The sequence below is a fragment of the Cetorhinus maximus genome, chromosome 12 (assembly GCF_964194155.1).
Source record: "Cetorhinus maximus chromosome 12, sCetMax3.hap1.1, whole genome shotgun sequence".
NCBI lineage: Eukaryota > Metazoa > Chordata > Chondrichthyes > Lamniformes > Cetorhinidae > Cetorhinus > Cetorhinus maximus.
The window spans coordinates 72,573,969-72,817,761 of NC_135890.1; the positions used below are offsets into that span (position 1 = coordinate 72,573,969).

Genomic DNA, 243,793 nt, shown 5'->3' on the forward strand with positions numbered 1-243,793 from the left:
TAAATCAGCACTGTACATGTAAATCAGCACTGCACATGTAAATCAGCACTGCACATGTAAATCAGCACTGCAGATATAAATCAGCACTGCACATGTAAATCAACACTGCACATGTAAATCAGCACTGCACATGTAAATCAGCACTGTACATGTAAATCAGCACTGCACATGTAAATCAGCACTGTACATGTAAATCAGCACTGCACATGTAAATCAGCACTGTACATGTAAATCAGCACTGTACATGTAAATCAGCACTGCACATATAAATCAGCACTGCACATGTAAATCAACACTGCACATGTAAATCAGCACTGCACATGTAAATCAGCACTGTACATGTAAATCAGCACTGCACATGTAAATCAGCACTGTACATGTAAATCAGCACTGTACATGTAAATCAGCACTGCACATGTAAATCAGCACTGCACATGTAAATCAGCACTGTACATGTAAATCAGCACTGCACATGTAAATCAGCACTGTACATGTAAATCAGCACTGCACATGTAAATCAGCACTGCACATGTAAATCAGCTCTGCACATGTAAATCAGCACTGCACATGTAAATCAGCACTGCACATGTAAATCAGCACTGTACATGTAAATCAGCACTGCACATGTAAATCAGCACTACACATGTAAATCAGCACTGCGCATGTAAATCAGCACTGCACATGTAAATCAGCACTGTACATGTAAATCAGCACTGCACATGTAAATCAGCACTGCACATGTAAATCAGCTCTGCACATGTAAATCAGCAGCTGCCCCCCCAACTCTTGTGATTTTGGTGGGGTAGGTGTCTGAAGCCCGAAGTGCAGATTGGACCTGGTCAGAGCAAGCCTGAACCTCGTGGATTGCTTAGGATAGCCAGGTACCTTTTTGGATATGGTTTTGGGATCCCTTTGGGAGAGGTAAGGTGCCCTTTGGAAGAGGTAAATTACCCTTTGGGGTAGTCAGGTGCGCTTTGGGATTGTTAAATGTAGACATGATTGTGCGTTAAAAGTGCACAAGCTCATTGGAACTGTCAGGCTGTCAAAGAACTGTCAAAACTGTCAGAGAACTGTTAAAACTTATTGGAACTGTGAAAGCTCATTAGAAACGTCAAAGCTATCAATAGATTTAACTCTTCTGGGCTTTAATTTTAAAAGAAAAGTGTGGAGTTTAAGAAAATTAAGTGCTTGATATTACACTCTGTCTGTTGACATAAGCCTGTAAGTTATTATTATAGGGTTTGTGCTACATAACTGATTTAATAACTTAACATTATCTTAGTGGGATGCCTGTTAAATGAGCACTTTGACTGACAGTGCCAAGTGGTTAAAGAATAGAAATGTTGGTTTTCATAAGAGAATCACTTAAGGAATTGCAATATATTGAATGTTTGTTTTTATCAGAGAGTGTTTTTTTAAATAGTGGTGTGATCAATAGACACAACCTTATTTTATGCCACCATGGCCCCTGAGGTGTGCCCATGGTGAATACTAGGTGAGTTGGCATGGAGGGGGTAAAGTCAAAGGGTAGTGGGTGGGGGCATGCATTGGCATGACTTGGCACTAAATTGGCATAGAGGTTATAAAGGGCCATGGGAATGAGTGGAGGCATGGGTTGGCATCGGTGGTATGAGGGGCCTTGGGCATGGGAAGAGGGACATAGGGTGGCATTGGGGTATGAGGGGTCTTGAGGACGTGTAGAGGGGCATAGGGTGGCATTGGTGGTATGGGGGGGCATGTGGAGTGGGTAGGGGGCATGAGGTGGCATAGGTTGGCATGGGTGGGGCATTGGGAGTGTGTGGGGGAATGAGGGGGTGTGGCGGTGAGAGCTGGAGGACTGCCTTTTGCTTTGTTCACTTTTTTAATAACTTCACTAAAATGCTGGTGCACAGAGGCATGACTTCTGCCCACCTCTGCAATCGGCATTCTCTGCACTAGTTCCAGGGGCGGCTGGCCCAACTTCTAATCTGGGCCATCCCTCTAGAACAAAAACCTGACCTTCTGGGCCTCTTCTTCCCGGGTCGTGTTCGTGGAGCTGGGTAATGTCCCATGTCTGCACTCCCGACTCAGGAGCAAAACTCTGCGCCAGAGTTTAACAAAAATTGTACATCAGCAAAGAAGGTCATTGCAGGGAACAGAAGTAAAAAACAAATAATTTAAAGGGTTTTTTTTTTGAATCAAGGTAGGGAAATAAATATTCCAGGGTATACAATTTTCAGAAAGATAGACAGAATGGCAAAGGTTGAGGAATAGCTCTGATGGTAAACAATGACATAAGGACATTACTGAGAAAGGATCTGGCCTCAGAAGATCATGAAGTTGAATTCTGGAACTTCTCCTTACCAGCACTGTGGGTGTACCTACACCACATGGACTGCAGCAGTTCAAGAAGGCAGCTCACCACCACCTTCTCAAGGGCATGCATCCCTTTGGGAGAGGTAAGGTGCCCTTTGGAAGAGGTAAATTACCTCTTGGATGGGCAATACATGCTGGCCTAGCCAGGGATGCCCATATCCCATGAATGAATAAGTTAAAAAAGAAGTATGGGTGGAAATTAGGAATAGCAAGAGTCAGAAAACACTGGTGGGACTAGTTTTTAGGCACCCTGACAGTAGTTATACCATTGGACAGAGCATTAAACAAGAGATTATTAGAGCTTGTAATGAAGGCAATGTAATAATTGTGGGGGATTTTTATCTTCACATAGACTGGGACAATCAAAGTGGTAAGAGTGGCCTAGCAGATGAGTTTGTAGAATGCTTTTGTGATTATTTCGGGGAGCAATGCATTGTTGAACTGACTAAGGATAAAGCTATCTTAGATCTAGTATTGTGCAATGAAGCAGGCTTAATTAATAATGTCATAGTAATAAGCTCCATTTGGAAATAGTGATCCTAATACCATTGAATTCCATGGGCAGAATTTTTCGCTGAGCGTCGGGCAAGCACCCAACCTGCTCGAGCGTGATAATGTCGGGTGAGCGTCCCAACATCATCGCCCACTTGCGTGGTATTTTGGTTGGTGGGTTCAAGCAGGAGTCAGAGCCACGCTTGCCGTCAATTGTGAAGCTAGTTAAGGCCATTAAAAAGGCAATTAAGCTGTATTTTATGCTGCCCGTGCAATTTCGCGCTCATCGCATGGGCAAAACGGCAGGCAGGCAGTCCACAATTTGCTAAACCTCATCTAAGGGCAGGATAAAAAGGGTCAGCAGCATTGCAAGTGTGAGTAGTGAGGAGTTTTGGCGATAGTTTGCTGCTGGTTGCTTATTGGTACTTGGCAGCTTTATCTCTGTTCAGGACTTCATTGTTAGCATTTCCAGGCTTCATTTCAGGACTTATTTGCGTCTCCAAGACCCCTGGAGGATTCATACTGTGTGGACCCTTCCAGGTATTAGACAGCCTTCCGTTACCCTGGTAATGGGGATTATGGTCTCTGCTGGTGGCACCTTCTCTGAGGAGGAAGAGTGGGGCAGAAGGAAGAGGAGGCCAGGTGTCCCAACACAGCGTCCAGCGGAGGGACCTGTGGGAGGAGAGGCACAGGCACAAGGGGCACAGGGCCAGCAGGAAGTCTTAGGCTGAAGGGGCCGCAGAAGACACCAATATTCTGCTGCCAGGGTTTACAGGCAGCAAAGCAGCTACCTCAATATGTCTGAGGTGCAATGCCGAAGGAGGCTCCGCCTCTCAAGGAAGACCATGACCATCATCTGTCAGATGAATGAGCCTAAGATCAGCTCCGACCGTGTGGGCGGACACCCCATGCCAGTAGCTCTGAAGGTCACAGTGGCCCTCAACTTCTATGCCTCCATCTCTTTCCAGGGCTTAGCGGGGGATCTGTGAGGAGTCTCCCAATCAGCTGTCCACAGTTGCGTCAAGCTGGTGACAGAAGCTTTGTTCAGGTGGTTACTGACCTTAATTCTTTACTGTACAGATGAGGCCAGCCAGGCTGAGTGAACCAGAGGCTTTGCAGTGATTGCTGGGATCCCCCGCATCCAGGGTACCATCGACTGCATGCATGTGGCCATCAAGGCGCCAGTGGGTCAGCCGGGTGCCTTCGTCAACAGGAAGGGCTTCCACTCCATAAACATGCAGATAGTGTGTGACCACAGGATGCAGATTCTGAAAGTCTGTGCAAGGTACCCTGGCAGCTCCCATGACGCTTACATCCTGAGACACTCCCAGGTGCCAAGGCTCTTCAGTGCTCCAGCCCGACTGGATGGAAGGCTGCTGAGTGACAAGGGCCCTCCGTTGAAGAGGTGGATAATGACGCCTCTCCACCACCCAAGAACAGAGGCAGAGAAGTGTTACAATAGGAGTCATGCCTCCACAAGGGCGGTGATAGAGAGGACCACAGGTCTTCTCAAGATGCGCTTCCGATGCGTGGACCGTTCATGGGGTGCAATACAATAGCCCCCAGAGCGGTTGTCACTGATAGTGGTTGCATGCTGCGCAGTCCAAGCAGTCATTCCACCTAAACTCTCCTTTTGTGGCATAAGTGCATGTGTCCTTATATATCCACCCATGATTCATTTAAATTCTTTTTTACCTCAAAGGTGCTAATAAATGGAAGTTGTTGTCAGAGATGAAGAGCTGCTTGCACTTTAAATTGGAATGTTGGGAAGTGGGTAGCAGGCAGGAAAGGATAAGGGTTAGGGAAATGAGTCAAACTTCAATGTAAGGATCAGAGATGTGCAAATTAGAATTGGAATTCTGCTTGAGCAATGAAAAGATATAAATCAGGTAGAAGAAGAGATGAAATTCCTGAAGATGAATGGAAGAGAGAAAAAAATTGGTTTGAGTTAGTTGATCTCTGTTAGTATGAGCGCTACAAATGGTCTTACTTTCTCGAGTTATGGTGGAAAAAAATCAACTGAAATCCTAGTGCATATTGCTATTCAGTGACAAGTATTTGTAAAGAGCCCTTGTAAGCGTGTAGGACAAAAACAAGATGAAGCTCCGTTGTGCTGCTTCCCACATGGCGTGTTCTAACATTTATTGTCTAAGCTTAATTGTGAGGATTGACCACTTGCACAAGGTTTTGGAGGACACCTGGTACCTGGACCGGAATTGTAATACATGTTGGTGACGGAAGAGGGGTGAAAATACAAAGAAGTGTACTGAAATTATACATGGCTGAAACTCAGAACAGACTTATGAGTTTTGCCAAATAAAATAATGGGCTATTATATAACGACCCAATTTGCTGAACTTATAATTGTGCCAATTTTCTGTGTCTCTGTTACCTCCTCTTCTTGTCAGTGTTTGGTTCAATGGGCACCCAGCATTCTCTGGTCCCTTGCCTTAATGGCCATTCTTCATGTGTGACCCTAAAAATGTAATATCAGTGGGATGTTTGACTGTCACACCATAGACATGCCCTCACTTAAAGTGAACTTCCCACAATGAGCAGCAATCAGATACCATGTACAATTATCTGTGGATATTCTGTCCAATTCAAAGCTGTCCAATTAAGAACAGAGACCTTGTACAATCAGCAGATATCCTGACTAATCAAGAGAAAACATCCTAGCCAACTGTTCGCTCAGTAAACCAAGGGCACTGGGGTCAATTGTGGTGACCCAGATTAGCTAGCATAGTATTGAGCCATGGAAGAAACCTGGGGCCTTCCTGATTTGTGTGGGTCAGTGCCCCCATGCCTGAACTAGCTTTTTCTTTAACTGTTGATGGGATGCCGAATTCGTTGGCAAGGCTGTTATTTGTTGCTCAGCTCCATAATTGCCCTTGAAATATTTCAGGTGAAGAGGAAAGTATTTTGCTGAATTTTGTACTTTATCTTTTGGGAACTGAATCAGCTGTGGGAATGAGCATGAGTCTTATCAGAGTTTAGTGACTTAAAAGTATTTACACATACGGGTTAACATCTGCTAACTTTCAAGTCTTCCACTGATTTTCCAGCACTAAACTCAAGTGGGTGCGTGTTTGTGAGACAGGGTAAAAACTGAAGCAATAATTGTGGTTACAAGAGGGACCAGTTGAAAGTGATCTGTGTTGGACTGATTGGATTTGAGCAATCCAAGTTTTGTTCATTTCAAACCAGTTTTGATTTTAATTTGTAAGGCATATTCCTTTAAAGAAAGACAACATGCCTTTTGATAGGTTGAATTGACTGCAAAAAGTGAGGAGAACTTAAACTGTATCTGTTCAGTGATTATGTTTATCTTCCAGCCAAAGGTCAATAGAGTTGTGGAATAAGCTGCCAGTGAGGAGGACACGGTATAAATGGGTTCAAGGGATAATTAGATGCATTTTTGATTGAAGTCATACCTAGTATAATGGAAGATGATTGTGGTTGTTGGAGGCCAATCATCTCAGACCTCAGACATTGCTACAAGAGTTTCTCAGGGTAGTGTCCTAGGCCCAACCATCTTCAGCTGCTTCATCAATTACCTTCCCCCCACCATCATAAGGTCAGAAGGTGGGGATGTTTGCTAATAATTTCACAGTGTTCAGTAGCATTTGCAACTCCACAGATTCTGAAACAGCCTGTGCCCACATACAACAAGACCAGGACAATATTCAGGCTTCGGTTGATAAGTAGGCAAGTAACATTTGTGCCACACAAGTGCCAAGTAATGACCATTTCCAACAAGACAGAGCTTAATCACCTTCCATTGACTTTCACTGGGATTACCATCACTGAATCCCCTACCATCAACATTCTTGCCGGGGGGGGGTGTGGGTCACCATTGACCAGAAACTTAACAGTACTAGCTGTTATATACTGTGGTATAAGAGCAGGTCAGAGGCTGGGCATTTTGTGGCAAATATGTTATGTCCTGAATCCTGTAGTCTGCCCACCATCTACAAGGCACAAGTCAGGAGTGTAATGGATTACTTTCCACTTGCCTGGATGAATTTAGGGTTTAAACTAGTATGGCAGGGGGGTGGGAACCAGAGCAATAGGTCAGCAGGTGAAATAAATGACTGGGAACTAGTGAATATGGCCAGTAGGACTAAGAGGAAAAGCAGGCAGGGAGAAATTACTGAACACAGTGGGACTGGGGGTCTGAAATGCATTTGTTTCAATGCGAGAAGTATAACAAGCAAGGCAGATGAGCTTAGAGCTTAGTTTAGTACTTGGGACTATGATGTTATTGCTATTACAGAGACTTGGTTGAAGGATGGACAGGATTGGCAGATAAACGTTCCAGGATTTAGATGTTTCAGGCAGGATAGAGAGGGATGTAGACGAGGTGGGGGAGTTGCACTGCTGGTTAAGGAGAATATCACAGCTGTACGACAGGAGAACACCTCGGAAGGCTCATGCAGCAAGACAATATGGGTAGAGCTCCGGAATAGGAAGGGTGCAGTCACAATGTTGGGGGTTTACTATAGGCCTCCCAGTTGCTGGCGGGAGATTGAGGAACAGTTATGTAGGCAGATTTTGGAAAGATGTAAAAGCAATAGGGTTGTTGTGGTGGGTGATTTTAACTTTCCCTATATTGACTGGGAATCACTTAGTGCTAGGGGTTTGGATGGTGCAGAATTTGTAAGGCACATCCAGGAGGGCTTCCTGAGACAATATGTAGATAGTCCAACTATGGAAGGGGCAATACTGGACCTGGTATTAGGGAATGAACCTGGCCAAGTGGTCGAAGTTTCAGTAGGGGAGCATTTCGGGAAAAGTGACCATAATTCAGTAAGTTTCACGGTACTGGTGGATAAGGATAACAGGAGTCCTCGGGTTAAGGTGCTTAATTGGGGGAAGGCTAATTATAACAATATTAGGCAGGAACTGAGGAATCTAGACTGGAGGCAGATGTTAGAGGGTAAATCAACAATTGACATATGGGGCGCTTTCAAACGTCAGTTGATAAGAATTCAGGACCGGCATGTTCCTGCTAGGATGAAGGATAAGTATGGCAAGTTTCAGGAACCTTGGATAACGAAGGATATTGTGAGATTAGTCAAAAAGAAAAGGGAAGCATTCGTAAGGGCTAGAAGGCTGGGAACAGATGAAGCCCATGGAGAAGATAACGAAACTAGGAAGAAACTTAAGCAAGGAGTCAGGAGGGCTAAAAGGGGTCATGAAAAGTCATTGGCAACCAGGATTAAGGAAAATCCCAAGGCCTTTTATATATATGTAAAAAGCAAGAGGGTAGCCAGGGAAAGGGTAGGCCCACTCAGGGACAGAGGTGGGAATCTGTGTGTGGAGCCAGAAGAAATGGGAGAGATACTAAATGAGTACTTCTCATCAGTATTCACCAAAGAGAAGGACTTGGCGGTTGATTTGTCTAGGGAAGAGTGTGTAGATAGCCTGGATCATGTTGAGATCAAAAAAGAGGAGGTGTTAGGCGTCTTGAAGAATATTAAGGTGGATAAGTCCCCAGGGCCAGATGGGATCTACCCCAGAGTACTGAGGGAGGCAAGGGAGGAGATTGCTGGGGCCTTGACAGAAATCTTTGTATCCTCACTGGCTACAGATGACGTCCCAGAGGACTGGAGAATGGCCAAAGTTGTTCCATTGTTTAAGAAGGGTAGCAGGGATAATCCAGGAAATTACAGGCCAGTGAGCCTTACATCAGTGGTAGGGAAATTATTGGAGAAGATTCTTCGTGACAGGATTTGGGCGTATTAGTGAGAGGCAGCATGGTTTTGTGAAGGGGAGGTCGTGTCTCACTAACTTGATCGAGTTTTTTGAGGAAGTGACAAAGATGATCGACGATGGAAGGGCAGTGGATGTTATCTACATGGATTTCAGTAAGGCCTTTGACAAGGTCCTTCATGGCAGACTGGTACAGAAGGTAAAGTTGCACGGGATCAGAGGTGAGCTTGCAAGATGGATACAGAATTGGCTTGGTCATAGAAGACAGAGGGTAGCAGTGGAAGGGTGCTTTTCTGAATGGAGAGCTGTGACTAGTGGTGTTCCGCAGGGATCAGTTCTGGGACCTTTGCTGTTTGTAGTATACGTAAATGATTTGGAGGAAAATGTAACTGGGCTAATTAGTAAGTTTTCAGACGACACTAAGGTTGGAGGAGTTGCAAATAGTGAAGGGGATTGTCAAAGGATACAATGGGATATAGATCAGTTGGAGACTTGGGCGGAGAAATAGCAGATGGAGTTTAATCCGGACAAATGCGAGGTAATGCATTTTGGAAGGTCTAATATGGTAGGAATTATACAGTAAATGGCAGAACCCTTAAGTGCATCGACGGGCAGAGGGATCTCAGTGTACAGGTCCACAGGTCACTGAAAGTGGCAACGCAGGTGGATAAGGTAGTCAGGAAGGCATATGGCATGCTTGCCTTCATCGGCAGGGTATTGAGTATAAAAGCTGGGAAGTCATGCTGTAGCTGTATAGAACCTTGGTTAGGCTACACTTGGAATATTGCGTGCAATTCTGGTCACCACATTACCAGAAGGATATGGAGGCGTTGGAGAGGGTGCAGAGGAGGTTTACCAGGATGCTGCCTGGTCTGGAGGTTATTACCTTTGAGGAGAGGTTGGATAAACTCGGATTGTTCTCACTAGAGCGACGGAGATTGAGGGGCGACTTGATAGACGTTTACAAAATTATGAGTGGCATGGACAGAGTAGATAGTCAGAAGCTTTTTCCCAGGGTGGAAGAGTCAATTACTAGCGGACATAGATTTAAGGTGAGAGGAGAAAACTTTAGAGGAGATGTGCGGGGCAAGTTTTTTACGCAGAGGGTAGTGAGTGTCTGGAATTCGCTGCCAGAGGAGGTGGTGGAAGCAGATACGATAGTGGTGTTTAAGAGGCAGGTTGACAAATACATGAATAGGATGGGAATAGAGGGATACGGACTCCGGAAGTGCAAAATGTTTTAGTTTGACAGGCAATATGATCGGCACAGGCTTGGAGGGCCAAAGGGCCTGTTCCTGTGCTGTACTTTTCTTTGTTCTTTATTCTCTTTGTTCTTTGAATTGTGGCTCCAACAACACTCAAGAAGCTCAACACCAACCAGGACAAAGCAGCCTGCTTGACTGGATCACCATTCCTTCATGATCACTGCGTCAAACTCCTGTAAGTCCCTCCCTAACAGCACTGTGGCTACACTGACTCAAGAAGGTAGCTCATCATCACCTTCTCTTGGGCAATTAGGGATGGGCAATAAATGCTGGCCTTGCCAGTGGTGCCCACATCTCATGAAAGAATTTTTAAAAATTCTATAAAAAGGATTAAAGGATATGAAGCTGAAAGATTGATCAATGAGAAATGGTCATGCTTGTTGGACTTTATGTCATTGGGCTGAATCTTCTGTGGAGTGGTAATCACCATCAGATTGCCACTCCACTCCTTTTTACTTACCTTAGACTGGAGCTGCACATTTCTCGCCCAGTCTTCCAATCCCTGCTGAGAAATGTGCAGCATAGCTGCTCCCAGAGGCCTTCAGTGCAGGAGAGTTGGTGGAAATGGAGCCACCGTGTTTTTTACGGCGCTAGAGGCTGTATACCAGTAAGTTTAATTATCCCGGTCACTTTGACAAGCTAGGAGAGAGAAAGTAAGTGTGTAAGGTAAATGGGTGAGGGGGTAGGATGGGTTGAGGGGGGTCAGAGGGACCAGTGGGGAGACTGGGTGTCAGTACCATAGTTATCCAGGAGTTAAAATTGGGTTTAACCCTTCTAACTTCTCCTGGGAAACTATTCTGCTAGGAGAGATGGAAACATCAAAGTGTCCAACTTTAAATCAGAGTTTTGGAGGATTCCAGAAGCAGGGTCATTGCCCAATGGAAGTTGAAACTTCCTGGAGAATGCCTGTGCAGTCCTTGCATGAGGACTTGCGAGGTGTACCCAACGTATTCTTCTGGGGTACGATCCTCCAGAGAACAGAAGATCTGGGCTATAGTGTTGTATCACGCGACTACCAGGATGGTAGAATGCAAACTAAGTGGACCTTCTCTCATCTAGCAATTCCTATGTCCTTTTCTATTTGTGTTAGTATCTTGTATCTGGTGATAAGAGAGTGGGGAGAGGGGGGATGAGGGTGGTTCCTCTATCTTGGTGGAAAATCAAAACATAGGGGTGACAACAGGCCATTAGCCCAACTGGTGTGTGCTGATGTTTATGTTCCACGGGAGGGCCCTCTTACCCTACTTCATCTAATCCTATTAGCATATTCTTTCATTCCTTTCGTCCTCATATGTTTATCTAGCTTTCCCTTAAATGCTTCAATGCTATTCACTTCAACTGCTCCATGTGGTATCAAGTTCCACATTCTAATCATACTGGTCAAAATAAATTCAAGCTCCTGAATTCCAAATGGATTTGTTAGTCTTATTATCTTATATTTATGCCCCCTATATTTAGAGTCCCCTAAAAGTGGAAACATCTTCTTTATGTCCACACTGTCAAACTTTTTCATAATTTTCAAAATCTCACCTTCAGCCTTCTCTTTTCTAGAGAAAAGTGGCCCAACCTGGGTGGTTCCTCTATCTTGGTGGAAAATCAAAACATAGGGGTGACAACAGGCCATTAGCCCAACTGGTGTGTGCTGATGTTTATGTTCCACAGGAGGGCCCTCTTACCCTACTTCATCTAATCCTATTAGCATATTCTTTCATTCCTTTCGTCCTCATATGTTTATCTAGCTTTCCCTTAAATGCTTCAATGCTATTCACTTCAACTGCTCCATGTGGTATCAAGTTCCACATTCTAATCATACTGGTCAAAATAGATTCAAGCTCCTGAATTCCAAATGGATTTGTTAGTCTTATTATCTTATATTTATGCCCCCTATATTTAGAGTCCCCTAAAAGTGGAAACATCTTCTTTATGTCCACACTGTCAAACTTTTTCATAATTTTAAAAATCTCACCTTCAGCCTTCTCTTTTCTAGAGAAAAGTGGCCCAACCTGTTCAATCTTTCCTGATAGTAATTTCCAATTAACAGCCAGCTTTGTGCTCACTTGGAGGAACTGCCAGTGCACATACACCAGTCCTTCAGGGAAAAGCTGATTGACCTCAAAGCCGCATAGGTGCAAACCACCCATACAAATCACAGTCAGCGTTTCTGAGGCACCTGTTGCAGCACTCTAGGCTAATTTGCCCGAGCATCTCAGAGAAGTGTTTTCTGAGCATGCGTATAGTTCCACGCTTCCATGGAATTCCAAGTGCACAAATTGCACAAATACCCCTTGCAGTCAAAGAGTGGGGGAACAGGAGTGGGGAGCGGCTTAGAAAACACGGCCTGGAGTGCTCGTTCAGCTTCTGTAATGCACCATAAATTATAAATACTTCTAAAGTTAATGTAGTTAAATAACATTTTCTAGTGCAGGGTGATGTGTTGATTTCTAAACATGGTGTGAGGAAGGTACTTGACTTGTTTCTGGTAATGTTTTTGAATCATTAATGAAATGAAAATCTGCAAGATCTGAATCTTAATGCAGCATATTTTCATAAGATTATTCATTTCCATTGATTTTTTTACAAATATGCTGTGTTCATCTAGATTGAAATGGACAGAAGCGTTAAAGGAAAATTGCCCCTAATATTTGGCTATTTATTTATTGATGTTTGTGGGAGCTTGCTGTACACAAATTGGTTACTGCATTTCCTACATTAAAACAGTGACTGCGCTTCAAAAGTACTGATTTGGCTGTAAGCTGCTTTGGGACATCCTGAGGTCATGAAAGGTGCTATATATATGTAAATATTTCCATCTTTCAATAAAGACCTAATCCCCGCTTAAATTTTTTTTTTCCTTTTGCTCCTTCATTTTTAATAATATTTTTTATTTTCTCTTCGCAATAACATGCTATACAGAAGTTCAATAATTATATCTCCTGGCCCCTGAAAATCAGCTTATATTGGAGAAGTAATCAAACACATGCGTTTGAAGAATTTTCAATGGTAATTCACAACATCATCATATTAATGACTTTAGTTTCAGACTGCAATATATTCTGTGGAATATTTCACATAGAACCTGGGCTGGAAGTACAGCACATTGAGTTGCACAGCAAGCCTGACAGCAGCCTGCACAGAACACCATCCTTAATTCATTCTGGCTTTCCCAGAGTTTGGAGTGAATAGATAGCAGTTATACTGCACAGAGAGCCCTCAGTTGATTTTAGAACTGCTGCAGTTCTCTGGAAACAGTTTTTGTATAAATTTAAACTGAATTGTGGAATGTGATCCAAAAGCAATAATAAAAGTCTTGAAATTCAATGTAGTAATAAAGGACTTTAGCAAAATCCCTCACCAGAGCAGTGGCCTAGGGTTTATTCAGAGCTGTTTCTGTTTTATTTTGAAGTTTTTGAAACTGTTTAACATCCCTGGCATGTATGAGTAGTGGTTTACTGTATTCAAAGGAGTGGAAAAGAGAGTTAAAATGAGATCAAGCTTTATTTTCTCATTCCCCATGTGATTGTGTAGTGTTTTTAGACGCAGTGCTCCTTTGTGTCCAGATGTTTATATTCTTCATTGTATGGGGCTTCAGCAAAGCACATGGCTGCCTGCCGATCACATTCACAGATATAGGCTTCACAGGGACTGTTATCAGCTGCAGAGAAAAGAAAGTAACTATTTTTAAACAACTTTAGAACCAGATCTTGTACAGAGACCAGTGTCATTTGGAGCAAAGTCTGTCTTCAATGTTTACAGAGCGATTGTCCAGATTTCCAACTACTGAAACCAGAGGTCACATTACCTTTATTTGTACTGTTAAGTTTCTGATTTGCTTTAGTGTTTTCATTTTTGTTTCCATGAGGTGTAGACCCTTAAGATTTTTTTTTGGAAAAGGCTGTTTGGCTCTGTATGCCCTCATTGAATAATATCGCCACCAGCAATTTCCCACCTATTTCAAGCCTTCTAAACACCTGCACATAGGCTATTAAACAAATTTACAGTCTCTGTGTAAAAGGAATCATTAGTCCTGTCTTTTGAACTTTACCTGCTTTTATAGAGGCACGTTCCAAGATCAGGTGCAGGGTCTTCAACTTGAATGTTAACCCAATTTTCAGATACTCATGGACCTACTCTGTATTTTGAGCATTTTTATGTTATATCTTTAGCCTGACAATGGTTAACCAAGAACAGGGAAATTGCAGAAAATAGAAATATCTTTGTAATTTTAAAAAATAGTTTAGTGTTGTAGCTTTCTTTAGTATGATAATTGGATAATTCAGTGTGGTTCCCTTATCCCAGATGCAGTTGGAGTTGATGTTTTATTAAAGTGTACTTACCAAGATTAAGAATTTATCAAGGTTAGGTGTCATAGAGCTGAGGGAAAATACTCCTGTGAAACCAAATTTTTCTAAACTCCAGTGAAACATTTTGGCATCAATTCCACAAGTTACAAGGTTTCATATCAACAGTGATAACAGTGGTCGGAAAATAGATAATTCTAAATAGACAGATGCTAATATACAACCCGTTCTTTCCACGAGTACATTGCCTTCAGATTCAAAGGGTTTCAAAGTGACATCAGGGAAAAATAAAGATAAAGCTAAGGGCACTGTGTCTGAATAGGTCAAGTATTCACAACAAAATGGATGATTTATGAGTTATTAGCACAGAGAGAAATAAATATATTCGATCAAATAGATCTCACAGAGACATGGGCAGGATTTTGGCCCCAGTGTATGATCAGGAACAGAAGTGGGTAGGTGTGGAATTTCCTGAGGCCAGTTGGCATGCTGGTTCCCCAACACGGTCCTGACACCCAGCCATTGTTTTGGAGGTCGGATCAGGTGAGGAATGGCTATCTGCCCAGAAGCGACGGATAGTTTGTTAAGTCAATTAAAAGGTCCAGTTAAGGCCAATGATCAGGAGGCCAATTAAGGCCATTGATCAGAGGCTAACTGAATTTTTCCAGGCCCCCACGATGTCAGGAGCATGGCAAATGCCTGGAGACGGCCTCCCAGCAGCAGACCAAGGGTCCAGGGCTCCAGGATCACTTAGAGGCCACCTCTGCAGCCGCCATACCTACCTGATCACAACTGCAGCCGCAGACCACTTGGTGGAGGGATTCTCCTTCCACAACAATGTTCTGGCAGCTGTGGCTGTTTCTAATTTCAAATATTTTATGTTGAACAGTTCTCGCTCCCTTACCCGCACTGGCAGACTGCAGTGTTTTCAGTGCTGGAGGGCCTCCTATTGGCCAATCCTACAAAAATCAATGTCAAGTTATCGTTCCTGACACAGTGTGGCGTTGGGACCCATATTTCATCCTGACATCGGGGAGCGCACCCAAAATGCAAAATCGAGCCCATGTTTACAGAGTGACCAAGGCTGGGGATGAAATATTCCAGAATATTTGAATTTTAGAAGAGAAAAGCAAAATGGAATGAGTCCTCACCCTCTCCCACAAAGTCACAGCTCCTCATTCCAGGCTAAGGTACTTCAGGACATTAGGAAAACACTCACTGAAGATCTATGTTCTCTGGAAGCCTACTTCAGAAAATAGAAACTTCAACCAAACATTACCAAGACTGTTGTTGCAGCCTTCCACCTGAACAACTCAAAGGCCAGGGAAGAACTTCAAGTCCAAGTCTGTGGACGACCACTGACCCAAGACCTAACGCCAAAATACCTGGGCATTACTCTTAACTGTACATTGACCGACCAGCAACACCTCCAGACTGTGCAGTATGAATGAATTTCTCCTCGGTATGTTTTCAAACTTCATTTGCACATCAGAGCATTTTAAATAAAAAATCTTTCACCAATGATATGACATTTCCTTGCACTAACAATATTTTCATTAATTGATTTAGAGGTTGGATTAGGTAGAACTGTAGAGCCACAGATGTTTACAACACAGATGAAGACCATTCAGCCTATTGTACCTCTATCAGCTCTTTACTACAATCAAAAACTAACTTTCCTTCACTGGTTTCTTCACACAGCTCCCTCTGCTTCAAATAATTAACCAGTTTTCTGTAAAAGATGCAATAGTCTCTGCCTCAAACACTGTCTGTGCCAAAACATTACATACTCCAATAAGCACAAGGTGCACAAGAGCACAAAATGTAATCAGCACAGCAATATTATTTACTAAAGGAGACATTTAATTTCTGAGACTTTTGCTGTGCCCTTGAGCTTTGGAATGGATCTGATGGATCAACTAGTAAGTGCATCGTCTAATGTGGAACTGAGCCAGGTTTGATCCCCAGTCTTATGATGAATGAGTTAATCTCAGCAAACCTGCTGGTGATGAGAGGGGAAGGGAGTTATAAACAGCCTCAGCAACCTGAACACAGGAGAGAGAACAGCCAACTGGGGCCCATTCTCCTGTCACGATGCAGTAATAAGATCTCAAGTGAGGCTAACATTGGACTTAGGTGTGATGCTTCCCATGGTCAAACAGCCTCACAGGCAAGTCTCACATCTGAAGGATGGTCATAAAAACAAAAAACTGTGGATGCTGGGAATCCAAAACAAAAACAGAAATACCTGGAAAAACTCAGCAGGTCTGGCAGCATCGGCGGAGAGGAACAAAGTTGACGTTTCAAGTCCTCATGACCCTTCAACAGAACCAGTTCTGTTGAAGGGTCATGAGGACTCGAAACGTCAACTTTGTTCTTCTCCGCCGATGCTGCCAGACCTGCTGAGTTTTTCCAGGTATTTCTGTTTTTGTTTTGGAGGATGGTCCATGGGTGAGGACTTGTTGGCCAGGAGAATACACCAGCATGAGAGTAGGAATGTGTGGTAATCTGAGGTGTAATACACCTTTAGGAGACTGTGAGCAGATTGACCACGTGACTGTAAGACCCAATAGCTGTGTACCGCCGGCTACCATGTAAATGTTAGTCTAGAGTAGGGTCTGGCTGGAGAAGCATGCACCATGTTAATGCTCTGTTGTTTGTGTAAATAAATAGTATGTGCTTCATTTCATATTGGTCTCTGCATCTGCCGTATATTGTAATCGACTCGCCTGCCGACAGATAAGCGTGCAACCAGTTTACGAGCAAAGTGACCCATAGTTAAAATGTAACAACTGGCGATGAGGCAAAACACGACCAGTCGACAGTACCAAAGAAAACCGCGAGAACTCAGCTATGCTGAAGGAGCTGTGCCTGCAGGCCCATTGTAAGTACATTACAATTGTAAACCCTCACAGTAGTTGTCGAAGCCATCGCCCTCTAATATGCCACAATTTGACCGCATCGAACCATTTGATCAGGCCACCGATGACTGGTCACATTATATTGAAGGTCTCACATTTTTCTCTTTTGGCCAACGACATATCGGATGAGAAGAGGCGGGCGATCCTCTTGTCGACATGTGGCAGTAAAATGTACAGCTTAATTCATAGTCTATCGGCACCCAACGTTCCAGATTCCAAGAGCTTTGGTGAGTTGGTGAGTTTAGTGAAAAGCCATTTCCAACTGAAACACTTGGTAACAATGCAGCGTTTTAAATTCAACGCGAGGTGTCGCGCCCCTCGAGCGATAGTCACTTGCTATGTAGCAGCCTTAAAACAATTCACAGTGTGCTGTGAGTTCAAGACGTCAATTAATGACATGTTAAGAGACCAATTGGTGTGTGGGATTAACGAGGACGCCATTCAAAAAAGGTTGCTGTCTGAGACAAATTTGGATTTCAGCAAAGCCCTGGAGTTGGCACTCACAATGGAAAGTGCAGTCAGGGACTCAGAAGAAATCAAGGGAGCACAAAATGCTGCCGTTCTTCACATCGGGAAGGGGCATCAGCTAGAAATGGCGCGGAAGCGCAGGGCTCCGCGGAAAGGCGGGAAATAGCAGCCATTAACAGACCAGCAAAAAACAATGGCTTAATGGGTAAAAACCACATTCATAATAGCACGATTGGAACCAGACAGCCTACCAACGAATAACAGTTTAAAAGAACTGGGTGCTTCTATTGTCATCGCAATGGGCACTTGATGCATTATTGTAAAGAAAGATTGAGGCCAAAGTTCAAACAAAAAGGCGGAAGTCGCAAAATTTATATAATGGAGGAGCCAGAAGAAACAGAGTCAGGTAATTGCTCCCTGCATAATTTTAAAATGGGTAAAACAGAGCCAGTCTACGTGACAGTAAAGGTCAACAGAAAACGCCTTTGAATGGAGGTGGATACAAACGCATCCAGGACAGTCACAGGAGAACACACATTTAAGTATCTGAACGGAAGTTGGAAAACTCAGATGCCAGACTTAAAAAAGATACGAGTGAAAAGTATATGCAAGGTTCCAGTACAATATGGAGGCCAGTCCACTAACCTATCCCTGATAGTGGTAGCAGGGGAGGGTCCAACTCTACTTGGTCGGAACTGGCTTAAGGAAATAAAATTGGAGTAGACTGAGATTTTCCAACTCAGTGAAAGATCTACACGAATCATTACACAAACATGCCCCTGTATTCAAGGAAGAGCTCGGGAAGATTCAGGGGCTGCAAGCTAAAATCCATGTGGATCCCAGAACAACTCCCAGATATTTGAAGGCGAGGCCAGTCCCCTATGCATTACGTGAATTGGACAGGCTGGAAAGGTTGGGAGTCTTACAACCTGTACAATTTTCCGAATAGGCAGCACCCATAGTTCCAGTTCTAAAGCGTGACCAGAGTGTGCGAATATGCAGGGACTACAAGTTGACCGTTAACAAAGTAACCAGACTTGATAGACACCCTATACCAAAAATTGATGAATTGCACTCCAAGCTGGCAGGGGGAACCGCATTTACGAAACTCAACATGAGCCTCGCTTACCAACAAGTCGAGTTAGAAAAGGCCTCTTGGGATTTTGTGACTATCAACAGACATAGAGGGTTATACCAGTATACCAGGTCACCCTTTGGAGTTTCATTTTCCAATGGACTACGGAAAATTCGCTCCAAGGTCTACCCCATGTGGTGGTTTATCTCGATGATGTCCTACCATCATGCGACCGCATACAGGACTAACTGAGGAAGAACACCTGGCTAACTTGGAAGAGATATTAAAGCATTTCTCACAAGCTGGAGCACGCTTGAAAAAGGAAAAATGTATCTTCCAAGCAAAAGAAGTGATTTACCTGGGTCATAGGGTCAACTCGCAGGGCCTTCATCCAGTAGAAGACAAGGTGAGAGCTATTTGTGAGGTGCCAGCCCTGAAAAATGCCACAGAATTCAAGTCCTTCTTGGGAATGGTTAACTACTACAGTTGTTTTCGCCCAAATTTGTCGATCGTTCTGGCTCCATTATATAGGTTACTCAAGAAAAACCACAGGTGGACTTGGCAAGCCCCACAATAAAAGGCTTTTACAGCAGTAAAGCAGTTACTACGTTCATCGGCCCTGTTGGTACATTTCGACCCAAAGAACTAGTTGATTTTAGCATGTGATGCATCCCCTCTCAGAGTAGGGACAGTACTCTCCCAGCAGATGACATATGGCTCCAAATGGCCCATTTGCTACATTTCAAGAACACTCAGTGAGGCAGAACGAAAATACTCACAAATAGACAAAGCAGGCTTATCCATTGCATTTGGCATTAAGAAATTCTACCAATACATCCATGGTCACCACTTTACCATAGTATTTGACCACAAGCTACTACTAGGCTTGTTTGGGGAAGATAAGGCAATACTCCCAGTTGCCTCAGCACGCATGCAAAGGTGGGCACTGATTCTAGCTGCTTACGAATATACTTCCATGTGTTACTCCATTGTTTACAAATATACTTTTATCCACCGGCCAGGAAGCCAGATTGCCAATGCTGATGCGCTGAGCCGATTACCCCTGAAGGATAGCAGTGTGAATATCCCCATCCCTCAGAACTTGTCTTGTTATTAATTTTCTGGATTCATCACCAGTGAATGCCAAACAGATCAGAGAATGGACCAACCACAATCCAGTTTTGTCTTACATCAGGGAACAAGTCTTGTAGGGACAGTCCAATGAGCCAAAGCCGGGCGAAATGAGGCCCTATTTTATCAGGGGATATGAGCTCACCTACCAGGATGGCATCTTACTGTGGGGGGCGAGAGTCACTGTGCCTCCCAGAGGAAGACAATCACTATTGATAGAATTTCATAGCGCTCACTCTGGCATTTCCAGAATGAAAATGGTGGCCAGGGGTGGACACTGAGATCGAAAACGTGGTCAAGAGCTGCATGCAGTGCCAACAGGTGCAGAAATTGCCTCCTTCTGCTCCACTGCATCCTTGGGAATGGCTAGGAAGGCCATGGGTCCGCCTCCGTGTTGACTACATGGGACCTTTTTGGGCACAATGTTTCTCTTACTTATGGACTCCCACTCCAAATGGATGAACGTATACAAGGTGTGATCACCCACATCTGCTGCCACCATAGACAGATTCCGTTAGAGTTTCACGATACACGGTTTACCAGAGGTAATAGTGCCTGACAATGGAACAGCATTCACTAGCGAGGAGTTCCAAAGATTTACAACTCTCAATGGCATAACACATGGGAAGACCTCGTCATACCACCCTGCATCCAGTGAGTTGGCCGAGAGGGCAGTCCAGACCTTCAAGGCCGGAATGAAAAAAACTAGAGGGGGACTTGATAGCAATTAAGTTATCATGCTTCCTGCTCAGCTACAGAACCACGCCACATATGACCACCGGTATTGCCCCCACAGAGTTATTAAAGAAGAGATGTCTCAGGACACGTTTAAGCCTCATAAGGCCAAATTTAGGGGGGAAGGTAGAGAGAAGTCAGGAGGCCCAGAAAAATGAACACGATTACCATAGTCGTGAAAGAAATTTCACTGTAGGTGAAGTTGTTTTCGCAAATAACTTTGGAGATGGGCCCAAATGGCTATCAGGTGAAGTCAGTGCAGTGACAGGGCCTTTGTCCTACCATATATCGGTTGAAGGTTAGATAATCAGGAGGCATATAAATCACCTCAGGAAACGGGAAACAGATCCACAAGAAAAGATGTGCCAACATTCCCGTTGGAGTCTACACCACAGGGAGAAGAAATTCCTCTTGTTTTGGAAGTACCTGCAGAACCTGTTGAGCCTGAGAGAGTTGAAGAGGCAAACTTGCAGGTTCCTACTGGGGAGACTAGTGGACAGATAACTCCATAGATGGAGGCTTCAGATAAACCATCTGAAGTTGTAGAACTACAACAGTCAGCACGTTTGAAAAGCCTCCTGAGAGACTAAATTTGTAAATAATTCATTTTTGTAAATAGTTAATATGTTGTAAAATGTACTTTCAAGTAAAGGTGGAGGGATGTGGTAATCTGAGGTGTAATACACCTTTAAGAGACTGTGAGCAGATTGACCACGTGACTGTAAGACCCAATAGCTGTGTACCACTGGCTACCATGTAAATGTTAGTCTAGAGTAGGGTCTGGTTGGAGAAGCACACATCATGTTGGTGCTCTGTTGTTTGTGTAAATGAATAGTATGTGCTCCATTTCATATTGGTCTCTGCGCCTGCCGTATATTGTAATCAACTCGCCTGCCAAAAGATAAGCGTGCAACTGGTTCGCGAGCAGAGCGATCATAGATAAAACATAACAGAATGGCAGAAGGTTAAGGGAAGAAATACTTACGGCCGCAATTGATTATGCCACCAGAACAGGAGTATTTGTACGACGTGCTGTAGGGGTTGTCAAAGATTGACCGGCATTCCTTAAACTTGCTGGCTTCTCCATAGCATTGATCATGGACCTGGCAGCATCTGTGTTAACACACAGGGGAAACATTTTAGTCACTGTGAGTAGCAGCTCCCTCTGAGTATGTGCATCAAAACAACCAGAATCTCAACTCTGGATTAAGATTCTAATCTTAAATCTCAATTTTCAAGCATCTGAATCCAACTAATAAGCTGAACCCAACCTTTAGGTTCAGATGCTCACATGCTACTTAATGGGGGTGAAAATAATTTAAATTGGCTAAATTCAGAAAAGCCCTATTAATAGGCAATAGTGTCCTGGTCTACAATTGGGTGGAGCTGTGGTACACATTCGTGTCCACAATTCGCCTCATGCCCTCTCCCCAATTTTGCCAACTGCTGTCAAAAGCAGTGTGTCAACTCTGGATTCAGATTCCAATCTTCAATCCCACTTCCCTAGAAAAGAAAAGGCCAAAAGGTGATTTGATTGAGGTCTATAAAATTATGAAGGAGTTTGCTAGGGTAGATGTACAGAAGCTATCTCCACTTGTGGGACAGACCAAAACTAGAGGCCATAAATATAAAAATCACTAATAAAGTGAATAAGCAATACAGAAGGAAATTCTTTACTCCAAGAGTGGTTAGAATGTGGAAGTCACTACCACATGGAGTAGTTGAGGTGAATAATATTGGTGCATTTACAATCAAAAGGGAGAAAGGAATAGGTGGATATTTTGATAGGGTTAGACAATTAAAGATGGGAGGTGGCTTGTGTGGGGCATAAACACTTCCCCTTGATGTTCAAAGGTATTTCCATCACTGATACCCCCACTATTAACATCCTGGAGGTTACCGTTGACCAGAAACTGAACTAAACCAGCCATATAAATACTGTGGCTACAAAAGCAGGTCAGTGGCTGAGAATTCTGCGGAGAGACAGTCACCTTCTGACTCCTCAAAGCCTGCCAGCCATCTACAAGGCACAAGTCAGGAGTGTGATGGAATACTCTCTACTTGCCTGGATGAGTGCAGCTCCAACAACACTCAAGAAGCTTGACACCATGCAGGACTAAACAACCTGCTTGATTGGCACCCCATCCACCACATTAAACATTCACTCACTCCACCACAGGCGCACAGTGGCAGCTGTATGTACCATCTACAAGAAGGAAGGCCCGCCAATTTAAGTGACAATCAGGCGCTTAACTCGGTAGCAGCAGGCCCTCCCCCGGGATCAAGGACCCTGGGGGTGGAAATCCCGCCACCTGAGAGCTACCCGCCAATCAGAGGCTGGCAGCCGTGAATTGCTCGGCAGCGCCAGCAAGAGTGGTGGTAGCTGCCGGCAATGCACTCACTTGAGGCCCAGAATCACCGAGGGACCTGGGCCACGGTTGAGTGATGACAAAATGGGACTTGTGGGATGGAGATCGCGGGGGAGGGGCGGGGTGTCAGCAGGAAGAGCAGCAAGATGGCTCTTAGTAGGCGCCCCTTCCCGATACTGGGTCCCTTGATTAGACACTGAGTGCCTTTGAACGTGGGATCTAGTGGAAGCCCACGAGCATCCCTGGTAGGGCTTCCTTTTTGGGCTTCCTGCATGGAGAGCCCTGCCCTTCACTGGGTGAATACCAGCGCTGGCAAGATGAGGCCCTTCAGTGGCACTAATTGCTCACTTAAAGGCCTCAATTGGCAGCTGGGCGGAAAGGCTGTTGACAAGCTGTCCTGTCCCATAATTAATCAGATCAGAGGTGGAAAGGTGGCAGGAGCCCCAGCCGCCACCCTCCTGCCTGAGTAAATGTCCCACCACCAAACTCACCTTGGGGGAGGGCATTAAATTTCTTTAAGTCCATCCAGTTTATTTCAGAAACTTCTATGAGTTTATATGCTGGGCAGAAATCCAATGTAATTGTAGAGAGCAAGGAATGAGATAAAGTAATTTGAGCAAACCTGTTGCTTCCAAAGAGCAGCTACAATCTACTCCATCACAGACTCTACACAACTATTCTCATCTCCAAAAGTAAAGGTTCTACAAAGTTTTTCCTGCACCCCGCAACCACTAAGGTAAATTGAATAAAACTCCGATTATCTTTACATCCTAAATTATCCATCTTTGGCCTGTCACTCTCCTTGCCATAACATTTCCTGACAATATTTGATATCTTTTTACTTAATTTCAATCCCTGGAAATTATATTTTGTGATATTCCTTTATGTTTCAAAAATCTTTGTCCATCTGTTTAATGGAGTTATGAACCCATTCAAAATATAATATCAACTGTTCAGATGATAACATTGCATCTTCAGAGTGAATTCACCAAGGTTCTTCAACAGCTCCTCCCAAATCCATGACCTCCACCACCTAGAAGTACAGGGGGAGCAGCCCAGCATGGGAAAATCATCACCTCCAAATAACACACCATCCCAACTTGGGCATACATCACCATTCCTTCATCATCGTTGGGTCAAAAGCCTGGATATTCCTAATCTAACAGCACAATAGGAGTACCTTACAACACAGCTCACCACCACCTTCTTGAGGGTAATTAGGCTGGGAAATAAATGCTGGCCTTGCTTGTGAGGCCCATACTCCAAGAATTAATTTTTTTTTAAAAGGCTCAGGTGCTTCTCCCACTCTTCTTGAAGTGTTGATTCACACATGGTTAGACAATTTTATCTCATGTCTGGTTCCACTTTGTTCATTTAGTGCATATGGTTCTCCTTTGCACAACATCTCATTCCCTAGTAATCTTTAATCCTGCATCCCACTATCCCGGTAAACAGAAAGAGCTCACATTACCTGTCCAGTTCATCGACTGGAGTTCCAGCCCCTCCAAATCCACAGTAACATCCATAATCACTGTAGTCAAAGACAGGGCGGCTGTTTGGAACAACACACTTGATCATATTGCGGAACTGCCAGATGGCATTGGGCTGAAAGCTTTCTCCAAGAGCACCTGAAACACAGAAATGGACCAACCAGCTTGAATGTCCTTCACACTGAGAACTAGGACTTCAAATATACAGAACTTACATTTCTACAGCGTCTTTCATGGCCTCAAGATATCCCCAAATGTTTTACCACCAATGAAGTGTAGTCACTGGTGTAATGTAGGGAAATGCAGCAGCCAATTTATGCACAGAAAGGTCCCACAAATGGTAAATGGGATAATGACCAGATAATCTGTATCAGTGATGATTGTTGCAATATAAATGTTGGCCAGTACAGCAGAGAGAACTCCGCTACTCTTCCTGACATCGAGCTGAGAGGGCAGACAGGACCTCATTCAAAAGATGGCAGTACTGCACTGGCATGTCAGTCTGGATTATGTGCTCATGGGAGTGGAGTCTTCTGACTCAGGGGTGAAACTGCTTAAATTGAGACTTGACTGTCACTCATATGCCACAAATAATATTCTACAGCTATTAAGATATTGTGAGGAACCCATTTTTGGAAAAAATTGCAGGACATTGAATTTTGGACATTCTGCCACCTGAGTTATTTTTTAAAAGTTTGCAATAGTAATTTGGGTTGTGAATATGCCCTTCGTCAAGAAACCACAAGTCAAGATAGATGTCCAGCAGGGAACACCTCATGAGGGAAGAGATACTTTGAATATCTAAGTTAACAAAGAACTGCTGTTGCCAGGCTAAAGACTCTTGCTGACTGGCTAACAACTCCTCGCCTCAGAGAAGTATTCTTTTAACATCTTAGTCCTTAAAACTCTCAGAGAATTTGTATGGGTGTGCCTTAGAAGCAAGCTTTAAGAATAAGACTCTCTCTTTCCCTCTCTCTGTCCCACCTTTGTGTTAATCTTTCCTCAGGAACGTCTCATCAGGACACTCATCTGTCTTTTTTTTAATATCTGCAAAGTTGTGATAAATAAGAGTTATCAAGGACAATTTCACCAAAAAATCCATCTGAAGGAACTTACAGGTCTATCAGACCAGAATTCTGTTAGATCAATAGTGTTGAGATCTCTTTGAATTTTATCCTTTTAAAAGAAACTTTCCCATACTCCAACCTCTGCAGGGGGCTGTATTTGTTTTGTCCTGTTTTGTGTGTGAGGGGGGTTTGAATATCTGTGTTTAAAAAAAGGGGAAACTCATTGCACTTCTAAATTACAACTTGAACGTTAACCAGTTTATTAACTCATTTTAAAAAGTAGTTTGTTTTACAATAAATCAATATTTTTTGTGTTTACTGAAAGAGGCCTGGTTAGAGTATTTTTATGCTGGGAATAACAGTATCAAAGGTAACAACTGGCCAGTTTTGTGGGTGAATTAAACATTTAAACTATTGTTACGACCTGTGGAGAAGTGGGGCTAGAATTAACTGCGCACTCCTCCCATCTCGGTCCATAACAATATTAACAATGTTGTTTGGAGCTTCACTAATGATTCAGTGCATCAACACGCTGTGTTCTGTAGTACTGGACCACACTGACCAGAGTGGCCCTGGGTTTGATTCCTGGTTTGGACTGAGTGAGTTGGTCGCAGCTGATGCAGCAGTGGTAATACTACAGTACTTCTGTGCTTGGCCAGAGTTCCCACTCTGACAGTGATCCTTGCTGGTAGGTACAACTGTGTGTTTGTCAACATCAGAATGGGTATGAAGCACAGCTGTGAGGTCTCATGATGTATTAGTCAGCCAACAATCACTGCCTCAACTCAAACGTGGATACATAGAGAGCAGCCAGGAGCCGTGGAAATGTACCTAAACATTAATCAATGCCTTCCTGAGGCAAGCAGAGAACATTGGGAGTATAGTTCCTATATCTTTTTAGCTACTTATATCTATTAGTTGTCTGTATTTATCTGCCTGGTTCCATTCTATCTGTCCAGTGATAGCAAGAGAATCGCCTATTAGGGCTTCTATTCATGTGCCCTTACTGTCACCTCAGGAGTTCCCCAAGGATTTATCCCTTTCACCTTGATATTTCTCATCTACAGGATGCCTCTTCCTAGTATCATCAGTAAATACACTATCAGGTTGAACATGTACACTGATGACACCCAGATCTGCCATCCCACCTACTCTCTCAACCCCTCCACTGCTTCTAATTTGTCAGGTTGCTTATCCAGTATTGGATGAGCAGAAATTTCCTCCAATTAAATATTGGGAAGTCCGAATCTATTGTCTTTGGTCCCTGCCACAAACTCCATTCCCTAGCCACTGATTCCATCCTCTCCTTGGTCAATGTCTGAAGCTGAACAAAATTGTTCACAACCTTGGCATCCTATCTGACTTTGAGATGAGCTTCAGACTCCAATCTGTTCCATCAGCAAGATCACACACTTTCACTGCCTTAATATCACCCATTCCCAGCCCTACCTCACCTCATCCATGGCTGAAACCTTCATCTATGCCATTGTAACCTCTAGGCTCAACTATTCTAGTGCTCTCTTCACAAGCCTTCCACCTTGCACTTTTTGTAAACTTGAGCTCATCCAAAACTCTGCTGCTTGTAGCTTAACTCACACTAAATCCCATTCACCCATCACCCCTGTACTCGCTGATCTACATTATCTCCTGTTCCAGCAATGCCTTGATTTTAAAATTTACCCCATGTTTTCAAATTCCTCCTCACCCCTCCCTTTCTCTGTACCAGCCATACAACCCTCCAAGATCTCTATGCTCCTACAATCCTGATCTCTTGTGTATCCCTAATTTTCATCGCTCCACCACAGGCAGCTATGCCTTCAGCTGCTGAGATCCTAAGGTCTGGAATTACCTCTCTGCCTCATGTTTCTCTCTCCAACTTTAAGACACTCCCTAAAACCTACCTCTTGACCAAACTTTTGGCTACCTGTCCTAATATCTCCTTATGTGTCATGATGTCAAATTTTGGGATATTTTAAGAGTACCATATAAATTCAAATTGTTGTTGTATTTAACAGCATTTGAAAAAAGACATTCAGACATAACTAATTGCTTATTATTATATAAAAAGTCAATGTTCTGAACTAAACAGCCTCGCTGCATAAACAGTCTCTATGCATTTGTTAATCATCTGCATTTCTTACCAGCAAACAGAGAAGTGAAGAGCAGGCACCACATGTTTCCCTCTTGTAACTACAATTGAATTGTCGACTCAAAAAGCTGTAAGGGAGGAGCCCTGGGACTGACTACAAACTTTATACTTAGACATTGACCTTCAAGGGTTCGAAAGACCCTGTGTAATCAAACAAGAAGCTGACTGGACAGATGGACCCCTTCACAGACAGTGAGGGGACAAATTAATTAAATCCTGTTGACAGCTTCAATGAAGGTTTCTGTTTGTGCTCTGACCTACAAAAACAAATAACTCAACTGATGCTGAATTACCAAATAGCCAATTGTTGTTGTCAGACCCTAACTTGTATCTTTGACCAATATAACCTTGACTAGCTTAACCTCAACCAATATAACTTCGACCAGTATTAGCTCAACCAGTATTAGCTTAACCCCATAATTTCAACCAATATTACCTCAGCTGGTAAATTTTAATGACCATAACTGCAATCAGTAAACAAAGAACTTGCATTTCACGCCCTCAAGACATCCCAAAGCGCTTCAGTCCATGAAGTACTCTTGAGTGTAGTCACAGTGTCAATCAGTATAACTTTGATTAATATGATTTCAACTAGCATAACTGCAACCAGCACAGCTTTGACCAGTATAACTGCAAACCTAAGCTACTTGAATGGACTGGGAGCTGGCCACTTATTCACCATTTTGCACCCTGAACGACGCATGTTGCTGGGATACCCACAAAGAGAAATGGGAAGATTAAAAGCTATCAAAGAGTGCACAAATACACAGGAAATTTAAGTTTTCCACAGGGTTGTTCCATAATTACCCTGCACCACACTGATATCTGCATAGAGAAATCTTTATCCTTGCCAACTGCATTGCCATGGTTTTGCATCCCAATTTTGCTTAACCCGAGATGGTCAGTCCTCAATTGGATTGCAAAGCTGGCTCTCCCAAACAGTAAGGTACTGCACCCTAGTTAGCTGGAGCTAAAAGTGAGTATTCTGAGATTGGCTAGTTCACCCTGATACAGAAGACAGTGAAACAAGTCTTTTTGCAAAGGATTACATGGAATCTACAGTATAGGAACAGACGGGTCCATTCGTTCCAGGATAGACTTCCTGTTTGTGTCCCGTGCATTCACAGTCAGATCCACCGAGGTCAAGCCGGTGTTCTTCTCTGACCACTGCCTCCTACGGGCGGACTGCCACTTGGAGAAGGACCTGAGGGTGGGCAGGGGGGCATGGAAGCTAAATGTGCAACTGCTGACCCCAGAGAACATTGAGGAGCTCAAGAGGGATTGCAAAGGTTGGAGAACCGTGAAACCCCTCTTTGAGTCCCTGACACACTGGTGGGAAGCGATCAAGGGAAGCATCAAGAGGTTTTTCATCCTCAAAGGCACCCAGAAAGCTAGAAAGGAACAGAGGGAAATGTCCCGACTCCAGAAAAAGATGCAGAACCTGCTCCGGCTGCAGTCGATGGGGGTCGATGTCAAGGAGGAGCTCCAAGAGGTGAAGGGCCAGCAAGCCTCGCACTTTGCCTCGGAGGCCTCCAAGATCATCTTCCGTTCCAGAGTCCGCTCCGTGGAGCAGGATGAGACGTGCTCACGTTTCTTCTTCCAAAAGGTACACAGAGAGCGCTCTGTGATCAGCAGCCTGAAGGAAGAAGACGGCTCAGTAAAGTCATCACGGTCCGACATTCTGAGGATCAGCAAATCCTTTTATGCCGGATTGTATGACGTGAAGCCCACGGACAGCACGGCCTCCCAGTCCTTCCTGTCCTCTATCACGGAGGTCTTAGACCACAGTACGCGGGAGAGCCTGGACAAACCGCTAACTCCTGATGAACTGACTAAGGCCCTTGAGTCCTTGGAGAAGAGTAAAACTCCCGGAAGCGACGGCTTGCCGGCGGAGTTGTATTCGGCTCTGTGGGACTTGATCGGCCCAGACCTGCTAGGAGTGTACGAGAGTATGCTCCTGGCCGGTAGTATGTCAGAATCCATGAGGAAAGGCATCATCACCCTCATCTACAAGCACAAGGGGGAAAGGGAGGAAATTAGAAATTGGCGACCCATTTCACTGTTGAATGTGGACTATAAGATTCTGTCCAAGGTCATCGCCAATCGGGTCAAATCCGCTCTGGAATTGGTGATTCACCCTGACCAGACCTGCTCTGTGCCAGGCAGGAAGATCTCTGACAGCCTGGCGCTGCTCAGGGATACGATTGCCTATGTACAGGACAGGGGTGTGGATACCTGCCTCATCAGCTTGGATCAGGAGAAGGCCTTTGACAGAATATCGCACACCTACATGGGGGATGTGCTCTCCAAAATGGGGTTTGGGGAGGGAATTCGAAATTGGATCCAACTGCTCTACACTAACATCAGTAGCGCAGTCTCAATCAATGGGTGGGAAACAGATAGCTTTCCGATCAAATCTGGAGTCAGGCAGGGCTGTCCTCTCTCGCCTGTCCTTTTCGTGTGTTGCATAGAACCCTTTGCCGAGTCCATCAGGAAGGATCCGGGCATAAGAGGAGTGACGATCCCAGGCAGTGGAGGCACTCAGGTAAAAGCCTCCCTGTACATGGACGACGTCGCCGTCTTCTGCTCGGATCCGCTGTCGGTGCGCAGACTGATGCACATCTGCGACCAGTTCGAACTGGCCTCGGAAGCCAAGGTAAATCGTGGGAAGAGCGAGGCCATGTTCTTTGGGAACTGGGCTGACCGATCCTTTGTCCCCTTCACTGTCAGGGCTGACGGCCTGAAGGTGCTGGGGATATGGTTCGGAGGGACCGGGGCATGCGTTAGAAACTGGAAGGAGCGAGTGGCTATGGTGAAAAGGAAACTGGGCATGTGGGAGCGACGCTCCCTCTCCATTGCGGGTAAGAACCTGGTCATCAGGTGTGAGGTACTCTCGCTGTTGCTGTACGTGGCGCAGGTCTGGCCCATTCCAGACTCCTGCGCGATGGCGATCACTCGAGCCATCTTCCGCTTTATCTGGAGGTCGAAAATGGATCGTGTCCGCAGGGACGCGATGTACAAGCCTCTAGATAAAGGGGGAAAAAACGTGCCCAACATCGCCCTCATACTGATGGCCACCTTTGTGTGTGGCTGCATCAAGCGGTGCGTAGACCCTCAGTACGCAAACACCAAGTGTCACTACGTGCTGAGGTTCTACCTGTCCCCGGTGTTGCGAAGGATGGGTCTGGCCACGCTGCCGCGGAACGCTCCAAGTAGTTGGACCGTGCCGTACCACCTGTCCCTGGTGGAAAAATTTATGCAGAAAAACACCTTTGACCACAAGTCCATCAGGCAGTGGTCAGCACGTAACGTCCTAGAGGCCCCGAGGGAAAAGGAGAGGGTGGACCCTGTGGGATGGTTCCCCGAGCAGACTGTCAAAGTCATTTGGCAGAATGCCTCATTGCCAGAACTTTCCAACAAGCACCAAGACGTAGCTTGGCTGGTGGTGAGAAAGGCCCTCCCCGTCAGATCCTTCCTACACGCCAGGAGGCTCACCCCCTCTGCACGTTGCCCTCGAGGTGGCTGTGGTGGGGAAGAGACCGTTGTTCACCTCCTTGTGGATTGTGCCTTTGCAAAGAAAGTCTGGAGAGAGATGCAGTGGTTGCTGTCGAGGTTCATCCCGAGCAGTTCTGTGACACAGGACTCTGTGCTCTACGGGCTGTTCCCAGGGACACACACCGAGACAAACATCAACTGCAGCTGGAGGATCATCAACTCGGTGAAAGACGCGCTTTGGTCTGCCCGAAACTTGTTGGTCTTCCAGCACAAAGAGTTGTCCCCGACCGATTGTTGCGGACTGGCACAATCCAAAGTCCAGGACTACGTGCTGAGGGACGCACTAAAGCTTGGGGCAGCTGCCGCAAAGGCGCAATGGGGAAGGGTCGCTGTCTAAGACCTTTCTACCACAGCGCACCGAGAGACTGGGAACTGTTTAGAGCCCCTCGGGCTGTACAGATCAAAATGAAAGGCTGTAAATGATTGTAATACTGTTTGTACTGATGCACCTGGTGATACATTTTGTAAAAGTTTAACCTGGATTGTACCCTTGTAATGTTGTTTTTGAAATGGTTTGGAATGTGATTGAAGATATTTTATGAATAAAGTATATTTTTACAAAAAAAAAGTATAGGAACAGGCATTAGGCCTTACTCATCAATGCCTGCGTTTATGCTCCACACAAACCTCTAAATGACACTTGCCACATTGCTCCTAAATCTCTCTAATCCTTTTTCCCTTATTTATGGGTCTTGATTTTGAATGCAGTGAGGATGGAGGAAGCAGGGAGAGAGTGCAGTGCCCATATGTGTAGCTTGGAAGGAACAAGAAAGGAGTAAATCAACAACAAAGTTTCTGACAGTGAGAGAGATGCAAGAAGGCTTGATTATCAGAGTGCAAACATTATGGCGGGAGGGTACTTCTTTGGGAACAAACAGTTCCTTTGGGAAATGAGGAACGGAGAAGTAAAGGATAATCGTAATGATAATAAACAAGATTGAACAAACACTTCTAATGCATGTTTTCCCTTCTCTGATGTGCTAATAAATGTAGGCTCAGCAATGGTACTTGATTGAGGAGAATGTTGATCATTAATGTTGGCACACTTCAAGTAGAGATGGCCACTAAATCTTTCATATCAGTATTCTAACCTTGGTCTCTTTAGAAAGAAAGAAGCTAATGATAGAATTGGCGTTATTATCACCCTTATCCTGATTATTATGTACTTGGCACATGAAAGCCTATGATTAGATTGATTAGTCATCATGTTAAGGTCAATCCAGTGGCTGTAATTTCCATTTCATATATTCTCGCTTTCAGTTATCTCAGGCTACAACTCTTTATGAGTCTTTTCTTCCACTGGTCCCAGTACAATCGTACTATCAGCCAGCTTCTATTCTGTTTACTAAGAGTTGTTTTCTACTCTCCAATATAGACTGAGCTGTGAATGTAACAGATGGCATCAGCATATTGTTCACTGTTTCTGACAACTTAATGTAGTAAACTGTCCCAAAGCACTTCTTGGGAGTGATTATCAAAAAACATTTAACACTGAATCACATAAGGAGATATGTGGATAACTGATCAACAGCTTGTTCAAAGAGGTAGTTTTTGAGGGTCCCAAAAAGGTGAGAAAGGCAGAGAGGTTTCGGAATGTGAATTCCACAGCTTGGGCCTAAGCAGCTAAACGCAGGACCACCAATAGTGATTAAATTAAAATTGGGATGTGCAAGAGGCCAGATTTGGAGGAACGCAGAGATCTTGGAGGGTTGTGGGGGCACAGAGATCTTGGAAGAGATTACAGAGATAGGGAGGGATGAAGCCAAAGGCTCAACCATATCCTAAGACCAGACCATTCATTTCACCACTGTGAGCTTCAGGCAGCAGCTCACCAAGGAGGTGATGGCAGCAAGCAGCCCTTAAAAAGCTGCAGCAATGCAAATGTAAGTGACCATATTTATAGCTGAAAATGATTTCAGCCTTCCTAAAGACTGTAAACATATACATTACTACAAACCAGAGGATTGGGAAAGTTTTAAAAACCAACAAAAGATGACCAAATAAAAATAAAGAGATAGAAAATAAACTTTGAGGGTAGACTAGCAAGTAATATAAAATGGACATTAAGAGCTTCTATAAATATATAAAAAGGAGGAGAGAGGCCAAAGCAAACTTAGAGAATGAGGCTGAGGAAATAATAATGGGGAACCAGGAAATAGCAGAGGAGTTGTATAAATACTTTGCATCAGTCTTCATGGTAGAAGATACTAATAGCATTCTAAAAATACTAAATAATCAAGGGGCAAAAAGGTGGGGAGGAAATAAATACAATAACTATCACTAGAGAAAAAGTACTAGGGAAATTAATGGGGCTAAAGGCCAATAGGTCCCCTGGGCCTGATGGGTTGCATCCTAGGATATTAAAGGAAGTAGCTACAGAGATAGTGGATGAACTGGTAGTAATCTTCCAAGAATCCTTAGATTCTGGAAAAGTCCCAGAGGATTGGAAAACTGCCAATGCCCTTATTCAAAAAGAGAGGGAGACAAAAATAAAAGCTAACTTTAGGCCAGTTAGCTTAACATCCATCACTGGGAAAATGTTGGAGTCTATCATAAAGGATGTAATAGCAGAGCATTTAGAAATGCATAATAAAATCAAGCAGAGTCAGCATGGCTTCATGAAGGGGAAATCATGCCTGACAAATTTATTAGAATTCTTTGAGGAGGTAACAAGCAGGATAGATAAAGGGGAACCAGTAGATGGCGTTCGATAAGGTACCACACTGCTTAATAAGATAAGAGCCCATGGTGTTGGGGATAGTATATTAGCATGGGTAGAGGATTGGCTAACTAATAGAAGACAGAGATTGGGGATAAGGGAGGCATTTTCAGGATGACAGCCTGTAACTAGTGGAGTGCCACAGGGATCAGAGCTGGGGCCACAATTATTTACAATATATATTAGTGACTTGGATGAGGAAAGTGAATGTACTATCATCAAGTTTGCGGATGACACAAAGATAACTAGGAAGGTAAGTGGTGAGGATGGCGCAAAGGGCAAAATTTTCCCAAATTTGCACAAAACGCGGAAGTAGGCAGGTAAAACAGCGTGCTGCCCACTGACAGTGATGGTGGGTTTTCACGCCGTATCATCCTGAGCCCGCCTCATTATTTATGCACTCCCAGGAAACACGCTGTTTCCATGGCAGGCTCTTCATTCACCCGCCCGCCATCACCCCGCCGTTGCATCACGCTGGGCATCATGTTCAAAGGCCAGCCGCAAGCACAGTGCTCATTGCTTCCAGCTCACAACTGCTGCGCGGGAGACATGGCCCTCAAAGGCGAGAAGACTGCAGCCCCCCCAGTTTAGTGATGGGCCCCTGGAGCAACTGCTGGATGCCATGGAGGCCCGCCAGGATGTCCTATACCGCTGCTCTGGCTGCAGCATGGGCAGCGACATGACCAATCCAGCTTGGGAGTCAGTGGCAACGGTGATCAGCACCAATGCCTTTCAGAAGAGGACAACCACCTAGTGCTGCAAGAGGATCAATGGTCTCTTCCATTCCGCCAGGGTAAGTCCCTCATTTCATCACTCTCAATGCACACACTCATAAACCCAGCACACATACACTGGGCCCTCACTCACTGCCAGTTCATGGGCAATCACCATTCAGTCTCTCACACACACCGTCATTGTCTTCATCCCATCCATAGGACCACTCACTGCACAGGCCAGGCACATTTATCACCTGGCCCGGCAGGTGTCCTGCTTACGCTTTCTTCATCTCTATCCATGCAAGACAAGCTGGCAGACAACAAGAGAGAGAGGTCGCAGACCTGTGGCGGAATGCCCGAAATCAAGTTCTTCATGGACTTTGAAAACAGAGCCATCCAGCTGGCTGGCAAGGATCTGGACCATTCCTGTGCTGAAGGTGAGGTCGGCGCGGCTCTACCAAGTGAGGATCCAGCAGTGCAATATCCATCAGACAACCATACTGTGAGTGATGTGTCCTCTTTCACAGGCCACTGCCATGCACTAATTATCTCTCCTTGATTTTACAGGCACATCTGCCAAACAGCCGACAGAGTCCATGACCCAGGGCCTCCGACAAGCCCGAAGAAACCTCTGAAGAGGAATCTGGAGGCACCCTCCTTGAACACCCTCCACCAGTGCAGAGACACAACTCGGCGGAACCTAGTTTTAGAGTAGCCCTGGGATCACAATCTGGTGAGTGCATTGCACTGAATGATCCACTGCTGGCAGCGGCAAGGACTCCCAGATTCCTGGCACTCGAAGGACTGCTGGAGCCTCTCGACTCAGTCATGCTACAGTTGATGGAGCTACAAAGGCAAGCTCGGGAACATCAGGGAGGGACGTCTGCTGCACTCCTCAGATTGCAAGGCATGATGGAGGAGTTCATTTGCCTTCAATATGAGGTGATAGCGCCGGCATGTCAACACACCGAGGTCAACACTGGTAAGATGGCGGCCACCATGGAGACCTTGGTCCAGGACTTCGCTCCTGCACTGCTGCACGGGCTCAATTCCATCGCTGATGCCATAGTTGGCCTCCAACAGTGTGTATGCAAGAGAGGTGTCGGGCAGCTCGATCTCACTCCAGCAACCCCTGCTCCTCAAGGGTCAGCCTGGGACCCCCAGGCACCCATGGGGGGGAGGATCCACAAGTGCAGACTCTGGGCCCATCCATCCAGGCGACTCCGAGAGTGTCTGGCGTATCTGACTCCATCTTCCTGTGACCTCAGCAGCTCCAGCTCCACAGGCCGAGGAGGGTGCCACTGCCACACATCAGGACCCTGAAAGCAGGCCGGGGCCCTCAGTCTCTGCCCTTCATAGGACACCCGCCAAAGTCATCACGGACACAGCATCGCAGTCAGCAGGCTGCCTCCACCTCTGCTGTGGATGTCCGGGGAGCACCAAGTGGTAGCGGCAGGGTTAGGACAGTTTAGGAAAATTAGTTGCACAGCCTGGGCGTGGGTGTTAATCAATTGTACATATTGTTCATTATTGTCAATAAATTCCCAATAATATCCCTGCCTATGGCTCCTTGTTCTGATCAGCAGTTCTCTTGTCACTCAGATGTAAAACCTTTCTAAACCCGGATGCTGAGACTGCAAGGGGCTGTGAGCCCCTACAGCAGTGACTGCTACATGGCCAGCTTTAGTGAGGAAATGTACAACATGTTCAGTCCAACTGCTCTGCAGTTCACTAAAGTGCTCATGAATTTGCAGTCTGTGCCCGGGAGGGGGTGGGGGGAGCTCTGGGGAACTTGGTGGCACTTTGATGCCTCTGTGTTGCTTGAGTGGGCAGATCAGCTAGAAGCCCAACCCCAATCATATCAATGTGGCTGCATCTGAACTGTCTCAGTTGCAGAGGAATGGTCATTTTCTACAAGTTTCCCAAATGCGTGGCAACTCCCCTCGCTCACTCTACGCACACACCCCTCCCCACCCCCCCCCCCCGCCAACCCCGAATGCTTGTGCATTATATTCAACGGCAGGTCTGCCCTTGCCCCTCCCCCTCAACCACAACAGTCACCTCAGAGGCAAGGCTGCCCTCAACCACCACCCCCCACCCCCCAGTCGCCTCAATGGCAAGGCTGAATTTGCCCCCCCGTCGCAAGTCACCTCAACTTCAAGGCAGCAAACCCCCTGCTCCCCCTCACCCTCACAAGTCAGCTCAGAGGCCGGGCAGCACTTAACACCAACCCCCCAGTGCCCCTGAAGCCTGCAAAGCAACAGGCAACCCTGGCGAGTTCTGCAGAACGGTGCTGTGCACTCTCCTCCAATTCACCCAAAGTGCAGGCCACCAAGTGCACGCCGCCTCTGTGCTGTTGTGAAAAATGTCGGCGTGCTTTCCCACCAACGTAGAAGGATGATCCAACGGGGGTGCAAGAACCTGGCAGGATGGCCTGATAATGACATGCTGATCTATTACAATGAGGTTCCCAATGACCGATGGCGGGCAACGCGACCCGCTGTCAGCAGGCTGAGCGGACAATCGCAACCTGCCTTTCCACCACTGTGAAACCGATCGCACCATATTGTCCTCTCATGCCACCTACCACGCCTCCACCAGCAGACATGGAAAATTCCGCCCAAAGAGTCTACAGAGGGATATAGACAGATTAAGTGAGTGGCCAAAGACTTGACAGATGGAATATAATGTGGGGAAATGTGAGGTAATGCACTTTGGCAGGAAGAATAGAGGAGCTGAATATTATTTAAATGGAGAAAGACTGCAAAAACTGCAGCACAGAACGATTTGGGGGTCCTTGTGCATGAATCACAAAAAGCTAGCATACAAGTTTAGCAGGTAATAGGGAAGGCAAATGGAACGTTGGCCTTTATTTCAAAGGGAAAGGAGCATAAAAATAGGGAAGTCTTGCTAAAACTATACAAGACACTAGTTAGACCTCACCTAGAGTACTGTGAACAGTTTTGGTCCCCTTATCTAAGGAAAGATATACTGCCATTGGAGGCAGTCCAGAGAAGCTTCACCAGGTTGATCCTGGGTATGGAGGGATTTTCTTTTGAGGAGAGGTTGAGTAGATTGGGCTTGTACTCATTGGAGTTTAGAAGAATGAGAGGCGGCCTTATTGAAACATAAAAGATTCTTAGGGGGCTTGACAGGGTGTATGTTGAGAGGTTGTTTCCCCTTGTGGGAGAGTCTAGGACCAGAGGGCATAATCTCAGAGTAAGGGGTCACCCTTACCCTTAGTAAGAGATGAAGAAGAATTTCTTCTCTCAGAGGGTAGTGAATCTGTGGAATTCTTTACTGCAGAGGGCTGTAGAGGCTGGGTCATTAAGTAATTTCAAGGCTGAGATAGACAGATTTTTAATCAGCAAGGGAATCAAGGGTCATGGGGAAAAGGCAGGAAAGTGGAGTTGAGGATTATCAGATCAGCCATGATCTCATTGAATGGGGGAGCAGACTCAATGGGCTGTATAGCCTACTTCTGCTCCTATGTCTAATGTCCTGTTCACATCAACCATTGATCAGCCACTGGATATATACACCAAATGGTCTACTTCTGTTCCAATTTCTTACATTCTTAAATGAGTTTTCGACTGACTGATTGCTGAAGAGTGCAAGTGCGCTCATCAGAGTAACACAGGGTGAGAGAGCTGCTAGCAGCTCATTGCTTCTTTAGAGGCCATTCCTCAGCCAGCCTTGGAGAGGATAGGGGTGGAGTCCAGGCTCCATTATGAAATAAAATCCACCATGATGCCACAGATATGGAATTAACACTGCTAGTTATTACCATACTAGGTAGTGTATGCTACCAATCCAACTAGATCATTAACCAACTTCATTACTGAGAGAAGCAACACTTCAATCTATGTCATGACTGGTCCTTGGTCCCTCACTCTTTGCCAGATTATTGACACTCGAGCCACAAAACTTATACTTTCTTTCTTACAGGCAATAAGGAATAGAAGCTCCAGCAACTCCTGGAGGCCACTCCATCCAACAATCCCTCTTCCTCATTACTTGCTTCTGACCCCATCTCTCACCATCTCAACCTTGCTGACTTTTCACCATTCTCTGTGATCCTCCTTTTCCTATCTCAACGAATTCCAGGCTTGACACCAAGCTGTGATTGGACAGGCTGCAGGTACAGTCAACTCCCACTGTTCGCAACACCCTCTATCACGAATTCATTTACACATGCACAAGTGTTTGTACACCCGATCGCAGTTCATGGCCCCAAATCTTCGTCCATCCATGATTTACCATTTAAAACTTCTCACCTAAACATATGTTGTCCCCGAAATATATAAAGATTGAATTTAGAAGCCATAAAAAAATGATGCTTCCGTGTCGTCTTTCCCCTGTAGAAAGTACTCACTGCGCATTAGCTGTTTCTAACTGCACGTGGTTTGCTGTGATTTACAGGATACAGTAACTCCCAGCCAGTATTTTGCAGTACAGGTACAGTACAGCACTTTACTAAAAGTGATCAAGTCAAAGCCAAACAGAAAACATCCCAGGAAAGTAATGATACTTGAACAAAAAGTCACAATCCTAGATAGGCTGAAAAATGGTGCAAGTTCTTCCATGTTGGCCAGGGAATACTCTGTGACTGAATCTGCAATTAGATACGTTAGACAGTCTGAAGAAAAATTAAGGGCCAGTGTTAGTGTTTCTGGTAGTCATATTGCCAGGTTAAGTTTGTGAGCAGGAGAGATCCACACTTTGAGGAAATTGAGAAGTTACTCAACTTGTGGATAGATCACCAGCATCAAACGAGGACCCCAGTTAATAGTCCAATTATTCAAAACAGAATGCCAACTTCATGTCTTCAGACCAGGACTGCTCCAGGTGACCGATGGCCCCAAAAGTCAAGAAGACAGTAGCCCCCAAATTTAGTAACGTCTCTCTGGGGCATTTGCTGGACACAGTGGAAGGCCAACGCGATGTCCTCTACCCCGGCTCTGGCTGCAGGAGATCCACCAGAGTCACCAATACAGCCTGGGAGGCGGTGGCCCGGCAGTCAGCTCCACCAGAGCACAGAGGAGGTCAGCCTGCAGGAAGAGGATGAATTTTCTCATCCATTCCGCTAGGGTAACTCAACCACCTCAATGCTTTCAACTCTCACACTCACAAACCCATCACACATCCACAGGGACCTCACACCTGAAGGGACAACACCACTAACTCTCACACACACCCTCACATCTCCATCAGGCTCATATCCTCTGGATCTCGTGTCCTCATCCCATCCATGGCTCCACTCACCACACAAACATTCCACACAGTGCCATGTGTCCTGCTCACACTCCATCTATTTTCATGCAGGAGAAGTTGGCTCACAACAGCAGGGAGAGGACCCAGACTGGGGGATAGAGCGACCCACATTAGACCCTTCGTTCACTTTGAGGAGTGCGCCATTGCACTGACTGGTGAAGATGTGGACCATGCCTATGGCGACGATAAGGCCATGAGGATCCTGCACCACATCATCCCTCTCCCAATGCAAATGTGAGTGTTCTCTCTCCTGCTTTTGACTCCGCTGACATGCACTAATTATCTCTACTTTGATTCACAGGGAGCTCTGCCAGGTGACTGACGCCTTCAGCCAGCCAGTCCCTCAGCTCCATCCAGGTCCTCACCTCCATGCAAGAAGACACGTCCTCCATTGAAGAGCTGGAAATAAGCAGCCTGGAAGACCCATCACAGCGCTTGCCTACACTCTCCACCAGCGCAGAGGCACCTCAGTGGGACCTAGATCTAGAGCAGGCTTGAGTTTACAACCTGGTGGTCACCGCAAGGACACGTGTCCGCAGCAGGAGGAGGCAGGTTCAGTGGAGCTCCCTGGTACTTGGAGGACTGCAGAGGAAGAGGCATCTGTAAAGTCCGAGTTAGATGACAAGCCTCTGGGTTTGGCCTTCCAACTCATCATGCAGAGTCAGAGAAGGCGGAGGAACATCACGCAGAGCTGTAGGAAGCCCTCAACAGAGTGACACGCAATCAGAGGAGTGTGTTTGCCTGCTCTCTGATGAAATGGGGTCCACGCGTGCATGTATGGACGTCTCCATGGGAAGGATGGCGAACGCCATGGAGACCCCGGTCCAGCAGAATGCGGAGATGCACAGAGAGCTACACTCCATCGCGGTAGGCATGGGTGAGTTCCTGCAGTGGCAAGGTGAGAGGAAAACAGTGCACCTCAACGCCCCTCCAGGTGCTCCTTCCTCTCAAGAAATCAGGCTGGGGCCCTCGGACATCCGAAGGAAGGAGGAACGGCAGCTGGACACCCCTAGGTCATCCAATCAGGAATCGCAGAGGCTGTCCATTCCATTTGAGTCCCCTTTGCCTATGACCCCCTCGACCCTGTCCTCTGACACCGCAGAGGTAGCAGCTGGCCCACAGGAGGACAGCCAAAGCAAACTGGGGCCCTCAAGGCCTCGACTCCCCAGAGGATGCACACCAAAGTCATCAGAAGCAACAGGGCCAACCATTGCACAGACTGTCTCCACCCCTGTTGCGGATGTCAGGGCAGCACCTAGATGATGTGGTAGGCCCAGAAAAGTTATGAACTTCTGATCAAAAGTGGTTGCAGGAGTGAACACATATTGTCAATTTATATTCTGAAAACATATTCACTTTCACTGAATAATATGTAATGGAGTCTTTCAGCTTCATTGACAGGCATCACAAGTCCTCCCTCTGCACAACCCCCCACTAGCAGTTCAGCTGCATGCAGCTAGGTACGAGTGATTCTCGAGGGAGAAGTGTGTGTGTGTGTGTGGGGCAGGGCCTTTCGGAGCCTTGTGCAAGCACAGCACCATGCATGCAGAGCCTTCCTCCATCACCCTCATCTCAATGTCCTGAGCATTTTCACTGCTGCCTGCTGGGGTTCACTTTCAGTTGTCCATCTGAGCCGACCTGCATCTCCGCCCACCCACTGACCTCACTCCCATGCAGCACCTGTGCCCATCCAACATGAGGCTCCGCTCACTTTCCATTTCGACAGCCATGGTGGCATTAAGTTTCCTGTCAGCTCCTCTGTCCTTTCCCCTCCCCTAGTCACCCATATCCTTTCCCCCATCACTGTTGAACCCTCTGGCATCACCATCCACCTCTCCACCATCATCTACCAACCAGAACCTTTTTCTTCCCAGGATGTCCAACTGAACGTGCAAGTTCCCTAACATCCTGAGAATCCCACCCCCATCCACATTGACCTCCCCGACCTCCTCCTTCCAACCTCCAGGGTCCATGTCTGCCTCTGAGTCCCCGCCAACCACCCTTGCCATCCCTTCCATGCTACGGTCACAACCTTAGCCTCCCACCCTTCCGACTCACTCCGCCCCCTCTCATACTTACCATTTCTTCCTACCACGCCCACCCTCAGCTCCCTCCCCAGGAGGCAGTCATTGACTCCACAGACCCCTCCCTTGCACAGTCACCTGGATAGCTCCCCCCACCACACCCGACTCCATCCTCCACCTTTAATCCCTCCTTCCCCCAGATTCCTTCCTCCCTCTGAACATCTTCCCCCCCGCCCAAACTCCTTCTTCCCCCTGGACTCCTTCCCCCCTTCAAATTCCTTCCTCTCCTGGCCTCCGTTCCCCCCTCTGAACTCCCTCTTCCCCCCCAAAGTCCTTCCTGCCTCCGAAGTCCTTACCCCTTCCAAATTCCTTCCCTTACACCTTCCTCTCCCCTTACACCTACCTCCCCAGTTGCTGCATTCTTCCCCATTCCACCCTCCTCCCCATACTCCCTCCCCCCAACCCCACCCAGCTTGACACCTTCCGTTCCCCCCTTCCAACCTCAACCCTGTCACCATTATTACCCCCCCTCAACCTCACCCCCCATCACCTTTGTTCCCCTTCCCAACCTCACCCTCCCTGTACACCTAGACCTTTCACTCCCACCCCCCCCAAGTACAGCTTTCTCTCCCACGCACAGCTGGACCTTCCTCGCCCCCCACGCCGATCATTTCTAGCAGCCCATGGCCAAGACTGTGATGTCCCGAAGCAGACCGCAGACATCGCTGGAGACCTCCCGCCTTCTGTGAGCTGCTTCGCAGTAGAACCATGTCCATGAGAATCCACCCAGCACACAATGCACATGTTCCTCCAGGGTCCGGTAGCTGTTGGGCTCCAGCATCTTCTGCTCCTCGGATGTCCACAATGTGAGCAAAGCCCCAAAGGTAAATCCCGACTTCTGCACGTCACACTTGTCCAGACGTGTTCTGGGCCAGTGTGTTTTCCCACCGATGTGCACAGTAAATTTGACATCGGGGGATGATTCCGGCAAGCAGGTAAGATAATGAGATCAGATGTATTGAAATTAGGCTCCTGTTGTTGGACGGCAGGAAAGGTGGCCCACATTGACAGGTGGAGCGGACAATCGCAAACTGGTTTCACGATATGAAACCGATTTTTGGCTTTCTCGCCATATTGTCTGCTCATGCCCACATGGTGCCCGACGCCAATGAGGGCAGAAAATTTTGGCCAAAATTTTTATTGCCTCTTTTCCTTTAAAAATGTCAAATTTTGGGATTGCTGGAACCTATCTAATTCAGTCCCACTATAAAGTATGTTTGCCATTTGCGATTTTACCCATCACGAGATTTGGCGGGAACGTAAGCCCGTGAACAGTGGGGCTTTACTGTAAAATCAATACATTCCTGTAAATGCCACTGGAGTACAGCATTGGACCACCACCTGTTTGTATCTGGTGCACAACTGTGTGCAGCCCTGCCCTCTGGTGGTGAATATTGGATTACAATTCTTACAAAAAGCTAACAAAAATGAAACGAGAAAAAAAATGCAAATGCCAGAAATTCGAAATAAAAGCACAGAAAAATGCTGGAAATGCACAGCTTGTCAGCCAATATCTGTAGAGAGAAAAGACAGGTTAATGCTTCAAGTGTAATCACTTCTTCAGAACTGTAAAATGAAAGATAAATTAAATAAATATGGAACAAAAGGTTAACGTAATGGTTAACGTAACGCAACTCCTGGATTGTCTTAAAAACCCATCTGGTTCTTAAATGCCCTTATACAATCTGACCTGTACATGATTTCAGACCCACAGCAATGTGATTGAGTAATAACTGCCATAGTAAGCCACTCAGTTGTATTCAAGAAGGGGCTGGTCACTATCTTCTCAAGGGTAATTATGGATGGACAATGAATGCTGACCTTAACAATGATGTCTCTATCCCCTGAATGAAGAAAAAGATCTGAGCTAAGGAGACATTACTTAGCTCCTAAGCTAAGGAGCTTAGCTCCCCCTAAGCTGCGCAGCAACCTGAGAGATCTCAAGCAGGCCTCGTACAAGTCGGTCCCTTGAAGTTACTGCATGTGTGCAGCTAAGCAAAAAAATTTAAATGCGAATAAACAAATCGCCCATGCTCTACCCCACAAAAAAATAGGAGAGTACAATATCAAGGGGTTGTGAATCATTGAAATTCTCTACCCCAGAGGGCATTACATGCTCAGTCATTGAGTATATTCAAGAAAGAGGTCAATAGATTTTTAGATACTAAGGGAATCAAGGGATATGGAGATAGTGTGGGAAAATGGAGCTGAGGTTAAAGATCAGTCATAACCTTACTGAATGGCAGAGTAAGCCCCTTAGGGCCGAATAGCCTACTCCTGCCCCATTTCTTATGCTTATGTTGTAACATAAATATTCATTTTAGTGAAGTAATGAGCTGCTATTCAAATAATAAAAGAACATAGAAAAGCACAGAAAATGCATGAAGTCCACTATGAAAGCAGGAAATGTTGGATGCACAGTGTAGATTAGCCCAACCCAAAAGGGAAAAGATAAGGCCAACCTCTCAGTGCAAAAGCCCCACTGCCTCATCCCCCTTAATTTCAAATGTGAGGCTTTTGACCTTGAAGCAGTATCAGTAAGGAAAATTTGTAATTACTTTAAAATGTTAGTGGAATCTCTAATTGTTTAAAAATGTTTTAAAATGGGTTTTTGAGAGCTTGTATGACTTGTGAAGGGATTAAATTTAATTTTTGAATAAAAAGAAATACTGAACCATGTGACCTAGCAACATTTGACTTGGAAGCAGTACCAACAGAAAGGAAGTTTAAGTACCAAAGCCGCATGAAAGAGGAAAGGGAACAGCTGGAGAGAGGAGGCGGTCAGCAAGTAGGAGAGCTGGATTCCTGAGCAGTCAGAAAGCACATTTAAAGCTTCTGCCGCTATTTCTTTCACTTCCTAATAAATGAATGTCCAGAATTGGCTATACTGTACGAAGATAAAGGCAGTTCTGGTAGATCCACGTTACCACGACCAACCAATCTGAGAGTTGAGAAGGTTCCAGAAAGAAGTGCACCATTGTGTAGAATATTGCTCTTCCTTCCAAGGCCCATGAGCCAGTGGTGGCTCCTATCCTCACTAAATGTGGGTCCCTGACTCTCCCTTTCCTGTAATCTCATTGAGCGTTGCAAGGTTTGTTTTAATGTCATTTCCCATGTGATTAGCCTGGTGCCACTTTGGAGCAGCCTCTTGCCATTCCCTGACCTCTGAGTTGTGGTCACTCCCTGACCTATGAGTTGCAGCCTACCCCCTCCCCAACCTATGAGTTGCAGCGGGATTTTGAACGGGGACGCAAGTCCAGGAGAGGGAGGCAGCAAGAGGGTAAGTCAGGGAGTGGGAGGTTCTGCAAGAAGGTGGGTCAGAGAGGGGGAAGAGCCACAACTCGAAGGATGGGGATGGGGAGAGACCACAAAGCTGGGGGTTGGGGAGGAGGATGATCTAGAGCAACAATGAGGATAAGGAAGCAAGAGGTTCAGGAAACAGGATTGGTGGCAGGCAGGAGATAACTTAAGTAGAAAGTTGTATTTTTCTTTTGAAATAAAATAAGTTTAGAAATGTACTCCATTTACCAATGTAGGAATTTAGCAATGTAGAATATTGCAACTTAGAGGATATAATGTTTAATATTTGTTTTTTTCTGATAAGGAAGTTCCTACAGAACCTAATATTGATTCCTCTGGGAACCAATGATTCACTTAAAGTCGTAATTTTCAGGAATGCAGCCACAATTTTAAATAAATACATGTGTCTCTATTTTTAAGTGATTTTGTTTTAGTTACACGCGTCACTCTGTAACATTACATCATGAAGGAGTAGCAAGCAATGACAATTTAGTAAAGTAGTTGATGTGGCTCACACATTGCGGGTTTTTTGCTAAAGTGGCCCTTGCCTGAAAAATAGTGGAGATCACTGGTGTAGCAGATTACATGGGCAGAACCCTGTTTATGTGGAAGCTGCTAACTGCAGAGAATTGCCTAAGTCCTTGAAGGAAAGGGACTGGAATTCTGCCTGAGGAAGATCTGAGCTTGGAAGAATTACTGGCTGAAATTGGTGTCATACAGGCAAAATAGACTGAATAGAAAAATTGTGAAATTTATCTTTGTTGTATCTGCAAATCCATGCTTCATTTATAATTTGTACTGACCATGATTTGCCTATTAATTTATGTTTAATTTACCATGATTCTGATTCATGTTAAAGTAAAAGTTACAAAAAGTGAAACCCTGTTCAGTAATTTCTTCATTTGGGGTCGTTGGGTAAGTTTGGTTTTCTTGGTTTACGGATCCCCATGGGGGTTGTAACATAAATCACCTTAAATCCATTTACTAATAAATAAATATCTAAACAAATAATCAGAGCTGTTAATTAAATCTCAGGGAATACTAATAATAACACAATCTGAAAACATATTAAGTATCTGGTAAATATAAATACTATATAAATAATAACTGGGAGTTAAAGAGGGTACCAAGGTGTATATAATATATATATATTATGTGCACACATAAACATATAATGGTGAGAGGCATTTATATATAATAAGAGCATGAGTCCCTAAGGCTGTATTGCCTGGCCAGTGCCAGGGTTAAGGGCACCTCCTTGGGACTGGAGAGGAACTGGGGTGGGAGGGGAAATATCCAGTTGTCGGGGTCCATATGGGTACCAATAGCACAGGTAGGAGGTTTTCCTGAGGGAGTCTGAACAGATAAGGGCTAAATTAAAAAGCAGAACCACAAAAGTAATAATCTCTAGATTACTATCTGAACCATGGGATAAATAAGATCAGGGAGTCGAATGCATGATTCAAAGATTGGTGTGGGAGAAATGGGTTTCAATTCATGGGGCATTGGCACCAGCACTGGGGAAAAAGGGATCTGTACCATTGCTACAGCCTTCACCTGAACCATGCTGCGACTAGTGTCCTGGCAAATCGCATAACTAGGGCAGTAGAGAGAGCTTTAAACTAAACAGTGGGGTGGAGGGGGAGGGTTCCCGTGATGGGAGATCTAGAAAGGCACTATATCTCGAAAATTTGAACAGGTTAAGCAAGACATTTCATGCTGTTACTATGCAGTGGCAATGTGAGTGGTATTTTCCATTAATAGGATGCTGCTGTCAGTCCAAAAAGATGTTCTGCCTACCATACAATTGTGCAATGTTGTGTGAATTTCAGTGCCGGTTGGATGCCAGGTACATAGACCATACGTCCCACTGATTGGCTGATCAAATCAAATTGTATGTTCCTCCGGCTGTTCGTAATTGGCAGAGTACAGACCATACTCAACCAACCAGTGATTTCAAATCCTAAAACAAAATGTCCACTGTACGGTCTGATTCTGCAATTGGGCAGCACTTGCTCAACAATTCTGAGTGTGCTAATAGCTACACTAACAACCAATATAAGATAATCAGTCACGCTCATAACGTGGTTCATTTATGCTAGCTAAGTGGGACCCATTCTCGGCAAACTAAAGGAATATATTCAAATTTTGCGCCTTTTTGGATTACCTGGAAGCATGGGGAGCCTATTGCCCTGTTGCTTTCTCCATGGCAACCCCTCAGCCAATCATAGTCGACTGCCAACCAATCCTTTTTCTCCAGTAATGTGCTCTCAACCTCATGGATGCACCACAGTGATGCCAACTGCTGATCAAACTCCAAAATCCAGCTAACAACACTACCTCCACATGTGATTATCCAGGACACGACAAACATCCTGGAGTTCCCGTATGGAACAGGATGTGCACTCCACGGGACTGAAGTGCCTTGCCATGGCTCTATTTATTGGACCAACTAAAGTTAACAGAAATAAACTAAAGACTTGTTGAAAACTTTTATAAAAAACACACCAGCTATTCACCTATCAGCCCCTTCCCTAATGCTGATGCCACTTTTATGGCGGAATTTTTTGTGCCCACTGGCAGTGGGTGTGATAGGTGGTGTGCGCAGACAATATGGCGCAATCGGTTTCACGATGGCAGGAAGGCAGGTCGCGATCTCCCACTCAGCCTGCCTATGGCGGGCCGCATTTCCCACCAACGGTCGTCGGGGAGCTCGTTGTAATACATAAACATCTCATTAAAAGGCCATCCCGCCAGTCTCTTGGATCCCTGCCGGATCGTCCATCCACATCAGCGCAAAAGCATGTTGACATGTTTCACAACAGGCACACAGGTGGGATTCTTTGAGGAGGTAACAAGCAGGATAGATAAAGGGAAACCAGCAGATGTAATATATTTGGATTTCCAAAAGGTGTTCAATAAGGTACCGCACATAAGGCTGCTTAATAAGATAAGAGCCCATGGTCTTGGGTGTAGTATATTAGCATGGATAGAGGATTGGCTAACTAATGGGAGACTGAGATGTGGGTTAAGGGGGGCATTTTCAGGATGGCAACCTGTAACTAGTGGAGTGCCACAGGGGTCAGTGCTGGGGCCTCAGTTATTTACAATATATATTAATAACTTAGATGAGGGAAGTGAATGTACTATCACCAAATTTACGATTGACACAAAAATAGGTGGGAAGGCAAGTGGTGAGGATGACACAAGGAGTCTACAGAGGGATGTAGACAGGTTAAATGAGTGAGCAAAAACTTGACAGATGGAATATAATGTGGGAAAATGCGAGGTTATGCACTTTGGCAGGAAGAATAGAGGAGCTGAATATTATTTAAATGAAGAAAGACTGCAGAAGGCTGCAGCACAGAGGGATTTAGGAGTCCTTGTGCCTGAGGTACCGCACAAGTTCAGCAGGTAATAGGGAAGGCAAATTGAATGTTGGCCTTTATTTCAAAGGGAATGGAGTATAAAAATAGGGAAGTCTTGCTAAAACTATACAAGACACTACTTAGGCCACACCTAGAATACTGTGAACAATTTTGGTCCCCTTGTCTAAGGAAAGATATACTGGCATTGGAGGCAGTCCAGAGAAGGTTCACTAGGTTGATCCTGGATATGGAGGGATTTTCTTATGAGGGGAGGTTGAGTAGATTGGGTCTGTACTCATTGGAGTTTAGAAGAATGAGAGGTGACCTTATTGAAACATCTAAGATTCTTAAGGGGCTTGACAGGGTAGATGCTGAGAGGTTGTTTCCCCTTGTGGGAGAGTCTAGGACCAGAGGGCACAAACTCAGAGTATGGGGGCACCCATTTAAAACAGAGATGAGGAGGAATTTCTTCTCTCAGAGGGTAGTCAATCTGTGGAATTCTTTACCACAGAGGGCTGCAGAAGTTGGGTCGTTAAGTGCATTCAAGTGTATACAAACAGATTTTTAATCAGTCAGGCAATCAAGGGTTATGGGGAAAAGGAAGGAAAATGGAGTTGAGGATTATCAGATCAGATATGATCTCATTGAATGGCGGACCAGACTTGATGGGCCGAATGGCCTACTTCTGCTCCTACGTCTTATGGTCTTATGGAAGTCCTGGACCAAGATCTCCATGGCTGCCGCCATCCTACCAATGTTGACCTCGGTGCGTTGGCATGCCGGCACTATCACCTCAGCCTGAAGATGGACGGACTCCTCCATCATGCAATCTGAGGAGTGCAGTGGACATCCCTTCCTGGTGTTACCGAGCTTGCCTTTGCAGCTCCAGCAACTGTGACATGACCAAGTCCAGAGGCTCATCATCCGACTCAGACTCAACAAACCTCTGGCCTCCAGCAGTCCTCCAAGTGCCGGGTACATGAGAAGTCCCTGCCGCTGCGTGCTGTGGATCAGACAGTGTGATATGATCACCAGGTTGTGATCCTGTGTCTATTCTAAAGGTAGGTCCCACCGAGGTGTGTGTCTCTGCACTGGTGGAGGGTGTGGGTGAGTGCTGTGATGGAACTTTGAGGAGGGTGCCTTCAGATTTACCTCTGGAAGTTTCTTCAGACCTTGATTGGGGCCCTGGGTCATGGGCTCTCTCGGCTGTTTGGCAGATGTGTCTGTGAAAGCAAGGGAAGATTATTAGTGCATGGTTGTGGCCTGTAAAAGAGGACACGTCACACATGGCATGGTTGTCTGATGGATGTTGCACTGCTGGATCCTCACTTGGTAGAGCAGCGCCGGCCTCACTGTCAGCACAGGACCGGTCCCGGTCATCACCGGCCAGCTGGATGGCTCTGTTTTCAAAGTCCGTGAGGACCTTGATTTCGGACATTCCGCCACCAGTCTGTGACCTCTCCCTCTTGTTATGTGCCAGCTTGTCCTGCATGGATAGAGATGGAGAAAGTGTAAGCAGGATGCCTGCCGGGCCAGATGATAAATGTGCCTGGCCTGTGCGGGTGGTGAGTGCTCCCATGGATAGGCTGAGGACAATGAAGGTGTGTGTAAGAGAGTGAATGGCGATGTCCCTGGAACTGGCAGTGAGTGAGGGCCCTGCGGATGTGTGATGGGCTTGTGAGTGTGTGCATTGAGAGTGATGAAATGAGTGACTTACCCTGGTGGAACGGAGGAGATCATTCATCCTCTTGCAGCACTGGGTGGCTGTCCTCTTCTAAAGGGCATTGGCGTTGACCACCGCTGCCACCACCTCCCAAGCTGGATTGGTCATGTCGCCGACCATCCTGCAGCCAGAGCAGGGGTACAGGACATATTGGCGAGCCTCCATGGCATCCAGCAGTCGCTCGGGGGACCCATCATTAAACCGGGGTTGGTGGGGGGGGGGGGGGGGGGGGGGGGGGGGCGCGTTGCTGCAGTCTTTTTTCCTTTGCTGGCCTTGTCTCCCAGGCAGCGGTGGTGAGCTGGTAGCGATGAGCATTGTGCTAGCAGCTGCCTTTTAAACATGGTGGCTGGCATGATGCAACAGTGGTGTGATGGCAGGAGGGCGAATGAGAGCCTGGCCGCCATAGAAATGGTGTGTTTCCCGGGAATGCATAAATAATGGGTTTGGGAGAATACAGCATGAAAGCCTGCCATGGCGTTTTTTTACTTACCCACTACCACACAGTGCAAATCTGGCAAAATTTTGCCCTTAGTTTTTTTTTTATTTTGCTCCCTGAGTTTCGTGCTATCCTGCTCTGCTGCTCCACCCCCAAAACCCTCCAGGTCCACTCTCCTTATTTCTGGGCTTTTTGAAATTTTAAAAAAAAAGGAAATTACATCCTCTTTACCCACCCTATTTATTACCCTCAGAGCTCCGCCTTCAGACTCGCTGTCATGTCAATGTTGACACCAATCTTTCAGAATTCCAAGAATCTTCCAGTTAGATATCTCCTCCCTCTGCACTCTGCTCTAAGTGCAGATTTTCACTCACTGTCATTCCTTTGTAAATTCGCTGTGAAACTCACTTGGTGCTTGTGTTTAGCACGTGTCACTAGGAACATAGGAACAGGAGTAGGCCATTTAGCCCTTCAAATCTATTCCTCCATTCAATGCGATCATGGGTAACCTGTGACCTAACTCCATATACTTACCTTTGCCACATACCCCTTGATAACTTTGAATAACATTAATCTATCAATCTCAGATTTCAGGTTAACAATTGATATAACATCAATTGCCATTTACAAAAGGGAGTTCCAAACTTTAACCACCCTTTGTTTGAACAAGTGTTTCCTAATTTCATTCCTGAAAAGCCTGGCTCTATTTTTTGGACTATGACCCCTAGCCCAAGATTCCCTACCTTGTGAAACAAAAACAGAAAATGCCGGAAAAACTCAGCAGGTCTAGCAGCATCTGTGCAGAGAGAAACAGAGTTAACGTTTCGAGTCCGTTTGACCCTTCTTCAGAGCTGAAGAGAATTGGAAATGTGATGAAATTTATATTGTTTCAGGGGGTGGGGCAGGTGGAGCTGGATAAAAGGCCAGCGATAGGTAGAGACAAAGGAGAAATTGACAAAGATGTCATGACCTAAAGGACAAAGGGAGTGTTAATGGTGGTGGTAAGGGCTAAAAAATGTGCTGATAGTGGCATTAAGATAAGAAAGCAGAATGAGTTAATAGCAGAACAAGGGTAGCATTGTGTGAAAGAACAACATGGAACACATAACAGATGGATCTGTTGGGGATGGGGTGGTGAGGGGCGGTGGTGGGGGTTAAAAAGGATAGAAAATGGGATAGAAGGGGGGATAAAAAAGGGGATAAAATAATGAATAAATAAATGAAAATAAAAGTAAAAATAAGTGGATATAAAAAATGAATGTAGAAAAAAGGAGATTAAAAAAGGGGTGAGGAGAGAGTTCATGGTCTGAAGTTGTTGAATTCAATGTTAAGTCCAAAAGGCTGTAAAGTGCCTATTCAGAAGATGAGCTGCTGTTCCTCCAGTTTGCGTCGAGCTTCACTGGAACATTACAGCAGGTCAAGGACGGACATGTGGGCATGAGAGCAGGATGGTGTGTTAAAATGGCATGCAACAGGAAGGTCTGGGTCATGCTTGCGGGCAGTCCAAAGGTGTTCCACAAAGCAGTCACCCATTCTACATTTGATCTCCCCAATGTAGAGGAGACCACATTGGGAGCTGCGAACGCAGTAGACCAAATTGAAGGAGGTGCAAGTGAAGCGCTGCGAGTGAATGGGAAGGTGCCGTGGGAAAGGGATGAGGTGATGGGAAGATGTGTTTGGTGGCAATTGTGAAAATTTGTGAAAATTGCTTCTCCCAATCTGCCCTATCTGTACCTCTTAATATCTTGAAAACCTTGATCAAATTGCATCTAACCTTCTAAATTTCAAGGAATACAACCCTAGTTTGTGTGATCTCTTCTTGTAATCTAACTCCTGGAGTTCAGGTATTATTCTGGTGAATCTATGCTGCACTCCCACCAAAGCCAATATATCCTTCCTAAAGTGCAGTTTCCATAACTGCTCACAGTCCTCCAGTTAAGTTCTGATCAGGGCTTTGTACAGCTGAAGCATAAGTCTAACCCCTCTAGATATAAAAACAGCATTCCATTAGACTTCTAATTATTTTCTGTATCTGTTCTTGACTTTTTAATGACCCATGTACTTGGACTCCCAAGTCTTTTTGGATCTATACTTTTTCTAGCTTTTCACCATTTAGAAAGTACCCTCTTCTGTCCTCTTAGGTGAAAAGTGGATGACCTTACATTTGCCTACATTGAAATCTATTTGCCATAGTTTTGCTCATTCAGTTAATCTATTAATATCTTATTGTAATGCTACACTTCCATCTACATTGCTGCCGCCTATCTTTGTGTCATTGGCAAATTTGTATATGTGGCTTTCTCTCTCATCACCAAAGTTGATTTTAAATATGATGAATAGTTGAGGCCCCAACACTGAGTCTTGTGGAATGTTTCAAGTCACATCCTGCCAATTAGAGCACATGCCCATTATCCCTATTCTCTGTCTCCTATTCAGGTGCTTTCCTAACCAGGTCAATAATTTGCCTTGAATTCCCTGAATTTCAACTTTACCTAACAGTCTCTTATCAGACTTTATATGGACTTTGTCAAATGTTTTCTGGATGTCCACTTAAATAACATTCATAGACATTCTGCTGTCCTTTAGTCACTATTTCAAAATCTTCAATCAGATTAGTCAGGCATAACCTACATTTTATGAATCCATGCAAATTCTCTCTGACCAGCTGAAAATTTTCAAGATTTGCAGACAGCCTACCTGTAATTATAGACTCAAGCAATTTCACGACAATAGATGTTAAGCTAACCTAGTGAATAATTCCCTGGTTTCCCTCTGTCACCTTTCTTAAATTGCGGACTGATAGGCACAGTTTTCCAATCTAAAGAAACAGTTCATGAATCAAGAGAATTTTGGAAACTATAGTTAATGTTTAGGTGTCAGCCATGGCTCAGTTGATAGCATTCTTGCCTGAGTCAGAAGGTTCAAGGTTCAATTCCACCTCCAAGCACAAAAATCAAGGCTGACACTCCATTGCAGTACTGAGGAAATGCTGTCTTTCACTCCACTGTTGAAGGTGCTGTCTTCCTAATGAGATGCTACTATTCAAAGAAGAGCCAGGGAGTCATCCCTGGTGTCTAGGCCAATGCTTATCCCCGAATTAATACAATAAAAACAGATATAAAAACTGAAAGTGCTGGAAAAATTCAGCTGGTATGGCAGCATCTGCGGAGTTGATGTTTCAAGTCTAATATGACTCTTCTTCGGAATTCTGGAGTTCCGAAGAAGAGTAATGTCGGACTCGAAACGTTAACTCTGTTTCTCTCTCCACAGTTGCTGCCAGACCAGCTGAGTTTTTTCAGCACTTTCTATTTTTATTTCGGATCTCCAACATCTGCAGTATTTTGCTTTATCATAAAAACAGACTATCCCATTGCTGTTTGTGGGAGTTTGTTATGTGCAAATTGGCTGCTGCCTTTCCAACATTTCTACACTTCAAAGTACTTAATTGTGCCATCAGGTGTTGGGGATTTGTTGCTCTGTAGTGCCATTAATTTTTCCATTAATGTTATATCCTCTGCCCATGATTCAATTATAGTTTCCTTTAATTGGAATGTCTGGCTTGCCGGTCTCTTCCTCTGCTGTAAATACCAAAACAAAGTAATTATTCAGCATAATAAAAAGAGAAGGTGCTGGGAAAACTCAGCAGGTCTGACAGCATCTCTGGAGAGAGAAAAAAAGTTAATGTCTATGACTTTTCTTTGGAACTGCAATTATTCAGCCTGTCCGCCTATTCCTTATTTTCATTACCAATATCACCATTAAGTTTTCCTTGCCCCTGGCCACTCTGTTTTTGCTAATGTATTTGTAAAAGATTTTTGTGTTGATTTTGATATCCTTCGATATCCTTTTCGTAGCTCTCACTATTTGCTTTGTCGCCCTTTACTGCTCTTTGTATCTTTCCCATTCACCAGGATCTGTATTGTTTTTTGCATTTTTGTACCTTTTTCATTTATCTTATCTCTCACCTCTTTGGTTGTCAATGGCTGTCTTTTTTGGCAAGTAGAGCCTTTGCCCTTTAGGGGTATAAACTGATTCTGTGTCACTTTACATTTTTTTTTTAACACTTCCCACTGCTCTTCTGGGGGGAGATGGTGGCATAGCGGCAATGTCACTTGACTAGTAATCAAGAGGCCCAGGTTAATGCTCTGGGGACATGGAATCAAATCCTGCCATGGCAGTTGGTGGAATTTGAATTCAATAAATAATCTGAAATTGAAAGCAAGTCTCAGTAATAGTGACCATGAAACTATCATTGATTGTCATAAAAAAAACCCATCTGGTTCACTAATGCCCTTCAGGGATGGAAATCTGCTGTCCTTACTCAGTCTGGCTTACATGTGACTCCAGACCCACAGCAATGTGGTTGACCCTTAACTGCTGCCTCTGAAATGGCCACGCAAGCCACTCAGTTTCAAAGCAATTAGGGATGGGCAAAAAATGCTGGCTTTGCCAGCGACACTCACACCCTATGAAAGGATAAATAAAGAAAAAATAAATTTACCCATTAACAGATTTGCCCAATTTACTGCAGACAGTCTCTGTCTCATCGTGCTAAATTCAGCCTTACCTAAATATAGAATCTTAGGGTGGAATTTTCCAGCCCCATCATACCAGGGATGGGGCCGGAAAATGCGGCGAGCCATCCAAAAGTCCATTGACTTCAGCAGAACTGGAAGATCCCGCCATTGGGAGGGGCCAGAAAGTTCCAGTCTTAGTTGCTGTTCATATTACTCCCTTTCAAACCCTTTGTTGAATTCAACTGTATTATGATCACTATTAGACAGGTGTTCACACACCAGTAGGCTGTTAACTAAATCTAGCTCATTAGTCTTTACGAAATCTAATATGGCGCCCCCCCCACCTTTGTTGGTTCTAGGACATATTGTTGCAGAAAACTATATATACTGGACACACTCACAAAGTTCACTACCTTTCTAACATGTGCTAGTCTGCTTATCCCAATCTATATGAAGTGTAAATTCCCCTATTAAACACATTATGCTTTTACTACATGCTTGTCTAATCTCTACAGTTACACAAGCTACTACTTCAAGGCTACTACCGGGAATGGAGGTGGGAGCTGGTAGGATGCTATACAGTCTTAAGTCCTTTTCTATTTTGTAATTCTACCCTTAAGAGGTCTTGTGGCATGGTCGGTAGCATCCCTGCTCTGGGTTCAAGTCCCACTCCAGGACTAGATGGCCAAGAAAGGAGCATTCATAACCCAGCCAAACAATGCCAAGCAGTAAGAGTGGGAGAGATTCCTGGTCAGCCATGTTCTGGAAAGAAAATTGAAGCCGCTACCATCACTACTCATAGTTCCAGACCACAACATGTATGTAAAAATGCACGTTGCCACAGCAGCTCAGACTCCTTAGGAAGGCTGGTCGGCTCAGTTGGCTGGATGGCCAGTGTGGAATCAGATAAGACCATAAGACCATAAGACATAGGAGCAGAAATTATGCCATTCGGCCCATCGAGTCTGCTCCGCCATTCAATCATGGCTAATAAGTTTCTCAACCCCATTCTCCCGCCTTCGCCCTGTAACCTTTGATCCCCTTACCAATCAAGAACCTATCTATCTTGGTCTTAAATACACTCAATGACCTGGCCTCCACAGCCTTCTGTGGCAATGAATTCCATAGATTCACCACTCTCTGGCTAAAGAAGTTTCTCCTCATCTTTGTTCTAAAATGTCTTCCCTTTACTCTGAGGCTGTGCCCTCCAGTCCTAGTCTCTCCTACTAATGGAAACATCTTCCCCACGTCCACTCTATCCAGGTCTTTCAGTATTCTGTAAGTTTCAATCAAATCCCCCCTCACCCTTCTAAACTCCATCGAGTATAGACCCAGAGTCCTCAAACGTTCCTCATATGTTAAGCCTTTCATTCCTGGGATCGTTCTCGTGAACCTCCTCTGGACCCTCTCCAGGGCTAGAACATCCTTCCTGAGGTATGGGGCCCAAAATTGCTCACAATATTCTAAATGTGGTCTGACCAGAGCCTTATAAAACCTCAGCAGCATATCCCTGCTTTTATATTCTAGTCCTCTCGAAATAAATGCCAACATTGCATTTGCCTTCCTAACTACCGACTCAACCTGCAAGTTAACCTTAAGAGAATCCTGGACTAGGACTCCCAAGTCCCTTTGCACTCCAGATTTCTGAATTCTCTCCCCATTTAGAAAATAGTCTATGCTTCTATTCTTCCTACCAAAGTGCATGACCTCACACTTCCCCACGTTGTATTCCATCTGCCACTTTTTTGCCCATTCTCCTAACCTGTCCAAATCCTTCTGCAGCCTCCCTGCCTCCTCAATACTACATGTCCTTCCACCTATCTTTATATCATCTGCAAACTTAGCCAGAATGCCCTCAGTTCCTTCATCTAGATCATTAATGTATAAAGTGAAAAGTTGTGGTCCCAGCACTGACCCCTGCAGAACTCCACTAGTCACCGGCCGCCATCCTGAGAAGGACCCCCTTATCCCCACTCTCTGCCTCCTGCCAGACAGCCAATCTTCTATCCATGCTAGTACCTTGCCTCTAACACCATGGGCTCTTATCTTACTGAGCAGCCTCCTGTGCGGCACCTTGTCAAAGGCCTTCTGGAAGTCCAAGTAGATAACATCCATTGGCTCTCCTTTGTCTAACCTACTTGTTACCTCCTCAAAGAATTCTAACAGATTTGTCAGGCATGACCTCCCCTTGATGAAACCATGCTGACTTTGTCCTATTTTACCATGCACTTCCAAGTATTCTGAAATCTCATCCTTAATAATGGACTCTAAAATCTTGCCAACGACCGAGGTCAGGCTAATCGGCCTGTAATTTCCCATCTTTTGCCTCACTCCCTTCTTAAACAGGGGGGTTACATTAGCCATTTTCCAGTCCTCTGGGACCCTCCCTGACTCCAGTGATTGCTGAAAGATCACCACTAACGCCTCCACTATCTCTTCAGCTATCTCCTTCAGAACTCTTTGGTGTAATCCATCTGGTCCAGGTGATTTATCCACCTTCAGACCTTTCAGTTTTCCTAGCACCTTCTCCTTGGTAATGGCCACCATACTCACCTCTGCCCCCCAACTCTCTTGAACTTTGGGGATGTTACTCGTGTCTTCCATCGTGAAGACTGACGCAAAGTACCTATTCAATTCCTCCGCCATTTCTTTGTTCCCCACTATTACTTCTCCAGCGTCATTTTCCAGCGGCCCAATGTCCACTTTTGCCTCTCTCTTACCCTTTATATATCTAAAAAAAACTCTTGCAATCTTCTTTTATATTACTGGCTAGTTTACCCTCATATTTAAACTTCTCCCTCCTTATTTCTTTTTTAGTTGTCCTCTGTTGGTCTTTGTAGGCTTCCCAATCCCCTGGGTTCCCACTGCTCTTTGCCGCATTGCATGCTTTCTCTTTAGCTTTTATGCTGTCCCTGACTTCCCTTGTCAGCCATGGTTGCCTCGTCCTCCCTTTACTATGCTTCTTCTTCCTAGGGTTGAACTTTTGCTGTGTCTCCCAAATTACTCCCAGAAACTCCTGCCATTGCTGTTCCACTGTTTTTCCTGCTAGGCTCATGTCCCAGTCAATTCTGGCCAGCTCCTCCCTCATGCCTCTGTAGTTGCCTTGATTGGTGTCAACAGCTCAGAATTCAATCCTCAGTCCAGCAGGGTTGAATTCAGGACCTGCCTCCTTGCTTTACCTGTGGCAGAGATCATGGTGCTGTAGGTTGGATCTATCTTTGAGCAGAGAACTGAAGAAGAATTCAACCCATTAAGTCTCCACTGCCTTCTTATCTCTTGTTATATCTTCTCTTATTATATGAAGTGATTTCATCCTTAATCATTGAGGCTATTCCTCCCCCTCTACCATTTTCCCTGTGGACTTTCCTGTGGACTTTATAACCCGGGACAGAATTTTTTGCTCCATGTACGTGCGTGCGCCCGACACGCTCGAGCATAAAATAGTGTGTGATGACATAGGGTGAGCATCCCTGCACTTGCACAATATTTTGGTTGGCGGGCGCCGACAATTAAGAGGGTTATTAAGCCCATTAACGGTGCAATTAACTGGGATTTTTCGCTGTCCATGCAACATGGCGAATCGGCCAGGTGGCCTTTGCATTTTTCAGGAAACCTCATCCAAGGGCGGGATTAGGTTTCCAAGGTTAATTTAAGAAAAGGTAAAAATGTTTTGACACAAATTTCAGCAGCCACATGTTTAGGTGTCTCATTCTGATGCGTGGGAATTTTTTCTGGATTTTAAAATCTGTTTTTATTGAATTTAAATTCCTCAGCTCCCTGAGGCAGCTCCCTGCCTTCAGGGAGCTTTCATTCAGCGCTCCACCACGCCCGCGCCGACTTCAGCGCTCGCCCCCACCCTGGCAGCGTTGAGCCTTTCAGCGCGCCTTTCATGCTGGCCATTAATTTGTCAGGGGCCGATCGCAGGCGGCGGCCCGTTCACTGGCCATTCCCAGGCCTGCCGATCGTGGCCACCCGCCGAGCCGAAAATCTTGCCCCTGGTATATTTAATTTTCAGTAATGATTACCTTTCAGACATGTCTTAATAGTGGTTATTGTGTCATACCCTCCAAGTTGAATTTGTGCCTGCAATTCGTTAAATTTGTTCCATTTGATTGTATAAAGAACTCTTATTTCTTGTCCTGTCACACCTGTCCTTACACTCTAATCTTTTACCCATATGTTTCCCATTTCTCTCTCCTGGTTAAATTGCTTTACATCTTTTAGTTTTTCCTCTATCTGCAGTGCCTAAAGCACAATTCCTGCTGTTATTCTGCTCTGTTCTGTTTGTTTTTGAACTATCATCAATACTACGTTTTCCACCTGCGCCCTCTTTCTGCACTTACTAGTTTAAAGTCCTTATGACTGCTTTATTTATCCTTCTCGCTAGGACCCTGGTCCTAGCTCAGTTCGGGTGGAGTCCTCCCACTGGTACAGTTCTTTCCAGTCCTAGTACAGGCGACAATGTCCCATGAAATGGAATCCAACTTTTCCACACCAATCCTTCAGCCATGTGTTCGCCTCTCTAATCTGTTTATTCCTGTGCCAATTTTCATGTTGCCCAGGTAATAATCCAGAGTTTATAATTCTTGAGGTCCTGTCATTTAATTTAGCTACTAGTTCCTGGTACTATCCCAAAGGGACCCATTGCCTACTCTTCCCTATGTTATTGGTCCCAATATGGACCACAATGACTTGATCCTCCCTCCCTCTCCAATATCCTTTCAAGCTATTTTGAGATGTCCCTTATCCTGGAATCAGGTAACAAATCATGTGGGACTCTGGATCCAACTGACAAAGGATGCTATCTGTTCCCCAAATTATTGAACCTCCCACAACTCTCATTCCCCTCCTTCTCCCTTTGGATAGCCTCCTGCAAGGTACCATTGTCCGCATTCTAGCTGTCCTACCGACAGTCTTTATCCTTCCACTCATAGGTACGTTATACCTGTGGTTCCTCATTCTCCATCTCACCTGGGTTCCCCTTAATTCAGTGGTTCCCAAACTATGGTTTATGACCACAACTGGGGTCTCAGAAACAGCAAAAGGGAACCTTAAGATCCTCGGCCTACGCTTCTACTGCTTCCTGATCAAGGTCCTTGAGCTGGAGTGGAGCAGATGAAATAGTGGACTTGTGAGTACATAAAATAATAACATTTTTATCAAGTACATTAAAAACACAGATTTTCATATTTATATGATGTATTCATGTTGATCTATAGGACATAAACTTTAATAATTATTTACTGAATGCTGCTATGCTGCTTTTTTGCTTTATTTGGCATCAGAGGTCGCATTAATTTTCAAATGTTAAAATAGGATTGGATTGGAAAATAGTTTGGGAAGCACTGTCTAATTCTCCACATTATCAGTTCTACCAATCCCATTCTGAACGTGTCCTTTCTGTGTGACCAAAGTCTGGGCAGACTGTCCAGGTACTGTACCCTGTTTTCTGTGGCGAAGTGTCTCCAACTCACATTCCAGTTCAATGACTCTGGCGGGGGAGAGATACGAGATGGAGATGTTGACTGCCGATGTGTTTGCTAGCTGACCCTAAACTCCCACATACTGCAGTCCAGACCTGCTCTGCCATATCTTAATCTAAATTATATAGTTTACTTATATCTAGTTTTCAGTCATCATAAGTTTTTTTTGGTTTCTTTTTCTACGCACCAACTTGCACTATGCATTGGATAAAAGTGCTGAAGACTTAGTGCCGCAGTTTCCACTACAGGTACTTGGAGGTAATAAAAAGGAATAAAAAGCAGTATCACCTTTCTACTCTGCACCGACTTCTCACTTGCACCAAATTCCTAACTTCAGCATTCGGTTCATGCTGCACACGGTTGAGGTTTGTGGGTTTGGAGGGGAGGTTACAAAGTTAGGGCCATTCAGGCACTTGAAAACAAGTTTGAGGATTTTAAAAGCTCTGAATGTTAAATTTAATCTCAATTCACAGTATTTTGCACTTTGAATCAATATACGGGCAAGTGACAGCCTGATGCTGGTACTGATGCTGCTGGTGAGCAGCTGAGCTGTTGCCTAGTGACCAGGGTTCCTAGGCAACCGTTCCTGCTCCTCCCCCCCAACCCCCCCACCCCCGCCCCGCGGCCCGGATAAGCGACCCGGAAACATTAGTCCTTCCTCTTCCGGCGTGTCGTGGAAAATGGCGACGGACACGCAGGTCTGTGCTGGCATTGGCGGTGGGGGAGTGGAGCCTGGCTGTGTTCGGCCTGCGGGGAATCTCGGGCAGGGCGCGGGGCTGAGTTAGGAAAGTGCCGCGAGGAAGGAACCGAGGGTCAGGCAAACACCCCGGGACGAGGGGGAGACATTGATCGGGGAGAGGGTATGCGGGGGGTGGGGGGGGGGGGGCGAGAGATACTGGGAGCGGGTGGAAACTCTCAAACTCTGGTTGAGAGAATGATGAGTGTGGAAGAGAAAGTCTCCGGGGTGAGTGAGTGCTGCTGCCCTGAGGAGGGATTGCGAGTGATGGGAGATCAGAGGCAGTCCTGTTCCTCCTTTGAGGCGAAGATAAATATGCTCAATATCTGGGGTGTTTGGTAGGGGTTCTGGTGGGTACATAGGTATTCTCTGAGGCCGTTCTGTGTCCGGAAGGTCCTAGTGCAAATAGAAGGATCCTGCAAATGATTGCGTTTTGGAAGAGTTGCTAGCTCTGTAGTCCTTGGGTTTTCTTTCTGATATGTGTTTGCTTTCAAAGGAGGCTGCATCCTTTTTATTTGGTTGTGCCAGGTTCAGCAGTCCTGGATGAGCTTGTCTCAGGACTCAAAGTCACTATCAAAACTCCTAAGTGAATCCTCCAGAGTGTCCTTGTAGTGCTTCCTTGGACCATCATTAGAGCGCATCCTAAACTCAAGCTCTGCATAGAAGATTCGCTTTGGTAAGCTAGCGTCAGACATTCTAAGTTGTGAGGTTGACAGATGATAGAAAGATGATAAATAAGACTTGTGTGTAAATTGGATCATAATGAGAGAGAGTTGTGCATCGTCAGCCTCACTCTCTCATCCTGACCTATCTTGGTCCAGTGGCAAAATGAGTCTAGATGGCTGGAGAAGGTCCACATCCAGTGGATGACCAGGATGTCTTCTGTGTCTTGCTGAGCTCTAGGTGTTTCACAGCACGGTGCTGACCTGGCTTCAAGGCCATTGGACCTTCAATTGGCCTCATCCACCCAGTCCACCAGGGTCAGTCTCTGCCATGATAGACAAATCCCTAACTCGCCAAGGGTTGGAGACCTGATGGTTATCCTCACCTGGTCTGGCCAGTTAACGTGGTTTACCTGGGGTGTGTCCACAAGTGAGAACTGGGTGAAGGTGAAGACCAATACAGCATGAACCACTCCAAAGAGTGTGACGAGCCTGCCTCTGAGAGATGTTACCCCTCCCTTGCACCCCTTATCAATCTAAAGCAAGTCTTGAAAGTGGGTCAGCACCGTGTTGTGGAATGTGTAGAGCTTGACAAGACACCGCAGATGTCCTGGTCACCCACTGCGTCCAGATCTATCACCAGCCGTCTAAGACTCATCTTGGACCAAGATAGGTCAGGATGAGAGAATGAGGCTGACAGAGCACAACTTTCTCTCACTATGATCCAATTCATCCGAAAGCCATGCTCATCATCTTTCTATTAGAGGCACTCACAACCTAAGGGGGAGGAAGGCAGAGACTGGGTGGATGACATGAAGGAGGGGAGCAGTGACATGCACCTTGGAGATCTAAGAGTGTGTCAAACACAACTGGGAAGGTGTGCAGGGATGATAGACCCTGAGACAGAAAACTAGTCATGAAAAAGTCAAATACATTGCCCTGGTAGAGAGTTGGCAATCCCTGACGGAGGAAGAGAGAGACCCTGGGGCACTGAGACCATGCAGGAGAGAGGGCTTCAGATTCTTAGGGCCTTGGGATCAGTGCTGGGGCAAGAGGCACCTATTCAAAAGGGACAGGTTGCACCATATCCGATGTCGTCATGGGGAGGCTCATAAGTGTGGTTGGGGAGAGTTTAAACTAAATTGGCAGGAGGGTGGGCACCAGCATATAGAAGTAGAAAAGAGGAATTATGTGCATAAAGGAGCTAGTCTGTGGGATAGTATTAGAGAAGGAAGCAGTACCATTTTAGATAACCCTTCTTAGCCTGTTCCTATGAGGAGCACAAAGGTAGGTTTAGAATGCATGTATTCCAGAGATGCGGGGCTTGCCTTATGAGGAGAGATTGAGCAGTTTAGGCCTATACTCACTAGAGTTTAGAAGGATGAGAGGAGATCTAATTGAGGTATATAAGGTGCTAAAGGGGATAGACAAAGTAGACGTGGAGCGGATGTTTCCCCTTCTGGTGCATTCTAGAATGAGAGGCCATAGTTTTAGGCTAAGGGGTGGTAGATTTAAATCCGAGATGAGGAGGAATTACTTTTCTCAAAGAGTCATGAATCGGTGGAATTCACTACCTCAGAGTGCAGTGGATGCCGGGACACTGAATAAATTTAAGGAGGAGATAAACAGATTTTTAATTAGTAATGGGTTGAAAGGTTATGGGGAGAGGGCGGGAAATTGGAGTTGAGCCGAAATGAGATCAGCCATGATCGTATTGAATGGCGGGGCAGGCTCGAAGGACTGAATTGCCTACTCCTGCTCCTAGTTCTTATGTGTGTTCTTATGTATTTAAACGCACAGTGCAGCGAATTATGTTGGTGAGCTACAAGCACAAATAGCTATGTGGGAATATGATGCGTCAGTAATGGAAACGTGGCTTAAAAATGGTGAGGACTGGGTGCTTAATATTCACGGATTAAAAGTATTCAGAAAGATAAGGAAGGGAAAAAATGATAGGGTGGCAATACTGATTAGGGAAGACATTGTAGCGTTGGGAAGAGAGGATGTCCTTATGGGGCCAAAGACAGAATCCATTTGGTTCGAGGTGAGGAGCAGAAAAGGATGGATCACACTCTGGGGAATTCTATTGGCCTCCAAATAGTAAGAGATGGAGGAGCAAATCTGCAGGGGTGTGCAAGAACTATAGAAATATCATTAATAATTCTATAGTTCCTGCACACCCCGGCAGATTTGTTCCTCTATCTATTCACATCCCATGAATGAATTTTTTTAAATGGGAATTTTAATTACCCAAATATCGATTGGGATAATTTTAAAGAGTAAAGAGGGGGATGAGTTTCAGAAATGTGTTCAGGAAATCTTCATTGACCAGTGTGTTCTCGGTCCAACTAGGAAGGAGGCATTGCTGGATCTGGTGCTGGGGAATGAGGTGGTCCAAGTGTCTGTGGGGGAACACCTGACATCAGTGTATCCTAAGCTTTAAATTAGCAATGGAGAAGAGCATGACTTCTAAACTGGAAGCAGACTAACTTCAATGGGATTAGAGGGGATCTAGTCAGGGTAAAATTGAACCAACGTCAGGTAGAAAAAACTGTAATGGAGCAATGGGTGATAGGGGGAAGATGCCAGTGGATTGGAAAGTGGCAAATGTTGACATTCTTGTTCAAGAAAGGGTGCAATGGCATTCCTAGTAACCACAGGTCTCGAGGGCAATTAGAGATGGGCAATAAATGCTGGCCTTGCCAGCAATGCCCACATCCCATGAATGAATAAAAAAAGGTCGGTCAGTTTAACATCAGTGATGGATAAGGTTTTAGAAACAAAAAATTAATAGGCATTTGGAGATGTTTGATTTTATTAAAGAGAACCAGCATGGATTTGTAAAAGGCAGGTTGTGTTTGACTAATCTAACCGAATTTTTTGATGAAGTCACAGAAGGTTGTTGAAGGGAATGCAGAGGATATTGTCTGTATGGATTTTAAGAAAGCTTTTGACAAAGTACCACATAAAAGGCTGGCTAATACAATTGAGGCTCGTGTAATAGAAAGATCAGTGTCGGCCATGGATAAAAATTGGCTTAAGGACAGAAAGCAATGAGTCGTGAGAAATGTTTTTCAGACTGGAAGATGGTAGATAGTGGTGTTCTCCAAGGGTTAGTGCTGGAACTACTACTTTTTTGGTATATATAAATTACTTGAATATGGGACTACAGAGTAAAATTTCAAAATTTGCCAATGAGACCAAACTTGGATAAGTGAGGGTGACACCAATCGAGTGCAGCAGAACATAGGCTAGCAAAATGGTTGGACAAGTGACAAATGGCATTTAATACAGAGAAGTGTGAGGTGATGAATTTTGGCCGAAGGAATACGGAGAGGCAACATAGACTGAATTACACATTTCTAAAGAGTGTGCCGTGACAGAGGGACTTGGGGTGCATTTGCATAGATTTTTGAAGGTCTTTGACTGGATTAGATAAGGTAGATAAAGAAAAGCTGTTCCCATTAGCTAATAGTACAATGACTAGGGGATACAGATTTAAGGTTTTGGGGAAGCTATACAGGGGGAATGTGAGGAAGAACATTTTTTTATGCAGCGGGTGGTAATGCTCTGGAACCCGCTGCCTCAAGCGTACTGGAAGTGGGCATGATCAATGATTTGAAAAGGAAATTGGATGTGCACTTGAAGAAAATAAACTGGCAGGGCTATGGGGGTAGATTGGGAGAGCAGGATGGGCTGGATTGCTCTACAGAGAGCCAGCATGCATGTGATGGATCAAATGGCTCCTTCTGTGCCATAATGATTCTCTAGGGGGTAGGGATTATGCATGTACCCATTCCTTCTGTTCATAAATTGAATTCAAATTCATGTTCAAATATAGGTTGGCAGATCCTGTTCTGGTCCTTGCTATATTTGCTATATTTTTATATCTTACTATATTTGTGCCTTTTGAACTTGGTGAAATACTGTCCATAAAGAATTGTTTTGTTTATCAGCTTGTGCTGTAGCTCCTCACAACCTGTAGTACCATTTTATCTTTGCTTAGAATTTTGTCTCGGTAAGGGTGAAGAATTATTTTCAATGGGCCATTTGTGACTAAAATAGAACTTGTTGTCGGGCTGAGTCACAGAGCTTGATAAGGTCAACTTGGCTCAATTACATATGACTAAGAAAACTTGTCTTTGGAGGCTGAATTGAAAATTTGCCAAACATTTGCTGTTGGAGATACTTGTCCTATTTTTGATGTTTTTCTGCTCTTGATGGAGTGTAATTTCACGACTACCAATCTCCCATTGGTACCTTGCCCAAAGTGGCTATTTGTAATGGGTGAGCCCAGACTGTTGATGGCAGCAATCTGTTTATGTCATGGAGCATTACATGACCTGATATACATATGTCTGCATCCAGTAAGAGTCACTGGATAGTGATCAAGAGTGTGAACCATGGCATTTTGTTTTTGCTTCCATCTCTTCTCTCCCTCCAAACCCCTCCCACCAAGAGCACCAAGATGAATTATAATTCCTCTGCTGCTGACCTGGCATAATCAAGCTTACTCAGCATTGAGCAGGGATCAAACCGTGTGGTCTTTGTGGCCTGTACAGAATGCTTCTCACTCTTTTAACCAGCTGGGCTTTGGAAGTTCTACATTTTGTATTCATTCTTGAAATGTGGGTGCCTCTGGCAAGGCCAGTATTTATTGCCCATGCCGAATTGCCCTTGAGTTGGTGATGAGCCTTCTGAAGAAAGGTCCTTCGGCTGAAACGTTAACTCTGTTTCTCTCTCCACACACGCTGCTAAGCCTTTATTTTGCTTTTAATTCCCTCTTGAAATGTTGGTGTATATGTAGTGAAGGTACAGTGCTTTTAGGAAGGGAGTTCCAGGATTTTGAACTGACAGTGAAGGAACAGCAGTATATTTCCAAGTCAGGTTGGCTTGTGACTTGGAGGTGATTATGCTTCCATTCACCTTGTCCTTGCCCTTCTAGGGGAAGAGATCGTGGGTCTGGGAGGTGCTGTTGAATAAGCCTTGGCGGGTTGTTGCAATGCATCTCATATATGGTACACATTGCAGCCACGGTGTGCTAGTGATGGAAGGTTGTTAAATTAAGATTGGAATTCTGTACAGCTGTTGTATGTTTTTAAATATTGTCATATTGAATATTCATATTGTGTCCTTCTGTGCCTTAGTGCTGCATATTTTCAGCTAAGATGGACTTGTTATATTCAATTCTTTGTCCCCACTTAGAATATTTTGAGATTATAGCTTCACTATCCTGGAGGAGGGAAGAGTGATATGACTTACTTAAGGGTATTCCAGCACTCCCACATTTGGGATAGAATTTTTCCCCTGTTGGGGGGGTTGTGCCGCCATTTTATGTGTGCAGGCCAATTAAGGCCTGCCCAGCGTGACGCGCACCCAGAAGCGCTGTACGCTCCCTGTGTGGGTAGGGGGGGCATTCCCTGAGTTGAAATTGCCTCAGGGAGATTAGTTCCACTTATGAAACATTGATTAAAGATAAACAAAAATTTTAAGGACATGTTCCCTCATGTGAAACTGTCACATGAGCTGGGACATGGCCTTTAATTTTATCTAAAAATTTTTAAACACTTTAAAAATGTTCAAAAACCTCATCCTGCCTGTGAATGAGGTTCCATGAAAAATACGAAGGCCACCTGGGATCTTCGCATGCCCATCAACCTTAAGGTTGGCCAGGCAGCTCAGTTTATTAGTTTAATTGATATTCAAATGGCCTTAATAGGCCTTTGACAGTTCAGTGGGCATGCAGCTGACTCGGCTGCGCACCCGCCGAACTGAAACTCTAAATGACGCGCGGTGATGTTGGGACGCACGGCCAACATCATTTTACACCTCAGCGAGCAGGCCCCGCCCCCGATCGCCAAGCCGAAGATTCTGCCCTTGGAATTGTCCTGCTTTTATAGAGGGTATAATTGAATTTGGACTATGACCAGGTCTTATATTTGGCCTCGATCAGCTTGTCAAACTTGGTGGCATGAACAGCCTTTTTTCATTTCTTATTACAATATGAAGGAAGCTAAAATATATCGATATTCCTTGAACACAAGAATTTCAGATCAGGAGTAGGCCATCCGACCCCTTGAGCCTGCTTTGCCATTCAATAAGATCATCGCTGATCTGATTGTGGCCTCAACTCCAGTCTACACCCCGTAACCTTTAACTCCCTTGTCAGTCTGGAATCTATCTAACTAAGCCTTAAAAATGTTAAATGATGCTGTCTCCAGTGCTCTCTGGGGAAGAGAATTCCAAACTAATGACCCTCTGAGAGAAAAAATTTCTTCTCATCTCTGTCTTAAATGGGGAACCCCTTATTTTTACACTGTGTCCCCTAGTTCTAGTCCCTCCCGTAAGGGGAAACATCCTCTCAGTGTCCACCTTGTCAAGTGCCCTTGGGATCTATGTGTTTCAGTGAGATTGCCTCTCATTCTTGTAAATTCCAATGGATACAGGCCCAATCTGTGCAACCTTTCCGCATAAGATAACACCCTCCCCACAATCCCAGGAATCAGTCGAGTGAACCTTTTCTGAACTGCTTCTAATGCAATTGTATCTTTTAAGTAAGGAGACCAAAACTGTACACAGCACTCACGATGTGGTCTCACCAACACCGTGTGTAACTGTAGTAAAACTTACTTCCTTTTATATTCCATTCCCTTGAAATAGGTGTCAACATTCCATTTACCTTCCTCAACACCTACTGTCCTAACTTTTCGTGATTCATCTACCAGCACACCCAGATCCCTCTGTATTGCAGAGTTCTGCAATCTCTTTCCATTTAAACAAAATATATTGTTTTTCTATTCTTCCTGCCAAAGTGGGCAAGTTCGCATTTTCCTATATTATACCCCATCTGCCAGATTTTTGCCCACTCACTTTATCTATATCCCTTTGCAGATTCCTTATGTCCTATTCACAACTTACTCTCCTACCTATCTTTCTGTCATCAGCAAATTTAGGTACCGTACATTTGGCCCCTTCATCCAAGTCATTGATATAGATTGTGAATGTTTGAGGCCCCAGCACTGATCCTGGTGGCACTCCACTAGTTACAGCTTGCCAACCTGTAAATGACCCACTTATCCCTACTCCTTACTTCCTGTTGGCGAACCAATCCTCTATCCATGCTAATATATTACCCTCTACACCACGAGCCCTTACTTTGTGTAGCAACATTTGATGTGGGACTTTATCTTGTGCCTTTTGGAAATCCAAGTATACCATATCTGCATGTTCCCCTTTATCCACTTTGCTTGTTCCTTCCTCAAAGAATTCCAATAAATTAGTCAAACACAATTTCCCTTTCACAAAACCATGTTGACTCTGCCTGATCGCATTGATCGCCATAATCACCTTAATAATAGATTCTAGCATTTTCCCTAAGGCAAATGTTAAGCTAACTGGCCTTGTAGTTTCCTGCTATCTGTCTCCCTCATTTTTTGAATAGAGGAGTTACATTTGCTTTTTTCCAAACTGATGGGACTTTTTGCAAATCTAGGGAGTTTTTGGAAAATTACAGCCAATGCGTTTACTATCTCAGCAGCCACTTTTAAGACCCCATCCGGTCCTGGGGACTTGTCAGCCTTTAGTTCTAATGGTTTTTTCAGTACCCTTTCCCTGGTGATTATAATTGTTTTGACTTTCTCCCCTCCTTTCATCTCTTGATTTACAAGTATTTGTGGGATGTTATTTGTGTCTTCTACAGTGAAGACATATACAAAATATCTGTTCAACGTTTCCGCTATTTCCTTTCCCATTATTAATCCCCCACACTCACTCTCTAGAGGATCCATGTTCATTTCAGTTACTCTTTTCCTTTTTAAATACTTGTAGAAACTTTTGCTATCTTTCTATTGTATTTCTAGCTTTCTCTTGTACTGTAATTTCTCCCTTTTTTGTCTTTTTTTTGGCTGGTTTTTAAATTCTGCCCATTTCTCTGACCTACCACTAATCTTTGTAGAATTGTACGCTTTTTTGTTCAGTTCGACACTATCCTTAACTTCCTTAGTTAGCCATGGATGGTACATAATTCTCATGAAGTCTTTCTTCCTCACTGGGATATATTTTTGCTCAGAGTTATGAAATATCTCCTTAAATGTCTGCCATTGCATCTCTGCTGTCCTACCCTTTAACCTAATTTCTCTGTTCACTTTGGCCAACTATCTTCGTACCCTTGTAATTTATTTATTTGTTTAAATTTAAAACACTAGTATTAGGTGCACACTTCTCACCTTCAAATTAGATGTGAAATACCATTGTGTTATGATCACTGCTACCTAGAGATTCCTTTACTCTGAGGTCATTAATTAATCCTGTCTCAGTGCACATTGCCAGGTCTAGAATAGCTTGCTCTTTGGCTGGCTCAAGAACGTGCTGCTCTAAGAAATTGTCCCAGATACGCTCAGTGAACTCATCTTCCATGTTGCCTTTGCCAATCTGATTCGTCTGATCTATATGTAGATTAAAATCACCCATGATTATTGCTGAACCTTTCTTATAAGCCCCCATTCTTTCTTCCTGTATACTTCATCCTACAGTGTTGTTACTGTTAAGTGACCTATAAACTACTCCCACAGTGGCTTCTTACCTTTGCTATTTCTTCTTTCTACCCAAACTGATTCTATCAACATCTTGATCTTTAAAATTAAGGTCAACACCCCCTATTTTGCTAATATCCTTAATTAACCGAGCTACCCTCTGAGTATCTTGAATCTCTGACCAAATCATTCACAAAGTTGAAGTGGTGACAGCTTTATTCACAGACCTAAGAAAGGAAGGTTGAGTACCAGGAATGAAGCACTTGTTGCAGTGTGAAATTTTCCATTTTCCCTCACTGCTCACCCTTTGACGATTCTGTGGCTTCAACGCACCTTTCCCAAAACATGTGATTTACTATTCCTTAATGTTTGGGTTTTTTTCCACCCATTGTTGGCTGGAAACAAAGTTAGGGCTTGTTAGGAAGTCTGAACTAGGCAGCAATCTGTTAAAATAGCAGGTTACTAGGAGAATTGAAGTTTGTAATGTGTCCTTACAGTAAATCGCCAACACTGTGTCCAATACTGATACACTCATCGCTAATTTGGATTACTAGTGCCTAAACAATCTTTGCTGAGGATAAAATATATCCATTAAATATCTTAGGACCACTGCTCTTCCTGATTTATATTAATGACCTGAGCTTAAGTATACAGGAAATAATTTCAGAGTTTGCAGATGACACAAAACTTGGAAATGTAGTAAGCAAATAGAAGGATGGCAGCAGACTTAAAGAAGGCATACAGACATCTGAAATGAGCAGGCACATGGCGGGTGAAATTTCACGCAGAGTGTGAAGTGATGCATTTTGGAAGGAAGAATGAGGAAAGGCACTATAAAATAAATGGTACAATTTTAAAGGAGGTGCAGGAACAGAGGGACCTGGGGGTATGTCCATAAATCTTTGAAGCTGGCATGGCAAGTTGAGAAGACACATGGGGTTCTTTGCTTTATAAATAGAGGCGTGGAATATAAAAGCAAAGAAGATATTCTTAACATTTATAAAACAATAGCTAGACCACAGCCGGAGTATTTTGTCTGATTCTGGATGACACCTTTCAGGAAGGATGTTGAGGTCTTGGAGAGGGTACAGAAGAGATTTACTAGAGTTGATGAGGGATTTTTGTTACATGGAGAGATTTTGGAGAAGCTGAGATTGTTCTCCTTGGAGCAGAGGAGTTTAAATGGAGATTTAATAGTAGCCTAAATCATGAAGGTTTTTGAGAGTAAATAAGAAGAAACTGTTTCCATTGGCTAAGAAGTTGCTAATAAGAGTACACAGATTTAAGATAAGTGGCAAAAGAACCAGAGGTGAAATGAGAAACACTTGTTTTACACAACGAGTTATTATCATCTGACGTGCAATGCTTGAAAGGGTGGTGGGAGCAGACTCACTTATATCTTTCCAAAGTAGAATTGGATAAATACTTGGAGATTAAAATTGTACACCTGTGAGAAAAGAGCAGGGGAGTGGGACTAATTGGATAACTGTCAAAGAGCTGATACAGACTTGGTGAAAAATACTAACCTTTAACTGTACAGCTTGAGTAACTGCATCTCTTTAAATTTAGCCATCACTCATTATAAACAGCCTGGAGAAACACACAGGCTTATAACCTATAAGATAAAGTTTACATCAAAAAACTGTTAAAATATGGAGTCGATTGTATCCGTCACATCATTGAACAGAAAATTAGGTCAACCTTTTGAAGGAGAGTATTGAAGAAAACATGGTCCAAGCAGTGGATTTGGAATTAGAGTAGGTTGTAGGTAGCTCCAGTTTCAGGCAGGTGTGAACATGATTGGCTAAATTGCCTCCCTCTATGCTAAAATTTCTATTGGAACTGCAGTTTTTCAATTATTTGCTTAGACATTAATCAGCAATTCTTTTTGTTCTGTATATTTTGTCCCCTCTGCTCTCTCTACAAATACTCACCTGTGTAGGGGTGCAATTCCACATTTGCCAAGCCCTTCGGGTATCTTTCTCAAGTGGACGTACATGCCATGTGAGCTCAAACATTGAAAGTCAGTAGACCATTAAAACAAAGAGGGCATCATAACCGAGGCCAAAATGCACTTTCCATCAGGCATTTGATTTTCACTTTGCTAGCCTGTGGTGCAGAGGTCACTTTTATCCTTCCTCCATTGTTGCACGCAAGAGGGATTTATTGATCCTTCCTGGGCTGTGGACTCTGTTATCCTGATGCCCTGTGAGCAGCTTTATTAATGGAGATGGAGCTGGTTCTCTTCATTCCTACATTAAATCTATTACTTGGTGGGAATCCAGTGATTCTGGTCCAGCCAATGCCTTATTTGTTAGTAAATGTGAGATATTTGGAACACTGTGGGATAAGTTAGATACTTTGGTTAGCAGGATTTAGAGTGAGACCAGTGTGATTGACTTGCAGGTTTCAGATACCCTCAGGAGGTTTGCTGCGAAAGTCACTACAGCCAGCGTGAAGGAGAGACAGCAGATACTTTCGGAATTGGGGAGCTGTGTCAATGGAAAAGGTATGTGTCTGCTGAATCAAATCATCCCTGGGGGCCTCTGAGCATTCAAGAGTTTTGTGTTGGGGCAAAATTGGATCCCAAATTGGAATCATAGTTTTGAATATCTCGCTGCTCCACGTTGAATAGTGAAAACCTGTTTCACCTTCTTTAAAGTACCTTACTGTCTCCCAGAGCACCTGGCTTCATTTCTCCACTTGCCTGGATGAGTGCAGCTCCAACAACACTCAAGAAGCTCGACACTATCCAGGACAAAGCAGCCCGCTTGATTGACATCCCATCCACAAACATTCACTCCCTCCACCACCGACGCACAATGGCAGCAGTGTGTACCATCTATAGGATGCACTACAGGAACTTGCCAAGCCTCCTTAGGTAGCACCTTCCAAACCCACGACCGCTACCATCTAGTAGGACAAGAGCAGCAGATTCATGGGAACACCGCCACCTGGAAGTTTCCCTCCAAGTCATTCACCACCCTGACTTGGAAATATATCGTCATTCCTTCAGTGTTGCTGAAAATCCTGGAACTCCCTCCCTAACAGCACTGTGGGTATACCTGCACCACATGGGTTGCAGTGGCTTAAGAAGGCAGCTCACAACCACCTTCTTGAGGGCAGTTAGGGATGGGCAATAAATGCTGGCCTTGCCTGCGATGCCTACGTCCTAGAAATGACGTCCTAGAAATGAATAAAAACAAAAAATAAAAAAGGTTTTTAAGTGAGCACTGTTATAACCTTCCTGACGATCGGAGCCTGCCGTAGTGCCTCAGTTGAGAGCTACTTGTTAATGCTGCAGTGCGGTCCACTTTGATGTGAAGTGTAGGTCAGCAGCTTGTTCCATCTGAGTGGTAGCCAGATGTCTACCCACAGAAGGGGGTTGTGCAGAAATCCAGTCTATAGTGGGTAACAGGTGGCCAGAAGTTGAGGGAGCCCATGGGCAGCAGACAGAGGATCTCTGAGGGTGGGTTTCCTGTCTGTCTTATCTTTTGGACTGCACAATCTGTTTTCTCAGTGGTGTTGGTTGAAGACAATTAATGGTTAGGATCCTCTGAGAATTCCCCTGCTCTTTGAATAGTGCTGCAGAATCTTTGTGGCCTACCCAGACAGACGGATGCTGAAGTGGCGTCAAAACTCATGATCCTCTAATTTAGAGGTGAGTGTGCTACCCACTGAGTCAAGACTGATGGAGATTGTTTCTTTCCTCCTGTCAGAAAGATCGTGGATCACTCTGTAGCTGGAGGTTTTTGTGTTACCAATGCACGAGGTGTCAGATTCTGTTAAGCACTTGCAGGTAGTTCATACCATACACAGGACATTCAGTACCTTAAATATAGATGAAGGCAGTATCAGTGGGGGCATTTATTGTACTCTTTAGCAACTGTCTGAGTACCCTGGTTTATCACTGTGTGATAGCTGCTTGTCCTTTGTCTTTTCAGACCTACCTGATGCTGCTGTGAAAGGCTTGTGCAAACTTTTCTGCTTGACACTGCATCGCTACAGGTTAGTACCAGAAATTTCAATTCAAATAATATATTTCCCTCTGTAGCTACTATACCCATAACTGTACATTACTAAATCTGACATTGCTATTGGTTCACTGTTTATTTTATCCTAATGTGCTTTAAGTTTGAGCTCATTCATTATTTCATAATTCTGCAAAGGCATGAGCAACGGTTTTAAGATATCCATCACCATTTTCACTCGTTCTTAGTCAACCGCAACTTTCATATTGTCTTGATTAGTTAGCTTCGCGAATTTTTGTTTAAATTCATTTGTAGCAAGACAAAGATTGCTACTTCTAGTTGTCCTGAGAAGGTAGTGATAAATCTCAATGGCTTGCTCTACCGCTTCAGAAGGGATTTCTGAATCAAACATACTGGTGTGAAACTGCAATCATATCTAGGTAAACCACGTGGGTTTTTATAGTAATCTGACAGCCTCATTGTCAATTTTACTGAGACCTGTTTTACTTCCAAGATTTCTTTCGAAAGTGAATTCCAGTTCTCAGACTGCCTTTGTAAAATTTAAACTTGGGTTCTCTGCATTATTAGCTCAGGCCTCTAGATTATTGTTCCAGGATTTCATGGACAAAAACATTGAATTCCAAAAGTGAGGTGAAAGTGACTGCCCTTGACATGAGAGCAGTATTTGAGGGAATGTGGCATCAAGGAGCATTAGTAAAATTGAAGCCAACGGAAATGGAGCAAAAATTCTCCACTGGCCGGAGTCATACCTATCACAGAGGAAGATGGTTGTGGTTGCTGGAGGCCAATCATCTCAGCCTCAGGACTTCACTGCAGAAGTTCCTCGGCAGTGTCATAAGTCCAACCATCTTAAGCTACTTCATCAATGACATTCCCTCTGTAATAGGGTCAGAAGTGGACATGTCCACTAATGATTGCACAGCCTTTCCTTCCATTCACAACTCAGGTAATGAGGAAGTCCGTGCTCACAAGCAACAAGACCGGACATTCACAAACATTCATCTTTGGGTTGAGAAGTGACAAGTAACTTGTATCACGCAAGTGCCTGGAAATGACCACCTCCAACAAGAGAGAATCTAAACACCTCCTCTTGAGGGTATTTTATTTGTAACCTGTGTCTATTAAGGTGATGGATGTCAGTGCTGCAGAAAACTTTACCCATTCTGGGTAAGAGTTGGAGCATTAAGTATTTATAGATTGGGAAGAGGGGAGATTCGTTGCAGATTTCCCATGCTCTACCTTGTAACGTATCTCAGACCTGGCCACTGCTAAGCACTCTACTGCACAAGCTCAAATCTTCCATCTTAATTGCCTTCTGAATATTTGAAGAAATATGTGGCAGTAATTCCAAGTGTATGAGTCTGTGCTTTCCAGTTAGTTTGCTGTATAATGAGACTTCTGAAAAGTATTGGAATTAGCTAAAGATTTGTTTTGATATCATTTGGCAGAGATGCAGCATCCCAGAGAGCCCTACAGGCGGTTATTCAGCAATTAGTTGAAAGTCATGCTGAGGCAACAACAAAACACCTTGTGCAATGCCTGCAGTCGACGGGAATCACCTGTAAGAATGGAAATCCAAGGTATGCAAAGCAATGAACAAGGACACTGAGCTGGGAGGCTAGTGCCAAGGAGATATGTGTGGATTTTTGCAATGGCTTTTGTTTACCCGAAGAGTTTTGTTGTCTTTATTTATTCTTTCATGGGATGTGGGCATTGCTGGCAAGGCAAGCATGTGTTGCCCATCCCTAATTGTTCTTGAACTGAGCGGCTTGCCACACCATTGCAGAGGATAGTTAGGAGTCAATCACATTGCTATTGGTCTTGAAGCCAGGCTAGGAAAGGACGGCAGATTCCCTTCTGTAAAGGACATTCGTGAACCAGATGGGTTTTTACGACAATTGACAATGGTTTCATGGTCACTATTACTGAGACAAGTTTTGTATTCCAGATCATTAATTGAATTTAAATTCCACCAGCTGCCATGGAACCCTTGATTTGAACCCTTGTCCCCAGAACCTTAGCCTGGGCCTCTGAATTACAAGTCCAGTGACGTTACCACTATGCCACTGTCTCATCGACTGTTGCGAATAAATCATCTCCTGAAATGGAGACTCCATGGTATTTACAGTTCACAGATCAAAATGGAATTGATACAAAGCAGAGATAGAACATTGTGTCCTTACAGTGAGTGTGTATGCGTTGCACTCTACTGCTAATTGCAGATCTCCAATTGACCTCATAGTCATATGGTGTACAGAGCCAATTGATACAGAAACTGCACACCACTACTGAATGCATTGAGCACAGGCTTGAAACTGGACAACTGTCCATCGGAGAGCCACTGGGTCTAGAACCTCCATACCAATGTTACACACGCTCCGAATCCCGTGGTAATATGAATCATGTTTATTTTAACTATTGAAAATGTTTGTGTACAAATTTACACTAAATATTAAGTTACATTAAATACTGACTGGAGTCAGCAACTGTCATTGATCTGAGGAATGTTGGACTTTTACTGGTGAATAAAGCAATGACATGGGTGCCCAATTATCACTTAAATAGGAATGAACTAGGAAATTGAAATTCTTTGCCTAAAGTTGAAGTTCACTGATTTTAGATTGCCAGAAGAAACTTCACTCTGGCAGATTATGGTATCTCTTGGTTGGATTATTCCAGAATTACTCTCCTACTTTTGGGACCACAATCCCAAACGACATTTCGCTCAAGAGCCACTCTCCAGCATGTCGCTACCATGCACTGGTGGAGTAATGCCAAATTTCTCAGTCAGGAACAAAAATGTGGTGCATCCTCCACTGGCATTGTTTAATACTCCTAGTCTGTCTTTCCATCCCAGAGAGATTGGATGACAGTGAGGGGTTGGGTGGTGGGGGGAAGAACTCTAGACCTGTTACAGTGTGAGACTGAAGCAAATTCAACAGTAATTTTCAAAAGGAAATTGGATAAATACTTGAAAAGGAAAGTATTGCAGGGCTATGGAGAAAGAGCAAAGAGGGGAGTGGAAATAATCAGATAGCTCTTTCAAAGAGCTGACATGATGGCTGAAGAAGCTCCTTCTTTGTGCCTAAGGTTCTGTTCCTGCAGGTTTATGTTAATTGGGTCCTATGGCTCACTGTATGGAAAATGGGATAATCCTGCTTCCCAAATGCATCCCTTTGCCATCTTTCATTGGAAGGTGGTGGGACACTGCAGTGATTCCCAGCTCCATCATCGTCCCACAGCAAAGCAGGCTGTGAGTGGAGGCACAAAGAGCAGCAAGCCTACCATGGGTAGGAATTGCAGGGGAGGAAGGCCAGGGACTGTGTGGAATAATACTATTATCATCTTGAATGCTTGTAGCAGAGAGTAACAGGACAGTTGAAAGCGTGGATGATATCCACCACCTTCCCAAACCAGTAATGTGCTGCCGATGACTGAGGGCCAATCGAATGTGGATTTACTAGTTGCTGTTCATGTTATTTTTGAGCCAATGCTTGTTCAAATACATATGACTGTAACAATCTAACTCCTTAAAAACTCTCTCACTCGGTGTCTCATCCTGACAGTAAGAGCAGTGCATCAGCAGCGTCCCTTGCTCTCAACTGGACGTTACTGCTGGTCAAGGCGGCCTTCACAACTCCTGAAAAACGAGCAACCGAGATGTGGAAAAAGTTGGTGAGTGGAGGGGAGATGGAAGTGGCTACTTTTTACATATGGTTATTTGGGGGGTTGTTGCAACATTTAGAAAATGCACCATAGAAATAAAACTGGAGCTTGCTGAACCTTCAGCTGAAAGGAAAGTAGCTAGGCCTGGATGAATATGATAGGTTGTGTAGTTGTTTGGTGTTCAGCAGTTTTGCTCATGTTACCTGTTAGGAGGCAGCACAGTGAAAGCTTTCTACCGGAGTTTCAGGTGGTGAATTAGGCGAGACTTGTGGTAGATTGGGAAGTACACAGGCTGTGCAGGAAATGAGCTTGATAGGTTTTCTATGTTCCATGCTTGAATTCCTAAAGCTGCTCGTTTCTTGAGAAGGGTAGAAAGGATTGTTTTGCTTCCTTGATGAAATTTCAACCTCCTATTTTTTTCATGGTGGTGTGCAATCCATTTCATCCATACATTACAATAGCTCCCACCTGGGAAAATAGAGGCATGTATGCCACCTCTATTTATAAATCCCAGGATCCCATATGAGTTTTTAACCACTTTCTCAAACTTCCTATCCATATCCAGTGATGCCGTTGGCCATAACTCCCCTCCCCTTCAAATAGTCCACACAAAAAGACAGACAGGACCTCGCATTAACATCGCTAAAAGATGAGGAGAATTTTTTTCTCAGAGGGTTGTGCGACTTTGGAACTCTCTGCGGGGTCATTGAATATTTTTTAGGCAGAGGTAGGTAAATTCTTGTTAGGCAAGGGAATCAAAGGTTATTGGGGGTAGATGGGAATGTGGAATTCAAAATACAAACGACCAGCCATGATCTTGTTGAATGGTGGAGCAGGCTCGAGGGGTCGAATGGCCTACTTCTGCTCCTGTTTTGACTGTTCGTATGTAAGATGGCACCTCCGACAGTGCAACTCAGTATTGGAGTGGTTAACTTAGAAGATGTATGGAGGTCTCTGGCATGGGATCTGAACTGATAACCTTCTAACTCAGAGGCAAAAGTGTTACCAATAACTCCGAACAGAATGGCCCAAGGATATGGCGGTGGTAGGGAGTGAGGCAGATAAGCTGAGAGAACCTGAGGTCATTGAAACATAGAACAGTTACAGCACAAATGGAGACCATTTGGCCTATGATGTTTATCCTGGCTCTCTGCAAGTGCCACTCGGCTAATTCCATTCCCCTTTCCTTTTCCCATAGCTCTGAAATTTTTCTCTCTTGGGAGCTTATCCAACTCACTTTTGAAAGCCACAATTGAATGTGCTTCCACCATACACTCTCTCAGGTCTTGCATTCTAAATCTGAACTACTTGTTGTGTAAAAATGTTTTTCCTCATGTTGCCATTGGTTCTTTTGCCAATCACCTTAAAGTGGTGTCCTGTGGTTCTTTACCCTTCCACCAATGGAAACAGTTTCTCTTTATCTACTCTGTCCAGTCCCCTTGTGATTTTTAACACCACTATCAAATCTCCTCTCAGTCTTTTTAAGGAGAACAGGCCTAGCTTCGCCAATCCCTCATCCCTGGAACTATTCTCTTAAATCTTTTCTGTAACCTTTCCTACATCTTTACAACTTCCTGAAGTGTGGTGCCCAGTATTGGACGCAATGCTCCACTTGAAGCTGAATCACTATTTTACAAAGGTTTATCATAACTTCCTTGCTTGTATAATGCCTCTATTTATAAATCCCAGGATCCCATATTGTAACTTTCTCAACCTTCCTGCCACCTTCAATATTTTGTGCACACTTAGTTCTGTGTTCTTGCACCCCTTTAGAATTGTACCCTTTATTTTATATTGCTTCTCTTCGTTCTTCCTACCAAAATGGATCACTTCACATTTCTCTGCATTAAATTTCATCTGCCACATTCAACCAGTCTGTCAATGTTCTCCTGAATTCTATCACCATCCTCCTTACAGTTCATAATACTTCCAAATTTTATGTCATCTGTAAATTTTGAAATTGTGCCCTGTACACCAATGACTAAATTATTAATACATATCGAGAGAAACAGTGGTCCTCGTACCGACCTCTGGGGTGTCCTACTGTACGCCTTCCTCCAGTTCAAAAAACAACAGTTCACTGCTGCTGTCTGTTTCCTGACACTCAACCAATCTCGTATCCAGGCTGCCACTGTCCATTTATTACTCCATGGGCTTTAACTTTGCTGGCAAATCTATTATGTGGCACTTTATCAAATATCTTTTAAAAGTTCATATACACCACATCAACTGCATTACCCTCATCAACCCTCTCTGTTACTTCATCAAAAACTTCAATCAAGTTAGTTAAACCTGATTTAACTTTAATAAAGCCATACTGGTTTTCCTGAATTAATCCACCTTTATCCAAGTGAGTGTTAATTTTTTCCAGATTATCATTTTGAAACAAGTAGCTGCTTGGTTTATCACTGCATCGTATTTTTGAACAACGGTGTAACATTTGCTATTCTCCAGTTCTCTAGCACCATCCCTAATCTAAGGAGGATTGGAAATTTACGGCCAGCAGCTGCATCCCATCAGTCCTGGTGACTTATCAACTTTAAGTACATCCCAGCCTTTCTCATGTTTCCACTTTTCATTTTTTAGCCCAATAGTGCCTCAACTACCTCCACTTTCATTATGGCTTTGGCAGCATCTTCCTTTTGCAAAGATAGATGTGAAGTGCTCACTTAGCACTTCAGCCATGCTCTCTGCCTCTATGCAGACCCCCTTTTTGGTCCATAATTGACAAGAAATTAGAGGAGCTCAGGACCAATCCAAATTGAAAGATTGCATAGATTAAGCGAGCTCCATAGTTGGACCTTCATATACATAGTTGCATATGCCTGATGTGAACATTGAAAAATTAATTGGTGCAGTAGATGCAGCTTCCCTCTGTTTGGAGTTGATTCATGCTATTGAGCAGAGAACATGGGCCTTAATTCCACATCTTGTTCATGAGAGTGAACTGTGGAAATACTCCGCTTGTACAAAGATTTAGTTTGAAAATAAAATACATAAAAAAGCCAAGCCTGTGAATCAGAGGTTTTGAATTCCGTGGGGTGCAGCCTTGTAGTTTATATGAAGATTTTTAACAATGCGGTTAGCACCATTTTTATGCTAATCTAACCACACGCCTTGTGTTCCCTGATAGGTGGATGTACAATGTCTGCTCTTAACAGAGGTTGTGGGTGGTGGTAATAAGCATACGGTGAATGGAGTCCTGAAGAAACTCAAACATCTGTGGAAAGAGGTAAGGAAAGGACAGAATCGGTGGGGCCCGGCAGCTAGAATGATTCCTGGATAAAGTGGGGGGTGGTGTGTCTAAGGGGAGGGGTTGAGGCTGAGTAATGGGAGAGCAATGAACAAGGGCATGTGACCATACTTGTAGGCTATGTTTGGGAGAATTGGAGACAGCTGGTGCTGATGGATGACGGGAAATGTCCGTGAGCAGATATGGTGTCTGTTGTTTGTATTCAGTGCTGATGTTGTGGAAGGACATAACATATTGAAATGCTGTAGCCACAGAATGAATGGAGTTGCCTAATTGGAGTGCTCTGTATTTTTTGGTCTTCTGCTGGTCAAAGAACTAGGAGAGTGGCAGAGTGGGGAAATAACACCTGATTGATGGTTACATTTGAAGTAATGTTTTCAAGTTTAAAGTTTCCTGTAGAGTAATGGAAAGAAAAGCAGACTTGCATTTATATAGCACCTTTCACAAACTCAGGATTTCAAAATGTTTCACTCCCAAGGAAGTACTTACAATAATAAATAACAAACCGAAGTGTACAATTCTAAAGTGAGTGCAGGAATATTGGGACCTGCAGTATATGTGCACAAATCGTTGAAGGTGGCAGAGCAGGTTGAAAAAGTGGTTAAAAAGGTATTTGGGATTCTGGGCTGCATAAATCAAGCCAAAGTGTGCAAAAGCAAGGACGTTATAATGAATCTTTATAAAGCGCTGGTTCAGCGTTAGCTGGGGTATTGTGTCGAATTTTGAGCATTGGACTTTAGGAAGGACGTGAAGGCTTTGGAGAGAGTGTAGAAAAGATTTATGAGAACTGTTCCAGGGACAAGGGACTTCAGTTACGAGGATAGATTTGAGAAGCTGGGGCTATTCTCCTTGGAGGAGAAAATTTTGGGAGAAGATTTTTGATAGAGGTATTCAAAATCATCAGGGGTCTAGACAGAGCAGATGGGGAGAACTTGTTCCCATTGGCTGATGTGTTCAGAACCAGTGGACAAAGATTTAAATTGATTGGTAAAAGAACCAAAGGCATGTGAGAAAATATTTTTGTAATGCAGCAAGCAATTGGGATCTGGAATACATTGCTTGAGAGGGTGGTGGAGGGAGATATAATTGTAGATTTTAAAAGGGGATTGGATAAGCACCTGAAGAGAGAAAAGTTTGAAAGATTACAGGGAAAAGGCAGGGCAGTGGGACTCGCTAAACTGCTGTTGCAGAGAGCCAGCACAGACATGACTGGCAATATGGCCTCCTTCTCTGCTGTAAACATTCTATAACCATTGTTTTGTAGGAAACACTAACCAATTTTACACACATCAGGATTCCATAATTTGATGATCAGGGTTTAGTGATATTTCTCTGAGGGATAAATATTATCCAGGACAACGGGAGTTCTTTGATCAAAGTCAAATGCCACCCTGTGCGACTGTGACAATGGTAAACTATCCCTCTGCATCCTTGTACCTGTTTGCAGCCTTTGATACGGTTGACCGCGCCATCCTCCTCCAACATCTCCACATTGTCTGGCTGGGTGGCATTGCACTTGCCTGGTTCCAGCCTTATCTAATTGTAGCCAGAGTATCACTTAAAATGGCTTCTCTCCCTGCTCCCTCAGTTACCTCTGGTGTCCCCCCCCACCAAAGAATCTTTATTTGATTGCCCCCCCCCCCCACCTCCGCTCCTGTTTATCATCTACATGCTGTCACTCGGCGACATCATCCAAAAGCACAGTGTTAGTTTTCACATGTACACTGACAACACCCAGCTCTACCTCACCACCACCTCTCTCGACTCCTTTACTGCTGCAAATTATCAGACTGCTTGTCTGACATCATGTACTGGATGAGCAGTAATTTCCTCCAAATAAACATAGGGATGACCAAAAACTATTGTCTTCAGTCCATGCTACAATCTCTATCCCCTAGCTACTGACTCCATCCTCTCCCTGACAACTGTCTGAGGCTGAACCAGACTGCTTGCAACGTTGGTGTCATATTTGACCCCGAGATGAACTTTTGACCTCCTTTCCATGCCATCACTAATACTACTTCAAAATTTGTAATATTGCCTGACTCTCCACTCCAGCTCAGCTTATCTGCCCCAGAAACCCTCATCCATGCCTTTACCTCTGGACATGACGACCCCAATGCTGGCCTCTCACATTCCGCCCTCGGTAAACTCAAACTCACCCAAACTTTGCTGTCCGTGCTCTTACTCACATGAAGTCTAGTTTACCCATCATCCCTGTGCTCAGTGACCTACAATGGCTCCCAGTCAAGCAGCACCTGAATTTTAAAATTCTCATCCTTGTTTTAAAGTTCCTCGCTGGCCTCGCACCTCCCTATCACTAATCTCTAGCCCCACAAATTCCGAGATATCTGTGCTAATTAATTTGGCCTCCTAAGCATCCCTGACTTTAATTGGTGGCTACCATTGGCGGCTGTGCCTCCTGCTGCCAAGGCTTTAACCTCTGGAATACCCTACCTAAACCTCTGCTTCTCTAACTCTCTTTCCTTTGTTGATGCTCCTTAAAATCTACTTCTTGACCAAGCTATTGGCTGTTTGCCCTAATATTGCCCTATGTTAAATTTAGCTTCACAATGTTCCTTTTAAAACAACTTGGGAATATTTTTCATTATAGGCGCTATAAATACAAGTTGTTGTTGTTGAAATTTCCCCTGCCCTTCTTCAAAATAGTGCATTGGAATGTTTTATGCCCACCTGTGAGGATAGATGGGGCCTCAGTTTTCCATCTCATTGGAAAGACTCCAACAGACTCAACTTCTTTTAAAGAATAATGATCATATGAGGGGAGACTATCTCACATTTATGATATAGCTGCATAAACAAGTGCCAGTTAACTAGAAATTATAGCCACCCTGTCTGATGCTGTATTCTAGAATGGGCCCAAAAAACTTTGGGCTTGCTCAGAGATATGTAGTGCACTGGTTGGCTGAGTTCCACAGATACTTGAGGTCAGGGCCTATTTGGGAGAGCATCCTTGAGCAGCACTGTCCCAACGTGCAGCATGTCAATCCGGTGTGTTAACTGTTTTACTTCTGCTTCTCTTTTCAGAACCCAGACCTTGCACAGGAGTATTTGTCAACAACAGTGGGTCTGGAACCAAATCCGTTACACTTAGCAATGCTGGGAGTACTGGTACAGTACTGTACAGACCAGAAAGACATTGCCTCCATCAACAAACATAAAGTATGTAGCCCATCCCACATTGGGCACTTTGCTTTCCAGCTTTTGGGGGAACTTTGCTTTGCAATTTTTGGAAGCCAATAGTAATTCTGCTTTAAGAGCCACTTTCGTCACAGCTCACTCCTCCATAATCACGAGTTGCCTTACTGAATCACCCTGGACAGCGGGAACTCAGTAGAAATACAAACAGAAACTGCTGGAAATACTTCTGAAGAAGAGTCATTTTCGACTTGAAACATTAACTCTTGACCTCTCTGCAGATGCTGCAAGAACTGCTGAGCATTTCTAGCACTTTCTGTTTTTATTTAAGTTTCCAGCATCTGTAGTATTTTGCTTTTATTTTAGGACCCGGCAAGGTTGGATTGGAGCAGGCATCTATGATTGTGAGTCTTATAGATTGCGGCTGATTCATATCATAACTCCATCGCCTTGGTTCCATAACCCTTAGTATCCTTGCCCTAACAAAAATCTGTCCATTTCAGTTTTGAATTTTCCTTTGACCCTCAACTTTAACAGCTTGTTAGGGGAGAGAGTCCTGGATTTCCGCTATCTTTTGTGTGAAGAAGTACTTCCTGACATTGACTATGAATGTTCTGGCTCTAACTTTAAGTTTTTGTCACCTGTTCCAGAGAAAACGGCCTCTTTCTCTCTCGACCTTCTCACCTCCTTTAAAATTATCATAAATACCTCGATTAGATCACCCCTTAATCGCACGCTCAGGAAAAACAAATTAGCCTCCAAGGCCAAGATATCATATAGTGCAACACTACTCACAGATTTGTCCCAGAGAATCCTTGAGTTTACTGAAGGGGCGCTGTTGTAGTGGTGACAAAGATTTATCTCATGCTTCATTGAGATTGTTTTCAAATGATGCAGTCAGATGCATTAATCAATTCTCCTGGACAAAGGCTGACCAGTTCCCCTCTTGATTGTGTTTCAGAATGAGATGTTAGAGCTTTACATGAAGACTGTCCTGATGAGCAAGACCAAACCTCCAAAATATCTTCTGGTGAGCAACAATTTAGTGTCATTCAGAACATTTGTAAAAATTTAAGTTAAATAAGCATATGGTTTATTTAGTCAATATTCTGCAGTCCAGCTGTCCATTTGGCATCTCTGTAGACGTATTGATTGAGTCTGGTGCCCTGGGCACTTTTATGCTTCATTGGTCACAGCTGTGAAACAAGACTTGAAACTTTCTACTTGTTAGAAAGTCTTCGCTGAATCGGTTGGCAAATAGGATGGATTCCAAGAAATTCAGTGTGGTATTGTTTATACATGGTCATATAGCAGGATGAAGAAAATGTACATTGTGTCACTGAGTACAGAAATGACCAGCCGTTGAGGCTTTACTGTTTGTTTTCGCAGGAACGCTGTGAGTCGTTGCTTCGGCATGTGTCCCATCAAGAGTTCAAGGACTCCCTGCTCCCTACAATGCATAAATCTATCCTGCGCAGCCCTGAGAATGTAATTGAAAGTAAGTGAGATGCACATTGACCTGCGCTGCTAATGCAAAGCTATTTATTTTCTCGTTCCAATATTCTCTTGCCTGGCTGTAGTGCTCAAGCATAGTTAACCTTCTGTTTCTCAGAAACTGAACTGGACCAGCGATATAAAAACTGTGGCTACAAGAGCAGGTCAGAGGCTGGGAATTCTGTGGCAGATAACTTGCCTGACTCCCCAAAGCCTGTCCACCATCTACAAGGCACAAATCCAGAGTGTGATGGAATACTCTCCAATTACCTGGATGAGTGCAGCTCCAGCAACACTCAAGGTGTTCGACAGCATCCAGGACAAAGCAGCCCACTTGATCGGCACCCCATCCACCACCTTAAAACACTCATGGCCTCTGACACCAGTGCACAGTGGCAGTAGTGTGTACCGTCTACAAGATGCACTGCAGAACTCAATAAGGCTTCTTTGACAGCACCTTCCAAACCTGAGAGTTCTATACCCAGAAGGACAAAAGCAATAGATGCATAGGAACACCGCCACCTGCAAGTCACACAGCAACCTGACTTGGAATTATATCGCTGTTCCTTCACTCAAAATCCTGAAACTCCCTTCCTAGCAGCATTGTGGGTGTGCCTACACCAGATAGACTGCAGTGATTCAAGGTGGCATCTCACCACCACCACATCGAACGCAACAAGGCATAGGCAATAAATGCTGGCCTTGCCAACATTACTCAGATCTGATAAACGAATTTTTAAAAACTATCAGGTGAACATACTTCGTACAAGGCTAAGTAGTGAATGTTGTCTGGCTGTTTCACCATGAAAATCATTGTGGCTGATCCCAATTTTGCTTTCCTGCTGCCAAATTGCTTGTGCACACCAGAAGTGGTCTGATTTTCAAACACCCCACATCTGCCCCCCAGCCATCACTGGGGCTGATTATAATGGCCCAAACCTTTCAGTCAGCAGGCACAGCGACAAGCAGAGTCAGGAGGTCAAGTGATGAGTGTAATTCTAGCGAAGCCGCCCCCAGGCATCTCCTTTTCCATCACGAGCTCAAGACACACCCCTCAAGGCCTGTCTTCAGTTCATTGACTTGCAGTGTTTTTAAATGGGACTGTCAACCTCTAAAACTGCACAAACTCCTCTCCCACTCCCAGTCTACGCTGTTCTTCTTCCCCACACCAGCAACCCCCCCCCTGTTGAGTTTGCTGTGGTGCTGGAGGTTTTGACACTCCAGATTTACTTAGAGCTATGCTCGTGAGCTGCCTTTACACTAGCTAGGAAAAGCTTTAAGTAAATCTGTGTAAAAACCAGGGTAAGTATAGGGCAAACAGCCCAAGTGTCCATGGTTCTGGCCATCTGTTCCCACTGTCTTAGGGAATCATGCAGCAATCCGGGCAGGGTAAAACCAGCAATCAGAGGTTTAAACTTCTCGCGTAGGTACCGCATATGTGTGCCCATCAGGACTTCTCAGGATCAAGAAGCGCATCAGCGACTTAAGTTGAGTCATTCGCCACTCCTCATATCAGAAGATTCAGACCAGTATCTCCACTGAGATGAGCTAATTTGGCACAGACCACGAATTGAACTTGAAGCACTTTTCAATCATTTGTTTTAAGTGATGCCACAATGTATGTCAACCATGGCTCAGTTGATAACACTCTCACCTGTGGGTCAGAATATTGTGAGCACAAAAATCTACTCTGATGCTTCAATGCAATATGAAGGGATTATTGGAGGTTCCATGTTTCGGAAGAGATGTTAAGCTGAGGCTCTGTCTGCCCCCTTGTGTTGATGCACAAAATCCCATGGCACTATTTTGAAGAAGAGCAGTGGAGTACTCCCTGATATCCTGGCCAATATTTATCTCTCAATCAACTTCATCAAAAGCAGATTATCTGCTCGTTATCACATGTTGTTTGTGGGAGCTTGCTGTGCACAAATTGGCTGCCGCCTTTCCCAAATTACTACAGCGACTATAATTCAAAGTATTTCATTGACTGTAATGGGGCACGCATATGCGGTACTTGCGTCATCCTGAGGTTGTGAAAGTGCTTCCTTTCTTTCTTCCTTTCTGCGCAGTTATATTGAATTCCAGTTGGCTGAAGTGATGTATTGAGTTTTTCTTTGTGCAGAGAGACAGTGGTGATCACTTACTGACTTTGTTCTTTACAGCCATCTCCTACCTATTAGCTTCAGTAACTCTTGACCTTAGCCAATATGCAGCGGACATCGCCAAAGGCCTTGCAAGTAAGTTTGAAATGGAGAGCCATGTAATGAGTTGTCCTCTATCTGTACTAATAAATGGACAGCTTATATAGATTTACTAATTGCACCCATCAGTCTATTAATGGGGATCTGATTGTATTTATTTCCTGTATTTCTGCTTCATAGTCCAGCTAAACCTTAAATCAAGAAAAAGGAGTAAATTAACTCATTAGGCAAGCTGCTTGTTTTTTGAAAAAATTATGGCTCCAGATTGTTGCAGGAAATTGACGTGTGTTGATTTGACTGTCCAAATTTGGCACTTTCTTTCCTCTACTCAGGCCAGCTGAAGTCTAACAATGCCCAGCTGATGGATGAGGCTGTTATAGCTTTACGCAACTTAACTCACCAATGCAGTGATCCGGCTGCTGCTGAATCTCTTGTCAGGCACCTCTTTGCCATTCTTGGGGGTAAGTCATTATTGGTCGTCTAACTTAACATGCTGATTAGTTGCTGCTGCAGTAGCTCTACGTTACTTGCAACATTTATTGACAGGATAGGATTGCATTATAATGGTCCTCCTATCACCATTGTGCCAAAGGGTGCAGGTCCATCTGTTCTCCCCCAATAAGTTTCTCCAGCCTTGCTGCTTCCTGGCTTGGGGTTTTCTCTATTTTGCACTTAACTTATTTCTGTTGCCATCTATGTTGTTTTTCTTAATGTTTATCTTTTGCTGTTTTTTTTACCTCTGGTCCCACACACAGTCTTTCAAGACCAATTCTGTTTGTTTCGTTCTCCATTTCTTTTCTTAAATACCCTGATCCGTGCTGTTTTTTTACCATCCCAATACGTTTCATAGACCATATTCCTACTTTGCTTTTTGGTTCCTGCCATTTTCTAAACCAGGTCACCAGTTTTTTTGCCAGATTCTCAGTCCTGCTCTTGTTTTTTTTTAAACCCCTTTATATAGTTTCCCCTGGCCTCTCTGAAATTCTGTTGCATCAATTTGAGAAGAGCAGGAAAGCTCTCCTGGTGCCTTGGCCACGATTACAAACAATTTACATGGTCATTGATCACATTGTTGGTTGTGGCATCTTTTGTACAATTGGCTGCTGCGTTTTCCCACATTAGAATTGTGACTACACTTCAAAAGTACTTAATTTGCTGCAAAGTATCTTGCGACCTGGGCTTGTGTAATGCAACTGTACAAATGCAAGTTTGTTGAATCGATTTCTAGAATTGGGTGATCACTGCTAATTCCTCACTGTCATTTGTTTCTTTACTGCAGGTTCTGAGGGCAAGCTGACTGCTGTATCTCAGAAGATAAGTGTGCTATCAGGTTGGTGAGATAAGTCACTTCAAATTTGATCAAAAGGACCAGAGACCTGCTCATAAGATCTCTACGAATTGATGAAGGAAATGGAGATGTATTGTGGAGGTGTTATTTCCTGAATTAGAGGGTTTGTGCTTGTCGTTGTGTGAGCTAAATGGAGACATGTTACTCACTGGGTAACAGGGTTACCCAGCCCTGGTCAGCCCTCACTAGATAAGTAGTTGGATGCTCATCAACACCCTGCTGATGCTTTAGCCCTTTGAACCGCAGCATGTAACTTTGCACACACTTTGAAGGGGGTTCATAAGCTTTGGATCCACTAATCTGTGCCCATGTTTGCTCGAGTTGGGTATGTGGAACGTATCCTTACAGGGAGTATATGTGTACTCTGTATTGGATTGGTGATTCTTTAAATGGGTCACGGTCTTAAATACTCAAATGATGAAAAGAAAATCTACAAGAAAATTTAGTTGCTTGATTAACTTCTCATTCATTTGTATTCTTGTTAGGATTCGGATCTGTAATTCAAAGGGGACAATCACAAGAGAGTACAGTTTTTGTTTAAAGAAACTTTACTGTAGTTTAGTCTACTAATGTAATAGTAATCTACTAAAGGACACTAATGTCCTTTAGGGAAGGAAATCTGCTATCCTTACCTGATCTGGCCTATATGTGACTCCAGACCCACAGCAACATGGTTGACTCTTAAATGCCCTCTGAACAAGAGCAGTTAGGGATGAGGAAATAAATGCTGGCCTAGCCAGCGATCCCCACATCCCATGAACGAATATTTTTTAAAAAATTGCGTTTGAACCTGTTGCATAATTGTTGCACATTTTGGTGCTGCTTACTAATTTCATTAATACTACTAGACACTGCTTGACCCAGAGAGCTCAAACAATGTACATCAGCTTTGTTTTCCCCAGCCTTTTTGCTTGGGTGGGTTACCTAGCATAGCTTCCCCCATGGTGGCTTTTGAAACTCCAACAATTTTCAGAATGACACACCCCTCCCAAGTAGTAAGGTAAGTCCCTTACTACTTGGGAGGGGTGTGTCATTCTGAAAATTGTTGGAGTTTCAAGAGCCACCATGTGGGATGTTGAATACAAAGGCAGCAAATATTCTACTAACACAATGTTTTGTAAGTGTGTGTACTTGGTATTGTACTTTCCATGAAATGCCAGGATGTAGAGTTGTGTTCATTAACAAGTCATTCCTGTGCACAGGAATTGGAAGCTGCAGTCACCATACAGTCAGTGGTCTGTCAAGTCAAACCCTGAGTGGTACAGTAACCGAGCTTTTCATCCCCTTCCTGCAACAAGAAGGTGAGTGACTCCAGTTTTCTAAACTTTTGTCATTTTACCAGAAGACCTTTTCCCGATGAGATCAAATGCATTTTTTTAAGCACAAGAGCAATTAACGATGAGAGCACAAGCTAGCTTACCCCTCTGGTATCCTAACACTCACAGCTAGGTGTCCAACTCCATTTTGAACACCACCCATTGTTTTCCTCCAAGACCCTGCTTGGCATATTATTCCAGACATTTTTTATCCTTTTGAGCAAAGATCTAACTGAGGTGTTTAAGCTGAAAAATAGAGTTGGTAGGATGGATAGTAAGAAACTATTTCTTCTGGTATGAGGACTCCTGACCAAGGGGCCATAATCTTGAAATTATAGCGAGGCCATTCAGTAGTAAAATCAGGAAACATATCACACAGAGTACTGGAAATCTGGAAAACTCTCCTGTAAAGTGAGATTAAGGCGGGGGGTGAGACAATTGAAAACTTCAAAGCTGTTGGGTTAATTTATTCAGGGTTATGGAGCCAAGTGGATAAATGGAATTGAGATCAGCCATGGTTGAATTGAATGGGGGAACAGGCTCGAGAGTGGCCACCCTGTTCCAGTTTTTTACATTGTCTTTTCAATATTTATAATGATATACTCTCTGGTCCTATGAGTTTGACTTCTAAGCAACACTCTGTTTACCTTAATGTTAAGTCATTTTGTACCTTATCTGTAGTACCTCGTCATAGTTATTCTTCACACTGTGCAGCTTGTGCTTGTCCAATCATTTCCCTTATCTCCTCACCATGTGTTTTGTGGTGAATCATGTTGCTATTCCTTGAACACTGTACAATCCACATATGTCCTTTCTGTGACATGATGTGACCAGCACTGAGTTGAGTGCTTCGGATATGTTTTGATCAATGCATTCTAAATCAGTGTGTCTGCCAAGAAGCACATTCCCTACAAAAAAGCTGCAAAAATCCAATGCAACCAAAGCTTTTAAATCACACATGATCTGCACGCCTTACCACATGTTTCATGAGAAGATGAACGTATGTATGTTAAATAGTGGGGTGTTGAGACACATGTTTGTACTGCCCTTCTGCAAAGATAGGAATGGGACCTATAAGAACTCTGAATTAAAGAGAAAAAAAGGACAGGACCCAAGATGAACAGCAGTATGCTCAGTGTTGTGTTGGTAATGTGAAATTTGGAAAATGTTCCTGACTACAAGGTTGCATTTCTCTGCAAACAAAGTCAAAAAAAGTTAAAGTTGAAGAATCAAACAATAAAGCTAGTTACTTTTTTAACAATGTGCATATACTGCTTGTTGATCTATGTCCCTCCCCCTGTGGCCATTGTGCATAAGCCCTATATTCCTGCTTTACCTCTTCATGTATCTGGGGGCTCTTCATTGGAGAACATAGATTTTGAGAAGATATGATTTGAGGTCCTTGCTGTCTGTCTTGTTTTTATTCATTTAAGGGATGTGGGCTTCACTGGCTGGGCCAGCTTTTATTGCCCATCCCTAGTTGCCCTTGAGAAGGTGGTGGTGAGCTGCCTTCTTGAACAGCTGCAGTCCATGTAGGTGCACCCACAGTGCTGTTAGGAAGGGAGTTCCAGGATTTTGACCCAGTGACAGTGAAGGAATGGTGATATATTTCCAGGTCAGGATGGTGAGTGACTTGGCGGGGAACTTCCAGGTGGTGGTGTTCCCATCTATCTGCTGCCCTTGTCCTTCTAGATGGTAGTGATCATGGGTTTGGAAGGTGCTGTCAAAGGAGCCTTGGTGAATTTCTGCAGTGCACCTTGTAGATGGTACACACTGCTACTACTGTGCGTCGGTGGTGGAGGGAGTGAATGTTTGTGGATACAGTACCAATCAAGCGGGCTGCTTTGTCCTGGACTCATCCAGGCAAGTGGGGAGTGTTCCATCACACTCTTGACTTGTGCTTTGTAGATGGTGGACAGGCTTTGCGGAGTCAGGAGGTGAGTTACTTATCACACAATTCTGGCATGCTTTCTCACTGCATTGATTTATCCTCATCATCCAGTACTCTGCCTGAAGGCAGGTCTGACCCACATAGCTGTGATCTCTACCATGGGTAGGGGAAGGAGGCAGGCCCCAAATCTACCCCAGCTGAAATGGGGAACGAGTACCCGTGCTGTTGGCACCAATTTGATCTACACCAGCCGTCCAGCCTACTGGTTCCCCAAGGATTCTGAGTTGCTCTGGCAACATACACATTTGCTTGCATGTTGTTGCCAGGATCAATGGATGGTGATGGTAGAGGGCCCAATTTCTTTCCATCATATGGCTGATCAGGAATATCTCCTCTTACTACCTCCATTGGAGTATGGAAGAATTTACAAGTTTGGTCGCGTTATGAATGCACCTTTCATGGCCAGCAAGCACTGGAGTGGAACTTGAACCTGGAACTTCTGCCTCAGAGGCAGGGACGCTATCCACTAAAGGGATTTAAAAAGAATGGAAAACTGCTCTAGCTCCCTTAGGCGACTGACATATGTCAAGCAAGTAGGACATGAGTATGATTTCAAACTGAAAGAAAAGTTTTGGGCTGATGTCAGGAATCTCCTCTTGTGTGTTTTAAGATTTAGAATGGGTGTTTAGGTAAGGCAGTGAAGTCAAAAGCCTTGGAGTAATTTAGGGAATGGTTGGGTTGATTTTGCAGCCATTGTAGGTTTCTTAGATGTATGAGGGTCTATCTAATGTACTTGAGTTTAAATTAACATGATCCTGTGCTCCCTCTGCAGTTCATGAGGCCACGTTGCTTCACGCCATCTCTGTCCTTGCACTCTGGTGTAGCAAGTTCACCACTGAGGTTCCCAAGAAGCTAGTAGAATGGTTCAAGAAGGCCTTCACCTTGAAAACCTCGACATCCGCCATCAGACATGCCTACCTGCAGTGTATGCTAGTCTCATTCCGTAGTGAGTACAGTTTAAAAAAATTATGCTTTTGTTTGTGACACTTGATGTTCCCTGATAATGTATCTGCACTGTTGGGTTCACCGATCCAGCCTAAAATAATTTGGTGTGCAATGATTGCAGTGTCTGTATCATGTATTAAGTTGCTTATATCTGTGGAGCTTCTCTATTTTCGCATCAGCAGCCAACAAGGAGGATATTGGAAACTTGCTTCTATTTGCCTGAACCAGAGCCTGGTGGCGCTGGACAAGACTGAGCTTAGAAACACTTAACTGAGATACACCAGCAAGGAATAGTATGGAGAGCCCAGCAGAACCTGGGAAAAAGCCCAAGAAACTGTGAGAGCGGGTGGGTGGTGGTCGGGTGGGGGAGTGGCATGGAGAAGAGTGGAGCTATGGCCTGATCGTCCAGACAAGAATAATAGCTTCCTAAGTTCCATCTGTCTGTATTAATCCAGGCACCACTTGTGCATGTAACTGCATTGGTAATTCTCACATGAGATAATATACAGGTACGAACATATTACCCATGCGGATGAAAGGATCTTGCACAGCTGGATAAGAACTTCAGGATTTCCAGTAACCCTTCAGGCAAAACTCATCATTGAGATTTTTTTAAATTTTAGATCAAAGTTTGACATATAGTCATGGTACTTATTAATGAGCTGTCATTAATGACTAATTTTTTTAATTATTCTTTTTTTTCGCATTTTTTATTAAATTCATTCTCTGGTTGAGGCTGCCACTTATTTTCTATCCCTAGCTGTCCTGGTGGTGGAATGCTTTATTGTTTGATTGCATTTGTATAGCACCTTTCCTGACCATCGTACGCCCCAAAGGACGTCACAGTCATTGAAGTATTTTTGAAGTGTAGTCAATGTTGTAGTGTAGCAAAGGTAGCAGCCATTTTGTGCATATCAAACGACCACAAATAGCAATGTGGTAATGACCAGACAACCTGTTTTTGTGATGTTGATTAAGAAATAAATATTGATCAGGATACCTGGAATAGTTCTCCTGCTCTTCGAAATAGTGCTATGAGATCGTTCACATCCAACTGAGAGAGCAGACAGACACTCAGTTATGCAAAAGGCTCTGCCCTCAGTCAGTTACTGCACGTGATTTTTGTGCTCAAACCCTGGAGTGGAACTTGAATTCACAACCTCGTGACTCAGGTGAAAGTGCTGCCTCCTGAGCCACAGAAATGACTCGAGTCTCTTGTGAGGCCACTTGAGAGGAAAGTTAAGAGTCAACCACGGTGGTGTGGGTGTGGTGTTGCACATTGGCCAAACTGGGTAAAACTGGCAGGTTTCCTTCCCATTTGCATTTTTATGACAAGCCCAATAGCTTCAAGGTCAATTCTACACTTTATTTCCAGATTTCTTTTGTAAACTGAATTAAAATTCTTAAGCTCCCGTGGTGGGATTTAAATTTGCATTCTCTGAGTTACTAGTTCAAGCCTCTGGGTTACTAATCTAGGAAATAACCATTGTGTTACTGTAGCTCTAATTTAAGACTAAAAAAGAAATCAGAATCAGAGTATTTTACTTCAATAAAAATGTGATGGAAGTAAGGATCACAAATTATACAGATCTCTTACCTCAAGCTGGCCTGATTCTGCTTGGGAATAATTGTCCAGGTGGCACTATTAATATAGTGGGGGAGATATTTATTCAAGGACCTTTTTTGGTTACTTTCCCAACCTTCCTTTCTTGACTTTAGTTGTAGCATTATGGTGCATATTTGTATTTCTAGGGGGTAGTAAGTGATGATGGCGGTATAATTGCATCAAAACCTTAGTAAGACATCGATTTTTACCTGTTAGTACAGGCACAGGAGCGCCAGGAGGATGTTGGTGGTGGTTGGGGGCTGTGGTGGGCAAAGGAGAAATCAATAGCCTTTCAAAGGTACCAGATTCTGAGTGACTTACTCTCATTGGGGTAACGGCCTTTTCCTTTGTACTGAGCAATTAAACTTCATTCAAAAGTTGAAAAAGTCACAAAGGTGTATGTGATTTAGTAATATTTATAATTACAATGTGTTTATTTCCATCTGCCTTCTGTTGACTTGGATGGTTTTGTAAACGTCTTTGCCTTTTTCACTGATTCATGCACTGTTCTTTTTAAAAAAGAAAAAAAAATCAGCAACAACCTCACTCACGGTTGAGTGATACTTTTCCACCCAATCAGGTGACACTTTACTTCAAGCGTTAGAGCTATTGCCGCTGTTCCTGCAGACCGTCGAAAAAGTGGCCTCACAGAGTACCCAGATTTCCATTGTAACAGAAGGTGTTGCAGCTGCTGTTTTGATCTGCAGACTATCTTTGGTGGACACAACAGTTGGTAAGAAGCTGTCTACTCTTTGGTATCACAAGAATTGAATTTAAGATTCCGGTTCTGTTTCTGTGCGGTTGGTTTATTAGGGATGCGATTGATAGCAAAGAAAGAAACTGCATTTATATATTGCCTTTCACAGCCTCAGGCGATCCCAAAATGCTTTACAGTCAATGAAGTATTTTTGAAGTGTAGTCACTGTGTTAATGTAGGGATGCACAGCAAGGTTCCAGAAAGAGAATTGACAGAAATCTGAAATAAAAATAACTCTGAAGAAGAGTCATAGAGACTCGAAGCATTAACTCTATTTCTCTCTCCTCAGATGCTGCCAGACCTGCTGAGTTTTTCCGGCATTTTCTGTTTTTAGTTCAGATTTCCGGTATCTGAAGTATTTTGCTTTTATTTTATTGACAGGAATCTGTTTATGATGTTGGTTAAATAATAAATGTTGATCAGGGCACTGGGAGAATTGCCAGGCTTCTCTTCATATGGTGCCATAGATATTTTGTGTCTGTCTACAAGGTGGCAACTCAGTGCAGCTCTCCCTCAGTCCTGCAGTAATGTGTCAGCCTAGTTTTGAGCTCAAGTTACAGGACTGGGGACTTGAATGCATCAATTTCTGATTTAGAATCAAGGGTGCTGATGATAGCATTGTCTGGCATAAAGCTGGGGTTACTGGAGACCCAAGGGATATCGGAGACCCACATTTTGTGCATCTTGTAAGCTGTCATCAGTCTCCACTTATCTGTAGATATGCAGGCTTTGACTGGGATCATTGATTAAAACAAAAGAGAGGGAACATAGCACATTTTTGCCACTTTCTAGAGACCACAGTTGCGTACATAGGTGTGTTTATAATGTAGAGATTGCTTGTCATATAACACCCCTGAACTTGACTTAACTGTGTTCACTGCCACTATGCCAAATTGAAGAAGCTGGGAGTGGAATCCATTGATGTAACTACATGTGTTTGGCTTTTCATGCAATAGTTGTGCTCTGTCACCACTTCAGGTGACTTTTCTTTGGAAACAGACGTCCACTTCAGTTTCAGTAACACACTTACGTGTACTTAGTGGTCACAGAGGCAAAGATCGAGTAAAGTAGCTGTGTGACTACACAACCTAAATTCTATTGTAAAAGATAGAAAGGGACTTATTTCTCCCTCTAACTAACCCCCTCACCAGAATGTTGGGTATCTTCAACTTAGCACTTAGTTTGTCAGGAAAATGTAGTTCAAGACAACTGTCGGAGGCCGTGACTAAGTTAGAAGTCATTCATTTTATGTTGGTTTCACTTTATTTTCAGAGTCCAAGTTGACAGCTTTCTGGCCATTACTTTTAGACGAGAAAAAACAATTTTTTACCTCAGAAAAATTCCTCTCTCTCGCTTCCGAGGATGGTGAGTGCCTGTAAATTATGCTTTCACCATACTGTTATTTTTTTCTGAACAATTTTAAATTTTGTAGCTTGTGCCACTTGAATGTAGAGCTGTCGCCAGATGCAACTCTGCCTCAGTATTTGCTGCGTTGCCGTAATATGACCAACATGTACTCAAGTGAGCTGAGAGGCTGAATATCTCCCCACCTCTCTGCATACAGCAAAGTGACCTTTCCTGAACCACTGAGATTGATAGCACAGTTAAAAGACCATTCAACGGCTGTCTAAACTATAATTCAATATAATCAAGGTGGCTTTGCAACAGCAGGAGAATATTCTTAGTTATAAAGGGGCTGTACTTGTTTTTCTGTGTAGAGTGTATGGCCAGAAAAGTGGAATCTAAGGCTACAGAAGTTCTTGCTAAATCTTTACAATGCTCTTATATGGTTGTGCTTGAAAAGACTGCTCAGTTTTTGATTAAGCCAAAAAACATGCACTGAAAAGGGGAGCGAAAATAGAAAGAAGGCTGATCCTAAGTTTAATGGGGCTGAGCTATAACAAAAGGTTAGAGAAGTTTAAACTTTGTAGCCTCTTTTTTCAAAATGGGTAGTTAAGGAAGAATGCCTCAAACAGCATGAGGTGAACCTTATTCAATGGTGTAAGTAATGTACAAGTTTATATTATCCCAAACCTATGAAAGTAGGGCCCAAGCACATAAATGAAAATTCATGAGTAGTAAATTTAGAATCAATTTATTCAGTGATAAATATTTAGACTAGCCTACTAGCAAGGTTAAAGAAGCCAGATGAGTGGATAAATGTGCCAGAGGTGGGACTTCTGGTGACTTGGAATAAATGGGTTTTCTCATCTCTTGGCTTTGTGCCTGTGAAATTTGGTTATGGGAGGGGGAGAGAAAAGCATTTGTACCTGTACAGTCAGAACTACTTCCTTTCTCTCTTTCTTCCCACTGATTATTTTTCTTTGCTCCACAGCTCTTTGCACAGTGTTGCAACTCACTGAGCGACTGCTTTTGGATCTACCAGAAATCAAGGGCCAGTATGTATTAATTTTGCTTTCACATGTTAATGCATCTGTTAACCAAATGAGCTATCTGCATGTTTGTGGCTGGTCAGTAGGTTAATGAGCATTTCTACACACGATCAGAACTTCTGAACTTTCTTTGAGCCAAAGCAGACATAATGTGTATGAGTGTGTGGTCTCATGTTCCTACTTGAACAGGAAGGTAAAAGAGGTCTTAACCCCTTCAGTAGACTCTGAAGCTATTTTAGGTGTCTCAAATGGTGGGGATGGAGTTCAGCCCCTGCAGTGATCCGTTGACAACCCCAATAGATACATTTTTAATCTTCATAATATGGAATTGTTTTTCTAACTCTTATTTTAATTTCAAGAAATAGCCCTTGAGATGAACTTTGTGATTAACACAGGCCTTTGGTACCAACTGTTAATTCATGTACTAACCTGCTCTTTATGTCATAGCTGTTTCTAAGATCAGTTTTGAGTGTTAATATGCTGGGTGACACATCTTTCACTGCAAATTGTGTGAACTTTATTATTTACAGGATGTACCACAAAGCCCTGGTTGTTGTGCTGCTGAGTAAAACGTGGCGAGTTCGGAAACAGGCTCAGCAGACAGTCAGGAAGTTGCTCTCATCTCTGGGTGGTGTTAAACTAGCATATGGGCTACTGGAGGAGCTCCAAATCATTCTGAACACCCACAAGGTCTGTAATTTCTTTTAGTGAATAAGAACTTAAGAAATAGGAGCAAGAATTGGCTATTCAGCCCCTCAAGCCTGCCCCACCATTCAATAAGGTCATGGCTAATCTGTCCCAGGCCTCAACTCCTCTTTTGTGCCAGCTCCACATAGCCCTCAACTCCCTGATATTTCAAAAATCTATCTACCTCTTCTTTAAATACTTCCAGTGATTTAGCCTTCTCAACTCTCTGGGGCAGAGAATTCCCGATATTCACTATCTTCTGAAAAAAGACATTCCTTAGTATCTCAGTTTTAAATGAGTGTCACCTTATCCTGTAACTATGTCCCCTAGTTCGAGATTCCCCCACTAATGGAAACATCTTCTCAAAATCTACCCTATCAAGCCCCCTCAGAATCTTGTACGTTTCAATAAGATCACCCCTCATTCTTCTAAACTCTGATGAATAAAGGCCTAACCTGTTTAGCCATTCTTGATAAGTCAACCTCTTCATCCCAGGAATCAGCCTAGTGGATCTGTTCTGAACTGCTTCCAATGCCAGTATATCCTTTCTTAAATATTGGGACCAAAACTGCACACAGTACTGCAGGTGCGGCCTTACCAACACCCTGTACAGTTGTAACAAGACTTCCCTATTTTTAAACTCCAACCCCTTAGCAATATAGGCCAAAATTCCATTATCGTTCTTAATTACTTGTAGTTCATATGGTTAAATTGGTGTGCATTCATTTCAACAATTTTGAAATATTAGTGGAAAATCTAAATAAAATACCACTTTAGCAATCCTACACATTATGCTGGGAGAACCAAGCTAGCTACAGTGATTACTTTGAGAATGTCTGAACATACAAGTCATGAGCAGGAGTAGGCCATTTGGCCCTGTGAGCCTGCTCTGCCATTCAATAGGATCATGGCTGATCTGATTGAGGCCTCAATTCCACTTTCCTTTCTATCCCCCATACCCTTTGACTCCCTTGACCTTCAAAAATCTATCTTAACTCAGCCTTAAAAAAAATGTAATGATCCTGCCTCCAATGCTCTCTCAGGGAGTTCCACAGGCTCACTGACCCTCAGAGAAAAAATTTCTCCTCATCTCTGTCTCAAATGGGAAACCACTTATTTTAAACTGTGACCTCTAGTTCTAGTCTGTCTGACAATGGGATACATCTTTTCAGCATCCACCCTATCAATTCCCCTCGGAATTTTATATGTTTCAGTAAGATCGCCTCTCATTCTTCTAAACTCCTTTGGATACAGTCCCAACCTATCCAGCGTTTCCTCATAGGATAACCCCCCTCATCCCAAGTTTTTGAGGTATTTTGAAAGTTAATAGATTTGTGACTATTATGTGGTGCAGAAAAAAGATATTGCTGGACGCCCATTCTTTCAATGTTTGTTCAGAACATAAGTATGCAGCTTCCTGTGCTAATGTAGATTCATACAAACACCTTTTAGAACCTTCTGATCAGCCCAGAGTCAAATTTCACACAAATAACACATTGATTGTAGAGAAAGCTGTATCTGACCCAGGACAAATTCACCGCCAAAAAGGCATGCTAAAGAAGTTATTTCCCCCATGATGTGAGGTGGTGATTCATTGTCCCATTCCTCAGTTTTGATTCTGGGACCTTATACAAAATTACATATTGTGGTGACCAAGAAATGAAGGGTGCAAGGGCTCCCTCTTTTTTTCACTCCTCAATTGAGTGTAACAGGGTTTTAAATATACAAGCATGAATGTGCCAATTCAGTGTATGTACTTAACTATGTACGTTCTGATTGCAAAGAAGTCAATTAGATAGGCTTCCTTGAGTTTAAAACAAGTTAAAGGGGTCAGTTTTTATTGTGCTTAAAAACTCACCCAAGTAAAGTTATTAAAATAGTAAAAATGGTAAACATACTTCTTGACTGTTGCAACACACACACAAACATGGAAAAATACATGTTACAAAGTAAAGGAGGTTAACTTTTGGAATATTAAGATCCAACGAGAAAAGACAAATAAATAAAGAGTTCACTGATTGTTAAGTCATTTATGCTGTGGTTCACACCTGAGTAAGTTCTTAAGTTGCTCTTAAGAGCTGTAGTCCTTTTTTTTTTCCCCTGGAAATTCTGCTGTTGGAATTTGAAGTTCTCTCTGGGATTTCTTTGTCTGTTGCCCACAGTCTGATATAAGTGAAACACAGGGTCCCTCTCAGTTGAAAGTGAGAGAGAGGCAAGCACCCTTTTTGCTGCCTTTAGATGTTACTTCAGACTGCTCCAAAGAAAGCAGGGTTTTGTACTAAATACATTTCAAAATGGCAATCCTGATCACATGACCTCTTCCACAGAAGGTAATTAATTAGCTCATGTCTGGACAGACCTTAACTATTGTGTTATGGCCGAGATAATTAATTTTTAATGCCTAAGACATCACTCTGAATGGCCCATTCTTCCCTGTGATGAGCTAGCAAGAACATATCAACACCTCCAAGATGGGGGTTGTCTCTTTAGATTGTCCATCTCCAGCCTTACGGAAATAGAATGTATCTATTTTAGTGATGCAAATGGTGGCAGACATTTTTAAATTGCCTGGGCATGTCCTATTTGTAATCCATATTGGAAACTTCCAGAAACTCGCAGATTCATTGCAGACAATGGCAGCAACATCTGTGTCTACAGTGGTTAGACTGCTCGTCTCCAAACCCCCAAGAATGTCGAATTGTAAACATTCATGCTTTAAACTGTCCATTTACTTCCCAAATAAAATAGAGTTGGGCTCTCAAGGATAGCTAATCAGCATTTCTACCTGGATAGAAGGCCCATGTGATTCATATTGCCATGAAGATAGGCTTTGAGAGAGGAAGGGCTTTACGATATCCAGAAACAATTTGCAGTTGCAGTTATGTCAGGTGACCTCTGGCAGCCATCTTAAGTCAGTGTCTTTGTTTTGACTGTTGAAATTGCCGTATTTTGAAAAGTTCCGTTTGTGAGTTCAGCAGATGAAATTGAAATCTAATAATTGACATCAACACAGCTCTGTAACTATATGAACTTCCATGTTGTGGGTTTTTATTGCTGTATGGTGATCATTTTTATATTGCAAACTGAGGGTGTCTAGATTTTGGTCTTCAGGCAGCAAATATGTGATAAGAAGGAATATTCTCTCTGACCCACTAGCAACCTTCTTCACTGAAAAATTAAAGAGCAGACAGCCCTGTAAAGCCCTTAGTATGTGAGTAGCTATTACACCACCAACATTATGGCTACATTTAGTTTGATGTTGATCTATAATGAGTTGCATGATGATCTCATGTTGTTGTTAAGGAGAATGGACTGCATTTTGCTGCATTAAACCACAAGTCTAAATAATATTGTCCTTTCACTAGGTGATCCCTCCGGAAGCGTTAGTGACCGAGTCAGGTGAACCAACAGAAGCCGGCAAGTCCTATATCCCACCCCGAGTGCTGCTAGAGGCATTGTGTGTGATAACAAGTATCCCAGGATTGGATAATGATGTCAGTGAGGCTGAGAAATTGGCCAGAAAAGTTGTGTTTGTGGCACATCACCCTTCCATAGGTAAAAGAGTCATTAAATTGCACTTATCCTAAAGGACGTCACTGGCTTTAACGCTTAAGATATAATTGGCATGTTGTGAAATATAAGTACTGTCAACACTGTCTCCCCAAGTATAGAAAAACACAGCATAAGAAATCACTGCCTCAACTGATCATTATTGTGTTTTTGAGAATTAAAATATGTCATAAATTGTTTGGTAACTTGCTAATATATAGTAGAATTATTAATTTGTTTCTTTGTTCTTATTTGGTCCAACAGATATGTGCCAGCATTTGTTCTGAGAACCACCCAGTCTAATCCCCATCTTCTAACATTGCTCTTTTTCATCAACTATTGTTATGACCACAGTCGATGTTAATTGCTACGCAAACCAAATCCCAGAGGGAAATTTGGCTTACGGGCCATACCCTTTATTGTATTCTAAAAATGAGAAAGGGACGTACTGATCTCAGCAGTAAGAAATCCAGTAACGCTTTTGGGATTTCAAATATTAAAAGTAAAAGTTTTATTAACCAGAGTAAAAGAAAACTGGAGAACAAAAGATTAGATACACAGTTAAACTTAATCTTACAAAACATTCTCCCAAAAAGACACTCTACTTGGTCAGGCCCACAAATAAACATCTTCCAGGCAACACTCCCTTATAGATCACAAACAAAAAATACTGGAAAAACTCGGCAGGTCTGACAGTATCTGTGGAGAGAAAGGCAGAGTTAACGTTTCGAGTCCGTATGACTCTTCTTCAGAGCTCTGAAGAAGAGTCATATGGACTCGAAACGGTAACTCTGTCTTCCTCTTCACAGATGCTGTCAGACCTGCTGAATTTTTCCTGCATTTTTTGTTTCTGTTTCAGATTTCCAGCATCCGCAGTATTTTGCCTTTAACCACTCCCTTATAGATGTTTGACTATAAAAACTCCAGTAATATTACCCAAGGCAAACTGTTGTAGCTTCAGTAAAGGCTCACCACATGACCTTCCGCGCTGCTGTGAAAATCCAAACTTCAGAATGAAACTGCTTTTTGCAGCCTAAGACTTTTCTGGCTTCTCAAATGGATGGTTGATTCAAACTATCCTCTCAGCCACAGCTCCAACTACAGCTCCAGCTGCCACATCTCTCATTTCCAGCTCAACAGCTACTGCAGCTCAAAACAGCTACACTAAGCTCTCCACAGTAACTCTGAAATACCTTCTTTTCCCTTTCATCTCAGGTTCCATTATTCTCACACCGCTTTGAAACACAAATCCTTCCAAATATAAGACCTTTCGTGTTTCCACCTTGTCTTTGCTTTCGGGTCAATAAAACATAATATCCCCCCCTCCTTCTATTTACCTATGGAACTCCTACAAGATGCAAACATATTCAAACAAACTCTCAACTTATCTAAAAATGCAAATCTTAGATATAACCTATTCACTTGTACCTCAAACCTAACAGCTCTATCCTTTTCATGTTTCAAACTCCCCCAGGCAACCCGTCTCCTATTAATCTCAGCCCAGCTTAATTAAATCAAACACACGTATAGCCTTTTCACAGACGCAATATTCCCCATTAAAATCCATTTCTCTCACAATCGAATTCCCTCTTGAGGAAATTTGCAGAATCTGCTTCGACAGTGGTTTGTGGCAGAGAATTCTGAGTTTAACCACACTCTGTTCAAAGAATTTGTTTCTAATGTTCCCTTTAATTGTTTTGATAATTTTAATTTTTTGCCCCCATATGTCTCCTATTTATCAGCAGAAGTGATCTATCAGTCTTTATCTTATGTTTTTTTAAGTTTCCTACAGCCTTCTATACCATAGTGAAAAAAGTGAAGTTCCTCTTCCTAACAACTTTACAGTAATAGTTTCAGACGCCTGACATACCACAGAAAGACCAGTCATCTGGCTGGAGAAATTATAGAAACACTTCTTTTACCATCCTAATGCATGCTCTTTCCTGTACAATTCCCTTATATCTCACTGGTGGATCTACTCTATAACTATTTTCTCCTGCTAACTATGTTCTTAGCAGAATAACCAAGGAGCAACTTTAATTAAAATTCAATGTATTCATTAATTTTGGCCTCACTTCTGTGCCCAAGTTGTTTGTTGGTGATGACTCACTCATGTTTATAACTCCTTCGATCTTGTATGTTCAAGGGTGAAATTTCATAACCCCACACAGTCAGAGGTTGATATTGGAAATCTGGTTTCCAGTACTTAGAGCCATGCCAAGTTCACAGGCAAATACTTGATCAAAGTGCGCTGTCTGAATGAGGTATTCTCATGGCATTGGGAGCTTTATTTCATTTTACCTTTTTTGTTTAGCCTTCACAAGAATGATGAATACTTAACCACTCAAACAAGGAAAAAGTACAGAGGCGTGCAAAATAGTTTGACATGTAATGTCTATATGGCCATCTATCTATTTAAAGCCATGCATCTTAAGTATATTTGTGCATTTTGATTGGATAATTTTAAGTTCTGACATTTGGGAACTCTCACTGGTTTTGTTTGGGCAGCCAATCTGCTCTATAAATTTCACTATAAAATAGCAAATCAAAAATCACTTGAGTGCATTGATATGAGAAAACCAAATTTGGCTCCCTGCTCCTCATGAAAATGTGTAAAATTGATTTTTTTGGCTACATTTGATTAAAACCAGCCAGTGTTTGGGGAGAAAATTCTGCCTATTCTCATTACAGCAAGAAACTCCAAAGCACGTCTGTCATTGATGATGCTTCCCACCATATGTCAAAACTTGGGTAGTCAGGTAGTGAGAGAGAGAATATTGGAACCTAGTCTTTATTCACTTAGAAGCTTTTATTTACAGCAGCTCACATTGTACATTATGACTCTTCAACAAAAGGGAGCTCCTCTTTCAGCCTACTTCATTTATATATTGTATTTTTATGAGCACAGATGAGTCCCCAATGAATACCCATCTGAATACAATTAAACACCCATTGATAGGCATTAAATATCACACCACCTCTAAAAAATAAATTTCATAACATGAAAGATGCATATAGCTCTGTATGAAAAATAAAATCAGACAACTTGTTAGAATGTTTTAAGACCATTTTAAAAAGTTGATCAATCCCAGCATTCCTTTCTTTTAGCATTTTTAGTGGTGCAAAAATGTGGGAAACAGAGCTTGACTTTGTTTCTATATAAGAACAAAAGGTCTAGAAAACAGTAAGCGTTTGGCCTAAACATTTACTTTACTATAAGCAAAGCTTCTAGTACTGAGGCAAAGGCTGCAAAGGTTATAAGCTGGGTAACACTTAAAAATGGGACTTCAGCTAAACATCCAAACTACGTATTATGTAAGCTCAGATCAAGGTTGTATTATAGTACAAGAATAGAACCAGATCCTCTGTAACTTCAGAGCATTCTCAAGGGTCAAATGCAGTGCAACACAAGGAATCCCTGGAAGGCAAGAGCTGGTCTCCAGAGTGTGACATCACAGAATGTTGTCGTAGATAATCGGAGTGTGGAAGACAGATTTGATGTTATTTAATGGCCCAGATATCGCAGTCAGCAGTAAAGTGAAGGCACTCATCACAGACTTCCAAGAATTCTGCTCACAAAGATCTAGTGATCCCTGGCATGAATTTCCCTTTTCCCAATGTTAGTTTGAACCTGGAGCCATCTCCAGGCCTCCAGCAGCAACACTGTCCTTGAGCAGGGTAAGCAGCCATTTACATTAAAGTATTCTCTAAGATCGCAAACTAGGAAGTAAACTGCAAAGGTTATCCATCGCTTTTAATTAACTGTTATAGAGAGCAAAATAAATGATTGGGACTTGTATGTGGAATTAAAGTAGAAGCTAAAATTTCATGATCTTCAAAAAAGAATTTAAAAAAGGTGGATTATTTTATCTCAATGGAGAAATTTGACATTCCACACACAAGATTAGCTTTTCAGGCCCAGAGAGGTTTTCAGCGGTAATTATGAACGTAGTATACCATTAAAAGTCCAGTTACACCTCACTCAACAAGGTGTAATCTTTTCAAGAGTTTTTACAATGCGACTAACAGCGTAGAAATGGAAGTTCTCGTCTGTCCCGTGATTTCTAATTGATTGTAGTCTTCAGGGAGTTTAGCATCTCACCTTAAGAAGGTTAGAATCACGAAATAACTTTGTGATTTTCATGTTTAATTGTGCATGTGGACTTAAAGTTGTTGTTAGTTTCAGATGAGTAATGACAGTGAATGCTGACAGTTTCACCATCATAACTAGTGCAAAATATAGGCCAATATAAATGGAAGACTAAACAAGTCACTGTGATTAACCAGGTTACCATAAAAGAAAATTTGTCCATGATTCATAAGCAAAGTTGTTGCCACTGGACTAAAAATCCTTGGTTTTGATGGTAAGAGCCAATAAATTTGTTAACATACCTATCCTACTTCCAATTACCCCTCCAATTTTGTTCCATGCAGCTGTGCCTTCAGCTGCCAAGGCCCTAAACTCTGGGATTCTCTCACGAAGTCTCTCTTCCTCTCTTCTTCCTTTAAGATGCTCCTTAAATCCTACCTTTTTTTACTAAGGTTTGGTCATCTTCCCTAATACTTCCTTATGTGACTCTGTCAAATTTTGTTTTATAATGCAACTGTGAAGCACCTTGGGGCATTTTATCCCCTTAAAGATGAGGTATATATATATATATATATATACACATACACACACACATATATATCCACATCCATATATATATATTATATATATCCATATATATATATGTGTGTATATATTATATATATATATATATCTCCACACACACACAAGTTGTTGTTGCTTTGATGGTGATGTCACCCTACTCCACCTCCAGCTGCTGAAACTGCGCGCACACCCTCGACACAGACCATCTTGCTTTGTCTTCCCAATCTCTATAGGGCCTTGTTCTGAAACCTCAGTTTCATTTTTTTCTTTCCTTCCCCCAACTCCATGCTGTGCCCTCATTGCAATAAATCTGTTCATTCTATTACTTCTAAAGTTTATTAAAATGCTAAACTAATTTTTTGGTTTTCGAACTTCACAAACTGATGGCTGTCAGTTTCAGTGTTAGAGGTCACTTTGTTCCTGTGTTTGTTGATTAGCTGAGGCTAGCAGTAAGCAGATTTGTTGCTGCCTCATACCTAAGAATTGATTCTTGGGTCCTGTTCATTAATAATTATCGACATTTGTCAACTTCTTGCCGACTATCAATCCTGGTGCCATTTTACATCATAATTAAAAGTGCTAAATCTTAATCTTCTCTGTTAACAACGTTGACTAGCACACAGTGCTTAAGGTGGACTTGGTGTTCTCAAGCAGAGTCGCTAAATTGCACACTCTTGGCGTAGGTCTTTACTCAGCTCAATTTATACAAGGATGGTTCCTCGTTGGAATTTTCTTGCATTTATTCACAAAAAATGCTCTTCTTTACTAATAGGCATACAGCAGCTGTGATCTGAGCATGGAGAGCAGAGTAGTTTGTTACCATGATATCTGGACTTTAACACAACTTGACTTATTGTGCAGTATGTAGGATTGCATTTAATGTGAAGGTGGGATAAGTTAGACTTATAATCCTCAGCTCCATGCAGTTTCCCTTGCCTGGCCGTGATTGCATTTTTATTGTTTTGCAGAGGCTGCTCAAGCAGGGTTATGGTCGACCATTCTCTTGAGACTGAAGTTGGACCCTTCCGAGTTCATTAAAAAGCATCTGACTGACATCCTGCCCAGTGTCACCTCCCAGTTGGTCAAAAGCCAGGTGAGACAGTATGGCTATTTTGTTGTTTCAACCCCTTGTAATATACTGACAGTGAAATGTTCACCTTTTCATATTAACTGAATGTATTAAAGTGGGATCAGCCATAAGACTTGACCAGTGGTTAGGGCATGAAATAAGTAAAGGTAGTTCGGCAATCAAGACTGCTTCCAACAAATTGTGTGCAATTTCAGGGCCATTGGTTTTTCCCAACTTCTTTCATCATACCAGGGGGATTAGGAACTTTAAGAATTGCACAAAAGTAATTTATGAAATTCTGACCTAAATTTTCACTGTTCCCTCTTCCTTTCTTCTCCCTCCACTCGGAAAGAGTAATTGAGTGGAAGAGCAACATTTCAACCCCTTATTTCAACTTTTGTTAACAACTGAATACTCTGTCATCAAGTTGACTGAAATTTTCGATTTAAGCATTGACAAATTCCTTCCATACTATTAGCATTGATCCCTGGATAACAAATATTAGGTCACTGGCTATATTATGCAGCTATATGCTTTTTAAAAAAATTCTTTCATGGGATGTGGGCATTGCTAGTAAGGCCAGCATTTGTTGCTTATCCCTAATTGCCTTTTTGAAGCTGGTAGTGAACCTCCGCCTTGAACCGCTGCAGCTCGTCAGCACTGTTAGGAAGGGAGTATTGGTGAAATCCTTACAACTTAACTTGAACATCAGTTCTTGATTTCATTCACATTCCTGAGTAGGTACTCTAGATGAGGTAGCGCTCAATATCTTACAGGAGACAACCTATTGGATTGGCTGTGTTTGCAGCATCTATCATTGTTAACTGACAGGTTGATCCTGAGTATGGGATCCACATATAAATACTTTGAATGTCAATTGACTTGAACATAGTCCTTGGTCCTGAATTTTGATGCATGGCTATGTATAATATGGATTTAGTGATACGAATATGGACCTGTTGCTTCAGTATAATGGGGGCCCAAAAGTCCATGTAGTTGTGATAGTTCCACAAATCTACCTTGCACCTTATGGGGTGCAGATGAAGTCGTAGATTTCATTTGCAAAGGCAGGGTTCAGCAACGCAATTGGGTTTTGCGTTAGAAAGCAATAGTTTAGCTTATGATATTGAACCATCTGATGGTGAATTTATAGAAGCATGGAAGGTTACAGCACAGAAATAGGCCATTTGGCCCCTCCAGCCCATATTAGCTCTTTGCAAGAGCAATTTAGTTGGTCCCATGCCCCTGCCCTGTCCCCATGGCCCTGCGTTTTTATTCCCTTCTTATCCAATTCCCCTTTGAAGACCACAATTGAATCTGCCACCAACATCCTCTCAAGGAGTGAATTCCAGACAGTAACAACTCGTTGCTTTCAAAAATGTTACTCTTGTGCTTCTTGGCTGCCATTCTGACCCAAGCCCATAACTTCTATCGCTATTTTTCTCCCTGTTCCCCTTTCAAGCACTTCTCTCCCAATCCTCCTGATGAGGCAAGTCAGTTTTAATTTCTCTCCTTTCAGATTATTTGCTTCTATAATTACTACCCCAACACCTGCCTTCCTATTCTACCGATGCCTCAGCTTTGTATATTCTGTCTCTCTTGATATTCTTCTTTTGAGGACCTGTCTGTACCTCCTTACAAAAAGCAACCCCAACTGCCCATCCTGTCTCTCACTGACCTTCCAGCACACCTGGGGACTAGCTTCACTAAACCCTTGCCCATTCCACTCGCCCACTGCCATGGTCCCCTTGGACTCTATCAGCTTTTCGACAGTGACCACCATCTGAGTTATTTCCTAAGTTCCAAAAGGATTGGTGTGTGTGATTTCTTGCTGATTTTTTATTTTTTGACCCAATACCTCAGGCAGTAGAAGAAATAACCTGCCTCAGTATAGCAACCTTCACGTCCTCAAGACATCCCAAAGCATTTTGCAGCCAATGAATTACTTTTCAAGTGTAGTCACTTGTTATGGATGCAGACATGGCAGGGCCAGTTTTACACAAGGTCTCACCAAACGCAAATGAGTGAAATCACTGGGTAACTTGTTTTTGAGTGTGTTGGTTTAGGGATGAATGTTGGACAGAACAGTGGCTGAGCAATACAGGAGGATTTCTTACGTCCCCTCGCGCAGGCAGATGGGGCCTCAGTTCCATCTTTCCTTTTGAAAGAAGGAATTAAGAGCTTCAACTTTGCACTGCAGCATTGAGAGATCTTTCCTCAGAACCTAAATCCAGTGTTTATACTACTTTTGGTTTTCTCTTGCTTATCTGCAAATGGAATGAATGAGGAAAATGTTCATTACTAACCTTGGACCTGGTCACCTAAGTACAGTGCCACTTGTTCCGCTTTCCAGCCTCCATCAAAGACCTGAAAGATTGAACTAAATCAAGGACAGAAATTTGAGAGAATTAGTCATGTGGATCAAATTTTATAAATAGAAAATGACACCCACCATAACCCCAGCCTAAGATGTCAACATCCTGACTTTGGCGCTTGTCCTTTTCTCAGTACTTTTTGTAAGTAATCTAACATTGTAATTTGCTAAAATATTGTGATTTTTTGAGTAATTTACACTAAAATCACCAAAGCAAAATACATGTTTTACATTACAACAAACAACTTGCATTCATTTAGCGTGTTTAACATAGTAAAATGTTCCGTGCTGCTTCACATTATAAATCACATGAAAGTTAACACCAAGCCAAAGGAGAAATTAAGACAGGTGACAAACTCAAAGCGGTAGATTTTAAACAGAGCCTTAAAGGAGGAGCGAGAGGTGGAGAGACAGAGGCTTAGGGAGGGAATTTGGCACTTGGGCCCAAGAAGGCCACCAATGTTGGGGAGTGAAGGAAACGTGGGTTGTAGGAATATAGTTAGTCAATAAAAATGGTTACCAACTCATAAATCCTACTGAGCAATTAAACCATTTTTTGGTGGCAATGAACGCAGATTGGATTTGTCTCTATTCTTCTTGCTTCCTAGGCCATTATGAACACCGTGGGCTCCTTGTCTGTCCTTGCTTCAGCAGTTGTATTGCCACATGTGAGTAGCCTGATCACGAGCATGTTGGAAAACCATGCTTTCCACCAAGTGACTAAAGAAGAGTATGAGATCATGACGGTTCCTGAGGGAGTGCTGTACAACAAGTCCCTCATCCAAATGTAAGTAATGAATATTTCTCACATCTGGTCAGTCTATACAAAGAATAAGAAATTTGAGGAGGTAGACAGGGGAGTGGCAGATAGAAGATGAAGTCACAACTTGTGCTGTCATTTTACCATCACACTAGTTTTAAAAAGGCTCTCTACGTTTTATTTCTCTGCCCTGTGCTTTTGTGAAGTGTGCTTATAGTGGAGTAAACCTATGCAGTCGGGTTTTTGTCCCAATTTGTTATACAAGTTGCCAGTGCAGCTATTATTTTTGGTAACATAGTTTGCTTCTACCTGATGCAGGAGCCACGGTTCTGTAACTTGTATCAGATATTTGAAGTCTATTCACGCCTCGAGGTCAGATGTTGCTCTTTGCTACTGTCAACCTGTAGGCATCTCACTTTTAATAGTTTAGCAGTCAGAGAGGATAATTTATCTGTTCTACCACCTGTGAGTCCACCTGTTAACATTCCACTTAAGCTGCTCCATCCACCAAACAACTTTATTTATTTATAGGCACAGATGGAAGCATGGGGAACCCTTTCAGGGCAGACTATTTCATTAATGCTAAAATAAATCCCCCAGCTGCATGCATTGGTCCACACTACCACAGGACCTCGTGTTTCTGAGATGCAGCTGACTGATGCTTGTTTTTAAAACAAATTTGTTCTGCCTAAAATTATATAATACCAACTGCAGAAATGTGTTTATTTTGCTACACTTAGTTTATGTCATGTGTGCTAATGTGTTTACTGGATTGATACCTGGAATGAGCAGTTTGCTATATGAGGAAAGGTTAGACAGACTGGGATAAAAGCAAAATACTGCGGATGCTGGAAATCTGAAACAAAAACAAAAATAGCTGGAAAAACTCAGCAGGTTTGACAGCATCTGCGGAGAGGAACACAGTTGACATTTCGAGTCCGTATGACTCTTCATCAGAACTGAGGAAATAGAGAAATGAGGTGAACTATAAGCTGGTAGAGGGGGATGGGACAGGTAAAGCTGGATTGAGGGCCAATGATAGGTGGAGGCAAAGAAGAGATTGCCAAAGATGTCATAGACAAAAGGACAAAGGGGTGTTGACAGTGGTGATATTATCTAAGGAATGTGCTAATGGGGACATTAAGGGTAGCAAGCAGGACAAGCAAGTGGCAGATGGCCCTAGTGGGGGTGGGGTGGGGGGAAGGGATCAAAATGGGCTAAAAGGTGGAAATAAAACAATAGATCGAAATAAATTTTAAAAATAGGTGGGAAAAGAAAAATATATATTTTTTAAATTATAAATTATTGGAAAAGGGAGGATAGGAAAGGGGTGGGGATGGAGGAGAGAGTTCATGATCTGAAGTTGTTGAACTCAATTTCGGTCTGTCCGCAAGCATGACCCAGACCTCCCTGTCGCTTGCCATTTCAACACACCACCCTGCTCTCATGCCCACATGTCCGTCCTTGGCCTGCTGCAATGTTCCAGTGAAGCTCAATGCAAACTGGAGGAACAGCACCTCATCTTCTGACTAGGCACTTTACAGCCTTCCGGACTTAATATTGAGTTCAACAACTTCAGATCATGAACTCTCTCCTCCATCCCCACCCCTTTCCAATCCCCCTTTTTCCAATAATTTATCATTTAAAAAAAATATATTTTTTCTTTTCCCACCTATTTTTACATTTATTTCAATCTGTTGTTTTATCTCCACCTTTTAGCCCATTTTGATCCCTTTCCCCCACCCCACCCCCACTAGGGCCATCTGCCACTTGCTTGTCCTGCTTGCTACCCTTAATGTCCCCATTAGCACATTCCTTAGATAATATCACCACCGTCAACACCCCTTTGTCCTTTTGTCTATGACATCTTTGGCAACCTCTTCTTTGCCTCCGCCTATCACTGGCCCTCTATCCAGCTCTACCTGTCCCACCCCCCTCTACCAGCTTATATTTCACCTCATTTCTCTATTTCCTTAGTTCTGGTGAAGAGTCAAACGGACTCGAAACATCAACCTTGTTCCTCTCCGCAGATGCTGTCAGACCTGCTGAGTTTTTCCAGCTATTTTTGTTTTAGACAGACTGGGCTTGTTTCCACTAGAGTTTAGAAGAGTGAGGGGTGTCTTGATTGAAGTATACAAGATCCTGAGTGGTATTGACAAGATGGACATAGAAAGGATGTTTCCTCTTATGGGTGAGTCCAGAACTAAGGGGTACTATTTTAAAATTAGGGGCTGTCTTTTTAGGGCAGAGATTGGGAAATATTTTCTGAGGGTTGCGTGACTTTGGAACACTGCCTCTGAAGACGGTGGAGGTGGGGTCATTGGATATTTTTATGTCAGAGGTAGATAGATTCTTGTTAGGCAAGGGAATCAAAGATTATCGGAGGTAGATGGGAATGTGGAATTCGAAACACAAACAGGTCAGTCATGATCTTATTGAATGGCGGAGTGGGCTCGAGGGGCCAAATAGCCGCCTACTCCTGTTTTGTATGTTCGTATGTATGTATGTGCTTTTAGGAGCACTGCAGAAAGGCAAGTTGAAAAAGGTCACCCGGATTCTTTGAGATAAGCTCTTAGATTCCATGGACAACATTACTTAGAAGTTTTCCTTTTGTTCTTTCTCTGAACTGGGGCTGTTGGAACTGTGGGTTTATATTTTTGTGTGTGAGATTGCTTTCTCACTCAGCGTCTGCTATCATGCCTGGTTAAATAATCACATGCAGTTCAGATTAATGCTATATTAGGAAGGAGAAATCACCTGACCAAAATGGCATGGTGGAAAAAATGGTCCCTCCCAGTCTCCTCTCCCTTTTCTTCCCTACACCCATTCACCTCACCCCGACCAAGTGGATGATGGTAGAACTTTGTTCTTAATGAAAGGCAGCCTAACTTGTGGTAGGCAGCTGATGAATTTCTCAAACTGGCATGGCCCCGCGAAATTACTATTTTTCTCCCCTCCCTCTGGTTTCCTAACTCTCCCACGTGATAATGTGGTTGCAGAGTGGAGGGAGTGTCTAGGCACAATGCTGCAGCCATTGTGTTCTGGGACAGGCTTGAATAACCAGGTGCTCTTTTCCTTCCTGACAATTGGTATATTCGTAAGTTTTTAGGGTTCATTCTATTCTGTGCTAGTACTCAACAGGAAACTACAAAGAAAGCCAATCTGAAACGGGAGAACAAAGCTTATTCTTTTAAGGAACAAATCATTGACATGGAACTTAAGGAGGTAATTAGCAATTTACTTCATTGTCCCTCTTAGTCTGTTGTTTTTTTTTACATCCTATAAACTACTTTGCTTTCCTGCCACCAGCCTAACAACTTTGAAACTCACCCTGCCTGCAATGTGAATTTGTATTCCTCGCTGGGAAGATGGGCGAGAGATAGTGACGTAGTGGTGAAGTCACTGGACTAGTAACCCAGAGGTCCAATCTAATGTTGTGGGGACCTGGGTTCAAATCCCACCACAGCAGCTGGTGGAATTTAAATTTGATTAATAAATCTGGAATTAAAAGCTGGTCATAGTAAGGGCGATTGTTGAAAAAACCCATCTGGTTCACTCTTGTCCTCTAGGGAAGGAAATCTGCCTCCTTACCTAGTCTGGCCCACATGTGAGTCCAGGCAATGTGGTTGACTCTTAACTGCCTGAAAAGGCCTTGCAAACCACTCAGTTCAAGGGCAATTAGACTTGGGCAACAAATGCTGGCCTTGCCAGAGCCACCCATATCCCAAGGTAGAGCTTTTAAAAAAATGTCAGGGCCTAGTAAAAATTCTCAAATCCTTACGACCCTATAAAGTGTTTTTTTTTTCTGTATTATGATTTGCACTGAGATGCTTTGCTGAAATCAAACAGGCAAAATATCCAACACTTTGTGAAGATGTGGGAAGTGTGAAATTAGCATTCGTTTATCATGACAATTTTTTGTGGCTTTAAAAAGCTGCTTGCTAAACATAGACTAATTTGGATTTGGATTTGCAATGAAGTTGTTACTGGTACATTACAGTGAATTTTAACATTGTTTTAAAACAAAACAATTTGTGATAGGAGATAAAGAAGAAGAAAGGTCTGAAGGACGAGGTGCAGCTGAGCAACAAGCAGAAGGAGATAATGCAGTGTCAACTGGAAAAAGAGTCTGTGATCAGGAAGCGGTTGCGACAGGTACAGAGCAGACCAAAGTCTTCATTTGCAGACTCTTGTTAAAATGTTTAATTTTGGATGATTTTTGATTTCCTCAAAAGCTGAGGGATAACAAATCTTCATTCATGTAGACCTCTTCATAATGACTACCACACTGTTGTTATCATGTATTACAGGTAGCCGGAGTGCTACAGGACCCCTGATTTTTATAAAACCTCGAGTCTTGCTCCAATTTCTTTTTATTCCATACTTAGTTTTTGTTGCCAAATGCTTGGGACAAAGTTTGCATCCTCCTCAAGCCAGAAGGTTGGATTAATCAGTCAATATATCAAAAGTTTTTCTGTTTTTGGCCTGTTTAGGTTTCTGTGTTCCTTCTATCAAGTTTCCCAGGTACTGATGGTGTCAGTATTGGCATTGAGCCATCAGAAAATATGAACTCAGCAGGTCTGGCAGCATCTCCGGAGAGGAACACAGTTAATGCTTCGAGTCTGCGGACTCGAAGCGTTAACTGTGTTCCTCTCCGCAGATACTGCCAGACCTGCTAAGTTTTTCCAGGTATTTTTATTTTTATTTTTGTTTTGGACTTCCAGCATCCGCAGTTTTTTGCTTTTATCTTAGAAAATATGAACAGTTATTCTATTCAGGACAAGTGTAAACGCTCTAGATCATATGATAAAACCAATGACAATCCTATGTGCCCTAGACTAGGGACCAAATAAAGCAAAGGAAAATTAACTAGTCACAGCCCTAACCCGTTCAGTATATTGCCTGCTTCAGAACTGTGGTTTTGTAGCCCAGGTGAGAATATTCTCAATACCTGCCAAAACCTTCTAAACACTGCTGAATGCAAATGACTATTAACAATTGCTGAAGATTTTATTAATTTCCTGTGTAAAAAAAAAAAACCTTCTCAAATGGGCTTTACCTAAAGAGAGTGATTGTGAATTCTGAAGACTTTTTATCCTGTGGGCCCACACAGATCATTTCAAACAGGGCCCTTACATTTCAAATCGGCAGGATGCCTGAACCATCTGTGTGGGTTGGATTCAAACCTGCAGGTGAAAATTCAGTGTGCCAGCTCACTGCTGCTTACTATCCACCAGTAGGTGTCTGCCCTGGTGTTTATAATCCTATTGACTTCACAGCCATTGAAGAATTCAGGTTGAGGAGAGCATATGTCATTCAGTGTGAAAAGAGAATGAGTTTTCTCTTGCTGGGCATTGAATACCTGACTTCTGTCTTGCACTTCAACTCTGGAAGTCCACTGGACACCTGGTACCGAGTAATATATTCTTCTGTTAGTCACTATTTGCCTCATTTTGGAATGATTTAAATGAGCTTTTTATTGGAGAATCACTGTTCCAATCTGTTGTGTTTCCACAGTTAGACGAAGATTTGCAATCCGCTCTGAATGTGCTAAATGCCGTCATCAAAAGGAACCCGCCTGGTTTGTCACAGCAAATTCCTACCTTGATTCGCTCGTTCCTACCACTCTTCCAATCACCACTTGTAGCTCCCAGACTTAAGGATACATTCTTGGCATTGGGTGCATGTGTTTTGCCAGTAGATCTAAAAAACCTGGGTAAGAGTCAACAACATGTTTACAAACTCTCGGCTACTGATGGTGACTCTTTACTTTTGTTACTGTACATTGAAGTTGGTGTCTCTTGAATTCTGAACCACCTCAAGTCCAATCAAATTCTGCAGCAAGAGAATGGAGTATCTGTAACAGACTGTTCAATTTTTGAAGCATTGCTAAATGCATAAAACTCTTTTCTATCTTTTCCAATCATAACTGTGCCTGTTAAGTGAATAAAGTCAGGGCAGTTAAGCATTGTACCACCTCTTGAAAGACAATGTGTTGTACTCCTTTTACATTCATTTCTTTGCAGGTGACCAATTGAGTGATGTGCTTTTTTTTTGTGAAAATATGGGCATTTCCTGAGGCACTGTATCCCAAACTGGTATCCCAGAAGTGGACAATATAGTGCTTTCCCTCTAGCTCTTAACAATATAGAACAATTATTTTCTTTATATGACTCTATAATAGTCCAGTTAACATATGCATGAGCCCCCTGCTGGTGGGGCCACTCGCGGAGCGGGCCCCCTGCTGGTGGGGCCACTCGCGGTGCGGGCCCCCTGCTGATGGGGCCACTCACGGAACGGGCCCCCTGCTGGTGGGGCCACTCACGGAACGGGCCCCCTGCTGGTGGGGCCACTCACGGAACGGGCCCCTGCTGGTGGGGCTACTCGCGTAGCGGGCCCCCTGCTGATGGGGCTACTTGCAGAGCGGGCCCCCTGCTGGTGGGGCCACTCACGGAGCAGGCTCCCTGCTGGTGGGGCCACTCAAGGAGCGGGCCCCATGCTGGTGGGGCCACTCAAGGAGCGGGCCCCCTGCTGGTGGGGCCACTCGAGGAGCGGGCCCCCTGCTGATGGGGCCACTCACGGAGCGGGCCCCCTGCTGGTGGGGCCACTCGCGGAGCGGGCCCCCTGCTGGTGGGGCCACTCGCGGAGCGGGCCCCCTGCTGGTGGGGCCACTCGAGGAGCGGGCCCCCTGCTGGTGGGGCCACTCGCGGAGCGGAACCCCTACTGATGGGTCTGTGGAGTGATGATGCAATTCAATGAAAAGGTAACCTTGCATTCTGTTTATGATATAGGATCCCTGATTGGTCATGTGACTCTTCGACTGTTGAAACCTGCCTGCAATTTGGATGAAGCTTGGTGTCAAGAGGAACTTTTAACAGCTACCACCCGTGCTGTGTGTCTACTGCGTTCATGTACTGTGACCAACCGTGCTGGCAAAGTTGAGGCTGGTATGTCATTCAAATGAAGTGAAATTCCATCATCTTGTCATATCCCTTGTGGTAATCACTCAATAAATATGATGAGCTCAGGTTTTGAAGGAGCTCAAATCTTTGTTTAAAAATCCCAGTTGCAAAATTCCATGATGTAATCTTTAAATTTTCTACTTGCAAAAGTGTAGAATGTGAAGTTTTTTGCTCTATTTTACAAAGTTTTGATTTCTCTTTAAGCGTTTTATTATGTTTCCTGTGTTGATTTGATTCCAATTTCTGCTGAGTTGCTGTCACAATACTTTGTTGTGCTTATGTTTGATTTGCTGATTGTTTGAAATAATTCCATTATGTTTATGGTTTGGATTTGGGCTTTTGGATGGCTTGGCTTTTAAGTACTTCAGTGAGTTTTGCCAAATTGTCTTGTCTCTTGCAGGTGTGAAACCCCTGATAGCTCCAGCCTTTGCTTATTGCTTCCCACTCTTGAAGATGGTCTTGATGAATACCATAAGTGACAGTGAAGAAAAGGAGGGTATGTTGATTCAGGCACTTCAGGTGATCAATGAGCATGCTCAGCTGAGATCAGCAACTGACAGCTCCCAATTGATTGATGAGGTAATATTTGTGGTTTTTTTTAATTTATAACATTAACATTTAACTTATAAAAAGAAAATGCATTCCTATATTTTGTCCAGTGTTATCCTGGCATTCAAGAGGAGAACATATTGGCATATTCAGGGTTGTTGGTATGTCTCTGCACACTTTGGAAATTCAAGTTGTTTGACAAGGTGATGAAACAAATAGTGTTGCAGTTTGTTCCAATTCAGTAGGACAAGGGGGTTACAATTTTAAGTTGTGTAAGGCCAGGCCTAGATTAGATGTCAGAAGGTGTTTTTTTCCCAGAGGATAGTGAACCTCTGGAACAGGCTACATGTGGCAGATACCAACTTGCTGAGTTTCTTCAGCTGAGAACTGAACCTGTTTCTGGTTGGGGTGGAGATCACCTCTTACAAATGACAGGGAATTCAGGAAGAGAGTGATCTCCTGGACTAGTTTAGATTGCTTCAGTATGCCTAGAAATGCCCCATATTTTTTTTCTCCCTATTCCGTCCTTCAACCGGGAAAGTGCCCCAAACTGTATGGTGTATCTCTGGCTCTGAGTGACGTCAAGCACCACAAATACTTCACCCATCTGTTTGTGGTGCTAGTTTACCACAGTGGAGCAGCACATCTCTTGCAGCCGGGAGTTAAATTTGAATTAGTCTGCAAATTCCAGGAGAGGCTCACTCCCCTATGGGCAGACACTATGGTCAGAGGTTCAGTGTGCAGGAATTTCAAGGCCTGTCTTGTGGCTCTAGCATTTCTGACTGCTTCTAAGCATGGCGCTCTTGTGGCCACAGTACCACCGTCACCACCCCACCACACCTAGCAAGGTGCAGAGTCTTTGGGGTGCACTATGCACAGTTATAGTATCTTGAACTGGCCATGGTATATCCTGTTGATGCTGTTTGTGCAATAAAGAACTTGAATCGATAAAGTGCCTTTCACAACGTCAGGACATGCCAAGCACTTTACGGCCAGTGAAAGTAATTTTGAAGTGTAGCTGATGTTGTAATGTAGGAAATGAAGTAACCAAGCTACAAAGCAATCTCTCACAAACAGCAGTGAGATAATGACTACACATGGTGTTGGTTGAGGAATAATAAATATTGGCCAGGACACTGGGAAGAATGCCCCTGCTCTTCATCCAAATAGTGCTGTGGAATCTTTTACATATACCAGAGAGGGCTGATAGGGCCTTGGTTTAATGTCACATCCAAAAGATGTAAAGTTTCTGATTCCATACCGCTCTACAACCCTTGTGTTCCTGTCTTTAAATCACTGGAAGGATGCAATCTGGCCCCTTAGCTGGAATTGACCTGACCTTGTAATGCCATTCTGAAGTCAAGATTGGAATCCACATATAGTGAATGCATCTGGGACTTCTCTTTTGGGTCTTGGGAAAGTGTCAGTGGACCCTGATAGATTTTCAATGAGATACAGATTTGCTACTAGGATGACAGTGTTTTATTATGAGACTTACTAGGCTTGGAGAGCAGGTTGTATAATGGGGTTTATTGACAAACCCTGGACTCCAATCTCAGTTGTGGGGGCTTGTCAGATGTCAAGCATGAAGTTGGGCTGACCGGCAGTAGTGCCAGTAGTTGGGAATGCTGAATCCTTCGTGTTTATTTGAAACTGGGTTGTTTTGATAGAATGGCCCTGAGCTGCTGCCGCGGATGGAGATGCTATTGCTGCTGACCAGAGTCATTGCCACAGGCTCACCACGACTCCAGGTAAAATCTGTACTTTCCTCCTCCTGTGGGACATAGGATAAAAATGTTCTGCTTTTTATTTGGTGATGCTGTGCATTTTATTTGTATTGTTGATGGAGGGTTTTTTTGGCCCACTTGTAGTTTATTTCAGCAAGTTTTTTTTTTACTGGAAATTTTTGCTGCCTCGCACTGCTCTCAGCAAGAGTCACTTTGATCTTGCAGGTTAAGTTTTTTGATCAGGGCCTGTGGTGAATCTTCATTCTGGTCAAATTGTCCTGGATCTTAGCCAGTGCTAGCGCACAGCATCAGTGCAGAGTGCTAATAGATCTATCTACATCCACTTCTGACCCATGTCCACTGATTTCGTCACACAATCTATCTCGCATACATCCTTTTCCACCTAGGTGGTTGTTGTGGGCAGTTGACAGGCAAACCTTCTTGGGCTTCTGTTTCTTCTCTACCCATGTTAGGGAAGTTGTTACTTGTAAGGCAGTACACAACAGACAGCTGTGACGCTTGTGATTATTATCCAAGTTGGAGATTAGAGTTGGGGAAAGAAGAACTAAGTTGCATTTATATAGTGCTCTCATGGTCTTTGCATTGTTCCAAAGTGCTTTGCAACCATTGAAATACTTCTGAAGTGTAGTCATAGAATCCTACATCACAGAAAAATGCCATTCAGCCCATTGAGAATGTGCCATCTCTTTGAAAGAGTTGTCCAGTTTAGTCCCACCCCAGCTTTTTTCAGAAAACCCTGCAGATTAGCCCTCTCTAAATACATGTCCAGTAGTCACAATTGTAATATAGAAAACACAGGAGCCAATTTACCCTCAAGTTCCTCCAAAATGTGGTAAAATAAATGATCAGATAATCTAATTCAGTGATGGTGGTTGAGGGATGAACATTGGCCAGACCAAGGGGGACAGACACCCTGCTGTTCTTTGAATAGTTTCTTGGGACATTTTACATCCAGCTGAGTGGCTAGATGGGATCTCAGCTTAACTCAGGTAAAAGACAGCATTTGTGACAGTGCAGCACTTAGTATTACCCCGAAGTGTCAGCCTAGATTGTGTTCAGGTCCCACTGGAGTCAAGTTTGAGACCATGACCATCTAACTCTGAATGAAAGTGCTACCACTAAGCTAAGGGAACAGTATGAATGGATACTAGTTTTGAAAAATTTTAGGCATCGTTTATGATTGCTAATCGTAGAGATGCCTAGCTGCAGTGAAGCAGCAGGTAGATTGAAAGAAAATATTTAGATCCTTGGTTATGTGTGAAATATTTAAATTAGATCTGTTTTCTAGGTACTGGCATCAAATACACTGACGTCTTTGTGTGCCAGCAGCAGTGGTGAGGAAGGATGTGCATACGCTGAACAGGAAGAGGTTGATGTCCTGTTACAGGCTTTGCTGTCGCCATGTTCTGCAGTGCGTGATGCTGCTCTAAGGGTAAAGAAGCTTCCATAAATAATTTGCATCAACTAAACAGGGAAATACAGGTGAAGAGTTGGCTTGTTACATTAGTTCCTGGTTTCCCGGTGCATCAAGTTTAAAATTCTCATCCTTGTATTCGCTTACCAATCATGGCCTCACCTCTCCCTACCTCCAGCTCTATAGCCTTCCAAGAACTCTACTGTACTCCAGCTTCTTGCATATTCATCCTCTACCCACACCCAGGTGGATGTCCAGGCCCTACAATCTGGAATTCCCACCCTAAACCTCTTTGTTTCCCTCTTATTGTTTCAAAGCAGTAAAACCTCAGAACACCCTAAAGGGCTTTACAGTGCTTTTAAAGTGAAGGCACTATTGCAATGTGTAGATCCTTCTTTACAACCCAGCTGTGTTTGACCCAAGCTTTTGACAACCCCTCCAAATATCTCAATGTCAATTTTTGTTTGATTGCATCCCTGTAAAGCACCTTCGGATGTTTTCCTATATTAAAGGTGCTTAAATGTAAGTTGTTTTAGTTTACCATCAACAAGGTGGTGTGGTCTGGAGCAGTGTGCAGTGAGTAACACTGCTGGCTTCACAACACAGAACAAGCACTTTGGCACTGCTGTGCTCCAAGAGGGCTTAGCAATGTTTTCTATTGTACTATTTTGGTACAAGTCTATATTTGTGAAGTATAAATGAGTCAGGATAAATATTGGAATACTTGCAGTAGGTATGGTCTTCATTTTCTGACGTACACTCTACTTGTGCATCACCTTCATTGTATGCCAATATGTTCAAGGTTAATCCCAAAGCCCTTGAAAAGGCAGCAACTGAGAGCTTATATCCTTGCTTTACTGAAGGATATTGTTTTAATCTGACTATTTAGCTAGGTCTAGATCCCAATTGCGGCTCTTGCTAGTTCACCATTTTCTGCGTCAACAACTTTATGTAATGCATATTTAGAAGGCCTTTGAGGTAGAAAATATCCTGAAGGTTTTCACAAAGGTATTTCCTTTTAAAGGGTCTACCTCAGCCAAAGGAGGCAATTTTAGGATTGTGACCAAAAGCTTGTGAGCCACGTAGAAAGGCAGAGAACTTAAGGGAAAGAATTCCAGTGATTGGACCAAGGTAGCTGAAGGCACAACCACCAATCGTGGAGCAGTTGGAGAGGAGGATGGACAAAAGGCCTGAGTTATAGGAACATAGAACTTAGGAGCAGGGGTTGGCTATTTGGCCCTTCGATCCTGCTCTGCTATTCAATAAGATCATGGCTGACCTGGTTATCATCTCAAATCCACCTTCCTGTTTGTTCCCCAAAAACCTTGACTCCCTTGTCAATCAAAAATCTGCATAACTCAGCCTTGAATAAATTCAATGACCCAGCCTCCACTGCTTCCTGGGGAAGAAAATTCTGCATACTTACAACCCACAGAGAAAAAAATTCTCCTCATCTCCATTTTAAAAGGGAGGCCTCTTTTTCTTACTGTGTCCTCTAATTCTGGTCTCCCCACAAGAGGAAACAGCCTCCTAATATCTACCCTATCAAATCTCCTCAGAATCTTACATGTTTCATCTCTCTTTCTTTTAAACCCCAATGGGTCTTGGTCCAACCTGTTCAACCTTTCTTCATTGGATAAGCCCTTCGCCCCAGGAATGAGTCAAGTGAACCTTCACTGATTTGCTCCTGACGCAATAATATCCTTTTTCAAATAAGGTGACCAAAATTGTACATGACACTCCCAATGTGGTCTCACCAAGGCCCTGTACAGTTGCAGTGAAACTTCCCTACTTTTATATTCCATTCCCCTCGCAATTAACATTCCTAATCACTTGTACCTGCATACTAACTTCTTGTGATTCATGTGCCAGGGCACCCAGATCCCTCTGTACCACTGAGTTGTGGAAGCGATCGCCATTTAAATACTAGGCTGCTTTTCTATTCTTCCTGCCAAAGTGATCAAGTTCACCATTTTCCCACATTACTTCATCTGCCAAATTTTTGCCTACTCACTTAGCTTATCTCTATCTCTTTGTAGACTCTCTGCCTTCTCTTGACAACTCACTTTCCAACCTATCTTGGTGTCATCGGCAAATTAACCACCATATATTTGGTCTCTTCATCCAAGTCATTAATATAGGTTGTTAATAGTTGAGGCTCCAGCACTGATCCCTGTGGCACTCCACTAGTTACAGCTTGCCAACCCAAAATAGACCCATTTATCCCTATTCTCTGCTTCCTGTTAGCTAGCTAATCCTTTATCCATGCTAGTATGTTACCATGTGCTGTTGCCTTGTCAAATGCCTTTTGGAAATCCAAGTACACTACATCTACAGGTTCCCCTTTATCTACCTTGCTTGTTACTTCCTCAAATAACTCCAATAAATTAGTCAAACGCAATTTTCCTTTCGCAAAACCATGTTGACTCTGCCTGATCCCATTATGATTTGCTAAGTATCCTCCTATAACCTCTTTAATAATGGATTCTAGAAATTTCCCTATGACAGATGTTAAGCTAACTGGCCTATAGTTCCCTGCTTTCTGTCTCCCTCCTTTCTTGAATAAAGGTGTTACATGTTTTAATAAGATCACCTCTCTTTCTTCTAAACTCCAATTGGTCTTGGCCAGGGATCTTTCCAGAATCCAAGGAATTTTGGAGTATTATAACCGATGCCTCTACTATCTCTGCAGCCACTTCTTTTAAGGCATGGCATGCAGGCCATGTGGCTCTGGGGATTTGTCAGCCTTTAGTTTTCATAGTTTTCCCAGCACCTTTTCCCTGGTTAATGTGATTGTTTTAAGTTCCTTCCTCCCTTTCAGCTTTTGACTTTCAAGCATCTTTGGGAAGTTTTCTAAGTCTTCTCCAGTGAAGGCAGACACAAAATGCCTGTTCAACACTTCTGTCATTTCTTTTTTTTTCCCCTTAACAATCCTCCAGACGACCAACGCTAACTTTAGTTACTCTTTTCCTATTTAAATACTTGTAGAAACTCTTGCAATCAGTTTTCATACTATGAGGTAGGTTTTTCTCATATTCCACTTTCTCCCTCTTTTATTTAAAGTCATTCTTTGCTGGTTCTTAAAATTTGCCCAATCATCTGACCTTCCACCAATCTTTGCAGATTTGTACAGTGCTTCTTTCCATTTAGTACTACCCTTTAACTTCCTTAATTTAGCCATGGATGATGTACCCTTCTCAGATCTTTGAGGTTGACGATCAACATGCAGAGATTCTGATAGCCATTACAGAGACACGGCTGCAGGGTGACCTGAATATTGAAGGACATTTGACATTACGAAAAGACAGGAAATTAGGAAAAGACAGTGGGGTAGCAGTGTTAATTGAAGATGACATTAGTGTAGTAGAGAGAGATGACCTTAGCTCAAAAAAGCAAGATGCAGAATCGGTTTGGGTAGAGTTAAGAAATAGGAAAGGTAACAGGTTACTTGTGGGAGTAGCTTATAGGGCCCCTAACAGTAGTTAACTGCAGGACAAAGTATATAGGAAGAAAAACATAGCGCATACAAGAAAGGTATTGCAATAATCAAGGGTGACTTTAATCTACATGTAGATCGGGCAAATCAGATTGGCAAAGATATCATGGAAAATTAGTTCATAGAATATTTTTGGGACAATTTCTTACAGCAGTACGTTCTAGAGCCAACCAGGGAGCAAGCTATTTTGGATCTGGTAATGAGCAATGAAACAGGATTAATCAAGAACCTCATGGTAGAAGAGGCTCTTGGTGCCAGCGATCATAACATGGCAGAATTTCACCTTCAGTTTGAAGGAAAGAAAGTGTGGGTCAAAGACTAGTATTTTAAACCTGAATAAAGGCAATTATAAGGGTATGCAAACAGAGCTAGCTAAAATGAACTGGGAAACTAGGTTAAAAGTTAGACAGAAGAGATGCAATGACAGGGAGTTATTTAATAAAGAATTATTCCGGTGAGAAACAAAGGCTATGGTAATGGCTATCAGGTCATACATATTTATTTCTGTCTGTGCTAACAATTCATCCATTTTGTTACGAATGCTGCATGCATTCGGATACAGAGCCTTTAACTCTGCCTTTTTACCATTTTTTGCAATCTCTGCCCCTATCTGCTGGCGCACTCTTAAGTTTGTATGATCTGTCTCTTCCTGGCACATTCTGGTTATCATTGCCCAAATTGCTATTCTACTCTATTAACTCGCCTCCCTTTGATTTACTACATCTCCTCTCAAACGATCCTTCCACGCCCCCACTATTTAGTTTAAAGCCCTCTCTACCATTCTAGTAACTTTTGTACAAGGGCTTAAGTGAATAAAAAGAATGTTAGCTTACTGGCCTTTAGTGTATTGTTCTGTTTTTCCTAATCTTTGATGTTGAAGGTCAACACGCAGAGATTCTTCCTGATCTTAAACACAGCACTGTTTCTCATCCCTACCTGCTTTGATTTGAGGCATTTTTCATCCACTGTGCATTCACAACTGAGTGCTACGTTCTGTGCCTGTAGTATGAGGAACATGGTGCAGAACAAGGCCTCATAAAATAAAATATGGGAGGATCGTCCAATCCATGCATACTGTTGAGCCTTTGGGTATCTTTTGCCTGACAATTTTTTTTTGAGATCGACCAGATTACCTGCAGGGATAGAAAGACTTACATTTATATAGCACTCTTAACTGCCTCAGAACCTCCCAATGCAGCCAGTGAAACACTTTTAAATTGTCACCATTTTTGTGATGTAGGAAAAGAGGCAGCCAATCTGTTCACAGCAAAGCCCTACGAGCAGCAATGTTGATAATGACCAGATGATCTGTCTTATTGATTATGGTTGCGTGATAAATATTGACCAGGCCATAGAGAAGAACTTCCCTGTTCAACTTTAAAACATAGTGTTTTACTTCCACCCAATAGAGCAGGTGTGACCTCAGTTTAATGTCTCATCTGAAAGATAGCATCTCCACCCACCCTGAACTCACAACCTTCTCACACTGGGGCATGAGTGTTACTACCACTGAGCCTTGGTTGAATTCTGGTCCTGTACTTGCCGTGCAATGATGTGGATAATTATTTTCTCTCGAAGAATGAGGCAATCTGTATAAATGATGGAAGTTATCTCGTGTCTCTGGCTGTTTTTCAGGGACTGCTGGAGATGAATATGGTGTTGCCCACCCCGGACAGTGATGAGAAGAATGGATTGAACCTATTGCGCAGGCTGTGGGTTTCCCAGTTTGATGTGGATGAGGAGACAAGACTGCAGGCTAAAAAGTAAGGAACCAGTTTATTTGTGAATGACTGAGACATTTACAATTTGTTTTTTAGGAGGTTTTAAAGGAGTGTCAATGTTCAAAGCCCAATACTGCTACACTAAATGCTAAGTGATATATCTTTGCTAGTTAAAGATAAAAAAGCTGATTAGGCTGAAACATGAATGAGAGTTCCAGTCAATGTCATAAACCAATTTAATATCCAACCTTCAGATAACTTGAGAACTCATTGCAAGTGAAATGTTACAATTAACATATAGTGGTTATCTTTAACTTCAATACTGTTATGCCTTCAGTTGTCTGCTTCTGTGGTAGATATTATGCAAAGAATAAAATGATGTGTGCAGTAATAATGTGCCTCTGAGTCATACACACCATGAATTTCTGGAATGGATTGCAGATCTGTTCTGGGTTAGCTTACTGAGGATGCAGCAATAGGCCTCAGCATCCCCGGGCTGCAGAGGAAAGTAATTGGAATTCCTGCTCCTGATCACCATTTAGTGACTTGTGCTAATAAACGTGTGTCAGAGGACAGTGGGGGAGGGCAGGATTGGATTGGCTGTGATGCTTCCCATGGTTGAATGTCCAACCAATACTTGGGTCAGAGTTCACACCCAAAGATTGGGCACAGGCGAGGTACTGGAGGGCGCCTGATGCCTGTGGTATCTTCATCTGGCTGGAGTGGACGCTTTGCAAGAGGATTCAATTGCTGAGGAGAAATGGGTGGAGCTCCAGGTTTCCTATTTCCACCTCTAACTAATGACATCTTGCAGCTCTCCACATTGTATGTCTGTCTGTCTGTCTCTGCTCTTCTGTAATCTTTACTCCTTTTTAGGTTATGGGATGCCATGGGGCTGGAGCTGCAGCCAAATCTCTGTTCGTTGCTGATTAAGGATGTGATATACCACGAGGATGCAATACGTCAAGCAGGAGCTGCAGCGCTGTCTAATGCCGTGGCACAGTATCAGAGCCAGGCTGCCGAAGTGATGGCCAAGCTGATTGAAATTTACCAAGAGAAACTTTATGTAAGCTCACTTTGGAAAAGTGTGGGGATAAATGTTCCGGGTTTTTGAGGAAATTTGGAAACAAAGGTTGCTTTGCTTTTCTTCTTTGCTTTCCTTGGGTATGGAAAGGAATGAGTGAGACAATTGATTTGTGTGTGGCTAGCTTAATGGAACATGCAGAAGGGAATTTACTTTCTCGGGCAAAAGAAACTTATATAGGAGGGATGGTTTACACAAAGCCAGAAGGAGATGCTGGTACAAAGTGGAATTGGGCGTGGGAAGCATATTGAAGAGTTAAAATTTGTGGCCAGTCAAGAGACGGGAGAATCCAGGCAAAGAAGAAAACAAGTTTGATGTGGAGTAGCACAAAGAGCAAGTTTAAATGGTTTATACTAATTTCTAATGCTCTTTCCATAAACTTTTAGAATTAGTAAAACGGGAAGATAGTTGAAGTATTGCTCTTGGTATCAGAGAAACATGATTGCAAGTGGAAGATGGACAAAAGAACGAATTAAGATTTAAAGTTTTGAAGGTAGATTAAGCCTTGTCACTGCTGTTGTGCAAACGTCTAAGGTTGTGGAAACTTTATTGTCAAGATTTCAATGCAGTGCGTATAAGCTTCTAGTTTTAGAGTACAGGAGACTGCATTGCATATAAGTTTCTGGTTTCTTTTGCATGATTGTTCTTTTCCTTGTGTAGCGTTTAGTTCCTGATAATTGCTGATAAATCTAATTGTTTTATTTTGATCAGAGGCCACCTCCAGTGTTGGATGCCCTTGGTCGAGTAATATCTGAATCTCCGCCTGACCAGTGGGAAGCCAGGTACTGTGTCTGAGGATTTGATAGTGAAAGCTGACTAAAGTGAAGTGCTGTTTTTTTCCTCCAACTTCCTGTCTTTTCTCCTCTTTTTGAACCCTCTGCCTTACCCTAGGAACTCGATCTGAGCTCCAATTTTTAAAATTGATTCTTGGGATGTGGGTGTCACTGGGAAGGCAAACATTTTTATTGCCCTTGAGGTGGTGTGGTGAATAGCCTGCTTTAGGCTGGGAGTTCCTCGATTTTGACCCAGTGACCATATAGGAACGGCAATACATGCCTAAGTCAGGATGGTGTATGATTTGGAGGTGATCTGTTACATCAGCATGAGTTTCCCTCCAGCCTCTCACCTAAACGACTATTTTTATGTGACCAAGGTAGTAACTATGCATAAGATATTTGACTGGAGAGGGAATTGCTGCTGAGCCAAATCCTCACGAATTTCCCTACACATACATTTTCAACAGGGATCAATGGACCTGTTGGAGAGTGGGCTGACTTGTTACACTTCTCCCTAAACCAGAGTTAATGTTGAGGCCGCTTTCGGCACTCCAGCTGCTTTCCCTTTTACAAGACCAACTAACTCAACAGTGAAACTTTAGGATCCTCCGGTCTGTGTGGCTTAGTTCTGCACCAGTTACATTCAGGAAGCTGTGCAATTTTATTTAAGATGTTTTGACTGTAATTGAATATTTGGGAGAGTGCATAAATGAGAAGAGTTTAATGCAGTTTATAGTGAAAAGCTCCTTCTTTTGAAGGTGTGGGATCGCTCTGGCTTTGAACAAACTTTCCCAGTATCTTGATGGATCACAGATCAAGCTGCTGTTCCAATTCTTCGTACCTGAAGCCTTGAATGACCGTCACCCTGAGGTCAGGAAGTGCATGTTGGATGCAGCTCTATCTGCACTGAACACACATGGAAAGGTAGGTCTGTCTGTTCTCCAAAGTAACTAGCTTTTGCGGCTTGATTCACACTGGATTAATTTTGTACAGCCTTCAGTGAATAATTAATTCCTGAAAAATTACTGTCTAGACTCTTGCATCAAGAACAGGTACTTCACAGAGGTGTTGTAGGCACCTATGGAGCCATACGCCAGGAATAGGAACATTAGGAACAGCTGTCAGTGTGGCTCAGATGGTAACACTCTTGTCTCTGAGTTAAAAGGATGTGGATTCAAATCCCAACCCAAGGATTTAAGCACATTAATCTAGGCTGACAGTCCAGTGCAGTACTGAAGGAGTGCTACACTGTCAGAGGTGTCGTTTTTAAATGAGATGCTAAAATGAGACTCCATTTGTCCCTCATTAACAAGAGCAGGGGAGCTCTGACCAACATTTATCATTCAGCCAACAATATTGGTCATTTTCACATGGCTATTTGTGGGATCATGCTGTGTGAAAATTGGTTGCTGTCTTTCAAACATTACAGCGATGATGACACTTCACTAATTGTGAAGCATTTTGGGATGATGTGAAGTTGTGACAAAATATAAATGCGGCTTTCTGCCTTCATTCAAGGAACTTCTCTGTCCTCAGGCTGTTCCTAAGGAGTAGAGTGTGCCTCAGGTAATCCGAACAAGTGAAACATGAGTTCTGTAAGTTATAGACAATGTGACAGTAGGAAAATGCTTGACTGTTTTACTGGAAGTAAAGCACAGGGTACAGGTGAGGAATAAGTAGTCAGCCTTCTGGTGGCAGCAATGGGGCACTTCTCATATGCTTTGCAAATATTTGAGAAATCAACTGTGCACTGGTTTCAGGTACTTGGAATTTCAGGAGACATCTTGCTAGATTCGGCATGTAAGGCTTATGAAGAAAGAATTGATGAAAGTTAGCTAGTGGATTGTAAACTGACTCGTAAACCATCTGATCGTCAGACCTACTGGTTTGGTCAGTAGGGCCCAACTCCTTGGACCCTCCGTTACTGCATTCAAAAACCTCCGATATGCTTTTCTTAGAGTATGCCTTTGACTTCTCCCCTCCCTTTCCTGGTTGGTACCCTTTTTCATTAAATGCTTTTAAGATATGAGGAGTACTTTTCAAATATAAGTGAAGAATATTGAAGAGTCTGGTTGTGTGTGACCTGTTTAAAAGGGCAGGCTAAATGGTGTGTTCATTTGCTACATTCTTAAAATGTGGAGCTGACCTTCCCAGTTATTAACAATTAACTTTATTGGGTTTGGTTATAACATATTAGAAATCAGGCAAGTTGTTTGCAAGACTTATCACCAATCATTCTTTTCACCTCTGTTGCACCCGTTTCCCTGTAGGATAACGTCAGTTCACTCCTGCCGGTATTTGAAGAGTTCCTGCGGAATGCCCCTAATGATGCTAGTTATGATGCAGTGAGACAGAGCGTGGTCATTCTTATGGGTTCACTAGCAAAGCATTTGGATAAGAGCGATCCCAAAGTGAAACCCATTGTGGCAAAGCTCATCACTGCCCTCTCCACACCATCTCAACAGGTAACATATTCCAGTGAGCCAAAAGACTTTCAGAAATAAACAGATAATGGGATACTCCCTTGGCTCAGTGGTAGCACACTTGCCTCTGAGTCAAAGAGTTGTGAGTTCAAGTCCTACTCCAGAAGCTGCAGCACATAATCTAGCCTGACATTCTAGTGCAACAGTGAGTGAGTGCTCCACTGTCAGATGTCATCTTTTGGATGCGGCAAGACCTCGTTTTTCCCCTCAGATGGGCGTAAAAGATCTCATGGCACTATTCGAAGAGGAGCAAGGGAGTTCCCACTGGTGTCTTGGTCAATATTTATCACTCAACCAACGTTGCCAAATATCACATAGCTGGTTGTGGGAGCTTGTTGTGCGCAAATTGGCCCCTGGGTTTTCTACATTTCAACAGTGGCCACATTTCAAAAGTACTGAATTGGTTGTAATCCTAAGACTATGAAAGATGCTATATAGATGCAAGTTCTTTCTTTTCTCTAAAGATTTACGTGGGTGGTTTAATAAATGCATAGATGTTATGTAACCTATTATAGCATTTCTGACACTTTTTGGGCTGAACCCATTTTATATGATTCTAAGCATTTTTTTAAAAGATGTTTTTTTAAAATTGCGTACTGTGCGAATTGGAAATGTTTGTGCAGCCGTACATTTCCAGGATGTTTGGTTGTAGGTCACTGGGCTGAAATGACTGTCCTTGGTGCTGCAGGTTCAGGAGTCAGTGGCCGGCTGTCTACCTCCACTGGTTCCTGCCATCAAAGATGATGCCACTGGGATGGTTCAGAAACTGCTGCAACTACTGTTAGAGTCGGATAAATATGCCGAGCGAAAAGGTGCAGCATATGGGCTGGCGGGGCTGGTGAAAGGGCTAGGCATTCTCTCCCTGAAGCAGCAGGAAATAATGGTGACACTAACAGATGCCATTCAGGACAAGAAGAACTTCCGGAGGCGGGAAGGTGAGATGAGCATCTGTTTATTTCTAAATTTAAAGCTGAGCTCTGCACTGAATGATGACAAGGTGCTAGAAATACCACCCACAACATTAAAGACCTTTACAAGCTGGTTAGCTCCAAATATTTGGTCCCTCATTTATTTTTCACGTGCAAATAATCATCGAAGCAGCAACACAAGCAGCAGGGATACTGCCCTATACGGTGATTGATCATCAGTTCTCCTCGCTCCTGTTGTATACGAGGCGTTATTCAGAATAGTTTGGTCCAACGACAGCAGTTTCACTGTCAGCTGACCAGGGAAATAATTTTTTATTTGCATGTTTGGTTTTCAAGTAATCCAACAAATTTTGTGGGGGTTTTTTTGTGCAGTATATAGGGTAATTTTGATTTGCTCTCTGCATATTTTGTATTTTCCACCGTTTTGGAGCATATTCAATGCCTTCTATGTTTGTTTGTTGGTGAAGTCCTGCATCAACTACTATGGCTTCATAGATTAGAGACCATCTTTGAATGGGGCAGAGATGGTTGAGCGGAGATCTGTTATTAAAAAGAAATGTCCAGAATTGTGAAGGAGTTTCAGGACAAGTAACAAAAGATTAGTCACACTGGCTGGTAAATTGGTAACAAGGATCCTAAATTTAAGATGAGCTCTAGAAACCTAAAGGAACAGGTTAGAATATGCTTCATGTAAAGCGCTGTTAGAATATGGAATGCATTATCATAAAGGCCTGTTGAAGCTGATTTGATCATTGTTAAAGAGGGAATTGGAGAAGTATTAAATGATTCCAGGAACGTATCACTACAGTAGCTGGCTGTGGTGGGCAGTTGACAGTGGCACGGACACAATGGGGCAATATGGGCATCTCCAGTGCTTAAATCCCTGTGAATGTCTGCACTAGGTCTCAAAATGGGTTTACCTTGCATTTGATCTTAGCCACTGAACAGTAGCATCAAAACAATTTGAGTGCTCCAGATTAAGCTGAAATTATAAATGTTGAGCATTGCTGAAAAAAGAGACATGATGTCAGAGCTTTGTCTTGCGCTCATTGGAACAAATGTAAGAATGCCAAAAGTCAAAGGGAGTAACAATTTATACTGCATAAGAAAAGGGTGCAGATTGGTTGGCAAGTCAACTCTGATTGGTCAAGGCATTGCCATAAAGAATGTCCCCCATTGGAAAAAGATGCAATGCCTGGACATGTCCCTGGTGCATTCTCCATGGCAACTCTTCAACCAATCAGCATCCTTTTTTCATGCAGTATAAATTGTTGCTCTCTTTGAAATTTGGCATTCCTGATGAGTGCAAGATGAAATGCTTCGACCACATGTCTCTTTTTTTCAGCAATACCCAAGTTCTGTACTGCCAAGCGACTATTTATAAATGTCAAATTCACTGAAAGGATGCCTCAGACAACTTCCTTGATACCCAGGACAAATTTCTAGGTAACTCTAAACAGTCAAGTGCAAGCCATTTAGCTGAACCGTGCATCACCCAATCCATTGCCTGCTGTTGTCCCTGTTTTACACTTGCTTACTTGGCATTGGCATCCTTCTAAGTGTCAGCAGAATTATTTACTGTTATTAATTCCTTGGTAGGTGCTCTGTTTGCTTTTGAGATGTTGTGTAATATGCTGGGGAAACTCTTCGAACCGTACGTAGTACATGTACTCCCTCACTTGCTGTTGTGTTTTGGTGATGGAAACCAGTATGTGCGAGAGGTCAGTGCATCTTGTATTTATATCCAAGCTATATAAAAGTGACTTTCTGTAATTTTTCCCTTTTTTTAATGTATAGCCTGTGTCATTAAATGTGCAAAATGAAAACCTAAGTTGAGGCACTCTTATTAACTCTGTAAAAGTTACTGATGTAACAGCCTCAGTAGTTTTCCCTATGGGAAAATGTTATAACTTCACTCTACAACTCTCTAGTCTGAGTAATATCCGTGTCTGCAACTCGTTTTCTCCACAGGCGTCTGATGACACTGCGAAGGCAGTGATGCGTAATCTGAGTGCACATGGTGTGAAGCTTGTACTGCCATCGCTGCTGGTCGCTCTGGAGGAGGAGTCTTGGAGAACTAAAGCAGGTATTTGGCAAAACACTGAGGGGCCATTTTAACTCTACTGGCCTGCCAGAAACTGGGACGGTGGACTGTTAAAATCTTTCATAAAAATGATCTGCCTTGGAGCCACCAGGAGCTGTTACCAGCTCTGCTCAACTGAGCAGACAACAAGGACCCCCACCCAAAAATGATGGAGCTCTTTTTCCTACTGGTGCACGTTGGGCCCCAGTGACATCACTGGGATCCACCTGCAACTTTAGCTCACTACCTAGCTGTCCTCCCAGCTGAAGATGTTGGAGAAGGGAATAAGAGCTTGAGAATATGAGCTCTTGGGCCTCCCCCAGTTCTGATCATGAGATGGCCCCAGCAGCCAATCCCACCTTGTGTCGGAGGGCAGCCAATGTACTGTGCCGTTTCCTGCAATCTTGTGGCTTGGGACTGGTGGAAGTTAAAATAAGCTAATTTCTGGAGCACTCAGAGTTTCTAACTTAGGCCGCTACCATACCCTCCCAATTCCCACCCTGTTTATCAGGGTCTAAGATTGTTCACATCTTGGTTTCTCAGGAGGAGGGTTGTCCCCTGGTCAGGCAGGCACAGTGGGCGGGCCCGGGAGTGACCACACAACGGTCCACCGCCCGCGATCAGGCCCCGACTGCGATTTCACATTGGCTGGCCAATTAACGGCTAGCCAGCATGCAACGCGCACTGATAACTTCAGCGTTGCCTGGGTGAGGGCGGGAGGAGCACGAGCGCTGAAGTGCACTCAGTGAAAGCTCCCCGAAGGCACATAGCTGCCCCAGGGAGCTGAAGATTTTTAACATGAGAAATAAAGATTTTAAAAATAAGGAAAACATGTCCCCACATGTGACTCGTGCCCCCACATGTCACATGAACAGGGAATATGAATTGTAAAAATTTGTATTGTTTTTTAGTCACTGTTCGAAACCTCGAACTGCCCGTGGATGAAGTTTCACAAAAAATGCAAAGGCCACCTGGCCTATTCGCCCGCCCGCCAACCATAAGGTTGGATAGGCAGTGAAAAATTCAATTTAATTAATTGTTTAAGGGGCTTAATAGTTCTCTTAATTGTCGGTGGGCGCGCTGCCAACTCTCACGTGTGCCGACCAAAATATCGCACACTATTTCATGCTCGTGTGCCAAGCGCCCACACACTGAGCTGAAAATCTTGCCCCAAGTGTTTTCCATGCAAGATGCAAAACAGCACTGAAGATCAGATGAAAAATTTGCTTGTCCTGTTTGATTCTGTATGACTTTGATAGTTAGACAAATCTGTGTCCAGCATACATCCTTGCACTGAGTGCCTGTTTCTGTACCTTTAGGTTCTGTTGAATTGCTTGGTGCCATGGCTTACTGTGCTCCCAAGCAGCTGTCATCCTGTCTGCCAAGCATCGTGCCCAAGCTGACCGAAGTACTGACTGACTCTCATGTGAAGGTGCAGAAGGCAGGACAACAGGCCTTGCGGCAGATTGGCTCAGTCATCAGGAACCCTGAGATCTTGGGTGAGCTTGTAGTGCAAACCACTGCACATAGAAAATTGACGACCTGTGCCAATTATCATTTACAAGGCTTCAGATAAGACATTTCACAAGTTATACAGCTTATTCTCTGCTGGAAATTTTCTTATGCTCGACATTGTAAAACATATTTGTTTAAAAAGTACAGCACTACATCATGTCTGGAATGACCTGGGGCATTATGAACTGACAATGTAGGTGCTATCTTGGGCAAGTCATGTTTTCCCCTTGCACTGCATATATGGGCTAATTTGAAGCTGTATCTCTTGCGATTATTTTCTCCACCCACTATCAGCAATGGCCTTCACATCTTGTATTATTTTTCCTTTTATAGAAAGTGTAGGGCAGAAGTGAACACTTAGAATCATAGAAATTTATAACACAGAAGAAGACCATTCTGCCCATCCAGTCTGGCCAGCTGATAGTGTTATCACATCTTCTCCTACTTTCCAGCTCTTGGTCCGTAGTCTTGTAAGCTACAGTACTTCGAGTACAAATCCAAATACTTTTTTAAATATGATGGGAGTTTCTGCCTCTACCACCCTTCCATGGAGTGAGTTTGAGACCTCCACCACTCTGGGTGAAAAATATTATCAACTCCCCTCTAACCCTTCTATCAATTACTTTAAATTTATACTCCATGGTTATTGACTTCTCTGGTAAGTGGAATAGGTTCCTCCTATCCATTCTAGCTCGGCCCCTCATAATTTTATTCATTGAACCAAAATCTCCCCTCCGCCTCCTTTGTCCCAAAGAAAGCAACCCCAGCCTATCCAATTCCTGCTCATAGCTAAAATTCTCCAGTCCTGACAACACCCTTGTAAATCTCCTCCTGTACAGTCACAATCTTCCTGTAATGCAGTGACTACTACTGTGGCCTAACTAGTGTTTTGTACAGTTCAATCATAAACTTCCTGTTCTTATATTCTAGGCCTCTGCTAATAAAGGAAAATATCCCACATGCCTTTTTAACCACCTTATCTGTCTTTCTTGCTACCTTCAAGGGCCTGTGGATGTGCACTCCAAGGTCCCTCTGTTCCCCTACATTTCTCAGTAACCCCCCTGACCTCACTCACCACCTTACTCCCCAAAGCCTGTCAGCCATTTACAAGGCACAAGTCAGGACTGTGATGGATTACTCTCCGCTGACCTGGATAAATGCAGCTCCAACAACATTCAAGAAGCTTGATGCCATCCAGGACAAAGCAGCCTGCTTGATTGGCATCTCATTCACCACCTTAAACATTCACTCCCTCCACCACCGACGGTGGCAGCAGTGTGTACCATCTACAAGATCCACTGCAGCAATTCACCAAGGCTCCTTCGGCACTTTCCAAACCTGCGACCTTTACCATATCAAAGTATAAGGGCAGCAGATGCATTGGAACACCACCACCTGCAAGTTCCTCTTCGAGTCACACACCATACCCTGACTTGGAACTATATCACTGTTCCTTCACTGTCCGGCAAAGAATTTCTAAATAAGAGGGAGAAAATAGATTGAGAGTAAACCAGCAAGAAATATAAAACAGGGTGTTGGAGCTTCTATGAGTATGTAGAAAGAAAGAGAGTCACTAAAACATTCATTGGTCTCATAGTAGATGAGACTTGGGAATTACTAATGGGAAACAGGAAATGGCAGTGATTTTGAATCTGTCTTTCCGGTAAAGACACTTAAACATCTCAATAATAAAAAAATCAGGGGCAAAAAGGGAGGGAGGAACTTAAAACAATCATTAACAACAGAGAAAATGTTCCAGACAAGCTTATGGGACTAAAGGCTGACAAGTCATAGGTTCTCTGGACTTGTTGTCTGCATCTTAGCATATTTAAAGGAAGTGGCTGCAGAGACGGTGGATGCATTGATTGTAATTTTAGAAAATTCCTTCAGTTCTGGAAAGGTACGAGGTATTGGGAAACTGCAAATACAATGCTTCTATTAAAGACAGGAGGAGGACTGAAAGCACAAAACTATAAGCCTGTTAACCTAGTGTTTGTCATTATGGAAAATGCTGGAATCTGTTATTAAGGAAGTAATAACAGTACATTTAGAAAATCACAAAATCAAAAATCAGTATAGTTCTGTGAAAGGGTAATCATATTTGACAAATTTATTCAAGTTCTCCTTGGCTTCAATGAAGCAGGGTTATGAAAGGGGAACCAGTAGATGTAATTAAATTTGGATTTCCAAAAGGCATTTGATAAGATGCCGCATAAAAGGTTACTGCACAAGATAAGATTTCATGGTCCACTCCTCCATCACCCCGAACTCCTCATTCCATCCCCACAGCACCTTCCCATGTAATCGCAGAAAATGCAACAGCTGCCCTTTTACTACCTCCCTCCTCACTGTCCAAGGCCCCAAATATTCCTTTTAGGTGAAGCAGTGCTTCACTTGCACCTCCTTCAATTTGGTCCACTGCATTCACTGCTCCTAATGAGGTCTCCTCTACATTGGGGAGACTAAACGCAGACTGGGTTACCGCTTTGCGGAACACCTTCACTCAGTCTGCAAGCATGACCCAGACCTTCCTGTCGCTTGCCATTTCAACACACCACCCTGCTCTCATGCCCACATGTCCGTCCTTGGCCTGCTGCAATGTTCCAGTGCAGCCCAACACAAACTGAAGGAACAGCACTTCATCTTCTGATTAGGCACTTTACAGCCTTCCAGACTTAACATTTGAGTTCAACAACCTCAGACCATGAACTCTCTCCTCCATCTTCACCCCCTTTTTAATCCTATTTTCTTTTTTATTTACACGTTTTTTAAATCTTTTTTCCCAACCCACCCCCAGTAACAGGGCTACGTGTCACTGGTTTCTATATAGTGCTTTCAGAGTGCTGATCCTTGTTCTGCTATTAACACATTCTGCTCTTACCTTTATGCTATTATCAGCACCTTCTTTAGTCTTTACTACTACTGTTAACACTCCCTTTGTCTCGTGCCCATGATATCTTTGTCAATCTCTGCAGTTTCCACCTAGCCTTAACCTTCTATCTTGCTTCACCTGCTCCGCCCTTTCTTAAACGGTATGAAACCCATCAGATTTCTTCTTCTCTTTAGCTCTGAAGAAGTCATACAGACTCTTCTCTCTCCACAGGTATTGCCGGACCTTCTGAGTTTTCCTAGCATTTTTTGTTTTTATTTCAGATTTCGAGCATCTGTGGTATTTTGCTTTCTCATGAGTTCATGGCACTGAGGGTGATACATTACATGGATAGCGGATTGGCTAAATAACAGGAAACAGATAATTGGCATAAATGGGTCATTTTCCCATTAACAAATTGTAACTAATGGGATGCCACAGGGATCACTGCTGGGGCCCCAACTATTTACAATATATATATTATTATCTGAAAAGGAAGAATGTGCAGAGTTGTGGGGAGATAGCACTAGGTGAATTGCTTATTCGGAGAGCCAGCACAGACACTATGAGCCGAATGGCCACCTTCTGTTTGTAACAATTGTGTGATTCTGCCACTGGGTCAAAATCCTGGAACTCCCTTCCTAACAGCACTGTGGGAGTTCCTACACCACATGGACTGCAGCAGTTCAAGAAGGTGGTTCGCCATCACCTTCCCAAGGGCAATTAGGGATGGGCAAGAAATGCTGGCCTAGCCATCGATGCCCACGCCCTATGAAAGAACGAAAAAAAACTATCAGTTGTTTGCCCTCCCCCAAATGCATTTCTTCTCACTTCTCCAGATTGAATTCCATTTGCCACTTTTTTGCTCACCTGACCAGTTCATTGATATCTTCCTGCAGTCTGCAACTTTCTTCCTCACTATCAACCACATAACCAGTTTTTGTATCATCTGCAAACTTCTTAATCATGTCCCCTAAATTTAAGTCTGAATCATTGAAGTATAACACAGAAAGCAAGGGACCTAGTACTGCACCCCACAAAACCTCACTTGAAACAACCTATTGGTCACAAAAGCGCCCATTGACCATGACCCATTGCTTCCTGTCACAAATCCAATTTTGGATTCAGCTTGCCACTTGCCCTGTGATTCCATGGGCCTTTTCTGACCAGTCTGCTAAGCAGGACCTTGTCAAAAGCCTTACTAAAACCTGTATCGACTACATTGAACATGCTACCCTCATTGATCTTGTTACCTCAAAAAATTAATTCAAGTTAGTCAGACACGACCTTCCCTGAAATTCATATTGATTGTCCTTAATTAATACCTTTCAAAGTGGCATTTTGACCCCCATGGTTGTTAGGCCTGGCCTGCACTTAATTGGCCTATCTCTTTCTCCTTTTTGAAACAAAGGTAAAACGTTAGCAGTGCTACAGCATTATGCCGACAGCCAGAGAGGATTAGAAAATGGTGGCCAGAGCCTCTGTTGTTTCCCCTCTTGCTTCTCTTAACAGCCAGGCATACATTTCATTCAGGCCTAGCAATTTATCAGCTTTCAACGATGTTAATTCCCTTAATATTTCCTCTCTCTCTGTTTATTCCCTCCAATATTTCCTCAACACACACCTCTTTAACTACAATGTTTGCATTGTTCCCCTTTTGTAAAGACAGACACAAGTATTCATTAAGAGCTGTGTCGAAGTATCCACACACAAGTTACCTTTTTGTCTCTAATGGACCCTACTCTTTCCTTCGTTATCCTCTTGCTCTTTATATATTCATAAGACATCTTTGGGTTTTCCTTGCCAATATTTTTCATGTCTTTTTGCTTTCCTAATTTCCTTTTTAATTTCACCCCTTCACTTGCTATATTCCACCAGGCTTTTGCAGTATTGAATTCTCGATCTATTATGTAACTTCTCCTTTTTGCCTTATCCTCCTCTGTATGCTCCTTGACATCCAGGAGAGTCTAGATTTGGGAGTCCCGCCCTTTTTCTTTGTGCTCTGAACCCTCAGCCTCCATGAATGCTCACCTACTGCTCTAACATTGATTTGCCTTCAAGTAGCTGTTTCTAGTCCACTCTTGTTAAGTACATCTCAGCTCAGTAAAATTGGCCTTCTCCAATTCAGAATTTTTACTTGTGGTCCATCTTTTCTCCTTTTCCATAAACATGTGAAATCTACCTTAATTATGATAGCTACCACCAAAATGCTCTCCCACTGATAGCCTTCCACCTGCCTAGCTTCATTTCCTAAAACTAAGCTTATAGCAAATAAATAAATAGCCACATAATCTGTTCTGGTGATTTTTTTTTTTGAGAGATCAATCTTGACCAGGACACACCGAGAACTCCCTGCTCTTCTTTGAGATAGTACCTTAGGATTTTTTTATATCTAACTAGCTGCCGGCCAAGACTTTGGTTTAATGTCTGATCCAAACGATGGCACCTCTGACAGTGCAGCTCTCTGTCAGCCTGGCTCACTAATTGACCCCGATAGGATAGACCAGTGAACGGATCTGAGATTGGTCCACTCAGATTGCTGCAAGTGAATGTGTCATTAAGTGGGGTAAGCCCATCTGGTCCCTTGGTTTTGGCTCTACCAACCTGCACTAGAACATTATGCAGCTGGGTAAGTGGATGTGTCCCTAAGAGCCAAAGAGTGTTAAATCCATGTTGCACATGGATAACTACCTGCAGTTAGATATAAACTTGCTTGTGGAGATTGTTAAACATGGTACAAAAGCAAAATACTGCGGATGCTGGAAATATAAAATAAAAACTGAAATGCTGGAAACGCTCAGCAGGCCTGGCAGCATCTGTGGGGAGAGAAAGAGAGTTTATAATTCAGGAAAGTGACCTCTCATCAGGTCTTGTGAAAGATCACAGACCTGAAATGTTGCCACAGATGCTGGCAGACCTGTTGAGCATTTTAAGCATTTATTGTTAAACATAGTGATGATTTCCATGTGTGTCTCAGACCTGAGTGACTCCCGCCCCAAAATATGGACATTCGTGCCTGACATTTCCTGTACTAGTGATAATGAAATAGATTAAGATTAGTTTAATTCAATTCTCTTCATTAATGTTTAATAGAGGCAATGTATTAACTTATTTGTTCAGCGATCACACCTGTCTTGCTGGATGCCCTGACGGACCCGTCCAGGAGGACACAGCTGTGTCTTCAGACTCTGCTCGATACCAAGTTTGTCCACTTTATTGATGCTCCGTCTCTGGCCCTGATCATGCCAATAGTACAGCGTGCATTCCAGGATCGATCCACAGATACCCGTAAGATGGCTGCTCAAATCATTGGGAATATGTATTCCCTTACAGACCAGAAGGTAATGCTTGTGATATTGCAGATGATGAACACGTCATACTTTATCCCTTCCTGTATAACTGTAAAGGATTTTATCCCATTTAATTACTGCACCAGTGGCTGATGAGATTATTACTTTTTACATGGAGGTACAATATGGGTCTACATCTGTTAGCCCAAAACAAAGCAAGGCATGTGGTTACCCTGAGCTGTGATGGGCTAGTCAGTGTTAGGTGCAAAGTTAACGGATAAGAAAAATGAGTATTGTGACCAAACCAGAATTGTTGACTACTTTTCATTGGTATATTTCCAGGATCTTGCACCATACCTGCCCAGTGTGATGCCTGGATTGAAGCTATCTCTGCTAGATCCTGTTCCAGAGGTAAGAATCTTTACTGTTTCCTGTTAACATGGCTTTGGTACCTGGAACCAATTTCAAACTGCCTGTTAAACAAATTGTAATCACTGGGTTGCAAGTACTTGACAAATAGAAGCATTAATGATTGGGGATTTAACCAGTCTTGGTTGGTGGCTAACAGCCTATACCATATAGAAACCATCATTCTCTGGTTCAGTTACTGAGCTAGCATTGTTGGAGCCACTCTACCGAGCTTACCCAGACTCTCCTGATGTTAAACTGCACTATACTGTATTAGGTTGCCATTACCGAACCTGCAAGTTATCTTCAATGCCTGAACTCTATGCTTGTTGGGTCAGGCACAAAAACTTGAAAGTTTTGCTTTTGTGCGCAATCATGTTCATGCAGTTCTCTCATACGCCAGGTTCGTACAGTGTCAGCAAAGGCCCTGGGAGCGATGGTGAAGGGAATGGGCGAGTCATGCTTTGATGACCTGCTGCCTTGGCTTATGGAGATGCTGGCTTCAGAGCAGAGCTCGGTTGATCGATCTGGTGCTGCACAAGGTGAGGAGGCTAAAACTTCAGAAAGAGGAAGTATTTCTATAATAGCTGATTAACTAGACACCACGCACACTTAAACTCTTCAATCATCTAACCCATATGGGCAGGTAAAGGGAATGTCAACAACAGACAAAAACTGTTGATTGCTACTATTTTGTTTTGCACACTTAATATTGTGTTCAGTACCATAAGAGCTTTGTTTTAAAAAAGCTGAAATTTTTTTTCAGTGGAATACTTTGAGCAGTTTCTTTTATAGAATAGAATGGTTTGTTCTGCCTGTTCTGGTGCCTGTGACCCAGAGTCCCTTGCCATATCCCCCTGAAGTTGACTTCGAACACTTGCTGTTTCCCTCAGATTTTCACTATTCTTTCTCTCTCAAACCCTGCCCCCTTTGTAGCTTTCTGTTGAGTCCTCCTCATGAAAGGTGACTCCAATTAGGAAGAGAACAGAATTTGACTCAGACTTGCATCAATCCTGCTTTTTGTCACTAAGTGCCATATCTTTTATTTGAAAAGTTGGTCAGTATTCTTTAACATTTGTGCTTCAGTCTGGTTAGTTTTGTCAAGTAATCAAAGTCTGTGCTGACAGTAGTCAGCTTTTCTCCATTCATTTGTTCTTAACATTAAATGAGACCAGCACTTCACTTCAAGTCCTATAGGTAATTATCTGGATCCTCTCCCAAGACCAGCACCATTTTATGACTTCTCTAGAAGAGCACAGATTATGTAGACTTCTTCATCCTGCACATTCGATCTGCTATATTTTCATGCATGAACTAATGGCTTTGCTAAACAGTTCTTGACTCAAAACAATTCATGAAGAAGATTACATGTTGGGATCTCACAATTTCCAGTTGATGTCAGAGCATTGTCATCCAAGCACGCATTCCCACACAGGGAGCTCTTTAGGGTTGACAATTCAAGAGCTTCCTTAAGAACGTAACATAAGAAATAGGGTGTTCAGCTCCCATGAACCTGTTCCACCATTTATTAAGGTCATGGCTAATATTTGACCTCAATTCCACATTGCTGTCCAATACCAATATTCCTTGATTCCCCGAAAGTCCAAAAATCTGTTGATCTCAGCCTTGAATATTCCCATGGACCAAGCAGCTGCAGCCTTGGGTAGAATATTTAAAAGATTCACAACCCGCTGAGTGAAGGAATCTCTAAATGGCTGACTCTTTATCCTGTGACTCTGCCCCGTAGTTCTAGACACAACAGCCAGGGGAAGCACCCTCTCACTATCTACCCTGACAAGCCCTCCAAGAATGTTATAAGTTTCAGTGAGGAAAAAATGGAGGGTGCAATATCAAAACTAGGGCTTACATTCAGGTGTATTCATCGCTGAATGGTTACTAAAGAAGTGTTCCGTTTTGATGTGCAGTCATGTAAAAGTTGAACTATGGGACATTGACTAAGGAAGATCACCAAAGGTATGACATTTAATATTCAACTGTCAACACAATTGGTGAACTTTCATACTACTTTTAACATGACTTGTCATTGGAGCTATAGATGCAATTCTAACCCAGATGGTAACACTGCACAAAACTCCATTGTTCTGTCAAAGGCAAAACAATCTAGTTTTTAATCCTTTCTCCTTGTGTTTCAGGTTTGGCTGAAGTAATGGCTGGACTCGGAGTTGAAAAGCTGGAAAAACTCATGCCAGATATTGTGGCCACGGCCAGCAAGGTGGAAATTGCCCCACATGTCCGTGATGGCTATATGATGATGTTCATCTACCTGCCTGTGACCTTTGGAAACAAATTTACCGCATATGTAGGAGCCATCATACCTTGCATTCTGAAGGTAAAGGACCACTTTTAAATCGATGAAACAGTTGCCACCAGTTGCACTGTCTGCAATTGTCCCAGGTAGCCATCTATATCAGGCAAATGGCAAAAGCCATTTGCCTTCACCATAGGCAGTGCTTAAAACTTATTGAACACGCCAATTATTTTGCACAGGATGGTACTTACAGATCTAAAAGCTGTTTTCAAGCAAAGTCTGATCTTTAAGCAGCTTCAATCAGCTGATTGCACTTAACTATGGGAGGCACTTGGAAAATGGAGACTTGGGCAGATTCATTAAGGTGGTTTTGCCATCTGCCACATATAGTGGGCAATCTCATTCGCACATATGAGCGTGCTTTATGTGGTGGGGGCTGCATTGGTTTACATCGGAGAAAGATAAAGTAACTGAATTGCTTATTGCTTTTGGTCCTAGAAATTTTTGACATACAAATCAATAATTTTGAGGGGGCAGGGGGAGCTAATGCTGTCTAATGGTTTTTCACTAAGTGTGGATAATGATCACTTTTTAATGTCACCTACCCACATAGGCAGCTGATGAGGGGTAATGATTGCCCATCCAGCCCACTCTTCCCATCACCTGAGGATGAGCATGTGGAAATAATTAGCTTCCTTGGAAATATAGTGAGCACGTTGCTACATTTTAACTGGAAGGTTCCATGCTTCAGTTAAAGCTATTATTGAGGGAGAATTGCCTTTTTTTTTGCCAGTGTAGTTCTTTATAAATTCACAATGCGATTGGGTGTTCCTTATTAATGTCACTTGTCTTCATCCATGAATGTTGTGGTTTAAGTAACTTGAACTTTTAATCCATAAACTTGCCTTTCTCTGTTGCATAGGCAGCATAGATTAATTGCAGCTAAAGTGAGCAGCCACTCGACATCTTTTGTTACAAGTGAAGCTTAAAATGTGACGAAAATTAACTTTTGTAGTTACCCAAGGAGTGAATTTTAACATCCAAAAACCAGTAGGTTGGGGATGAGTAAGATGTTAAACTTGCTTTGCAGGGTTCAGATTTTAAAAATGTTAACATCTGATCTATCCCCAGCCCACCAATTTTGAGTGTTAAAATTCACACTTCAGTTGTTTTTTCTGCCCTCCTTGGGTAACTCCAAAAGATAATTATCTTCACATTTTAAGCTGCACTTCTAACAAAAGAAGGTTTCTCACTTTAACAGGAATTGACCCTTGCCGAAGAGAGGTGAGGACAGCTTTGGGAAGAAAATAAGTGCATTAATAGCACTGCTGGTGGGGCAGCAGTGCTTCCCTCTCCCCAGGCCCCCTCAAACCTTCTTCTGCCCACCTGCCAAAGCAAACACCAGGTTTGAGGATTGGACTTGCCTGCTCCAGGGTGCTCCCCACCCTACTAGAATCCAAACCTTACCCTGGCTGACTTCCAGGTGGGGCACTTAAAGGACAAAAGACACACTCTGGAATCAAAACTTCAGAGGATGTGAGGGATTTTCAGGCTTCCTGTCTGATGCTCTAACACCCACTCCCCCCCCCACCCCTGTCAGCTGCCACTGTTAATATTCAGGACTAAGACTTGAATAAGCTAATTACCAGCATCAAATTCTGAAATCGCAAAGCTAACCGGTCAAAAGCATGTCATCATTGCACATGGAAGGAGCAGCTCCTATATCGTTGCTCAGTGGTGACTTGGCTTGGCTGCTAACATGCTCACCTAATTCAAAGCGGTGGGTAAAGGCACACACACACACCCACACACCCGCCCCCCATCCACCGCAGCTTCGTTCCATGACCAGGACATCACTTTAGGAGTTCCTCATGGTAGTGTCCTGAGCTCGACCATCTTCAGCTGCTTCATCAATGGCCGGCCTTCCATCATAAGGTCGGAAGTGGGGATGTTCACTGATGATTCACAATGTTCAGTCCCATTTGCAACTCTTCAGATACTGAAGTAGTCCATGTCCAAATGCAGCAAGACCTGGACAATATCCAGGCTTGGGCTGACACATGGCATACAACATTCGTGCCACACAAGTGCAAGGCAATGACCATCTCCAACACGAGAGAATCTAACCACCGCCCCTGATCGTTCAATGGCATTACCATCGCTGAATCCCCCACTATCAACATCCTGGGATTTACCATTGACCAGAAACTGAACTGGACTAGCCATATAAATACTGTGGCTACAAGAGCAGGTCAGAGGCTAAGAATCCTGTGGCGAGTAAATCACCTCCTGACTCTCCAAACCCTGTCCACCATCTACAAGGCACAGGTCAGGAGTGTGATGGAATACTCTCCACCTGCCTGGATGAGTGCAGCTCCCGACAACACTAAAGAAGCTTGATACCATCCAGGACAAAGCAGCACATTAGTTGGTACCCCATCCACAAACATTCACTCCCTCCCCCACTGGCGCACAGTAGCAGCAGTGTGTACCAAGTGTACCAGTACATATACAAGATGAACTGCAGGAACTCACCAGGACTCCTTAGGCAGCGCCTTCCAACCTATGACCGTTACCATCTAGAAGGACAAGGACAGCAGCTAGATGAGAATACCACCACCTGGAAGTTTCTCTCCAAGCCATTCACCATCCTGACTTGGAAATATAACGCTGTTCCTTCACTGTCACTGGGTCAAAATCCTGGAACTCACTCCTAAACAGTACTGTGGATGCACCTACACCCAGATGGCCGAGTGGCCTAAGGTGCCAGACTTCAGGAAGTGTGATTCCTTGCCTTGCAGAGGCCTGGTGAATTCTGAGCCCTTTCTAAGGGTGTGGGTCAAACTTCACTCCTGACATTCCCTTTTTTCATGGCGCAGGTGCCACTGACAGCCTCACAATGCCTGCAGCGGTTCACGAAGGCAGTTCAAGGCACTACCACCTTAAGGGCGATTAAGGATTGGCAATAAATGCTGGCCTAGCCAGAGACACCCACATCCCATGAATGAGTTTTTAAAAAAAAATCATAATCTCTACTGATTCTTCAGTGCAATACTGAATCAATCATGTAGATGTTTGCAGCTAAGAGCTCAGTTGTGACCCTGTCTCTCCATACTTGTGGTTCAGGTGCATATTTAAGGGATAAAGGGGAGTGATACCATTGGTCTGCCCAGCATCTTAATCAACAGATTAAGTGGGCATTTGTCTCATCACTCCCTGTGGGGTTTGCTGTGTGCAAAGTCACTGCTATATTTGCAAGAGTCCCTGCACTCAGTGGAACTCCTTATGAAACATTTGGAAATGTCTGTGGGGCCTGGTAAGATGCAATACAAATGAAAGCCTGCCTTTTCTGTACAGGACAGCAGCTCTGTACTCTGTGCACAAGAGGTCACGTATTATCTTCTCCCCAGCAGTTCTACACCATAGGATAATCTGTTGGGTGTTCGCGAAAAGTAGAAGCCAGTCCCTAGTACAATGTGGTTACTTCAAGGTAAAGTGTCAGGAAGGGACTAGGGCATGAATATATCAGCAAGGCAGTAAGTAACAGTAAACTCTTGTAGCATAGGATGCATAGCTGGCTATTAAATAATATGAATTTTCTTTGTGTAGGCTCTGGCGGATGAGAATGAATTTGTTCGTGACACTGCCCTGCGTGCTGGACAGCGAATTATAAGCATGTATGCAGAGACTGCCATAGCGCTGCTGCTCCCAGAATTGGAGCAGGGATTGTTTGATGATAACTGGAGGATCAGGTACCAAGAACATTGCACTTGATGTTAGACCAACACTTGTATTTTATTGTGACTATTAACTATTGAATCATGCTCTCTCAAAAAAAAAGTAGTACATGTTTGGCTGTAAATTTTGAAAATGGAAATACCTCAGGAGAGCAGTGGCCATGATTCTTGCACGTGACTTGCACAGCACGATTTAATGGTGAGCGATTTTACATTGAAAACCCTACAAATGTAGAAAGAGGAAGCCCTTTACATTTCCATTTAATATTGGCATTGGCTTTCAAAAGACATAACTATGTTTCTTGGAAACTTAGGAACAGGAGGTGGCCATTCAGCCCCTTGACTTAGCTCCACCATTCAGTTAAATCATGGCTGATGTATACCTCAACTTGATTTACCCACCTTTAGTTCATATCATTTGATGCCCTTATGAAACAAAAATCTATCTCCCTCTTATGACAAATGGAGCTTTTAAGACTAAAATCCACATGCTTTTAGAGGGGAGTTTTCCAGATTTCTGCTACCCTTTGTGTGAAAAGGTGCTTCCTGATTTCATTCCTGACTGACTAGCTCTAATCTGTTTATGCACCTTGCCCTCATAATTTAACCCTTTAAGCCCCAGTGTCACTGGCACCCCATCCAAGGCCTGTATAAATTTTGAGGTGTGGTGCCCAAGATCGAACACAGTGCTCTAAATGCAGATGGGGTCTGACCATTTGAAGCTTCCTCCACTTTGTATTCTAGCCCCCTGTCTGTAAGTAGAATTACACTTGCCATCTGATATTCTTGCTTTAGTTCACAGATTGAAAGGAAAAATTTGCAAATTTCTGACTTTTTTATTTATTCACCTTATAAATACAAGCAATTAGCTCATCATCCAAATGGAAGAGACAAATAATTGAGATTGTCCCTTAAAAATTGCTCCCATGGGTTTCTGCTGCAGGCCCCTATTAGATGAGCAGATGTGCTGAAGTCAGAGTTTCCCTGTTAACACCAAGGAAAAGCTTTTGCACCCAAATGCAAATCGATCAGAGCCCTTGTGCTCGGTGCAGTGAGTGCACTGTTTGCTTGGTGGGTGCTGATCAGTGTAGCTAATGGGATTTTAAATTTTCTTTAGATCAAGCCATTAGGCTCAGCTCTTTGGAAGTTCTGCAGTTATGCTGATGCATTCTTGCATTGGAGCAAAGCCTGTTAAACCCAGTGCAGTAACATTATCGTCTTTAACTTGTGTTATGGCTGACAGGTTAAAATTGCCTCAGACACACTTCCCTTGCTATTCTTATACTTAGGAAGGCAGTCACTCGGCAGTTTACTGGATTCAAGCTCTGGTACCAACAGCACCAAGGCAATGTGCAAATCATGCTGTGCTAATGAAATGCCCAAACTAGCGAAATTTTGTTGCTTAAATAAATCTAGTCAAAGGTTTGTCTGACTTTGTCTCCTAACTCCATGTGAAAGTCCTGGAGGACAGCTGCATCTGAAGGACACACTTAAGAGCACAAGGACTTTAGAGCTGTTGGATTCAAAATTGCCTTCAAGATTTGCACCTGAACTGTACTGCCACAATTCATTTGTGGTACAGGGAATCATGTTAAAATTCCTACCTTTAGTGCCGTCCTTTTCAGTAACTGAATGTGTTGTATCTGAGACGTGCAAAATTCCATCTATTCCAGCCCCCTGGTTATGTCTGATTTAGATTGTGTCCAATTTCTCTTTTCCTTATTGGACCAGCTATCTCTGCTTTCTTTAACAGAGTTGAGGCATAGTAGTGAAACGAGGCATTTGTGTGTAGACTGGGGAAAGCCCATGTACTTGTTTGGCCCCAGTGTTCCTCTGTCTCCGCCACTCCTGCCTTACTCCAACAAATTTAAATGAGGGGCTTTTTTTTTTGGTGAAGACTGAATTGCGCTTAAAGGCAAAACCAAGATAACATAAGGTGATTTATTATGGTTTGGATTTTAGATTCAGTTCAGTCCAGTTGCTGGGAGACTTGCTTTTCCACGTTTCAGGAGTGACTGGAAAGATGACGACAGAGACTGCCTCAGAAGATGACAACTTTGGCACTGCCCAGTCCAATAAGGTGAGGTGCTAAAATTGGCACAGCTGCTATATAGGGCATGCAGATTGACAAAGGCCCATTATCCAAGAATGTGAAGGGAATACAGACTAACATGATTCGGGGTGTGAGCCTCTGTTTAACCAGCCTTTCAAACAAACTCCTTGCAATGTCAATTTGTTGGTTTGGGTCCACTTAACATGTTCTGGACATCATGTTTTTGGTATGGGCTGACTTAAGGTCCTTTCTCTCGGGTGTCTTGACTGTCTAGGTTGACTTGTCAGCCTTGTTCATGTGTTGCCAATATTTTCAGTTGGTTTGTGTGCCTGTCCCTTCAATGCCATGAAGAAGCAAGCCTATCCCTATGAAGACTGAACAGGCTGGTGCTCTCTTTAACAGAAGGCTAAGGCATGATCTCACTGAGCATATTACAAGATGAAATGATTTGACAAGGTCAGTGTAGTGAAAATGTTTCTGCTTGTGGGAGTCCAAAGCTAGGGTCTAAAACTATTAAGATGGTCATTAATCAACCCAATAAAGATTTCAGGAGAAATGTTTTAACCCAGAGAGAGAAGAGAATGTGGAACTTGCCCTCAGGTGGAGTGGTTGTGGCATGTAACACGCATGTATTTAAGGGGAAGCTACATAAATATATGAGGAGGAATAGAAAGATATGCTGATGGCATTAGGTAAGGTGGGATTTGAGGAGGCTTATGTGGAGCATAAACGCTGCCAGCCTGATTGGGCCGAATGGCCTATCTCTGTGCTGTAAGCTCTAATTTTATGCTTTGGGTGTTAAATGTTGTGATAGAATCTGATCTGATCTGATCCGTTTTTTCAGGCTATCATTGGTGCACTTGGTCTGGAGAGGCGGAATCGTGTGCTTGCTGGTCTCTACATGGGCCGTTCTGACACCCAGCTGGTGGTGCGTCAGGCCTCGCTACACGTCTGGAAGATTGTTGTGTCAAACACACCACGGACGCTGCGGGAAATCCTGCCGACGCTCTTCACTCTTCTGCTGGGTTTCTTGGCCAGTACCTGTGCTGACAAGAGGACGGTGAGTTTGAGTTCATGTGCACAGAGGGTTGGGTAAAGCTGGTGCTGAATGGAGATCTACAGGAGTATTGGTAAAAGTGGTTAACTTATCTCATTACAAAAATAAAAATACCTGGAAAAACTCAGTAGGTCTGGCAGCATCTGCGGAGAAGAACACAGTTAACGTTTCGAGTCCGTATGACTCTTCAACAGAACTTATCTCATTATTCTGTTTACTTGAGGGTCAGTCCCTGAAAGAAAGGACTGATAACCTGCCTATTTTCTTTCAACACAATAACTTGTATAAACAATCCCCACATCCACTTTTCTTGAGAACTTAGTTTATATAACTTGGAGAGCAGCATTTTGACACACAAAAAAATTAAAATAGCCACAACACCAAAAAACTCAAGCATTGCATGTGATAACCTTGTAGTAAACTTTAAAAATCATTCAAGTGAATCAAAACAATTCCTTCACATGCTGTATTCAAACAAACCACCTGTATCCTCAATAGCAATTTTACACAGATGACTAATAACACTCTGCTGTTGTTACCATGCCCATTTCTTGTGACCCAGTCAGAGCACAAACGTGAACTGGATAGAAGGAATCAATCCTAACATGACACCAGATTTAAAATACTGATCCAACTCTGATACAAATATTGAAACACAAATCATGAACTCCACACATGATAAAACTGAAACAAGCTTTGACTCAAACTTTCCAGTGCTCCTCTTTCAAATAAATGTGCTTTTGTTTTGAAAATTGGCCTAAATGGAAAACTGTCAGAAATTATCTGACTTGTTAACATGAAGCTATATTACTGAACGCTTTGCTTTCAGAATTGCTGTTGAGCTCATTGGGCAATGAGAAATCTCGGCCATCCAGGGAATCATTGCCGAACAGCCAGGACCTTGGTATCCATAAATAAAACAATAAAAGAATAGAGAGGATGCATTACTAAGGGTGTATTTACACTACAGTCATTGTGTGTGCACTGTGCAAATATTTAAAATTTAACTGTTGGGAGAGGAGCAGGTACACAGGGCTCTTTTGAGACTAGTGGAACTGAAGCTTCATACAGGCAATCTAGATATGGTGCCGCCCTTCTGAAGCCTGAATTATAGATATTCAGGCTCATAGTGGTGACTTAGAGGCATCTTAAGTCTCTGTTTGGCCAAGCAAAACGATTTAATGAGCAACAAATGTGTTAGCTCTCCAGTAAATATCCGAAAAGACATGCAGGATAAATCAAAAACTATTACATAAATGCGTAAATGACAAGGCTCCCGCTGTAGCCTAGTGAGTTTATCCACTGAATACCTGAATTGCAGGGTGGTCAAGTCCAGTATAGTTTAATGCTCGCTCTGTGATGAGTTAACTTTTTCACCCATGGTGATATTGTTAGCCTTTAAGTGGGAAATTGGGCCAGGATTACTGATCCTGCTCCATACTCATTGACTTCCGCCAGAAAGTACTTTGTGTACACTCATTGGGTGAGAGCAGAAATGGGCAGGGCCAAGTTCTGCCACCAAATCCTCACTCCCCGTACCCACGATCAAACAGTTTAGCACAATACCCAATATCAAGGCTTACAAGTGAATAATTTGGGTGCCTGTTGAGTAGTTCCCTGCCCTCAGAAGTGGAGCAAGTGGAGCATATAGCTCAAAATCCTATATCAGCCAAGGAGTTGAAGTGGAATTTTGTCTTATCTGGGTAAGCACCTAAAGGAAAATTACCACCCAGGCAGTGCAGTAAGTATTTGGTGGAAGGGAGGAGAGCTTTGAAAGGAAAAAGACCACAACTAATTGGAAAAACCACAATGAACTGCCACATGGTGCCACTGACTGACGCTAGCTGGAGATGACGGCTGGTTCCTCCATTCTTCAGTCTGTCAGTACAGCCTCCAGCTTGCATCCATGCTATGTTTTTGGCATGAGAAATGTCACAGAATAATAACAGATGTTGGGTGAAGATGTCACACTGACGCAAGGTTTATAAAAAGATAAATGCAATGTGCCACCGAGCAACAGGCAAACATGAGCAAGTACACAAATGAATCACCACAAGCAAGTGTTGTATTCTTGTGCAGCAGCAACATTAGGTTGATAATCAATCCTTCAGTTTTTACTCTTTTCAGGAAGATAATTGCACTCTAAAATTAACCATTTACATAAATAGAAAAGGACATTGGTCCTAGTGTGAGCAATTGGCGAACACATATACTGTATGTCCACTTGTGTGCTACGAAGTTGGATCTATCTGTGTAAAAGGTTGTTTGAATATGATGTTATGTTCTCTCATGCAGAACCCTTTAATTCACACTCAAACTGTTAAAATAGTGAAATAGCTAATGTTGCAGCTATGTCAGCCAACTCATTGTACAAACTATCCTCAGCTGCTATGTAAGTTTTCCCAGTTCTGAAGGGAGGTCATTGACCTGAAACGTTAACTCTATTTCTCTCTCCATAAATGCTACCAAACCTGCTGAATATTTTCAGCATTTTCTGACTTTATCTCAGATGCTGTTCCGTGTTTTCGAAATTCAGGATTTGTACCTATTAATAAAATGGTTTCTGATTTGTTCCTTGCTATTTGCAACTTTTCACATATCCATGGCACATGGTCTTAAACCTATTTCAATTATGAGACTGCTTCTAAGCATTGAATGGAATGATATTGGCACCTAAACAATCAGAGAGTGTAGAATATGAAGATTAATAAATGTCTATTAGAGAGCTAGTTTGATGACTGGACTACTGGAGATGATCAGAGCTCCATGCCTACATCGAACAAATTGTTGGCACATCAGATTACTCTGGAACACATGACAAACCAAGAATTGATTAGTTGTTTAGGGGTGGTGACATTCGCACCACTCAGTAACTTGTGGTTTATACAGATACATTTAATCATTCTGAAACTTGCATTCTATTTTTAAATACAAGTTTTCTGTCAAACCTGAAGCTCAAAAGGATTTTGTACTGATGTGTGGTTGGCCTTCATCCTGTAGATTGCTGCAAGAACGCTGGGTGATCTTGTGCGGAAGCTTGGAGAAAAGATTTTGCCAGAGATTATTCCAATCTTGGAAGCAGGTCTAAAGTCAGAGAAGAGTGACGAGAGACAAGGAGTCTGTATTGGTCTCAGTGAGATCATGAAATCGACCAGCAAAGATGCAGTAAGTAGCTCATCATAGTCAACGTAGTATTAAGTTTGTGTAAATGCATGGTGTCACTATCATATCCAAGAGCTCTACAGCTAAAAGGAGGTAACAAGGAGACCTTTTGACGCAGGTAGGATATTCCTGGGCAATTTTTGGAAACATAAGCAGGTGTTCAGCTCAATCACACCATCACCACATCTTTACCCTTGTCCCCAATAAAATCGTTACTCTCTCTCACCCTGGTCATTTCCCCAGTAAGCCCCTCATCTCCATTACATAGACTTGAATGTTAATGGTGCCAACTGGTTTAACCATTCATCATCCGATCTGGCAAAACCCCATAGAACACTACTGGGCCCTGCTCTCCTCTGCCAAAAGTGTTCAGTATGCCAGGTCAAACTTCTTCCAAGATTCCTCCTGCCCTAGCCCTGAATTTGGATCTTTCTCCAGTTTCTCTCATGCCCTCTCCTCATCTTGTCCATGAATTCCACTTCCTGCTCCCTTGATCCTTTCTCCAACAAACTGCTGATCATAGAACTTCCCTTCCTGGTCTCCACGTAAGCTGATATTGTTGACTGTTTTTCCTCCCTTTCAAATGTGCCATCAACACCCTTCTCAAAAAAGCTAAGCCTTGACCCTTACAAACTACTGTCCCATCTCAACCTCCCTTTCCTCTCTAAAGTCCTTGAACTTAATTGTCGCCTCCCAAATCAGTTCCCATCTTTCCAGAACTCCATGTTTGAATCTATCTAATCCAGTTTCCACCCCTGCCACAGTTCCAAAAAAATCCACGTTAAAGCCACAAACGACGTCCATCGTGACTGGTGTCTAGGGATGTGACTGGAAATCACATTTCAGTGGCTAGGTTCCCTAGCCACTGATTCAATCCCAGTGGTAAACTATCCCCCCTCATTCTTCTCAACCTGTCTGCAGCCTTTGACAGGGTTAACACAACACCTTCTACCATCCAAATGGTTGAGACTACACTTGCTTGGTTCCATCTTTATCTATCCAGTCATAGCCAGAGAATCATCAATGTTGGCTGCTGTTCCAGCCTCCACAGTTACCTCAAGTCCCCGAAGCATCTATCTTTGGACCCCCTCCCATTCCTTATCTACAGGCTGTTCCTCAGCTACATTATCTGTAAACATAGTGCCAGGCTCCACAAGTATGCTGACAACACCAAACTCTACTTCACCACCACACCTCTAGATCTCTCCACTATCTCAAAATTGTCAAATTGTTTGTCCAGTATTCTGTACTGGATGAGCACAACTTTTTTCCAGCCAAATATTGGGAAGATGGAAGACTGAAGCCATTGTCTTCAGTCCCTGTTGTTCCCTAGCCACTGATTCAATCCCTCTCCCTGGCAAGTGTCTGAGACTGAACCAGTCGACCCTATATTTGCAAGCTTGCTGCCATATTTGATGCTGAGGTGAGCTTCCGACGCAGTTGTTTCATCACCTAAACCGCCTACTTCCACCTCTTTAGCATTGCCCAATTTCGCCCTGCCTCAGCTTATCTGATGCTGAAACTGCCATCCATGCCTTTGTTACCTCTATATTTGACCATTTCAGTGCTCTCCTGACTGCTCTCCCATCTTGCACCCTATATAAACTTTAATTCACCCAAGTTCTTTTCCCTTATCCTAACTCGCACCAAGTCCTATTTGTCCATCACCCCTGTGCTCGCTGACCTGTATCGGCTCCGGATTGGCGATGCCTTATTTTAAAGTTCTGATCCATTTTTAAAAAAATCTCTCCATAATACCCTCACCTCTCCTCAGCTCTACGGCTTCCTCCAGCCCTACGAGATTTTAAGGTCTTTAAGCTCTACTAATTCTGGCCTTTAATGCATCCCCCAATTTTAATCGCTCCACCATTAGAGGCTCTGCCATCAGCTGTCTAGGTCTTAAACTTTGGGATTCCCTCCCTAAACTTCTCGCAACTACCTCTCCTTTAAGATGCTTCTTATATCCTACCTCTTTGATCAAGCTTTTGGTTATATGTCCTAGCATCATTAGGTGGCTCAATACCAAATTTTTGTCTGGTCGTTCCTGTGAAGCACCTTGGGACATTTTACTACATTTAAAGGAGCTATATAAGCACAAGTTGTTTTTGTTGGTGAAAGTAGATGAGTATATGCTTAATACATTTAAGGAAATGTTCAAGGTGTAGAAAAGAAAGCTAATATAGCTTCAAATAAGTGTAAAAGGCTGCTGAAGGGCTAGTTTAAATGGTTTATAGTAATAGATAGGTGCAGTAGGAGCAAATTGAAGAGAGATTATGCAGCAGAGCAGTATAGTTTCAAGCAAAAGATTGGCAAGAGATGGATTTGAAGGTGTGGAATATTTCATATATACTTAATAAGATAGGCAGTATGGCATTATTACTGAGAGTTTTGCCCTAGTAACCCTAGCTCTGATTTTCTTATTTAAATCATGCTGCAATACGTTGGTGATTCAGACTCTTTCTGGCCTCTGTCCCTAGGTGCTTGTCTTCTCTGAGTCTCTCGTTCCCACAGTTCGTAAGGCCCTCTGTGACCCTCTTGAAGAAGTTCGAGAGGCTGCATCTAAGACATTTGAGCAGCTTCACTCAACAATTGGATACCAGGCCTTAGATGATATTCTACCATTTCTGTTGGAACAGCTTGTGAGTATTTGGAGAAGGGGAGGTTATAATGCAGACAAGTTTTCCCTTTCACATTTTGCATCTCAAACCAGAATCCAAACAACCCCCGCCCTCATTTTAACAGCAAGGGGGCAGGGTACAGACGGGTTGGCCATGTACATGCTGTAATGAGATTCTGAGCTTCACATTTAACCTATTTTACAGATTTAACGCTGGCTGGCCGGGTTTCCCAGGCCTTTTTCCCTTTCCGCCTCTCTTGCACTTCATAAAACCTATCTTTTTGACAAAGCTTTTCCTAATGACCCCTTATGTGGCTTGGTGTCACATTTTGTTTAATAATGCTGTGATGCACCTTGGAAAATTTTACTATGTCAAAGGTGCTATGTAAACACAAGTTGTGTGCATGCATTGGTTGGATCAGTGACTATTCTATCCATTGCAGAATGATGAGGAAATGTCAGAGTTTGCTCTGGACGGATTGAAGCAAGTGATGGGAGTAAAGAGTCGTGTTGTTCTTCCTTACCTAGTGCCAAAGGTACGTACCCAAGCACAAAACAAAATCTGGATATGCAACAAGACTGCTGCATTCTGTACTGCTTTACATTCAGTCTTCCAGCGGAAGAAATTACCAGAAGGGGCATTCTGTTTCGAGATCTTTAATAAATAGCATTTCTTGAATGACGGCAAAGAATCATCAGCGACTGATGTGGAGCAATTTTGAGCATAGTCTCATAACCGCTAAACCACAGAACTTTCTGTCAGTGTAGTGTGCAAGTGGATTTTGAATAGAAGGCCTGCCTTCAGTGCCAGATGTTACTGACCATCTATCTTGGGACACCAAGATCAAGCAGAAGGCAGCCAGCACTTTAACATAATTGGCTGGAGACAACCCTACTGAGTGGATTGTGATTATAAACTCTAGTACCATCTGACTTGTCCAAGTGATGAGTGGTCCAGATGTAAGGGAATAGTGCAAGGCTTTGCCTATATAGATGTAAACTTGTTCATTTGTGCATCTGGTCTTAATCCAAGACGACAGGAAAGACTGTGCCTGCAATAAGAAAATTCTAATAGAAGGCATCAGTGGCATCCAGTTTAAAGATTAAAGAATTATTCCCAGTGATTTTTGGTTTTGAATGGTTCACCTGGAAATATGAAAGCAATAATATTAAAACAAAGGAGGGAGAAATGTTTAATTGAAGATTTTTCATGGTTTTCAAAAGTAAAATTAGCACAAGAATGCAGATTGCAGAGCAATTTTGAAATGGAAAATATGACCCAAAATGTAATGAGTGTTTCATAGAAGAAATTGGCTGAGTGACAGGAAACAACAGTAGTGGTGAACAGTTGTTTTTCAGCCTGAATGAAGGTATATACTGGAGTCCTCCCAGAGGTTGATGTTAGGACCATGCTCTTCCTGATATGTGTTAATGACCGTGACTTTAGTGTACAGGGCACAATTTCAAAATTTGCAGACGATACAATACATGGGAGCATTGTGAACCATGAGGAGTAGTGTAGAACTTCAAAAGGATATAGACAAGTTGATAGAATGAGCAGACAGGTGGCAGATGAAATTTAATGCAGGGAAGTGTGAAGTGATTCATTTTGGTAATAACGCAGAGAGACAATATGAAATGAAGGGTACAATTCTAAAGGGGATGCAAGAGCAGAGGGACCTGGGGTATATATGCACAAATCATTGAAGATGGCAGGACAGGTTGAGAGAGTGGTTAGTAAAGCAAACAGGATCCTGGGCATTATAAATAAGGGCATAGAGTACAAAAGCAAGGAAGTTATGATAAACCTGTATAAACACAGGTTTGGTCTCAACTGGAGTATTGAGTCCAGTTCAGTGCATCACATTTTGAGAAGGATGTGAAGGCATTAGTGAGGGTGCAGAAAAAATTCACGAGAATGATTCCAGGGATGAGGATCTTCAGTTATGAAGATGGAGTGGAGAAGTTAGGACTGTCTTTGGAGAAAAGAATGCTGAGAGGAGATTTGATAGAGGTATTCACAATCATGAGGGTTCTGGCAGAGTAGATAAGGAGAAACTGTTCCTATTGGTGGAAGAATCGAGAACCAGAAGGCACAGATTTTAAGGTCATTTGATTCTTTTGTTAATGCGAAACAAGGAAAAGCTTTTTTACACAGTGAGTGGTTAGGATCTGGAATGCATTGCCGGAGAATGTGGTGGAGGGCAGATCGATCATAGCGCTCAAAAGGGAATTGGATCATCTGAAAAGGAAAAATTTGCAGGGCTTCAGGGAAAGGTGGGGGAATGGGACTAGGTGCATTGCTGTTGCAGCAAGTCTGCATGGTTACGCCACGCCTCCTCTGCTGTAACCATTCTTATGATTCTAGATCCCAGTCCCCACCCAAAAGTAGGAAGAAACTTCTCTAGATAATATAAATATGGCACTGAGGTGTGTTATTGGGTGTTTCCGATTCCTAACTGCACAGTTGGACAGTAGTTCGTTCTGGGAGCTTGCACAACAAAATAGGTGTCCTCCTTCATTCTCTCCCTCTCTTTTTCTTATTCTTTGCAGCTTATAACACCACCAGTAAACACCAGAGTGCTAGCTTTCCTGTCTTCAGTGGCAGGTGATGCATTGACACGGCACCTCAATGTGATCTTGCCTGCTGTGATGACTGCACTGAAGAACAAGATGGGAACCAGTGAAGAGCAAGAGGTGAGACTCTGCATGAAGATTCCACAAGTGGTACAACCCTGTGCCACTGTCACTGAATAACAAACGCACAGCTTGTTTCCACAGAGTACGCAGTCCTGGAAGTTCTGGGGCTATTACTTTATTAAGGCATCCACATGTATAGCAGGATTATCTTTAAGATTATTGTGCAGGTCAACATCAATCAGCCACCTAAAAGTTTTAAAGGCAGTCGCATTGATTAAGCATAGATTTAAACAGTGGAGCCATATTTTCAAGCAGCATTAATGTCATAACATTCTCAAATTGAATTTGTTTTTAATGTAGCCCCACGTAAGCAGTAGGGCACTATACACTGCCATCCTTTACCTTCAGCGCCTGTAATAGCTCTCAATTCCAGTCATCCCCTAATGAGGTGTTTTTCTTTTCTGTAGGAGCTGGCTAACTGTCACACAGTGATTCTGTCTGTGGGAGATGAGATTGGTCAAAGGGTCATCCTGGAGGATCTGCTGGAGGCAACAAGGAATCCAGATGTCGGGATGCGCAAATCTGCAGCAACAATCATCAATGCTTACTGCTCTAAGACCAAGGTCGACTATTTTGCACATGTCAGGAACCTGATGTCCGGCTTGATCAGATTGCTTAATGACACAGATGAGACTGTCCTGAATGAGAGTTGGGATGCTCTAAATGCAATAACCAAGGTACCCCAGCTGTCTGTTTATATGTGGATGATAAGGTGCCCTGTCTTGAGCTTCTTAAATTGCACTGAAGCTTTGTAATGGACATCAGTGACCAAAAGGAATTAACTATCTGCCTTTGGCACAATGAGCTTCTACTGCTGCACCCAGTGGATATTTCAGTGGAGTGGTTCACTCTAAAGGGAAACCTAACTTAGAATTTATAAACTCTACCAAAGATCTTTGGCATGTTAATGTAGATTAAAAATTACTCCATTGACAAGCACTTTAGTTTTATGTGTCCTTTCTTTTCCCTCTATCAGAAGTTGGATGCTGGAAGCCAATTATCACTTGTGGATGATCTGCACAGAGACATCCGTGCAGCAGCTGCAGAGGCCAAGGGGGATCATCTGCTGGGATTCTGCATTCCCAAGAAGGTAAGAGAACCCATGTCTGGTGGCAAATTAATGCATCCCGTAATCGTAAATATATTGAGAGAGAATTTACATAGCACCTTTCACAATTTCAGGACATCCAAAAATGTTTTACAGCCAATGAATTATTTTTGAAATGTAGTCACTGTCATCATGTAGGAAATGTAGCAGCCAGTTTGCATTTAGCAAGCTCCCACAATGTGATCATGAGCAAATGATCTGTTTTAGTGAAGTTGATTGAGGGATAAACAATAGAACTCCCCTCCTGGTCTTCAAAATAGTTCCTCAGAATCTTTTGCATCTACCTGAGAGGACAGGCAAGTCTCTCAGAAACAGCACCTCCATCAGTGTAATACCTGATGTCAGTCTGGATTTTGATCGCATGTCTGTGGAGTGGGACTTGAACCCGTGGCCTTCTGACCCAGCAGCAAGAATGCTATCAGAGCCACAGTGATGAATGATAAATGGGATGTATTCGGCGAGCTGTATTGTGAATTTTCCCCGAATAACTGATGCAAATGAAATGTTTGCTTTTTAATTTATTTTTGGTGGTGCACTGGAGGGAAGCAAAAGAACAGACCATGGAATACACAACTGAAAGCTGCACAGAACTAAATTTTGAGACTTGCAAAAATGGAGACATTTGGGGTGATTGTGAGCTACTGGATCTATATTTTAAATTGAGCAATCGAGAATAACTGAGGCCCAAAAATTTATTTGGCAATCAATTAATATCTACAAATGAAGCAGCTTACTTGATTGTAAGGAATGGGGCATAAAGAAGACATTTTGGCGATGAGACTCATGGGCAGAGCGATAATGAGTCATACTACTCTGATTTTCTTCCCAATGAATTAAATCATACCATTCAAACATGTCATATTATTGCTCTGGTTCTCATGGCACCATAACAGGATGCTCTGTTTGAATCCTAAGACTTAATTGGCAAGCAAGAGAAGCATTTGGTCGTACAAAAATTTGCTAACTTAATCGGAATACTTATTTTGATTACTTCACAATGTTAGTGTATAAACTAAAAGCTTGGTGCTTAGAATCAACGCAGTGTTTTGTTGCAGGGTGTTACCTCGATCCTGCCTGTTCTCAGAGAGGGCGTGCTGACAGGAAACCCTGAGCAGAAGGAAGAGGCTGCCAAGGCCCTAGGGCTTGTTATCAAGCTAACTTCTGCAGAAGCGCTGAGGCCATCTGTGGTGAACATCACTGGACCTCTGATCCGTATCCTAGGCGACCGTTTCAGCTGGAACGTAAAGGTGGCTCTCCTGGACACCCTCAGTTTGCTGCTCAGCAAGGTAAGAGCACAGTTCTCAATCAAATCCCAGTTGTCTGCAGTATGCTTTCCTCACCACCATCTGGTCCTATATGCAAACAGAGGATGTGTTTTTTAAAGAAATGAAGAAGCTGTTACAGAAGATGATTAATGTTACTTTGGAACCTTTATGGGGATGATAAGATATTCTAAACATGGTTCAGGAAGATGAGCTTTGGCTAACACTTAAGAAAGAACAATTATGATGCATAGATTACCATTTGCTTACTTTATGAAATGTATTTGCATTAAATAATTAAGCCTTACTCATGAAATATCACTGCATTTGTTTTGTGGAGTCCACAACAGTGGAATATAGTCTTCAGCTGTTTTTAAACAAACTCAGAGCATGCTTTAAGTACTTGGAGTAGTGTATTTAATCATCGCTGGTGACCGTGATGCAAGCCAGCAAATGCAATAGCACATTTCTTTTTGTCTCTTGCTGTTCTCAGACCATTCTAGCTTTTGCCTTGTATGTCAAAGTTTCCCTTCCAATTTTCCAGGAGTGGAGGAACCACAACTCCACCTTGGCACAGTGCAATCCTTCAGGATCATTACACCCTCATTCCATTTCCCACACTTGTTAGTATACAACTTATGCAACCACAAACAATCCTATCAAACACATGAACAGATTTAACAATAGAACATTGAAGAAACACGTATACGTACAGCGCTACAAATTTCCTGGTGTTTGCTTAGCAGTTGCATGCTGACCATCCACCTTTTTTGAATGTGTTGTATTTCTCTATTATTCAGCTCGCTCTATTCTCTTAGAAGCCAGCCAAGTTCATGGCTGGGGTAGCCCTGCACCTCTTCTTGGAACAGAGGGACATGAGGACAAATAGCTGGCATTCCCCTCGGGTTCATCAATCTCCTCAAATCCGTGGCCTACTAAAGCCTTATTGAATGACTCCAATGCTGTAGCATACAACATGTGTTTCATATTACCACTGCTTTTTGCTTCTGATTCCATTTGCTGAATATTTCACCTTACAGCCTCCCATTGGTCGTACCTCTCTTATCCAACATTAGAAGGTGCTACAGTTGGTGATTTCAGTGAGGATGACAATAACTGTTCCCTATGAAATATAGAAAATGCACGGCACAGAAAGCCATTTGACCCATCCTACCCATGCCAGCAGAAACAGTGTGATCCAGTCTAATCCCACTTTCCAGCTCTTGGTCGGTAGTCCTATAGGTTACAACATTTCAAGTGCACATTAGGTTTCTTTACCACCCTTTCAGGGAATGAGTTCCAGACCCTCACCACCCTCTGGTGAAAAAGCAGAATAATAAAAATATAAAAAATAGTAACTTCAGCTTGCCTTCCGTCCTCTATGATCATTTTCCCCTACATATACCTTTCACATTTGTAGAAAACCACTGTGCTTTCTGGTAACCTCAAGAAGCCCATCATTAATGTTCATTAATTTTTTATGTATATTTTATTCACCTTTTGGGGTTAGTTTAGCCATGCTGCCTTGCATTGATAATTCAAGATGCATTCGTACTTTCACTTATTGGCTAGTATTGAAACATTCTTTGAGGAGCAACATCATAGTCAAATGGGCTTTTCCTAGCTGAAGCATATCTTCCAGCTTTCATTTAATTGCCATGTTTCTATTTTCTGTGATGTGTAGGTGGGGATTGCCCTGAAGCCCTTCCTTCCGCAATTGCAAACGACGTTCACAAAAGCCCTTTCTGATACAAATCGTTCTGTCCGCCTGAAAGCAGCCGAGGCTCTTGGGAATCTGATAGTTATCCACACCAAAGTGGACCCGTTGTTTACTGAACTTCTGAATCTAGTGCGAAGCGCGGACGATTCTAGTGTGAGGTATGTGCCCCATGAGGTATGTGCCACAAATTAGGGGGAAAGATGATCTCTGCAGGAACCTTATTTGCTTTACTCATCATGGGGTAATTGGATTCTTCCTCAGACATTTCAAGTTGCACAATGAATAGCCATGCAGCTAATGGAGGTTGGGGGCAACGAGGGTCCTTTTTAGGGGTCTGGTGCTACACAAGATTAATAGAAACATATAGGTCTATACACGAGCACCAATCTCTGTGCCATGAGAGGAGAGGAGTAAATTAGAGTGGTGGAAAGGGAGAAGTTGTAGAATAAATCTAAATTTGTAATTATCCAAAACCAGGTATATAGTTCCAATGAGAATGAGAGAAGAGCACCTGAGTCATGGATCTATATCATAATACGGTGCTAAATTCTTAAAGGATGCTGTTTGGATAGCTGACAGACTATTTATTTATATGGGGCAATGAAGTTGTGTACAAAGAATGAGGAAGAGCATACCTACACTAATAATAATCTGTCATATTTGAGCCTTTGCGCAAGAGCATTTGGTTTACTGTTACCTTGTGAAGGACATTGGAACAGTTGGCATCCTCTTTATCCAGGATTGATATATCTTCAGAATCTCTGAAGGAAAGTGCTAGCAAAGTGTTTTTTTTTTAAAGTTTACTTAGTTCGCATCATTACAGCTTTTATCTCTACTTTCAGAGAGACTCTGCTTCAGGCACTGCGTTTTGTCATTCAGGGGGCTGGTGCCAAAGTTGATGGAACAATCCGGAAAAACATCACCACTCTGTTGTTAGGAATGTTGGGACACGATGAGGTATGGAAACAGTAGGTTCACTCATTACTGTGCAATAAATGGGCCAAGTGATTTACTCTACATGGAAGTGACAATTTCTGAGACAGTTTTACAAATTGTGTGACTTGGGGAACAAATCATGTTATGTAGGGCAAGAAGTGTGACAAATCATATGCTCTATTGATACAGACTGTAACCAGCGACTGATTGTTGCTATCCTTTTATATCGTTCCTTATGCAGTACAGTAACGGCTGTTTCTTCCTCTCAGGATGCCACACGCATGGCCTCAGCTGGTTGTTTAGGAGAGCTCTGTGCATACTTGCCAGACGATGAACTCAGTATTATTCTAAAAAATCACCTTTTGGGTAAGTAATAAGCAACATGACAGCAGTGCTGGCAATTTGAGTATTGGTCAGACCATGCATGGAGTAGTCTACACTGTTCTGGTCTCCATGTTATATGAAAAAAGAGATATAGAGGCATTGAAGAAGGTGCAAAAAAGATTCAAGGATGACACTAGAACTGAGAGATTATAACTATTAAGAAAGGTTGATGACTGGGGTTCTTTCCTCTAGAAAAGAGATGGCCAAGGGCTAGTCCAATGGAGGCCTTTAAGATTGTAACGGATTTGATAAGGTAGATGTGGAGAAAATGTCTTCATATGTAGGGGTGACTAAAACTTGAGGACAAATATTTCCAACAGGAAATTCAGGAGAAATTTATTTATCTGAGGATTGGTTAGAACACGGAATGTGCTACCATGAGGAGTAGTAGGCAAATAACATAGATGAATTTAAGGGGAAGCTAGATGAGCACATTAGGGTGAAATGCTGATAGAGTTAGATGAAAAGGGCTGGGAGGAGGCCTGTGTGGAGCATAAACACAGGCACTGACCAGTTGGGCCAAATGGTCCATTTTTGTTCTGTAGACATAATGTAGCTGTGCATTTATGCTAGCTTCTCTGTCTCAAATTTTACTACTTCCCATTTACTGTCTCTGAGATTAGACCTGGCCAAATAATTTCCCAATATAGCAAGGCATCAGTGACAGTGGGCATTTGAATTTCTTTCATTGTTTCTGCAGATAAAACTTGGTGATCACTCCAATTTGTAAAAGAAACTTGTTTCCACAATTGCGAGTAAAAAATATAAATTCAGAATACAGAAATTGAATTGCCCTGTTGAAGTTTGGCCTGTGCACACCTTAGACTGCCTTGATGTAGGAACTATGAGACGAGGGTGAGCTCTGATATATTTCAAAGGTACATCGATGTTCAGTGGGTAGCCCTCCTGTTTCTGAATCAGAAGGTTGCATGTTCAAGTCCCATTCCAGAGACTTGAGCAGAAAATCTAAGCCGGCGTTCTAGTGCAGTACTGAGGGAGTGTTGCACTGTCAGAGCTGCTGTCTTTCAGAGGAAATGTTAAACTGATAATCTTGTGGGCCCCCCCACCATCCTCCCACTCCTCCTAACACTGCTGGAAAAAGAGCAGGGAGTTCACGCTGGTGGCCTGGCCAAAATTTATCCCGCTGCCAACGTCACAAACAGATTATCTAGTCATTATCGCGTGCTGTTTGTCGGAGCTTGCTATGCACAAATTGGCTACCACATTTCCTATATTATGATAGTGACTTTGTCTCAAAAGTACTTAATTGGCTGTAAATTGCTTTGGGATGACCTGAGGTTGTGAAAGGCGCTATATAAATGCAAGCCTTTCTTCTAGTTTCTTTGCATTTAGGATCTGCTCAAATTCTGCACTGGAGCCCAAGGGCAGAGCTATGACTTTAAAGAGCTGTCTGGCTACCTTTAAGTTGCCTCCTCGGTTGCATTCTTAAAGCAGAACTCTTAGTGTCGTCCTAGGACATTTAAAATTAGTGTTTTGTGTCAATATAATTCTCATTTTTACAAATTTTCTGTCTAAAGCTAAATTTGTAAAATAACTTCTCAGATTCAGCATTTGACATTGGGATCAATTCATGCCACAGCCGAACATTTTGATGGTACCAGTGAACCAGTGTTCCTGGAGATCGCAAAAGTATATTTAAATAAAAACAGAACTGTCTTCAGGCTTGAAAGAAAAGATGCAGCAGGTGGACTCGTAGGTCTTGTGCCTCTTTATCCTTGTGAATCATATTGCTGGGTTCTTCCTCAAATAATCACTGGGAACTTGAATTTTATCATTAATCATAGCTGTGTTCCACCAACAAGACAATGGCCAGAATAGGGAAAATACCTGAATGTTTATTTTATAAAGAGCCTATATCACAGAAAATAGCTACTTTTCTATCAATAAAAGATGTTTTTCCAAACACAGGTGAGTGCTCTGCGGGTCAAATTATTGACATTACAAGTCTTTTTTCACAGCTGATGTATCGGGTATCGACTGGATGGTGAGACATGGGCGGAGTGTGGCGCTCTCCGTTGCAATGAAAGCAGCTCCCAGCAAGCTTTGCACACCCGAGTACAACACTAGCGTGCTGGACATAATTGTTGCCAGTGCTACAGCAGACCGGGTAAGCAGTACTCATTTTCCCTTTTGTTTATTAAACCCTTATGGACCTCAGTCACGGCATCCTGCAATCTTCTCATCGCACTACTTTACTCCCGATTCTGTTGGGCATACACCCGCCCGCGGGACAAAAAATCCTGCCCAAGGAATGTGTTTGCTTTTTAAGGATCTTATCTCTTTGCAGTACCGCTTAATGACTTGTGTGCTGGGACATTCAGGGCCATATGCTCCTCATTTAAAATATTACCATTTGTTATCCCTCCTTCCTTTTTCTTCTGAAATGTTTTACTTAACTTTCTCTACATTTCCTGTATCTATCTGCATCTGTCAATCCTGCATCCATTGAGTCCTCATACAATTTGCTAAACCCCCTTATTGATTTCATCAGTAATTAAGTCCAGATTGCTTGCATATGTAGTAAGTGACTGTGGCGCACCAAAGATTCCTGCAGAATACCACTCATTCTTCCCAGTTCTTTATTATTTCAATTGCTTCCTTCCAACCATCAGTATCATTCTGCATAATCCCCTGTGCTATTATCTTCCCCATAAGTCTCTTTTATGGGGTATCTTATAACAAGCTTTTGAAAATCCATATAAACCATGTCCACTGTTTTCTGAATCCATCTATCAAAGAATTCTATAAAATTGTTCAATTATTATCTTTATTTTAGTTAACGATGCTGTCGGCCTCTGGTTAGCATGTGTCATGAAGCTATTAATGTATATAATCTTTTGGAAAATATTTTTCTTTTAAAATAGGGCTTTAGTCTGCTGGTATGTCTTAATTGGATTAAAGCCAGCTAGTCTGGGTGCTTTGATATGTAAGAGAGATAGCGTTGCATTTACATTTTTTGAATAGAGCATTCAAGAAGTGGGGTGAAAATTGACGCCTTTCTAGCAGCTACCAAGCAGTATGTTTATATTACTAATTGGTATTATGAAAGGTATTTCATTGTTAAATACAATGAGAATTAACATTCAGTGGGGCTGGTAGGTATAACTTCAGTAGTTTTCGGGTATGCAGGCAGAGGCAACGTAAGATCAAAAGGCAGCTGCAAGCTTCCAATTGGCTCCACAGTGAAAGGAACCTCATTTTGAATTTGTACGGTGAAAATGCTTTGCCTGGTGTTTTGGTTAAGTCTATGGGTTGCTATTGCCTTAATGGAGATTAGTTTGGGAATTTGTTAAAAGCTATGATAGTAATTTGTAGCCATGTGTACATATAGTTTAACCTGTGTAAATTAATAAAATGTTTCATTTAGTTTAATGTAAAACCTCACGAGCTAGTGGTCTGATTCCTGAGTTTAGAGTCGCATCTCAAATATAACACTTAAAATTATTGGTTATGACAGTTGTTTAAAGTTTCCCTCTGGGATTTTTTAAAATAACTCCGCTTTAGCAACTGCAACGGTCATAACACACATTTCTCCGAGTGTTTGGTAACTTCGTCCCATATTAGGTTACCAGCAACTGAACTCCGACTAACTGATCTGTACCTCCCAATTTATCCACATCTTTTTGTTTTAAAAAAGGGATGTCACATTTGCCTCTCCAGTTCTCCTGACTATTTTCCTTTGCACAGAATTTTGACATTAGAGTCTGAGCTTCTGCTGTTTCTTCCCTAGCTTTGCTCAATATGTTTGGATATAAACTGTCAGGTTCCAATGATTTGATCTTTAAAGTAACTTCTTTAGCACCATTTCTCTTTGAGGAATAACCACAAGGAGTTCTACGCCTACCTCTAGTGGTCCTACAGTAACAGCAATTTCCATTTATATAGCTCTTTTAATATATTAAAACATCCTGCACTTAACAAGAGCATAAAGACCAGTGTAAACTGTGCAAACTGGACTGAATCTCTGGCATTCACTCAATCTAGTCTAAGTTTGCCTTCAATCGTTTGGGATCCTATGCCTACCTTAAATATTTTCATGAATAACCTGCCTGTCTTTTTACTGTCCTGTTTTTGTTTTTTCCTAATTTTTTTCATAATGTTAGCACTCTAAATTTCCCTTCATAAAGTTCCCTATATAACACTTATGTCTTTTGGCTCTAATTTATTAGGTTTGAAATTTTATCGAGTCTCCCTATCTGGCCTTTGATATATATTTTTTGATGCATTCTGATTTGTATCTTTTCCAGTTCATATTTAAATACTTACCATTGTTGGTCCAAATGTATCCTTCCAGTTTCACTTGGACAAGGTGTCTTCCTCATCTTAAAATAATTTTTCCGGTTGATTTTGCTTCTTTCTCTCTTCTTGGGCTGGGCCTAATTATAAGGTAGTCGCTCTCCCCTAAATGCTCCAATACTTTTAGGAAGCCGACTTACTTTACTTCATTATCCCAGAACAAGGCTCCTTCCATGTTGGAATAGCTACGTACTGACTGAGGATGCCGTTCTGTGAGTTTTGCAAAAAAATACTCTCCATTTACATTGCACTTTCCCTATCCAAGTCTAGTTTTGGATTATTAAATTGTCCAATTATAATTCTATTGTCAATGCATGCCCCTTGTGTCAAAATTCTCCATTTCCTATTCACTGTTTGCAACCTATAACATACTTCTAGATGATCAAGATTTGCAGTTCTTCAGCTCCATCTTATTTACGTTATTTTAGAGCAGTGATAGGATCTGTACAGCCACACTGCCTTCCCTCACTTCCATCCCTATCCTGCCTGCCTATTATACCCAGAACTATTTACTTCCTAATCCTGACCCAGCTGCAGTCGGATTTTGAGTGTTGCCATTATGTCATGATTTTTTATTTCCTGCACTGATTCTGGTTCCCCAATTGCATATTCTTTACATTTAAATTTAGATTCCTTTGTTGGCAGTACCTCTTTTTTGCCTTCAACCTGATTTTTTTTTTCCGAACTATCGTGTTCTGATTTAGCTCTTCTAAATTTTCCACCATCCTATGTCCTACATAGCTAAAGTTTGCTTTCTTTCTAAGCAGCTGCACTGCTAATATCAGTTTTTTCTTTTCCCTACCATATTAATTTAAACCCTTCCGCACAGCATTGGCTAGCAACAGTAACGACTTGTATTTATATAGTGCCTTTAATTTGGCAACACATCCCAAGGCGCTTCACAGGAGAATTCTAAAACAAAACATGACACCATAGGAGATTTTAGGCAGATGACCTAAAGCTTAGTCAAAGAGGTTAGTTTTAAGGAGTGTCATAAAGGAAGAAAGCGAGTTAGAGAGACGGAGAGGTTTAGGGAGGGAATTCCAGAATTTAGGGCTGAGGTAACTGAAAGCACAGAGTGCCTCAAGAGGCTGGAGTCAGAGAAGCGCAGATACCTCGGTTGGGAGGTGGTGTGGAGGGAGGTGATTGTTGAGCTGCAGCAGATTACAGAGATGGGTAGGGTCAAGGCCATGGAGGGATTAGAAATTTATGAGATGAGAATTTTATAATCGAGACATTGCTTGACTGGGAGCCAATGTAAGTCGGTGAGCACGGGTGATGGGTGAACAGGACTTGGTGCAAGGTAGGACATGAGCAGCAGAGTTTTGGATGACCTCAAGTTTACAGAGGGTAAAATGTGGAAGCCGGTGTTAGAATAGTCATCTGGAGGTGACAAATAGATAAGGGTCTCAGCAGCAGTTGAGCTGAGGCAGGGGCATCGTTAAAGTTAACCAACCCAGCTCTGTTCTGGGCCAGGATTTCCTGCTTGCCGACGTATAAAATGACACTGGATGACACCGGGCGGAACTCCTGACGTCACCCCGCCTCATTTCAAATTTCAGGTCGGCGGGGGCTCAGCCAAATCAGTGTGTACCCGCCGACCTGTCAATGGCCTATTGAGGCCATTGACAAAGTATTTAACGTTATTAATGGACCTGCCCGTCCAATTTTAAGGTTGGCGGGCAGGCCAGGAGCCCTGGTGGGCTTAAGAAAAAGCATAAAACCTCATCCATGGGCGGGATGAGATTTCATGTAGGTTTTAAATTTTTAATAAAAGTGTGACTAAAAGTGATGGACATGTACCAACTCATGTGACAGTGTCATATGAGGGGACATGTCACGGAACTTTTTTATTTTTATTTTTAATATTTTTCAATGTGGAGCCGATCTCCCTGAGGCAGCACTTAGCCTCAGGGAGATGAGTGCGCTCTTTCGCACACATGCGCAAAAGAGCTCACTCTCAGCTGAGGTAATCCACCCCCCCACAGGGAGTGCATAGCACTTCCTGGCGGATGTCACGGTGGGCAGGCCTTAATCAGCCCGCCCACGTAAAATGGCGGCGCCAGTCGGAGGCGCGCCTCCACGCACCCGCTTCTGAACAACCCCCCGCCCCAGATGGCGGGAAAATTCTGCCCCTGGTGTATGGTACCTTCCTGACGGTTCTTGGACTGGATAGCATGTGGCAACTGGAGATGCAGAGGTAACTACCTTTTTGAAGTCCTATTAATGTATGGCCTGACTCCTGGAAAGAAGAGAGTTTCTATTTATGTAGCACCTTTCACATCCTTGGGATGCCCTAAAATAATTAGTTTTGAAATGCATTCAGTATTGTTATGTAGGCTTATGCAGCAGCCAGTTTGCATGCAGCAACCTTACACAAACGGCAAATCTGATAAATGATGTGGTTGGGGAGGGATGAGTTAGATGGTAGAAGGGAATGCTCGATGGACCAGCTGCTTTTCATTCACAGCTTGCTCGCTCGCTCTCTCGCTTGCTCTCTCGCTCTCACCTCAAGTCTGACAGAATTCACAGCGCCTCCTGTTCCAAAAAACCTCCCTGCCTTAGTTTGTTTGCATTCTCTAGCTGTTCACAGCCAGGAAATGAGATCAATGACTTCCATGAGTGTGAGGTGTTTCTTACTTTCCAAGACAAGTTAATGAATTTGCTTATTAAAAGTAATTCATTGCATGGAGCTCTGGGGAATGGATGGGGGGGGATGTGGTAAGGAGCTATGGAAATGCACATCTTTTATTTTTTTACACATTTCAATTCACTCTGGTAAGCCCAAGATATAATAACCCTACTGGTGGACAGCAGTAATAAGATTGGGAAAAGTTGCTAGTTCAGTTTTCATACGATCTTCAATTTGAGCGATTTAGTATTCATCCATTTCACCAACTTGGAAATGAAACATCATCTCTTTTTATACTGTAGATTCCCATTGCTACAAGTGGAATCCGAGCCATGGGTTTCCTGATGAAACACCAAGTACAGGTTGAGGGTGGGACAGTATTGCCAAAACTCATCACACTCCTGGTGAAGGTAAGACCAAACAAATCCAGTCAGATAGATGTTACTCAGTGGGGTTGCTATTAATGAATGGACTGAGCAGGAGCAATTTCACAAGAACTGGAGCAAAGTTTTCAAATACAGTTTGACATTGACGCATTGAGCTGGATAATAAAACCTGTGTTGATATGTTTCAAATTTCCACTAAAGAAGAACTTAAATCTTGCTCTTTCACCTCCACTGCCTCATACCGACGCCAGACTTTTTTATGTATGGAAGGACAGGCCAATTAGCCTGACATCAGATGTCAGGAAAGTATTGGAAACTATTATTAAGGAAGTCTTAACTTAGAAAATCTGCACTTAGAAAATCATAGTATGATCAGAGAAAGTCAATATGGTTTTCCAAAGGGAAATCATGTTTGGCAAATTTAATCAAGTTATTTGAGAATGTAACTAGTAGGGTAAATAAAGGGGAACCACTAGATGTAGTATACCTGAATTTCCAAAAGAAATTCAATAAATTGCCAAAGAAAAAATTAATAGGCAAGATAAAGGCTCATGGAGTTGAGGGTAATATATTAGCATGGATAGAGGATTGGTTAACAGACAGGAAGCAAAGAGTAGGCATAAATGATGCATTTTTAAGTTGGCAGGCAATGAATAGTGGAGTGCCGCAACAATCGGTGCTGGGACCTCAGCCTTAGACTTGAACAACCAGACAGAGGTATCAAAGTTTGGTGACATTAAAGCAAAGTGGAAAGATAAGCTGTGAGGAAGACAAAGAGAAGGTGCAAAGAGATTTACAGGTTAAGTGGATGGGCAACAAGAATGGCAGGTGGAGCATAATGCGGGGAAGTTGAGGTTATTCATTTTGGTCGTAAGATTAGAAAAGTAGAATTTTTTTTTATAAGTGTTAAACTTGTAAATGTTGATCAGAGAGACTTGGGTATGCTTGTAAAAGGAACACAAAGTTAGCATGCGGTTAGGAAGGCAAATGATATGTTGGCCTTTATTGTGAGGGGATTGGAATACGAGACTAAAAAAGTCTTGCGACAATTGTACAGGACTTTGGTGAGACCACGCCTGGACTGTTGTGAGCAATTTTGGTTTCCATATTTAAGGAAGGATATACTTGCATTGGAGACAGTGCAGCAAATGTTCACTAGATTGGTCGCTGGGTTGATAGGGTTGTCCTATGATGACAGGCTGAGTGAATTGGGCCTATACTCACAGGGGTTTGGAAGAATGAGAGGTGATCTCATTGAAACATACAAGACTCTGAAAAGATTTGACAGGATAGACACCGAGATGTTGTTCCCCTGGCTGGGGAACGGGGGCACAGTCTGAGGATAAGGTGACAATCATTTAGATCTAAAATGAGGAGAAATTTCTTCACTCAGAATTCTGAAATTTTTGAATTCTCTGCTACAGAGGGTTGTGAATGCTCCACCAGTGAATATATTAAGGCTAAGTTGGATCGGTTTTTGATCTCGCTCAGGATCAAGGGATATGGGGAGCAGGCAGGAAAGTGGAGTTGAAGTCCAAGATTCAGAATGGCAGAGCAGGCTCGACAGGCTGTATGGCCTACTCCTGTTCCTATCTCTTATGTTCTTGTAACTAAATGATTTGATAAGGAGTGATTTTCCAACAGATTAGTGAAGAATTAGAACCATATTTTTAATAGACGTTTCTGTTTTTTAACATGTTGATGTGTAAAATCTTTGTTATTAGCATATAATATGTGCAGGCTGTAGAAGCTCTTAATGCCTCAGCAATAACCATACATCACAAGTTTTGATCTTGTGGTTTAACCTATTCTATTTTATTAAATATGAATTACAGAATTAAAAGGAATTATGTATTGAAATAGTTTTAAGAGACTGCTGAGATTGAGGATGAAGGCCAAGTGCTGTTGAAGGGAATGAACTTGGAGGAGAGAGAAAAGGAAAGTACATCCGGGGGTGAGAACTGGGACCCAGATAATGTGATTCACTGCCTGTGAAAAGTAGTATAACAGTTTGGTTTAATGAGTGATAAGTGAAACCAGAGTAACTGGTAGCAGTGATAGTATTTGTGCATCACATTTCAATGGGCGAAGAATGGGGCAGACAGCTGAGACAAAACCAATTCAGGCTCACATCACTGTCTGCCAACAATAACAACTTGCATTTATACAGCACCTTTAACATGGCTGCTTCAAGGGAGCAATATCTCGCAAAATTTGTCACCGAGTGACATCAGGTGATAATAGGGCAGATGATCAAACAATGGTCCAAAAGGCAGGCTTTAAGGAAGTGAGGTACAGAGACCGACAGGTTTATAAAGGGTATTCGAGAGGTTCGGTCTTGGCAACTGAAGGTATGAACAATTACATTGGGGATGCTCAGGAGGTGCAAGATAAACGAGTGTGACATACCATGTCAGTTGATCTCCTGGGAAAAGTAGCTATAAGCAGCAGCATCTTAGGAAGCCAGGATTGGAGGAACCCAAATATCTAAGAGTTAGGGGGCTGAGGAGATTAGAGATAGAGAGAGGTGGCACCATAGAGGGTTTCGGAATCTAGTATGAAAATTTTAAAAGCAAGGTATTGTTTAACTGGGAATCAGCACAGGGGTGATGGCTGAATGGGACTTCATGTGAGTTAAGGCAAGGACAGCAGAACTTTGGATGACCTCAAGATTACACCAAGTGGAACCTGAGAAACCAGCCATGAGTGCATTGGAATAGTCAAGTCTAGAGGTAGCAGAGGAGTGAATAAGGGTTATTGCAGCAGATGAGGCAAAGTTGGAGAATACTATAGAGGTGGAAAAAGGCAGTCTTGGCAATGGCGTGGTTATCTGGTTGTAAGTTTACCTTGGGGTGCAGTAGCACACCATGGTTGCTAACAGTCTGGTTCAGACAGTTGCTAAGGAGTGGGATTATGGCAGCAACCAAAGATAATGGCTTTTGTCTTACCAATATTTAGTTGGAAGACATTTTTGCTCATCTGTTACTAGATATCAGACAAGCAGCGTGACAACTTAGAGACAGTGGAGAAGTCATGAGAGGTGGTGTTGAGGTAGAGCTAGGTATTGTTGGTATACATGTGGAAACTGGAAACTGTGTTTTTGAATGCTGTTACCAAGGGACAGCATGTAGATAAGAAATAGGATGCTAATGATAGACCCTTGCGGAACATCCAAGGTAGTATAAAGATAGTTTGAAATAGTCTTGTGTTTATTTATTGGACTGTTGATCTAGCACTTAACTCTCAAACTCTCCCCATGCAGAATTTGCAGAATTCATCGAGTGATGTGAAGTTAGTAGCAGAGAAAATGGTCTGGTTAGTGAATAAAGACACTTTGAGTCCACTTGACCCCCAGACAATCAAACCTGTTCTGAAAGCCTTGCTCGACAATACAAAAGACAAAAACACCAGTGTGCGAGCGTACAGCGAACAGGCCATCGTCAGCCTGCTCAGGTTAAGGGAAGGAGAAGAACTGTATCAGGTATGCGGAATGATTTTGTCCCCATTTGTAAACCGTATTTTAGATAAGGGTCATTGTTTATTTGACCTTCTAAATACAAATGAATCTAACTTGTTCTTTTCATAATTGTTAAAAATCATCTCAATGTCGCTGAGTCACATCTGAATTTTTGTTAAAAGTTGGTCACATGTCTCCTTTTGACTGGTCCATGACTTTGACCAACAGTGATGCCCAGTTTCAAGATTTGCAGCCTTGTTCTTGGTCCTTTCTAGTGATCAGCATTCCACTCAGAAAGACAATGGGTAGCATCCCTGCACCTGAGCCAGAAGGTCCGGGTTCAAGTCCCACTCCAGGACTTGATGGCCAAGGAAGGTGCATTCATAACATGGCCAAACAGGTTGAGTATCAACTTGTAAATCCTTCCAACATACACCAGTGGCAGGTGGCAAGAGCAGGAGAGATTTCTGATCAGCATTGTGATGGAAAGAACTTGGAGCCTGTACCATCACTATCCATAGCTCCAGGTTACAACATGCATGTAAAAGTATATGTTACCAGAACAGCTCTGATTCCTTGGGAAGCCTTGTGGATCAGATTGGTGTCAATAGCATGGAAGATGGATTCGGAGGCCAGGAAAAAGGTTTCATCTTATTGCTGTCCAACCTAAACCAAATTCTTCAGGATTATATTGCTCTGAAACACAGACAGAAGTTAAAATGAGTTTACCAAGATTTCCTTTTTACTCATTCGTGGAATGTGGGTGTTCCTGGCAAGACCAGCATTTATTGCCCATGCCTAATTGCCCTTGGTGATGAGTCTTGAATGCAAATGAGTGGCTTCCTAAGGCATTTCAGAGGGCGGTTAAGAGTCCAGAGTGACATACAGGCCAGGTAAGGATGGCAGATGTCCTAAAGGACACTAATGAACCAGATGGGTTTTTACAACAACCTGGTAGTTTAATGGTCACCATTGCAGTTAATTAATTAATTGAATTGAAATTTCCCAGCTGCCAAATGGGATTTGAACTTATGTCTCTGGATCATTAGTCCATGCTTCTGGATAACTAGTCCAGTGATGTAACTACTATGCCACAGTACTCATTAAACCTTGTGACAAAACTTCAATAAAAAGAATATTGGCAATACTTGTTGCAAGGGTGAAATTATTGACTTGTAGCACTGAACAGTTCCTCCAGTTCCTCAGTATGCCAAATAGGAAAATTTCTTCACAGATTTCATCCTCTCGGTCATTCACAGACTTGGAATGAGGTCACAATAGTACCAATTCTGGTAACTCTGTATGAATTGGAGGCTAACTGATTCTCCAACGTATTGGATTTCAGCATTAATTGCCCATTTAGATACTATACAGACAAAGCCTCTATTTTGTGATGAGGGACTAGATATGCTATAGTGGGTACCAGAGCTTGAATTGGAGGGAGGGTGCATCACTTGGCAATATCAGACTGACACATCTTGAATTCCTAAGGAAAGCTTCTGCTTTCAAATCTTACAACACCAAGTGGAAATGATTTGTTTCAGTATAATGAATACAGCCCCTTGGGGAACTATCTGTAGTATTTACTGGATCAAGATCTACCACCCAATTCTGTGTTCAGGTAAACATTCTTGTAATTCAGCTCACTCCATGAGCAGTTGATTTAACTGCTGAGCACACAATGGTATCTAGGTTCATGTAGGCATCAAAAAAATGAAACTATCCCTGTCTGAAATTCAAATCTTATTTTGGACATAAGTAAGTGCTTCCATGAAACAGCGTGCTGAAATTTTAGCTGTCCCACACATCTTTAATCAGGATATTTATTGCATCCCTTCAAAAATTGCCAGGGCAAATCAAGTTACTGTGTTTATCCTATGCCCATGTTAGATGATTTTTCTCAGTATCTGAAAAATGGCAGCATGAAATACCATCTCTTATATCTCATTCCGAGAGCACTCTGCTGCTGCACTCCAAACTGGCCTCCGCATTAATTCCCAGGGCCAGGTATTCATTTTCTGCATGATTTTATCGTAAATCACATATACAGAGGGTCATGGAATGGGAGAGAACATTAATTACCTACAGCTGTGGTTTTTCTAGATGTAATTTAACCTTTCTGTATGAAAATAAAGCTGTCTTCTTACCTGGCCTTTAATTCTCTTTCTGACGGCATAGCTTGGAGCTTCCTATTTTTGTGTGTGTTCAAGTTCCTTATTCTCTCCTTAATTCATGGCTGTTTCATTTCAAAAGAGCTGAGGTACAATCCCTTTTGAAGGTGTTCAAGTTCAGTCGAAGTGGGGACTCCACAACCACTGGAAATGTGGAAGCAATTTTTTAAAAACTATGTTAAAAACTGAGGAAACCACAGTAGGAAAGGCCATCTTTTGATGATGGGCTGGGTATATGTGCGCCCTTGTCTCTCTAACATTTTGATGTCACTTGGTTTTGAAATAAATTACTGATCAACTTCTGAAATGCTTTTATGAGATGGTAAATCTTGGATTCACATGCTTAAAATAGAAAAAAAACATACTTTTTTTTCTTTCAATCTAGAATGTTTCCAAAATTCTTGATACTGCTAGCCTGGATCTATTGGCTGAAAGCTATCGACGATCTTTGAAGAAACTTGCCGGACAGGCGGACTCAACAGAACAGGTCGATGACACCATTCTGACATGACATTGAAGAATTGATTTTTTTTTTGCTGCATCACCTTTGTGAAAAGTTTTAATTTTTAATTTTGTTTCAAAGTGCAGCTACCATTATGGCAGGCTGTTGGAATTGAACGTGATACTGTGTTTTAGTATTGCTGCACTTGATTTGTGTGAAAGGTGAATCGAGGTGTTTGTGGTGTCACGACGAAACGGTTGCCAGTAAAAAGCATTAACACTAGTGCAAGGGACTTGGATATGAAGAGCCGAGAGTGACAAAATCTACAGGCCTTCGAAAAAAGTAATCATTTAATAAAACTTTGACTCTGACAACTTTTGTGTACTCAACTTCCTTTGTGCTTAATGAATGATCTCTGTTCTGGGATCACTTCAGCTTATTTTTGCACGCATACACAAAGACACGAGCATTAATCTTCAGTCAACAAAGAGAAAATAATCCATGGGTTATGTCCTAACTGTAGCTTTGTGGCCAACCAATGTGGAGGTGAACCTTGGTGACATGGTTAATTGTAGCTGGTGATTTGGATCAGGCCTTTTGCAAAGAGCTTGACTGCAGGCCCAGTAAGCAAAGCATGACTCTTGAAATTGAAGCCTAAGTTGCCACAGCCCGTTTTAAATAACTACAACCTTCTTCCTATTACTGAACATTGCTTAGGATACTTAGTAGATATCCTATGTATTCTCCAAATCCTAAAGGGATAAAGTGTCTGTGCTCAACCAATTTGTACAGACTAAACTATTGACAATGCACAGGCAACTCTTGGCTGTTTTTGTGTCCATTGTTTATCCAGTTCCCCTCTCCAAATTGGGTGGACTGCCTTAAGGCTGTGTACTCTTCTCCCAATTTCCCAACAGTCCTGGTTACCTAGATAATCCACCTGCCAAAACGCAGGAACAAGAAGCTGCCCACAACCTCCAATGATAAACTGAAGTGTTGCTCGTGGAATTCCACTGCCCCTGACCTGCATATTGTAAGATGAACATATCTTTTTTTAAAACTAGCAGTCATTCCATCTGATCTTCATTGGTGCAAATCAAGTTGTTTCTTCAAGAAGTCAAGCAAAACAATTTGTACATTTACTTCATTAGAGACAAAATTATAACTTTTAACAGTTGTATTTTCTTTCTGGGACTGTCTCACAAAATGGCAGAAATGATGGATTGGACTGGACAGATTTCTGTGTATGCCATGTCCAACCAATGTAGGGATGATGGACTAAAACAAATTTCATTGCTGGGTATCACAAAAAGACTTTGTGATACGGCAACTAATCTGTGAGACATCGGTCTTCTCCTTCCAACAGGCTTCAATGATTAGTTGTTAACTCATGGTTGGGTATGGTGAATCCAATAAAATAGCTGTAAGGAAAATAAGTACTTGTATTTGTAAAATGCCTTTCACAACATCAGGACATCCCAAAGCATTTCACAGCCAATTTGCACACAGCCAGGTGCCACAAATGGCAATGAGGTAAATACCAGTTAAACTCTTTTAGCAGTATTGTTGAGGCATAATTACCGGAAACAGGAGAATATTCTTAAAGTTAGTTGAGCTTTGTAAGCTGCAACCCTTCACCTTTTGAAATTGCAAAGGTATTTAAATACTTATAAGTATTGGCAGCCTTTCTTTAACTGCTGTGCTCTCACAGTGCCCTTGTATAACAAGATTAGTTCTTACAAGTTCACCTATAAACCAGATACATGAGTAGCATTGGGAAGGCTAAATTTCCTTTCAGATCAACTTTAAGCTGGCCAGAGATGTGGCAGAACTTGGCTTTTGTGAGTTCAATACGTTTAGGTCTTCATTGTCACCAGATCATTATAGAATCACTGCTGCTGTTAAGTGAATAAAATTCATTACAAGAAAAATTTGACCCATCAACTACAATCCGGTCACAGATCATGGACATACACTATCACGGATTCTACTCCATCTGTCAACCTGGGGAAGAAGTTTGAAAATTTTATATTTCAAAATATAATATGACTCGGCCAAAATAACAAGAAAAACTTGTATTTATATAACATAGTAAAATGTCCCACGGTGTTATCAAGTGAAATGTGACACCAATCTGACATGAAATATTAGGGTAGATGACTAAAAGCTTAGTCAAGGTGCATCATAAAGGAGAGATGTAGAGAGGTGATGAACTTTAGGGAGCAAGTTCGAGCATAGGGCCTTGGCAGCTGAAGACACAGCCACCAATGGTGAAACAGATAAAATTGGGGATGCTCAAGAGAATTGGAGGAGCGCAGATATCTAAGAGGGCTGGAGGAGATTACAGAAATATGGCTATGCCATGGAGAGATTTAAAAACAAGGATGAGAACTATAGAGTGAAAGTATTGTTTACTGTTCTTGCTGACCTACATTGGCTCCCAGTTAATGAGTGACTGGGACTTGGTGCAAGTTAGGACATGGGGTTATCCAAAACTCTGCTGCCTAAGTTGAGCGAGTGTAGGACGTGGAAGTATTGGAATAATGTAGTTTAGAGGTACCAGAGGCATAGATGAGGGTTTCAGCAGTAGATTAACTGAGGGAGGGGTGGAGTTTCTTTTATTAATTCAAGAGATGGTGGTGGTGCAACTAAGCCAAGTATTTATTGCCCATCCCTTATTTCTCTTGAGATGGTAGTGGTATGTAGCCTTCTTGAACCACTGCAGTCCGGATGGGGAAGGTACTCCCATAGTGTTAAGTGGGAAGCTCCATGATTTTCACCCAGTGACAACAGAGGAATGGTGATATATTTCAAAGTCAGGATGGTGTGTGACTTGGATGAAAACTTGCAGATGGTGGTGCTCCCATGTTCCTGCTGCCCTTGTCCTAGGTAGTAGAGGTTTACGGTTTGGGAAATGCTGTCAAAGAAGCCTTAGTGAGTTGTTGCAGTGCATGTTATAGATGTAGACACTGCAGGCATCATGCACTGGTGGTGGAGGGAGCAAATGTTTAAGGTGGTGGATGGGATGCCACTAAAGGGTTCATTTGTCCTGGATAGTGTTGAGCTTCCTGAGTGTTGTTGGAGCTGCACTCGTCCAGGAAAGTGGAGAGTATCCCACAACACTGTTGAATTGTGACATATAGATGGCGAAAATGCTTTGGGAAGTCAGGAATTGAGTTGCTCACCGCAGAATACCCAGCCTCTGACCTGCTCTTGTAGCCACAGTGTTTATGTGGCAGGTCTAGTTAAGCTTCTGGTCAAAGATGATCCCCAGGATGTTCAAGGTGAAGGATTCAATGACAGTAATGCCATTGAATATCATGTTGATTTGCTTAGACTTTCTCTTGTTGGAGATAGCCATTGTCTTTTTTTTTAATTCATTCATGGGATTTGGGCTTCGCTGGCTGGACCAGCATTTATTGCCCATCCCGAGTTGCCCTTGAGAAGGTGGTGGTGAGCTGCCTTTTTGAACCGCTGTAGTCCATGGTGCTGTTAGAGAGGGAGTTCCAGGATTTTGACCCAGCAACAGTGAAGGAGCGATGATATATTTCCAAGTCAGGATGGTGAGTGACTTGGAGGGGAACTTGCAGGTGGTGGTGTTCCCATCTATCTGCTGCCCCTGTCCTTCTAGATGGTAGTTGTTGTGGGTTTGGAAGGTGCTGTCTAAGGAGCCTTGGTGAATTCCTGCAGTGCATCTTGTAGATGGTGCACAATGCTGCTACTGTGTGTTGGTGGTGGAGGGAGTGAATGTTTGTGGATGTGGTGCCAATCAAGCGGACTGCTTTGTCCTGGACAGTGTCCAGCTTCTTCAGTGTTGTAGGAGTTGCACTTATCCAGGCATGTGGGGAGTATTCCATCTCACTCCTGACTTGTGCCTTGTCAATGGTGGACAGGCTTTGGGGAGTCAGGAGGTGAGTTACTCCCCACACGATTCCCAGCCTCTGACCTGCTCTTGTAGCCACAGTATGTATGGCTGGTCCAGTTCAGTTTCTAGTCAATGGTAGCACCCAGGATGTTGACAGTGGGGGATTCAGTGATGGTAATGCCATTGAACATCAAGGGGCGATGGTTGGATTCTCTCTTGTTGGAGATGGTCATTGCCCGCCACTTGTGTGGCGCGAATGTTACTTGTCACTTGTCAGCCCAAGTCTGGATATTGTCCAGGTCTTGCTGCATTTGGACATTGACTGCTCAAGTATATGAGGAGTCGCGAATGGTGCTGAACATTGTGCAATCATCAGTGAACATCCCCACTTCTGACCTTATGCTGGAAGGAACGTCATTGATGAAGCAGCTGAAGATGATTGGGCCTAGGACACTATCCTGAGGAACTCCTGCAGTGATGTCCTGGAGCTGAGATAACTGACCTCCAACAACCACAACCATCTTTCTTTGTGTTAGGTATGATTCCAACCAGTGGAGAGTTTTCCCTGGTTCCCATTGACTCCAGTTTTGCTAAGGCTCCTTGATGCCACACTCGGTCAAATGCTGCCTTGATGTCCAGGGCTGTCACCTCAGGAGTTCAGCTCTTTTGTCCATGTTTGAACCAGGGCTGTAATGAGGTCAGGAGCTGAGTGGCCCTGGCAGAATCTAAACTGGGCATCAGTGAGCAGTTTATTGCTATGCAAGTGCAGCTTGATAGCACTGTTGATGACTCATTACTGATGGAGTGTAGACTGATGGGGCGGTAATTGGCTGGGTTGGATTTGTCCTGCTTTTTGTGTACAGGACATACCTGGGCAATTTTCCACATAGCCAGGTAGATGCCAGTGTTGTAGCTGTACTGGAACAGCTTGGTTAGGAGCGCAGCATGTTCTGGAGCACAAGTCTTCAGTACTATTGCCAGAATGTTGTCAGGGTCCATAGCCTTTGCAGTATCCAGTGCCTTCAGCCATTTCTTGATATCACATGGAGTGAATCAAATTGGCTGAAGACTGGCATCTGTGATGCTGGGGATCTCCGGAGGAGGCCGAGATGGATCATCCACTCGGCACTTCTGGCTGAAGATTGTTGAGAATGCTTCAGCCTTATCTTTTGCACTGCTGTGCTGGGCTCCTCCATCATGAGGATGGGGATATTTGTGGAGCCTCCTCTCAGTGAGTTGTTTAATTGTCCACCACCACTCACGACTGGACGTGGCAGGACTGCAGAGCTTAGATCTGATCCATTGGATCGCTTAGCTCTGCCTATCACTCGCTGCTTATGCTGTTTGGCACGCAAGTAGTCCTGTTTTATAGCTTCACCAGGTTGACACCTCATTTTTAGGTATGCCTGGTGCTGCTCCTGGCATGCCCTCCTGCACTCTTCATTGAACCAGGGTTGACCCCCTGGCTTGATGGTAATGGTAGAGTGGGGGATATGCCGGGCCATGAGGTTACAATTTGTGTTTGAGTACAATTCTGCTGCTGCTGATGGCCCACAGCGCCTCATGGATTCTCAGTCTTGAGTTGCTAGATCTGTTTGAAATCTATCCCATTTAGCACGGTGGTAGTGCCACACAACACGATGGAGGGTATCCTCAATGTGAAGGTGGGACTTCGTCTCCACAATGACTGTGCGGTTACTCCTACTGATACTGTCATGGACAGATGCATCTGGAGCAGGCAGGTTGGTGAGGATGAGGTCAAGTATGTTTTTCACTCTTGTTGGTTCCTTCACCACCTGCCACAGACCCAGTCTAGCAGCTATATCCTTTAGGACTCGGGCAGCTCGGCCAGTAGTGGTGCTGCCGAACCACTTTTGGTGATGGACATTGAAGTTCCCCCACCCAGAGAACATTCTGCACCCTTGCCACCCTTAGTGTTTCCTCTAAGCGATGTTCAACATGGAGGAGCGCTGATTGATCAGCTGAGGGAGGGCGGTAGTGGTAATCAGCAGGAGGTTTCCTTGCCCATGTTTGACCTGATGCCATGAGACTTCATGGGGTCTGGAGTAGATGTTGAGGACTCCCAGGACAACTCCCTCCTGACTGTATACCACTGTGCCGCCACCTCTGTTGGGCCTGTCCTGCCGGTTGGACAGGACATACCCAGGGATGGTGATGGTGGAGTCTGGGACATTATCTGTAAGGTATGATTCCGTGAGGATGACTATGTCAGGCTGTTGCTTGACTAGTCTGTGAGACAGCTGTCCCAGAGACAGCTGTGGCACTTCTGTAGTGTGAATGTTACATGCCGTTTATCATCCAAAGCCTGAATGTCATCCAGGTCTTGCTAGAGTTAAGCGATGTGACAGAGTTGAAAATAGGCAATCTTAGTGACCAAGGTTACCACCAGTTGCCAGATAGAGGGATGGAGATGGTGGCTAGGGGGCAGTTTGTTGTTTCTGCTCATCCACCAGACAAGCAATGTGACAATTTGATGATTGAGAAAGTATACTTCAAATGTACTTCATTGCTGTAAAGCCCTTTGAGATGTCCAGTGGTCATCTTTCTTTCTTAGAGCTGGATGTCATCAGTGTACATGTAGAAGTTGATGCTGTATTTTTGGTTGCTGTTGCCACGGGGCAGCATGTGGATGAGAAATAGGGGGAGGCGAAGAATAGATCCTTGGAGGACATCCAAGGACCACATTTTTTCTTGATCTTTATTAATGACTTAGACCTGAGTGTACAGGGCACAATTTCAAAATTTTTAGATGACACAAAACTTACAAGTGTTGTGAACTGCAGGAGGATAGTGATAGATTTCGAGAGGACCTAGATAGGTTGATGGAATTGGTGGACCATGACAGATGAAATTTAATGCATAGAAGTGTGATGTGATGTATTTTGCTAAGAAGAACAAGGAGAGGCAATATATGTTGAAGGATACAATTCTAAAGAGGGTGCAGGAACAGAGAGACCTGTGGGTATATGCATACAAATCATTGAAGGTGGCATTGAAGGTTGAGAGAGTGATTTAAAAGGCATATGGGATCCTGGGCTTTACAAATTAAGGCATAGAGGGTAAAACTAAGCAAGTTATGGTGATCCTTAATAAAACACTGGTTTGCCCTTAGCTAAAGCATTGTGTTCAATTCGGGGCACCACACTGCTTTAGAAAAAGGTGCAGAAAATATTTATGAGGATAATTCCAGGGATGAGGGACTTTATAGTTAAGTGAATTGGAGAAGCTGGCTCATTCACCTTAGAGAAGCAAAAATTGAGAGATTTGTTTGAGTTGCTCAAAATCATGAGGGGTCTAGATAGAGACAAATTCTTCCCATTGGTGGAAGGCTCAAGAGTATTGATTTAGAGTAAACGACAAAAGAACCAACAGCAATACGAAGAAAAAAATTATTTTTATGCAACAAATTATTATGATCTGGAATGCACAGCCTGAGGAGGTGGTGTAGGCAGATTCAATGGTGGCTTTCAAAAGGTAATTGGGTGGGCAGTGGAAGAGAAAACATGTTGCAGGGGTATTAGGAAATGATGGGGGAGTGAGATGAGCTGAGTTTCTCCTGCAGGGGTCCAGCAGGGTCATGAAGGGCTTAATGGCCTTCTGTGCTGTAACCACTCAATGATTCTATGAAGTCTGCATCCCTTGGTCTTAAGGAAGTGGAGTATGGAGATGAGGGTCGGCACACAGAGTGGGAGTAACCTGAAACCCTACGTTTATGGTTCCTCAACAGTTGTTTCCCTGAGCAAGATATTTGCATAGTCATAGCACAGAATCAGGCCCTTCGGCCCATATGTCCGTGCCAGCCATCAAGCACCTATCTATTCTAATCCCATTTTCCAGCACTTGGCCCGTAGCCCTGTTTGTTATGGCATTTCAAGTGCTCATCTAAATACTTCTTAAATGTTGTGAGGGTTCCCGCCTCTACCACCCCCTCAGGCATGTGTCCCAGAATACCAACCACCCTCTAGGTGAAAAAACGTTTCCTCAAATCCCCACTAAACTTCCTGCCCTTTACCTTAAATCTATGCCCCCTGGTTACTGACACCTCTACTAAAGGGAACAGTTTCTTCCTATCTATGCCCCTCATAATTTTGTATACCTCTATCAGGTCCCCCCTTGGCCTTCTCTGCTTTAAGGAAAACAACCCCAGCCTATCTAGTCTCTCTTCATTGCTGAAACACTCCAGCAACATCCTGGAGCATCTCCTCTGCACGCTCTCTAGTGCATTCACATCCTTCCTTTAGTGTGGTGACCGGAAGTGCACATAGTACTCCAGCTGTGGCCTAACTAGTGTTTTATACAGCTCCAACATAACCTCCCTGCTCTTATATTTTATGCCTTGGCTAATAAAGGCAAGTAGCCCATATGCCTTCTTAACCACCTTATCTAACTGTACTGCTGCCTTCAGGGATCTATGGACATGTGCACCAAGGTCCCTTTGAACCCCTGAACTTCCTAGGGTCCTACCATTCACTGTGTATTCCCTTGCCGGGACATCATGGTCTCAAGAACCATCATTTCCCATCCATAATTTCATTATAATTTGCCAGTTGCCCAAAACCCACGCAGGAAAAAGCCGAGCGACTCCGGAAACAGCCAAGCCCAAAACGCCGAGCGTCTCCGGAAAGAGCCGAACCTCGGGGGGCGGGGCCCTGCCAGTCTCCGGAAAGAGCCGAACCCTCGGGGGGCGGGGCGCTGCCAGTCTCCGGAAAGAGCCGAACCCTCGGGGGGCGGGGCGCTGCCAGTCTCCGGAAAGAGCCGAACCCTCGGGGGGCGGGGCGCTGCCATTCTCCGGAAAGAGCCGAAGTGCAGGAGGTCGGGGATATTTCCGGAAAGCAGGCGGGCAGAGGCGGCTGGGGAGCCGAGCGATTCCGGAACGAGCCGATCCGAGCGGGAGCCGGATAGTCGTATTCGCCCTGCACAAACAGTCGGAGTTAGCGGCGCCGCCACTGAGAGACTGAGCCCCAGTTTCCCCGCTCAGTGCCGCTGCCATGGCCAGGGATTATGACCATCTCTTTAAGCTGCTTATCATCGGGGACAGCGGTAAGGAGGGCAGCCGGGGAAAGCCGAGCGCTGGAGCCGGGGCGGCGGCGGCAGCGGCAGGAAACAGGCCGAGCACAAGGCCCCGACACCAGCGTCCGCACAGACTGGGGAAGGGGAGCGACAGGCATTCAGGCCGAGGGCGGACGGGCCGCAGCCGTCAGGGCCTCACACTCTATCCTGTCAGAGGTCGGCTTGTGGGGAGGAAGTTGGAGCTGGGATTAGAGTAAATATCCGGGGCGCTGGGACTGGCGATCACCCGGCTCCTGAGATGGAAATAGGGGAGGGGAGAGAGTGAGCGAGGGGCTGGGGAGAGGATGGGGAGGGGGGCTGGGGGGGTGAGAGGAGCAGGGAAGAGGATGGGGAGGGGGGGAAGAGGGGCAGGGGGGGGAAGGGGGCAGGGGGGGGAAGAGGGGCGGGGGGGGGAAAGAGGGGCGGGGGGGGGGAAAGAGGGGCGGGGGGGGGAAAGAGGGGCGGGGGGGGGAAAGAGGGGCGGGGGGGGGAGAGAGGGGCGGCGGGGGGGCGAGAGGGGAGGGGGGGGGGAAGAGGGGCAGGGGGGCGAGAGGGGAGGGGGGCGAGAGGGGAGGGGGGAAGAGGGGCAGGGGGGCGAGAGGGGAGGGGGGGAAGAGGGGCAGGGGGGCGAGAGGGGAGGGGGGGAAGAGGGGCAGGGGGGCGAGAGGGGAGGGGGGGAAGAGGGGAGGGGGGGCGAGAGGGGGGGGGGCGAGAGGGGAGGGGGGGGCGAGAGGGGGGGGGGGCGAGAGGGGGGGGGGGCGAGAGGGGAGGGGGGGGGAAGAGGGGCAGGGGGGCGAGAGGGGCAGGGGGGCGAGAGGGGAGGGGGGGAAGAGGGGAGGGGGGGAAGAGGGGAGGGGGGGGAAGAGGGGAGGGGGGGGGAAGAGGGGTGGGGGGGGCGAGAGGGGTGGGGGGGGCGAGAGGCAGGGGGGGCAGAGGGGAGGGGGGAAGAGGGGCAGGGGGGCGAGAGGGGAGGGGGGAAGAGGGGCAGGGGGGCGAGAGGGGAGGGGGGAAGAGGGGCAGGGGGGGCGAGAGGGGAGGGGGGAAGAGGGGCAGGGGGGCGAGAGGGGAGGGGGGGAAGAGGGGCAGGGGAGAGAGTGAGCGAGGGGCTGGGGAGAGGATGGGGAGGGGGCTGGGGGGGTGAGAGGGGCTGGGGGGGTGAGAGGGGCTGGGGGGGTGAGAGGGGCTGGGGGGGTGAGAGGGGCGGGGGGGTGAGAGGGGGGCGGGGGGGTGAGAGGGGGGCGGGAGGGGAAGAGAGGGGGGCGGGAGGGGAAGAGAGGGGAGCGAGGTGGGGGAAGAGAGGGGAGCGAGGTGAGGGGAGGGGTGGAGCTGGAGAGAGGGAAGCAGGCGAGGGCCTGGGAAGAAAAGAGAGTGTGAGCGAGCGAGGGGAGCGGGGAGAGCGAGCGAGCGAGGGGAGCGGGGAGAGCGAGGGAGGGAGGGAGGGGAGCGGGGAGAGCGAGGGAGGGAGCGGGGAGAGCGAGGGAGGGAGGGGAGCGGGGAGAGCGAGGGAGGGGAGCGGGGAGAGCGAGGGAGGGAGGGGAGCGGGGAGAGCGAGGGAGGGAGGGGAGCGGGGAGAGCGAGCGAGGGGAGCGGGGAGAGCGAGCGAGGGAGGGAGGGGAGCGGGGAGAGCGAGGGAGGGGAGCGGGGAGAGCGAAGGAGGGAGGGGAGCGGGGAGAGCGAGGGAGGGAGGGAGGGGAGCGGGGAGAGCGAGGGAAGGAGGGAGGGGAGCGGGGAGAGGGAGGGAGGGAGGGGAGCGGGGAGAGGGAGGGAGGGGAGCGGGGAGAGAGAGCGGGGGGAGGGAGGGAGGGGAGCGGGGAGAGCGAGGGAGGGAGGGAGGGGAGCGAGGGAGGGAGGGAGCGGGGAGAGCGAGGGAGGGAGGGAGGTGAGCAGGGAGGGAGGGAGCGGGGAGAGCGAGGGAGGGAGGGAGGTGAGCGGGGAGAACGAGGGAGGGAGGGGAGCGGGGAGAGCGAGGGAGGGGAGCGGGGAGAGCGAGGGAGGGAGGGGAACGGGGAGAGCGAGGGAGGGGAGCAGGGAGAGCGAGGGAGGGAGGAGAGCGAGGGAGGCGGGGGAGGGAGGGGAGCGGGGAGAGCGAGGGAGGGAGTGGAGCGGGGAGAGCGAGGGAGGGGAGCGGGGAGAGCGAGGGAGGGAGGGGAGCGGGGAGAGGGAGGGAGAGGGAGAGGAGCGGGGAGAGGGAGGGAGGGAGGGGAGCGGGGGGAGGGAGGGAGGGGAGCGGGGGGAGGGAGGGAGGGGAGCGGGGAGAGCGAGGGAGGGAGGGAGGTGAGCGGGGAGAGCGAGGGAGGGAGGGGAGCAGGGAGAGCGAGGGAGGGAGGGGAGCGGGGAGAGCGAGGGGAGCGGGAGGGAGGGGAGCGGGGAGAGCGAGGGAGGGGAGCGGGGAGAGCGAGGGAGGGAGGAGAGCGAGGGAGGGAGGGGAGCGGGGAGAGCGAGGGAGGGAGGGGAGCGGGGAGAGCGAGAGAGGGAGGGGAGCGGGGAGAGCGAGGGTGGGGAGCGGGGAGAGGGAGGGAGGGAGGGGAGCGGGGAGAGGGAGGGAGGGGAGCGGGGAGAGAGAGGGAGGGGAGCGGGGAGAGGGAGGGAGGGGAGCGGGGAGAGGGAGGGAGGGGAGCGGGGAGAGGGAGGGAGGGGAGCGAGGGAGGGAGGGGAGCGGGGGGAGGGAGGGAGGGAGGGGAGCGGGGAGAGGGAGGGAAGGAGGGGAGAGGGAGGGAGGGAGAGGAGAGGGAGAGGGAGGGGAGATTGGGAGGGAGGGGAGCAGGGAGAGTGGGAGGGAGGGGAGCAGGGAGAGCGAGGGAGGGAGGGAGGGGAGAGCGAGGGAGGGAGGGGAGAGCGCGAGTGAGGGCGAGGGGAGAGCGCGAGTGAGGGCGAGGGGAGAGCGCGAGTGAGGGCGAAGGGGGAGCGCGAGTGAGGGCGAGGGGGGAGCGCGAGTGAGGGCGAGGGGGGAGCGCGAGTGTGAGGGCGAGGGGGGAGCGCGAGTGAGGGCTGAGGGGGCAGGGAGGGGGCGGGGAGAGCGACTGAGCAGGAGGGGCGGGGTGGCGGGGAGAGCGGGCGAGTGTCCGGACGAAGTGGGGAGGGAGCGAGGTGCCAGTGGGAGTGGCTGAGGGGAGCGGGGCCGTGGGCGAGGGTCTTGGGGGAGCAGGTGAGGGTCCGGGCGAAGTAGGGGAGGCAGCGAGCAACGGGCTGGGGGGGAGTAAGGGAGGGAGCGAGCGAGGTGCCTGGGGGAGTGGCCGAGGGTCCGTCATAGTAGAGGAGGGAGGGAGCGAGTTGCAGGGGGGGGAGGGAGCGAGCGAGGGGCCGGGGGGAGTAGGGGAGCGGGCAAGGAGCCAGGGGGAGTGGGCAAGGGGCTGGGGGGGAGGGAGGGAGCGAGGGGCCAGTGGGAGTAGGGGAGGGAGCGAGCGAGGCGTCGGGGGCAGTAGGAGAGCGGGCAAGGGGCCAGGGGGAGTGGACAAGGGGCTGAGGGGGAGGGAGCGAGCGAGTGGCCGGTGGGAGTAGGGGAGGGAGCGAGGGGAGTAGGGGAGCGAGCGAGGAGCCAGGGGCGAGCGAGGAGCCGGGGGCAGTAAGGGAGCGGGCGAGAGGCCTGGGGGAGTGGGCAAAGGGCCGGAGGGGAGGGGACTGTTGGGGGGGAGTGAGTGACGGGCCGAGGGGTGAGTGAGGTGCTGGGGGGAGGGGCCAGGGAGAGGGGGACGGGAGGTGCGAGGGGCCGGAGGGGAGGGAGCAAGAGGCCGGAGGGAGGGGGTGGACTTGGGTTCGGGGCCAGTGGTTGTGGCAGGGAGGGAGGAAATGTCCAGTGGGAAGGGCCGGGGAGAATGAAAGGGGGGGCGGGGTGCAGGGGAGAATGGAGGGGAGGGAGGTAGTGAGGGGCCGGTTTGAGTGGCCAGGGGGAGGTGAGGGAGGGGCTGAGGAAAGGGGAGGGGCCTGTCAGAGGGGAGTGAGTGAGGGAGTCCGGGGACATGATGAGGAAGGGGCCAGGAGAGGGTGGGTGGAGTGTGGGACCGGGGAGGGGGGAAGGAGAGCAGGGGTTTTGGCGGAGGGGAGGGAGTGGGTTTCGGTACGGCGATGGTTCGGGGGTTTTGGGTGAGGGGAGGGTTCAGGGAGAGGGTGGTTGGGAGTGAAGGAGGTGGGCCAGGGTGAGGGGAGGGGGAGGGGCTGGAGGATGGAGCCAGGTGGGGGAGGGGCCAGGGGAGCAGATGGGTGTGGGAAATCTATTCTGAGAGTCTGGGAATAAAGCAAATATATCAGCATGTGCATATCAGAGAACTGGACCAGTGTGTAAAATGAGAGAGATGTTAGAAGGAGGGAGTGTAAATGCCTGAGGATTAGGTGATTGTATCATTGTGACAAAGTTCAGGGGCGGGCCTGTGTTTGTCTCTGTACCGGTAAATGTAAAGCATCCTGGAGATGGGGTCATCCAGCAGTCTTAATGAGTGTTGGAGCCTGAGCCAGTGAGTGAGAGTTCCTAGGGATTGTGTCAGCAAATCATGGAATGGTTATAGCACAGAATGAGGCCATTTGGCCTGATCTGTCTGTGCAGACATTCTGCAAGAGCAACTCAGTTAGCGCCACTCCCCTGCCCTTTCCCTGGAGCCCTGCAGATTTTTTTCTCTTTGAGTATTTATTCAATTCCCTTTTGAAAGCCATGATTGAATCTGTCTTTACCACAACCTCAGGCAGTGCACTCCAGATCCTAACCACTGTTGGTTCATCACCTTAAATTGGTGTCCTCTGGTTCTCAACTCTTCCACCATTGGAAAAAGTTTCTCCCTGTCTACTGTTTAGACCCTTCATGATTTTGAACATCTCTTTGAAATTTCCTCTCAACCTTCTCTTTAAGGAGAACAATGCCGGCTTCTCCAATCTTTCCACTTAACTGTAGTCCCCAATCCCTGGAACCAATCTTGTAAATCTTTTCTGCACCCTGTATTACGCCTTTGCATCCTTCCTGAAATGCGTACAAAACACTCCAATCGAGGCAGAACCAGTGTTATTTAAAGGTCCATCTTAACTTCCTTGCTTTTGTACTCTTATGCCTCTGTTTATAAAGCACAGGATCCCATATGCCTTATTAACCACTATCTCGACCTGTCCTGCCACCTTTGATTAGAAAGCAGCAAGCAATTAAGAAGGCAAATGGTATGTTGGCCTTCATTGCAAGAGGATTTGAGAACAGGAGCAAGGATGTCTTACTGCAGCTGTTCAGGGCCTTGGTGAGACCACACCTGGAGCATTGTGCGCAGTTTTGGTCTCCTTACCCAAGAAAGGATATACTTGCCATAGAGGGAGTGCAGTGAAGGTTCACCAGACTGATTCCAGGGATGGCAGGATTGTCATATGAGGAGAGATTGTGCCGATCAGGCCTATATTCACTGGAGTTTAGAAGAATGAGTGGAGATCTGGTTGAAACGTATAAAATTCTGACAGGGCTAGCCAGACTGGATGTAGGGATGATGTTTCCTCTAGTGGGGGGCAGGGTGTCTATGACCTCAGGATACAGGGTAGGCCATTTTGGGCTGAGATAAGGAGAAACTTCTTCACTCAGAGGGTGGTGAACCTGTGGAATTCTCTACCACAGAAGGCTGTTAAGGCCAAGTCACTGAATATATTCAAGGAGAAAATAAATTTCTAGATTCTAAAGCTGTCAAGGGATATGGGGAGAGCATGGTAGTATGACGTTGTGATAGCGGATCAGCCATGATCATATTGAATAGTGGAGCAGGCTCGAAGGACTGAATGACCTACTCCTATTTTCTATGTTTCTATTATTTCTGCACATATACTCTCAGACCTCTCTGTTCCTGTACCCTCTTTAGAATTGTACCCTTTAGTTTATATTGCCTCTCCTCATCCTTTCTACCTGTCTAAATGTATCACTTTGCACTTCTGCATAAGTTTCATATCTCAAGTCCATGCATTCCACCAGCCTGTCTATGCTCTTTCGAAGTCTATCACTACCCTCCCCATATTTCACAGTACTCCTAAGTTTTGTCATCTGCAAATTTTGAATTTGTTCCCTGTACACCCAAGTCTCAGTCATTTAATATAGATCAAAAAAAGCAGTAGGTCTAATTAATACCAGTGAGCAAGTAAACCAAAGGATGGGGCCAGAGTGTGAGGGAGCCTGGGAATGGGACCAGTGTGTCACCACCCCATGCATTCCTAGAATAGAGTCTGTTTGTTTGTGTGAATCTGGGATTGGGCTAGTTTGAGTGAAGGCATCAAGGGATTCTGCGTGGTTCCCACCACCCCTGATCCAGCATGTGTGTGTGTGAGAGGGAGAGAGAGAGAGAGAGTGTGTGTGTGCGCGCCCAGGGGTAGGGACAATACACCAGTGAGTGAGAGCCCAGGGATGCCTACCCACCCTGATTTGGAGAGTGTAAAATTAGACTTTATTATCTTATTGTGCAGGCTGTACAGAAAGAGGGAACATAAGTCACTTCGGTAGTGAAAGGTGTGTAAGGGTCAATCAGATATGATTCAGAATGGGGAGCTTTGTACCAAATCTTAAGTTTTCATGTAATTATGTTGTAAGTGGTTTAATTTTTGACAGGGGATCAATATGAGGGTAGTTTATGAATGTGCACCGGCAGTAATCCTGTTCCAGACGCTCTTGGGTGTGTACCTTGTGTTTTTAGATGGAAGAGTCTATTTCGGTACATGGTTTCTCGCTGTTATTTTATTTTGTATAATGCTGCTCAGAGGAAAATTATTTTGTACCTAACAACATGCATTTATATAGCACCTCTAACAGTAAAACACCCCAAGGCACTTCAGAGGAGCATAATCAACTAAAACTTGTCTTGAACCAAAGGAGGAGGTAGGTTTTTTAGGTTGGTCATAAAAGAGAGAGGGAGGTGTAGGGAGGCAATTTGCTTGAGACAGTGGCCAGGGAGAGGGATGGAGTAGATTGCTATGGAATGGAGTTTGTGGTGGGAGCTAAAGACAATGGCTCAAGTCTCCCCAATATTTAATTGGAGGAGATTTCAGCTCATTTGGGATTGGTTATCGGACAAGTTACCTTGCAGGGGTGGAGATGAGTGATGGGGAGGGAGAGCCGAGTGTCAGCAGCATACTCGTGGAACCTGACTACATTTTTTATGTCAGCGAGGAGCAGCATGTCGATGGAAAAGAATGTAAGGGGCCAAGGATAGGTCTTTGGGCACCTCCTGAGGTAATGATGTGGGAAGAGAAGCCATTGTAGTAGATTCTCTGGTCAAAACTGGACAGATAAGCGTGGAACTAAACAGGGGCAGCCCCACTCAGCTAATTCAGTGAGAAATCATGCACTGAAACAGACTCCTCGCTCCAAAAACACAAGATACATATCCAAGTGCGTCTGGAACAGGATTATTGCTGGTGCATGTTCATAAACTACCCTCACATCAAACTCCTGTCAAAAACTAAACCAGCAAAATTTCCACTTAACAACATGGAGGAGAGGAGTTGGAGGAGGATGATGTGGTCAACTGTAGCAAAGGGTGCAGACAGATTGAGAAGATGGGATGGTACATCACAGTCACATAGGGCATTTGTTTGAGATTTTTATTTTGGCCATTTCAGTGTTACAGACTGCTGCAAAAGTATTTGCTCTCAGTTTATTGGGGTCAGTCATGGATCTTGATGCCCCAGTGACATGAAACTCTGCAGGAAATCCTGTTTCTAATGAGGAGCTTGCTCTGAATCATCTAAGTCTGTAAGATCTATAGAACCCGTGGCTGTGTAAAACATAGTGAACACTACCACACAGCTATGTGTGGCCAAGATTCGGTTTCATTGAAAATACTGTCTGGTTTATCCTATGACGAACTGTATTTGCTCAGTGCTGGTGGTTATGTCATTGAATTAATAACACAAAGATTTCGTGTTCAAATCACCCCCATGACAGTTTGAGAATTTGAATTCATTTTTATATAAACAAAATGAAGCTGGTATTGTTGTGCCATTTAAAAAGCCAACTGGTTTACTGTTGTCCTTTAGGGAAAGAATCCTGCTGTCCTTACCAGACTGACTCTGACTCCAGTCCCATACAAATGTGTTTGACACTCACATTGTTTAATAATTGGCCTCTGCAAGTCAATAAATACCATCCTTACCTGCGAAACCCACATCCTGAGAATATTACAATTCAAGTCCAAAAATGGTGAAAACTACAAAACACAGTTCTCATTTGCACATTTAAAAGGAAAATTCCTTGTGCAGGTTCAGCAGTTTGCACAGTACTGTTGCCAGGATTTCAGTGAAGTGTACTGGGGGGGCTTGTTGAGGCGGGGGTGGTGTTGTGGGATGTGGGTGGTACAATCGTTTTGCTACATCTATTTAGACTTTGAGGGGAGAAAATATCCAGCAGCGCAATGAAAGATTGCTTTTCCAAATGTGAGTGGTCTCTGGAGAGCATTTTGAGCTATGTGATGGGAAAGGTTACGGGGTGGTTACTGACCTGTCACTGATGGTGAGAACAGTTTGAGGTGAGGAGGAGTTACAAATGTCACGGTAAAAGTGTATTGACCTGTCTGTGATTTATCTTTTTTGGTACCACTATCTCATTTCAACACTTTTGCAACAAATATGCTGAGGAATACCCAATAACAAAAGGCTTTACAATATGGCTTTAACCCTAATATAAACATGCAGGAGTTTAAAAGATGATAAATCTGATCTGCCTAAATCTCGGACGTGTCGATGATTAAAGCTGGAACAGGCTTTTTTTAAAATTATTTTGGAGTTTAAAATGTTTAAGCCGGAATAGGGGAAATAGAGTGGGGATGGGTTGCTTTTCCAGTTATAAAAAGTTGACAAATCAAATTACTAACTTAATCTTAGATGAGGGCGGGCATGTGTAACTCCTGTTCAGTGCAGGATGGCCAGGCTGAAAACTATAGAGGAGAATAATCAGAAAATAATGATTTGGTGATGGGAAGCTTTAGGCTAACCACCTGAAGATTCCACAAGGAAGTGGGGTTGTGGGAAGGAAACAGTCAGTAGGAGGCGATGCTGTGAGATTTGACTGCACTCGGTGGAAACTGAGTCGATAATTAGGGCCACCAAGGCAAAACCGAAAGGAATGATCCAACCAAATAAGGACAGGTTGTTGCTATTTACTGCTGGTTGGCTTATTCTGCTATGTTTGTATGGTTGTAATTACTCAAATTGGAAAAGGATGGGGAGCATTTGAAGCAGGTAAATATAGCTCACTGCTTTCATGTTAAAGTGGGCTCAATGAGGAAGAGGCCATGCTTGTTTAGTGGCAAAACAAATGTTTTTTTTAAAAATGAGGATTGGGAGCATGCGATTGCTCCCTTGTGAACGAATTTCCTTTTTTAAAGAGATTCTGAAAACAACCCAGTGTGTGTTTTCACAATGGAATATGGAAATGCTGGCATAGTGGTAATGTCACTGGACTAGTAATCCAGAAGTCCAGGTTAATGCTCTGGTGACATTGGTTCAAATCCCACTGTGGCAGATGTTGGAATTTAAATTCAGTTAATAAAATATGGAATTGAAAGCTATTCTCAGTAATGGTGACCATGAAACTATCATCCATTGTCATTAAAAACCCATCTGGTTCACTAATGTCCTTTAGGGAAGGAAATGTATCATCCTTACCCGGTCTGGCCTACATGTAACTCCAGACCCAAGGCAATTTGGTTAACTCTTAACTGTCCTCTGTAATGGCCTAGCCTAGCAAGCCATCCAGTTCAAGGGCATTTAGGGATGGGCAACAAATGCTGGTCTTTGCCAGTGATGCCCATGCCCCATGAAAAAGTAAAGAAAAAAGTTTGAATTTGGATTCACAGCCCTTCCCCAGGAGACAAGATCACAATAAAGGCCACGTCATTCAAAGGGAGAGCCACCTGCATGGGGTCTCATTGGGAAATGATCCTGTCCCCTTCCAGTGGCCTTCACAGGTCACATGCCCGCCCATAGTAGGGGGGTGTTGGTTAAATTTTGGGAAGTGAGAAAAGAAAATTTTTGAAATACGTCAACCACAGCTTAAGTTTGTGATGAAGTGCAATGAATTGGTGACTGGTGTTAAGATTTTAATTGGAGTGAGCAAGGAAGAGTTGGCAGTGATAGGAGAAGGAGAAGAACCGTGATCATTACATGAATCCTACCTTTGCTGCAAAATTAAATCAATTTGATAAAACAAGAGAGGTATGAGGAAGACTGACCAGTGGACTTCTTGTGAAAAATGAGACAAGAGGAGAATGAGGTCAGAGCAAGAAGGTTGGTTGGAGAAAACTTGAGAGAAGCCTGAATTGAAAACAGGCTCAGTCTTCTGTGAAATCTGCTTGTTAATTTAAGAAGTTCTTTTTTTTGGTAAAGTAAACCAGCAATAAAATCAGCTTGGAGATTGTACTTATGCTGAATGTTCAACGATGTTACTTCATTGCCAGCTTTCACCAGTTGTGTCTTGTGCTGTTGCAGGTCACTTTCCTGGAGTTTTGTTTGATTTGAATAGGGTTTTGAAGGATGTCCACAGAGGAGTCTCAGTGGGTTGTTGAGGGAAGTTCAACTGCTTTTGCAATGTTTGTTAAAATCACAGCACGTTTCAGCTGAACAATTATTGTGATGTTATTTAAGGTCCAGATAAAGTGGTGGTGCTGAAGAGCAGCAGACTTCCTCCCAATGAGGTGGAGTTGACATGGTTTTGAGGTTAATTGCTTGCTTCCTGGTTCTGAAGCCAAATTAATGCTCCTTCCATCTGGAGAGCAGAGAGCTAGGCTGGATGATATCTGCTCCCACATAGTGACTAGCTGTACGAGACACTGGTGACAGCTGAATGAAAGTTGTCCCCAGCTTCTAGCTTGCAAAGGAGAAGGACCAGGTGGACAGAGAGGTTGATTGGATTAGAAAAGGAGGGAAACTCTTTCGAGTTATCAACAGTCACAGATTGCAACTCTTTCGAGTACAATCACAGTTCTTGGTTTCCGGGAGTGGGTCATGAACCCACAACCCTCTGATTCAAAGGCGAGGGTGCTATGAACTGAGCCAGCCTAACAGAAACTCTTTCGAGTTATCAACAGTCACAGATTGCAACTCTTTCGAGTACAATCACAGTTCTTGGTTTCCGGGAGTGGGACGTGAACCCACAACCCTCTGATTCAAAGGCGAGGGTGCTATGAACTGAGCCAGCCTAACAGAAATGGGAGTGTTTATCCTGCACCGCAAATGGTCACTTGGTTATGCTAATGGAGTATTCAGACTTTAGAATCAGCTAGTACCACTCACAGCCAATTACTGACCCATCAGCCTACTCTCGATCATCAGTAAAGTGATGGAAGGGGTCATCAACAGTGCTATCAAGTGGCACGTGCCTAGCAATAACGTGCTTACTGACATCCAGTTTGGGTTCCACCAGGGCCACTCAGCTTCTGACCTCATTACAGCCTTGGTTCAAACATGGACCAAAGAGCTGAACTCCCGAGGTGAGTGTGACAGCCCTTGACATCTAGGCCGCATTTGACCGAGTGTGACATCAAGGAGCCTGAGCAAAACTGGAGTCAATGGGAATCGGGGATAACTCTCCACTGGTTGGAGTCCTACTTAGCAAAAAGGAAGATGGTTCTGGTTGTTGAGGCCAGTTATCTCAGCTCCAGGACATCACTGCAGGAGTTCCTCAGGGTAATGTCCTAGGCCCAACCATCTTCAGCTGCTTCATCAATGACCTTCCTTCCATCATAAGGTCAGAAGTGGGGATGTTCGCTGATGATTGCACAATGTTCAGTACCCTTCGCGACCCCTCAGATACTGAAGCAGTCTGTGTCCATATGCAGCAAGACCTGGACAATATCCAGGTTTGGGCTGACAAATGGCAAGTAACATTCCCACCACACAAATGCCAGGCAATGACCATCTCCACTAAGAGAGAATCTAACCATCGCCCCTTGATGTTCAATGGCATTGCCATCACTGAATCCCCCACTATCAACATCCTGGGGGTTACCATTGACCAGAAACTGAACTGGGCTAGCCATATAAACACTGTGGCTACAAGAGCAGGTCAGAGGCTCGGAATCCTGCAGCGAGTAGCTCACCCCCTGATCCCCAAAGCCTGTCCACCATCTACAAGGCAAAAGTCAGGAGTGTGATGGAATACTCCCTACTTGCCTAGATGAGTGCAGCTTCCACAACACTGAAGAAGCTTGACACCATCTAAGACAAAACCGCTCACTTGATTGGCACCACATTCAGTCCCTCCATCACCAACACTTGAGTTAGCAGCAGTATGTACCATCCACAAGATGCACTGCAGGAATTCATCAAGGTTCCTTAGACAGCATCTTCCAAACCCACAACCATTACCATGTAGAAGGACAAGGGCAGCAGATAGATGGGAACACCACCACCTGGAAGTTCCCCTCAAGTCACTCACCATCCTGACTTGGAAATATATCACCGTTCCTTCACTATCACTGGGTCAAAATCCTGGAACTCCCTAACAGCACTGTGAGTGTACCCACACCACATGGACTGCAGCGGTTCAAGAAAGTAGCTCACCACTACCTTCTCAAGGGCAACTAGGGATAGGCAATAAAAGCTGGCCCAGCCAGCGAAGCTCATGTCCCGTGAATAAATACAAAAAAAAATCATTATTGCCTTTGTCCAAACCTAGACAAAAACTGAATTTTTGAGGTCAAGTGAAAACTTTGGCATCAAGGCAGCATTTGGCTGAATGTGACACCCTGGAACCCGAGTGAAATGAGGATGAGGGAGAAACTCTCCACTGGCTGGAGTCATATCTGGCAAAAAGGAAGATGTCTGTGGTTGTTGGAGACTAATCATCCTGGCTCCATGACATTGCAGCTCAAGTTCTGTCAAACAGCATCTTCAGCTACTTCATCAATGGCTTTCCCTCCATCATAAGGTCAGAAGTAGGGATATTCCATGTTAATAAGTGTCTAGCTCCTTTCATAAAAATCCACGTCTGCATGCAGCAAGACCTGGACAAATCCAGGCTTGGGCTGCTAAATAGTAGGCAACATTTGTCTCAAGTTCCAGGCAATGGCCTTCTCTAACAAGAGAGAACGTAAACTAGCTCCACCTTGATTTTTAATGACATTACCATTGTCAGACCCCCACCCCACCTTCAACATGGGTGGGGGGCTGGTGTAACCATTGAAACTCAAATGGAGCAGTCACACAAATGCTGTGGTGACTAGTCCAAGTCTTGGTTTGGGTATTCTTTGAGCATCTCACCTTTTGGCTCCCCGCAGTACCTCTGATAAATGTTGGCCTTGCCAGTAATGCCAAGAATAAATTTTAAAGTGATGGCTGTCCACTCGTACCCACAGAGGAGCGCAACTGTTAAATTTTTCAAATCAAATGTTGCCATTTCAGTCAAGGAGAATTCACTGCATATGATAGAACCATTAATTTAGTCACTGAGTGTCTTTTTATTGAACAAATTCACAAGTGCTGAACTCCACCAACTCTAATGTGAACTGGACTCACCTCATGGGGAGTGCATCAGAAAATGGTGCATATAGATTCTGGTACCAACTTATTCAGGGAGTCATTGTTGTGAGTACAGATCATTTGACTGATCTTTCCTCTCCTCACTACTCCCAGACAGATCTCTCAGCAAGAGGTTATTGGACAGAGAGTTGGGAGCCCTGGCTGACTTCCATCATCTTTTGAGCCTCTGCCTACATCAATGGATCAGAGTCAATATGTGATTTGTACAACGCCTTTCAGTGCATTTCTGCACTGAGTGCTGCTGCTTTTTGGCTATTAATGAGGGATCGTCAACTGTCCCAGGATGCAGAGCATAGAATTTTTCACAGGAGGGGGTGTGATGTGGAATTGAGAGGTGATTTTCGTTGCAGAAGCTGTCCAGTGTGATGTTTGTGAGCAAGGGCACAAGTTTTCAGGCTGACGTTTGTCAGCAGAGCTTATCGATATCGGAGAGCAGAGTATGGCACCAAGAGTGGAAGGTTGGAATGTGCAGAATGAGATTCTGAAGGAGCTAAGCTGGAACACTCTCTTGGTGGGTCTGGGTAGCGTAGTAAAGATTATGTTGGAGATAACAGGATTTAAGTTAATGAGGCAGCAAGGGGACAAAAAAACTACCTTGCCAGCTGAAAACCGGTTGTGCTTTATTTGTTTGTGATATAGTCTGCAGTATCACATGGTTAACATGGACTAGGCAGGAACTTTACCAGTTCATGGCACTACTATCGTCAGAGTTTTAATATACAAAACTTCAAATCTCCACAGTCATAATTATCAGTCCAGATGTTTACACCCAGGATACATCAAGGCTACTAGCGCAGTCCATAGTTGAATAGCTCGCTGGCATTTGCACTTTAGACTTGTTCATGAAATATCTTAATACATGAATCATTCAGTATTGAATGCGTACCACACTTGTAACAAGAGGCTCCTTGTCAATTTCCAAATGAGTTTAAACAAATTAAAGTGCTCCAAGTGTTTGGGATAGCCCTTCTCTTGAGGTACGGTTCTTCCTCCCCCCCCCGGAAATGTGATGTACATCAAATTTACAGTACTGAAACAGCCTGTTCACCCCCAACTGGTCTGTGCTGGTGTTTATGCTCCACACGAATCTTCTCCCACTCTTGTTTCATCTCACCCTTACCTTATCTGTCTCTCTCTTCAGGTGCCATGCCTAAGAGGACACTGGTGACCATGGACCTCCTTATTAATCTTGACCTGTCAGTATATCTTTCTATTCCTTTCTCCTCATGAAATTATCTAGCTTCCCCTTGACCACGTCTATGCACCTTGACCATTTGGTGGTGAATGCCACATTGAGTTTAAAAAAAAAACCACCTCTGAATTCCTTATTGGATTTATTAGTGACTATCTTTATATTTCCAACCTCCAGTGTTGGATTCCACCTCAAAGGGTTGAGGTGAAGATGTTTCCACATCAAACTCTTTCAGAATGTCAAAAGACTTCTGTCTTCAATTAGGTCAACCCTTTTGAACGCTGCTGCATCCACTGGCAGGACTAAACCAGCCTGGTCCATGTTAACAGGTTGAGTCTCTTGCTTAAAGAGTAGATGCAACTAGGCGGGGTTGCACCCACTTAAAAAAAAGGTTACCCAAAAATCTTCATAAATAGCTGCTTTAACGATTGAATGCTTCTGTCGTCTCCTTCCAGGAATCTTCATCCTGGGATACTGTCTCTATCTTGCCCTGGCGGCTAATACACCACTGTAAATTGGATTACTTTGCTTTGAAACCCTATGTAAATAACCTCCTGATGCCAGGAAAGTATCAACTCCTTTCCAGTGCTGACCAGCTAGGGAGCAAGGAGAAATAAATAATGAACATTTGACTGGAATAGTGCATCACTACAGGCTGTACTTTGAATGACATTTCATGGAAGGGGAAAGAGCATCGCTTGGCAGCACAGCAACACAAGTGGTAAAGAAACAGCGCTGCGGGTAATTTTTCCTTAATTCTCATCCCAGATAATAACAATTTCTCTGTTTTTGGAGGTTGTCCGACCAAAGAACAAAGAGCATGATACTTGCCGCAGGTAGACATATGTACACCCATACCCTGTTTTAAGTCATTTCAGATGGTGTAGTTGTATTATTAAGTAGTTAACAAATCAGTAACTTGTGCATACCGCTTACCCTATTTATAAAAGTAGTTGGCCAAAATTATCGATACCCATCCTTATTGTGGATGCAGTTAAAAAATACTGCACTTGACGCGGAGTGTTTGAGAAGGCCTTTGATATGCTATTCAACACAGACAACATTCTGCGCTTGTCCATGGCATCTTTGAGGAGGTGCACAACAAGCAAGATTCTGTGCATGTGCAAAATTGTCCAAGGTACTTTCATTGGTATTGCTTTATTTTGTTTCGTTGTTTTCCCCTGTAATACGTGAGTAAAGTCTACAAGATGGCAAGTGTGCATTGAATGACAGCAATTCCACTACTCCCAAAAGGAAGAAACACCATTATTTTGGAATAGAAATTAGAGGTGCTACATAATGAGACTGGTGAGAAGGCAGCAGCTATAGCAAGTTCACTTAGGCTTTTGCTACCAACGGTGCGCCATCAAGAATAAAGACAAGATGAAGGCTAGTGGCCAAACTGCTGCTGCTCTTAAGTGCTATGAAGATTACCTGTACTAGGTGCAGCACATCAGAAAACATTGCAAATGCAAGGGAAGAGGTAAAACACTCAGCCATGAATGTTGTATGGCAAAAGATCTTCCCTGAAGCTGATCACTACTTCTGCAGCTTCGATAAGCCAATTGAATATGTTTGCCAGGACATGGTAACTATGGCCAACAAGGTAGGATTTTCTGAAGTGGACCAAGATAACATTGAGGAGGTGCTGGAGTCTCACAGCGAAGCCCAGACCAACAAAGAGCTGATGTAGCTTGAGCTCTATCAGGGAAAGATGAAGAGGAGAAAGAAGCATCACAAAGCAAGTAACTAACATTGCAACACATGTAGGGGGCTTTCATGCTCATTGAAGGAGCACTGAAAATTTTCGAAGCTAAAGACCCTTCTTTGGAAAGAGTTTTAAATGTTAGCAGAGAGGTTGAAATGGTCATCAGCTCCTATAGGGAGTTGTACCAAGGAAAGCAAAAGCACAAGGTGAAACAATCCATTTGCACATTCTTCAGACCTGCAATTCACCAAGATGTACAGATACCAGAAAGTGAGACAGAAGAAAACTCTGTCTTCCAGTGACTCCTTCCCATCTCAGTGTTAATTGTTATTGTGCATTGTGTTTTTGTTTATTTTTGGTTTATAAATAGTGTATTTTCATGTAGGTTACATATTGGAGCTGAAAATCTTGGGTTGGGAAAGCATCTCCTAATATTACATACATTTAAATGGGAAACCTTACTTCACTATAAGTGGTTTGCAGAAACATATCCACTACTTAAAACAGGGTATTCCCGTACATTTGTGAATAGAGAGGATTTTCTTGCCATTTGCGTATTGCAAGTGATTGTTAACTGCGGCAATTAGAATTGGAAGGGACAAAGATGAACAAGCTACAAAACTGGCATCTACCCGGCTATGTGGAAAATTGCCCAGGTATGTCCTGTACACAAAAAGCAGGACACATCCAACCCGGCCAATTACCACTCTATCAGTCTACTCTCGATCATCAGTAATGAACAAGTCATCAGCAGTGCTATCAAGCGGCACTTGCTTAGCAATAACCTGCTCACTAACGTCCAGTTTGGGCTCCGCCAGGGCCACCTGGCTCCTGATCTCATTACAGCCTTGGTTCAAACATGGACCTTTTGTTCAGCTCTTTAGCTGAACTCCTGAGGTGAGGCAAGAGTGACTGCCCTGACATCAAGGCTGCATTTGACTGTGGCATCAAGGAACCCTAGCAAAACTGGAGTCAATGGGAATCGGGGGGAAAACTCCATTGGTTGGAGCATACCTAGCACAAAGTAAGGTGGTTGTGGCTGTTGGATGTCAGTCATCTCAGCTCCAGGACATCACTGCAGGAGTTCCTCAGGGTAGTGTCCTAGGCCCAACACATCTTCAGCTGCTTCATCAATGACCTTCCTTCCATCATAAGATCTGAAGTGGGGATGTTCGCTGCACAATGTTCAGCACCATTCGGAACTCCTCAGACACTGAAGCAGTCCATGTCCAAATGCAGCAAGACAATATCCAGGCTTGGGCTGACAAGTGACAAGTAACATTTGTGTCACACAAGTGCCAGGCAATGACCATCTCCAACAAGAGAGAGTCTAACCATCGCCCCGTGATGTTCAATGGCATTACCATCGCTGAATCCCCCACTATCAACATCTTGGGGGTTACCATTGACCAGAAACTGAACTGGACTTGCTATATAAATACTGTGGCTAAAATAGCAGGTCAGAGGCTAGGAATCCTGTGATGAGTAACTCATCTCCTGACTCCCCAAAGCCTGTCCACCATCTACAAAGCACAAGTCAGGAGTGTGATGGAACACACCCCATTTGCCTGGATGAGTGCAGCTCCCAGAACACTGAAGAAGCTTGACACCGTCCAGAACAAAGCAGCCTGCTTGATTGGCACCACATCCACAAACATTCACTCCCTCCACCACCGACGCACAGTAGCAGCAGTGTGTACCATCTACAAGATACACTGCAAGAATTCACCAAGGCTCCTTAGACAGCACCTTCCAAATCCATGACCACTACCATGTGAAGGACAAGGGCAGCAGATACATGGGAACACCACCATCTGGAAGTTCCCTCCCAAGTCACTCACCATCCTGACTTGGAAATATATCACCGTTCCTTCACCTGTCGCTGGGTTGAAATCCTGGAACTCCCTAACAGCACTGTGGGTGTACCCACTCCATATGGACTGCAACGGTTCAAGAAGGTAGCTCACCACCACCTTCTCGAGGGCAAATAGGGATGGGTAATAAATGCTGGCCCAGCCAGCGAAGCCCACATCCCGTGAATGAATTTTTTTTAAATCGTAATTTAAGATTTAGTGGCTACGAATTGGTCTTAATTTTCTGGCTGTGCACCGGCTTGTAAAAATGTTGTTGACATTCTGATTGGGTTCCACCATTTCAGGTGTTATTTAAATTCTCAGCCACTGTATTTAAGCTCATACTGTCTATCGTGTCCCAACAATCTTGAACTTACCAGCTGCTGTACGTTAAACAGCGAGTCTGCTCAATGCCGCTTTTAAGCATGCTAACTGTTAAATGGCCGTCTGTTCAAATCTACACCAGCTGATAACACTCTCCAGAGCACAAGCGATGAGAAGTTGCAGCCTAATTAGCAACAGTGACTGCACTTTTAATTGTTTCATTGTTTGTGAAGGGTCTGGGTGGATTAGAAGAAGCAAAAAGCATCATGCACTCCCTGGTGGGTAACAGTTCTATCGGTCCCAGATTGGTTTGCTAAAAGAGGCTTTCTCTTGCTAAAGCCATGATGGGAAAATGTGTGTACATCGGAATGACTTTGCTATAACAGGCTCAAATCATAAGTGAGTAATAAACCATTTATACTGTATTTCCCATTGGCATGTAGAGCTGGAAGTTGGATTTGCCTCTCCTGAGCAGAAATGATGTATTTTTATCAAGGTTTGACTGCTTGGATTCTCTGTTAGAGAGAATTTGCATTTATAGTGCTTTAAATACCAGGAACTCCCCTCCTGAAGTGCACTTATTTATTACTATTTAAACAAACATACCTTGGGATGATGAAAGCAAAATACTGCAGATGCTGAAAATCTGAAATAAAAAACAGAAGGTGCTAGAGGATCTTGGCGGGTCTGGTGGTGCCTGTGGGGGGAGAGGCGGAGTTGACGTTTCGGACTCGAGGCATTGGCTCTGTTTCTCTCTCTGCGGGTGCTGCCGGACCCGCTGAGTTTTTCCAGCGTTATATACCTTGGGATCATACTTGCCTTTCTTGCATTGGGTGACTTTAAGAAACATTTTCTCCCACATGAGAAATCAAACCTATTGAATACTCAACCTGTAAGATAGAATTGTGAAAATGCAATAAGTGCTGGCCTAGCGAGCGAAGCCCACATCCTGTAAATGAATAAAAAAAGGCACCTGCCTAATTTGCTTTACCAAGTGTGATTGTATCATTTTGTTCATGCGTTTACGCAGGTATAGTTTTGTAGCTAGAATAATTGGCTAATAAATCATTTGGTTAAAAGAAAATCTTTCTGCTTGTTTCAGGGCTCAAGCTACGTGTTTCTATTGAGAATGAAAAACATTTGTTTCATATTTTGTCTCTTTAATTATCCATATTCTTTAGGGTAGCTTGCAACAGAAGCTCCCTGTCAGTCTGGAGCTGATCGGTCGGCATTGTCTCTTGTCCGTGGTCAGATTCCTCCTTTGTTTTTCATGGCACGTGCTTGTCACCATGGAAATGGTGCAGAAATTAAGTTTCCCTTCACACTTTGAGTGTTATTGTTGACATTGAGAAATTATTGTTTTCTTTGGCTACACTTTGTACTTGTATATACGCATGCAGATGTTTTCATTTTTGGTGTATTAAACCTTTGCAATCTTGATCCAGCCCTTCTCCAGCTTGTAATTGGGTGAAGGGGAATCAGCAAATTTCTGCTTAAAGAAAGGTTGGCATCGCTGGTATGATTGGTTTTCCATTCTGATGTTTGATTTGATCAAGTACGGTTTTCCTGACTCTCCTCCTATGTATTTACAGGTGTGGGGAAAAGTAGTCTGCTGCTGCGATTTGCAGATAACACATTTTCAGGTAAGCACACTAGGTCTGTCATGTTTATATTTGTAAAGTTCTCTGACAATGCATAGTTTCATTTCATGCATACTGGAATTTTCCCCTTACAACAATAGTTGTTTTATGGTTCCCTTGTAAGTTGATTTTCTCTCCTCAGTCACCTGTTTTCTGTTAGCCATGTTAGCCTGAGTTAGAAGGTTGTCAATTAAAATCTCACTCCAACTTGAGCTCACAATCCAGGCTGATACTCCAGTGCAGTACTGAGACACCTCTCTTTTCCCCCTCGGCTATATGTTTAAAGATAATATAGCAATATTCTGAAGAGGAGCAAGATTCTGCCTGATTATCCCTCAACTATCATTACAAGAGGTTACCTGGTTATTATCACATTGCCTTTTGTGGGAGCTTACTGTGCTCAAATTGGCTGCTGGGTTTTCTACACTACAACAGTGATATACTTCAAGAGCACTTCACTGCAGAGTGTTTTGGGACATTGTTGGAGGCACTATATAAATGTAAGTTTTTTTTTCCTTCCTTTACTTTCCAAATCTGCAGCACTGAACCCTCATAATTTATTATTTCTTTCATCAGTTTCCATTGAGTTCAGTCCATGGCACTGATGTCCAATGTTGGACCTTTCTCAAACCCTACCTGTCCAAGCTGCTTCTGTTAAATTATCGGCTGCTCTTGCAGAGTCAGAACAACTCCTGGCTGATTAGGCTGGTCTTGGTGACACTAAACTTGTGTACTCTATTGTGAATAGGCAGAAGTCGACAATTGGGGGTGGGGAAGGAATCAAGGAAGCAGATTGAGTGAGAATCCCATAGTTGGTGCCAGTTTGTGGTGTTCAAGTTGCTGGGTGTGGCTGTGAATAGATTTGAAAAAAATGTCAGGAACTTGGAATTCGAAATTACCACAGGTCCGTAACAGCCATCCACACATGTCATTGTCCTGTTTGTTTATGCAATTTCATTTTGTTCACAACAATGAAGTCTGATACCTCTTATAAAGCACACAAAGTAAGAGGGAACTTGCATTTATAGAATGTTTTATGATCTCAGGACTCGATTGCAAGGGTTTCAATGCCATGGAAATACTTGAAATACAGTATAGTTACTGTTGTAAATATATGGAAACAGGACATCAAAGTCCCACAAATATTGAGACCACACAGTGCAGAAGAGGTCCTTCAGCCCATCAAGTCTGCACTGACATGTGAGAAACAGCTGACCTACCTACCTAATTCCATTTACCAGCACTTGGCCCATAGTCTTGAATGTTATGACGTGCCAAGTGCTCATCCAGGTACTTTTTGAAGGATATGAGGCAACCCGCCTCCACCACCCTCCCAGGCAGTTCATTCCAGACCGTCACCACCCTCTGGGTAAAAAGGTTTTTCCCCTCATCCCCCAACCCCCCCCCCCCCCCCGACCTCCTGCCCCTCATCTTGTACTTATGTCCCCTTGGGACTGACCCTTCAACTAAGGGGAACAACTGCTCCCTATCCACCCTGTCCATGCCCCTCATAATCTTGTACACCTCAATCAGGTCGCCCCTCAGTCTCCTCTGCTCCAACGAAAACAACCCAAGTCTATCCAACCTCTTGAACAGATAATCTATTGGTTGAGAGGTAAATGTTGGCTAGGATACTAGAAGAGCTCACTACTCTTCTTTTAAAATACTGCCATGGCATCTTTTACGGCTACCTGAATGGGCAGCCAGGACTTCTGTTTTAAAATCTTGTCCATGCCTGAGGGTCCATGTGGGGTCAGGTTCTCCAAGTTCAAGTGTGTCAAACTGGGGTGGTTATATATGAATCAACTCAGAAAAAAAGGACTTGCGCCTTTCACAACATCAGGTGAGAATAGTGTTGATTTTCTTATTGAAGTATTGTGAACAGTAGTACCCAGAGATCCAGCTACCTGTGTGCTACTGGAATAGGGTGTCTGAAGGAAGAGATCTCAGTTTAAGCCTTTTTAATGGCCCTGCTGCATTCGGGTTTCTGTATGAGTGAAGTTTATTAATAGCTACTTGATCAGTATTTGGGCCATTACCTTGCACCTCTAGCCCTCTTTTCAGTCTTCATGAGATGTTGCTTGACCTCATGTTTGTGGGGAGACACACACACTAAAGGTCACAATTGAATGACATTGTCATAATTGCAAGTACTTTTAACAGTCTGTACAATTATTGATCCATTCAAATTAATGCATTCTGAATGCTAGCGTTTTCTCACTGCAAAATACTCCCACACACAGGAAACTGTTGTGTACGCTTTTATAAACCACCTCCAACATGATCAGTATGTATAATGTACAGAAAGAGCCTTTTTAGGTTTTGATTTGCCAATGAATTCTGCAACTAATAGTTATGCCTTTTTGTCCTGTATCAACTTTACGCCATTCTCGTTCCATTTGCCCCATAATAAGACAAACCCCATTCGCCAGAGAAGTTTCTATGACAATACTGCAATGTGAAAGAGTGAGCTGAGTGACTTTTGATCGATTGTACTCTTTCAGTATTTACTGTACCTGTTTAATGGTTGTGCTGCTATTTGGAAGAGTACAGATGATTTTTGTTTTTGTACAATTTGAATGCTGTGTACAATGCTGGTACACTTTCTTCAGAAATTACTTGTACTATCTAATCTAATGATGTTTGGTATTCTAATCTCACCCAGATGTAAAGCCATATTGGCATTTCCACTCATCAGCACAACCATCCACTTCTATGGCCTCTTGAGTTAGAGGAATATGTCTCATTTTCTTGCTGCTGGATGGAGCTCCAGTTTGGCAGGAAATATCATGAGATGAACAGAGCACCTCTTTCTTTCCCTCCCATGCATGCATGTGTAATGAATGTCCAGTGTAAAAACTGCTCAGCTGTTTTTGTGCAGCCTCAGTGGGGTGTTGCCATGACCCAATCATCAGAAGGCCAACTTTAGTTATTTTTGAATGGTTTATGCCTCTTTGTGCTGTGTATGGCAAGTGGAATGCTGATATGTAAACACAAAGTTTAAGGGAAAAGCCTGCCACAATCTGGAGATATTCTGTATATAGTAGAATGTAAAAGGCCTAATCCCTCATCTCAGCTTTAAGTGTTGGCCTTAAGAATGTGGTGTTGCCCAGGGCTGGTTTGCATTCCATACTGAGGGTCAAGTGTTTGCAACATAGGTGAGAACATTTATTCTTGTCTTGAATTTTGAGCGATCACATTGTTTTTCTTTATGTTCGCAGGCAGCTATATTACTACGATAGGGGTAGATTTTAAGATAAGAACTGTGGAAATCAATGGAGAGAAAGTAAAGTTGCAGATCTGGGACACAGCTGGTCAAGAACGATTTCGAACCATCACCTCCACGTGAGTCCAGTTTCCACCCATTCCAATTTCGGGTCTAATACTGTTGCATTCATGCAAATTTTATTTTGTTGACCTTTTAAAGGAACAGTCAGCTGTTTACTTGCTGAATAGATGCTGAGGCTCAGGCCAAAGTACAGGCATGGGAGCCACTTAGTCAGGTCTACCAGATAATGGAACTTTGTGTAGAAAGAACCAAGAAAATCCATAAGACAGAACAATTATTTGTATCCTAGTCTACAAATTGGGTGAGGCCATTTCCACATAGAAGTTTGTAAAATAGTTGGTTGCTTAAAGTGTATGTTTAAGTGTTTCTGGCAAGGAAAAGCATGCTTGTGGTGTCCACTGAGTGTGGAATAGGTGCTGTTAGGAATCAATTTTTTTTTGGATTCTTTGTAGGGGCTACTTTCTTGACAATTGTCAATAATGTTAAAAATGAGTTCACCCAAGAAGTTCAAAGCAATTTGCTTTCCTAAGTCACAGAAAAGGTTTCCTTAGGATTGGAATACTCGATCATTTACCTCCAGCCTTGTTGCTTGTACAAGCTTAGGAGCTTTTTGATCCATATTGGATCTCTTCCAATGGTGTATGCTGCAGTACACCATTCTGGTCTTTGGAAGCTTGGCATAAGAGAACATGAGCTATCAATCCAGAGGTCTAGTCGGCGTTGTCCTAAAATTGACATGAATTGAATTATACCTCACTTGTGACGGAGAATCTTTAATGTGAGTTCAGATACACCAATGATGGTAGTATAGTTCTGAGTGTATTGAGAAGGCTTAGTTTCCCAATCTCAAATATCAACTCGTCCTTAATTCCATAGCAATGAGAATCTGGCAGCACTGGTTCTGCAGCTGACTGAAACAGCTGCTAGAAACCGTAAACCCCTGTTAATAGAACTTCACTGATGTGCCCCTTGCTTTCTGGAACTGAGAGATTTGACAAAACAGCATTGAAGCTCATAGTTGAGTCTTTACAGTAGTTACTGGCTTTGTTTCTAGCACTTGTCACTCAGGAGAGGTCAGGTGGCAAATGGATGCAGAACACTTTACAAGTTGTTGAACTTTACATATTCTACAGTAGTTTCAAAACAAAATCTTAAATTAAAACTGTTTCTTATATTTAGGCTTCTGATTGGTCAAGGATGTTCAGTTTAGTTTTTGAAGAATATGATGATTGTAAAAGCCATTATACCATTTATTTATTCTTTCATGGGATGTCGCTGACAAGGCCAACATTTGTTGCCCATCCCTAATTGCCCGTGAACTGAATGGCTTGCCACACCATTTCAGGGGGCAGTTAAGAGTCAACCATATTGCTGTAGGTCTAGAGTCACATGTAGGCCAGGCCAGGCAAGGATGACAGATTTCTTTCCCTAAAGAACATTGGTGGACAAGATGGATTTTTACAACTATTGATGATAGATTCTTGTTCACCATTACTGAGACTAACTTTTTAATTCTGGGTTATTAATTGAATTGAATTTAAATTCCAGCAGCTGCTGTGGTGGGAATTGAACCATGCCACCAGAACATCAGCCTGGGCCTCTGGATTACTGGTCCAGTGACATTACCACTAGTTGCCCCAATTACATCTATAGCTTCTGATTTTTGTCATGCAGCATGGCAGTGGTCCTGACGTAGTGTCCAACATTCAGCCTGTATCTAGCCTTTTTGTTTTAGCCACGCTTCTCATTATCCCTGGAAATGTCTCTATATTCTGATCCATTGCCTTGCTGTTTTCTGTGCTTCTGGAAGTGTGAGAGACACTTTATGAATGTACAATGGTTACTCTTGCCACTTCTATACTGCAAATGGAGTGTCTATATAATATCCACTTAATCACTTGTACATAGTGGCAGGACAGGATCAGCCCCTCAAGACTGTTCCACCATTCAAGTAGATCATAGCTGATCTGTATCTTAACTCTATCTAGCCAACTTGTTTCCATAGCCCTTAATACTGTTGTCTAACAAAATCTATTCATTTTTAAATTTACCATTGACCTAGCCTAATAACACTTTGGGGAGAGACTCCTAGAATCCACCACTCTTTATTTGAAGACGTGCTTCTTGACATCAATACTTAATGGCCTAGCCCTAATTTTAAGGGTATGCCCCTTTATTCTGGGCTTTAGCAAGTTAGCTAAACAAGATCTCTTCTATTTCAAGCTGCACTTTTTTTTTCTGGAACACATGTGAACAGACACAGGTGTTCTCTTTTATGTTGCTAAAATTAAGGAACTCAAGGTTTAAGTAAATTTCCAGTAGTTAACTGTGATGCTGTCTACACGTACTTTGTAGAATTGAAAGCCTTTGTGTGGTACAGGCAACTTACTTCTCCCAACTCTGTATCGTTCTCTAATTTGGTCTCTGATCTCTTGATACAGTCTGTATTTACCATTATTTATTGAATTAGAATATCACAGATCACATTTGATACAAGTTGTTTTAGTTGTGATTAATTTCAGTTGTATATTGTTCTGGGCAGTAATTCACTGTTTCCTTTAGAAATAAACCCATCCCACCTGATCTCAAAGCGTTGCAAGGCTTGATTTGGTAACATACTGTGGCTTAGCTTTTGTGACATCGCATCCTATGATAGTCTAGTTTAGGACCACAGGCAGGAAATCAAAGATGGAATGAAAGTAGTTTTTAGCAGCAGTTCACTTTGCTGCCAGCACTGTTTTGACAGTTCTTTTTTCTTCCATTCGTTGTTAGCAGTTTCTCTTGCCTGCCTCTCTAACCAAGTTGTTAACTCTCTTTTTATCAGTAAAAGTGCTCTTTAACAGAGGTACTCAAGTTTGAGACACAATGGTGTAAATTGGCTTTATGTAGATGTAATCTTACCGTTTTAGACTAGTTCTGTAAAGATTCCGAGCATGTTCACTGATAGATAATCAATTCTGATCTCTTTACTGGATGAGGGAAAACTGATTACCTCTGAGCACCCAGACGTATGTTATCTATTCTGAAAACTGTGCTATTACAATTTAAGGTAAAATTCTAGAACCTTCAGGCCTGTTTGCTCAATAGGTATTTTGATACTCAGGTGTAGCTTTTGTGGTTTAAATCTAATGCTTTCCCAGTAGGGGAGCATACATTAACTCAATTCTGGCACGAAACCCTGGGGAAGCACCCCTGGGTTTAAGGGAAAGTGGTTTATGCAGTGACCTTGTTGCTTTTGGTATTTCAATAGAAAGTGAAGGAGTTACCTTCATGTCAGCAAAACCCATGAAAGGTTGGAAAAATAGCATCTGGAATTTATAGTTGACTGTAATCCTGATGTGTAAAATAAACTGCCTGATGGCGGTTTGTTTTTTTTGCTGAAAGTGCTGCCTTAGTCTCTAGGCCTCCCTACCCAGGTATTTGGCCTGCCACAGGCCAGAACAGTATTGGCTACCTTTAATCTGAATTCCTGTTTCATACCCTGTATATGCTGGTGATTAGAATGTATGTTATGCTGCAAAGATGAGAACGGGACCTTTTTACTTCGGTGTCTCAAAGTATGATTCTTTCTCATTTGTTCAGCCAGTGGACATAGTTGACTGCAGCACCTGGAACCTGTTTCTTTTAACAGCTTGGTGACTGTTCTCTGATTAAGTATTCTCCGCAACCCTGCTTTATATTTTGTCCAAACTTTGATCTTTTTCTCACCAGCCACAATCCTTATTACTGCACAAAAGAAAAAGTTCTTCTGTGTTGAAATGATAAATTTACACTTCTGTGTTTCACCAAAATTGAATTAGTAAGTTTTTTTAAAAATGGGTAAAGGAATATAGAGTGCCACTTCCAATGAAAGTTACAGTCATAAATTAACCTGTTTTTCTGATTTAGTGCTAATTTACCTACATTTGTCATTGTCTAATTTAAAAAGTAATGTTAATAGAAGGACAGAGCGAACAGGGAAGCTATTAAGCCTGTATTTATATAGTACCTTTAACCTCAGGATGTGCCAAAGTAATTCACAGCCAATGAAATACTTTTAAAGTATAATGTAGAGAAACAGGCCGGCCAGATTGTCTACAGTAATGAAATATATGATAACGTGTGTCTGGTAGTGATGATTGGGGGATAAATGTTGGCCTGGACACTGGGGATAACTCCCTTACTCTTCAAAATAGTGCCATAGAATCTTTTTTCACCCACCTGAGAGGGAAGACTGAGCCTCAGTTTAACATCTTGTCCAAAAGGCAGCACCCCTGATGTTGCTGAGTTCCCTCAGTGTCAGCCTGGATTATGAACTCAAACCTCTAGAGTGGGGCTTGAATCCATCACTTCTTGACTCTGAGGTAAAAGTGCTACCATCTGAACTAAGGCTGATAACTAGGGAGAATAACAACAGAAAATAGGGAGTATAACAGCAGAAATAGAACAGAACAAGCACAGATAAAGAGTTTATATATTTAAAATTGGCTTTGTTGAGGTGTTCGGTTTAGAATTAATCCCTCTTTTGCTCTATTTGGACATAGGAGCAGGCATCAAACCTGCTCCACAATTCAAACAGATCATGGCTGATCATAGAAGCAGAAAATGCTGGAAAAACCCAGCAGGCCTGGCAGTGTCTGTGGAGGGAGAAACAGAGTTAACATTTCAAGTCCATATGACTTCTTCAAAGCTGAAACTTGAAACGTTAACTCTGTTTCACTCTCCACAGATACTGCCAGACCTGCTGAGTTTTTCCAGCATTTTCTGTTTCCATTTCAGATTTCCAGCATTCGCAGTATTTTGCTTTTATCATGGCTGATCATCTACCTCTATGCTATTTTTCCCCACAATCCCCATATCCTTTGATGTCATTAGTATCCAGAAATCTACTGATTTCTTGAGCTTCCATGGCTCCCTGGAGTAGAGAATTCCAAAGGTTCACCAGCCTCTGAGTTAAGAAATTCCTCCTCATCTTGGCCTTAAATGGCCCGCCCCTTATTCTGAGACTGTGTCCCCTGGTTCTAGACTCACCAGCCAGGGGAAACATCCTATCTACATCTACCCTGTCACGCCCTGTCAGAATGTTGTAAGTTTCAATGAGATCACCTCTCATTTTTTGAAACTCTAGAGAAAACAGGCCCAGTTTTCTTAATCTCTCCTCATAAGACAATCCTGCCATCCCAGGAATTAGTCTGGTGAACCTCCGTTGCACTCCTGCTGTGGTATGTATATCCTTTCTTTGATAAGGAAACCAAAACTGTACACAATACTCCAAGTGCTGTCTCACCAAGGCTCTATACAGTTGCAGCAAGGCATCTTTACTCCTGTACTCAAATCTCCTTGTGATGAAGGCCAACATACCATTTGTCTTCCTAATTGCTTGCTGCACCTGCATGCTAGCTTTTAGTGACTCATGAACAAGGACACTCTGGTCCCTTTGAACATCCACTTCCTAACCTCTCACCATTTGAAAAACACTCTGCCTTTCTGTTTTATTTCCTACCAAAGTGGATAACTTCACACTTGTTCACATTATATTCCATCTGCTTGCCTGTCCAGATCCCCTTGAAGCCTCCTTGCATCCTCCTCATAACTTATATTCCCATCTAGTTTTGTGTTTTAAGCAAATTTGGCAATATTACATTTGGTCCTCACATCCAAATCATTGATATAGATTGTGAACAGCTGAGGCCCCAGCACTGATCCTTGCAGTACCCCATTAGTAACATCCTGCGAATGACCCGTTCATTCCTACTCTCTGTTTTCTGTGTGTTAACCAATTCTCAGTCCATACCAGTATATTATCCCCATCTCATGTGTTCTAATTTTGTTTATTAACCTCCTGTGTGGGATCTCATCAAAAACCTTCTGAAAATCCAAATACACAACATCCACTGATTCCCCTTTATCTATGCTGCAAGTAACATCCTCAAAAAAAAAATCCAACAGGTTTGTTGAACATGATTTCCCTTTCATGAATCCATGTTGACTCTGACCAATTCTAAGTGTTCAGCTATCACATCCTTTATAATAGATTCTCACATTTTCCCTACCAATGACATCAAGCTAACAGGTGTATAGTTCTCCGTTTTCTCTCTCCCTCCCTTCTCAAGTGGTGGGGCTACATTTGCTACTTCAACGTGTGCAGGAACCTTTCCAGAATCTGTAGAATTTTGAAAGATAACTACCGATGCATCTAAATGCTTTTGAGTAGTTTTAACATAATGGTACTAAGTATGAAAGTGAACAAGGAGACGGGCATTTTCACAGCTTGCTAACAGGTTGAGCATTAATTATTAGAATGCACCTGTATCAAAATATCCCTTGTAGATAAAGGACACTGCCAGTCATTACCTACCCTATCACAGGCAGCATGTGAAAGTGGGAAACCTGTATGAAATTGATTAAGAACCCATTGCATGCATGTGATCGTGGAAAAGAGGGCGGATTTGTATCAATGTGCAATGAAGATAGCCGTCCTCTGCAAGATTAACCATGGCCCTCTCACAATAACATGGCACTTTCTTGGTGTTCATACAGGGCATCTGGTGTTTCTAGGCAGTTTTCCTTCTTTTCTCCACTCACATGTTCCATTGCTGGGTAAGGTGTAGTAATTTCATGGGTTGAGTAATTAGAAATATGAATAGCCCGTTACTTTTTTTTTTCTGCATTTACTTCTAGTAATTAAACCCTTCATGTGGTGGTTTTAGAGTTTCAGAACTTGCTGTTATCAGATTCACAGGCACTTCATTCTCATTTTCCACAGTGGGTCCAAAGGCACTCCCTATTGTAGACATCCGCTGATGAAAACCACACTTGTGCAGTTACAGGAAGTTCTGTCTCCACTGGGGTGCATTCTGCTGACTCCAGCTAGCCTCTGGACTGATCCTTAATCTTTTACATTTGTCTTCAAGCTGGGAGGGGAGGTAGAGAATTATTTAGAATAGTAAATGAAGATTTTTTTCAGTAGCATGAAACTGTTTGTCTTGTTTTAGGTTTGGGTGGTTATCAGTCACAATCTGGCTATGTCTGGTAAAGTGTACATGCATTAGGATCTGAGTTAGGCCGTTTTGCAGCTGTTTGAGCTGAACTGAAAGTAGGAGTATGTCTCATTACAGTGGACGTTGTCACTTTTCATTTTCAATTATTTCATTTTTTTAAAATGCAGAATGTCAAAAGTTTCCAGAAGTCTTCCCAGGAAACCATTCCTTATTATCAGACTGAGCATAGCCTTATAATCTTGTCTGCTTGTAATACTTAGTGCAGTCAGCAAAACAGCTCTAATGTAGTGATCGTAGATAATCATGGATAAGGAAAGCCATTTGGAGCATCTTGGTTCATTCTTCCTGAAAGACCCCATGTTGCCCCATTGCGACATCTGATTTTTTTTTACCTGCACTCCTCTAACTGTTGGCCCTTTTCGTGTGTTGATAACTGTCTGTGTGAAAAACATCATAACCAGTCTAATTTTCCATTTACTAATTAGAACCAGTGTTTCCCTCAATTTCTAATAGCCTGGATTTATCTTTTCCACACTCTTAACTAATCTTTTACCTCTGGATGATCTGGGAAAACTGATACTCTAGGTGCTCAGAAGTAACGTTATCATTTATGAAGACTTTAATGCCATTACAGAAGCCTTCTTTACAGGCTGATAAGCCAAAGTCTTGCCTCTTATTTCTCCTAACTCTCACCTTTGGCTCATTTCCTCCACTGTTTGATTGTCTCCCTTGTATCTCAATGATCAGGGCTGGACACAGTACTCATGGTGCAGACTTCACTCTTTTTACTGTTCTGCCTTTGTTTCCTGCTCTGCAATAGCTGGGCATATTAACCATAAAGTCTACTAACTTCTAGGTCCCTCGTTTCATTAGCTATGTTAGCACCACTTATGTGATATATTTCACCCACTGTTCCTTCCCACATGCAGCACATTACAGCATCTGCAACAAATGTGACTGTTTTTAGTCCAAGTCTTTGTGTAATTTCATAGCTGCCTTCTCCAATTCCACTGCCCCAACTAGCGATATCAGCAAACCTGGCTTGATTTCTAAGCCATTGATATAAATTGGAAATTAAATTAATAGTCCCAGCACTTGGCATCACAATCTGAGCCAACAAGAATAGGGGTGGTAGATGAATGGGATTTCGTACACTAATATGGTGTGGACGGTGGAGTTTTGGATAAGGCAGAGTTTGTATGTATAGCATATAGGCTTGGAGGGCAGCATGAAGAGCATTGGAGAAATCAAACTAAAGCATGGATGAAAGTTTTGGTTGAGGCACTTTGTTGTTTTTAGCGATGGGTTGAATGGGTTCAAAGCTTGGAACAGGCAATGATGATGTGTAGGGTCGGGAAATTGAAATTGGCGGTTACGGTGCAGAGTTTCTGGTGCAAGTTGAACGTATGATTTTGCCCCTGCCAGCATTTAATTGGAGCATGTTTTGGCTTATCTCCAACTTGATCTTGAACAGATCCTATTAAGGTGGCAATCATGGAGTTGTCTTTTTTGTTTGTGTAGGAAACTCTTTATCATCAAGCTTGTAAATATTTAATTTGCCCAAACTATGTCACGTAGTATCTTTAATGTACCTGAAATTAGGAACAGCACATTGCATGAAATTTCACATGGGAGTTTCTCAAACTGGAAAATGCTTCAGCATTGTTGATTTTTTTTTCCTGCTGTTGGATTTAATCTTCTTGCTGAATAGGTTTTTCTTTGAAAAAGCAAAATTCTACATGGTAAAATCTCTCAACCCTGAATCACCCTCAGCCAATCACTTTGGGCTGGAGAGGTATAATATAAAACATCAAAATGGTTATCGAAAGGGGAATCGGAGATGCCAATGTCTTCTACATTAGATGTTACTTTTTAAGTGAAGCAGGTAATGGTTAATTAAACCAAGCCTGGGTAGGCAATAATTATTTTACACCTTTTGAAGGAAATTGTTGTAGAGTCAGTCATTACAGCAAAGAGGCCATTTAGCCCATCAAACCTATGCTGGCTCACTGTAGAGCAATCCAATTATACCCATTCCCTAACACTATCCTCATAGCCCTACAAGTTTATTTCCCTCCACTGCCTACCCAATTCTCTTTTGAAATAATTGACCGTCTCCACTTCCACCTTTTTTAGGCAGCGAGTTCCAGGTCACTACCACTCGCTGTGTTTTTTTTTAAAGTTCTTTCCTTCAATCCTCCCTGTATCTCTTGGCTAAAACCTTAAATCTCTGTCCCTAGTTCTGTTGCCTCGAGTGGAGTGTAACAACAGATTTGTGAAGGCATCTCCTCACTTCAGTATGCCAACTTTCTTGATATGTGAATTCCATCATTAGATCAGAGGATCTTGCCACATGGCCATTTAAATGTGTGAACTTAGTCTGCTGGTGTCAGATGTTTGACCACAGAACACCACCTGGCTCAGCTGCAATAGCTAACTTGAATCAGGCAGGGACTGGACTTTTGGGTGGAGCTTTGCTCATTACCAACATTCAATGGTAGTCTATTTGCGACATGTTGAAGATGTCAGCTAATGAGCTAACAGGCTCAGGAGAGCTGTCAGTGGTGACTGTCATTGAATTAGCACAGGTCCTTACTGGTTCTAGCAAAACCCACAGTCACTAAGTTTAAAAATTGATGGAGTTGTTGATGGACGAATTCAATCCTTGAATCGTCTAGCACTAAGCATAGTTTGAGAGAAGATGGCACACACTGTGGAGGCAATTAATTCCCAATTTGACTCATAAAGGGTACATGCAGCCTTTGATGGTCTGCATTTGTTTGCACAAGTGCTATTTAAGGCATTTTCATATTAATGCCTGGTGCATCAGGCAAGCAGCATTCGAGCAGAGACCTGGGATTACTAAATGTCCTGCTCCTTGTTCTGCATGAATAAATCAGTGCGCTGATTACCACTTTTTTTGTGCAAATGCCAATTTGCCACCAGCCCTTGTTTATATATGCTGGTGTGCCATCGGTTGGATTATTAACGGGCTAACAGGAATAGCCCTCCGTTTTCTGTCCCTTGGATAGGGACTCTGATCAAAAGTTATCAGGGATCCCAGACTTCATCAGAATTGCAGGGTTTGTTTCCTTTAAGTTTCAGTTTATAGGCAACACTCATTAAGTGGCTTAACTCTCCAAGTTAATGACTTGAGCAGTTACCCTAGGATTGTTTTAAATTGCAGTGCCATTGATGACTGCTTTATACAGTATCAAGCCTTTTGCTTTTCTTTAATCAAACTTCCACCCTCCACATCCCCTTGCTGATTCCACTGCACAACTTTTGAGCAATCATTTCCTCTGTTGATGCATTGCCATGAAGGCTCTCCTTTATTTCAGCTAAATGTAAAAATCAAAATATGGTGAAGATGTTAAGTTTTACGACACGCGAGTGGGTTTGAAATCAGATGGGCTGTGCTCCCAGTATCGTGGCCCTTCCTCTGCCAGCAGTTAAGAGCTGCCAGCTTGTAAAATTGAAACCTCTCGTTCCTGAGGGATGGGGTCAGAAGGTTGTTATTCCACCGAGCACAATGGAATTTGTGCAGTGGCCTGTGAGGTCAGCTGGTGAACAATAGCAGGATCTGTTGAGAAGAGAACCCAAGCCTTCAGCGTTGTTACAGGGATATAACATGTACAGCACAGAAGCAGGCCATTCAGCCCAACAAGTCTATATTAGTGTTTGTGCTCCACACCGAACAGAGGGGAAGGGGGTGGTGGGGGCAGTGATGGGGAATGACAAAGAAAGATCAGTGTTAACCTGTGGCGCTTAACTCAAATTGAGACAGATTTACAGCAGTTAAAACCTTACATTCCAGAGATTGCAGGTGCAATCAAAGTGACCTCCGGTACATAGGACCACTCTTACTGGTGCCCACTTTTTATTCTTTTGCTCTCTGCATAAAGTTGATTTTGTATTTTGTGCTAAGCTGTTATTGAGTTTGACAGACTTTATTTTCCTGTGGTCACCGGCTCATTGTGAATCAGTAGCCACATACAAAGATGGCTTACGTTACTTTTGTGTACCTCCTTCACCACTTAAGACTTTTTCTTACTCATTCAGCCTTGGTGTACATCAGATGCAGGTTGTCAATAAGGGAAAATCCCTACTGGTTGCCAGTGTAGTTAGGAGTGATTGGTGTCCATGACAACTCCATGGTACTGGAGTGAAAACCCATATCAGCACATTTCAATATGAACAGTAAGCTATTGAGTGTTGTTGGTATTGTAAACGAGCCTTCATCTTGTAACTTAATAAATGCCTCACTATTCTAGTTCATTTATCCCTGTCTTTACTTTCCCTGATCATCTTCATATTTGTACTGCCAAGACAGTGAGTTTGTGATGTGCTCCCAGATCTCCCAAAGCCTCCCATCCCCTCCCCCGACTGAAAGTTAAACACCAGCTGGCATAGGAGAATTGGCTTTTTTCTGTTTCTTTTCCATGGACTCTGCTGTTCCCCTATTTCTCCTCACACTCTGTACCTAACTAGGTCAAATCTGCTTTTTACCCTCAGCCTCTGTTCATAGGATCAGGCATAGGCCATTCAAACCCTTGAGCCTGTTCTACCATACAGTCGGGTCATATCATGGCTTATCTGTAGCTCAATCCCTGTTCATGCTCTGATACTCTATTGTTGCCCACACCATGTTCAGCAGCTACAGCGCAGCTTCCTATTGCAAACAAGGCTTGGAAAATTTCCTTTTGTGGATGAGAGGATTGTTTCCCTAAGGAACTCTTCAACTATGGATAACTTTCATCACATTTAATTAGCTTTCTCCAACCAGTGCTTTCTCCACGCAGATCCAGGTCACAGACTCCAATTGAACTTGCATTGCTGCTAATGGCCAACAGCCACAGATGGCTGCATTGCAATAATCCTAGCTATGGTTCTTTAAACTAGGAATCATTCTTGTAGCTCTAGTCATGTGGGAAGTCGAAAAAGGGGCACGGCACTCCAGATGTGGTCAAACCATAAACCTGTAGAAGGACTTTGGTCTCCACTGCATAGAATGTCGCCAAGTTGTTGTATTGGCCTTAAATATGTGGCAAATTTGATTCTTATCTATAGCACAAACAGTGTTTCATGATATCCAGTGCATCTTAATGTTGAGGCAACTGTGAAATGCAAACACCCTGCCATGTCCAGGAACTAATTTACAACTGAGGCACCTGCTGCCTTCAGAAACTAACTCACGGTGGGGATGCTTGCCATGTGCCCAGAGATTAATTTATACAGGAGGCCTCTACAGCATTGAGAGTTATCTGTAATGATCTGTTGTTTCTTCTGGACGCAATTCAGCGATGAATGTGGTCAGGTGCAAGGACAGATTTCATGTTCACAAAGAGTGCCAGGGATTTTCAGACATAGATCTGTGGTGTGTAGAATATATGCTCAGACTTTGTGGTTTCCTCAGTGAGCCGTTTCTTTCTTGGTGAGGCTGAGATGTGCTCAGCTGGAAGCTAGATTTAAGAAGGTTGACGTTAAATTTGGAACATAAGTTACATTCTAAAAGATGTTTTTCATTTTATGTTAAATCTCTTAATCACTGTGGAAAAGTTTTTGGAGTATCCTTCCTGCACTGTTCCCTCAGGGTGGGCTTCTAATTACTTGTGCCTCTGTTTGATTCACATGTATGGGCAAAAGGAGGGCCTGCACTTCTTAGAAAGAAAGAACTTGCATTTATATGGCACCTTTCACAACCTCAGGATGACCCAAAGTGCTTTACAGCCAATGAGCACTCTTGAAGTGTAGTCACTGTTGTAATGTAAGAAATGCCACAGTCTGTCTGTACACAGCAAGTTCCCATAAACAACAAGTTCCCCAGTGTGATAATGTAGGACAATCAGTTTTAGTGATGTCTGTTGGGGGATAAATATTGGCCACGTTCCTTTTGAAATACAGGATCCTTTACATCCATCTGAGAGGGCAGACTGACTCTGCCTGATGTCCTCATCAGAAATATGGCACCTCCCTCGGTACAGACTGTAGTATCAGCCTAGACTATGTTTTCAGGCCTCTGGAGTGGGACTTGAGCGCACAGCCCTCTGATTCTGATCTGAGAGTGCAACTCACTGAGTCACTGCTGACAAAGGTCATGACTTAACTCTCCTATGTTTGATAATATCCAAAGTCTTGCACCATAGCTATCTTAAAAATGACATCTATTATTGCTGAATTCAAAAGCAGTACCCTGTGGATAATTAATGTTCGATGCAGGTTGAACTATTGGCTTGATACCTGCTTTCAGCTTCTCAACCAGCTCTGGCACAGTTTAACTAAAACTGTTTAAAATGCGAGAGGCTGAATACTGAGAGAGGCTATTGAACCCATATCTCTTCTGGTGGAAGAACCCAGAATAAGAGGCACAATCTTAAAATTGGAGCCAGGCTAATCGAGAATGAAATCAGGAAGTACTTTGTATGGAAAATGTGTTGTGGAAACCTGAAATTTGCTTACTCGAAGGGCTGTAGATGTTGGGGGTTAATTGAAATTTAAGATATCAGTAGATTTATGTTGGGTGAAATTATCAAGGGGTAGGGAGCAAAGGCAGATAAATGGAATTACGACAGATGAGCAAGATGTAATTTGAATGGTGGAAAAGGCTTGAGGGGCTGAATAGCCAATTCCTGCTCCTACGTTAAACAAAACAGCATGAGACCCTCGTCCCCTTCCACGGATGCAGTAAGGGAGTCAGCTGCCCTTATGACTCATCATTTCTTAGTCAAACTGTGGCAGAGTGGCATTCCTTTCCTCAGTTTGGTTGTGGGTTCTGTAGCGGACAGTTCTTCTCAAAATTTAGAGACCAGTAAATACTTACTGAGCAGTTAGCTATAATTTCTTGGTGTTTGTTCCAGCAGCATATTAACATCAATCTATTTCTTTTTCTGGGATTTGTTTGAATACCCTCTTTATTTTTCAAGAAAGCAGCTGGGAACCAAGACCGGCACCCCACTCTTATTCCCTCACGCCCTGAGCTTTGGGCACTGACTGATGCGGATTTGCAAATTCTCCACTGCTGCCTCCGTGTAGATGAGCTAACTCAGCACAGATCAGAAGTCAAACCTGGGACCATCTGGTCTGCATGAGTCAGCACCACACACACCATGGTGCTTATAACCAGAATGCCATGTGAGTAGTTCCTGCTGCTGGGATTGCACTAAACAGTTCAAGGACACTCTCCCTTCCAATTCAGCTCGTATGATCTAAGCCTGAGCCCTGACTCTCACCCACATGAATAACCATCAACTTGAGTACATTTTTGAGTGCTCCAGTGACGGTGATTGATTGGTGTATGTGCTACATATTGAGGCTTTTGGAAACTCCATTACAGAGATGCCTCCTGTCTGCTAGGAGATTGTCTTATTGCTGTGCAGATTTTGTGGATGTGCCGAAACGGGGAAAAACAGGTATGCTGACTTCCTATATCAAAAAAATGCGCCTGTAGATTTTTTATCAAAAATATTGATGTTCAAGAAATATACAAGCAATATAACATTTTGTAACTTAACCCTCTGTCAAGGGTGAGCTTGCTGCCCATTGGCAGCGCCTTCCTCCTCTTTGTCTTGCAGAATTTGGGAAGCTTGTGCATTGCCATAGTTCACAGTTGCTGTAGGAAATTCTCATAGCTATTTGACTCTTGTCAGTTATCTGTGAAGGATTAGCTATTGTCCAGAGATGAGCACATCAATAGTTAATATATGGTAGATTATTTCACTTTGTCACAGACTCCAGCAAGAAATCTGTCAGTATAATTTTCAGTAACAGAAAAAGTGCAAAAACAGGTAAAAGGAGTTTGAAACTGGATTTAAAATATTGATAGTTTGGAACATTCAAAGTAAAGAAAGGATTTGCATTTAAAAAGTGCCTTTCGCAACTTTGAGACCTCAAAAGTGCTTTACAACCCAATGTCATTTTAAAATGTTGTCACTGTTGTAGGTAGATAAGGTATTCAATTTGGAAACCACAAGGTGCCGCAAACAGCATTGACTGTATAATGTGCTGGGGGATGAGGTGTTGGCCAGGACATCAGGAGAACGCTCTGCTGTTCTTCAAATAGTGTCATGGGATCTTTTATATCAGCCTGTGAGGACAGACAGGGGCCTTAATGTCTCATCTGAAAAACAGCACTTCCAGCATTATAGTGCTCCCTCACTACTACACTGGCGTGTCAATCTGGTTTATGTGCTCAATTGGAAGTTAGTTTTTAAAGGATTGAAGTTCAAGAGAGATGAGATTTGATTCCCTAAATGACTTTTTCTTATCGCTGTCCATTCAGATTGGCTATGAATGAACATAAGGAATAAGGGCAGGCATAGGCCTCATGGCCCCTCAAAGCTGCTCCACTAAAAGTCAAACAGGTTATTAACTATACCAGAACGTCTCATAACTTCTACCTCTTGTTTGGCAGGTATTACAGAGGCACGCATGGAGTTATAGTAGTATATGATGTCACCAGCGCAGAATCCTTTGTAAATGTCAAGCGATGGTTACATGAAATAAACCAGAACTGTGATGATGTGTGTCGGATACTAGGTATGTATAAAATTGCCACTGTGCCCCAGGGTAACATCTGGAAGTTGCCTCATGATTCACCTGCCCCTGACTTATTTTGCTTCACCCACACCCGCAGTGAAGGTATGCCACTCATTTATCTGTTGTCTTCACTCCCGAACAATGTTCCTCGAAGCTGTATGGGAGCACGGCAAGGTGTCTATGTAGAATTTACCATGCAGGGGACAAATAGGCCAGGGTAAGTAGTCCATGCATGCACGGACAAGTTACAGTCTTAAAAGGATCATGCAGTGCTGCAAAGGGTCACCGACAGCAAGGTGAAATTAGTGGGAACATTCCCACGGAAATGATGCAGCATTTTTATTGTTCCTTAAGAGTTTGTTGTTTAGGATGGAGGATCCTCAAGCTTTTGTTGTCATGGCCATTTGGTGGGTGTGTCAGTATCCTGAACCCTCAGGGGAGCCACTTGTAAAGTTTAAAGCCTTGTTCCCGATGATATGCATACATTTAATTCTGCATGTCTTGACAGACCTCGGTGTTCTGATTTGGGATTTATGCAATGTCGGGCTATAGTGCTATTTGTTTTAAATCAAATCCTTCAGCTACACAAGCACATGAGTGTTACATAGTGAAATAGGACTGACCTGTAAGCGTTGGGTTACCTGAGTCAGAGAGCCTTCGATTGGTTCTTCTTGGGTTTAGCACAGAAATATTTCACTGTTCTAGTATCTAAGTATCTATCGTGCTCTGGGTGCAAGTTTATCCTGTAACGTTTTGTGTGAATTTTTCAGCTTATCAAAGTTAGTGAGAGAGATTGGACCATGTTTGGCTTCCGATGTCACCATCCAGCAGTCCAAAAAACGGATATTGTATCAGGCAACCACCACCACCACCAAATATCATGCTTCAGCAACATGCTATTCTTGAGTCATCCCTGCTGCAGTTGTCGTCTTTTTTCAAGCAATAGTTGTAGGCTTTTGGTGAGATTGCCATTTGTTCTGTTTTATGCATTTGTCTCCTCCATAGCTGGAGGAATTGCATTTGGAGTGCTCAAAATCAGTTCACTGAGGAGTTGGACACAAAACGCAGAAGTTTTCACCTTGTCTGCCTAAAGTCAAACCAGGTCTGAGAGGTAAAGGGTCAGTGTGCTTACCGACTTTACTGATCAGTTTCTTACTCACTTTCTCAGAGCTTCCCTCCTGTTTTTGACTTCTAATTTTGTAACAATTTAAGAGATCTTCATTTCCTTGAGCTCGCCTTTTATTTTTAAATTTTGCCCCGAGAGGTAAAATCACCATAAAGAAGCTTTGTACATCATAAAGAGTAGAATCAAGGAAGCCCATCATGTCTGTGCTGGCTCTTTGAAAAAGCTGTTCAGTTAACCCCATTCCCCTGTTTCCACACAGCCCTACAAATTTTTCTTCAGGTATTTATCCAACTCCCTTTTGGAAGTGATTATTGAATTTGCTTCCAGGCAGTGGACTCCAAATCATAACACCTGTAGTTCTTTTACCAGTTCCTTCAAATCTGTCTACCTTGGTTACTGACTCTTCTGTCATTGGAAACAGTTTCTCCTTATGAACACCTTGATTAAGCCATAAGTACATCAGCTATGCCCTTTGTTTCCATTAGATGATGTCCTTTCTCATCCCTAATAAATCCCACACTTCATTTGCCTACCCTTTTACTACTTATATATTTATAAAAGACATTTTTTTTATCCAACTCACTAATCCGTTCTCATACTTTCTTTACCCCTCTTATTTCATTTTCAGTTTTTCCCTTTACTTGTATTCAGCTTGGCTCTCCAGTGTGTTAGAAGGATGACATTTATCACTGACTTTTTCTCTGTATTTAATCTCTATGTTGTTAGTTATCCAGTGATAACTAAGTGCCCTTCCTTTTCATTCATGGGAATCTCTCGTCACTGTAACTCCACTTATCTCCTCTTTGACAGCATCCTATTGCACTTTGAACACTTGGTGATCTTTTGCCTGTTTTACAGTACAGAATGCAAGGACAGAATTAAAATTAAACCTGCAGATGGGAGAAAAAAATAAAAATGAATCAAGAGCACTAAGCAAATCTTTTGTGATTTTTCAAGTGGGATGAGTAACTGGAAAGAATGAGGTTTGCGCATACTTTGCATGGCAATGTTGATACCCTCTGTTATCCTGTACTAATAGTCAAACAACAACTGCAAATTACATCTATATAGCACCTTAAATATCCCAAGGCATTTCACAGGGGTATTATCAAACCAAATTTGACACTTGAATCACCCGAGATGTTGGGGCAGATTTTTTTTTTAAATCTAGGTCAAAGAGGTAGGTTTTTCTGAGTGTCTTAAAGAGTAAAGAAAGGTAGGAAGGTTTGGAGAGGGAATTCTAGAGCTTGAGGCCTTGGCAGCTGAAGGAACAGCTACCAATGATAGCGTGATTATAATTGGAGTGCAAGGGGCCTGAATTGGAGGAATGTAGATATCTTGGAGGATTGTAGACTGGATGAGAGTAGAGAAGGAGAGGTGTGAGACCACAGAGGGATTTGGGATCAAGAATAAGAATTTTAAAAATTATTGTTGTTCAACTGGAAGCCATTGTAAGTCAGCGAGCACCGGGTGACAAGTGAAGGGAATTGGTGCAAGTTTTGAATGACCTTAAGTGTAAGGAGGGTGATAGGTGGGAGGCCGGCCAGCCAGAACTGAATTTGGAGTAGTCGAGTATAGAGGCAACAAAGGTGTGGATGAGGGTTTTAGCAGGGATGAGCTGAGGCAGGGACGGAGTTGTGGAGGTGGAAATAGGCAGCCTTCGTGATGGCATAGATACATGATTGAAAACCCATCTCTGGTCAAATATGGCACCAAGGTTGCAAATACTCTAGTTCAGTTACAGAAACTTGTCAGAGAAAGGGATGGAGTCAGTGGTTCGGGATTGGAGCTTATGACGGGCCAAACACACTACCTCTGCTCTTTCCATTAATTAGGTGGAGGAAATTTTTGCTCGTCCGATACTGGATGGTAGTCAAGTGACAAGTCAGATAGCGGAGAGATTGAGGGAGGTGGTAAGGAGGTAGATTTGGGTTTTGCCAGCATATGCATGGAAATTAATACTGTATTTTAATATGATGTTGCTGAGGGGCAACATGTAGATAGAAATTGGAAGAATCCAAAGATAAATCCTTTGGGGGACACCAAAAGTAATGCTGCGAGAGGAGGAAATGAAGCCATTTCAGGTGATTCTCTGGCTATCACTGGATAGATAAGAATGGTTGAGTGTGGTCCCACCCAGCTGGAGGACAATAGAGAGGTCTTGGAGGAGAATGATGTGGTCATCCGTGTCAAAGGTTGCAGACAGGCTGAGAAGTGCAAGGAGGGGATAGTTGACCACGAGCACAGTTACGTAGAATGTCATTTATGATTTTGAGTGCCATTTTGGCACTGGAGAGGCAAAAATCTGGAGGGAGTCAAACATGGAGTTTCTGGAAGGATCGGTACAGAATTGGCAGGCAGCAACACATTCAGGGAATTGAGAGGGGAAAGGGAGGTTGGAGATGTGGTGGTAGTTTGCAAGGATGGGGGAGATTTTTTGTGAGGAGAGGTGATGATGACAGATTTGAAGGTAGAAGGGAAATACTTGATAGAAAATCATTAACAATATCAGCTAATGTAACAACCAAAGCCAGTGTCTAAACATAAACCCGATCACTAATCGTTTGCCATCAGAGTGAGTGCTCAGAGGGACACTGATAGCAGCACAGTTCCTGCAGTAGTTATTCCCTGGACAATGCCTCGGCATGTTGTCTGAAAACACTAACACAAACTTGCTCCAAGCATTGTCTATCCTGTCTTTTAAATTGTGATTTTACTGTTTACAGAATTTATCCCACTATATTTATTTTTGGGAATAACTTTTTCTGGCATACACAACTGTGGAGACCTGTCCCCTCCTTAAGAGGAGTAAAGGGCAAGGTGGGGTGGGGGGGCTAATAGTTTAGATGCGAAGTACCTCTGTCATACCCCAAAATCTATCTTTTGTCTTGTTTGTCCTTTGAGGTGAAGACGACCATCTTCTTCACCCAGTGGGTATGTAGGTAACTGGTAAGGCCAATCTGCATCCGGAGGATTCTGCTACAAATAGGACAGGACACTGCAGTCGATTGAGTTTTGGAGGAGTTGCTGGTTCGGGATTTCCTCTCCTTGCGTTTTCTTTCTGCCTCTGATATGTGCTTACTTTTCAAGGAGGCTGCACCATTTCTTATTTGGTTGCACTAGGTGCAGCAGTCCTGGGTGAGCTTCTCCCAGGACTTGAAGTCTATATCAAAACTCCCAAGTGAAGCCTTCAGAGGGTCCTTGTGTTTCCTTTGACCACCATGAATGTGCACCCCAGACTCTAAGCTCTTCATAGAAGATTTGCTTTGGTAAGCAAGTGTCAAGCATTCTGGCTACGTGACCAGTCCACCTCCATTGTGACTGTCTCAAAATGGTGTGGATGCTTGGCAGGCCAGCTCATGTGAGCATCTTAGTGTCTGGTATTTTGTCCTGCCATTTGATCTTCAGAAGCATCTGAAGGCAGTTCAAGTAAAATGATTGAGTAAATCAGAGTAATGTGAATGATATCCTTTATTTCTCAGTCCCCTGGAGGTTCCCTAATGACAGCTCAACAATTTAAAACCCTCAAATTAAGGAGGGGGGATTAGGACAAATTTCCTTATGCAGTGTTATTAGAGGGTGGGATTCTTTACTGTTCATTTGGACATTTGTAATAAATTATTTGGCATGAAGTGCCGTTTTATGAATTCCTCATCATTGTAAAAGCTGCTACCCTGTCAGGGTGTCGGCAAGCAATTTCCTCAGAAACCTGCGAATTGACATCTGGACAGCCTCTAGATGGGGATGAAGAAAATTCTGTACTCTCAGGATGCTGATCCGAGAATTTATTAATGGGACTGTTAACTGAGAGCAAATCCATGATTCTGGGACAGGCTTGGGCTGCCCCAAGATGTCTCTGTAGTGCATCTTTAGCAGCAGTGGGCTATGCTCCTGCCCACACCTGGGAGCGCTCCTGCCACACGCCTGCTTTGTCCATTCCTTGTCCCTGTTTGTGTGTGGTTTCTTGTTCCCCTTTTCGTTATTCCTTTTCATTATCTCGTTCCCAGTGTAGCCTCAGCTCGTGTTTCACCCTTTGTCAGGAGTGTTCAAGATTTTGCTTCCTTTTCAGTTGGCAACAAGAATGATGACCCAGCGCGTAAAGTAGTGGAGACCAATGACGCACAGAAATTTGCAGAACAAATGGGCATTCAGCTTTTTGAAACCAGTGCAAAGGAGAACCTCAACGTTGAAGAGGTAGGCTTCTCTGTGATGGGGTGGGGCAAATAAGTCGGCCACTCTTTTCCACCGTTTTGTCACGTTCAGCTCCTGTACATTGAGCTCACATTGTGTTTCTTTTCAGATGTTCAACTGCATCACAGAGCTAGTCCTGCGGGCCAAGAAAGAGAACTTAGCCAAACAGCAGCAACAGCAGCAAAATGATGTCATCAAACTGTCCAAAAATAGTAAAAAGAAGAGAAAGTGTTGCTAACGAGGAAAAAATAATAGACTTCTTTGCAATGAACAGTCCCTTTCACTTGGACTTGTGTATCATGAAGTCAAAAACGGACATTTTTTCCCACACCCCCCCCTACCCCAGGAAGGATAATGTATGAGAGCAGATGTGGGATCTTGCCGGCCCAGTGGTGTTGCTCCCAGATTTCGGCTTCTGAATTACTTTTTTTTTCCCCTGATTGAAAGCGACTGCGTCGTACTAGCTCAGTGCCAAGATTGGATCAGATCGTCTCATTCCAGTTCAATTTGTACGGATGTACAGAGAAGATCAACGAGTGACTTGTCTCGCCTGAGGGTTTTAAAAACCCTGTACATAGTGTACGCTTTTCAGCTTCTAACGCTACCCCCCTTTTCATCAACGCTTCGCCTAATACTTTCAGATGCCAAGAAATGATGAACATTTTTTTTTTGATAAGAAAGCAAACTTCTTCGAATCAAGCTGCTGACTAATGTTGACACAAGGCCACTTGTTCCCTCCGTTTTTGCACTGTTCCTGCTGTATTAGATTCCCCTTGACATTACCCAATTTATAGTTTTGTGTTTGGGGGCGAAGGTGGAGGGGGAGGGAAGCTAACTATCAAGAAGAGATGAAGGGGCAGGGACTCGCTATTGGACTAGGCATTTTTATGAATGGAGTTCCAGAGCCCCTTTTTGATTTGGAATTTTTATCATCAATTAACTACTCCACTATTTATACCAAAAGTGGGTCCAGAAATTTTGGTTAACGAGTTTATCTTCTGTAGAATGGTAATTAGCCTTGTACTATAATGAAAGGGCGGGGGGAAATATAGGGAATAAACAACCTTAACAAAATAAAGTACGTAATAAGGTAAGGTGAATGAACAGTGTTTTTCATAAGCCCGTTGATCATGTGTGTTAATGCCTCAGACCTTCATCCTGGAGGCAGGTGATTGATTGATTTATGATAATGTCACACTGCAAACAGCACAAAACCTGTGTCCTGCAGCACAAATATATTGTGCGGAAGTGCACCTTTTACTGGGTGGGGCTATTGCACATTAAAATGGGAAGAGCTAAAAATAAGTCTAGCTTGTAAATGCTCTTTTCACTGCTGTGACTTGAGTCTATATCTAGGCCATGTGGGTGAAATCAAAGTCTGCACTGCCAGGTATAAGAGGCCTTGCATGGGATGAGTTTAGGCAGTCTCGATCCAGTTTCTATTGGGAAAGCCCCACTTTATCATTTTGGCAGCTACAGCCTGATAAGCCACAAGATAGCTGAGAAATGGGCAAAATGTCATGTTGAAGTACAGATGATGTGCTGAGGTTGGAGCAGAGTCGAGGGAGCTTTGCTCTGTGTTTGCCCCTTGCTGTTACCTGACTTGGGAGTGCTAGAGGGAGAAATATGGAAAGCTTGACTTTGTGTCTAACCTTAGTATACCTAACCTGCTTGATGTTGACATGTGGTGCTTGAAATGGAAGTGTCCTTTTCCCCAGCACTAACATCCTACACCTTAAAGAACACACAAACCAACTGATCCTCACCCTTACCCCACCTTCCCCAAAAGTATACACCAGTGAATCATCACCTGATCTGTGTAGAAATATAGCCAATGCTGCTGGGAGGGTGGACTGTCATTGGTTGTAAGAGCTCCAAGTGCAATCTGGGTGGGTTGAATCTGCAGCACAAAACTGCCCAAAATTGACTGCTGATTGTCACTAAATCAAGGGTCTAATGCCATGGAGTCAGCTTTGTTGAGGGATGGATGGGTCACCTGGTGGGAGAGTGAAGCCCCATTGGTCACTGCATTGGGAGTTCTACCTGGGGTCAGAATTGTGATGTACCTCACCAGGCAAGTACTTGGTTGGGAATAGTAAATGCCAGTATTTTTTAATGGGATGTTGTAACTTAAATAACTATTATTTTAAGGGTTACCATTTGCTGACAATTTTAAAGAAAATGTATTCTTTATTTGTGTACAAGGTGGACGTTACATCAAAAGAGAAGGCCTACTTTGCAAGGTGTAATATTGTGGAATCCCTTCTGTTCAAAGGTGTATCTTAAAATATTTGAAATCTTGTGGCAATTGGTTATGCAACTGTTCGTAATGACAATTGTGTATTAAAACACAAATTATTGCAAAATGTGGTACAGGTTGCAATGTCATCTGTTTGTCATGTGTCCCTTATGTACCACCTGCATGAAAAGCATGTTCACCTCTCGTGATGCACAATTCCTATATATGTAGCTTCCATCCATGCGCAATGCTTTTTGTTTTCTGTTTGTCATTATGCTAAGGTATGGGTGTATGCAAAATGCCTTTGGGTGTCAAACTTGCGTTGTACTTTTTTGTGGTTGTTTGCCTTGGAAGTAGGTGATGCGTGCGCAAGCATAAAAGTGTATCTGCTACTTGGAAGTGCCTGTTAATGTGATTCGCGGTATTATGCTTCCCAGCTGGGAATATATGGACAATTCTGGGCACCACACTTTTTAGGAAGGGTGTCAAGGTCTTTGAGAGGTTGCAGAGATTTACTAGAATAGTACCAGGGATTTTGGTTATGTGAAGAAACTAGAAAATCTGGGGTGACTCTCCTTATGAGCAGAACAGTTAACTGAGATTTGATAGTTCAAAATCACAAAGGATTTTGATAGAGCAAATAAGGGGAAAGCAGTTCCAGTGCAAAAGGGTGGAGTAACCATTGGGCACAGATTTAAGTTAATTGGTAAAAGAACCAGTGGGACAGGAAGGAAGAAGAAAATTGGCACAGTTATGATCTGGAATGCACTGTGAAAGAGTGGTAGAAGTAGGTTCAAGAACTTTAAAAATTGAATTAAATAAACACTCGAAGTGGAATGATTTGCAGGGCTATGAGGGAAACAGCAGCAGAGTGGGACTAATTGGATTGCTCTATCAAAGAGCTGGAACAGGAATGATGGGCCAAATGGCTGTCTTCTGTGCTGTATCATTCTGCGATTCTATAATGACTTTCCTACAAGGCTTGTACATGAAGACCCAAGTGTGCATGCATACCTTGTTCATGTCTCGTGAGGCCAGTACGCAGAACTTTGCAAGTGTTTTTGTATTGTTTGTGTATCTACATGTCTTGTTTTGCTATCTTGTGTTTGCAAGAGTTGTGCATGACCTGAATTTAAATGTGTGTTCTTGTATATGAGCCAAATAAGGAGTGCATACTTTGTGCACATGTATATCTCATGCATGTATACTCAATTCCTGTTTGTGTTGTAAACAAACTTAGCTTCTGCATGTATTTGTACACATCTGTGTATATGCAGTTATGTGCTCCATGTGCAAACATTGGTAACTGAAGCATGTATATTTTTTGTTTATGCCTCATGTTTGTTTTTGCATATCATGCACATTGACTAGATGTCTTCTGTGAAAATGTACAAATATCTTGTTTCAGTGATCCCTCTAAGCTGCACGCATGTGCAGCAATCGTAAAGGTACCACGCAAGCTGCCTCCTTTAAGATACTGCCCATATAGGGTTGCACAAAAAAAAGTTAAAGGTCTTTGTGCATTGACATAAACCAACCACATGCAACAAAGAAAATTTTGAGGATCATTGCCTTTGCATAGTGTTTGTTTTGTCTGTATCCCTTGGTGCAACTGGTGTACTTGCTTAACTCGTCTGTGAGTATTGTATGTGTTGAGAGCACACGTGAGCTTCCTGTGGCACACTGGAGTTCCTGCATATTTGTGGCTTGTATGTGGTGCACAGGTTTGCAACCGTCTCAAGTGTGCATGTGCCTATGTTTTTACTTTCACCGTTGCTGTCTTTAGTTCCTTTCTAAGTGTGTCATGTGCTCTTCATGTATATGCATCCCTTGTTCAAATGTCTGCATGTCACTTCTGCACTTAACACCATATTATAGATGTATTGTGTACCACAAGATATTTGTGGACTTGGTATTGTGGGCAGGCATTAGTTGCACTTCAGCATTTATTAACACTGGCATTCAAAGGAGAATCAAATAACCTCGAGTAAAGTCCCTACCATCTATAAAAGGTGTGTTCGTGCAAACACAATTTGCCTGCTATACACGGTGCATATAACATTTGATAGACTTTAAGGTGTGTTCCCCAAAATAATACCAGTGCCACCACTCTAATAAGGAATATTGCCAAGCACCATAGGTTGGCAGAGAATATCATAACTTATGTAAACAACTTTGACTCAAAAGCCTCTAAAGTTCCTGAACTAGTGCCATTTGTGACTGTTTTTCAGAAATTGACATTTAGTATGGGCTATATCAAAAAGGGAAATATCCTGCCGATGACAGTTGGTCTGAAAATCTCGTTCTCAACACTTTTTCACTAAGACATTAAACCAGTACTGAAGGGCCATGGCAATGGTTGGGTTTGAATTGGGTAGCTGACCTGCCCAAAATATTCTTAATACAGTTTAAGCAATGTCCTTGGAATTGACAATTACCATAATTGTGGTAATGATAAATGGTTAGCATGGTTCGCCTGACAGCTGTCTGGAATAAACAGGACCGTGTAAGTGATTCGGACTGTTCCTCTGTCTTATGTAAATGTGCCTTAGTTAAATTTGCATGTTTGGTGCATAAATGTAACATGCAAGTACACATGCAACACTCAAGTGACTGCATGCATTTTGTTGGGAAATTTTTCCCCCTATCATGTTGCAGTTTTCATTTGTCTACCTCTCTTGCACATCTTTTGCGTGATGAAGTCTTATGTTCCCCTTTTTGAGTTTGTTGCTTTGTATTTTCCCTATCAGCGTGCCATGTAAGTATATCTCGTATTTGTCTTTTGTAGTTGTGCTTTTTAATGAGGTTTAAATATTTGTATATTTTCACCTAGAGCACATACACTGGTTTTGCAACTCACTCGTGCATGCTGTATACAGACTTCAATGTGCATCGTGTGTGTGTGTGTCATTTATAAGTCTTGCATATGAGTGCTGCACTAGGCAGCTGATGGTGTATCTCTTGGCTATCGACATCTCAAACTCAACTAATAGTTATACCACCGGGGGAAGCAGACAATGGTGGGAATGTGATGTGTAAATGAGTTTAAAGTGCATGCACACAGTTTGACTTGAGAAACTTTATTATTCTATATGTGCACCCAATCCACACAATCGTTCATTTATGTTATGTAGAGCTGTGTCTGTGCATCGGTCTCATTTGTGTGCACGTGCCCTTTCATGTGCACCTTGTATTTGATTCCTGTGGCGATGCTCCCTTGTATATACCACGTGTTTTCATTGTGTTTGCATGCACACAGCTGTAAATTTATCTGAATTTATGCATTGTGTCTGTATTTGTGCCTCTTTCATTTGTATACGCGCCGAGTAGTTATATCGGATACCAATATCCCCTTGTGTCCATACCCTATCAGTTAGTATGGCTTTATGATTAACAATGCATGGATCTTGTGTCTATATGTATGCAATTCGAGGGTGACCTGTCCTATGAGCCTGTTGTGGTCGTATGAAGAAGACTTGAGTGCCTCATTGCATGTACTCTAAGCATACATTGATCTGATCTGTATACCTCATCTGCACATAATGAGGTGGGACAATTCTTAGTCAAATTTAAAGATTTAGAACTCGTGCAAATGTTGCCAGTCATATTTGCTTGTCCCATGTAAGTTCATAATTTCACACTGTAACAGACTCCAACCTGGGCTCCAGAAGTTGAAATTTAATAAGATGGGTCATTTAAAAGGGAGTCTCAAAAATTCTGAAAACCTTTTGAAGAGCATCATAAGGCCTCTCATCCCATTAGAAGCATTTCACCTGGATTGAATTGGCAGTAAAGGGAGGCACCTGTGTGCAGGTTTGAGTGTCAGAGCGGCCTGGTGCCCTGTTTAACTGCTGTGATGAGTGATGTATTTAGATGGAGAGTTGGCCTTTGTGCCATTCTGCAGCACCATCCTCATGAATCGGCCCCTGCAGTGTGCTTTCTAGGAGGGGAAGCCAAGTTAGGGGTCACAGCTGACCATTGTCCTGCATCGACCAGCCAATGCCATAAAGGCATCACAAGTATCCCTGCAGCAGATGGTTGTGTCTCTCTTTCCTGCTGACCCAGACTCTAAGGAGACATTACTTTGCCTGATAGATGCATGTAAGGGCCTATAGAAATGGCTGGTGTCATCTTGGCTGTGTTGGCTTTATACCCTAATATTGTCATACAATCCTATTGCCCTAATATTAGGTTTACATAGGATATTTTCATAACCCTATTGCCCTACTTGGAGATATAGGATATTGTCATAACTCTTACCGATAGCATAAGTTCAAGATCTAGGAAACATCAGTGCAGTGCAAGGGGTTCTGATTTATTAAATACTCTTTAGTAAAGAATACTGAATCAGATGATGGATGTTTCCTGAATCTTGAACTTATGTTACGAGCAGTGCATACAAGATTGGTACTGATTCTAGCTCTCAAATCAAGGACTCCAGGAGGTTGCAAGCAACTGCTTACACTAACTTCAGCAAGGTGAGATTGAAGTTTCCCAGGAGCTCCAGCCTGTTGTACTTTTTTTTTTATTATGGTTTAACTTTATAGGACAAACGTGGGTTGCATGTTGAAAATGTATGCTGTGATAAGCTCATTTAGTAGTAAGGTTAAGTGCTGCAATTTGTTGTGCAGAGCCGTTAGTGGCTTGGGCTGTTCATTTACACTTTGAAGATTCCACACATTAGTGATCAATAGTTCTCTAATATTCAAAGTCCCACCTAGCCATTGCAGAATGAGCTTTAACAAATATATCTTACCATGGCTATCCTACATGCTCCACCTGGACTTGCGGGATTCAGCTGTCTAGGCATTTCCACCTTCTGATTATCCTGGTGTGCCCAGTGACAGTGTGGCATCCTTTTCATGGTACTGTGTTATACACCGCTTCTTTGAAGAGGAGAGAAATCCCTTTCCCTCCTCAAAGCTACATTAGAAAACTTGGGCCACACGACCCCTCTCAGCAGACTGCAGGTGGGTGTGGGTGACAGTGGGAGGGCACAGAGCAATTGTTGGGCAGTCTGACATGCTTGGCATCTCTCTAGGTGGTTCTTCTGGACACCTCAGTTCAGGGGCTTCCTTTTGATGCCAGTAAGGTGCTGGAGACAAAAGGAAAATTGGGGAAAATACAATAAAAGTTAAGGGTGATGGGCATAAAGGCTCATTACAGCAGGGAAAACATTTTTATAAATGATCTAAAAGCACTTGCTGTACAGTTCTTGGCTTTTTAAATACTCCCTGGCTTAAGCAGCCCTGGTTGTCCGATTTCCTGGGTGGGTTTAGCTGGGAATTGAGAGAGATATGTTCCCATTCCAACCTGGAAATGAAGATCCAGTCTGATGCAGGCTGGATCTTCCATCACCTGCTCTAGACCGAACCAACAAATTCGCTAGGGCTGTAAACAAATTAATCTCGCTCATCCCTTAAAGCATTTTATATGGCCCTTTCTCCACTTCTAAAGATGACAAAAAAATCAGGCCCAGTGTGCACTTCTTGCCACCATGTGCACATCTGTCTGGTTCTTGCATACTGTTGTCTCAGGTGTGTTTATCTTATGTGGTTTTTATGCATGTTGTGCGTGTAAAGAATTATTTGTGTTCTTGCTGCTCAAAATATTCATTTCTTAACCTGTGCGTATTCCTCGTGTGCATGTTGCTCTTGTGTACTCAGCTGACTGCACATTTGCATGCTGTATAAATGTTCAGGCACATGGCTAAAAGCGATTTGCCACTCGAGTTCATGTGCATGTGTCGCTTGTGTATACAATGATCCTCTTAAGTTTCTATGTCCAGTTTTGTCTTATTTGCCTCCCAAGTTTACATGAATCATAGAATGATGCGAAATAAAAGGTGGGCATTTGGCTAATTGTGCTTGCTCTTTGGTACAGCTAACCAATTAGTCCCACATTCCTGCTCTTTTACCTTATCCCTGTAATTTTTTCCCCATTAAGTATTTATCCAATTCTCTTCAGAATTTCATTATCTGCTTCCACCACCCTTTCAAGCAGTGCATTCCAGATCACAACTTGGTGTTTGTTTTTTAAATGTTTCCTCATGTCTCCTCTGCTTCTTTGCCTATGCCCTAAATCTCTCTTCATCTGCCAATGGAAATAGTTTCTCCTTATTAACCCTATCAAAACCATTCATGATTTTGAACATCTTTATAAAACCCTCCATTAACCTTCTTTGCTATAAGGAGAACAGCCCAGTTTCTGCAATCTTTCCAAGACATTGACATCCTTCTTCAGCTACAGTGTCCAGAATTGAGCATTTTTAAAAATTTTATTTTTTCATGGAATGTGGGTGTCGCTGGCTAGGCCAGCATTTATTACCCATCTCTAATTTCCTTTGAGAAGGTGGCAGTGAGCTGCCGCTTTGAACCGCATCAGTCCATTCACAGTGCTGTTAGGAAGGGAGCTCCAGGATTTTGACCCAGCAATTGTGAAAGAACGGTGATATAGTTCCAAGTCAGGATGGTGTGTGACTAGGAGGGGAACTTGCAGGTGGTGCTGTTTCCATGCATCTGCTCTTGTCCTTTTAGGTGGTAGAGGATGTGGATTTGGAAGGTGGTGTCGAAGGAGCCTTGGTGAGTTGCTGCAGTGCATCTTGTAGCTGGTACTGTCACTGTGTGTTGGTGGTGGAGGAAGTGAATGTTTAAGGTGGTGGATGGGGCTCTAATCAAGTTCTTTGTCCTGGATGGTGTCAAACTTCTCGAGTGTTGTTGGTTCTGCACTCATCCAGGCAAGTGCAGAGTATTCCATCACACTCCTGACTTGTGCCTTTGTAGATGGCATACAGGTTTTGGCGAGTCAGGAGGTCAGTTACAGAATTCCTCTGACCTGCTCTTGTAGCCACAGTATTTATATGGCTGGGCCAGTCAATTTCTGATCAATGGATCTTCCAGGATGATGTCAGTGGGGAATTCAGTGATGGTAATGCCATTGAATGTCATGGGGCGATGGTTGGATTTTCAGTTGGTGGAGAAGGTGATTGCCTGGTAGTTGTGTGGCATGAAAGTTAATTGTCACTTCTCAGCCCAAGCCTGAATGTTGTCCAGGTCTTGCTGCATATGGACACAGACTGCTTCAGTATGTGAGTTGCGAATGATGCTGAACATTATGCAATCAGAAAACATCCCTACTTCTGACCTTTTGATGTTAGGAAGGTTATTGAAGGAGCTGGGGATGGTTGGGCCTAGGACAATATCCTGAGGAACCCATGCAGTGATGCCCTGGAACTGAGATGATTGACCTCCAACAACCACAACCATCTTTCTTTGTGCTAGGTATGACTCCAACTACAGAAGAGTTTTGCCCCTGATTCCCATTGACTCTAGTTTTGCTAGGGCTCCTTGATGCCACACTCTGTCAAATGCTGCTGCGATGTCAAGGGCAGTCACATTAGCCTCACCTCTAGAATTTTGCTCTTGTCCATGTTTGGACCAAGGATGTCATTGGGTCAGGTGCTGAGTGGCCCTGGTGGAATCTAAACTGACCGTCAGTGACCAGGTTATTGCTAAGCAAGTGTTGCTTGATAGCACTGTTGATGACCCCTTCCATCCCTTTACTGATGATTGAGGGTAAACTGATGGGGCAGTAATTGGCCGGGTTAGATTTGTCCTGCTTTTTGTGTACAGGACATACCTGGGCAATTTTCCACATTGCCGGATAGATGCCAGTGTTGTAGCTGTACTGGAACAGCTTGACTAAGGGCGTGGCAAGTTCTGGAGCACATGTGTTTTGTACTATTGCTGGAATATTTTCAGTGCCCTTAGCCTTTGCTGTATCCAGTGCCTTCAGCCATTTCTTTATCAAGTGGAGTGAATTGAATTGGCTGAAGATTGTCATCTGTGATGCTGGGATTTAAAGTTCAAGGCAAGGATGGATCATCTACTCAACACTTCTCGGTGATGATGGCTGAAAATGCTTCAGCCTCACCTTTTGCACTGATGCGCTGGGCAGTCCCATCATTGAGGAAGGGGTCAGTTGTGGAGCCTGCTCCTCCTGTTAGTTAGTTAATTGTCCAACACCATTCATGGCTGGATGTGGCAGGGCTACAGAGCATAGATCCGATCTGTGTTAGTTGTGGGATTGCTTAGCTTTGTCTATTGGATATTGCTTCCTCTGGTTGGCACACAAGTAGTCCTGTGGTGTAGCTGACGCCTCATTTTTAGGTATTCCTGGTGCTATTCCAGCTGCGGTCTAACCAATTTTCTAATAAACTTTTGCGTAACATCCTTGCTTTTTCACTCTCTTCCTCTATTGGTTAAAGCAAAGGATCTCATGTATTCTTAACAACCTTAAACCTTCTGTGTACATGCACTGGTCTCTGTTCCTGCACACTCTTTAAAATCGGACCATTTGTTTATTTTTACTTTTCCTACCAAAAATGTATCACTTCACATTTGTTAAATTTTACTTGTCATGTTTGTCCATTTCACCCCGCTATATCCTCCTGAACTCTTACCAGTGTTGCCGACTGTAACTAAATGTTGCCGACTGTAACTAAATGTATTCCTGGAGGTTTCATCACATGACTTGGCCCCAGCACCAGCCATTAGTTGGCCGACACATTGATCCGTGTGTCGCACTGCTTTCCTATGCCATTTGGAAAGCGAAAAGACTCATTACCCAATTGGATGATGTTTGACTGTAAGCTAAACAGCCTTTTTCCCTTTTTAAAAAATATTTTAAAATCTGGTAAAGGGAGATGTTGAAAGAAAATGGCAAAAAGAAAAAAAAAAGTCTCTGACTTTTCTCCAAGGT

At 43.4% G+C, this 243,793-nt stretch overlaps 3 protein-coding genes across 4 annotated transcripts; 2 read left to right on the forward strand and 1 right to left on the reverse strand.

Annotated features, from left to right (window-relative positions):
- Positions 1–13,357: 13,357 nt before the first annotated feature.
- On the reverse strand, positions 13,358–27,556 carry LOC144687089 (phospholipase A2, minor isoenzyme-like). Its single transcript, XM_078552850.1, has 4 exons — positions 27,523–27,556; positions 24,296–24,452; positions 21,441–21,568; positions 13,358–13,479 (listed from the first exon to the last, which is right to left on the reverse strand). The coding sequence occupies exons 1-4, from the start codon at positions 27,554–27,556 to the stop codon at positions 13,358–13,360; spliced, it is 441 nt and encodes a 146-aa protein (XP_078408976.1).
- A 33,811-nt stretch (positions 27,557–61,367) lies between these two features.
- Positions 61,368–179,919, forward strand: gcn1 (GCN1 activator of EIF2AK4). The gene is made up of 58 exons (XM_078553866.1): positions 61,368–61,403; positions 73,041–73,143; positions 74,579–74,642; positions 76,075–76,206; positions 78,193–78,301; positions 81,426–81,524; positions 84,594–84,728; positions 85,666–85,734; positions 86,094–86,202; positions 88,361–88,435; positions 88,732–88,860; positions 89,679–89,729; positions 90,950–91,048; positions 93,787–93,960; positions 96,146–96,298; positions 97,595–97,687; positions 98,658–98,721; positions 99,246–99,405; positions 102,768–102,957; positions 108,574–108,698; positions 111,657–111,835; positions 114,940–115,033; positions 115,850–115,963; positions 117,326–117,524; positions 118,600–118,755; positions 119,171–119,349; positions 120,990–121,070; positions 122,356–122,499; positions 127,613–127,740; positions 128,575–128,764; positions 129,494–129,564; positions 130,317–130,482; positions 131,829–132,023; positions 132,730–132,976; positions 134,570–134,691; positions 134,942–135,056; positions 136,373–136,552; positions 142,558–142,778; positions 143,070–143,138; positions 143,539–143,677; positions 145,289–145,485; positions 149,014–149,156; positions 151,104–151,221; positions 152,039–152,254; positions 155,252–155,416; positions 157,891–158,052; positions 158,474–158,566; positions 160,584–160,727; positions 161,138–161,407; positions 161,707–161,820; positions 162,894–163,124; positions 164,785–164,978; positions 165,663–165,777; positions 166,026–166,122; positions 168,120–168,268; positions 173,392–173,499; positions 176,738–176,956; positions 179,489–179,919. The coding sequence occupies exons 1-58, from the start codon at positions 61,386–61,388 to the stop codon at positions 179,612–179,614; spliced, it is 8,001 nt and encodes a 2,666-aa protein (XP_078409992.1). The 5' UTR covers positions 61,368–61,385; the 3' UTR covers positions 179,615–179,919.
- An 8,363-nt stretch (positions 179,920–188,282) lies between these two features.
- rab35b (RAB35, member RAS oncogene family b) lies at positions 188,283–235,164 on the forward strand. Of its 2 annotated transcripts, XM_078553867.1 has the most exons (6): positions 188,283–188,471; positions 208,626–208,676; positions 211,895–212,018; positions 227,353–227,477; positions 232,673–232,797; positions 232,904–235,164. In XM_078553867.1, the coding sequence occupies exons 1-6, from the start codon at positions 188,420–188,422 to the stop codon at positions 233,030–233,032; spliced, it is 606 nt and encodes a 201-aa protein (XP_078409993.1). In that variant the 5' UTR covers positions 188,283–188,419; the 3' UTR covers positions 233,033–235,164. The 2 variants fall into 2 exon arrangements, with proteins under 2 accessions (XP_078409993.1, XP_078409994.1); XM_078553868.1 differs by lacking the exon at positions 232,673–232,797 and having other exon boundaries at positions 232,904–233,131.
- Positions 235,165–243,793: the final 8,629 nt, after the last annotated feature.

Bases quoted from the DNA above. Each gene is read 5' to 3' on its own strand.
- LOC144687089 (XM_078552850.1), bottom strand. From the start codon at position 27,556: ATGTGGTGCCTGCTCTTCACTTCTCTGTTTGCTG. The intron at 21,569-24,295 runs GTAATGTGAGCT...GTGTTAACACAG, and splicing joins CCAGTCGATGAACTGGACAG to ATGCTGCCAGGTCCATGATC. The intron at 13,480-21,440 runs GTAAGTATTTCT...TTTTCTCTGCAG, and splicing joins TGGCATAATCAATTGCGGCC to CTGATAACAGTCCCTGTGAA.
- gcn1 (XM_078553866.1), top strand. The intron at 99,406-102,767 runs GTCTGTAATTTC...TCCTTTCACTAG, and splicing joins TCATTCTGAACACCCACAAG to GTGATCCCTCCGGAAGCGTT. The intron at 149,157-151,103 runs GTACCAAGAACA...TTTGGATTTTAG, and splicing joins GATGATAACTGGAGGATCAG to ATTCAGTTCAGTCCAGTTGC.
- rab35b (XM_078553867.1), top strand. From the start codon at position 188,420: ATGGCCAGGGATTATGACCATCTCTTTAAGCTGCTTATCATCGGGGAC. The intron at 208,677-211,894 runs GTAAGCACACTA...TTATGTTCGCAG, and splicing joins TGCAGATAACACATTTTCAG to GCAGCTATATTACTACGATA. The intron at 227,478-232,672 runs GTATGTATAAAA...CTTCCTTTTCAG, and splicing joins TGATGTGTGTCGGATACTAG to TTGGCAACAAGAATGATGAC.